Here is a 244,296-nt window from a genome sequence, read left to right on the forward strand (position 1 = left end):
TTCTGGGGTAGGAATTTCATTCCTGTGGCTGGGTATTTGGTCACATTCAACGAGCGTTGGTAGCGGTATTTCAGTCTTCCCATTGATAGGAGAAGCAATGAATCCCTGGGCTCTTCTGCCGCTAGTCTATATGCGACCCGAGTAGGTGTTCAAGGTGTAGGGTTCTGATGGTCCATTAATTCCGAAGGCTTAAAAGAATTTGGTTCCTGCCAGGGACCGGTTGCTTTGGTCGTCTATGATGGCATACACCTTCATTGCCTTTTCTGGATGTCCCTCGGGATAAACCTTGATGAGGCATATTCGGGCACAACATTTCTGTGTTTGGCCCTCTCCACATACCTCTGAGCATGAGCAGGAGACGGCTGTGGTGGTGTCAGTCTGATTCTTGGGCTCCCCGCCATGACTTGGAGTGGGAGTGGTGGTGACTGCAGCCGGTGTGTCTCTAGCTAGCTGGGTTGGGTGCATGGCTGAAACGTGTTTTTCACTATGACACTCCTCACACTTGACGATGGATTTACAGTCCTTGGCCATGTGCTCAAGTGATGCGCAGCATTTGAAACAGATCCCAAGCTCTGTGAGGACTTTCTTGCGCTCCTGTAGGGTTTTGGATCTAAACCCTCTGCACTTATTCAGTGAATGTGGTTTTTTATGGATGGGACATTCTTGATTGAAAGACTTATCTCGTGATGAGATGGTGTTCTGTTTATCTGTGCGTGCTGCAGGTGGTGGTAGCTCAGTCTTCCTAACACTCACAGTGTTCTTAATGTCTCTGCGTTTGTGTATGGCACCTTCATACCTTGATGATGATGTTGCAGCTGCCGAAGTGTTGAACTCTAGGAAGTCGAGCTCGGGTCGTTCCTCATCTGAGCCTGCTCGTCGATGAACTTGCAGAACTGAATAAATGGGGGAAAGGTGACGTCATGCATTCTTTTGTACCTTGAGACTGACGTTGCCCATTTCTCCTGCAGACTGTATGGCAGCTTCACCACGATTGGGTTCACTCCATGGGCTGTATCCAGGTAGCAAAGCCCAGACAGATGAGGATCTCTTTTGGCGAGCTCCAGCTCCATGAGCAGATCACTTAGGTCTTGAAGCTTGTGGACTTCTTTAACCCCTTCAGCCCCGGGGCACTTTCCGTTTTTGCGTTTTTGTTTTTTGCTCCCCTTCTTCCGAGAGCCGTAACTTTTTTATTTTTCCATCAATCTTGCCATATGAGGGCTTGTTTTTTGCGGGACAAGTTGTACTTTTAAATGAAACCATAAGTTTTACCATATGGTGTACTGGAAAGCAGCAAAAAAATTCCAAGTGTGGAAAAATTGCAAAAAAAGTGTGATGGCACAATAGTTTTTGGGATGTTTTATTCACGGTGTTCACTATATGGTAAAACTGATGTGTAGGTATGATGCCTGAGGTCGGTGCGAGTTTGTAGACACGAAACATGTATAGATTTACTTGTATCTAAGGGGTTAAAAAAAATTCACAAGTTTGTCCAATAAAAGTGGCGCACGTTTTGCGCCATTTTCCGAAACACTTAGCGTTCTTATATTTTGGGATCTATGGCTCAGTGACGGCTTATTTTTTATGTCTCGAGCTGATGTTTCTAATGGTAGCATTTTTGTGCAGATGCTACGTTTTGATCGCCTGTTATTGCATTTTGCGTAAAACTTGCGGCGACCAAAAAACGTAATTTTGGCGTTTGGAATTTTTTTGCCACTACGCCGTTTACCAATCAGATTAATTGATTTTATATTTTGATAGATCGGGCATTTCTGAACGCGGTGATACCAAATATGTGTGTGTATATTTATTTTTTAACCCTTTAATTTTCAATGGGGGGAAAGGGGGGTGATTTGAACTTTTAGGTTTTTTGGGTTTTTTTTAATTTTTTAAAACTTTTTTTTTTACTTTTTTTATTTTATTTTACTAGTCCCCCTAGGGGGCTATAGCGATCAGCAATCCGATTGCTGATCGCTATCTGCTGATCACAGCTATACCGCTGTAAACAGCAGAAATAATCACTTTCTTTTTTCCTCTGCTCGGTGCCGAGGAAGAATGAAAGTGAAACTTCGTAGCAGCAGGCGTCATCACATGACCCTGTGCTACGATGGCAACCACCGAACGTCACGTGATCACTCACGTGACGTCCGGAGGGGCGGCGGTAAGTAAAAAACATGGCCGCGCGCATATAGATCTCGCTGCCAGACTTTGGCAGCGAGATCTAAGGGGTTAATGTTCCGGGTGGAATGCGATTCCACTCGGAACATGTAGGCACACATGTCAGTTGTTGAAAACAGCTGATGTGTGCCGATCCACGCCGCCTGCCCGCGGCAGGGGGCGGGGCTTACCGGGACACGATCCATGACGGAAAGATCCGTCCATGGTCGTGAAGGGGTTAAGGTTGATCTTTGGGATGTCCTGCAGTCTCTTGAATAGGGCTTTATTGCTTCTGCGCTGCCAAAGGTGCGTTCCAGTCTCTGCCATGCAGCAGCGAGACCTGTTCTGCTTGTCCCACATAGACGGTTCTGAGGCTCTTGATACGGTTTGTAGAGCCTGGGCCCAACCACTTGATCAGGAGGTCGAGCTCCTGTTCTGCAGTGAAGTTGAGATTGGCGATGGCTGCCTTGAAAGTTGCTTTCCAGGCCCTGTAGCTCTCTGCACGATCATCAAATTTCGTGAGACTAGTGTTGATTAGCTCTCTGCTCACCATGAACCTGGCAAACTCAGACATATCTGATTTCTCACCACTTGTTGCCACGACGACTCGTGATGCCCCTGGGGCGTATGGGCTGCCTGGCGTGAATGGATGAGATGTTCCCGGGTAAAATGACGTTGCTGCAGGGTTGAGCTGTGGTTTAGCCTCTGTAGATTCTGATGACCGCTGCTTGAGCTGTGGAAGTGGGTCAGGAAACACTTGGTTGCCATCTTGCCGTGGTGACTGTGTTTGAGAGGGCACCTTTTGGTGATTGTTATTAATTTGCTCGGGTGCTTTAGGTGGCACTGGAAGAGGTAAGTTGGAGGTTTCGGTGTTGTCGGCTTGGACGGTACTGCAAACCGGGGTTGCTACAGGTAACTGATTCAGTACATAGTCTCTTGTGCGATCAACTGGATTGTCTGCTTCCAGTGGGGGCGAGTGAGCTGGATCAGGACCTTGGATCAATGCTTGCTCAAGTAGTCTCACTTTAGCTAGCGCAACTTCCTCTTCCATCTGTGACCGAAGAATCTTTATCCGAGTCTCCGCTTCTGCCCTTTTGGCTTCAACTTTAGCAGCTTCTGCTTTTGCAAGGGCTTCTGCTTTAGCGGCTTCTGCTCTTGCAAGGGCTTCTGCTTCTGCCCTTTTGGCTTCTGCTTTAGCAGCTTCTGGTTTTGCAAGGGCTTCTGCTTCTGTCCTTTTGGCTTCTGCTTTAGCGGCTTCTGCTTTTGCAAGGGCTTCTGCTTCTGTCCTTTTGGCTTCTGCTTTAGCGGCTTCTGCATTTGCAAGGGCTTCTGCTTCTGTCCTTTTGGCTTCTTCCTCTACTTCTCCTTCTGTGAAGGAACGTCTCACCTTGGATTCCTCTGCTCTTATGCGGGCCTCTAGTAGCCTGTCGCTCAGGGCTGAGCTTCTTGAGGATGATGACCCGGATGACCGAGAGGAACGTCTAGATGAGGTTGATCGGTGTGATCTGGTTTCTTGCTGGTGAGAGATACGGTGTTCTGCCTTGTCTATGGCATCTTGCACCTTGGCATCTCTTTCCTTGTCTACCTCTTCTGCCTTGCTTAGGTCTGAAAGAGCTTCATCAATTTTAGAGTCTTTTAGAAAGGTAATGTACCTTGTTGACAGTCTCTTGTATCTTTCATGAGCTGTGTTCAGCCGTTCCAGAGCGGCTTGTAAGCATGTGGCATCACCTGATGAGGATTCAAGTCTTGACATGTAATAGGTGACTCGTTCCCACTGTTCCTCCAGGTGTTCACATAGCTCATCTTTCATAGTGTGATAGTTTTCAGTGGCCTTTATCGTGGGTTTGGAAGAGCGCTTCGGTCGGACAACTTGGTCTGCTGAAAGCGTGGGCTCTGCCTCCTGGTCTTCATAATGGACAGTATCAGATTGTATTTGCTCTGTTTCAGCAGTGGGGAACTGTCCAAGGTCTTTTTCGGCCATTTTGATTTAAGGTGTACTGTCTCTTTAAGAAACTTTGACTTTTGAATAGGGGTCCAAAAATCGTTGTGCAGCTCTGCAAGGACTCCCTGATGAGATTCCCAAGGGGTCTTTAGCAAAACTTGGGGTTCGCAGTGCAGCGATGTGCAGTAATGAGGTATAATGTACTGCAAGTCCATAGAAGTGGTATGGCTAGAGGGAAACAGCAGGTGCATAAACTGTCCCTTTACAATGCAAGCAGAGGTGACACAGGACGTGGCAGATGGGAGAGCTTCCCCTTAGGCTTGTCCAGGCATGCACTGTGCAGGCAGACTAGTGCACAAGGCTTGTTGCTAGGCAGATTACATGGGAAGTTACAGGGTTCTTAGGGATCTGTAGCTGGGGTATTGAGCTCTTAAGCAGTCTTCTGACTGTTCTGTCCCCACTTAAAGGCGATGGAAGGTGCGTAGTTGTGAGAGGTTGTGAGAATCTTACCTTCGTTTTTCCTATAGGTGGGGCAGACAGGACCAGAGCACTCCAGAGTGAAACATCCACATGCTGAGATGAAACAATGGTGGTTTATTTTCTCCAAAGGTTAGGACATGCAGAGTGCAGTAATCCAAGTACTTGGCATTGTAATTCTCCAGTGATGCTTGCCTCTGAAGCTACTACGTGGTCAGAAGACTTTGCTCCTAGTAGCTCCAATCCAATAAGGGATGTTGTTCTCACAAACTCTGGTTTGGAATGAACATACCAGGATGTGATGCAAGAGGTTCATCAGACACTCCCATGGGCTGGACAAAAGAAACAGAGGAGCCGAAAGGTCTGACCAGTAGATGGCAGCAGAGACAAGCATGAAAAACATTAAATAACAGTGTTAACTAAAACAAATAGAAACAGCACACCACAATCAAATTACATTTTAAATAATAGACATTGGAATAATAATAACTTTCACGAATGGATGTGTAAAAATAAATTAAAAAAATATGTTCCTGTGCCCCTACCATGTACTGTAATGACTGTGTACGATCATGCAGAGCCCATCCAGTTTATGGACTTTACGAACTACATTTCCTTGTAAGATTGCATAAGTCACTTACGATAAAGTGTACAGGCGAAGCAGCAGGGGCTCAAAGCTGCTGCTTTCTAAAATAACACATTTCCCAGCCTGTTTTATCACAGGAGCAAATGTTTCTGCCGCATCACCAGTCCTGTAATCTCATCATAAATCAAGTAGGTGACATAGCAGTTCCTGTGGCTGGTGAACTTCTATGTCACCTACTTGATTTATGATAAGCTTAGAGGGCTGGAGGGGCAGAAACACTCACTCCTGTGTTACCTGAGAAAGCAGAAACTGTTTCATCTGTAAACTTATCATAACTGACTTATACTTCTTCCCTGGCCAAGAGCGGTGGCATGTACTGACCATGAACTTGAACAGCTCTTCAAGGTCAGACACGGCAAATAAGACAATGTGAGAAGAAAACATTTGGATTGGTATTAACACAAATAAAACCTTCAAGGCTTTCATTATACTACTATATATCCATAATGGCAGAAACATTTCAGCTGGCGCGTTTCTGGCATTGCCGTCCTTAGTCATGGAGTATACTATGACATCATGAGATATCCTTTTAAAACCACCAACTACCCATCATGTGAGCTATACAATTATAAAAATAAAATATAGTGAATGAATTTATATGAAAACAATAAACCATTTATACGGCATAATTAGACATACTATTCTAACATATAAGCATAACGTCATTTCTGAAATTCATCCCCTTAGGATATTTAGTGTCTAGGCTAATTATCCAGAAAGATTCCCTACGAAATGACTTTTTCTGCCAGTCTATCTGGGGGATTAACTCAATCAATACCAAAAATTAAAAACCCTTCGATGTTTCCATAATGTGCATCTAAAAAATGTTGGTGATTGTGCCACATTATGTTCTATTTTTATTATACGTTTTGGTATTTTTTTTCTTCAATTTATGGGTAGTACAACCTTTTACATGCTGAGCCAAAAGTAGGTGAACAAAACTTGATTGATTAGAATTTCGAGATACTTATCGCCTGTGACTGTTCCATCAAAAAATGTTGCCCCAAAACACCAGAACTTGAAATACCACCCAAAACACTAACACCAGGTTGATTTAGTTGTTGCTCTAATGTTAAATCCATGTTCTCACTATTCTGGTAAACACAATTATGTCTTTTAATATGAACTGATAGTTTGAAAGAAGCTTCAACGGTTCACACAATGTTATCTAACATTATTGGAGTTTCTCTAATTTCATTAAGCACGATCTTCCTAAATTGCATGTCGGTGTTGGTCATCCTCCAATAAGCCATGAATTAACACAAACCTTATTCCATCTACTGTCCACTTACCTTTGGTTCATCCTATATATTTTAAGTTACAATAAACAGCGTGATGTCTGTTGCAATTGATGAAGGCACTGATATTCCAGTGATTGATTCAAGAAAAGCAAGGCAACAGTCCAGATTTTCACATAAAAAAGTAGGACTTTATTGGGCTTTACAGCAACGTTTCAGTTCAGCAGAACCTTTTTCAAGCCTTGAAGATGCTGATTTGGTGCAGGAATAGGGCGTATAAATTTTGCATCTCTTGGCAAAAAAAAGTGGTTTTCTGCTAGGAGATGCATGCCTCTGAACTCGGGTTACCTGAAGTCAGTGTACCTGGGGTCACACGTGGGGTACCGTGGGAACCTCCAGCTATGACTAGTGATGAGAGAATATATTTGTTACTATTTGCAGAATAGTACGGGATTCGACCTATTCATTATACAGAGAGTAATTGTGTATTCAGCTATATTCGGATGTCCCGCCCAACCTGTTTGGTGCCCGATTTACAGCCACTAAATATGTAGGGCTTCTTAACCAATCTCCGTAATGCCGCAGCCATCTTTGCTGCGGCATTACTGTGATTTGCTGGCTGCCGCCATTTTGTGCACGTTACACTGCCAGTCTCTCTCCCCAAGCACTTCATGCTCACCGACTGCGGTGCGGCTGTCACACTGCCTACCAGTTCATTAGCCTCATCACATATTCACTGCTCCCGCTCATAAATATTCACCCATTCCCCCGCGCACCGGGGGCCTTGATTGGTTGCAGTCAGACCTGTCCACACGCTGAGTGACAGCTGTCTGACTGCAACCAATCACAGCCGCCGGTGGACGGGTCTATATCGCACAGTAAAATAAATTAAAAAAAAAAATACTGCATGCGGTCCCCCCCGATTTTGAAAACTGCATGCGGTCCTCCCGATTTTGATACCCAGCCAAGATAAAGCCTCACAGCTAAGGGCTGCTATTCTCAGGCTGGGGAGACCTACTTTAATGGGAGCCCCCAGCCTAAAAATATCAGCCAGCAGCCGCCTGGAATTAGTAGTTACATAGTTACATAGGTTGAAAAAAGACCTAGGTCCATCTAGTTCAGTGTTTCTCAACTCCAGTCCTCAAGACCCACCAACAGATCATGTTTTCAGGTTTTCCTCAATCAGGTTTTCAGGATTTCCTTAATGTTGCACAGGTGATGGAATTATTCCCTGTGTAACATTGAGGAAAACCTGAAAACATGATCTGTTGGTGGGTCTTGAGGACTGGAGTTGAGAAACACTGATCTAGTTCAACCTTCCTCCACCAAATCTACATTTTGTCCATAAGTCACTTATAACCAACAATGTTATGTGTACTGAGGAAATCATCCAGCCCTTTTTTAAAAGCTGTTCTAGTGTCTGCCATCACTACCTCTTGTGGTAGGGCATTCCACAGGCTGACTTCTTTAACTATAAAGAACCCTTTCCTATTTAGCTGCCGGAATTGCTTTTCTTCCATTCGCAGTGTATGCCCCCCTGGTCCTTAGTACTGTCTTTAGAAGAAATAAGTCATGTGCCAGTCTTTTATATTGACCACACATGTATTTATACATAGTGTGTCCACCCATATCCTGTCCACCACCATTAACTTGCGAACGGCGGCAGCTATAGGCATAGTAGTGGTGTCTAGGTATATAGTAAAGTAGCCATGCGCTACGCAATGAAATCACCTATAGCTCCACCTGGTGGAAAACAATGGAGTTAGCATTTTTATCTCGAAAACAGAACGAGATAGAGAAGAAAAGTGAATTAAAAAATTGTAGGGCATCATCAATTCAATACGAATTGACACCTTGCATACAGAAATGCTATGATGTGAAACCCATGCCCCCCCCCCCCAAAACATTGAAGGCTGGTCACGCATATTGCGCTTATTTAACTTTGATGCTCAAAGTGGCCACCGTCCGCTGCAATGCACATCTGGACAGCATACTGTATCTTGCTGCACGTTGTGTAATATGGTAGGTGACACATTTGCACAAGCATCTGTAATACGTCGTCATAGGACCTGCAATGTTGGTGGAGGGGTTGCATACACCTGCTGTTTGAAATGACCTCACAGAAAGAAGTCCAATGGGGTCAGGTGAGCGTGGAGGCCAATGACTTGTAGGAAGGTCTCCATGAGGTATCGCTTCACGTCTGCAGCCTTGTGAGTTTTACATGTTCTAATCTTAGCATTTCTATATGCAAGGTGTCGATTCGTATTGAAATGATGATGCCCTACAACTTTGTAATTCACTTTTTTTCTTTATCTCATTCCATTTTCGAGATAAAAAAAACTCTGTTGTTTTCCACCAGGTGGCGCAATAGGTGGTTTCATTGCGCATGGCTACTTTACTATACCTAGACACCACTTCTATGCCTATAGCTGCCGCCGTTCTCAAGTTAATGGCGGTGGACAGGATATGAGTGGACACACTGTATAAATGGGATCTCCTCTGAGACGTCTTTTTTTCTAAGCTAAACATATTTAACTTTTTCAACCTGTCATCATATGGGAGGCCTTCCATTCCTTGTACTAGTCTAGTTAGCTGCATTTGAACTGATTCAAACTTTTGTTTGTCATTTTTAAAATGTGGAGCCCAAAACTGGATCCCATATTCCAGATGTGGCCTTACAAGTGATTTATAGAGGGGTAACAATACATTGGGATCCCGGGATCTAATCTCTTTTTATACACCCTAAAATCTTGTTTGCTTTAGCAGCTGCTGCCTGACATTGAGTACTGCTGCTCAGCTTATTTGTAATGAGAACAACCAAGTCTTTCTCCTGTTCTGTAATCCCGAGTTTACTTCCATTTAACGTATACGGAGCTTTAGGATTACTCCGTCCTAGGTGCATTACTTTACATTTATCAACATTAAATGTCATTTGCCAAGTATCTGCCCATTCTGACATCCAGATCTTTTCTTTATTGTTCCTATGGGAGACCCAGACATTGGGGTGTATAGCTTCTGCCTCCGGAGGACACACAAAGTACTACACTAAAAAAGTGTAGCTCCTCCCTCTGAGCATATACACCCCCTGGATAACCAAATCTAGCCAGTTCATTGCTTTGTGTTCAGGAGGCATACATCCACACATGTATTCTCATCTGATTTTTCATTTTGGAAAGAGTTTGAAGAAAAGCGGGTCCAAGCCTGGACTCCCGGCATGTCCCTTCTCACCCCACTATGTCGGCGGTGTTGTTAAGGTTGATTCCAGGGCTGGAGCCTTACATGCCGCGCTCCTTCACCATCCCTTGGGCTCTGGCTTGAAGTGGGAGCCAGCACAGTTCTCCCTGCTTTGCAGGAGACCGGTCTCCATCCGCAGCCCTTCAGGATCCTGCTGGACGGAGCACTCATCCCCAGGGACTTGAAACCCTGCGTCTCACAAGCTAAGTAGTATCTGAGACGTTTATGTTTGGGGGGTCCCTTGTACTTTATTGTTGGGGAGAGTGTGCTGTGTAACTGTCCTGACATTTTCGGCCGGTTCTCTGGTTGTCACCTGAGAACCGCGCCGATGGAGCCTGCGCGCCGGCCACATCGAGTAAATTTAGGCCCCGGCTTCGCCTGAGGCCTAGTTTCGATTTCACTGCCCTTGCATCTCAATCATGCAGAGGGACAGTGCGGCTCCGCCCAGCGGCCGTTCGGCACAGGGGAGGGACACTCCTCTCTGAGCAAATGTCCCCTCCCCTGTAAATCTCCTTGGCCCTCCAGATCCCGCTCTCAGAGTAGGTCCCGCCCCCTCTCCTGGCTCCTGCGCCATTTTCTCAGCGTTCTCTCAGTGATCGGCGCTGGCTGCAGCATCCCTGCTAATCTGTCTGGGGGTCCGGGCTGTGGGTTCTGGAGGGCACACAAACGGTCTGGTAAGCCACAACCTCCGGTTGTGGACCTGCTTATATACTCTCTGGGGGTCATTCTGGCTCAGAGCCCCCACTTCAGCAGCATGTCTCACACAAGGAGCAAGGCTGCAAGGCTGTACTCAATATGCACTGCATGTAAGCTCATACTGCCTGAACCGAGCACATATCCACATTGTGATGCCTGCTCTAACCTGACAATGCCTCAGCCTGGAATCGCACCCACAGTGGTCCCTCCGGCTGCTCCGGCTCCGGTGGCTGAACCCCCGGCTTGGGTAGAATCCTTCTCTAGGTCAATCTCCCAGTCTTTTGCCGACTCCATGGGACAGCTGTCCCGGACTTTGCTGAACATGCATCAGCCCCCTTCTCAGGGCGCCTCTGCTGCTAGGGCTCTCTCAGCGGAGCTCACAGAGGATTCTTCATCTGGTCCCAGACCCCGTCCTCCTAAGAGGAGACGCAGGGCTCCCTCTCCTTCCTCGTCCCGCGGCTCTGATTCAAGAGCTGACTCGCAGGACGAGGAGGATGCCGTTACTGGGGGCTCGGAGGCGGCCTCCATGTGCCCCATTGATCTGTCCGAAAGTGACTCAGATGTTAGTGATTTGATTGCGTCCATTAATTCTGTACTGGACCTCAATCCACCAGTATCAGAGGAGCAACCCTCTCTGGCAGAAAAGCACCAGTTTACCTTGCCTAAGAGGACAAGGAGTGTGTTTTTTAACCACTCCAGTTTTCAGGCCACTGTAACCAAGCCTAGGGCCTGTCCTGACAAACGCTTCCCAAAGCGTAGTTCTGATGACCGTTTTCCCTTTCCACCAGAGGTGGTCAAGGAGTGGGCTCATTCACCAAAGGTAGACCCTCCGGTGTCTAGACTTTCAGCCCGGACAGTTGTATCAGTGGCTGATGGCACCTCTCTTAAAGATTCCACTGACTGCCAGGTTGACCTTCTGGCCAAATCTGTATATGAGGCGGCAGGGGCCTCGTTCTCCCCATCTTTTGCAGCAGTGTGGGCTCTCAAAGCCATCTCTGCTTCTCTGGAGGAGATGCATTCCCTCACCAGGGAATCTATGCCCGAAATGGTTGCCTTAACTTCCCAGGCTTCAGCTTTTTCATCCTTTGCCATGTCTGCCATGCTGGAAGCTTCTCACCGCACTGCGGTGGCTTCGGCTAATTCCCTCGCTATCCGCAGGATCTTGTGGCTTCGAGAGTGGAAGGCAGACGCTTCTTCAAAGAAGTACCTTGCTGGGCTCCCTTTTGCTGGGTCCAGGCTGTTCGGTGAACAACTGGATGAAATTATTAAGGAAGCTACTGGTGGGAAGAGTACTTCCATGCCACCAACTAAAACCAGGAAACCTGTCCAGGGCAGGAACCAGTCGAGGTTTCGTTCCTTTCGTTCCTCCAACTGGTCGTCCTCTAAGCCCTCGGCCTTGTCCACTAACTCAGCCAAGGACCAAAAACCCAACTGGCGCACGAAGCCGCGTCCTCAGAAGACCGCAGGAGCTGCTGCCACTAAGGCAGCCTCCTCTTGACTATCTGGCCGCGCCAGCAACGTCCTTGGTCGGTGGCAGGCTCTCCCACTTTGGCGACGTGTGGTTTCAACACGTCTCCGATCAGTGGGTGCGGGATATCATCTCCCACGGCTACAGGATAGAATTCTCTTCCAGCCCGCCAAACAGATTTTTTCTGTCAACTCCCCCCTGCTCCAAGGCCGCCGCCTTCTCTCAGGCCGTGGCATCCTTGCAGGCCAACGGAGTAATTGTACCGGTTCCCGCCCGGGAACGGTTCAGAGGTTTCTACTCAAATCTCTTCCTAGTCCCCAAAAAGTACGGTTCCTTCCGGCCCATCCTGGATCTCAAGCTTCTCAACAAGCATGTTCAGGTGCGGCATTTTCGCATGGAGTCTCTGCGATCAGTCATTGCCTCAATGACCCAAGGAGATTTCCTGGCATCCATCGACATCAGAGATGCCTATCTGCATGTGCCAATTGCAGTTTCACACCAGCGTTGGCTACGTTTTGCAATCGGAGAGGAACATTTCCAATTCGTGGCTCTCCCCTTCGGGTTAGCCACAGCCCCTCGAGTATTCACCAAGGTCATGGCAGCAGTGGTTGCGGTTCTGCACCTCCAGGGGTTGGCAGTGATTCCTTACCTGGACGACCTTCTAGTCAAGGCTTCATCCAGTGCAGACTGTCAGCGGAGTGTCTCGCTCACTCTCGCCACTCTAGTCCAATTCGGGTGGCTTGTCAATCTGCCCAAATCCACTCTGACTCCGACCCAGAAGCTCACGTACCTAGGGATGCAATTCGAGACTCTGCCGGCACTTGTGAAGCTGCCCTTAGTCAAACAGCAGTCCCTCCTTCTGGCGGTGCGCTCTTTGCTGAGGCCCCGCCGTCATTCCATCAGGCACCTAATGCAGGTGCTGGGTCAGATGGTGGCGTCAATGGAAGCGGTTCCCTTTGCCCAGTTTCATCTGCGTCCTCTGCAGCTGGACATTCTCCGCTGTTGGGACAAGCGGACTTCCTCCTTGCACAGGTTAGTGGCTCTGTCGCCACAGACCAGGGGCTCCCTTCAGTGGTGGCTTCGGCCCCTCTCTCTGTCTCAGGGACGCTCCTTCCTGGCCCCGTCCTGGGTGATCCTCACCACGGATGCCAGTCTATCCGGCTGGAGAGTGGTATATCTCCACCACAGAGCGCAGGGCACTTGGACTCCGTCCGAATCAGCCCTCTCGATCAATGTGCTGGAAACCAGAGCTGTGTTTCTAGCTCTCTTAGCCTTTCACCACCTGTTGGCGGGCAAGCACATCCGAGTCCAGTCAGACAACGCGACAGCGGTTGCCTTCATCAATGCGGGACACGCAGCCGCCTGGCAATGTTGGAGGTTCAACGCATCCTTCAGTGGACGGAGGACTCCAAGTCCACCATATCCGCAGTCCACATCCCAGGCGTGGAAAACTGGGAGGCAGATTATCTCAGCCGTCAAACCGTGGACAGTGGCGAGTGGTCCCTGCATCCGGCAGTGTTTCGGTCAATCTGCCGCAAGTGGGGCACTCCGGAAGTGGATCTAATGGCATCCCGGCACAACAACAAGGTTCCGGTTTACGTGGCTCGCTCCCACGATCCTCAGGCCTTTGCAGCGGACACTCTGGTTCAAGATTGGTCCCAGTTTCGTCTGTCCTACGTGTTTCCCCCTCTAGCTCTCTTGCCCAGAGTCCTGCGCAAGATCAGAATGGAGGGCCGTCGGGTCATACTCATTGCTCCGGACTGGCCCAGGCGAGCTTGGTACCCAGACCTGCTCCATGTGTCCGTAGAGGTGCCGTGGCATCTCCCGGACCGTCCAGACCTTCTCTCACAAGGTCCGTTTTTCCGCCAGAATTCTGCGGCTCTCAGATTGACGGCGTGGCTCTTGAGTCCTGGATCTTGACGACTTCTGGTATTTCTCCTGAAGTCATCTCCACTATGACTCGGGCTCGGAAGTCTTCCTCGGCCAAAATCTATCACAGGACCTGGAGAATTTTCCTGTCCTGGTGTCGCTCTTCCGGCCATGCTCCTTGGCCTTTTTCCTTGCCGACCCTCCTGTCCTTTCTACAGTCCGGTCTGCAGCTAGGACTATCCCTCAATTCTCTCAAGGGACAGGTCTCGGCTCTGTCAGTGTTGTTCCAGCGGCGTATCGCCCGGCTGGCTCAGGTGCGCACCTTCATGCAGGGCACGTCTCACATCATTCCGCCTTACTGGCGGCCCTTGGATCCCTGGGACCTCAATCTGGTCCTCACGGCCTTGCAGAAACCCCCCTTTGAGCCTCTTAGGGAGGTTTCTTTGTCTCGTCTTTCACAGAAAGTGGTCTTTCTAGTGGCCATAACTTCCCTCAGGAGAGTCTCTGATTTGGCTGCGCTCTCTTCGGAGTCACCTTTTTTGGTTTTTCATCAAGACCAGGTGGTTCTCCGTCCGACTCCGGACTTTCTCCCTAAGGTGGTTTCTCCTTTCCACCTTAACCAGGACATTTCCCTGCCTTCCTTTTGTCCGGCTCCTGTTCATCGCTTTGAAAAAGCGTTGCATACTCTGGATCTGGTGCGGGCGCTCTGGATCTATGTGTCTCGCACCGCTGTTCTTAGGCGGTGCACCTCTCTTTTTGTGCTAACCACAGGTCGGCGTAAGGGCCTCTCGGCTTCTAAGCCGACCTTAACTCGTTGGATTAGGTCGGCCATTTCCAATGCCTACCAGTGTACTCAGGTGCCTCCCCCGCCGGGGATCAAGGCACACTCGACCAGAGCTGTCGGTGCCTCTTGGGCTTTCAGGCACCAGGCTACGGCTCAGCAGGTCTGTCAGGCTGCCACTTGGACTAGTCTGCATACCTTTTCAAAGCACTACCAAGTGCATGCTCATGCTTCGGCAGATGCGAGCTTGGGCAGACGCATCCTTCAGGCGGCTGTTGCCCATTTGTGAAGTTAGGTTCCGCCTACTTCCCAGTTTTCTGTTTATTCCCACCCATGGACTGCTTTGAGACGTCCCAATGTCTGGGTCTCCCATAGGAACGATAAAGAAAAAGAGAATTTTGTTTACTTACCGTAAATTATTTTTCTTATAGTTCCGCATTGGGAGACCCAGCACCCTCCCTGTTGCCTGTTGGCAGTTTCTTGTTCCGCGTGTTATCACCGGCTGTTGTTGTAGACAGAGGCTCCGGTTGTTCCGGTTCTTGCTCTATCTCTACTTGTGGGTGGCTATTCTCCTTCAGCTTTTGCACTAAACTGGCTAGATTTGGTTATCCAGGGGGTGTATATGCTCAGAGGGAGGAGCTACACTTTTTTAGTGTAGTACTTTGTGTGTCCTCTGGAGGCAGAAGCTATACACCCCAATGTCTGGGTCTCCCAATACGTAACTATAAGAAAAAGAATTTACGGTAAGTAAACAAAATTCTCTTTTTGTAATATTGTATTATCAAGGTCAGTTTTTAATATCCTACATAGTTTGGTGTCATCTGCAAAGACTTTCACTTTACTATCAATCCAATCCACAAGGTCATTAATAAAGAGATTAAAAAGAATCGGTACTAGTACAGATCCCTGCGGCACCCCACTGCTGACTATAGCTCATTTAGAGAATGTACCATTTATAACTACTCTTTGTTTTCTATCTTTTAGCCAATTCCTTACCAAGTTGCATATAGTTTCCCCTAGTCCTTGCTGCTAGAGCTTTAGTATAAGGCTATTATGTGGTACAGTAGCAAATGTCTTTGCAAAGTCCAAATAAATCACATCAGCTGGATTACCAATATCCAGGTTTGCACTTACCCCCTCATAGAACCCCAACAGGTTGGTTAGACACGACTTATCTTTCATGAATCCATGCTGTCAGTTATTATATTATTTTCTGCAATATATTTTGTCATCTCTTGGCATGTCGTCCCTTAAAATGCCCTCAAAAACTTTGCATACTACGAATGTCAGGCTTACTGGACGGTAGTTGCCTGGATCCACCCTCTTACCTTTCCTTGAATATCAGTATCTCGTCAGCAATCCTCCAATCCCGAGGCACCAAAGGCACCAACCCTGTTATAAGCGAGTCTAAAAAGATGAGATACAGCGGTCTGTTGATTACGGAGCTCAAGTCCCTCAATATTCATGGATGAAGGCCATCTGGCCTGGGGGCTTTATCACTATTTAATTTACTAAGATAATTGCCACATTCATTAGATGCGACAGTCCCGGGACTTTATCCTGCTCATCCCGCTTGCCCTGGTGCGATGGCAATCGGGGTAAAATGGGGGATAATAGCGTACAGCTGCCATCAAGCCCAGAATTAGTGATGCGAAAGGGTCTTCTATGAGACCCCCATCAATAATCCTATAAGTAAAAAGAAATATACATACACCGATAAAAATCCTTTATATTTAATAAAATAAAAAACCACCCTCTTTCACCACTTTATTAACCCCAGTAGCACCGACTTAATCCACACGAGAACCAACGACAGTCCTGGCACTGCTACATCTGAGCCTGGAGAGAACGAAAACATGTCCGATCTCTCCAGGCTTCGGGAAACACTGACAAGAAGGACCCGGCTGGCAGCAGTGACGACACTCAGTTCATTGACAGTCATACCGAAGTTCCCACGGTATGACCTCTGGTGACCTGAAGCACTGTTAAAATGCGGGCCCGTGTCCTGTACCCTGCTAGTACTTTAACAGTGACAGTGCCAGCATGGACATGTGGACTCCCCAGACAGCGTTGTTAGTGTTAAAGTGCTGTGCCGTGTCCCACTCACCGCCAGCACTTCAATACTGACAATACCGTCGGGGTAGAGTGGTGATCACAGCTTGCCATCTGCTGTCAGCTACCTAGGGTGTCTCGGCAGTTCCTCCTTGCAGAGCACACAGCACTATTACGTTACTTGCTCATCTCTAGCTATGACCGCAGATAAACTGAGTGATGTCACTGCTCACAGCTGCAGCCAAGTCAGTCTCTGCCTGAAGCCCACAGCATATGGATATGTTCTGTGCATACGTGCTGTGACTTCAGTATGTATGTAGTAAAGCCAGAATCGTGTGTGAATTACGTCGAAACTGGGTGTTTGTACTTAATAAAGCGGTGAAAGAGGGTGGGGTTTTTCTTTGTATTTTATTTCAAATAAAGGATTTTTTCGGGTGTTTGTGTTCATTCCTTTTCACTTACAGATTAGTAATGGGGGGGGGTCTCATAGATGCTTGCCATTACTAATCTAGAGCTTAGTGGCAGATGTGAGCTGCCATTTACTCCTTATATTACCCTGATTGCCACCGCACCAGGGCAATTGGGATGAGCCGGATACAGTGCCTGGCTTGTCGCATCTACTGTCAACGACAATTCTAGGCAACTGCAGACTGCTGTGTTAAGGCTGGGGAGACCGCACACCATTTTTTAAAACTTCTTAAAAAAAAACCCCACATGGGGTTCCTCCTTATTTTGATACACAGCCAAGATAAGCACATGGCTGGGGGCTGCAGCCTTTATCCATATGCTTTATTTGTGCTGGGTATCCTAATATGGGGGAACCCTACGACAATTAAATTATTTCTTTTTACACCACTATATACAGTCATATGAAAAAGTTTGGGCACCCTTATTAATGTTAACCTTTTTCTTTATAACAATTTGGGTTTTTGCAACAGCTATTTCAGTTTCATATATCTAATAACTGATGGACTCAGTAATATTTCTAGATTGAAATGAGGTTTATTGTACTAACAGAAAATGTGCAATCCGCATTTAAACAAAATTTGACTGGTGCAAAAGTATGGGCACCCCTATCAATTTCTTGATTTGAACACTCCTAACTACTTTCTACTGACTTACTAAAGCACTAAATTGGTTTTGTAACCTCATTGAGCTTTGAACTTCATAGGCAGGTGTATCCAATCATGAGAAAAGGTATTTAAGGTGGCCACTTGCAAGTTGTTCTCCTATTTGAATCTCCTATGAAGAGTGGCATCATGGGCTCCTCAAAACAACTATCAAATGATCTGAAAACAAAGATTATTCAACATAGCTGTTCAGGGGAAGGATACAAAAAGTTGTCTCAGAGATTTAAACTGTCAGTTTCCACTGTAAGGAACATAGTAAGGAAATGGAAGAACACAGGTACAGTTCTTGTTAAGCCCAGAAGTGGCAGGCCAAGAAAAATATCAGAAAGGCAGAGAAGAATGGTGAGAACAGTGAAGGACAATCCACAGACCACCTCCAAAGACCTACAGCATCATCTTGCTGCAGATGGTGTCAATGTGCATTGGTCAACAATACAGCGCACGTTGCACAAGGAGAAGCTGTATGGGAGAGTTATGCGAAAGAAGCCGTTTCTGCAAGCATGCCACAAACAGAGTCACCTGAGGTATGCAAAAGCACATTTGGACAAGCCAGTTACATTTTGGAAGAAGGTCCTGTGGACTGATGAAACAAAGATTGAGTTGTTTGGTCATACAAAAAGGCGTTATGCATGGAGGCAAAACAAACACGGTATTCCAAGAAAAGCACTTGCTACCCACAGTAAAATTTGGTGGAGATTCCATCATGCTTTGGGGCTGTGTGGCCAATGCCGGCACCGGGAATCTTGTTAAAGTTGAGGGTCGCATAGATTCAACTCGGTATCAGCAGATTCTTGACAATAATGTGCAAGAATTAGTGACGAAGTTGAAGTTACGCAGGGGATGGATATTTCAGCAAGACAATGATCCAAAACACCGCTCCAAATCTACTCAGGCATTCATGCAGAGGAACAATTACAATGTTTTGGAATGGCCATCCCAGTCCCCAGACCTGAATATCATTGAAAATCTGTGGGATGATTTGAAGTGTGCTGTCCATGCTCGGCGACCATCAAACTTAACTGAACTGGAATTGTTTTGTAAATAGGAATGGTCAAATATACCTTCATCCAGGATCCAGGAACTCATTAAAAGCTACAGGAAGCGACTAGAGGCTGTGATTTTTGCAAAAGGAGGATCTACAAAATATTAATGTCACTTTTATGTTGAAGTGCCCATACTTTTGCAGCGGTCAAATTTTGTTTAAATGCGGATTGCACATTTTCTGTTAATACAATAAACCTCATTTCAATCCAGAAATATTACTCAGCCCATCAGTTATTAGATATATGAAACTGAAATAGCTGCTGCAAAAACCCAAATTGTTATAAAGAAAAAAGGTTAACATTAATAGGGGTGTCCAAACTTTTTCATATGACTGTATACGCAAATAGCATGTGCGATTTCAAGCAGTCAGACACTCTGTCACACAGGGTGATGGCGCAGTCTGACTGCAACCAATCACAGATGTCGGGACTGCCGGTGGGTGTGGGAAGCAGTGCATATGCATGAGGGATAATGAGTGGCCCTGGAAGTAGTATTATAGCCGCACGGAGACTGGTAAAGTATAACGGTTCTCCTTATCTCCATTCTCATTCCCTTTTTTTTTTTTCCCCCTTTTTTTTAATTATCTGGACGGCTGGATCCGGATAGTCACCCGGAGTTCCCTGAGAACTTCTGGCCCAGGCTTGGCGCACTGATATGAATTTGCCCATCATTCATTATATCCCACTAAAGTTAAAAACAATATAAATTTGGACAATATTGAAATAGTCACCTTTAGTTCTCCTTACAGTCTTCAATTCAAGGATATGAAACGCATCATCTGTAATTACATTTTGATTTTCCACCTCATATTCTTAGGCAAAACTTATGCAAAGGGCATAGATATGTAGCTAGGAGAGGGTCATTCCTTAGGTAATATGCTATCATCACCCAGCATGTATAAAAAAAAAAACCACCTGTGTCTTAGTCAAACAATTTTTTTTAAATGTGCTGCACTAAATCTATCATGTGCCCATAGACTTTAAAAAAAATTGACGAGTACTGGAATTACTTCATCGATTGCAACACACAACATATTGTTTACTGTATTTACCGCAATATCAATAACAAAATGTATAGGTTTTACTAGATGTAAATTAAGGAAAGGATTCGGCCACACACTTGACTGATTTGCAGCAATGCGCGGAGGGAGGTGGGTGGATTGACCTTTGGCGACTCCGGCATCCTAACACCCGAGAATATACATGTCATTCTTCTACTAGACGCACGCTGTCCCGACTGGATTATATTTTTGGGTCGAGCAATATCGCAACCTGGGTGGATGACGGGGTCAGGGGCATATCAGATCACAGCCCAGTGATTCTTACTATGAAGACTAACCAAGGTGTTGGTAAACCCTTTTGTAGGTTAAACCCCTTTTGGCTGAAACTAATAGATCAAAGTGATAGAACTCTGACCCAAATAAAGGATTTCCTGGAAGCCCACCTTAAACCCTGGAATATTAACTTGGTGTGGGACACTCTTACAGCCTACCTTAGAGAGTGTTTGTCTTCAACCATAACATATCTTAAAAGAGTGACTAAAACTGAGGATGATATAGTAGAGGGGAGACTTAGGGACTCAGAGGCAATATATATATCGGCCCCAACCCATGGAAATAGGGCAGCCTGGATGCAATCATATAGGTTATATATGCAGCACTCTGAGACCAAGTCCAAACGCAAATTGTTCTTTACCCGACAATCATATTTTGAGCTTGGAAATCAATCCAGTAAATTATTGGCATATATGGTTAGGCAACACAACACTTCAAATACAATATTGGGTATACGGAGGATGGATGGCTCAATAGCTACATCCCCTGAAGATATTTTAGAGTGGTTTTGTGAATACTATAAATCCCTATACACTTCTAGAAATCCTCATGGAGTTCAAAGTTGCGTGACATATTTGTCGGATTTGGAGTTTCCCACTTTGAGTGGATCACAATGGGAGTCTCTGGAGGCGGACATCACACTGGATGAAGTGATTACTGCCATCTCGGATATGGCTAGGGGGAAATCTCCGGGTCCAAATGGCCTTCCCATAGAATTCTATAGTAAATATTGTGACGTATTGGCCCCGATTCTTTTAGAGGTTTTCTCACATTTTTCAGCCAGTGACTCTCTACCTGCCTCCTTATACGAAGCACATATAGTCGTGCTGAGGAAGGAGGGTAAAGACCCACTAGACTGCGGTTCATACCATCCTATATCTCTAGTTAATGTGGATTACAAGATCTTTACCAAAATACTGGCGTCCAGGCTTAATTCAGTCATATTGAGTATAGTTCACCCAGATCAAACCGGATTTATGCCTGGGAAAAACACCTCTATAAATATAAGACGGGTACAGTCCATAGTGCAATATGGTCCAGGAGAACGAGTGGGCCTTGGCCTCGCTGGACGTGGCCAAGGCATTTGACTTGGTAGAATGGCCATTTTTATTTGCCTGCCTCTAGAGATTCACCTTTGGGCCTAAATTCAGTAATTGGATTCATATGTTGTATAGGTCCCCGACAGCCAGGATACTAATCAATGGCGCTATGTCTACACCCTTCTCATTGATTCGGGGCACAAGACAGGGATGCCCTCTGTCTCCAGCATTGTTTGCACTAGTTATTGAAGCTTTGGCAATTAGAATCCGCTCTCATCCACAGATCACTGGAATCACTATAGCCGACCGCACAGATCAAATAGGATTGTATGCGGATGACATGGTTGTCTTCTTAGATCGAGTGCAAGAGACTCTACCAGTGGTTATAGACACTATAGATAAATTTGGGGAGTTTTCGGGACTACGCATCAACTGGGATAAGTCGGTTTTGATGCCATTAATGCATGGGTCTGGAATTTCAATGGAGGGTAGGTCACCTTTGCAAGTGGTAACTAGCTTTAAATACCTGGGAATACACATACAGAAAGACCATACACTAGACCTGCAGACGAGTATAACACCACTTCTGGAGCACGTTAAACTTAAATATAACTTGTGGAGCAAGCTACCCCTGTCAGTGGTGGGCAGAATAAATTTAATCAAAATTATATTACTTCCAAAGCTTAGCTATACACTACAATATAGTGCAGTATCAGTACCCAAATCCTTCTTCTCAATGTTGAACTCGCTTACTACCTCTTTCATATGGGGTAAATCCAGACCCCAACTTCGGTTATCCATTTTACAGAGATCCAAAAGACTGGGAGGGAAGGCTTTACCGGAGTTCTTCCTCTACTACCTCACGGTACAGCTTAGGGCACTAGAGACTTGGATGCCTGGATGTCAGCTGCCAAACTCTGAGAGTCACTTGGCACACGCAGTTGGGACTGATTGTTTAGTGGGTTTTCTGGAATCAGATGGACTGAGAACACCACGGCAATTACCCCTCCTCAGGTTGGCAAGATTAGTCTGGCGACAAGCCAAGAGGGTGGTACACTTCGAAGGGGTGGTGGTGGAACTCCCATTATGGGGGAATAGCCACTTCCATACTCTGAGAGATTACCCCTCGGCGCAATTCTGGGCCACTCACAGCGTCAGTGCATTAGGTGATCTTTTTGTCCCGGGAACCACAACCTTCAAGTCCTTTGAACAAGTCCAGATTGAATATAATGTTCCAAGATCACAGTTTTTTTAGATACCTGCAGATTCGCACAGCGATTCAATCCCACATACAGAAAATTGGAGTGAGGAAATTGATATCATCACTTCCTATGATAGGTATTCTAAAATCACAAGGACCTCGAGGCCTCATCTCAGCTATATATACTTACCTGTTGTCAGTGGGGGTGGAGTTGGACCCCTTGCCAGCCCAGGATAAATGGAAATCTCTAATTCCCTCTCTACAGGGAGAGGAATGGGAAGAGATATTGGAATCTCCGACTGCGGTATCCCCTTCGGTTAATAATAAGTTGATTCAATGCTACATTGTCCACCAGGCATACCTTACTCCAACTCGATTATTTAGTATGGGCCATTCTCGTACATCGGAGTGCCTGAGGTGTCATCTCTCAGGGGCAAATTTCATACATATGATTTGGAGCTGTCCCAATATATCATCGTACTGGCGGGGAGTGACATCTCTGCTGACATCGATTGTGTCGATTCCTGTTTTCTGTGACCCTTTCATATGCCTGCTTGGGGTGGTGGAGGAAGAGTCCTGGGATCATTACATGACAAAATTCCTCAGAGAGGCATTGTTTCTGGCTAGGAAATTAATAGCTCTGAGGTGGATGGGAGATTCGAATCCAACTGTGCGGTCCTGGGTTAAACTAGTCAATGCAACCATAGTCTATGAGCGGGTGGTATATTGTAATAGGGGGTGCCCGGGAAAATTTTAAAAAATCTGGGGTTTGTGGAATTCTTCTCCAGACACACTTGCAGAGGTTTGAGGGAGATTATGCGGATAATGGTGGTTCCCGCTAGATGTTGGGATATGAAACACTGTCCAATGGTATAGTGAGATATAATAATGCAATGTGGCTGTTGTTGTTCTTTCTTTCTTTCTTCCTTCCTTTTTCTCTTCCTCTTTCTATCTTGTTTTCAAAATATGGTCATGCTGATAGTTAGAGCTGTTCTTATGCTCAATATAAAATTAGATATATGTGCAAATGATAAGAAGTATGGATAATAACATTGTTCTATCTTAAGTGCTAAAGATATTATGGACTTTATATGACTGTTCATTGTTATATTTAAATATTACTATCTATATACTGAGCTATCTTTATATGGCAAATGTCAGTTGTACCATGTTTGAAATTGTTAATAAAACGAAATTAAAAAAAAAAAAATTAAGGAAAGGAATTTTGGAACATTTATAAAATATTCATAACAAAAACTGAACATATTCTGGCACAACCAAACATTTTTTAGACGCACATAATGGAAACATCGATCGGTTCTCAATTTTTGATAGTTAATCCCCCAGATAGAGGAGGTGAATCACATGAAAAAGTTTTTTTCTGAGAGAAACTTTAGGAATAATTAGACATCAAATATCCTAAGAGAATGAATTTTAGAAATGACACTATGCTTATACAGTATATTAGAATAGTATGTCTATTTATGCCCGTTTCAATGGTTTATTGTAAATTAATTCCCTACATAGGTTTTTATAATTGTATATCTCACATGATTGGTAGTTGGTTGTTTTAAAAAGGATATCCCATGATGTCATAGTATATTCCATGACTAAGTGAAACAACACCAGAAACTCGTCAGGGCAAAATGTTTCTGCCATCATGGATACATTTTAATAAAATGAAATAAAGCCTTGAGGATTTAATTTGTGCCTATGCCAATCTGAATTTTTTCTTATTGCACTATGTTTACCGACGGTCAGTGGTAATTGGATTGACTTGCACTATAATAAGGGCTCATGAGCACGTAACTGATGATTTTTCTGCAGCGATTTGACAGCACATGTGCGCTTCAAATCGCTGCAGAAACACTGCATAATGAATGCAGTTTTTTTGTTAAAAAAAAGCCGATTTCATGCGCTCTGGCTGCTGCCGCTCCCATAGACAGAGTGGGAGCTGCATCCATAGCGCAGAAATAATTGACATGCTCATTTTATGAACGCACGGATTTGGGTCAAAATGTTATCACCCAAATCGCTGCGTTCATAAAAGCAACGTGTGCACGTATCATGCATAATCTACATCGATTGTGCAGGGGACGCAGGACGCATGCATTTACGCTGCAGTGCAATATGCAGAATAAATGCATGTCAGTACGCAATGTGCGCATGAGCCCTAAGAGTGGTTTACTCTTCCGTTACACGGTGAGGCAGGTTTGACTTTCTTTGTATGAGCAAATAAGACAGTACATATCAGAGACACATTTATAAAATTATCTTCGTCCAGGAGCATTTTTTTTTTTAACACATCATATTTTGGAACTTGTTATTATTCCAAGATTTAATGATTAAAATGTACTTTGTTCTTGGTACAACCCCTTTACAGAGACACTGGCTACATTACATGGACATGACAGAAAAAGCAAGCCATCACCAGGCTGCCACCAGATTCTTCAGAAAGTAGGTGCTCAAAAGACCTACAGTCAGATTTGGTTTAAGTTGTCAGTGAGGTCTTAGATTGCACAGTAAAGAAATTACTAAATGTTGAAGGCCTCCTTGCCTGAACTCCAAGATCTAAGCCTCTTTAGTAAGGCCAGCTCCAAATCCATATAGATAACCTACTGATGTTTTAGGATTCTGTAATGTGAAGCGATGAGACAATTTGAACTTTTGGACCCCAATTTATGAAAGCAAATTTTGCCAAAATTCTGGTGTAAATTGCTTTGAAAAGTTGCAATGTTTTGACATGACCTATGGCATTTTTACACTAGTTTCTCCCAGCTCTGCAAAAATGGGAGGCCCTGACGTGTGACACCACAGCCCATTTAATTCAGGACAAACTGTGGCATTTTCTATGCTAGAAATCCTTCTCCAGTCAGTGGAGTAAGATTTGTGGTGAGGAGTATTCTATTCGTCAGACACACCCAATTAGAAACATCTGACTAACACACACATCAAAAATGGTGAGCAAACAACTTGTCTTTATGAATTAGGTCCTTAGTATCTATGAATTGGAGGTATGTCTGGAGGAGGAAGACTGAAGCATACGCTAAAAAGAATACCCTGCAGTGCAAGGCTCAGTGAAGCTCTGTGGCTGATTTGTTTCCCCCATGCAATGGAAATCTGCAGTATGTGGAGGGCAAGATGAATTCAATCAAATACAGGATATACAATGGTATCCGGTATCACACTCTTGCACCATCCATCTGGTATCCCAGGGAGACTTCTACATTTGCTGTCTACCCCCTGGTTTTGTCCCCTGATCAACCCCTGGCATCTTAGGGAGGAAACGCGTCAGGACTGTGTTTTTGGACACCATCAGATAAGTAAAAATTTTGGGCACACCGTTGCATTGCGATGGGGGTTACTGTTAATTTGTATATAAGGTGGTTTTTTTTTAGTTAGTGTAGGGTTTAACAGGGTTATTTAGGTTTCCCATCGGAGAATGGGGGCATCACAACACTAGGGCGTCATACCCTCCATTGCTAGGTAGAGAGAGACAAATTAGGGCCAGTTTGTATTTATTTCCATCTTCCATCTAGCTGTTATCTATTGTTAACGGGGTTATTTTTTCCTTGGTTTTCAATCAAATACAGCCATGGACAAATTGTTGGGACTCATCTGTTAAAGTAGGAAAGACCTACAACAGTCAATGGAAAAAAATAATAATGCCAAAAGTAAATTTACAGAATAGTAACTAATGAACACCAGATATTGCTTCTGAAGTTTGGCTTAATACGAAATAAAAAAATTAATAAAATGGCCTGTCGCACAACCTTTTGGAGGAAAATCACTGCAAATGCCGGGGGCGGGGGCCAGTGCCCCGTCGCGGGGGCTTCTCGGGGAAGGTCGCGCTTGGATCCGGTGCCTTCTCCTCAGTGGCTCAAGTGGGCCGGACCCGGGGCTCGAGCAGCGCTTATCGCCCATGAGTGAAAAGGGGAATTGGATTTTTGGGATGTATAGAGTTCGTGATGCCACCCACGGATTGTGGTGATGGTGGGCACCACCGCTGCTGGTGACGGGGTTCCCGTGAGCGACGGCGGGGAGAAGCTAGGTGTTGACCCCTCCGTGGGTAGGGGCTGTTGGTCCCGGGGCCTGGTAGGAGGGAGGGATTTCCGTAGGATGGGGTTTCGCAGGGTGCAGTGTTGCGGTGCAGCGCGGCACGGTGCCGGATGGCACAGGTGTACTCACTCACAGATGGACAGAGTCTCTGGTAAACCAAACGGCTGGATGGACGGGGTCCGCAGCCGGCTGCGGTGTTCTCCCTGGATGGGTTGATGGTGGCTGTCGTTTCCCTGCACCTGTGTTTTGTGTCTTGACTCCAAAGCCTGGGCACCGGTAGTCCGCTCCCCGGCGTATACGTGTTGGAAGAGCCCGTTTGCCCGCAGATGCTGGCCCTTTGGATCTCTGGCCCTTGGTGGTGGCACTTATCTGGAACGGTTGGACTGTTGTCTTCAATCGGGACTTGGGTGGGAATGAACCCCTGAGGTCCAGACCGCAATCAGGAAATTTGACTAAAGGGCGGCTTCAAGCCTAGTCGGGGTCTGAGTACCCTGCCTGGTGCTTGGCTCCAATCGGCTCCCCGGTTCGGTACCGGCGACCCCGGTCCTAAGGTTCCGCTGACCGTCACCAACTCCTGCAGATGGCCACCACCGTTTGCCGACCTTGCTGGAAGTGCCTGGGCTCCAACCCAGACACCAACAGTTTTGCTCCTCACACTCCACTGCCCACAGCTGGACTCTCTAACTGACTGTGTTTTTCCCGCCTCCAGGCCTGTGAACTCCTCAGTGGGCGGGGTCAACCGCCTGCCTCCGCCCCACCTGGTGTGGTCATCAACCCTGGAGGGTGGCAACAAGGGTTTCATGTGTGACTGATGTGACCTGTCCAGGGAAGGGGGGTGTATGGTGTTGTGTCTGTGACTACCTGGCTAGGCCAGGGCGTCACATTCCCCCTTGGTTTAATGCAGACCGTCTGCGGGCTGCCCGTCCACCACCGGTTTTATTTTTCTGTAAAGATATAAAAACAACGGGAATGCTGGAGCAGGGGTCTTTCAACAGGTGGGCAGTAAGGAGGGAGCAAATATTTAAAACAGCCCAGGAGGCGACCCTTCATCGATTTGGGAATAAGGCGGGTAAACTGATGGCCAATCTGGTAAAAATTAGAGGGACTCTACAAGGACCTATGCAAATGAGGGATCGCACAGGTGAGGTACACAATGATCCTGGGAGGATAATCAAAATATTGGGGGCATATTACAAGGACTTATACACGGGGAACATACAAGTCACAATTCCAGATAACAATATTTTGACTAAAGTGACCCTTCCTGGGATCACAGAGGAACAACGTACTTTTTTGAACGCTAAAATTTCAGTTGAAGAAGTAAGTATGCAGAACAAAAGTATGCAGAACAACAAAGCGCCAGGACCAGACGGGTTCACGGCTGAATTTTACAAGACGATGGTAGATGAGACCTCTCCTATATTGTTAGAAATATACAACAAGGTCCTGGAGGGTGAAGCATCTTTTCGCAATAGTAACCTAGCCTATATAAAATTAATTCCAAAACAGGGTAAAGATCCGCTATCCCCAGGCTCTTACTGGCCAATTTCACTCATTAATTTGGACATAAAGTTGCTCTCAAAAATAATGGCTAATCGCTTGGCGGTAATCCTGCCCCATTTAATATCCCCAGCTCAAGCAGGTTTCATTAAAAATAGATCAGCGACGCAAAACATTCGTAAAGTCTTATTGGCCCTTGATAGGGCCAACTTCTTTATATAACCTAAACTTCCCACCTCTTATAAATCAAATAGTTCAGGAGCTCCAGAGATGGCAGGACCTCCCGTTGAACATCATGGGCAGAGCACAATTAATTAAGATGATGTCCATGTCTAAGTTGATGTATCATATCCAAACTCTACCTTTGCTCTTGAGACATAAGGATGTTGAACTTCTTAATAGAAGTTTCTCAAGGTTTGTGTGGAGGGGGAAACGAGCTTGCATTGGTATAAGGAAGCTAACTGCATCAAAGGATGATGGGGGATTAAACCTACCAAATGTTAGGGGTTACAATCTGGCCTGTTTGTCCAGGTATTGGATGGATTGGATTCATGGCTCACAGAAACACGTGTCCCTTGGAGTTGAGAGAGATTATGCATTTCCATGGGATTTAAAGGCCCTTCTTCACACCAGTCAAGCTAATCTACCCCAAAAAATTAAGCATTCTTCTCTTTTTAAAGATACGATAGCAGCCTGGAGGGCAGTGAGGAAGCATTACAAGTTGGCATATAAAATGTCTAAATATCTACCCCTATGGGATAAACCAGGGAATTAGCAATAAGCTATTTGAAGAATGGAGGCAGAAAGGTATACAGAGGGTCTCCCATCTTTTTCATTCTTCTGAGCCAAGATGGTTGGGGAGGGAAGAATTGGTAGGCAATTATGGGTTGAATCCTAACCAAATAATCCAGTATGATCAGGTGAAGCATAAGGTTATGGCTCAATTGCAAGACATATCGTCGGAGGTGTCACTAAATACATTTGACGGCCTGGTCAAGTTGGCACAAACGTCCTCGTCAATTTCATCTTTATATGGGGCAATGCGAGACCAGTTGACTGGCTATCAGCCAGAGAGTTTCTTTAAGCCATGGGAAAAGCAACTAGGGGACCCCGACATTGGAACAAAGATCAGGGAGGGGTGGAGGGCCCTACGAAAGGCAATATTGAATGAACAGTGGCGGGAGACTCAGTATAAGGTGATGCATCGGGCGATCTATGCATTTAATTTGCCCAGAAAGCTTGAGAATCTTGAGAGGATTACTCATTGTCCGAAATGCAATTTAGAAGCAACGGATCTCTACCATGGATTGTGGCTGTGTCCCCACCTTGAGCCACTGTGGGCCCAAGTATCAAAGTGTGTTGCTAAACTCTGGGACATCAAACTCCTTCTCTCCCCTACTCTGGTTCTGTTCCATGCTTGGGAGAGGGTGAGCGTCGAGGGGAGGAGGAGAAGACATCCCCCTTTACTTATACATGTAATCATACTTGCAACAAAGAGGATGATACTGAAATATTGGTTGGTTTCAAAAGTACCCTCGTTCGAAGAAGTAATAATCCATATAAAACGGGTTATGGAGTTAGAGAGCCTTGATGCTGGAAGGAAGTCGGGACGATTGGGCAGTCACTTCAAAAAGTGGAGGGAGTTTATTATAACCTATTTCAATTCGGAGGAAATAGAACGCTTAATGTCACCATTTAAGGAGATGGCGTGATATCACTCTGAGAAGTTAGGTGGTACACTCGGAGGATTGGAGGTGGGAGTTGAAGGTGACCAGGTGGGAGTGGGTTTGAGTAGTGGGGGGTTCAGGGGGGGGGGGGGGGAGGAGTAGGAGAGTTTCACAGGATGGTTGCAAATTCATTCATAGAGTTAGTTATAAGGGTTTCCGTGAGGTATTAAAGATTCTGAGTCTTACTGTGAACATTGATTAGATGTTGTACTGAATTGTAAATGTAAATGGAGCGATATACAATTTTCTTGTCATTTTGCTGATAATTCTGTTGATATTATTAATATTATTTGTTCTATGTAATGACTTGTTTGCTTTTGAAAATAAATAAAAATTATAATTTAAAAAAAAAACAAAACGGGAAACAAAACATGAAAACATTAAGCATTTTTTTAATTTCTTCCCTTACAGGAGGCACATTCTTAAACCGTTACAAACGGAAACATTTTTTATTAACAACAGGGAACGGGTCCATGTCCTTCCGCTTTCCCACCCAAGCAACCTAGACCTTGATGCTGCCCCTAAAAAATGGGCAGCACTCCTTTTCCCCAGACCGGAAACAGGAACCTGGCCCAGGCTACCCTAGCGGGAACGGGTACGGTGTCTCGCACCAGTCAGTCACTCAGGAGGGGACCCCTGACCCGGAGGATGGTCACCTGTCCTGGTGGTGACCAGACCCCAACCTGCTCTACTGCGGGTCCTTCCTCCAACCAGCCTCTCCGGAGACTGGCAGTGGCGGGAAGGGCAATTGGGGCAGAATATTTACAAACCCAATAGTTTTTGGGCGGCAGGCGAGTTCTCGGCCTTATTCTTTGGGAGTGGGGACAACAGGGGCAACATCAGTCCCAACGGGGACGGGCGCTTCAACAGCCTTTAGCTACCACAAATAGCTATAGAAACTCCGCTGCCGGCGCAGCCTCCTCCAGCAACTTTCCCTCAGTCCACCACAGGGCAGCACGGGTCCCGAACGCCACACTCACTCACGGCGGCACTGTCCATAAAGACACTGTCTTCCACTGCCTGCGGTGCGGGTACGGTGAACTGGGCTCCACTTGTAGAACTGTCCTCGCTCCTTTAACTCCCTGCCGTCCTCCACCAGGGGCTCCGACCCCTGATGGCGCCCACCGAGGCTCCGACCCCGGCGGCGTTCAACAAGTCGGGCAGGGTCCGGCTCCTTCCACCCGGCGCACCGGATGGCGCCCCACGGGAACATGGGGGCGTTCAACAAAGGACGACGGTAATGCAGGAACGGGACCTTTAAAACGTCAACTTTAAAACATTGAACTATAGAACTTCAGGGGTAAATCTGTTGCGGAGTGCGGCTACCACCGCAGGGGACCGGACTGGCCGACGGTCTGACAATCGATCGGACTTCCCATCCAGGTGCAGCGGGTTCCGGGGCTGTAGGCCGTTAATGGGAACGGTGGGGGGGGTAGCGTACACGGGACTTCCTCCTCCATAAGCTGCGCCACTTGGGCCTCGCTGGTTGCAGTACTAGCGGGCTCCAGCTCCCAGCTGATAAGGGACGACATGGGGGTCTGCGTGGCCTGATCGCGGCGCTGCACGGCTGCCACGGCCCCTTGCTCACGGGTCCATACCACGGCAACCAGTCTGCGGACCTCTTCCCTCCAATCGAGTAACTGCTGCAGACTGTGCGCCCTCGCTTTCATGCAGAACCGACCCAGCTCCAGCTCCAACCAGGCAGTGGTCCCAGCGGGAAACTCACCCGGGCCGCAGTCCTCGAAGGCTACTCCTCCTCTGCTTATTCTGGGCCCCGCTGCTCCGGCGGCGGGCACCTCGCCGCTCCCGTCCGGGAACGCCGATATCTTTTCTTTTCTTCTCCCGCGAGCATCAGCAGCAGCCGGCTTACCCGCTCCCTCTTGGTCTTTCTACAGCACTTCACCTTTTCGGGGGCGGGGCTTCACTTTTCGTGCCTCCACTGCTCGGGAAGACGACTCGAGCGGGAAATCTTCGCTCCCAAAATGGCGGGTCTTCAGGGCAGATCAAAGTATTGTAGTGCGCCTGCGACATAGACGCGTCATGCACACAGGCTTCAGAAAGAGGACGAAGATGACCGAAAGAGACGGCGCCGGCACCGGAGAACGGAGACGCCTCCATGACCCAACTCCACCGCAGCACCACCTCCTAGGTAAGTATTATAAAGTGTTTTTTTATGTTCTCACAGCGACCTGGGCTCTTATATACAGCATGTTAGAATGCTGTATATAAAAGAGCCCTGTGGTGGTGACCGCATCTTATAGCCAAAAAAAAGTGGTCACAGGTTCCCTTTAATAGTCAAATGCTTTGCTCTCCAGTTTTAGCTGTGTGTCTTGAGTCATTATCATGTTGGAGGACCAAGACTTGATTTGCAACCCAGACCAAGCTTTCTGACACTGGACAGTACATTTTGCTCCAAAATGGCATAATAGTCTTGAGATTTCATTGTACCCTGCACAAATTCTAGACACTCTGTCTCAGATGCAGCACAAGGTACAATGTTTTTTTAATTGTAAGCTTCATTTTTGCATCTGTGAACATAGCTCTGTGCCAAAACGCTCCAGTTTTATCTTACATGTCCAAAAGTGGCAGTCTCACAGAAGCTTTGTGGCGTGTCGTTATGTATTTTTTGCAAATTTCAGTCTTGCTTTTTTATGATTGGCTTTCAGCAGTGGCTTCCTTCTCAATCGTTTTCCATGAAGTCCATTTTGGACAAGACTGACAGATGGTGTGATCTGATACTAATGTACCTCTGAGTGGGAGGTTAAAAGGGAAAAATTATGCTGCTGCTGAAGAACCATTGATCCAAGGATGATGAATTGATTTTGTTAATGCGTTTCGCCATCCTTGGATCAGTGGTTCTTCAGCAGCAGCTCGATTTTTCCCTTTCATCCTCCCACTCAGATTATCTTCTCCTAGGGTGGTGCTGCAGCAGCCGTTTACATACGTTAATCGTAGTTGTGACTCACAACTATTCAAGGTAAGCCTTGCAACCTACTCTAAAGGCCCTGTCACACACAAGAAGATCGCTAACGAGATCGTTGCTGAGTCAAAATTTCTGTGACGTAGCAACGATCTCGCCAGGGATCTTGTTGTGTGTGACACCTACCAGGGAACAGGCCCCTGCTGTGAGATCGCTAGTCATTGCCGAACGGTCCGGACCATTTTCTTCAAAGGTGATGTCCTGCTGGATAGGACGCATCGCTGCGTTTGATGCCTTCAACGACCTAACGACTGCGAACTCAGACATGTAGGCGTGCATTAGCTGCTTTGTGACAGGGTCCCAACGACCGCCGAGATCATTATACAGGTTGCTCATCGTTACTGTGTCGTTGGCAAGGTCTAACTGTATGACATCTCACCAGCAACCTTTCAGCGACTTACCAGCGATCTTTATCAGGTTGTATCGTTGTCAGGATCGCTGGCAAGTCGTCGTGTGTGACTGGGCCTTAACCCTCCTGTTTACTCCTGGTAAGACACTATTTGCGCTCCTTGTCTTTCCAATTGTTTATTCCTTACTGATGTACCTTGACAGTCAAGTTCATCTCTAATTTCTTTGGAAGCTGTTCTTGGCTCTTTGGTTACCATTCGTATTATCAATCTATTCAATTTAACCTCAATTTTCATCTTGCTGCCACATTTAGAGAGGTTGGCTACAGACCCATAGACCTTAAACTTCAGAATATATGCAGCTGAAATAATGCCTCATTCACAAGTCCGTGAAAAAAGGTACCGGTGACATCAGGGTTATTGATTACTGTGTCATCAGTATGTCAGTTTATTCATTTTTACCATCAGTGTATCATCGGTGTTTTTCACAGATGGCTAAATTACATAGCTTTGCAATGTTAAACTCGGACAAGATACAGATGCCATTAGTGTACTGTAAATGTTTTTCATAAGCTTGTATTTTCCTTTTTCATCCGTGATACCAAGAAAAAGAGGACTTCTTCGTAAGTTTTGAATGGACATACAGATAGATGAACAGCCCCATAGACTGGAATGGGTACACAATGTATCCATGAAAAGCACGGATGTGTGAATGAGGCATAATAGGAGCAGCAAGCTGTTTGGAGATGGCCTTTAGCCTTCACCAGGTTTGTCTATAATTTTCTTTCCAATCTCCTGAGACAACTCTCCCCTTAGCTTTCTTTGCTCCATTCTCATTGCGGTACACACCATGATACCAAACAGCATAGGGGCACCTTTTTACCCTTTAGTAAGCAGACTAACTGGATACACGTTTTTAGATAGTTGTAGAGCTAATTACAGGACACACCTTAGTTAAAAGATGTCCCTATGAACAAATTTCTTTTTTAGGGGTACCATCATTTTTGTTCAGGTCATTATTATTAGTTTTTTTCCCAGGTCTCCCTCATGATGACACCACCACAGGAATGGTCCACTGACCTATACAGGGTCAAGAAAAACACACGAGGTTAAAAGCCCCCTCCTACACCAACCCTGGAATGCACAATGCAGCATGGACAGAGGACCTGGTGCTGAACTTCCATTTGCAAGTTAAGAGGACGCACCGGAGAGCGGTGTGCATTCCTCAATGGAACGCAGGAGGGCAGGATGTGGATTAGCTATCCCCAAGGTCAGGTAATATAAACCTGTGGGGTTGGGGGAAGCAGTTGTCAGTTTTCTTGTGCATGCTTAGGTACAATGCTCCCCAACAACGCAGTGGATTAAGCTACCCACTCAGACGACCACCCCCCACTTTGCCCCAGGTCCATGTGAGTACCAATGGCTAGTAAGTAGCACTCCCAGAGTGAGGATATGTCTGAGCCCTTTGAACGCTTTCTTTAGGGTAGAGGTTTCTCGATGGGGTCTGGCACCATCCCCAAGAAAATGTCAGAGAAATCAAGGAGAAGTGTGGTGTGCAGTGGAAAGCTGCCAGAGGCCTGTAAAAAAAAAAAAAAAAAAAAAAAGCTCTGCGACCCCTGTATAGCAAAAATAGTGTCGGAAGAACAGTTCTCCTTCCTAACAGATCTACAGTCAATGATTAGGGAAGAGGTATAGGCCACGATCTCCAGTTGTTATCCCTCCGGAAGAATAAAGGGCCGTTCCCTGCAAGAGACAGAGATGGGAGAAGGAAGAATCCTCTGAAGAGCATGACCAGTCCATGGATTCGGAGTCCGAATGTGAGGACAAAGTCCCAGAAGCATCACCAGAGGAAAGAAAGAGATACCTCTTTTCGTCGGACAACACAGACGAGCTTCTGAGAGAAGTCTTTAAGACCATGAACGTGAATGAGACAGAAAAACCCTGATGAGTTCAAGATGAAATGTTTAGAGGTACCAGGTCCCAAAGAAAGAGTCTTCCTGGTGAACAGACACACATGAGCCATGATTCTGGAAGAGTGGGAAGACGCCGACAAATTGGTGATTCCCCGAGACTTTAGACCAAGTCTCCCCTTTGAATCTGATGACAAAGACCTGGGAGGATGTTTCCAACATTGGTGACCCAGTGGCTAGGAAGACATTAATACCCTTTGAGGACTCGTCTGGCCTACATGAACCTATGGACAAGAAGGCAGATGGACTCCATAAAATAGCATTGGAATCTATGGCAGCCATAATTAAAGCAAATATAGCAGCCACATCAGTAGCTAGATCTATGATTATCTGGTTAGAAGATCTAGAGAGACAGAGTAAGTCTAAAGTTTCAAGAGAAACCATTCTGGATTCTCTTCTCCTTTTGAAGATAGCTACAAGGTTCATGGTGGATACTTCTGCAGAATTCGTATGATTTACAGCAAGAAACAACGCCTAACAAATTTCACCCACTGGGCGGTATGGCTGAATACCTGGTCAGGAGATAGTGTCTTAATTAACCAGCTCTGGTCCAATCCCTTCTCAGGCCTCTGGGTGTTTGGTCCTGTTTTGGATGACATCCTAGAGAAGGCGTCAAACAAGAAAGGAGGTTTTCCAGAGGAAAGATCCCTTAGACTTCTGCCCTCCCATAGATTTTTTCCATATAAAGGACGAGAATATAGCAGCAGTTGACTTAAAGGGAACAGAGAACACAGTGGCAGATTACCTCAGAAAGAAAAAGAGATCCACTGGAGTGGGAGCGGATACAAGATGCATTTCAGGAACTGGTCAGAAGATGGGGCCTTCCACAGGTGAACCTGTTTGCCTCAAGGAAGAACAGGAAAATAGAAAGATTATTTTTCTTGAACCCACAAGACAATCCCATTGCAGTGGATGCCATGTCACAAACATGGAGCAAAACGTTTGTGTATGCGTTTCTGTCACTACCACTAATTCCCAAAGTGGTCAGGAAAATCTAGGAGGATGAGAGCAGAGTGATGACAGCCCCCTTTTGGTCCAAATGAAGCTGGTTCTCTCTGCTGAAAAGGATGTCCATAGAGGGACCCGTTTTTCTTCCCTTGAAGGAGAATCTTCTACACCAGGGACCAGTGGTGCACCAGAACATACAACATCTACACCTGTCGACATGGGTCCTGGGGGGAGACTCCTGGCAAGCAGAAAACCCGTTACACGAGCCATTTATAGGAAGACCTGGAGAAGATTCTGCACCTTTCTAGGCAGGGATCCAGCAGACAGTGCATATCCAAATATCCCAGAGATTCTGGATTTCCTGCAGGCAGGATTCAACAAGCGCCTGAAGTCAAGTACACTGAGGGTCCAGATTGCAGCCCTTAGCACCTTCTTTGATATCTCCCTTGCAATCCACCCATGGATGTCAATATTTAGGAAGGCCACCCAGAGACTAAGATCTACCATAAGGGCCTCAGTGCCCTCATGGAACCTGGGTTTAGACCTAGACAGATTATGTGATCCCCATATGAACCAATGGAATGTATCACAATGTAGAAGCTATCCACAAAAGCAGTGTTCCTGGTGGCAGTGACAACAGCAAAAATGATAGGAGAGATTCAAGCCTTATCTACAAAAGATCCCTATGTACCATGGAACACCAAATAGTCCTTAGGCTAGACCCAGCATTTTGAACCAAAGTTGTCTCGGCTTCAAATGTGGAACAAGAGATCGTCCTGCCCTCCCTTCTGCCAAGACTATAAAAGCCAGAAAGAATGCCACCTACATTCCCTTGATGTCAAGACGTACAGTACTGGCATACCTGGAGGCCACCCAGAGCTGGAGGTTGGATTCTAACCTTTGTCCAATTTGAGGGTAGAAATAAGGGAAAGAAAGCCTCAAAAGCAACCTTTTCCAGATGGATTAGGACCACTATACCTTTGACTTGCATAGTAGCAGATCAACATCCCCCAACAGACAGAGCCCATTCTACCAGGGCACTGTCCACTTCGTGGGCAGAAAGAACAGGGGCCTCAATAGAACAGATCTGTAGAACTGGCACCTGGTCAGGTCAAAATACATTCTGTAGACCCTACAAATTAGATGTCTTGTCCAACCGCCAGATCTCCAATGGCAGAAGGGTCCTTCAGGCCGTTATCCCTCCCTAGTGTAGGTTTATTTGGTATTCTTCTGTGGTGCCATCATGACAGTGACCTGGAAAATAGGAATTACAACCTACCGGTAATGAGGTTTGCAGAAGCCTATCATGATAGCATCCGTATATCTCTCCCTAATGCTTCCTTATGCTGATGTGATGAACATTTGTATGAAGAAGATAAAGAATAAAATTGTGTTATACCCATCCTGGTGTAGTACTTGGAAGTGTCACTGAGGAGGTTGGGGTGAGAGGGGCATTTAACCTTGTGTGCTTTTCCTGTCCCTGGAGAGGTCAGAGGACAAATCTCCTTGTGTTGTCATAATGAGCTCCTGCCTGGAAAGAATTACCAGTAGGTTGTAATTCCTGTTTTTGTACTTTTTAGTTGAACCACAGTTCAATAGTAATATCTAATTTTCATTAGTTGATATTTTTCAGGTATCTGTGTTGGGAAAAAAATAATGCGATTTTTCAAGTGTTTTCTGCCAAAATTCTGATGCACTTTGCGGAATGAAGGCCTTTCCTTTATGTTGAATTTGGAGAAACCCCTTGGTATATTAGTTGTGTTTATTAACTATTCATTTACTGGTTTATTGCAAACAGGAAAAAAGTTTGTAATTTTTGCTAAAAACCTAATACGCAATGTGGGTATAATTATAATTGCAACTGTATGTACGGGTACATTTAGGTTGCTTTTCAAAACCACAATACCTCCTTGGATGGAATTCTGGAATATTATAAAAGAAATTAAAGGCCATCATAATTGTTGCAATATATATACTTTTTACCACCTTAAGAAAAAAAAAAGTAAACCGTTTCATTGTAATATCAAACTTTATTGCTTAAAACTAATAAACAAAAGGCTTTAAAAACACAATACCGAGGATCAAGTGCACAAGATTTACATCAGTATTAAAAGCAGAACCTCATTTAAAACATATGACAAGTTTGACAAATCACTTATTTGACAGCCACTCCACAATTCATACGGCAACCATTAAGTATATTCAGATTACAAGTTATCACTGCGCAGACAATACTTACACTGGTTAATATAGCTAGCCGGAGCAAAACAAAGCTTTTCATTTGCTATTGGCCTCACAATGTCATGGAACATAAAGAACAATCATGTCTACTTAGTACATCTTTTACTTTATTAGCTTAGCCTGGATATTAGGATTTAAATATACACACACATATAGCAACATAAAAAATTGTACATAAATGAAGACTATATGTGTAAGTGGCTCGTACTTAAATCTTGAAGAGCCACTAGCTTTTTAGATATGATTGCAAGCAGTTGAATAACTTTCTATCTAGACCAAGTACCAAATAAGGCTAGATTTTTTTGTTCTTGTACCTTTTAGGAGTGTATTTTATGTACCTTTAGAGTGCCTCGTTTATTATTTTCAACATATGATAATGGAAAAGTAATGCAAATCTTATAGTCAAGGTTTATTTTCAATGTCAAGCAATGAAATGTAAAATTACTTAACATTAAAAAGAAAAAAAAAATTACATGGGTAAGTCATGCACCAAAATAGAATTCCAGTACTACGCAGCAAGCTATGAACACTTAGCTTAATCAACTAAAGATGGAAATCTTTCTTAGAAGGCAAGTTTAGTAGTAATAATGCCTATGGTTTGTCAACTATTGTGTAAAAAAGAAATTCTCTTTCGTCAAAAGGGAGGAGACATTATCCTTTAAAACAGAACAATAGACTGCAGCTGAAGAAGTTTCTTTTTTATAAGTCAATCTGACAATTTTTTTTTGTAAGGCTTGTGAACATCTTGTCACCCTTTAAATTTTTCCTCCAAGGTAATAAATGTACAAAAGAGGACTATATATACTGGAAAGAATCCAATTTTTACCCCATTGATAGTAAGGGCCATCACATCCAAACCTTTTGTGACATGGTATTGAAGGATTTCAAAAACCCCAATTCCACCGTTAATACTGGAAAGAAGGGGCAGACAAGAAAATAGTTCTTAGAAAAACTCATTCAATCTTGAAATAAATATTAGAAAAAATATAGAAACATTGACAATCTAAGTGAAAACTTAAAGCTGTATCTCTAAGTCTTAAATACCATTCAGACATCTGTTTTTCACATATGTGTGTGTTTGACTGGATTTGTGTCTAATATAGTCTATGGGGCTGTTCACGTCTGATTGTTTTTGTGCACAGTTTGGAGACATGTCTGATATTGATCTGAATGTTGGATCAAAATCAGAATTGCAAATCTGTGGATCCATGGGGGAGAAAAAAAAAAAAAAAAAAAAAAAAAAAAAGAGACAGAACTTCATGTCATCTGAATGAGCCCTTAGGATGAGCTCCCAAGTTTCGTGCACCTATTCGCTAAATTAGGTTATTTATAGTTTTAAATTTTTTTTTTTTCTGTGGTTGTCGTCTTCTTTTGGTATGTCATGTTTTAAACACAACGGATTTGTTTTAGAAACTTCCCGTTACTTAGCTTTGATAAAACTATATTAATAAACTCATGTGTATTGCAGTTACAGTGGAAATGCACTGAAAACGCATGAATATTTTACCTTTGGATTTCCCCATCTCATTCAGGTCTATGGCCAAAATCTGAAGATAAAAACATGTTGAGAGCTTGACTTGAAGCAGGGGTTTGAAAGGAGTCTCAATCATCTCAGAAAAAATGGAAGACATTAATTGTATTTGTAAAGTTGGGGATGGGAGGGGTTATATACAGTTGGGGGAGGGGAGGGGAAGAGAGTTTGGGAATCCATGCGACACGGCCTGAAAAAGGAACTGTTGATTTTGGGGATTATGGTTAAGCTCATTACGTGGAATGTTAAGGGACTCAGATCGCCGCACAAACGAAATATGAAACTACGTCATCTCAAGAAGCTTAAGGTTGATATTGCTTTATTACAGAAGACGCACTTGCAAAAGGATGAGTTCTTCCGTATGAATAAGATGTGGGTAGGAAGGGTATATGGGTCGGCCTCAAACGGTAGGAAAGCAGGGGTTCTTATTTTGATCAATAAAAACTTTGCACACGAGGTGGAAACACAAGATTCAGATGAAGAAGGAAGATACATACATATAAAGATTTCAGGTACTCAAGGCACTTTTAGTATCCATAATATATATGCACCCAATACGGAACAAATGTTTTTTTTTTTTTTTAATATAGCTAGTAAGATTTTGCTGGATGGGGATATATGTAAATTGGTGGGGGGAGACTTCAATACAGTGGTTTCTCAGGAAGAAGACAGGAGTCAGGGGAAGCAGGGGAGGAACACGGAGGGGTCGCTGAGAGCATTGTTAAATACAACTACACTACAGGATTGCTGGAGATTATATCACCCGCAAGAGAGAGAATTTACACACTATTCCCACCCACACGACTCTTGGTCAAGGATTGACCTTTGGCTGACAAGTGAGAATTTATTGCAGAGGGTAGAAGAGATAGTTATAGAGACTATGGTATTATCGGATCATAGCCCAGTGGTAGTCAGTATAGCTGACAAAGTTCAGAGAGGACAGGATTATATATGGCGCTTCCCCTCATTCTTGACTTTGGACGAGAACTTCCATAGAATACTGAGAGAATGGTGGGTGGATTATACATTGACGAATCAGGAGCACAGTGGGGAAACACTATTGTATTGGGAGACGGCTAAGGCAGTTTTGAGAGGAAAAGTGATAGGATATACGACAAAGGTGAAACGACAGGCACAAGTAAAGTTTTAGGAGGCTAGCCGGGCAGTCAGGGAAGCATATACTGACTTCTTAAAAAAACCATCAAGGGTGACAAAAGCAAAGGTGGAGGCGAAGGGCAATTTTGAGAACTGGGTAGAAAGGAAAGAAGGTATGTATAGGACACAACAAGAGGCAGAGTTGAATCGTTTCGGGAACAAGGCAGGGAAGTTATTGGCAAATCTGGCAAGGGGACGACGACCGATGTTATGACACTGAGAAACGCTGTGGTGAGTAAAACGACAGATCCCAAAGAGATAAACGACATTCTTGGAGACTTCTATGCAGGTTTATATAAAGAGGAGGGGTTAGATGATAGAAGAGAAGGAAATGAGTGGTTAAAAGGAACAAAAATGCCTACGCTCACGGAGGAAAATTTACAGGCTCTGAATAAAGAGGTGACGGAGGAGGAGGTGCTACAGGTTATAGGAGAGTTAAAAACGACAAAGGCCCTGGGACCAGATGGCTTTAGCGGCAGTTTTTTCAAAATTATGAAGGATCAAATCTCACCTATACTGACAGTTATTCAATAAGATAATGGACGGGGAAAGAATATCGGGTACACTTAATACAGCCTATATAAAGCTCATTCCTAAAGGAGGAAAGAATTTAGAAGACCCATCTAGTTATAGGCCCATCTCGCTGATTAATCAAGACCTAAAAATTTTAGCGAAGTTGATGGCAAATAGGTTAGCGGCAGTATTGCCAGAGATTATAGATCTCCCCCAGGCTGGCTTTGTTAAAGGACGTTCAGTGGTGACAAACATTAGAAAAGTAATGCTAGCAATTGATGTAGTAAAGCAGACGAGAGAAGTGGGGGGAGGGGAATCCAGCTTTGATCACCTTGGACGCAGAGAAAGCCTTTGACAATGTGAGGTGGTCATGGCTGGAACAGGTGTTAGATCACCTGGGCTTACACGGAGCTTTTAGGAATTTTGTGAGGGTCCTTTATGCAAATTCACAGGCAAGAGTGAGTACCCCGGGATTTCTGTCAAAAACATTTCCTTTGATGAAGGGAACCAGGCAAGGATGCCAGATGTCACCACTATTGTTTAACTTGGCTATTGAACCACTGGCTAGACGTTTGAATGAGGGGGGGTGGTTTGAAGGGATCAAGGTAGGGAGGAAGTCATTGCACTCAGCCTTATTTGCTGATGATATAATCCTGTTCATTAGCAAACCTAAAACACAATTGAGTAGAGTCATAGAACAAATTGAGGAGTTTGGGAGGTTAGCAGGGTTTAGACTTAACAAAAACAAATGTGAAATTCTCTTGGACGGAAAGAGAGCGGAGGGGGGAAGAGGGGTGCATTATGTGACATTCCAATAGCTAGAAATACAATTAAATACTTGGGAGTACAGGTTGGGAGGGATACAAAAACCATATATTCATTAAATTATTCCCCTTTGATCGAGAAAATTGAACGTGAACTGCAAGGTTGGGCAAATTTGCCGTTGACTCTTCTGGGAAGAAATCATCTAATAAAAATGATGAGCTTTTCCAAGCTTCTCTATCCAATGCAGACAATCCCATTGCTTCTTAAACACTCGGATGTTAACAGATTGACAAAAGCGTTTTCACGTTTTTTGTGGAAGGGATATAGGCCGAGGATTAGTGCCAAAAAGCTAATGTTATCAACAGAAAATGGAGGGATCAGACTACCTAACATCAGGGGGTACAATTTGGCCTGTATCTTAAGACATGTCGATTGGATTAGACGAATAAGTAGGTATTCTGACTGGGATATAGAGGCAGAATTTTGTAAACCTTGGGACCTGAGTTCAATCCTACATACCTCCATTCCAAATTTGCCGCCCAACATTAAACACTCACTGATTTGTAGAGACACAGTGATGACCTGTAAGGCGGTTAGGAAAAAGTTCGGGTTAGCCTGGAACATCTCCAAATTCCTTAATATATGGGCTTGTCCTGACTTTCCACAGGGAAGGGAAAATTATCTCTTTAAAGAATGGAGGGAAAAAGGGATTGGAACTCTAAAAAACCTGATGCATGATACAGAACGGAGATGGATGACGTGTGAGGAGTTGAGAGCAAAGTATGACTTGCGCCCATTCCAGACTCTCCAGTTTGAACAGGTGAAACAAGGGATAATGAAGAAACTATACAACATAAATAACGAATATGAGGCAAATCAGATGGATGCGATCATATTAAGGGACATCCATGCCACAAATATATCAAGTCTTTATGGAAATATGAGAGAAGTGTTAGTCCCTAACATATCAGGAATAATGTTGGAAGGGTGGGCAAAGCAGTTGGGAGATCAAGAAGTGGAGGAGAAGATTTTGAATGGTTGGATGGTGATGAGAAAGAAGATTGTGAATGAGAACTTAAGAGATACAGAATTCAGGATCATATATAGAGCTATCTATGGATTTAATATACTGAATGCAAGACATCCAGATAAGATGATGAGTTGTCCAAATTGTGGTACGGAAAAAACAGATCTATATCATGGGATATGGCAGTGCGAAAGGATTGAAAGATTTTGGAAACAAGTCCAAGGGGTAGTGAGGAAAATCTGGAATAGAAATGTAGAGTTAGATCCAATGGTCTGGTTATTTCACTATCAGCATCGAGAGGAGGGAGAGAAAGGGGGAGACAAGTTACCGAATCTTTTCCATGATATAGCAATGATAAGTAAAAGGGCTATTCTTCAGAAGTGGCTGGTGAAGGAAATACCAACAAAAGAAGAACTTGTTAATCAATTGAAAAAAACGCTCATGTTGGAGAAGGTGATGGTGGAGAGGTGTAAAGAAAGGATGACAGCAAAATTTTTCAGTAAATGGAGAAAGTTCATAAGCGTTATATGTTCTAGAGAAGAAACAATACAAATAATGTCCACATTTGTGTCTACGGAATGGTACATGAAGGAAGACCTGTCAGGGTCCCTGTGCGAGCTGAAAGTATAGTTGGCCAAATTCTGGGTTGTGTCGCATGGAGAGGGGAGGGGGGGATGGGAGGGATAGTGTTTATAAGTAATGTTTGTAACAAGTTATCAAGGAATGCTGAAGGGGGGTAGCGGAGACTGAATAATGGAAATATACATTGACGAAGAAGGGGAAGGAGCAAATTTGATGACCGTGACAAATATTTGATCGATAAATTGTAGAGACTATGTTATTTGATATTTTGATTTGTTGACCCTTATTTTCTTCATTCTGTACCCTTTTTTACCATTACAAGAAAAGAAATAAAAATTTGGTTTAAAAAAACAAAACATGTTTACTGCAAGTTGTAGATAAATAAAATAAAAAAACAAAAACAAAACAAAACAAAACAAAAGCACCACAGGTCAGTTTACGCTGTGTGAAAAAAGTGCATTGGGCACACTTGATATAAATCCTATTCCCTCAGTTGTAACAGAAATACTCTGCGGTTTGTTTTTTGTGTAGCAAAAATGCGCACCAAATACTCATCGTGGGTACTTCGCCATAGAATGGTTAAGCGCAAAAATGTTTTTTGGAAATAGGCTGCATTTTCTATGGCAAAAGAATGATGTTGGCTGTGAACCTATTGAGACTTATTACATGCACTAAAAAAGTTTTTCTTATCTTTGCAGTATTTTTCTTTTGAAAAAGCAAATCGCAAAGTGTGGTCCACTTTTTTTCCTAGCCATTTTTCCATAGTTTTCACTTTAGGATTTAAAATTGTATGTAAAAAAGCATGGATGGAAAGACAAATACCCAAACATGCAATGGTTAAAAAAAAAATAAAAAAAAAAATTAATTGAAATAAAATGCATAAAACTCAAAGGGTTTTAAAAAAGGCTTAAAAAAAGTGTGCCCAAGAGACTAAAACCAAATTCAGATGTCCAGGAAAGACTGAATATAGATCGCGACGTACAGACAGACCAGGGGTCTCCTGATTACAGATTAGCGAACCTGAAGTTCAAAGTTTGGGTTCGAACACAGACTACAAAAAAACAGACTTCGGGTTCGAAGTTCGAGTGAGTTACGAGTGTAAACCACTGAAGTGAGCAGCGCTGTGCTTGGGTGTGATTGATGCTCAGCTCTGTGTGAGCCGCATGCAGTGTTTGACCGGCTCGCACTAGGGGTAAAATCAGCAAGATGTTGTGTAAACCAACCAAAAAAATATAAAAATTAAAAATTGAAAAACCCCACCCGACTTTCCCCACAAGTGTTCTGTTTATGGCTGGCAGCATGTAGGTGGAGACAAAAACTGCCCAAGTAGTGACTTCCATTGAGCTTCAGATCAAGTCAATCACAAACCAAACCTTATCTAAGGTTCGACTGTACCTGCTGAACTGAACTTCCAAAGGTTCACTCATCTACTCCTGACCTGAACGTTATAGCCTTATAATTATATATGTGGCTGTCAAGGTCAGGTCAAGAGACGAGTGACCAGTCCATGCATAGCGATATGTGCACACACAGCATTTCACGGATGGCTGAATTCAGGCATAGAGGGGGATTGAGTTCTAAAAAAAAGTCTGTTTTAAGTTGAAATCACTTTCTGTTTTTGTGACTTTAGAGCCAAATCAAGGAATTGATCCGCTCCCATGTTTGTATCTAACATGATTCTGCATGTTTCAAAGCTAAAACTGCATGTGTGGTTTCAGCCATATTTTGTGCCCTTTATGTTTAACCAAACTTTTTTTTAAATCAATTCTCTCACACTTTACACTTCCTCCCCCCACCCAATCTACTGAAGTGTAACCTGTAAATATTATAGAGCACGTCACCATTCATGACGTGTCTTAGTAAATACTTGTATTCCCCATAAACCAATATTTCTGGAACATCTTTTCTCGGAACTCTACATTGTGCTGTTCAACATTGGTGCGTGAATAAATTGACAACAGGGCATTACCAGTCTCGTTGTCAAATGGGAGTGCCTATGCAGTCTGACAATGTCAGCACTGGACAGTGTCAATGTGGAGGCAAAGAGCCCCATTTGTTAAGGCCCAGTAGGCAATATACTGTATTAATATCTAGTGGAGAAAAGAGGGACAACAATTCAAAGATTTAAGAAAAGGTGCTCCAGAATTTGCATTTAATGAAAAACAACAATATTCACTAAAACAAATACGGCAGGAAAGCTGACAGATTTACTGTTGGTTCTTGTTACCAGAAATAAAAATTAGAAATGTAAAGCTCATTCTTGCGCTTATGTGAATCTCACTAATAACCTGTCAGTAAGCCGATGTTAATGGGGGGAAAATGGGACCGTCGAGTCCATAAAGTGTGTGTGTGTGTGTGTGTGTGTGTGTGTGTGTGTGTGTGTGTGTGTGTGTGTGTGTGTGTGTGTGTGTGTGTGTGTGTGTGCGTGCGTGCGTGCGTGCGTGCGTGCGTGCGTGTGCGGTTGGGGTGGGGGTGGTGTGTGTGGGAAGGGGAGGGGGAGCGGGGAATCAGTAAAATACGGAGCTGATTTTATAGTCCTAAAAGGGATCGGCACTCAGAAGTCCATGAAATGCAAAAATATTTTATTGATCCATAAAGACAAGGTGAATAGGCTAAGAGTACAGGAGGCAGAAAAACCTCTTGCTCATTCTATGCCTCTGTACCCTTTTTGTTTTTATAGATCAATACATATTTTTGTATTTAACGGAGTGCCAATTACAATGACCTTTCTTTCTATCATGGCACCAACGTAAAAGAAATGACAAGTATGACAAAAACTGAAATATCTTAATAAATGGATTGTAAGAAACCTGATTTTTTTTTGGTCATTGATTAAAAAGTATTTTATAAATGGAGACTTGGGTGTAACCCTACCCTCGCCCCATATTTAAAGTAAGATTATTGCATCATCCGTTGTCTACAATCGCTCATTCTTACCCTAGACTAGAGCTCACACTTTGGTTTGCGTATACTACAAGCCATTCTAAATTATGCAGTTTACATTTGGCTGTTAGAAACATGCTACAGCTCCTCCACATTATATATCTGGTTTTTGGGGACTTGTGCCTGTAGTCCTTAGATTCTTAAAGTCATCAATTTTTATCACTGATGGCTCTATAGCAGCAAAACAAGGTTGCAAAAGGTTATCCATCAACTGTAAAAGGATTATGCCCATCTTACTCTACAGATAAAATTGCGGATTGCTTGTAAAGTCAAGAAACTTTGCACTTTACTTAGTTAAAGTGTCCAGACATCACACTCTATTTAGTTATTTACAGCATATTGGAAAGGAGGCCTTGGAGGGAACATGTACAATGCTTCCACGCTCTTTGGTGCGGAACTTTTCAGCACTGTACTAAGGGCTGGCTGCGATCGCCATGTTAGCTCCTAATCCTGGACAGCCTCAATGATGCTGCAGAGGCAGTGCTGCCACATAGTGGAGTCTGAGTGCACATACATGAGGCTAAAAGTGCAATGAAGATGCTGTCGTGAACAGTCAGCAATCAGGGAGTTGACTGGCTGGGAGCGGTGAACTTCGGAAGAGACAATATGGGACAAACCTTTTAATAAAAACACAACAAATCTTAGCGATTTGACTTTTTCATACTGTATAATAAAAAAAAAGTTGGTTGCAGGAAATCACTAGAAGTGTGCGGCATCACTGTTTATGATTTGACTAGTGAAATTTATTTCATGAGTTAGTGATCTGCGGTTCCCATCTTGACAAAAACCTAGTCAACTGAAATATGACTGTGACGAACATTGGTTAAGTATATGTCTGTACAATATAAAACTAGAGCAACATTACTGTATTGGACACCTTATTTTGGGTTTGTAAATGTATATGCCTTAGTGTGAACGCAGCCTTAGTCCAATTATCTGACATGGCTCCCGAAGTATGGTGCTATGAAGGTCTTCACCGTAACTGCAGTTTCACCGATTTGGCTCTATATACAAGAGGATTTAGTTTTGTGTTAACAGTTATATAAGCTGTACGATTAATTAATGATGAAACCAAAGATAAGATCTAAGAATATACAATCAAGGATATAAAATATAGAAATCTAAACTAGCATACCTTTATTTCATGCTCCGCCTGGAACTTATAACAGTATGGTTCTTACTGGGCCGTGACAACAGACTGGTATGGAAGAAGATCGACCCAACGCTGTATTTATAAAAGTGCCCAGATGGATATTATCACTATATTGCATATATAGTTTTATTTTTTTATTGCCTAACTAAATAAGTTTTACTACAGAAGCTGCACAGGATGAGGATGGCAAAGAATGAAAAAGAAATTGTGGTAGAAAGAAATGAGTGCTGAAGTAGGGATGAATGACAAACAAAACCCACATATTTTGGCCACGCTCGTTTGGCTTTTAATGAAGTTTCTATAAAATAACTAGATTTCTTTGTCAAACAGCAAGAAGATAAATGTATGAAGCAGCCCACATGGTGGTAGCAGACAGAACGTCATTGCCTTTGGTACATATAAGGCTTTACAAGACAGGCAATATTGATGAATAGCGTCTACATACAAAAATCTTACCGACATTCATATTTGTAGCACTGGCAGAATCCTACGTACAATTTTTGACCAATTTTTCTAGTTAAAACATCAAAGCGTAGTAACAGAATAGGCAGTCTGCACCAATTCACCAGGAATACAGTTAACGAAAAAGTACAAAATTCATCAAACTCAAGGAACTCTGTATTACAATGAATACTCCGACCCTTGCTAAATGATAGTTTTCTCCTGGTAACTGACTGATGTCTTCAAGAAATTCTTAAAAAGCTCCTTAAGCCTTTAAAGCCACCCTTTGTGTGCTTAAATGTTCATTGTATTAAATAGCGTGAGCACCCGCTGTAACTTCCTGCTCATGTGACCTGTAGGATACAAGGCAAGTGTGACCCCCCAGGCTCCGTACACTGCATACAATGTGTGTCACACTTACTTAGAAGTAGTATTTGCATTGCAGACTGATGCAGCTATTAAAGGGCATAGGACAACAACATTCATTCAGTTTGCATACAGGCTGTGCTTACAAGACATCTTTTCAGTAAACATCTATTATACAAGAGATGAATTACAGCAGTTGATTGCTCCGAAATTGCCAGGAAATTAAAATGGCTGCCACACGCAGTCAAGCCAGGGTATAGAGGCCGACTGATGTAACCGAGACGGTCTACAGCAGAAGCAGCTGAGATGTGTGCAAAATAATGATTGGATACATGTGCTGGAAATTGTGCTGTGGGTCCTTCATACTTCAATCGGAGTAAATGCCTAGAAGCTAGCGTCCAGATTAATATTTTCACATGGTCTGTGCCTATAGGCCAGTAACCACAATGGATCATATTGCAGTGGCTACCACAGTGTAAAGCTTTCCCACACATCTTCATTTGAAATGGTCAGACCTTATATTACAGGACCTAGGTCATAAATAAATATGGCAAGCCAGACAGCGATCAGTAGGTAAAACATCACGGCAAACATTAGGTAAACCAAGTTGTGTAAGCGTCTCATCCAATCAGCTATTCAGTGCATTCAGTCAACTGAATATTTTAGCTCAGCGTTTTGCACCTACAAACCATATTTACTTGTCTTTTCTACGTACACAGACGGGCATGACCCTAGTAGCGAAAGTGCTTGATGTCCTAAGTGTATCGTTTCGTTTTTTTTTTTTTTTTTTTTAAGATTTGCACACCTTGGCCAATCATTTTGACATCAGCTAAAGAAAATTTCAAACAAACAGCGAGCTTCATAAAGGAGGTAATAGGTCTATTTTTTGTCCAGTTCAGAGAAGAAAAAAAAAATGGACAATGCATAAGGAAGCAGCCCTATTTATGAATCACCTTCTACATCAGATGAAACGTTTGTCAAAGTAAGCGCTCATAGTTTCTTATTGCTCCCTTAAGTGCACAGATCAAACATCCACTGTACATAGGGGTTCATTTCCGGGCTGTGCAGATTCAACAATCGTCATTTTAGGCTTTTTCCGTGTCTCTTCCTATTGGAGAAAGAAAAAAAAATTATATAATTAAAATATACTGCGAGCCAATGTTGGCACAAAACAAACTATAAGTAACAAAAAACATCCCTATTAAAAACATCGTTGTCAATCAAAAGGTGACATGAATTGTTTATTGGTTATAAATAACAAACCCTCTCCATCCTAAACTAAGTGGAAGCTATCATCTAAAAATTAACTATCGTTTAAATTTAGTTTTAATGTTACATCTATTTTCTAAAAATACTTGGCAATTTTTTTTCTCTTTTTTTTTGCTTTTAAGGTTACATATATTTTCTTAAAAAAAAAAAAATGACAATTTTGGTTTTTCATGTCATCTTTATTAAAAAAACAAAATTAGTAAATTTGCAATCTTCACAGTGGCCACTGGGGCAGTGACCAATTGACATGTGTTTCCTGAAACAGAAAGTTAGAGTTTTAACACTAGAAGTCCCAGAGAGGGGTCATTTAACATTTCTACCATTGGAACCCTAAGGATCTCGAAATTCCTGGGACTTCTAGTGTTAAGGGAATCGGTCAGTAGGATCAAGTCATTTATATGGGCATGTATAGGTCATAGAAGGATGAATAAAGTGACACCTTGATATCAGCAATATCTTATTTCAGAGAAATCAATGTTTTTCTAAATATATGTAAATGGGCTGTTAAGATCTATGAGCCGGATATACATTGCCCAGATAATCTGCCTCCAGAGCTTATTTTAAATGAAAATGGGTGTTATTAGTGTGAGACATGTAGAACAGAAGTAAAATAAACTAGAAAGTGGTTCCTCTGTGCTGCCCGTATTGTATTCCGGCTTCGTGTCTCTACACCCATGAATCTGCAGAAGCCTTTATGCCTACATAGTGGTGGTAAGGAAAAATGTAATGCCACGGTCCGAGGGAGCGCTAAGGAGGTCAGGCTAAATAATGAGTTTAAAAGGTATTTTTCTTTATTTAATAACCTGCCACAACGCGTTTCGATATGTAAATCATCGAAACGCGTTATTAAAGAAAGAAAAATACGTTTTAAACTCAATTTAGCCTGGCTTCCTTAGCGCTCCCTCGGACCGTGGCATTACATTTTTCGTTGATCCATTTTCCCTTGTGGGTTCCACGGCAGCAGCTGCTTTGTTTGGAGGCATTAATCGCAAACAGGTTTAGTGGCATGCAGGTTCCCCGGTGATCGGTCACATGACAGCTCCGTGAAGCTCCAGCCCTCACAGACGGACCTATCCGAACCAGCATCCTGGCACCAGCAGTTTACCCACGCTCTTACCGCGGTTGTGCAGGGTTGCACAACCACGTCAGGTGAGCGGCTCCACTCTTTCCATCTACACTGCTTCCCCGAAAATCCTTCACATGCACTCCTCTCTCTAATTCATTTATACATAGTGGTGGTGACTCACACAACCACCCCAGGTGAGGATTCAATTCATCCCCCTCACCCCTGTTTCATCAGGTATTACCCTAGTGCGCTTTTTTATTTTCACTTTTAGACTGTCAGTCATTACATGACTGAAACGCTAACCCCCTTTTATTATTTAAAAAAAAGCCCCATGTGAAAATTGCAAGATTTCAATTCCTATTTCTTCTACAGCTTGTGAGATAAACAAAGAAAAATTTGCAATAGACAGAAAAAACACAAACAAAAAAAAAAAAAACGATTGAAAAATAGGTAATTTTGTTATGATAGCTTCCTTTCCAAATTCTGCATGCCTTCTTTGCCACTAATATTTATTTATATAGTAAGCTACTACAACTTTGAAGGGATGGTGCTTTGTAGCCAGCTTATTAAACCTGTTCTCAGTTTGGGCCTACCTAGACATTGGTAGAGACCGTTTCATTTATCTCTTGTACCCAGACAATTCCCAGATTCTTACTGGGATGCAAATTGTCTAAAAAATATCTCCTCCAAGTCTAGCTGCAGGAGAGCTCCAGATGCTATAAGACCGGGTAAGCAGTGAGACAGCTCCTATGACCGCTCATGCCCCAATATTATAGACAGTTGATATTCGGGGGGGGGGATCACTGTACAGGGAAAAACTTGAAAAGGCTGTAACACTAGGAAAGTTAAGCAGCCAATTCATTTCAGAATGATTTATCCTAACAACATGCCATCACTACCTTCCTTTCACCATCAACTACTTGACCCCAGAGCGCAATTCATGCAATGCAGCAAAAAATAATAATAATAAATAAATTGTATTCATTTATATAGCGCTATTAATTCCACAGCGCTTTACATACATTGAGCCCCAATGGGGACAGTGTTGCCAATCTAGATTCCCTATCTGTATGTCTTTGGAGTGGCAAAAAACGGATTTTTGTGTACTCACCGTAAAATCGTTTTCTCTTAGCTCTACTGCCGTTTGCAGAATTTTCCTACCCAGATTTGCCTCAGCTGAAACCTGGGTATGGACTCTGTAATGCTTTGAAAACGTATGTAGGCTAGACCAGGTCGCAGCCTTACACACCTGTTCCACTGAAGCCTGATGCCGTATGGCCCACGAAACGCCAACTGCTCGCGTGGAATGAGCCCGTAGCCCACTAGGAATGGGCTTGAGTTGCAAGCGGTAGACTTCCTGGATCGCAGAGCGAATCCAGCGAGCCAGAGTCGCCTTTGAAGCTGCCTGTCCCTTCTTAGGCCCCTCAGGAATGACGAACAAAGAGTCCGTTTTCCTAAAGGGGGCTGTCCTGGATATGTAATATCTGAGAGCTCTGACGAGGTCTAACGAATGCAGAGACCTTTCCACCCTATGAACCGGGTGTGGACAAAAGGAAGGCAGAACAATGTCCTCGTTCAAATGAAACGGGGTAAGAACCTTTGGAAGGAAATCCGGAAGGGGGCGCAGAACCACCTTGTCCTGGTGAAAGATCAGAAAAGGCTTGCGGCAAGAGAGTGCTGCTAGCTCCGAAAACCGTCTGATGGACGTAATTGCCACCAGGAATGTTACCTTCCAGGACAGAAGAGCAAGGCAGGATTCCTTGAGAAGTTCAAAGGGAGACCTCTGGAGACCGCCCAGAACGAGGTTGAGGTTCCATGGGTCCAGCGGCCGTTTGTACAGGGGAACTAGATGGGAAATGCCCTGGAAGAAGGTCTTGACTTGCGGTTTTTGAGCCAGGCAGTATTGGTAGAAGATTGAGAGCGCTGAGACCTGCCCTTTAAAGGGAACTGAGAGCCAACCTCGCTTGCAAGCCAGACTGTAGAAAGTCGAGAATTTTGGGGATGGCCAGAGGCATAGGCTGGACGTTAGTTTCCCTGCACCATGAAAGGAAGATTTTCCACGTACGGTGGTAAATGCGGAATGAAGCAGGCTTTCGGGCGCTGATCATGGTGGAAATAACCGCGGGGGAGAATCCCGCTCTTGTTAATACCCAGGTCTCAATTGGCCATGTCATCAGCTTCAGGGCTCTGGATTTCTGATGGGAAATGGGCCCTTGGGTCAGCAAGTCCGGGATGTCTGGAAGGCGCCACGGTGCGTCTGTGAGCGTTTGTACTAATTCGGCGTACCAGGTGCGCCTGGGCCAGGTCGGTGCTATCAGTATCACCGGGACTCCCTCTGCCTTGATCTTCCTGATTACCCGCGGCAGCAGGAGTAGAGGTGGAAATATGTAAGGCAGGCGGAAGTGGTGCCAGGAGCAGACTAGAGCATCCGTGCCGATGGACTGCGGGTCGCGTGACCTGGCTATGAACGCGGGTACCTTTGCATTCAACCTTGAAGCCATTAGGTCCACGTCTGATGTGCCCCAGCAAGTGCAGATGTGTAGAAACACTTCTGGGTGGATAGACCATTCTCTGGCGGCCAGGCCTTAGCGACTTAGAAAGTCTGCTGCCCAGTTCTCTACTCCCGGTATGTGTACCGCTGATATCACTGACCCCGTCGATTCGGCCCAGCTGAGGATCTTGTGGGACTCGAGATAAGCCGCTTTGCTGCGGGTGCCCCCCTGCCGATTGATATAGGCTAACGCTGTCGCATTGTCCGATTGGACTCGAATCTGATGACACGCTAGCAGAGGGCAGAACGCCCTGCGCGCGAGGAAGATCGCGCGGAGTTCCAGGATGATTATGGGTAGGGAAGACTCCTGGGGCGTCCAACGTCCTTGAGCAGTGTGGTGCCGGTACACTGCTCCCCAGCCTAGGAGGCTGGCGTCCGTGGTCAGAACCAGCCAGTTCACTGGGAGAAAATATCTCCCCTTTGATAGGGATGAGGACCGAAGCCACCAGCGGAGTGCATACCTGACTGAAGGCGTCAGGTGAAGATGTCTGTCCAGGGAGAAGGGGCTCTTGTCCCAGGCCACTAGAAGGGCTAGCTGCAGTGGGCGGAGGTGCAGTTGAGCAAAGGGTACTGCTTCCATAGCCGCCACCATCCTGCCGAGCACTTTCATGCTGAATCGAATGGAGCGAGATGGAGGACGTAGAAGGCAGCGTACTGCTCGTTGAAGAGCGATCGCCTTGTCCTGAGGGAGAAAGATCAAGCCCCGACGGGTGTCCAGGGACATGCCCAGGAAGGTGATGGATCGTGATGGGATCGGGGATGATTTGTCTAGATTCACTAGCCACCTTAAGCAGGATAGGGTGTCCACAGTGATATGTACGCTGGTTGACCAGTCGCGGAAGGAGGGGGTCTTTATGAGGAGGTTGTCCAAGTAAGGGAGAATGACTACTCCCCTGGCGTGAAGGACGCTCATGGCGGTCGCCATGACTTTGGTGAAGACCCTTGGTGCGGTGGCAAGGCCGAAGGGTAGAGCTACGAATTGAAAGTGGGAGTCCTGAACTGCGAAGCGGAGGAACTTTTTGGTGATCTGGGGCGATGGGTATGTGCAGGTACGCGTCCTTGATATCTATGGCGGCGAGGAATTCCCCTTCGACCATGGATGCAATAATGGACCTTAGGGACTCCATTCTGAATCTCCGTACATGCACATGTTTGTTCAGGTGTTTGAGGTCCAGGATGGGTCGAACTGACCCATCCTTTTTGGGGACCACAAAGAGGTTGGAATAAAACCCCCCGAACTTCTTGTCGTCCGGGACAGGTATTATGACTCCTGCTGTTTGGAGCGAGTGGATTGCTGAGAAAAAAGCTTTGTGTCGTTTTCGAGTCTTTGGGGGGGTTTGAGAGAAGGAACCGACTCGGGGGTCGGGTCCGAAATTCTATGTGGTAACCGGAAGACACACGGTCTCGTACCCATTTGTCGTCTGAGGCGGCAGCCCAGATGTGTTGAAAGAGCCGCAGTCGACCTCCTACAATAAGTGTGTCTTCCAGGGCGCCGAAGGAGTCATGAGGGGGGAAAACGTCGTGGCCAAGTCTCCCTAGTCCTGGACTGTTTCGGTCTAGGCTGCCATGACGAAGTGGGTTTCGGGGAGAGCTGAGGTGGTCAGTCCCTGCGTAGTCCTCGGCTGGTGGCGGGGACAGCACGGGATGTTGACCAACCAAATGAGTTCCGAAAGGAGCGGAACGAGGACTGTGGACGTCTGGTGAAGGACGTCCTGGGCTTCAGCTGGGGAAGGGAAGTACTTTTTCCTCCCGTGGCGTCAGAAATGAGCTTGTCCAGACGTTCGCCAAACAATCGGTCTGGAAAAAAGGGAAGGCCTGTGAGAGACTTCTTGGAGGCCGAGTCCGCTTGCCATTGTCGGAGCCAGAGAGCTCTACAGATGGCTATGGTATTTGAGGCGGCAAACGCTGCGCAGGTAACAGCGTCCATGGAGGCCTGCATGAGGTACTCCGCCGCAGCGGAAATTTGAGCTCTTACCTCTGTGAAGGTATGAGTGAACTGGGATTCCTCAAGCGAAGTGTTAAGGGATTCTGCCCAGACCGAGATCGCCTTTGCGACCCACACAGAGGCAAAGGAGGGCGAGAGGGAGGAACCCGCAGCCTCAAAAGCAGAGCGGGCGAGGTGCTCCACCTGTCTGTCGGGTCCTTGATGGAGGAACCATCGGGTAAAGACAGGAGCGTCTTTGTGGTAAGGCGGGAGACCGGGGGGGGGGTCGACCGAGGGCGGATCGGCCCAGCCCTTAGGGGGCAGGTGAGGCAAAAGGGTACCGGGACTCCATGAGTTTTCGGTTACCGAAGCGCCTGTCAGGCTTCTCCCTTTGCTTTGTGAGGATATCCTGAAACTCTGGGTGATCAACGAAAACCTTTCGGGGTATCCTTGCCCTCTTAAAGGAGACCGCATGGTCAGTGGTAGTGGATGGGAGATCCTCCACATGCAGAGTTTGGTTGATTGCTGCTATAAGGGAGTCTATTGCAGTTTGATCATCTGGGGAGGATGAAACCAAGGAATCCTCCTGGTACAAACAGCATTCTCCCTCCTCCAGCTCTTCAGAAGCCGTGGAGGGTGTGGGAGGGCGTGCCCTGTGTGCTCCCGAGGGAGAGTCATGGGGGCCATGAGAGAGTGCTGGAGACACCCGGCCGTGTGCTCTTTTCCTGATCCCTGCAACCGGTGAAGCATGTGCCCGGATTACCTCAGAAGGATCCTCCATAGGGTTATCCTCAGGCTGCGTTCTGTCCAGGGGCCCAGAAGGGTGTGGAGGACGACATTGCACAGCCAGAACCAGGTTCTGTGACAGTTTTTCCATGGATTGAGACAGAAAACTGTGCCCATTCCGGTGGGCTGGGAGCCCTAGGCTGTGGGCTGACGGTTGCGGCGGTGGTGGCAGGGGGGTCTTGGGGGGCTATAGGGGCACAGGACTCACAGAGAGAAGAGGTGTGTTTTCGTGGTAGCTCAGCGTGGCAGGCAGTGCAGGCTGCATAATAGACTATGTGGGCCTTAGCACTCTTAGTGCCCTTAGAATTCTGCATGTTCCTAATAGGAGTATGCCAGGAGGGGGAGCAATGGTCAGCAGAGCTACAAGTGAAGCAAGCACCTCACCAGAATCAGCCGATGGCCCTGTGTCCTCAGGAAGGAGAAAGCTCTGTGGAGATCTTCGTACGCTTTCCTGGGGGGGGGCTTATCGCGGCCGCGGGGGGCGGGGCTTAGCGCTAAAAGAGCATGAAGAAGTCAGTGTGCCCCCCCCCCCCTGCTGTGGGTAGTAAAAAACGGCGGGAAGGGAGCTTCTGACAGTTTTCCTCCCTCTCCCTACAGTCAGCACACAGCTTGTCACTGGTGGTTATCTCTGGCGGCTTTTCTGCTAGAGCAAAAAAACAGAGCAAATAAACAGTTCCTGAGCTCTGGGCCCTCCCCCTGCCACCGGTAAATTATCTGTGCAGGACTTTCTGCAAAGAGCGAGGGACTTCCCCCTCCTCCAACCAGCAAGCTAAAAAAAAAGTTAACACTGTGTTCAGGATCCCTGGGGCTCTCCTCCTTGCAATCAGCAAGGGACTTTCTCATAATAAATACTGTAAATTCAGCAGTCCTGGGAGATTTCCCTGCACCGTCTTTTCTCCTTTTGTCTGGGAAACCAGTCAGGGGGGATCTCACCTTAAACACTGCTTCAGTCCAGGCAGTGGAAATAGAGTCAGCTTGCTGTGTCCGGTCACACAGGTGCCATGTTCAACTCAGAGCCTGCAAAGAGGGGCTGAGGAATTGTGCCTCTGCCCTGGGCTCTGGAAAATCGGTGTCTGTGGAACCCGTCGTCCAGCCCAGGATCCAGCGTCGCAGGAGGGGGTACGTGGAAGCGACACTCCACGTTCCCGCCAGTTGATGGTAGTGGGAGATCGGTCCCAAAAGGAAACCGTCGCCCTTAAAAAATAACAAACCTTGAAAGGAAGTGCCTCACACAGACACTAAGCTAAAACTGAGGCTGCCTGGCCTGGCCAGGGGGTGTATACTGCAGAGGAGGAGCTATGCTTTTGCATCTACTTAGTGTCCTCCTATGGATAGGTAGCATAACACCCATGGTCTTGTGTCCCCCAAAGAGGCGTCAGAGAAAAGCACCTTATTACACAAAGAGACCAGATGTGCAACAAGATATATTAGGAGGTGAGAGAGTCGATGGTTTGGATTAAAAGCCATCATCAATGTCCCCAATCCTTGTCGCATTGCAACTGCCTGATTCTAAACACTACATCAGTGAATTAAAAGACAAAATTATTTGTGAGCACTTGGACTTCTGCTGAGAAAAGATCCTTTAAATCAACAGCTTGAATTATCACTCACCCTTTCTTGTGCCAGCTTTTTCATTTCATCTTGCAGCTTATTTAGAATATGAAGATTTGGCTTGTTTTTTTTGGCATACTGATGTAGTTCTATTACACTTTTATCTGAGGTTTCCTGATGAAAGACAGAACAAAAAACTATTAAAAGCAAAATCATCATTCAATTCTTGGGAAATTTTTCATGAAATTTCCTTTAAATAGGCACATAGTTAACATACGCTGGAAGAAGATACATTCATTAACCCCTTCACGACCATGGACGGATCTTTCCGTCATGGATCGTGTCCCGGTAAGCCCCGCCCCCTGCCGCGGGCAGGCGGCGTGGATCGGCACACATATCAGCTGTTTTCAACAGCTGACATGTGTGCCTACATGTTCCGAGTGGAATCGCATTCCACCCGGAACATTAACCCCTTAGATCTCGCTGCCAAAGTCTGGCAGCGAGATCTATATGCGCGCGGCCATGTTTTCTACTTACCGCCGCCCCCTCCGGACGTCACGTGAGTGATCACGTGACGTTCGGTGGTTGCCATCGTAGCACAGGGTCATGTGATGACGCCTGCTGCTATGAAGTTTCACTTTCATTCTTCCTCGGCACGGAGCAGAGGAAAAAAGAAAGTGACTATTTCTGCTGTTTACAGCGGTATAGCTGTGATCAGCAGATAGCGATCAGCAATCGGATTGCTGATCGCTATAGCCCCCTAGGGGGACTAGTAAAATAAATTCAGAAATGCCCGATCAAAATATAAAATCAATTAATCTGATTGGTAAATGGCGTAGTGGCAAAAAAATTCCAAACGCCAAAATTACGTTTTTTGGTCGCCGCAAGTTTTACGCAAAATGCAATAACAGGCGATCAAAACGTAGCATCTGCGCAAAAATGCTACCATTAGAATCAGCAGCTCGAGACGCAAAAAATAAGCCGTCACTTACCATAGATCCTAAATAATAAGAACGCTACGTGTTTTGGAAAATGGCGCAAAACGTGCATTTTTTTAACCCCTTAGATACAAGTAAATCTATACATGTTTGGTGTCTACAAACTCGCACCGACCTCAGGCATCATACCTACACATCAGTTTTACCATATAGTGAACACCGTGAATAAAACATCCCAAAAACTATTGTGCCATCACACTTTTTTTGCAATTTTTCCACACTTGGAATTTTTTTTGCTGCTTTCCAGTACACCATATGGTAAAACTTATGGTTTCATTTAAAAGTACAACTTGTCCCGCAAAAAACAAGCCCTCATATGGCAAGATTGACAGAAAAATCAAAAAGTTACGGCTCTCGGAAGAAGGGGAGCAAAAAACAAAAACGCAAAAACGGAACGTGCCAAGGGGCTGAAGGGGTTAAGGAAACATGAAAGTCAGCACTAGTTTAACTGCACTAATACAAGAAAAGAACTGAGGTTTTAAAGTAAGGCGTAAGACTCAAGTTACATCGACAATGTAAAGACTCACCTGTTTCACCATTTTAGTGCTCTCCCTTCCATACATACGCAGAAGGGAGCCCCAGTTTTTAACATGTGGATGAAGAAGCTGAAGAATTTTTTGTGATGCCAACTGTTTTCCTACCCTTTTATTTTTGCCTACAATAAAGAAAAGATTGTTCATAAGGAAATGCAAAAAAGAATTAAAGATAGACTTTTTTTATACATAAAATCCTCCATATGGTTCCAGAGATATGGTCATTTTTTTATAAGTTGTGGCTCACAGGTTTCCCTTGGGGTGTATCTTTAGAATGCACTGCATTATTTCTTGCATTGGCCCTTGGAAAAGACAAAAAAAGAAAAGAAAAATAGAAAAAAAGTCCAATATCTCTAGAACTGTATGGCAAATTCAAAACAAACAAGAAAAACTATTTGCAGGAGCAGCATAACTAAAAAGACCAAAAAAAAAATGGCCAATTTTGACTTGGTGACAGGTTCTCCAAGTACTAGAAGGGCACTGGTACAGTTACAGTGGGTACAGAAAGTATTCCGACCCCATTACCTGTCTTCACTCTGTTTCATTGCAGCCATTTGTAAATTCAAAAAAGTTCATTTTCTTTCTCATTAATGTACACTCTACACCCCATCTTGCCAGAAAAAAATCTAGACAATATTTTTGCAGCCACGCCCACAAAATGTTAATTATTTTTACGGGAGGATTCTCCCGGGCATCTTTTGTCTCTGGTTTACTCCTTCCTGACTACTACAGAGGCGAATATGGGGGACCTTAAATATATCGAGAAGTGGAATAGAGATTTGGGGACTCCCATTCCTGAGGAGGACTGGAAAAAGTCCTTTATCCTCACCCATAAATTTTCCATTGCCTGCGCCGCACAGGAAAAAAATTATAAGATTCTGACCCATTGGTACAGGTGCTCGGATACTCTACACACAATATTTCCTGGGGTTTCAGATAGTTGCTGGAGGTGTGGAAGGGAGAAGGGGACAATGCTGCATATCTGGTGGGACTTCCAATTGATACAGCCTTTCTGGAAGTCCGTGTTCAAGGGATACTCTGATTTGTAGAGAGCAGTTGGTAGGTTCCCCTCAGATGGCATTGCTTTAAATTCTCCCAGGATCAATTAAATCACAAAAAGTGGGCCTCTTGAGATCCTGTCTTACAGCGGTACACATGGTAATCCCGAGATACTGGAGATCGACTGGGGTGCCATCTGTGAGAAAGTGGTTTGCGGAGATGGCCATCATTCACAGGATGGTGTCCCTCACGGCAGACACCAATGACTCAGTGGATAAATTCCTTGGGTCCTGGACCCCCTGGCTTTTGATTCCCTACCATTTCTGAACCTTATTGGTAACTCATAACCTGTGTTACGTCAGTCCAATGTAGCGGCTCGAGTACTGGGGAAGTAATCCCTACTATGCCTTTCCTCCCTCCATTTCTGCTGCTCTTCTCCCCCCCTCTCCCTTTCTTTTCCTTTTCTTTCCCTCTTGCTACTTTCTTTTTTTTCTGGTTCTAGTTAAATCTAATTTTTTTTCGGCAGTGGCCTCGTTTTGGTTGAGGCGTATTTCTTCTTTGGAAGGAGACTGTTCGTATTATAAAATGTGGTTACATGTCCTATGCGTGCCTTATGGTAGTTAGTAGAGAGGATGTATTAGTTAGGACGTGGCTTATATTTTTCTCTGTAAGTTGACATGAAGTAATCACTTATTTGAATCTTCTTTTTTTTCCTGTAAAAAATTGTCTTGTTTACTTTAATAAAGAAAGTTTAAACCTAAAATCTAGACAATATTGCAAATTTATTAAACAAGAAAAACCTGAAATATCACATGGTCATAAGTATTCAGACCCTTTGCTCAGACACTCATTTAAGTCACATGATGTCCATTTCCTTGTGATCTACCTTGAGATGGTTCTATTCCTTCATTGGAGTCCAGCTGTGTTTAATTAAACTAATAGGACTTAATTTGGAAAGGCACACACCTGTCTCTATAAGACCTCACAGCTGGCAGTGCATGTCAGACCAAATGAGAATCATGAGGTCAAAGGAACTGCCCAAGGAGCTCAGAGACAGAATTGTGGCAAGGCTCAGATCTGGCCAAGGTTACAAAAGAATTTCTGCAGTACTCAAGGTTCCTAAGAGCACAGTGGTCTCTATAATCCTTAAATGGAAGAAGTTTGGGACCACCAGAAATCTTCCTAGACCTGGCCGTCCAGCCAAACTGAGCAATCGTGAGAGAAGAGCATTGGTAAGAGGTAAAGAAGAACTCCAAGATCACGGTGGCTGAGCTCCAGAGATGCAGTAGGGAGATGGGAGAAAGTTCCACAAAGTAAGCCTCTCCTCAGTGCAAGACATGAAATCCCGCATTGAGTTTGCAAAAAAAAAACAAAAAAAAACCAAAACAAAAAAAAACACATGAAGGACTCCCAGACTATGAGAAATAGGATTCTCTGGTCTGATGAGATGAAGATAAAACTTTTTGGTGATAATTCTAAGCGGTATATGTGGAGAAAACCAGACACTGCTCATCACCTGCCCAATGCAATCCCAACAGTGAAATGTGGTGGTGGCAGCATCATGCTATGGGGTGTTTTTCAGCTGCAGGGACAGGACAACTGGTTACAATTGAAGAAAAGATGGATGTTGCCAAGTACAGAGATATCCTGTAAGAAAATCTCTTCTAGAGTGCTCTGGACCTCAGACTTGGCCGAAGGTTCACCTTCCAACAAGACAATGACCCTAAGCACACAGCTAAAATAACAAAGGAGTGGCTTCATAACAACTCTGTGACCATTCTTGACTAGCCCAACCAGAGCCCTGACCTAAACCCAATTGAGCATTTCTGGGAGAGACCTGAGAATGGCTGTACACCAACGTTCACCATTCAACCTGACGGAACTGGAGAGGATCTGCAAGGAAGAATGGCAATGGATCCCCAAATCCACGTGGGAAAAACTTGTTGCATCATTCCCAATTAGACTCATGGGTGTACTAGCTCAAAAGGGTGCTTCTACTCCATACTTATGACCATGTGATTTCAGATTTTCTTGTTTAATAAATTTGCAAAAATGTCTACATTTCAGGATTTTTCTGTTAAGATGGGGTGCAGAGTGTACATTAATGAGAAAAAAAATGAACTTTTTTGAATTTACCAAATGGCTGCAATGAAACAAAGGGAAAAATTTAAAGGGGTCAGAATACTTTCTGTACCCAGTGTATGTATGAAGTATAGAGTGGATCAACTGATCAACACCTCAACCTAAAAGAAGCTTTTTCAATGACCAAGTGTCGTGTTAACACTAGAAGTCCCAGAGAGGGGGTCATTTAACATTTCTACCATTGAAACCCTATGGAGCTCAAAATTCCGGGGACTTCTAGTGTTAAATGACGACTTCTGCCTCCCATTGTAGAAAGGCAGTAATTGAAGACTAATAATTCAAGCAGGTAAACATTAGAATCTCTGAAAACTCACACCAGCCTCTCACAGTGTGTTTTCCACAAGTCATCACATATTCACTCTTCTGGTTCTTTCCAGGAATGACTTCGAACTTAATAGACGTGTCACCCATTCCATGGTTTCTACAATAGTAAGAGACAACATTCACCAGTAAATCCAACATTTTGTTGCAGGTGCTGAATGACAATCCTATAAAGGTGTCTTAACTGTTGCTTCTAAACGTTGACTTATAGACCTAAGGGGAATGTGTTGCAATTTTTATTTTTGTATTATGTAATAAATTATTTTTAATACAAAATTAAATGTCGTGTTTAACATTTACTCATTTTCTGCAACCACTGGGAGCTGTCATTTGCTGATGTGTAAGTGTCAGAGCATGGCCCTTAGGCTACGTCTCCACAATGAGTATTTGGCGAGTTATTCAGTGTCTAAAAGTTCCAGCAATGTGGATGAGATTTATAGAAGTGTCATGGCCACTGTGCTTCTTTTTTTAAGTTGCATACACTGACTGGTGGTTCTTTTTTCAAATCTGCAGCATGTCACTTTCTCTTACGGGTACCCTAAGTTTTATTGCAGATTTTCCCCATAGACTTGAATTCGATGTGGAAAATCTGAAGGTAAAAAAACGCACATGCATTATTAGCGCGTTTCCGTACCTAACAATGTCAATAAAGTTTTGTCAAAACCAAGTACCAGTAAGTTTAAAAAACAAAGCAACTTTATTTAAAGCATGTCACACAAAACAGACAAAAAACAGCAGCATCAAAAACCCAAGTTAACCCCTTCACAACCTTTGACGGCTCTTTCCGTCATGGATCGTGTGCCGTTAAGCCCCGCCCCCTGCCGCGGGCAGGGTGTGGCAATCGACGCACATATCAGCTGTTTTGACAGATGACATGTGTGCCTGCATGTTACGAGTGTAATCGCATTCCACCCGTAACATTAACTCCTTACATCTCGCTGACAAAGTCTGGCAGCGAGATGTATATATGCGCAGTGAAGATTTTCACTTACCACCGCCCCCACCGGAAGTCACGTGAGTTATCACGTGCCTTTCGGTGGTTGCCATGGTAGCACAGGGTCATGTGATGACGCCTGCAGCTATGACGAGTCACTTTCATTTTCACCCGGCCCGGAGGTCAGTGAAGCAGGAAGTGACCGTATCTGCTGTTTACAGCTGTATAGCTGTGATCAGCAGATAGATCAGAGCGATCGGATTGCTGATCGCTATAGCCCCCTAGGGGGACTAGTAAAATAAAAACAAACAAAAAAAAAAGATAAAAAAAAGGTTTAAAAAATAAAAAACAAAAACTAAAAAGTTCAAATTACCCCCCTTTTACCCCATTAAAAATTAAAGGGTTAAAAAATAAATAAATATACACATATTTGGTATCGCCGCTTTCATAAATGCCCGATCAAAATATAAAATCAATTAATCTGATTGGTAAACGGTGTAGTGACAAAAAAGTTCCAAACGCCAAAAAAGGGAATTTTGTTTACTTACCGTAAATTCCTTTTCTTCTAGCTCCTATTGGGAGACCCAGACAATTGGGTGTATAGCTTCTGCCTCTGGAGGCCACACAAAGTATTACACTTTTAAAAAAGTGTAACCCCTCCCCTCTGCCTATACACCCTCCCGTGGATCACGGGCTCCTCAGTTTTGGTGCAAAAGCAGGAAGGAGAAAGACTATATTACTTACCGGTAATGGGATTTTCCCGAGTCCACGACAGCACCCACGAGAGAGGGATCCGCCCCCTTCAGGACAGGAAACCTACAGATAAAAAAGGGGCAGTCCCCCTCCCTCATCAGTTGGTTGCAGAGAACCGGGAGAGGAACCGCCAATGAATGAATAGACAAAATAGACAAATCCCAGGACACCAATGGTGAAAACCAAACAAGAAAGGGCAGGGGTGTAAAGGGTGCTGTCGTGGACTCAGGAAAATCCCATTACCGGTAAGTAATATAGTCTTTTCCTTTCGTCACGACAGCACCCACGAGAGACTTACAGAGAATACACTCAGAGGGTGAGAAAAAACTGCGCTAAGGGCCAAGCCTCCAACGGAAGACAGTGGAAGAACAAAGGCTAGCCGGCAGAGCCCGGAAAGGCGGACGGAGAGGACCAGGGCGCAGCCGTACAATACAATCGAAGGAGACACTGGTCACATCCACCCAAGGGGGAGGCTACCGCCCAGGAGAAGGATCCGACACCGAGGAGGCCAGAGGAACTCACTTCACCACAGACGATAGGGAAACAGCATCCCACAGCCAGCGGGACAAGGGACGGCACGCCACGCGAGGACCACAGCCGGAATCCTGAAAGACAAAGAACAAAGACCAACCCCCCCGCCAATGGGCCGACCTAGCGACATAGGCGAGGACAGAGCCCCCCGAAACGAAGGAATGGAGAAAGCACCCCGCGCGGGAAAAAACCCAAAGACCCCCCGCGCGGCAGAACAACCGGAACACCCTAAGGAAGGAAGGACCAACGGACAGGGCCGGACAGGCGCGAACACGCCCAGCAGAAGCAGGGGCGACCAAGAGACAGAGGAACAGGGACCGCACCGTACTGGACGAGGAGAAGAGACTCAGAGGTGAAGCAGGAAGCCCGAGGCGCCAGGCCAGGTGGAAGGCCAGGGAGGTGCAAGGCGTCAGAGGCGCAAGCAGGAGCGCCGCAAGGAGCAAGCACAAAAGCGCAAGGCCTAGAGACGCAGGACGAGAACACAGGCCCACACGACCAGGAGGCCCAGGGGCACAGAGGCACAGAGCCCAAGAGGCACAGAGCCCAAGAGGCACAGAGCCCAAGAGGCACAGAGCCCAAGAGGTACAAAGCCCAAGAGGCACAGAGGCCCAGAGCCCAAGAGGCCCAGAGGCCAAGAGGCCCAGAGGCCAAGAGGCCCAGAGCCCAAGAGGCCCAGAGCCCAAGAGGCCAAGAGGCCCAGAGGCCCAGAGGCCAAGAGGCCCAGAGGCCAAGAGGCCCAGAGGCCAAGAGGCCAAGAGGCCAAGAGGCACAGAGGACAAGAGGCCAAGAGACACAGAGGCCCGGAGGCCAAGAGGCCCGGAGGCCAAGAGGCCCAGAGGCCAAGAGGCCCAGAGGCCAAGAGGCCCAGAGGCCAAGAGGCCCAGAGGCCAAGAGGCACAGAGGCCAAGAGGCACAGAGGCCAAGAGGCACAGAGGCCAAGAGGCACAGAGGCCAAGAGGCACAGAGGCACGGAGGCCAAGAGGTAAAAGGCATCGAGGCACAAGGGCCAAGAGGCACAGAGGCCAAGAGGCACAGAGGCCCAGAGGCACAAGGGCCAAGACGACAAAGGCCAAGAGGCACAGAGGCATAGAGGCCGGAGCCAGGAGGCATAGGGCCAGGAGGCCCAAGCCAGGAGGCACAGAGGCCAGGAAGGCACAGAGGCCAAGAGGCACAGAGGCCAAGAGGCCCAGAGGCCAAGAGGCCCCGAGGCATAGAGGCGAAGAGGCATAGAGGCGAAGAGGCCAAGAGGCACAGAGGCACGGAGGCACAGAGGCACGGAGGCCAAGAGGTAAAAGGCATCGAGGCACAAGGGCCAAGAGGCACAGAGGCCAAGAGGCCCAGAGGCCAAGAGGCCCAGAGGCCAAGAGGCATAGAGGCGAAGAGGCACAGAGGCACGGAGGCACAGACGCACGGAGGCCAAGAGGTAAAAGGCATCGAGGCACAAGGGCCAAGAGGCACAGAGGCCAAGAGGCACAGAGGCATAGAGGCCGGAGCCAGGAGGCATAGGGCCAGGAGGCCCAAGCCAGGAAGGCCCAGAGGCCAGGAAGGCACAGAGGCCCAGAGGCACAGAGGCCAAGAGGCACAGCAGGCCAAGAGGCACAGAGGCCAAGCGGCACAGAGGCCAAGAGGCACAGAGGCCAAGAGGCCCAGAGGCCAAGAGGTCGGAGCCAGGAGGCACAGAGGCACGGGGCCAGGAGGCCCAGAGGCCAAGAAGGCACAGAGGCCAAGAAGGCACAGAGACCAAGAAGCCAAGAGGCACAGAGGCCAAGAGGCACAGAGGTCGGAGCCAAGAGGCACAGAGGCTAAGATGCACAGAGGCACGGGGCCAAGAGGCCCCGAGGCCCGGAAGCGACACAGAGGCCCGGAAGCGACACAGAGGCCCGGAAGCCACACAGAGGGCCGGAAGCCACACAGAGGGCAGGAAGCCACACAGAGGGCCGGAAGCCACACAGAGGGCCGGAAGCCACACAGAGGGCCGGAAGCCACACAGAGGGCCGGAAGCCACACAGAGGGCCGGAAGCCACACAGAGGGCCGGAAGCCACACAGAGGGCCGGAAGCCACACAGAGGGCCGGAAGCCACACAGAGGGCCGGAAGCCACACAGAGGGCCGGAAGCCACACAGAGGGCCGGAAGCCACACAGAGGGCCGGAAGCCACACAGAGGGCCGGAAGCCACACAGAGGGCCGGAAGCCACACAGAGGGCCGGAAGCCACACAGAGGGCCGGAAGCCACACAGAGGGCCGGAAGCCACACAGAGGGCCGGAAGCCACACAGAGGGCCGGAAGCCACACAGAGGGCCGGAAGCCACACAGAGGGCCGGAAGCCACACAGAGGGCCGGAAGCCACACAGAGGGCCGGAAGCTACACAGAGGCCAGGAAGCCACACAGAAGGCAGGAGGCACCGAGGCCAAGAGGCACAAAGGCCCGAGGCCAAGAAGTACAAAGGCCCGAGGCCAAGAAGGCACAGAGGCCCGAGGCCAGAAAGGCACAGAGGCCCGAGGCTAGAAAGGCACAGAGGCCCGAGGCCAGAAAGGCACAGAGGCCCGAGGCCAGAAAGGCACAGAGGCCCGAGGCCAGAAGGCACAGAGGCCTGAGGCCAGAAGGCACAGAGGCCTGAGGCCAGAAGGCACAGCGGCCCCCGGCTAGGAGACACAGCGGCCCCAGGCCAGGAGGCCCAGCGGCCCAAGGGCAGGCAGCACAGAAGACCAAGGCCATGAGGCACAGAGGACCAAGGGCAGGCAGCACAGAGGAACAGAGGCACAAGCCAGGAAGCACGAGGCCCGGAAGCACGAGGGCCAGAGACACAGAGGCCCGAGGCCAGGAGGTTCGGAGGCCAGGAGGTACAGGGACCAGGAGGTCCCGAGACCCAACCCCAGGAAGCGCAAAGGCCAGGATGCTCAGAGGCCGGGAAGGCCAGAGGCCAGACCAGGAGGGCCCGACCCGAGGACAGGGGGGCTAGAGGACATAGAGGCCACAGACACCAGGAGGGCTCGAGGCCACAGAGGCCAGTAGGCCCAGAGGCCACAGAGGTCAGGAGGCTCAGAGGCCACAGAAGCCTGGAGGACACACACAGGTCACATGGGCCCGAAAAACACACAGGCCACAAGGGCCAGGAGACACCGAGGCACAGGGGCCCGGAGGCCACAGAGGCCACAGGGGCCCGGAGGCCACAGAGGCCACAGGGGCCCGGAGGCCACAGGGACCAGGAGGTCCCAGAGGCCACAAGGGTCAGGAACCCACAGAGGCCACAGGTGCCAGGAGCCCACAGGGGGCCAGGAGCCGACAGGGGCCACGAGGCCACAGAGCCCACAGGAGTCAGGAGCCTACAGGGGCCACAGGGGCCAGGAGTCCACAGAGGCCACAGGGGGCAGGAGTCCACGGAGGCCACAGGGGCCAGGAGTCCACAGAGGCCACAGGGGCCAGGAGTCCACAGAGGCCACAGGGGCCAGGAGTCCACAGAGGCCACAGGGGCCTGGAATCCACACAGGGGGCCTGGAATCCACACAGGGGGCCTGGAATCCACACAGGGGGCCAGGCAAACACAGAGGCTACAGGGGCCCCGGGCCCTGCGGCAGAATCCAGCTCCAAAGTCCGATGAGGAAGCCACACAGCCCGGCCCGAAGCCACGCCCCGACACCGGACAAGCGCAGGCAGGGACTCCGGGACGATCCTTCGTGCACTGCCGGGACAGCGCCGAGGAGACAGAGCGTGGACGCGGCCCCGGACACATCGCACCCGCCGTGCAACCGGAAGGCGCAGCCCGCGCCACAGGGAGAGGCGTCGGCCGCCGAGCACCGACAGCAACTTACCCCGCGTCCGGCTCAGGAAGGAGGGATCCACGGCCTTCACAAGGAACCTGCCCGGTCCACTCCCCCGGAAGCGCTCCAGTGCACTTCCGGGTCACGGCAGCAGAGAGCGCGCTGACACGGCAGGGCCCCCCCCTGCCGTCCACAGAACCAGGCGCGCACGTGCTGGCGTCATTACCCCGGAGGCAAAGCCGAACCAAAGGGAAGAGGACGAGGTGCACCGGAGGACGGAGTCCACGAGGGGAGCTCCACCGACCGTGCTTCTGGACCTAGAGCTCCGCCGTTCCCTCGGAGACCGCACGGACTCAACCGGACCCAGGTACTGTAGGTTCCTCTCCATGCAGGACAGGAAACCAACTGATGAGGGAGGGGGACTGCCCCTTTTTTATCTGTAGGTTTCCTGTCCTGAAGGGGGCGGATCCCTCTCTCGTTGGTGCTGTCGTGACGAAAGGAAAAACTTATAAATTGGTCTAGGGTAAATTCAATCCGAAGGATGTTCGGAGAACTGAAGACCATGAACCAAAAGAACAAATCAACATCAACAACATGTGTACACAAAAGAACAACCAGCCCGAAGGGCACAGGGGTGGGTGCTGGGTCTCCCAATAGGAGCTAGAAGAAAAGGAATTTACGGTAAGTAAACAAAATTCCCTTTTTCTTTGTCGCTCCATTGGGAGACCCAGACAATTGGGACGTCCAAGAGCAGTCCCTGGGTGGGTAAAAACAATACCTCAATAGAAAGAGCCGAAAACGGCCCCCTCTTACAGGTGGGCAACCGCCGCCTGGAGGACTCGCCTACCTAGACTGGCGTCTGCCGAAGCATAGGTATGCACTTGATAGTGCTTCGTGAAAGTGTGCAGACTAGAGCACGTAGCTGCCTGACACACCTGCTGAGCCGTCGCCCGGTGCCGCAATGCCCAGGACGCACCTACGGCTCTGGTAGAATGGGCTTTCAACCCTGAAGGGAGCGGAAGCCCAGAAGTACGGTAGGCCTCGAGAATCGGTTCCTTGATCCACCGAGCTAAGGTTGACTTGGAGGCCTGAGAGCCCTTGCGCTGGCCAGCGACAAGGACAAAGAGCGCATCTGAACGGCGCAGGGGCGCCGTGCGAGACACGTAGAGCCGGAGTGCTCTCACTAGATCCAAAAAGTGCAAATCCTTTTCACACTGGTGAATTGGATTAGGGCAAAAGGAAGGCAAGGAGATATCCTGATTTAGATGAAAAGGGGATACCACCTTAGGGAGAAATTCTGGGACAGGACGCAGAACCACCTTATCCTGGTGAAAAACCAGGAAGGGAGCTTTGCATGACAGCGCTGCAAGCTCAGACACTCTCCGAAGTGATGTGACTGCCACCAGGAAGGCCACCTTCTGAGAAAGACAGGAGAGAGAGACATCCCGCAGCGGCTCAAAAGGCGGCTTTTGAAGAGCCGTCAGGACCCTGTTAAGATCCCAAGGTTCCAACGGACGTTTGTAAGGTGGAACCATGTGGCAAACCCCCTGCAGGAACGTGCGGACCTGCGGAAGCCTGGCTAGACGCTTTTGAAAAAACACGGAGAGCGCCGAAACTTGGCCCTTGAGAGAGCCGAGGGACAAACCCTTGTCCATTCCAGATTGTAGAAATGAAAGGAATGTGGGTAAGGCAAACGGCCATGGAGGAAAACAGTTATCAGAGCACCAGGATAAGAAGATTTGCCAAGACCTGTAATAGATCTTGGCGGACGTTGGCTTCCTGGCTTGTCTCATGGTGGCAATGACATCCTGAGATAACCCTGAAGACGCTAGGAGCCAGGACTCAATGGCCACACAGTCAGGTTGAGGGCCACAGAATTCAGATGGAAAGAAGGGAATTTTGTTTACTTACCGTAAATTCCTTTTCTTCTAGCTCTAATTGGGAGACCCAGACAATTGGGGTGTATAGGCTATGCCTCCGGAGGCCGCACAAAGTACTACACTTAAAAGTGTTAGGCCCCTCCCCTTCTGCCTATACACCCCCCGTGCTCCCACGGGCTGCTCAGTTTTGGTGCAAAAGCAAGAAGGAGGAAACATAATTATAAACTGGTTTAAAGTAACTTCAATCCGAAGGAAACTCGGAGAACTGAAACCATTCAACATGAACAACATGTGTACACAAAAAAACAGGGGCGGGTGCTGGGTCTCCCAATTAGAGCTAGAAGAAAAGGAATTTACGGTAAGTAAACAAAATTCCCTTCTTCTTTTTCGCTCTATTGGGAGACCCAGACAATTGGGACGTCCAAAAGCAGTCCCTGGGTGGGTAAAATAATACCTCGTAAGAGAGCCGTAAAACGGCCCTTTCCTACAGGTGGGCAACCGCCGCCTGAAGGACTCGTCTACCTAGGCTGGCATCCGCCGCAGCATAGGTATGCACCTGATAGTGCTTCGTGAAAGTGTGCAGGCTCGACCAGGTAGCCGCCTGACACACCTGTTGAGCCGCAGCCTGGTGCCTCAAAGCCCAGGACGCTCCCACGGCTCTGGTAGAATGGGCCTTCAGCCCTGAGGGAACCGGAAGCCCAGCCGAACGGTAAGCTTCGATAATTGGCTCCTTGATCCACCGAGCCAGGGTTGATTTGGAAGCCTGTGACCCTTTACGCTGGCCAGCGACAAGGACAAAGAGTGCATCCGAGCGGCGCAGGGGCGCCGTACGAGAAATGTAGAGTCTGAGTGCTCTCACCAGATCTAACAAGTGCAAATCCTTTTCACATTGGTGAACTGGATGAGGATAAAAAGAGGGTAAGGAAATATCCTGATTGAGATGAAAGGGGGATACCACCTTAGGGAGAAATTCCGGAACCGGACGTAGAACCACCTTGTCCTGGTGAAAAACCAGAAAAGGGGCTTTGCACGACAACGCTGCTAGCTCAGACACTCTCCGAAGAGAAGTGACTGCTACTAGAAAAACCACTTTCTGCGAAAGTCGTGAGAGGGAGATATCTCTCATTGGCTCGAATGGTGGTTTCTGAAGAACCATCAGCACCCTGTTTAGATCCCAGGGTTCTAACGGCCGCTTGTAAGGTGGAACGATGTGACAAACTCCCTGCAGGAACGTGCGTACCTGTGGAAGTCTAGCTAGGCGCTTCTGGAAAAACACAGAGAGCGCTGAAACTTGTCCCTTAAGGGAACCGAGCGACAAACCCTTTTCCAGTCCAGATTGAAGGAAGGACAGAAAAGTAGGTAATGCAAATGGCCAGGGAGAAAAACCCTGAGCAGAGCACCACGACAGGAAAATTTTCCACGTCCTGTGATAAATCTTGGCGGACGTTGGTTTCCTAGCCTGTCTCATAGTGGCAATGACTTCTTGAGATAACCCTGAAGACGCTAGGATCCAGGACTCAATGGCCACACAGTCAGGTTGAGGGCCGCAGAATTCGGATGGAAAAACGGCCCTTGAGACAGCAAGTCTGGTCGGTCTGGTAGTGCCCACGGTTGGCCGACCGTGAGATGCCACAGATCCGGGTACCACGACCTCCTCGGCCAGTCTGGAGCGACGAGGATGGCGCGGCGGCAGTCGGCCCTGATCTTGCGTAACACTCTGGGCAACAGTGCCAGCGGAGGAAACACATAAGGGAGCTGAAACTGCGACCAATCCTGAACTAAGGCGTCTACCGCCAGAGCTCTGGGATCTTGAGACCGTGCCATGAACGTTGGTACCTTGTTGTTGTGCCGGGAAACCATGAGGTCGACGTCCGGCACCCCCCAGCGGCAACAGATCTCCTGAAACACGTCCGGGTGAAGGGACCATTCCCCTGCGTCCATGCCCTGGCGACTGAGATAATCTGCTTCCCAGTTTTCCACGCCTGGGATGTGAACTGCGGATATGGTGGAGGCCGTGGCTTCCACCCACATCAAAATCCGCCGGACTTCCTGGAAGGCTTGTCGACTGCGTGTGCCGCCTTGGTGGTTGATGTATGCCACCGCTGTGGAATTGTCCGACTGAATTCGGATCTGCTTGCCTTCCAGCCACTGCTGGAACGCTTTCAGGGCAAGATACACTGCCCGAATTTCCAGAACATTGATCTGAAGCGAGGACTCTTGCCGGGACCACGTACCCTGAGTGCTGTGGTGGAGAAAAACCGCTCCCCACCCTGACAGACTTGCGTCCGTCGTGACTACTTCCCAGGATGGGGGTAGGAAGGATTTCCCCTTCGATAATGAAGTGGGAAGAAGCCACCACCGAAGGGAAGCTTTGGTCGCCTGAGAGAGGGAGACGGTCCTGTCGAGGGACGTCGGCTTCCTGTCCCATTTGCGTAGGATGTCCCATTGAAGAGGACGCAGGTGAAACTGCGCGAAAGGGACTGCTTCCATTGCTGCCACCATCTTCCCCAGGAAGTGCATGAGGCGCCTCAAGGGGCGTGACTGGCCTTGAAGGAGAGATTGTACCCCTGTCTGTAGTGACCGCTGCTTGATCAGCGGAAGCTTCACTATCGCTGAGAGGGTATGAAACTCCATGCCAAGGTATGTGAGCGATTGGGCCGGTGTCAGATTTGACTTTGGAAAATTGATGATCCACCCGAAACTCTGGAGAGTCTCCAGGGTAGCGTCGAGGCTGTGTTGGCATGCCTCTTGAGAGGGTGCCTTGATCAACAGATCGTCCAAGTACGGGATCACCGAGTGACCCTGAGAATGGAGGACCGCTACTACAGTAGCCATAACCTTGGTGAAAACCCGTGGGGCTGTTGCCAGGCCGAATGGCAGTGCCACGAACTGCAGGTGTTCGTTTCCTATGGCGAAGCGCAAGAAGCGCTGGTGCTCTGGGGCAATCGGAACGTGGAGATAAGCATCTTTGATATCGATCGATGCAAGGAAAATCTTAATTACTCACCGGTAATGGGATTTTCAATAGCCCATGACAGCACCACATGAGAGATAGGTTCCGCCCACATCAGGACAGGAAACCCACTGATAAAAAGGCGGTACCTCTCCTCCACACATCAGTAGGTTTTCAGAGCCAGAGAGGACCAACAAAACACAAGAAACAGATTAATCATACCACCACCCAAGGAAAAACACCCATAACTAACACTCCCCGAAGGGTGCCCACAACCAGTGAATAGGGGGGGAACTAAGGGTGCTGTCATGGGCTATTGAAAATCCCATTACCGGTGAGTAATTAAGATTTTTCCCTGCCGCCCATGACAGCACCACATGAGAGATTTAAATAGACCAACCACCTTAGGGAGGGACCACCGCCTGCAAGACCCGTCTCCCAAAGGAAAGGTCAGTTGTGGAGGACAAGTCCAGCCTATAGTGCCGAAAGAAAGTCCCAGGAGACGACCAAGTAGCCGCCCGACAGATCTGGTCAAGAGAGGCATCCGCCCTCTCCGCCCAAGACGTAGACACCGCTCTAGTGGAGTGCGCCCTTATGCCCGGAGGAGGAGTGGCGTCTTTAGCCGAGTACGCCAAACCAATGGCATCCCTGACCCATCTGGCCAAGGTAGCCTTAGAAGCCCCATGCCCCCTGGACTGCCCCTGAAAAGTGACAAACAGGACCTGAGACTTCCTCCATTCCCTAGTCCTATCTAGGTACGTGACTAAGGCCCTCCGGACATCCAACGTGTGTAACCTAGCCTCCTCCTCGTTCCGAGGGGGGTCACAGAGGGAAGGGAGCACGATCTCTTGGGACCTATGAAAAGGTGTAGAAACCTTGGGCAAGTAGAAGGGATCAGTCCGCAACACTACCCTATCATCCAGAATCTGGGTATAAGGGTGAACCACAGACAAGGCTTGGAGATCCCCCACCCGCCTGGCCGAGGTGAGTGCGACGAGGAGAAAAACCTTAAGGGACAGCAGTTTGAGAGGGACTTCCCCTAAGGGCTCAAACGGAGGCCCTGTGAGGGCATCCAACACTAAATTAAGGTCCCATGGGGGAACCCTGGGAGCCTGAACAGGTACAGACCTGGACTTAGATTTAATGAACCGGCAAATCCATTCATTCTGCGCCAGACTACAATGAAACAGTGCCCCTAAGGCCGATACCTGCACCTTGAGCGTACTGGTGGAGAGCCCCAATTCCAACCCCCTCTGGAGGAATTCTAGAATAGCCGAGATAGGAGGGGGGCCCTCCGCCCGAGCCCCCGACTGAAGGAGAAAGCGCTTCCAGACCCTACCGTAAATGGCCGTGGTGACCGCTTTCCTACTGCGAAGAAGAGTATCGATTAGGCAAGAGGAAAACCCCCGTCGAGCTAGCAGCCGCCGCTCAAACGCCAAGCCGTCAAATGGAGAGCCGGGTCGGGGGGGTGACGGACTGGGCCCTGGGACAGGAGATGAGGGGCGTCCGGGAGAACCCAAGGATCCACCAGAGACAGTGTCCGCAGCCAGTAAAACCACGCCCGTTTCTGCCAGAAGGGGGCGATGAGAATAACCTCTGCTCTGTCGGTCCGGATTTTCCGGAGAACCGAAGGCAACAGGATCAGGGGAGGAAACGCGTACAGGAGGCCGTGAGACCAAGACATCTGGAAGGCATCGAGGGCAACAGGATCGTCTCGGGGGTTGAGAGAGCAGAACCTGTCCACTTTCCGATTCGCCTTGGTAGCGAACAGGTCTAGAACAGGGACACCCCATAGAAGCGTGATCTTGCGAAAGACCTCCGGGTCCAAGGACCACTCCCCCTGACGGAGACAGTGCAGGCTGAGGAAGTCTGCCTCCTCGTTGTCCGTCCCCTTGATATGAAGAGCAGTCAAGGAGGAGAGATGTTGTTCGGCCAGCTGGAAGATGTGCATAGTCAGAGTCAGAAGAGAAGGGGATCTGGTGCCGCCCTGATGGTTGACGTACGCCACCGTCACCCTGTTGTCCGAAAGGATCCGAACATGGCGACCTCTCAAGAAGGGGAGGAACCCCTCTAGTGCCTTGAGAACCGCCATGAGCTCCCTGTAGTTGGAGGACTGTCTGACCAACCGAGCGTCCCAGGGACCCTGGAGCACCCGTTGGCGTAGATGGGCACCCCACCCCCAATGGCTGGCATCTGTGACTATTGTGTCCGTGACCGGGGAAAGCCAAGGAACCCCCATCCTGAGGTGAGAGGGGTCCTGCCACCAACCCAGGGAGTGCAAGGTGTCCGCAGACAGGGTCAATTGTTTCTCCAAACAGCCTCCAAACAGTCTCTGAAACTGAAAGACCTCCATCTGGAGGATTCTGGAACGCAGTTGGGCCCACCACACTCCTGGGATGCAAGAGGTAAGAGTCCCGACCAGCGACAGAGCCTGCCGTAAGGACATGCTTGGGCAACTCCTTACGGAAGAGAGAAGGGACAAGATCCTGGCGACCTTGTCCTCTGGCAGGTGGCACAACTGTCTGGTAGAGTCCAAGACGAGACCCAGGAAGACTTGACACTGGAGAGGCTGGAGTCTGGACTTCTGCTGATTCACCACCCACCCCAGGCTTTCCAGGATGGTGATGACCCTGGTCATGTGAGCCGCACATAGAGACTCCGACTGACTCACTATCAGGAGGTCGTCCAGATACGGAATGATCAATATGTCCTGTTCCCCGACATGTGCCATGACCTCCGCGAGGACTTTGGTGAAGATCCGTGGGGCCATGGAAAGCCCGAATGGCAGCGCTGCGAATTGGAAGTGTCTCAGCCTCCCGGAGACGTGTAGTGCGAACCTGAGAAACCGCCGGCGAGACGGAAAAATAGGGATGTGATAATAGGCGTCCTTTAAGTCGAGGACTGCCATAAAACACTCTGGATACAACAGCCTGACAGTTGACTTCATGGTCTCCATTTTGAAGGCTCGCTGCACCAGATGCAAATTCAAGTTCCTCAGGTTGAAGATGGTGCGGAAGGTGGAGTCCGGCTTCCGAACCAGAAAGAGAGTGGAGTAAAAGCCGTCCCCTTCTTGTTCTATGGGGACCTCCTGAACGACTTTCCTCGAGAGGAGAGTTAGCACTTCCACTTCCAAGGCCATCTGCCGCTCTGGGGACCGCAAGGAGGTTATCATGAGAGACCCCCGAGGGGGTGAACGGAAGTCCAATTTTAACCCTTCCTCCACAATCTGAAGGAGCCACCTGGTGGAGGAGATTGCCTGCCATGCATGGAGGAAGAGGGACAGCCGACCCCCTACCTGATGATAGGCGTCATTGAGAGGGATTGGGCTTATTATCGGAGTGCTTGCCAAAGAGAAAGCCCGAGGTAGTCTTTCTACGGTCCTTCCACTGATCTTGCGGTTTTTGAGACTTCTTTGCGAAAAATTGACGTCTCCGAAAGGGCCGGCTGCGAGAGGACGCCACCGGAAAAACTGGAAACCCCTGTTTCTTATCGGATGCCTTAGTGAGGAGGTCGTCCAGGCCAGAGCCAAAAAGATAGGCACCTTCACAAGGCATGCTGCATAGTCGCCCCTTGGATTGGACATCACCCTTCCAAGTTTTCAGCCAGAGGGCCCGACGCGCGGAATTGGAAAGCGCCGCCGACCTGGCAAATAGTCTTAAAGAATCAACCGAGGCATCAGCCATAAAGGTAGCAGCACCCTGTATTAAGGGCAAGGACGAGATAATATCTTTCCTAGGAGTGTCATTGCGCAACTGGTCTTCTAACTGCTGAAGCCACACCATTAAAGACCGGGCAACACAGGCGCTGGTCACGGCCGGGCGCAAGCCACCTGCCGTAGACTCCCATGTCCCTCTCAGAAAACCATCAGCCTTCCTATCCAGCTGATCCTTAAGGGACCCCAAGTCCTCAAACGGCAAGGTAGTGGAACGAGACGCCTTGGCAATAGCGACATCAATTTTTGGGGTTCTATCCCAAGAGGTAGATGCCTCCTCATCCACGGGGTACTTCCTTTTAAGGGAAGAGCTAAGATTCAACCTTTTGTCCACTTTTTTCCACTCGTCAGTAATGAGACTTTGAACCTTCTGGGGAATGGGAAACCCCTTACGCTTCCTGGAATCCAAGCCCCCAAACATGACATCCTGGGTAGATTCGGGCCCCCTGGGGTCCACTATACCCATGGTCGAACGTACTGCCTTCACCAAAGGTCCGACGTCTGCTGTAGGGAAACAAGGGCGACCACCTTCATCGGAAGAGGAAGAGGAGCCAGAATCGGAGGGGGAGGATCCCGAGGATCCCGACGACCGAGAGCCCTGAGCCGAACCCGCCGAGGTATCGGGAGTAGACAGCTTATGATGACGGGACTTCTTGCGCCTCTTGCCCCCCTTAAGGGATTTAAGGGACTCCTGTACTTCCGCTCTGATAATGGAACGTAATTCAGATGAGAACCCCGGCCCCTCTTTGAGTAGGGTCTGTTGGATACAGCCTGCACACAGGGCCTTGGTGTAATCCGAAGACAGGGAGGATTGGCATATGGCACATTCCTTGTGACGCTGCTTGGAGGCACATTTTTTCGGTACCTAACAAGAGAGGGGACACGGAAACGGGGACTTAGAAACATGGAAGACCACGAAGTCCACTCACCCCCACGACTCAAGGCAATACCGGATCAGGAGGCGGATTCTTATCTCCCTTGGACCTCTTGGGACTCACCGACCGAACGCTGCCCGGACTGGATACAGCCTTCCGGGAACGATCCGCAGAGCCGCGTTCCGAGCCCCGCTGTGGCGACTCCTTGCGCTGCTCCTTGCTGCGGGGTGAATCTCCTGCCATAATGGTAACAATGGAGGAGAAAAAACTCACCAGTCCCAAGCGCCGGTCACATTTGTCTCGTTACATGGGCGCCGCCATCTTGGATCCTAGTGCGCATGCGCACACCAGTCACTTCCTGGTCGCATTGCGCACGTCACCCTGGAATCGCGTCACTTCCGGTCGGAGCTCCAGCTTCACTCCAGCGTGCTGCACAGCAGGGACAAGCCTTCCAGCGGCCGCCGTGAGTGCGCACATCCCTGGAGCGACGCCGGGCCGAGCTCCCGCTCCAGGCCCGCGCCTCACCGCCGCAGAGGCCTGAGACCGAGGGGGGGGGGTGCATCCAGGCCCGAGCACCGGCTTCAGGTAAGTACCAGGCTTCCACACCGGGTCGGACCTGGGACAGCAATGGGTTGTCCATACCAGGACAGGAAACCAAACTGATGTGGAGGAGAGGTACCGCCTTTTTATCAGTGGGTTTCCTGTCCTGATGTGGGCGGAACCTATCTCTCATGTGGTGCTGTCATGGGCGGCAGGGAAAATCTCCTTGGGACATTGAGGCGATGACGGAGCGAAGGGATTCCATCCGGAACCGTCTGGTCTTTACGTGTTTGTTGAGAAGTTTCAGGTCTAGGACAGGACGGAAAGACCCGTCCTTCTTTGGGACCACAAACAAGTTGGAGTAAAAACCGTGGCCCTGTTGATGAAGAGGAACAGGGACCACCACTCCTTCTGCCTTCAGAGTGCCCAGCGCCTGCAGAAGAGCCTCGGCTCTCTCGGGAGGCGGAGAAGACCTGAAGAATCGAGTCGGGGGACGAGAGATGAACTCTATCTTGTAACCGTGAGACAGAATGTCTCTCACCCAGCGGTCTTTTATTTGTGGCAGCCAGGCGTCGCAAAAGCGGGAGAGCCTGCCACCGACCGAGGATGCTACTAGAGGAGGTCGAAAGTCATGAGGAAGCCGCCTTGTTAGCGGTGCCTCCAATGTTCTTTTTAGGACGTGACTTAGACCGCCATGCATCAGAGTTCCTTTGTTCTTTCTGAGACCTTTTGGACGAGGAGAATTGGGACCTGCCCGCGCCCCGAAAGGACCGAAACCTCGCCTGCCCTCTCCTCTGTTGGGGAATGTTCTGTTTGGGCTGGGGTAAGGATGTATCCTTTCCCTTGGATTGTTTGATGATTTCATCCAGACGCTCGCCAAACAGCCTGTCGCCAGAAATTGGCAAACTGGTTAAGCGCTTTTTGGAAGCAGAATCTGCCTTCCATTCCCGTAGCCACAAGGCCCTGCGGAGTACCACCGAATTGGCGGTCGCCACCGCCGTACGGCTCACAGAGTCCAGGACAGCATTAATAGCGTAAGACGCAATTGCCGAGGTCTGGGTGGTAATGGATGCCACTTGTGGCGCGGCCGTGCAAGTGGCTACTTCAATTTGCGCTTGACCTGCTGAGATAGCTTGCAGCGCCCATACGGCTGCGAATGCTGGGGCAAAAGAAGCTCCGATAGCTTCATAGATGGATTTCCACCAGAGCTCCATCTGCCTGTCAGTGGCATCTTTGAGCGAGGCCCCATCTTCCACTGCAAGTATGGATCTAGCCGCCAGTCTGGAGATTGGAGGATCCACTTTGGGACATTGAGTCCAACCTTTAACCACGTCCGGGGGGAAAGGATAACGTGTATCCTTAAGGCGCTTAGAAAAAACGCTTATCTGGACAAGCATGGTGATTCTGGATTGCCTCTCTGAAATCAGAGTGGTCTAGAAACATACTCTGTGTCCGCTTGGGAAACCTGAAACGAAATTTCTCCTGCTGAGAAGCTGACTCCTCCGCCGGAGGGGCTGAGGGAGAAATATCCAGCAACTGATGGATGGACGCAATAAGATCGTTTACTATGGCGTCCCCGTCTGGAGTATTAAGATTGAGAGCGCTCTCAGGATCAGAATCCTGATCAGCTGTCTCCGCATCATCAACCAAAGATTCCCCCCGCTGAGACCCTAAACAATATGATGTCGAGGGAAATTCTAAGCGAGCCCGCGTAGTCAATCTGGGGCTGGGGTCTAAGTCAGAACCCTCAGACTGGGATGTAGGAGATACCCCGGGAGGACATTGTTGGTCCAACTGAGGGGGGCCCGGGAACAACGATTCAACAGGGTCCCGTTGCTGAGATACCGGCCTGGACTGCAAGGCTTCTAGTATCTTAGCCATAGTCTCAGAGAGTTTAGCAAACTCAGTCCCCGTCACCTGGACAGTGTCAACAGGTGTCTCCCCCCTGGGCCCCTCTTAGCATAGGCTCCGGCTGAAGAAGTGGCACAGGGGTCGAACACTGCACACAATGAGGGTCAGTGGAACCTGCCGGTAGTGGGGTCTTACAAGCGGCGCAGGCAGCATAATAAGCCTGTGTTTTGGCACCCCTGCCTTTTGTGGGCGCCATGCTATAGTTTTCCTTGAGTTACACAAAAGGGTATATAGCCAGAATGCACTGTGCTCATACAGTGTAAAGTATATATGATACACAAATAATGTACCAATACACTACAGCACCATGGGGCTAGCACCAACAGGTGCTGCTTACCAGCCGCCTAAAGCGGTTGTGAGGCCACCAGAGACCGTGTCTGGGTCTCCCAGGACTTGTCCCTCTTCTGCAGCGTCGGTGGAGCTGACAGGAATGGCTGCGGCGTCCTGACGAGATGAGGGAGCTGTGGGCGTGGCCGAGAAAGAGCGCGAACTGGTGCTCACACCGTGCACAGTGAGGGGGGTGGAGTATGTAAATCATACTCCAGCCCTCAGAGCTGCTCGCTCCGTGCAGCGTCCCGCCCTTCCCCCTGCCCGTCAGGGCTGAGGGCGGGAGAAAAGTAAACTAGGCCGCAAGGAAGCCGGGGACTCTAGTAATAAACGCGGCCGCCGTAAAAGCGCGGCCGGCGTGAAAGTCCCCGGCGAACTACAAGTCCCAGCCGCGCCGCAGTGTCCCATGGCAGCGGCGGTTAGTGCGGTAGCCTTTACATATAAACACACTCAGCGACGCTGAGTGTGTAATGGCACATATAGACCCGGTCAGCGCCGCGGTCCCCGGTGCACTAGCACACCCAGCAAAGCTGAGGTGATGCCGTGCGCGGTCCCCACAGGGATACAGAGTACCTCCAAGATGCAGGGCCATGTCCCTGAACGATACTCGGCTCCTATCCATCAGGCTCCACAGGAGTTGTGGATGAAGCGCGGTCTCAGTGCCTGGAGACCGGTAAGATCCCACTTCACCCAGAGCCCAGAGGGGGATGGGGAAGGAAAGCAGCATGTGGGCTCCAGCCTCCGTACCCGCAATGGATACCTCAACCTTAACAACACCGCCGACAAGAGTGGGGTGAGAAGGGAGCATGCTGGGGGCCCTATATGGGCCCACTTTTCTTCCATCCGACATAGTCAGCAGCTGCTGCTGACCAATCTGTGGAGCTGTGCTGTGCGTGTCTGACCTCCTTCGCACAAAGCAAAAAACTGAGCAGCCCGTGGGAGCACGGGGGGTGTATAGGCAGAAGGGGAGGGGCCTAACACTTTTAAGTGTAGTACTTTGTGCGGCCTCCGGAGGCATAGCCTATACACCCCAATTGTCTGGGTCTCCCAATAGAGCGAAAAAGAAAACGGGCCTTGTGACAGCAAGTCTGGGCGGTCTGGAAGTGCCCACGGTTGACCCACCGCGAGATGCCACAGATCCGGATACCACGACCGCCTCGGCCAGTCTGGAGCGACGAGAATGGCGCGACGGCATTCGGACCGGATCTTGCGTAGTACCCTGGGCAGCATCGCCAGAGGGGGAAACACGTATGGCAGTCGAAACTGCGACCAATCCTGGACCAAGGCGTCCGCTGCCAGAGCTCTGTGATCCTGAGACAGAGCCATGAAGGCCGGGACCTTGTTGTTGTGTCGTGACGCCATGAGGTCGACGTCCGGCGTTCCCCAGCGGCGACAGATCTCTCGAAAAACATCTGGGTGAAGAGACCATTCCCCCGCATCCATGCCCTGACGACTGAGAAAATCTGCTTCCCAGTTTTCTACGCCTGGGATGTGAACTGCGGAGATTGGGGAGCCTGTGACTTCCACCCACTGCAGAATTCGTCGGACTTCCTGGAAGGCTTGACGACTGCGAGTGCCGCCTTGGTGGATGATGTACGCGACGGCAGTGGCGTTGTCCGACTGTATTCGGATCTGCCTGCCCTCCAGCCACTGATGGAAAGCCAATAGGGCTAGATATACTGCCCTTATCTCCAGGATATTACTCTGAAGGGACGATTCTATTGGATTCCAGGTTCCTTGAGCCCTGTGGTGGAGAAAAACCGCTCCCCAACCTGACAGGCTCGCGTCCGTGGTGACCACGGCCCAGGTTGGAGGTAGGAAGGATTTTCCCCGAGACAGAGATGTGGGTAGGAGCCACCACTGAAGTGATGTTTTGGTTGCAAGGGAAAGAGAGATGTTCTTGTCGAGGGAAGCCGAACTCTTGTCCCATTTGCGAAGAATGTCCCATTGGAGTGGCCGTAGATGGAATTGCGCGAACGGCACTGCTTCCATAGCTGCAACCATCTTCCACAGGAAGTGCATGAGGCGCCTTAAGGGGTGTGACTGACTCCGAAGAAGTGATTGCACCCCCGCTTGCAGAGAAAGCTGTTTGTCCCGCGGTAGCATGACTAATGCTGGCTGGGTATGAAACTCCATCCCGAGGTAAGTCAGTGATTGGGTCGGCGTCAACTTGGATTTCGGGAAATTGATGATCCACCCGAACTGCTGGAGAGTCTTCAGAGTGACGGAAAGACTTCGTTGACACGCCACTCGAGAAGGAGCCCTGACTAGGAGATCGTCCAAGTAGGGGATCACCGAGTGGCCCTGAGAGTGCAGAACCGCCACGACGGATGCCATGACTTTGGTGAAAACCCGTGGAGCTGTCGCCAGGCCAAAGGGCAATGCGACGAACTGGAGGTGTTCGTCCCCGATGGCGAAACGCAGGAAACGTTGATGTTCGGGTGCGATCGGCACATGGAGATAAGCATCCTTGATGTCGATCGATGCTAGGAAGTCTCCTTGTGACATCGAGGCGATGACCGAGCGGAGCGATTCCATCCGAAATCGTCTGGTTCTCACATGTCTGTTGAGCAGCTTGAGGTCCAGAACGGGACGGAATGACCCGTCCTTTTTTGGCACCATGAACAAGTTGGAGTAAAAACCGCGACCACGTTCCTGAAGGGGAACGGGAATCACAACTCCATCTATCTTTAGAGCGTCCACTGCCTGAAAAAGTGCGTCGGCCTGTGCGGGGGGTGGGGAGGTTCTGAAGAAACGAGCCGTAGGTCGAGAGCTGAACTCTATCTTGTAACCATGAGACAGAATGTCTCTCACCCATCGGTCTTGAACGTGTGGCCACCAGGCGTCGCCAAAACGGGAGAGCCTGCCACCGACCGAGGATGTGGCTAGATGAGGCCGAGAGTCATGAGGAGGCCGTCTTGGAGGCAGTGCCTCCTGCGGCCTTTTGGGGGCGTGACTTGGACCGCCACGCATAGGAGTTCCTCTGGCCTTTCTCCGGCAGGTTGGACGAAGAGGATTGGGACTTGGCGGAGGGACGAAAGGACCGAAACCTCGATTGGATTTTTCTCTGCTGAGGTCTCTTAGGTTTGGACTGGGGTAAGGAGGAGTCCTTTCCTGAGGATTCCTTAATAATCTCATCCAACCGATCGCCAAACAAACGGTCGCCAGAAAAAGGCAAACCAGTTAAGAACCTATTGGAAGCAGAGTCTGCTTTCCATTCGCGCAGCCACATGGCCCTGCGGACTGCCACGGAGTTAGCGGATGCTACAACCGTACGGCTAGCGGAGTCCAGGACGGCGTTCATGGCGTAGGACGAAAATGCTGATGCCTGAGAGGTCAAGGAAGAAACATGTGGAGCAGAATTCCGCGTGACAGCATTAATCTCAGTCAGACATGCCGAGATTGCTTGGAGAGCCCACACGGCCGCAAAGGCCGGGGCGAAAGACGCGCCCGTGGCCTCATAAATAGACTTCACCAAGAGCTCTATCTGTCTGTCAGTGGCATCCTTCAGGGATGAGCCATCGGCAACAGACACAACGGACCTAGCAGCCAATCTAGAGACTGGAGGATCCACCTTGGGAGAATGTGCCCAGCCCTTAACGACTTCAGGTGGAAAGGGATAACGCGTGTCAGTGAGCCGTTTAGCAAAGCGCTTGTCCGGAACCGGTCTGGGCTTCTGGACAGCGTCCCTGAAGTTAGAGTGATCAAAAAACGTACTGTGCGTACGTTTGGGGAATCGAAATTGGTGTTTCTCCTGCTGAGAAGCCGACTCCTCTGCAGGAGGCGGCGGTGGTGAGAGATCCAACACCTGGTTGATGGACGAGATAAGATCATTTACTAAGGCGTCCCCCTCAGGGGTATCAAGGTTAAAGGCGAAGTCAGGGTCAGAGCCCTGAGCTCCCACGTCCGCCTCGTCGTCCTGAGAGTCCTCAAGCTGGGATCCAGAGCAGCGTGAGGAGGCCGGGGAAGAGTCCCAGCGAGGCCGCTTAGCCGGTCTGGGGCTGCGGTCCGGGCAGGAGTCCTCCGCCTGGGGCCTAGGGGCTATCCTGGGAGCGCGCTGCGGCGCGGACCGAGAAGGGCCTGGAGGAGACAGACTAACAGGGGCCGGGGCCTGTGAAGGGCCCGGTCTGGACTGCAAAGCCTCCAGGAGCTTAGATGACCATTTGTCCATAGACTGTGCAATGGACTGAGAAAGTGACAGAGTTTCTCAGTGAAAGAGGCCAACGACGGTGACTCTGTCCCTGCAGCCTGTTCAGTGGGAGCAGGGGGATTTACATGAGCCGAGGGGCCCACAAGTGCCCTAGGCTCCGGCTGAGCAAGCGTGGCAGGAGTCGAGCATTGATCACAGTGAGGGTAGGTGGATCCCGCAGGCAACATAGCCCCACAAGAGGTACAGGCCGCGAAAAAAATCTGTGCCTTAGTAGCTTTGCTCCTTGTGGACGACATGCTGTTGTCTCTCAGGAGAGTGACCACTGAGTGTATATAGGAAAAGGGTATACAGCCTTTCCGAACACATATAATATATTATATATATAATATATTATATATTATATATATATTATATATATATATATATATATATATAATATATTATTATAATATATTATATATATTATATATATTATATATATATATATATATATATATATATATATATATATATATATATATATATATATATATATATATATATATATATATATATATATATATATATATATATATATATATATATATATATATATATATATATATATCCCGGCACCCTAGGGGGACCAGCACCGGGTGACCGGTGTGGCTTACCAACCGCTAACGAGCGGAGTGTGTCCTCCAGATTCCCTGTCGTGGATCCCCCGGAGCTGGAGAGCTTTGCTGCTGAGTAGCATCCACCGGCAGAATGCTAAAAATGGCTGCCGGAGCTCTCAGGGGGGGTGTGGAGCCGAGGGCGGCGCCAGCAAAGAGCAGGAATCTGGAGTCCCCACAGTGGTCAATGAGGGGGGAGGGAAACATGCAAGATGCTCCAGCCCTCAAAGCAGACGTCATGTCGGCAATCCCGCCCTAACCCCTGACAGGCAGGCTCGGGGGCGGGATTTTTCGCGACTAGGCCACGGCGAAGCCGGGGACTAAATTTAAGGCCGTGCCCGACAAGCAGGCACGGTCGGCGCGGAAGTCCGCCGAAAAGACAACGGACGGAACTACCGCGGCTTCCGGGGATAAGGTGCGACCCTCTCTGTACAGTCCCCACATGGGGACACAGAGTACCTTCCAGTTGCAGGGCCCGGTCCCTGGGGGTGAAGAAGCTCCGATCCGGCAGGTTCCACCAGGGGCTGCGGATGGAGCACGGTCCCAGCTCATGGATGACCGCTTAGGATCCCACTTCTCCCAGAGCCGCATAAGGGATGGTGAAGGAGACGGCATGTGGCTCCAGCCTCCGTACCCGCAATGGGTACCTCAACCTTAACAACACCGCCGACATAGTGGGGTGAGAAGGGAACATGCCGGGGACCCCATCGGGGTCCTCTTTTCTTCCATCCGACATAACTATGTATGAGAATGCATGAGTGGATGTGTGCCTCCTTCCACACAAAGCATAAAACTGAGGAGCCCGTGATCCACGGAAGGGTGTATAGGCAGAGGGGAGGGGTTACACTTTTTTAAAAGTGTAATACTTTGTGTGGCCTCCAGAGGCATAAGCTATACACCCAATTGTCTGGGTCTCCCAATGGAGCGACAAAGAAATTACATTTTTTGGTCGCCGCAAGTTTTACGCAAAATGCAATAACAGGCGATCAAAACGTAGCATCTGTACAAAAATGGTACCATTAGAAACGTCAGCTCGAGACGTAAAAAATAAGCCATCACTGAGCCATAGATCCCGAAAAATGAGAACGCTACGGGTTTCTGAAAATGGCGCAAAACGTACGCCACATTTATTGGACAAGCTTGTGAATTTTTTTAAACCCCTTAGATAGAAGTTAACCTATACATATTTGGTTTCTACAAACTCGCACCGACCTCAGGCATCATACCCACACATCAGTTTTACCATATAGTGAACACCGTGAATAAAACATCCCAAAAACTATTGTGCCATCACACTTTTTTTTGCAGTTTTTCCACACTTGGAATTTTTTTGCTGTTTTCCAGTACACCATATGGTAAAACTTATGGTTTCATTTAAAAGTACAACTTGTCCCGCAAAAAAACAAGCCCTCATATGGCAAGACTGACAGAAAAATAAAAAAAGTTACGGCTCTTGGAAGGAGGGGAGCAAAAAACAAAAACGGAAAGTGTCCGGGGGCTGAAGGGGTTAATAAAATGTACACAAAAACACAAATGAAAAAACCCTGCAAGTAACCTAATTTACATAATAGGTGCAGAAATGGTGCAACATCAAGAACTAACCAAAAGCTCATCGTGGGAATGTAGCCTTAAACATAGCAAATATGGCACTGGCATAGGAGACTTACTATACTGTAAATCTAAACTGTGGCTCTCTCAACTATAAACCTTGATATATGTGCAGTTCGCAGCTGGGGTACGGGGAACGGAGGAGGGGTACGGGGAGGGGGAAGGCTGTGCTCTCAGCTACAATTTCCTCTTGTCGCCGCTCAGTGTTCAGCGGCGACAAGAGATACTGGGTGATGAGCGGAGGAGCACAGGTCAGCAGCCTGACATTGTATTATTAATGCCAGGCTGCTGGACTTCTCTCACATCTGGAAGAAGTCACCATCGCAGCTCTGTTCTGAGCAGTGAGAGTAGTGCTATGGTCATGCCTTCTTCCAGCAGTGAGAATAGCTTAGTAATAGTAGCACCATTAATGCTAGGCTGCCTGGCCTGTGCTCACTGCTGAAGTCACAGCAGTGTTCACAGTATGGCAGAGAATTCATCTGCTGCTGTGGTGCTTTACACTGACTCAGCTCTGCTCAGTCAGTATAAAGCCTCATTCAGACATCCCTGCATTGCAGACATTTGAATGAGACTTTCACTTACTAAGTAGAACCACGTATATCTAAAACCATCATGTGTGATGCAGGTTACTGAGCAGTGTATCCAAGTCCATCATGTGCAATGCGGTCCGCTGAACTGTATATCTAAGCCTGTCATGTGATATTTACTGCGTTGTGTATCTAAATTCATTATGTGTGATGCACTCTGCTGAACCAGGTATCTAAACCCATCACATGTGATATTTCGCTGAGCAATATATTCCAACCCATCATACATGATCTAAGCCTGTCATGTTTGATGCAGCTGAGTATTTACAGTTGTGCTCAAAAGTTTACACAAGTTTGGAGGCTTGTCTCTGTGCTGTTTGGCGTATTGTAGACAAGATACTTTGTGGCATTTGTGCAGTAATGGCTTTCTTCTGGCGACTCGACCATGCAGCCCATTTTTCTTCAAGTGCCTCCTTATTGTGCATCCTGAAACATCCACACCGCTAGTTTTCAGTGAATCCGGTATTTCAGCTGATGTTAATGTATGGGTTTTTCTTTGCATTCTGAACACTTTGCCTGGCAGTTTTAGCCAAAAGTTTTGTTGGTCTACCTGATTGTGGTTTGGTTTTACAGAGCCGCTGATTTTACATTTGTTAATCACAGTTTGAACACTGCTGACTGGCATTATCAATTCCTTGGATATCTTTTTGTATCCCTTTCCTATTTTATAGAGTTCAACTATCTTTTTCCATAGATCCGTTGACAAATCTTTTGCTTTCCCCATGACTCACAATCCAGAAAGGTCAGTGGCTGGATGACAAATGCAAGAGTCTGTCTGGATCCCTAAAACTCACTCCGCTTTTATTCACACACACTGATTACAAGCAAACAGGTCAGGATGTTACCTTTATTAGCCATTCAAACCCATTTGTGTCTATGGCTTCCCCCAAATGCGAACCATGAGTGGGAAAAAAAAGATTGTGTTATTCATATTCTCAATAAAAAAGAAAAAAGGCCAAGAAAGCAAAAAATCTGCCGGTGTATGTAAACTTTTGTGGACAACTATAAGTCAATCATGTGTGCTGCAGTCTGTTGACCCATGTATATAAGCCAGTCATATGTGATGCAACTGCTGCGCTGTATATCTAAGCCCCTTGTGTGTGATGCAGCAGAGTCTCTAAGTCCTTTATATGTGATTCAGTCCGCTGAGCCATGTACCTAAGCCTATCATGTGTGATAAAGTCTTTCGAGCCATGTATCTAATCCTAAAGTGTCACACAGGCTGTTAGTCAAATCCTATCAAGTCTTACACAGTCTCCTGAATGGTCTATCTAATGCTATTATGTAACACTGACTTTGTATCTAAACCTATCATTTGTGATACAGTGAGCAGTGCAACTAACAGATTCGGCACTGCCAGTTATCCTCAGTGACACTGTCCATATTTCAGTATCAGATTGCAGTCACCGACACAATGGCTCTGTACAGAGATCCTAAACTTCATCCTCCCTTATATTTTCGCAAACACCCAGAAGGGGAAAGGAAGACTGATGTCGGACACAGGTGAGACGATATCGCTCACTTTTACTGCAGTCGTAAGGCGAGCTAAGAATGCATTCAATGTTCTTGGCAAATATCTGCATCTGCTCCCCTGTAGTGTTTAAAAGCTGAAAATATCAAAATGTATTAATTGTTCTCATATTTTATACCATAAAAAAACAAAAGTGAAAACATTAATACTTTACATTACTTCAATTGTTGACAAAAACATTTTTGATGACACATTCCCTTTAATACGAACCTTTTAAGGCACTCGTGAAGAATTTGATATGGTGACAGCAGTCCAGCTTTATTGGTGAGCTCATACACTCGAGAATCCTCAATACTGATGTGGTTGAAATACTAGCAAAGAAAACAGGTATCAGGATAAATCAATAACAAAAAAAACAAAAAAAAAAAAACTACATTTGCCAATATTTCTCTGAACTATTACTTTTTTTTATTGGCAACGTGTTACCAAGTAAACAGAAAAATAATCAAAATTGAGTCTCCTCAGTGGTTGACACTTATTAATGACTCACTGCAAATATTTAAAAAAAAACTGACCCGCACATCCTACAAATGTGAATAGGTGCCAGCTGAAAAAACATAGCAAATACAAGATGCATACAGCTGCACACCAAAATGCCAACAATGTATAAGGGAACTCTGGTACTGCATTACTGCTATATGAAAAAATGAGATTTTTAGTTTATCTCATTTTTTCATATAGCAGTAATGCAGTACCAGAGTTCCCTTATACACTGTTGGCATTTTAGTGTGCAGCTGTATGCATCTTGTATTTGCTATGTTTTTTTCAGCTGGCACCTATTCACATTTGTAGGATGTGCAGGTCAGGTTTTTTTAAATATTTGCAGTGAGTCTCTTTCTGACTGAGTACTCCGCCCTATAAACCAGGCTGTGTTCATAATCCTTATACCAGGAGTCCTAGCTGCCCAGACATGGAGGTTATTCCAAATAGTGTGATTTCAAGTTAGATTTTTTAGTCTAGCTGCCCAGACACGGATGTTTTTAACCTATATAGTTAGGTACCCGGATTACTGAGATTTACCTTGCCGTTGGTTTTCGGGCTTACATGCATTGGCCAATTCATAAACTAAAAATCTAATTTTTTCATATAGCAGTAATGCAGTACCAGAGTTCCCTTATACATTGTTGGCATTTTAGTGTGCAGCTGTATGCATCTTGTATTTATTCATGACTAACTGAAAGATGGTAACACATAGCAGCTGTTAAGACTACTCCGGACTCAACAGGCATAGTATAGGACAAAATCTGGAAAGTCACATATTTATACACAACAGGATAGTGCAGTCATAAGTGATGTGAAGCAGATCCATAAATAAGGAAAAAGGAGAAATGGTTGTGGCCGTATTTGGTGCTCCAGATGTTACACTATGCCTCCTGAAGAGACCCGAGTAGTCACAATAGCTGCTATGTGTTACATTTTTAATTACTAACTGAAAAGGTATCACAGATGCTTCTAGATGTTCACTTGAGTTCTCTATACAATAAAACAAAATCAGAAAACATAAAGGCTCTGTGTACACGTTGTGTTTTTTTATGCATTTTTGAGTGATTTGTCAGAAAACCTGAAGGGAATCCCTCTGACAGAAAAGTCAATGAAAACCCTGAAGTCTAATGCACACGTTGCTTATTTTCTCCTTGCAGACTTGGTGCAGATTTGTGTCTGCAGAATGTTAATTTATGAAGAGGTTTTTTCTGCAGATTTCACCCATTTTAATGAATAGGAAAAATTTTCAAAAATGCTCCAAAAATAAGTTTAAGAAAAAAACCAAGGTGTTTTTTTGTTGTGTTTTTTTCTTCCAAGAGATGTAGACATGGTACAAAAAAACAAACAAACAAAAAACGGCCTGCTGGTTAAAAGTCAGAATTTGCAGTTTTGTCTCACCTCCAGCTCATCGCTGTCTTTGGGCTTTTCATCGGAGGTCTGTTTTATAAAGTCCGGAATAAGGATTTCCAGTGTTGATCGGGCTAATACAAATCAAAAGAAACAAAAAACTTAAAAATGTGCAAAAGATACACAAAGAAAAAGTTTCTACAGAAAAAAAAAAAAAAAAAAAAAGTGTACAAAGTTTTTACCAGCTTTATTTTTTGCCAGCTTTTTGCTGCTTGCAGTTCCAGTACCGTAGGTCACCCCATCAATAATGACAGATGCTCCAAAAGGTTCACTTGGGTTCTCTACACAAAGAAAGAGAACAAAAAAGGTAAAATATTAAATCAAATAGGGTAAACAAAACACCAAATTGTTACATTTTCAGAATAAATACATTGAAGTGGATTGAAAACAAAAGCAGAGTGGGTTCTATTTAATTCCTCAGTTCAAGAAACAATATTTTCTTATAAAAGTTTGATATTCCATACAGTCAGTAACAGAATCCATTTATATGAAGCTATTTTAGATCTACAATCTTCTGATTCTAATAGATGAAAGACTTTTCATCAGGATTTTACCCCAAACTAATGGTATTTTTACATTTTTTGTAGAATTTACTTTTGCGGTGTAAGAGAAATCTATAGTGACATTGTATGCTAATGAGTTCCAAGTGCAGCGGGGCGGGGCCTGCACTTACAGCTCTACGGCTTCTCTATCACTCATTTCAGTGACCTTTCAATGACAGAAAGGAGGCAGGTGGGAAAAGGGAGAGGCGCAGAAGAGCTGTAAGTGCAGGGTCCACCCACTGCACTTGTAACTCATTAGCATACTATGGATTTCTAAATAAGAGAAGGCTTTAATCACTATTTAATAACCTTTACATACATGTTATTAGTTTTATTTTTCCAATGAATTCTTAAAAAAACGGATTTTTGTGTACTCACCGTAAAATCGTTTTCTCTTAGCCATCATTGGGGGACACAGGACCATGGGTGTTATGCTGCCTATCCATAGGAGGACACTAAGTAGATGCAAAAGCATAGCTCCTCCTCTGCAGTATACACGCCCTGGCCAGGCCAGGCAGCCTCAGTTTTAGTATACAAGCAGTAGGCGAAAAAAAAACCAAAAACAGTAAAAACTTCTCAACAGAGGAACCAGAGAAAAGAAGAGTCATAACCAAATAAGATACTGAGAGAACCAAGGCCCAACAGGGTGGGTGCTGTGTCCCCCAATGATGGCTAAGAGAAAACGAATTCACGGTGAGTACACAAAAATCAGTTTTTCTCTGACGCCTCATTGGGGGACACAGGACCATGGGACGTCCTAAAGCAGTCAATGGGTGGGAAAAAGTAAAAAACAAGATAACGCAACCCAAGGACTAGGAACCAGTCCCAGACAGCCTGGAGCACCTACTGAGAGAGGTGCTCTACAGCCGTTTGCAGAATTTTCCTACCCAGATTTGCCTCAGCTGAAAACTGGGTATGGACTCTGTAATGCTTTGAAAAAGTATGTAGGCTAGACCAGGTCGCAGCCTTACACACCTGTTCCACTGAAGCCTGATGCCGAACGAACTAGATGGGAAACGCACTGGAGGAAGGTCTTGACTTGCGGTTTTTGAGCCAGGCGGCATTGGTAGAAGATTGAGAGCGCTGAGACCTGCCCTTTAAAAGGGAACTGAGAGCCAACCCCGCTTGCAAGCCAGACTGTAGAAAGTCCAGAATTCTAGGGATGGCCAGAGGAATAGGCTGGACGTTAGTTTCCCTGCACCATGAAAGGAAGATTTTCCACGTACGGTGGTAAATGCGGGATGAAGCAGGCTTTCGGGCGCTGATCATGGTGGAAATAACCGCGGGGGAGAATCACACTCGTTAATACCCAAGTCTCAGTGGCCATGCCGTCAGCTTCAGGGCTCTGGAGTTCTGATGGGAAATGGGCCCTTGGGTCAGCAAGACTGGGGTGTCTTGAAGGCGCCGCGGTACATTTGCGAGCATTTGTACTAATTCGACGTACCAGGCGCGCCTGGGCCAGTCCGGTGCCATCAGTATCACCGGGACTCCCTCTGCCTTGATCTTCCTGATTAGCCGCGGCAGCAGGGGTAGAGGTGGAAATATGTAAGGCAGGCAGGAGTGGTGCCAGGAGCAGACTAGAGCATCCACGCCGATGGACTGCGGGTCGCGTGACCTGGCTATGAACGCGGGGGGTACCTTTGCGTTCAACCTTGAGGCCATTAGATCCACGTCTGGCGTGCCCCAGCGAGCGCAGATGTGCAGAAACACTTCTGGGTGGAGAGACCATTCTCCGGCGGCCAGACCTTGGCGACTTAGAAAGTCTGCTGCCCAGTTCTCTACCCCCGGTATGTGTACCGCTGATATCACCGACCCAGTTGACTCGGCCCAGCTGAGGATCTTGTGGGCCTCGAGATAAGCCGCTTTGCTGCGGGTGCCCCCCTGCCGATTGATATAGGCTACAGCTGTCGCATTGTCCGATTGGACTCGAATCTGACGACCCGCCAGCAGAGGGCAGAATGCCCTGAGCGCGAGGAAGATCGCACGGATTTCCAGGATGTTTATGGGTAGGGAAAACTCCTGGGGCGTCCAACGTCCTTGAGCAGTGTGGTGCCGGTACACTGCTCCCCAGCCTAGGAAGCTGGCGTCCGTGGTCAGGACCAGCCAGTTCACTGGGAGAAAAGATCTCCCCTTCGATAGGGATGAGGACCGAAGCCACCAGCGGAGTGCATACCTGACTGAAGGAGTCAGGTGAAGATGTCTGTCCAGGGAGAAGGGGCTCTTGTCCCAGGCAGCTAGAAGGACTAGCTGCAGTGGGCGGAGATGCAGTTGAGCAAAAAGGTACTGCCTCCATAGCCGCCACCATCCTGCCGAGCACCTTCATGCTGATCGAATGGAGCGAGACAGAGGACGTAGAAGGCAGCGTACCGCTTGTCGAAGAGCGATCGCCTTGTCCTGAGGGAGATAGATCAAGCCTCGACGGGTGTCCAGGGACATGCCCAGGAAGGTGATGGAACGTGCTGGGACCGGTGATGATTTGTCTAGAATCAGTAGCCACCCTAAGCGGGATAGGGTGTCCAAGGTGATCTGTAACGCTGGTTGAGCAGTCGCGTAAGGAGGGGCCTTGATGAGGAGGTCGTCCAAGTAAGGGAGAACGACTACTCCCCTGGCGTGAAGGACGCTCATGGCGGCCGCCATGACTTTGGTGAAGACCCTTGGTGCGGTGGCAAGGCCGAAGGGTAGGGCTACGAATTGAAAATGGGAGTCCTGAACTGCGAAGCGGAGGAACTTTTGGTGATCTGGAGCGATGGGTATGTGCAGGTACGCGTCCTTGATATCTATGGAGGCGAGGAATTCCCCTTCGACCATGGATGCAATAATGGACCTTAGGGACTCCATTCTAAATCTCCGTACGTGCACATGCTTGTTCAGGTGTTTGAGGTCCAGGATGGGTCGAACTGACCCCATCCTTTTTGGGGACCACAAAGAGGTTGGAATAAAAACCCCTGAACTTCTCGTCGTCCGGGACGGGTATCATCACTCCTGCTGCTTGGAGCGAATGGATTGCTGAGAAAAAGGCCTCGTGTCGTTTGAGTTTTTGGGGGGTTTGAGAGAAGGAACCGACTCGGGGATCTGGTCCGAAATTCTATGTGGTAACCGGAAGACACAAGGTCTTGCACCCATTTGTCGTCTGAGGCGGCAGCCCAGATGTGTTGAAAGAGCCGCAGTCGACCCTCCTACAATGAGTGTGTCTTCCGGGGCACCAAAGGAGTCATGAGGGGAGAAAACGTCGTGGACGAGTCTCCCTAGTCCTGGACTGTTTCGGTCTAGGCTGCCATGACGAAGTGGGTTTCGGGGAGAGCTGAGGTGGTCAGTCCCTGCGTAGTCCGTGGCTAGTGGCGGGGGCAGAGCGGGATGTCGACCAACCAAATGAGTTCCGAAAGGAGCGGAACGAGGACTGTGGACGTCTGGTGAAGGTCGTCCTGGGCTTCAAGCTGGGGAAGGGAGGTACTTTTTCCTCCCGTGGCGTCAGAAATGAGCTTATCCAGACGTTCGCCAAACAATCGGACTGGAATAAAAAGGAAGGCCCGTGAGAGACTTCTTGGAAGCAGAGTCCGCTCGCCATTGTCGGAGCCAGAGAGCTCTACGGATGGCTATGGTATTTGAGGTGGCAAAAGCTGCGCAGGTAGCAGCATCAATGGAGGCCTGCATGAGGTTCTCAGCCGCAGAGGCAATTTGAGCTGTTACCTCTGTGACGGAATGAGGGAACTGGGATTCCTCAAGCGAAGTGTTAAGGGATTCTGCCCAGACCGAGATCGCCTTTGCGACCCACACAGAGGCAAAGGAGGGCGAGAGGGAGGAACCCGCAGCCTCAAAGCCAGAGCGGGCGAGGTGCTCCACCTGTGTCTGTCGGGTTCTTGATGGAGGAACCATCAGATAATGACAGGAGCGTTTTTGTGGCAAGGCGGGAGACCGGGGGGGTCGAACGAGGACGGATCGGCCCAGCCCTTAGGGGCATGTGGGGCAAAAGGGTACCGGGACTCCATGAGTTTTCGGTTACCGAAGCGCCTGTCAGGCTTCTCCCTTTGCTTTGTGAGGATATCCTGAAACTCTGGGTGATCAGCGAAAACCTTTTGGGGTTTCCTTGCCCTCTTAAAGGAGACCGCATGGTCAGTGGTAGTGGATGAGGGATCCTCCACATGCAGAGTTTGGTTGATTGCTGCTATAAGGGAGTCTACTGCAGTTTGATCATCTGGGGAGGGTGAAAACAAGGAATCATCCTGGTACAAACAGCATTCTCCCTCCTCCATCTCTTCAGAAGCCGTGGAGCGTGTGGGAGAGCCTGTCCCGAGTTCTCCCGAGGGAGAGCCCGCTGGAGACACCCGGCCATGTGCTCTTTTCCTGATCCCTGCAACCGGTGAAGCATGTGCCCGGATTTCCTCAGAAGGATCCTCCATAGGGGTATCCTCAGGCTGCGTTACGTCCAGGGACCCAGAAGGGTGTGGAGGACGACATTGCATAGCCAGCACCAGGTTCTGTGACAGTTTTTCAATGGATTGAGACAGAAACTGTGCCCATTCCGGTGGGCTGGGAGCCCTAGGCTCTGGGCTGACGGTTGCGGCGGTGGTGGCAGGGGGGTCTTGGGGAGCTATAGGGACACAGGACTCACAGAGAGAAGAGGTGTGTTTACGTGGCAGCTCAGCGTGGCAGGCAGTGCAGGCTGAATAATAGACTATGTGAGCCTTATCACTCTTAGTGCCCTTACAATTCTGCATGTTCCTAATAGGAGTATGCCAGGAGGGGGAGCAATGCTCAGCAGAGCTGCAAGTGAAGCAAACACCGCACCAAAATCAGCCGATGGCCCTGCGTCCTCAGGAAGGATTAAGCTCTATGGAGATCTTCGCATGCATTCCTGAGGGGGGCGTGGCTTATCGCAGCCACGGGGGGCGGGGCTTAGCGCTAAAAGAGCGCGAAGATGAAGTCAGTGTGCCCCCCCCCCCCCCCCCCGCTGTGGGTAGTAAAAAACGTCGGGAAGGGAGCTTCTGACAGTTTTCCTCCCTCTCCCTCCAGTCAGCACACAGCTTGTCACTGGTGGTTATCAGCCGGCTTTTCTGCTAGAGCAAATAAACAGCGAGTCCCTGAGCACTGTGCCCTCCCCCTGCCACTGGGAAATTATCTGTGCAGATTCTCTGCAAACAGGAGTGACTTCCCCCTCCTCCAGCCAGCAAGCTAGAGAAAAGTTAACCCTGTGTGTTCAGGATCCTTCTCTCCTCCTTGCACCCAGCAAGGGACTTTCTCATAATAAATACTGTAGATATCCTGGGGCCTTCCCTGCAGCGTCTTTTCTCCCTTTGTCTGGGAAACCATTCAGGGGGATCTCACCTTAAGCACTGCTTTCCACGCAGTGAAAATAGCAGATTCAGCTTGCTGTGTCCAGTCACGCCGGTGCCATATTCAACTCAGAGCCTGCAAAGAGGGGCTGAAGAATTGTGCTATAGGGGCATAGGCCTCTACCCTGGGCTTTGGAAAATCGGTGTCTGTGGAACCCGTCGTCCAGCCCAGGATCCAGCGTCGCAGGAGGGGGTACGTGGAGGCGACACTCCACGTTCCCGCCCGTTGATGGTATTGGGAGATCGGTCCCAAAAGGAAACAGTCGCCCTCAAAAAATAACAAAACCTTGAAAGATGTGCCTCCTACAGACACTAAGCTAAAACTGAGGCTGCCTGGCCAGGGGGTGTATACTGCAGAGGAGGAGCTATGCTTTTGCATCTACTTAGTGTCCTCCTATGGATAGGCAGCATAACACCCATGGTCCGGTGTCCCCCAATGAGGCGTCAGAGAAAGAACCTGTCATCTGGATTTTATACCCCAAGCATGTAATACTCATCACCTTGCTAAACAGAGTCTTTAGACTTACAACTCTTAAAGCTAAGCTCCAGCAGACATGGTTTGTGACTTCTGCTTGACTCCACTTAGCTGCTTATAGCATAAAAACTAAAAGGAGATTTGCCAAAGCCAAGATGTTGCAAAGGAACAGATCCTTCAAGCAGGACGTCAGAAAAACACTGCAGATCAAGTTGTTAACTTGAGAAGAAAGAAGCAGCCAGTTGTGGCCTGGAGGATCCAGCCCATTACCACATAACGTGACACATCAGATGCGAGTAGTAACTTTAGAATGTTTCTACTAATCCAAGTGATACAGATGTGTTTTTTTCATGACACATTTCTGTTTAGGATAGTGACAAATTTTGGGCAAATTTATATTTTTCTGCTAATGAAAGGAAACTGGCAGTCAGTAGATCCATGATGCCCAAATCCATGGGAGGTTGACTGAATGACTGCAACCAGTTAGGTTTCTCTCTAAAACGCTGCAACGTTGGAGAGAAAACAGTTTAAAGCACCACGACAGTGTTTTGTTTTCAGCGCTGGAGTGGCGCATTAAATTTAAGTCATCTGTCATATACGCAACCTTCCAATGGCTTCACCTTCTATGGACTCCACTTCAGTGGCGCTATCTTGTGATTGTAACCTCTGGCTGGCTGGAAGTCAGAAGTTACACCACAAGCTACCAATGCATTCCTATGACAGCCAAAACAAGGCTCTGATAGAGATGCATTGAGTGGTGACCTCCGGTGTGCTACAGGAAACACTGACTTGACTTCCATTTAAAGCACCACTCCAGCGATGCAATAAAAAAAAAGCCAAACAAATGCACCCTGGAGTGGTGTTTTAAGTCTGGTTGGGGACTATAGGAATAGACTAGAGAAATTCGTCTCAGCCTCCCTGTTGGCTTCTCCCTGCAATATGGTGGTGGACATTGAGGTCATGCGCTTTACACAGATCCATATGACCCCTGCAGCTCGCTCTTCTTTCTCGCTGGGACAAGACGGTTTTCTCCTTGGATTGCCCAAGCTTTCATCCTACACAAGTTAATCAGTCTCTAATCTGGTGGTAGACATTTATTCCAGGTAATTCTTTCTCCCAATGAATCAGCAGATCGTGACGACTGACACCAGCATTCTCAGGTGCTTGGGCTGTTCCTCGAAAAACTTACCACAAGGGATGCTGAAGGATTTGCAAAGCTCTAAATCTCATCAACAGTCTGTAGGTGGACGTCCAGTTCCTGCGCTCGCATGGAAGGCAGCGTGTGAGGAGAGCTCCTCTGCTTCACCACCAGAATCCTCGGAGTCCCAGCACACAACTGATAAGAGGTCAGAGACAGAGGAGGAGAAAGTGTGCATACTCCTCACACACAATGGAGAGGTATGTACACAAGCACGGGACTGTGGGAGGGAGATCCCCCCCCCACCCCGCCCTAACCCAGAGGAGTAGCCGCACTAAAATGGCGCCGGACATGCCAAGGCCTAGGAAAAGCAGAAAATCAGCTATACAGCTTACCCAGCAGGAGGGAGGGGGTGACTAGGAAGAGCTCAGCATTCCATACAAGTCTCTGGCAGGTTAAGATGTTAACCCCAAAAATGCAAGAAATTCCGGAAAAAGCAGTGTCTGGGGCTTTGCAGAAAATGCAGGAAGCCATTGCACAGCAGGGAGAAAGAATGGAGACAATGTGAATCAGCACAGCTTAGGATGAGCTGGGGGAGGTGCAGACTGAGCTGCAAAAGCTAAACCAACAGCTTTCTGATAAAATTGATGATCTGGAGAATCGCTCCAGAAGAAACAATTTAAGTCTATGTGCACATGCTGCGTTTTTTTGATGCTGCGTTTTTGGCCGCTAAAAACGCACAAAAACGCACCCACGTCAAAAAAACATGGCAAAAAACGCATGCATTTTTTACCGCGATTTGGTGCGTTTTGCTGCGTTTTTGATCTCTGCGTTTTGCTGTGTTTTTCCAATGCATTGTATGGGGGGAAAACGCAGAAAAACGCAGGAAAGAATTGACATGTCCATTTTTTTTTTAAGCTCAAAAACGCAGCTTAAAAAAAAAAAAAAAAAAAAGTTGTGTGCGGACAGCAAAAATGAAAACTCAGACTTTGCTGGGGAAGCAAAGTCATGCAGTTTTGAGGCAAAAAACGCACCCGAAAAACACTCAAAAATGCCGCGAAAAATTCACTGTGTGAACTTACCCTAACAATCATTGGGCTCCCAGAAGCCATCACCCCACACCAGTTAATGGGGATATGCATGGAGGACATACTTCATGCTTTTGGGGGGGATCGCTGATAAATTAAAAACTTAAAGGGCGCAAAGAGTGGGACCCCCAGCCCAGCAAACAAGTGCAAACACACCTCCAAGATCCAGGCCAGTGATTGTGGATAAAACTAAGTTCAAATATCTGACAAACATTTTACAAGTATTCCGGAAGAAAACTTCCCTCACTGTGGTAAAGGGACACAAGATTCTGATGTTCAGTGACTATTCGGCAGAGGTAAAAAAGAAAAGAAGAAGAGCCTTCACTGATGTCTGCACAGAGCCTTTCAAAAAGAAGATACATTTTCTCTACAGTTCCAGGCCGTTCTAAAAATCTTTGCCCTAGGAGGAGGTACAGAGACAGACATGGCCCCTGATCGGGCAAGAAGTTTTGTGGACAAGACTTTCCCAAAAAAAAAAAAGTCACCCCTGGAGAAGAATGGGGATGCTACTTCCCAGACGGGGTGAGGACATATAAAAGCCCATAGTGGGATGACTTGCTAAGGGGTAATGTGAATTACTGATGCTATTTTTAAAGAGCATCCCCACCCACTTTTTTTTGTGTCGTCGTCCCCCCCCCCACCCCCCTCTTCCCTCGAACTGAGCCTCTCTCTACTGGTTTGAGGTTTAACCTACTTCAGCTCCTCGGGATATGGGGATATCTATATATATTTCTGAAGGTATATTTGCCTCTCCTTTAAGTGAGGTTTGGTAGTTCAAGAAAGCGAAAGTATCTAGAGGAGCGAAAGTGGGATCAGTAGGAGTCCCTATATACATGCGTAAAAAAGTTAAGTCCACAACTGTATTATCCTACAAAAAACGGATTTTTGTGTACTCACCGTAAAATCGTTTTCTCTTAGCCATCATTGGGGGACACAGGACCATGGGTGTTATGCTGCCTATCCATAAGACGACACTAAGTAGATGCAAAAGCATAGCTCCTCCTCTGCAGTATCCACCCCCTGGCCGGGCCAGGCAACCTCAGTTTTAGTACACAAGCAGTAGGAGAGAGAAAAAAAAAAAAAACAGTAAAAACTTCTCAACAGAGGAACATGACAAAAAAAAGAGTCATAACCAAATAAGGTACTGAGAGAACCAAGGCCCAACAGGGCAACATGATGGCGAAGAGAAAACGATTTTACGGTGAGTACACAAAAATCCGTTTTTCTCTGACGCCTCATTGGGGGACACAGGACCATGGAACGTCCTAAAGCAGTCCATGGGTAGGAAAAATAAAAACAAGACAACGCAACCCAAGGACTAGGAACCAGTCCCAGACAGCCTGGAGCACCTACTGAGAGAGGTGCTCTACTGCAGTTGCAGAATTTTCCTACCCAGATTTGCCTCAGTTGAAACCTGGGTATGGACTCTGTAATGCTTTGAAAACGTATGTAGGCTAGACCAGGTCGCAGCCTTACACACCTGTTCCATTGAAGCCTGATGCCGAATGGCCCACGAATCGCCAACTGCTCGCGTGGAGTGAGGCCGCAGCCCACTAGGAATGGGCTTGAGTTGCAAGTGGTAGACTTCCTGGATCGCAGAGCGAATCCGGCGAGCCAGTCGCCTTTGAAGCTGCCTGTCCCTTTTTAGACCCCTCAGAAATGACGAACAAAGAGTCCGTTTTCCTAAAGGGGGCTGTCCTGGATATGCAATATCTGAGAGCTCTGACGAGGTCTAACGAATGCAGAGACCTTACCACCCTATGAACTGGGCGTGGACAAAAAGGAAGGCAGAACATTGTCCTCGTTCAAATGAAACGGGGTAGGAACCTTTGGAAGAAAATCCGGAAGGGGGCGCAGAACCACCTTGTCCTGGTGAAAGATCAGAAAAGGCTCGCGGCAAGAGAGTGCTGCCAGTTCCGAAACCCATCTGATGGACGTAATTGCCACCAGGAATGTTACCTTCCAGGACAGAAGAGCAAGGGAGGGTTCCTTGAGAGGTTCAAAGGGAGACCTCTGGAGACCGTCCAGAACGAGATTGAGGTCCCATGGGTCCAGCAGCCATTTGTACGGGGGAACTAGATGGGAAACGCACTGGAGGAAGGTCTTGACTTGCGGTTTTTGAGCCAGGCGGCATTGGTAGAAGATTGAGAGCGCTGAGACCTGCCCTTTAAAAGGGAACTGAGAGCCAACCCCGCTTGCAAGCCAGACTGTAGAAAGTCGAGAATTCTGGGGACGGCCAGAGGCATAGGTTGGACGTTAGTTTCCCTGCATCATGAAAGGAAGATTTTTCACTTATGGTGGTAAATGCGGGATGAAGCAGGCTTTCGGGCGCTGATCATGGTGGAAATAACCGCGGGGGAGAATCCCGCTCTTGTTAATACCCAGGTCTCAATGGCCATGCCGTCAGCTTCAGGGCTCTGGAGTTCCGATGGGAAATGGGCCCTTGGGTCAGCAAGTCTGGGATGTCTGGAAGGCGCCACAGTACGTCTGAGCATGTGTACTAATTCGGCGTACCAGGCGCGCCTGGGCCAGTCCGGTGCTATCAGTATCACCGGGACTCCCTCTGCCTTGATCTTCCTGATTACCCACGGCAGCAGGGGTAGAGGTGGAAATATGTAAGGCAGGCAGAAGTGGTGCAAGGAGCAGACTAGAGCATCCGCGCTGATGGACTGCGGGTCGCGTGACCTGGCTATGAACGCGGGTACCTTTGCATTCAACCTTGAGGCCATTAGATCCACGTCTGGTGTGCCCCAGCGAGTGCAGATGTGTAGAAACACTTCTGGGTGGAGAGACCATTCTCCAGCAGCCAGGCCTTGGCGACTTAGAAAGTCTGCTGCCCAGTTCTCTACCCCCGGTATGTGTACCGCTGATATCACTGATCCCGTCGATTCGGCCCAGCTGAGGATCTTGTGGGCCTCGATAAGCCGCTTTGCTGCGGGTGCCCCCCTGCCGATTGATATATGCTACAGCTGTCGCTTTGTCCGATTGGACTCGAATCTGACGACCCGCTAGCAGAGGGCAGAACGCCCTGAGCGCAAGGAAGATCGCGCGGATTTCCAGGATGTTTATGGGTAGGGAAGACTCCTGGGGCGTCCAACGTCCTTGAGCAGTGTGGTGCCGGTACACTGCTCCCCAGCCTAGGAAGCTGGCGTCCGTGGTCAGGACCAGCCAGTTCACTGGGAGAAAAGATCTCCCCTTCGATAGGGATGAGGACCTAAGCCACCAGCGGAGTGCATACCTGACTGAAGGCGTCAGGTGAAGATGTCTGTCCAGGGAGAAGGGGCTCTTGTCCTAGGCCGCTAGAAGTGCTAGCTGCAGTGGGCGGAGGTGCAGTTGAGCAAAGGGTACTGCTTCCATAGCCGCCACCATCCTGCCGAGCTGCTGAATCGAATGGAGCGAGACGGAGGACGTAGAAGGCAGCGTACCGCTCGTTGAAGAGCGATCGCCTTGTCCAGGGGGAGAAAGATCAAGCCCCGACGGGTGTCGAGGGACATGCCCAGGAAGGTGACGGATCGTGATGGGATCGGGGATGATTTGTCTAGATTCACTAGCCACCCTAAGCGGGATAGGGTGTCCACAGTGATCTGTACACTCTGGTTGAGCAGTTGCGGAAGGAGGGGGCCTTGATGAGGAGGTTGTCCAAGTAAGGGAGAACGACTACTTCCCTGGCGTGAAGGACTCTCATGGCGGCCGCCATGACTTTGGTGAAGACCTGAACTGCGAAGCGGAGGAACTTTTGGTGATCTGGGGCGATGGGTATGTGCAGGTACGCGTCCTTGATGTCTATGAAGGCGAGGAATTCCCCTTCGACCATGGATGCAATAATGGACCTTAGGGACTCCATTCTAAATCTCCGTACGTGCACATGTTTGTTCAGGTGTTTGAGGTCCAGGATGGGTCGAACTGACCCATCCTTTTTGGGGACCACAAAAGAGGTTGGAATAAAAACCCCTGAATTTCTCGTCGTCCGGGACAGGTATTATCACTCTTGCTGTTTGGAGTGAGTGGATTGCTGAGAAAAAAGCTTTGCGTCGTTTGAGTATTTGGGGGGTTTGAGAGAAAGAACAGACTCGGGTCCGAAATTCTATGTGGTAACCGGAAGACACAAGGTCTCGCACCCATTTGTCGTCTGAGGCGGCAGCCCAGACGTGTTGAAAGAGCCGCAGTCGACCTCCTACAATGAGTGTGTCTTCCAGGGCGCCGAAGGAGTCATGAGGGGGGAAAACGTCGTGGACGAGTGTCCCTAGTCCTGCACTGTTTCAGTCTAGGCTGCCATGACGAAGTGGGTTTCGGGGAGAGCAGAGAAGGTCGGTCCCTGCGTAGTCTGCGGCTGGTGGCGGGAACAGCACGGGATGTCGACCAACCAAATGAGTTCCGAAAGGAGCAGAACGAGGACTGTGGACATCTGGTGAAGGACATCCTGGACTTCAGCTGGGGGAGGGAGGTACTCTTTCCTCCCGTGGCGTCAGAAATGAGCTTGTCCAGACGTTCGCCAAACCATCGGTCTGGAAAAAAGGGAAGGCCCGTAAGAGACTTCTTGGAGGCAGAGTCCGCTCGCCATTGTCGGAGCCAGAGACCAGAGAGCTCTACGGATGGCTATGGTATTTGAGGCGGCAAACGCTGCGCAGGTAGCAGCGTCCATGGAGGCCTGCATGAGGTACTCCGCCGCAGCGGCAATTTGAGGTGTTACCTCTGTGAAGGTATGAGTGAACTGGGATTCCTCAAGCGAAGTGTTAAGGGATTCTGCCCAGACCGAGATCGCCTTAGAGACCCACACAGAGGCAAAGGAGGGCGAGATGGTGGAACCCGCAGCCTCAAAAGCAGAGCGGGCGAGGTGCTCCACCTGTCTGTCGGGTCCTTGATGGAGAAACCATCGGGTAAAGACAGGAGCGTCTTTGTGGTAAGGCGGGAGACGGGGGGGGGGGATGGTCGACCGGGGGCGGATCGGCCCAGCCCTTAGGGGCAGGTGAGGCAAAAGGGTACCGGGACTCCATGAGTTTTCGGTTACCGAAGCGCCTGTCAGGCTTCTCCCTTTGCTTTGTGAGGATATCCTGAAACTCTGGGTGATCAGCGAAAACCTTTTGGGGTTTTCTTGCCCTCTTAAAGGAGACCGCATGGTCAGTGGTAGTGGATGAGGGATCCTCCACATGCAGAGTTTGGTTGATTGCTGCTATAAGGGAGTCTACTGCAGTTTGATCATCTGGGGAGGATGAAACCAAGGAATACTCCTGGCACAAACAGCATTCTCCCTCCTCCAGCTCTTCAGAAGCCGTGGAGCGTGTTGGAGAGCCTGCCCTGTGTGCTCCCGAGGGAGAGCCCTGGGGGCCATGAAAGAGTGCTGGAGACAGCCGGCCGTGTGCTCTTTTCCTGATCCCTGCAATCGGTGAAGCATGTGCCCGGATTACTTCAGAAGGATCCTCCATAGGGGTATCCTCAGGCTGCTTTCCGTCCAGGAGCCCAGAAGGGTGTGGAGGACGAACCAGGTTCTGTGACAGTTTTTACATTGGGACAGAAACTGTGCCCATTCCGGTGGGCTGGGAGCCCTAGGCTCTGGGCTGACGGTTGCGGCGGTGGTGGCAGGGGGGGGGGGGGTCTTGGGAGGCTATAGGGGCACAGGACTCAGAGATTAGAGGTGTGTTTATGTGGTAGCTCAGCGTGGCAGGCAATGCAGGCTGAATAATAGACTATGTGAGCCTTAGCACTCTTAAGAATTCTGCATGTTCCTAATAGGAGTATGCCAGGAGTAAGCTCTGTGGAGATCTTCGCACGCTTTCCTGGGGGGGCGGGGCTTAGCGCTAAAAGAGCGCCAAGAAGAAGTCAGTGTGCCCCCCTGCTGTCGGTAGCAAAAAACGGCAGGAAGGGAGCTTCTGTGACAGTTTTTCTCCCCCTCCCTCCAGTCAGCACACAGCTTGTCACCGGTGGATTATCTCTGCCGGCTTTCCTGCAATCAGAGCATGCAGCTAGAGCAAATAAACAGAGCAAATAAACAGTGTGAGTTCCTGAGCTCTGGGCCCTCCCCCTCGCCACAGGTAAATTATCTGTGCAGGATTTTCTGCAAACAGTGAGGGACTTTCCCCTCCTCCAGCCAGCACGCAGCTAGAGAAAAAATTAACACTGTGTTCAGGATCCCTGGGGCTCTCCTCCTTGCAATCAGCAAGGGACTTTCTCATAATAAAATACTGTGAATTCAGTAGTCCTGGGAGCCTTCCCTGCACCGTCTTTTCTCACTTTGTCTGGGAAACCAGTCAGGGGGGGATTTCACCTTAACACTGCCTCAGTCCAGGCAGTGAAAATAGCAGAGTCAGCCTGCTGTGTCGGCCACACAGGATCAATGTTCAACTCAGAGCCTGCAAGCAGGGGCTGAGGAATTGTGCCTCTGCCCTGAGCTCTGGAAAAATCGGTGTCTGTGGGACCCGTCGTCCAGTAATAGGCAGCCCAGGATCCAGCGTTGCAGGAGGGGGTACGTGGAGGCAACACTCCGCGTTCCCGCCCGTTGATGGTATTGGGAGATCGGTCCCAAAAGGAAACAGTCGCCCTCAAAAAATAACAAAACCTTGAAAGATGTGCCTCCTACAGACACTAAGCTAAAACTGAGGTTGCCTGGCTCGGCCAGGGGGTGTATACTGCAGAGGAGGAGCTATGCTTTTGCATCTACTTAGTGTCCTCCTATGGATAGGCAGCATAACACCCATGGTCCTGTGTCCCCCAATGAGTTGTCAGAGAAAGGTTATTTTGTTGGTTTGATTGACATTTCTATTGCACCACCTGATAGAGACACGGCGGACAGGTTTTGATAACGTTTATTTAAGAGAGGACAAGATATAAGATTTCAAGAAATATAAAAGGATGTGAATCGTGTCTTGGAAAGTGAAGGGCCTGCAGTCACCACACAAAAGGCACTTAAAGAAGCTTAAAGTAGACATCGCCCTACTTCAGGAGACTCATTTGAAAGTTCAGTATTTAACCAGAATACGCAAAATGTGGGTGAGAGAAGTGATGTGATCCTGAGCCCAAAATAATACTACTCCATAAGCAGGCAAATTGTAAGGTAATAACAGAGGAAAAGGATGGAGATGGGAGAGTACAAAAAAAATGTTCTTCGATACCTCATGTGGATGATTCAAAATCTATAATGTGTATGCACCAAATGAGAGTAATGAAACTTTCTTCCAGGAGTTGGAGAGGCAAGTTCTGGAGGACCCCGAGAGGAACATAATAGGAGGGGATCTTAATAGAGTAATGGACGTAAAAAGATAGGTCGGGCACAGGACACAAAAGCATGGTAGTCAGGACAAATGACAGGGTGCTGGATGCATTCACAGAACATACTAGCGTAATAGATGCTTGGCGAAGCTCACACCCAGCAGACCGAGAGTACACTCATTTCTCCCATGTCCATAGCACATGGTCCAGGATAGATTATTTTCTAACAACATAAGGTCTACTAAACAAAATGAGGAGGATTGACATACAAGATCTGGTGATCTCAGATCACACCCAATTACTTTTAGACCTGGAAGATACCTATCCTAAGGGAGCAGACATACTGTGGAGATTCCTTTCCCACTTAGCGCAAGATGAAAATTTCCAAAAATTGGTGAGAATGTGGTGGCAGGAATATACATAGGACAAGACAGACCATGAGGAGAACTCACATTTATACTGGGATGCAGTTAAGGCAGTGGAAGGGGAAGAATAAATGGATATGTGAAAGGATTGCGAAACAAAACTACCAAAGCATACACTGAAGCCAGCAGAAGGACCAGAGAAGCGTACACAAACTACATTAATAATCCATCTATTTGCAATAGAAACAAGTGGATAAAGGAGAAAGCAGAAATTTGACTTGTGGGTGGACAGAGGGGATGAGGGGCAAAGAATTATCAGATTATTACAGATTTGGGAACAAGATAAGCTCACTTTTGGCAAGAATGGCAAAGGGGATAACACCCTTAACATCTATAACTCATTTGAGAGACCCATGCGGGGTTAGTCAAAATGATCCTTCGAAAGTAAATGACATCTTTGGAAATTCAACAAAAAACTGTATGAACAAGGGCCAGCAAATGACACAGTAGGAGGCAACTTCCTAAATAATCTGTCACTACCCACAATTACTGAGTCAGAAAGGGAAATGTTAAATGTCCCAATAAAAGAAGAGGAAGTCAGAGTAGTTGTGAAAAACCTTAACAATAACAAAGCCCCAGGCCCGGATGGAATGATGGGGGAATGTTATAAACTACTGCAGGAAGAGGTTATTCCCACCTTAGTAAAAGTTTTCAACTACACCCTCCAAAATAAACTCCTAATACAATCTGGTCATATGGCATATATAAAGGTGATATACCCCTCAGACCCCTTCGTCATATCACTGATAAATCAAGACATTAAAATTATCTCCAAAATCCTGGCAGACCATTTAGCATTGATTCTTGCATCGATAGTGGGACCACATCAAGTGGGGTTTGTTAAAAACAGGTCAGCGGTGTTCAACATTCGCACAGTATTGTCAGTGTTAGATGGAACAAAAAGACCAGGCCTTATAAAGGGAAACCCTAAGTTGTTGGCCTTAGACGCAGAAAAAGCCTTTGACAATGTTAATTGGCATTGGCTAGGGCTAGTATTGGATAATTTCAGCATAGTAGGGACTTTTCGGAGCTATATGGAGGCACTTTATGCTACGCATAAGGCTAAAATTTCAACAATGGGCTGTCAGAATCTTTTCAGCTACAGTAGGCAGGGGTGCCACCTCTCCCCCCTTTTGTTTGACTTGGCTCTTGAACCACTAGCCCAATAATTAATATCAGAAGATTTCTCAGGAATAAAGGTGGGAAATAGAGAGCTAAAACTAACTTGCTTTGCGGACGATATGCTCATATTTATGTCAGACCCGGAAAAACGACTAAAGAACATAATAGACAAATTGTCGTACTTGGCTCCTTCTCAGGATACAGGATTAAAATGAGTAAATGTCAGATTTTATATTTGACACCCCTGGAAAACAATGTGAGGAAATAGAAGTAGCCATAGCTCCCCACTACATCACTTATTTAGGAATTAAAATAGGCAGACAGTCAATGTCATCATATAGACTTAACTATCCACACTTAATTGAAAAAATAACTAACTAAAGAGCTAGATAGGTGGAAAAATCTTTCCCTGTCCCTGTTTGGCAGAGCACATCTGATAAAGATGATAAGCTTCTCCCGTTTGCTATATCCTCTACAAACTATTCCCTTACTGATGAAACACACTGATATTAGTAAGTTGTAAAAAGAATTTGTGAAATTTTTATGGCAGGGAAAGAGACCAAGAGTAGCCTACTCAAAGCTGTCTATACAGAAAAAAGATGGTGGGGTGCAAATGCCCATGTTTAGATTGTACAACTTAGCGGCACTTGCCAGACATATAAAAGACTGGATCAACGGGAGAGCCTTCTTTTCTAACATTTCAGCTGGAGAGGGAGCTAACAACCCCTTTTAACTTGGTAGCGGTATTACATATGAAGCTAGAACAAAATGCCAACGTACGTGAAACAGTTGTTTAATAAAGGACACGGTGGGAGCCTGGAGAGCACTGAGAAAACTGTATAGACTCCCATACTGTTTTTCAAAGTTTATCCCACTGTTTGAAGATCCTAATTCTATTCAGGGGTCACAAAACAAATTATTTCAAGGATGTAAGCAGAGGGGGATATGGAGGTTGGGTAATTTACTGAAAGTAGAGGAGTGGAGAGTTCTGAGCTGGGTGGAGGTATCGAGAAAATTTAACTTGGAAAATGACCATTACCTACAATATCTACAAATAACAAGACATTACACATCAGTGGCAAAAGAGGTCGGGAAAGCTGAGAAGGGGAGTTTTGATGTATTGATTGGTCAGTGAGCGGGACATGAATCCCTTTCCATCATATACAATATAATGATTGAGAGATCAAGTACAGGGCCCCTGGAAAGAGCAAATTCTTAAAACCTGGGCGACCGCTCTAGTCGATCCGGATATTATGATAAAATTCTGAGAGGGTTGGAGTCTGTTAAGAAATTAATGATAAACAATGGAGGGAGATGCAATTCAAGTTGGTAAACAACGCAATATATGCCTTTAATATACCACATAGTAGCTCACCAGTACATTTCTTGGACCATTGCCCTAAGTGTGGACTACATAGAGCAAAACTGTTTCATTGCATATGGGAATGCCCATATGTGAGGGAGGTATGGGAGAAAGCGGTGGCGTACATATTGAGAATTTGGAAAGTAGTAATACCTGTCACCCCTCAGGCCTGTTTGTTTCAGTGTATTGAAGACCCTACAGAAAGTGACGGAGCAAATGCTCACATTCCAGATATAACACACGTAGTATTGCTTGCAGTTAAGAAATGCCTACTTCGGAATTGGCTGGTAAGACAGATTCCGAGAAATACAGAAATAATCAATACCCTAAAAGTAATAATGATGTACGACAAACTGGATTTGGAGAAACATAAGAAGTCCACTAAACGATTTTTCAAAAGGTTTAGAACATTTATTGAGCAAAGCTTCACACAGACGGAAATCACCCAATTAATTACAGCATTACAACACACGTCTTGGTATTATTTAGAAGACCTTGCAGGGACACTAGGGACACTGAAGATAGGGAGCATCCAAAGGACCAACTGAAATGAGCGAATATGTTAGTTTGTTAAGTTAAAGGATATTATTGTTAAGATAATTCAATGGAGTTGAAATTGTTGTGACAATGAAAAAAAGAAAATGATGTAGCAGTCGTATTGTAAGATCCGAAGGAATTTATGGAATGTAACAATATGTTCTCTTTTTGCTGCTATGTGCCTGTTGACATCAAATAAAATGTTTAAAAAAACAAAAAAAAACAACCATTTGTTTATCCCTCAATTGATCGGACCTCCCTGTCTGGATCCACTCCAAAAATGCCACCAATGTGGCGTAGATAAACCATCAAGACAAAACTCAGTCATTCAGTCATGACAGAGGAACCTTCAATGGGCAGAACAAAAAGTCCAAGTAGTTGACATTCCCGCAGTGGACAACTGGGCTGCAGGTTTCCTAAGCCATGAAGGACTAAATGCAGGAGACTGGTCTCTATATTCGTCTGTCTTCAACCAGAACTTCCTACGGTGTGGCACTCCACACATCAATTTGATAACATCCAGAGTGAAGCAGAAGGTTCCTTGGTTTGTATCCAGGTCTTGAAAGTCTCTAGCGATCAACTCCAATACTATGGTGGTTCCATGATCCCAATTCACTCACCTTTATTTGTTCCCTTCTTTGCCTCCGTTACGCAGGTTGATTAAGAAGATAAAATTGGAAAGAATTCCAATCACTCATGTCCACAAACTGGCACAGAGGATCCAGGCACACAGAAGTAGGCAACCTTCTTGCAGACGTCCGGCGGAATCTCCCAGATCGTTCTTTCCCAGGTGCTCTTCCACCCGAATTCACGGTCTTTTGATTTAATGGCATGGCTGTTGACATCGCAATTTTTTGCGACTTGTTGTGGTAGTCAGGAGGTCACTAAGAAACCCCATTCACCTGTAAACGCTGCGATGTAGCAGCGGCACACACTGTAGCAATCTTTAGCCATGTGAGCTGTGTTGCAGCCAGTCAATTTGTAGTCCCCAGCCTAAATATAGAGTGGCTACTGTAAGCTGGAGATAGCCGGTCAGTACGTGGTATGGTTTAAGCTTAAGTCACAGCAGTAAAGCTTCTACCACACATGCTCATAGGTACTTGTACTATAAAATATTCTAGGACAGGTTTGTGTCAGTGTTAACAAGACAGTGATCATTTTAATTCTAGAAGATTATCTCTAGACAAAATGAGAAGGATTTCCTAATTAAAGTTTTTTTTGCAGTTTATTTATGGTGACATTTACTTTAGTTATTTTTTTGGCTATTTAAAGCTTATTCCATTAAAAGGGAAGGTGCCGTGATTGTAATTTTGTATTAATAATTATTGATTACGGAATAAATTATTAATACAAAATTAAATTCATTGTTTATTTAGTTTTTATTTAATCCTATTTTTATTCAAACACTGGGGGCTGCCATCTTGCATTTTCAGTGTGTAATGACAGTTACACACCGCAAATACGGCAGCCTCTATGAATAGGAGATAACAGTCAACATCCGACCCCCATCTGCACTGTAGCTGCTCCCTACTGTGACTTGGACATGCCCCCTGGGCTGCTCTATCAAAGCAGAGAGGGGAGATCAGCGCCATCTTTGTGGCGCCCACAGTGTATACTGTGTGCTCCATTTTCCCCCTGAGCACGGCGGCGAGAAGTGATCAGCAGCCTGAGCCTGGTATTCTACAATAGATATCAGGTTACGATCACCGCTCCCCGCTGCATGTACTCACCTTGGACTTCTGCTCCCGGCAGCTCCTCCTGTGACCCTGGTGTCTCGGCAGCTCCTTCTGTCACCACTCTGTGCTCTGACAGGAGGAGCTGCCGAGACATCAGGACATCAGGAGCTGCTGCTGGGAGCGGAGATCCGAGGTGAGTACATGTGGCGGGAAGCGGTGATCTGGAGCCTGAGCCGGGTACTGTACTAATGATGTTAGGCTGCGATCACCGCTCCCCCACACATGTACTCACCTCAGACCTCTTCTCCCAGCAGCTCCTCCTGTCACTTTGGGTGTCTCGGCAGCTCCTCCCGTTACCCTAGTGGGCATCTGTTACCGTGTATTATGCTAATTTTAAGGATATCTTTCTTCTCCACACACCTGATCAATAACATAACATGTTCATGCTGCACACAAGAGTTTCTCTCATTCTTTAAAGAGCAAATTAGGTAAGCAGCTCTGTATATTTGCACACTGCATTACTTCTGAAAACCAGGTACTAGTTCAGCAGTGCCTACACATATTACCATTAACTACTAGGAAGGTATGTGCGTGCATAGATACATTAAGGGGTTCAGTTCTGAAGTCCTAACCTTCATAAACCCCAAGCGCTATAACATGTCGTTAGGCTTCTATAGTCCCATTTGCCAGTTATCTGAAATCTGTCAGTATCTATTTAGATCAGTGTGATCAGCTGCAATCTTTAAAAAAAAAAAAAAAAAAAAAACAAAAAAAAACAAAAAAAAAAAACAAAATGAGATGGTTCCTTACCACATTCAAAAAAGTTGTAAACAGGACGAACTTTCAAGACTCTCTGCATATATTCATGAAGGATGCACACTTCTGACTTTCCATTTGGATTAATGACAAACTCTGCAAGACCGAAACATTGTTAAACAATTTCAAAAAGCATAACAAAATATGGCAGCTATTAGGAAACATTCACACGTAGTGCAGTTGCTACAGATTTAGTCTTAAAAGGGAATATAATCATTAGCATAAACCCTCCTCAGTTACCTATAAGGGCATGTAGGTCTTAGAAAGTTGAATAAAATATCTGCAATCAGATGTTTTATTCTAGAGTAATCCTCATTTTTCTGAATATGTAAATTAGCTGTTAAGATTTATGGGCTAGACATTAATTTCCCTGAGAATCTGCCTCCAAAGCTTATTTTAAATAAAAAGGGAGCATCACCAGTGTGAGACATGTAATGCCTGACAGTCTACTCTCCTGCTCTACATGTCACATATTGATAACTGTAATGCACTTTATGTGGCGCTGAATAACTGCTCCTGGTCTCAAAGGCCAACATTTCAGCCATGGTATTATGAAGTCACAGATGTACTACTCTATAGTAAAAAAGAAATTGCTACTATCGCTCCATGCCCTTGGTAGATGTGTATTTTGGATCATTGTCTTATTGGAAAAGTGCACATCTAAGGCCACTGTTGCATTTCTGAAGAACAGGGTGAAAGTGATTCAGTGGCCATATATGTCTCCTGATATTAATCCAATTGAACACTTATGGAGAAGTCTAAAGAGACAAGATGAACATCACTCTAGATACAGGCTCTAAAAGAGTTTCTTCTTTAAGAATGGAAAAAGATGTTGCAATATGTCTAGTTCATTTCATGCCTAGAAAACTTGATGCTATTCTTGAAAATCATGGATGTCATTCTTACTAGATATAGTAGTTTTTGATGTGGGGTGTATTCATTTTTGCATTAAGTAAATTTGAGTAAAACCACAGATTTTGTAATGAAAGGTGTATTATTAAGTTTACTCATGTTATTGTTTAAAAAAATATTCTGTGAAACGCAGTGTAGTCAAAATTTTGGAAATGGATCGTATTCAGTGAGATATTTATTAAATTCTTTATTTTCAAATGGGGTGTACAAATTTACGCTGAGCATGGTATGACATTTTTGAAGATGTAAATAGAGAATTTTTTTTAATTTGTTTTTAATGATATTACAGCAAAATGTTTTAGATAAGATGTGGCAACCATTAACTCATTTTATGCCATTTCATTCCCCCACCTCCTGCCATAACATTTATTTTTCCATCAAACACTTGAGGACTCGTCTTTTTGTGGGATGAGTTGTTGCAGTTTTCAAGAACACCATTCAATTTACCTTATAATGTACTGTTAAATGGTAAAAAAAAACAATAAGAAAACAAAAAAACAAACAAACAAAAAACACCAACACAATTCCGCCATTGTTTTTTGGCATTCATTGCATGGTAAAAATTACCTGGCGACATCATGATTCTCCAGGTCAGTACAAGTATGCCACTACCAAATTTATAAAAAGATTTGTATTGGTTGCCAAATTGCAGGATACAGGAGACCATGGATGTACGGCGGACACTTGGAATTGCTTTCAGTAAAAAAAAAAAAGCTGGCTTCTTCCCAGCAGGTTACACGCACCTACTGACAACCAAGCGATTCAGTTTAGCTTAATGTCACTAGGAAGGCAGAACACGGGTCTGCATCGCCAGAGCAGTTAATGACAAAAACATTTTTTTTATTTTATTCTTAGTTTTGTTTTTTTTTTTAGTTTTTTTTTTATTTCTCTTCTTTGTTCCCACATAAAGTGTAAGAGCGGGTCGGGCCACTTTGATTTCCTGACCAGAGAGCGCAATGTGCAGTCTATATCCCCTCTTGTCCAGGATGACAGGACCTTTATTTCTACCAACGCAGTTAGCGTTATGTAGTGATGTGGCTGATCCTTTGTGTTATGCGTGTAGTAGTACCGCACATGCCGAAAATATAAAAAGATGATGTTCTTCCTCAATACGAATACACCCGAACCGCCTGGTTCTTGTACAGAATAGAGGTCTCAGCTATGCAGTCCCTAAAGGCTCTTGCATAGACTGAAGCAACCCTAACTGGATAACTAAGAAAACCACTTCGACCTTTGCCTCCTAAACGACCATCGAGGTATCCCGTACCTCCTGAAGAATCTGGGGGAAGGTTAAGAGTGCAGGGGAAAAAGAAGGGAATTTTGTTTACTTACCGTAAATTCCTTTTCTTCTAGCTCCAATTGGGAGACCCAGACAATTGGGTGTATAGCTATTGCCTCCGGAGGCCACACAAAGTATTACACTTAAAAGTGTAAGGCCCCTCCCCTTCTGGCTATACACCCCCAGTGGGATCACTGGCTCACCAGTTTTAGTGCCAAAGCAAGAAGGAGGAAAGCCAATAACTGGTTTAAAGACCAATTCAATCCGAGGAAACATCGGAGAACTGAACCATACCACATGAACAACATGTGTACCCGAAAAAACAGAAAAACCCCGAGAAAACAGGGCGGGTGCTGGGTCTCCCAATTGGAGCTAGAAGAAAAGGAATTTACGGTAAGTAAACAAAATTCCCTTCTTCTTTTTCGCTCCTAATTGGGAGACCCAGACAATTGGGACGTCCAAAAGCAGTCCCTGGGTGGGTAAAAGAATACCTCGTGATAGGGCCGTCAAAGAGCCCTTTCCTACAGGTGGGCAATCGCCGCCTGAAGGACTTATCTACCTAGGCTGGCGTCTGCCGAAGCGTAGGTATGCACCTGAAAATGCTTGGTAAAAGTATGGAGACTCAATCAGGTAGGTGCCTGACACACCTGCTGAGCCGTAGCCTGGTGCCGTAATGCCTAGGATGCACCCACGGCTCTGGTAGAATGGGCCTTCAGCCTTGAGAGAACCAGAAGCCCAGTAGAACTGTAGATTTCAAGAATTGGTTCCTCGATCCCCCGAGCCAGGGTGGATTCAGAAGCTTGCGACTGATTACGCCGACCAGCGACAAGGACAAAGAGTGCATCCGGGTGGCGCAGGAGCGCCATGCGGGAAGTAGAACCTGAGTGCTCTCACCAGAACCAACAGATGCAAATCCTTCTGAAATTGATGGACTGGACGAGGACACAAAGAAGGTGAGGTGATATCCTGATTGATATAAAAGTGGGAAACCACCTTAGGGAGAAATTCCGGAATCGGACGCAGAACTACCCTGTCCTGGTGAAGGACCAGGAAGGGAGATTTGTATGAGAGCGTTGCTAGCTCGGAAACTCTCCTAAGAGACGAGACCGTTACTAGAAGGCCACTTCCCGAGAAAAGCGGGAAGGGAGACCTCTTTCAAAGGCTCGAAAGGCGGCATCTGGAGAGCAATTAGAACCTTGTTCAGATCCCAGGGCTCTAACGGCCGCCTGTACGGAGTGCTGAGAAGACAAACTCCCCGTAGGAACGTGCGTACCTGAGGAAGTCGTTTCTGAAAAAATACAGATAGCGCTGAGACTTGTCCCTAAAGGGAACTGAGCGACAACCCTTTTTCCAACCTAGATTGCAGGAAGGAAGGAAACATAGACGATGCAACCGGCCAGGGAGAAACACCCTGCGCCGAGCACCGAGATAAGAATATCTTCCACGTCCTGTGGTCAATCTTGGCGGACGTTGATATGCTAGCCTGTCTCATGGTGGCAACCACGTCCTGAGGTAATCCTGACGACACTAGGTTCCAGGACTCAAAGCCACACCATCAGGTTGAGGGCCGAAGAATTCAAATGGAAGAATGGCCCTTGAGACAGCCAGTCTGATTGGTCTGGTAGTGCCCCCGGTTAGCCTACCGTGAGGCACCACAGAACCGGGAACCACAACATCCTCGGCCAATCTGTAGCGACGAGGATGGCGCGGCCGCAGTCGGTCCTGATCTAACGCAGCACTCTGGGCAACAATGCCAGAGGTGGCACATAAGGTAGCTGGAACTGCGACCAATGCTGAACTAAGGCGTCTGCCGCCAGAGCTCGATGATTGTGAAACCGTGCCATGAAGCTGGCACATTGTTGTTGTGCCGTGACGCCATTAGATCGACGTCCGGCCTCTGTCAACGGCGCCAGATCTCCTGAAACCCGTCCGGGTGAAGAGACCATACCCTTTCGGCCACACCCCGGCGACTTAGGAAGTCAGCTTCCTAGTTTTCCACGCCTGGGATGTGAACTGTGGATATGGTGGATGCCGTGTCTTCCACCCACATCAGAACCTGCCGGACTTCCTGGAAGGCTTGCCGGTTGCGCGTTCTTCCTTGGTGGTTGATGTATGCCACCGCTGTGGAGTTGTCCGACTGAAGTCGGATTTGCTTGCTTTCCAGCTGCTGTTGGAAGGTTTGTAGGGCAAGATACACTGCTCTGTGTTCAAGAACATTGATCTGAAGGGTGGACTCTTGCTGAGTCCCCGTACCCTGAGCGCTGTGGTGGAGAAAAACTGCTCCCCACCCTGATAGACTCGCGTCTGTCGTAACTATCGCCCAGGATGGGGATAGGAAGGACCTTGTTTTTGACCATGAGGTGGGAAGAAGCCACCACCGTAGAGATTCCTTGGCCGCCTGAGAAAGAAGACGACTCTGTTGAGGGAGGTCGACTCCCCGTCCCATTGGCGGAGAATGTCACATTGTAGTGGACGCAGATGAAACTGCGCGAGAAGAACTGCCTCCATTGCTACCATCTTACTTAGGAAGTGCATGAGGCGTCTTAATGTGTGCGACTGGTTCTTAAAGAAGAGATTGCAGCCCGTAGTGAATGCTGTTTGTCTAGCGGAAGCTTCACTATCGCTGAGAGAGTATGAAACTCCATGCCTAGATATGTTAGCGATAGGGTCGGAGTCGGATCTGACTTTAAAAAGTTGATGATCCACCCAAAACTCTAGAGAGTCTCCAGCGCAACGTTCGGGCAGTGTTGGCATGTTTCCTAAGAGAGTGCCTTGACAAGTAGATCGTCTAAATATGGGATCACAGAGTGACCCTGAGAGTGCAGGACTGTGACTACTGCTGCCCTGACCTTGGCGAAGACCAGTGGGACTGTCGCTAGCCGGAAGGTAGAGCTACGAACAGGTGTTCGTCTCCTATAACGAAGCGTAGAAACGCTAGTGCTCTGGATCAATCGGCACGTGTGGATAAGCATCCTTGATGCCTAATGATGCTAGGAAATCTCCTTGGGACATTGAGGCGATGACATGGCGGAGGGATTCCATCCGGAACCGCCTGGTGTCCACGAGCTTGCTGAGCAGTTTTAGATCCAGAACGGGACGGAACGGCCCGTTTTTATAGGCGCCGCAAATAATTTGGGGTAAAAACCGTGACCTTGTTCCTGAAGAGGAACGGGGGTCATCACTCTTTCTGCCTATAGAGTGCACCCTGTTTGCAGAAGAGCAGCGGCTCGGCCGGGAGGTGGAGAAGTTCTGAAGAATCGAGTTGGAGGACGAGAAGTGAGCTCTATCCTGTACCCGTGAGACAGAATGTCTCACACCCAACGGTCATTGACCTATGGCAGCTAAATATCGCCAAGGCGGGAGAGCCTGCTACCGACCGAGGATGCGGAGAGAGGAGGCCGCAAGTCATGAGGAAGCCGCCTTGGAAGCGGGTTTTCAGACTGTCTCTTTTTTGGGCGTGACTGAGCCCGCCAAGAATCTGAGCTCCTCTGATCCTTTTGAGTCCACATTGGACGAGGAAAAATGGGACCTGCCCGAGCCTCGAAAAGACCGAAACCCCGACTGCCTCCTGCTCTGTTGGGGTTTGTTGTGTCCGGGCTGAGGAAAGGATGAATCCTTACCCCTGGACTGTTTAATGGTTACATCCAAACGCTCACCAAACAGTCGGTCAGCAGAAAAAGGCAACTGGTTAAGCATCCTTTTTTGGAAGCAGAATCTGCCTTCCATTCACTTAACGAGCAGACCAGGCTCTGCTTAAAAACACGGAGTAGCGGAGGCTACTGCCGCACGGTTCGCAGAGTCTAGGGCAACCTGAATCGCGTAAGAAACAAATGCAGACATTTGAGAGGTTAAGGATGCCACCTGCGGCACAGATGTACGTGTAACCGTGTCAATCTGTGTAAGACAAGCTGAAATAGCTTGGAATGCCCCAAGGGTGAGAATGCTGGAGCCAACGGTGCGCCGACAGCCTCATAGATGGATTTAGACCAGAGATCCATCTGTCTGTCAGTGGCATCTTTAAGTGCAGCTCCATCTCCCACTGCAACTATGGATCTAGCTACAAGCCTGGAGATTGGAGGATGCCGCTTGGGACACTGGGTCCAGTCCTTGACCACGTCAGGGGGCAGGGATAACGTGTATCCTAAGCCGTTTGGAGAAGCGCATATCTGGATAAGTGTGGTGTTCCTGGACTGCCTCTCTGAAGGCAGAGTGGTCCAGAAAAATACGTGAAGCTGACTCCTCCACTGGAGGAGCTGGGTGAGAAATAACCAACATTCTATTGATGGACGCTATAAGATTATTCACTATGGCGTCACCATTAGGTGTATCCAGATTGAAAACGGTCTCAGGATCAGAATCCTGAGCCGCTACTTCCGCCTCAGTACACAGAGAGTCCTTCTGCTAGGACCCTGAGAAACCGAGGGCCGCTCATAGTGAGCCCGCTTAGGCTGTCTGGGACTGACGTCTGTGCAGAGCCGTGACTCTGGGATGCATGTGACATTCCCGGAGCTGTTAGTTGTTCACACTGAGGGGGGCCATGGATCAATGATTCAACAGTGCCCATGTTGTGAGAGACATGTCCGGACTGCTAGGCTTCTAGTATCATAGCCATAGTCTCAGAAAATCTGTCAGTAAATACTGCAGACACCGTCCTCATCCTCTGGCCATTAGCAGAGACTCCGGCTGAGTTGGATACAATGGGGGTCTATGTAACCTGCCGGCCGTATAGCCGTACATGCTGTACCGGCTGCATAGAAAAACATGTGGTTCTGCACCTTTGTTTTACACAGAGAATATGCTGATAACTCCTCCGCACAATCCAGGAGGGTATATACAACGTGCGACCAAACAGTGCAATGTATATAGTACAAGCATATCTATAAGTGCACTTCTGCACTAGTGGGGTTAGCACCACAGGTGCTGCTTAACGCCTGTTACAGCGATTGTGTGACTATCAGAATGCCAGGGTCTTCCACACTTGTCTCTGTATCGTACAGAAACTGACACTAATGGCTGCCGGCGTCCTGTATAGAGAAGGAAGCCGTGGGCGTGCCTGAGAAAGTGCGGGAATCCGGTTTCACAGTGCACACAGTGAGAGGGGTGGAGTATGCAAAACATACTCCAGCTCTCAGCGCTGCTGTGCTATGCAGCGTCACGCCCCTACCCTGACTGTCAGGCCTGTGGGCGGTAACGAAGGGAGACTAGGCCCAGAAGCCGGGGACTCGAGTTAATAAGCGCGGCCGGCATATCAGTGCTGGCCGGCGCGGAAGTCCCCGGCGCACCACAAATCCCAGCGGCGCCTTCAATAAAACGGCAGCGGCGGTTAGCGCGGTAGTCACCCAATACACTAACACACCCAGCAACGCTGTGGTGTGCGATGGCACTAGTGCGGACAGCGCCGCTGTCCCTGGCGCACTAACACACCCAGCAGTGCTGCCGTGTGTCTGTGCGGTCCCCACAGGGACACCGAGTACCTCCATGTAGCAGGGCCATGTCCCTGAAGATACTCCGCTCCATGTCCAGCAGATACCAGGGGCTGTGGATGGAGCACGGTCTCTGTGCCTGGAGACCGATAGAATCCCACTTCACCCAGAGCCCTGTAAAAAGGGATGGGGAAGGAAGCAGCATGTGGGCTCCAGCCTCCGTACCCGCAATGGGTACCTCAACCTTAACAAACACCTCCGACATGAAGTGGGGTGAGAAGGGAGCATGCTGGGAGTCTGTATAGACCCTCTTTTCTTCCATCCGACATAGTCAGCAGCTGCTGCTGACTAAACAGTGGAGCTATGCGTGGATGTGTTGCCTCCTTCGCACAAAGCACAAAACTGGTGAGCCAGTGATCCCACTGGGGGTGTATAGCCAGAAGGGGAGGGGCCTTACACTTTTAAGTGTAATACTTTGTGTGGCCTCCGGAGGCAATAGCTATACACCCAATTGTCTGGGTCTCCCAATTAGGAGCGAAAAAGAAAGAGAATTTTGTTTACTTACCGTAAATTCTTTTTCTTATAGTTCCGTATTGGGAGACCCAGACAATGGGTGTATAGCTTCTGCCTCCGGAGGACACACAAAGTACTACACTCAAAAGTGTAGCTCCTCCCTCTGAGCTTATACACCCCCTGGAGAACCAGATCTAGCCAGTTTAGTGCAAAAGCTGAAGGAGAATAGCCACCCACAAGTAAAAACAGAGCAAGAACCGGAACAACCGGAGACTCTGTCCACGACAACAGTCGGTGATAACACGCGGAACAAGAAATTGCCAACAGGCAACAGGGAGGGAGCTGGGTCTCCCAATACGGAACTATAAGAAAAAGAATTTACGGTAAGTAAACAAAATTCTCTTTTTCTTTATCGTTCCTATGGGAGACCCAGACAATGGGAAGTCTCAAAGCAGTACATGGGTGGGAATAAACAGAAAAACTAAGAAGTAGGCGGAGCCTAACTTCACAAATGGGCGACAGCCGCCTGAAGGATGCGTCTGCCCAAGCTCGCATCTGCCGAAGCATGAGCATGCACTTGGTAGTGCTTTGAAAAGGTATGCAGGCTAGTCCAAGTGGCAGCCTGACAGACTTGCTGAGCCGTAGCCTGGTGCCTGAAAGCCCAAGAGGCACCGACAGCTCTGGTCGAGTGTGCCTTGATCCCCGGCGGGGGAGGCACCTGAGAACACTGGTAGGCATCCGAAATGGTCGACCTAATCCAACGGGCTAAGGTCGGCTTAGAAGCAGAGAGGCCCTTACGCCGACCTGTGGTTAGCACAAAAAGAGAGGTGCACCGCCTAAGAGCAGCGGTGCGAGACACATAGATCCGGAGAGCACGCACCAGATCCAGAGTATGCAACGCTTTTTCAAAGCGATGAACAGGAGCCGGACAAAAGGAAGGTAGGGTAATGTCCTGGTTAAGGTGGAAAGGAGAGACCACCTTAGGAAGAAAGTCCGGAGTCGGACGGAGAACCACCTTGTCTTGATGAAAAACCAAAAAAGGTGACTCCGAAGAGAGCGCAGCCAAATCAAAGACTCTCCTGAGGTTATGGCCACTAGAAAGACCACTTTCTGTGAAAGACGAAACAAAGAAACCTCCCTAAGAGGCTCAAAGGGGGGTTTCTGCAAAACCGTGAGAACCAAATTGAGGTCCCAGGGATCCAAGGGCCGCCGGTAAGGCGGAATGATGTGAGACGCGCCCTGCAAAAAGGTGCGGACCTGAGCCAGCCGGGCGATACGCCGCTGGAACAGCACTGATAGAGCTGAGACTTGTCCCTTGAGAGAGTTGAGGGACAGTCCCAGCTGCAGACCGGACTGTAGAAAGGACAGAAGGGTCGGCAAGGAAAAAGGCCAAGGAGGATGGCCGGAAGAGCGACACCAAGACAGGAAAATATTCCAAGTCCTGTGATAGATCTTGGCAGAGTAAGATTTACGGGCCCGAGTCATAGTGGAGATGACCTCAGGGGGGATACCAGAAGCCGTCAAGATCCAGGACTCAAGAGCCACGCCGTCAATCTGAGAGCCGCAGAATTCTGGCGGAAAAACGGACCTTGTGAGAGAAGGTCTGGACGGTCCGGAAGATGCCACGGCACCTCTACGGACAGATGGAGCAGGTCTGGGTACCAAGCTCGCCTGGGCCAGTCCGGAGCAATGAGGATGACTCGACGGCCCTCCATTCTGATCTTGCGCAGAACTCTGGGCAAGAGAGCTAGAGGGGGAAACACGTAGGATAGACGAAACTGGGACCAGTCTTGAACCAGAGCGTCCGCGGCGAATGCCTGAGGATCGTGGGAGCGAGCCACGTAAACCGGAACCTTGTTGTTGTGACGGGATGCCATTAGGTCCACGTCCGGAGTGCCCCACTTGCGGCAGATTGACTGAAACACTGCCGGATGCAGGGACCACTCGCCACTGTCCACGGCTTGACGGCTGAGATAATCTGCCTCCCAGTTTTCCACGCCTGGGATGTGGACTGTGGATATGGTGGACTTTGAGTCCTCCGCCCATTGAAGGATGCGTTGTACCTCCAACATTGCCAGGCGGCTGCGTGTCCCGCCTTGGTGATTGATGTAGGCAACCGCTGTCGCGTTGTCTGACTGGACTCGGATGTGCTTGCCCGCCAATAGGTGGTGAAAAGCTAGGAGAGCCAGAAGCACGGCTCTGGTTTCCAGCACATTGATCGAGAGGGCTGACTCGGACGGAGTCCAAGTGCCCTGCGCTCGGTGGTGGAGACATACCGCTCCCCAGCCGGATAGACTGGCATCCGTGGTGAGGATCACCCAGGACGGGGCCAGGAAGGAGCGCCCCTGAGACAGAGAGAGGGGCCGAAGCCACCACTGAAGAGAGCTTCTCGTCTGTGGCGACAGAGCCACTAACCTGTGCAAGGAGGAAGGCCGCTTGTCCCAACAGCGGAGAATGTCCAGCTGCAGTGGACGCAGATGGAACTGGGCAAAGGGAACAGCCTCCATTGACGCCACCATCTGACCCAGCACCTGCATCAGGTGCCTGATGGAATAACGGCGGGGCCTCAGCAGAGAGCGCACCGCCAGTTGGAGGGACTGCTGTTTGATTAAGGGCAACTTCACAAGTGCCGGCAGAGTCTCGAACTGCATCCCTAGGTACGTGAGCCTCTGGGTCGGAGTCAGAGTGGATTTGGGCAGATTGACAAGCCACCCGAATTGGGCTAGAGTGGCGAGAGTGAGCGAGACACTCCGCTGACAGTCTGCGCTGGATGAAGCATTGACTAGGTGGTCGTCCAGGTAAGGAATCACTGCCAACCCCTGGAGGTGCAGAACCGCAACCACTGCTGCCATGACCTTGGTGAATACTCGAGGGGCCGTGGCTAACCCGAAGGGGAGAGCCACGAATTGGAAATGTTCCTCTCAGATTGCAAAACGTAGCCAACGCTGGAGTGAAACTGCAATTGGCACATGCAGATAGGCATCTCTGATGTCGATGGATGCCAGGAAATCCCCTTGGGTCATTGAGGCAATGACTGACCGCAGAGACTCCATGCGAAAATGCCGCACCTGAACATGCTTGTTGAGAAGCTTGAGATCCAGGATGGGCCGGAAGGAACCGTCCTTTTGGGGACTAGGAAGAGATTTGAGTAGAAACCTCTGAACCGTTCCCGGGCGGGAACCGGTACAATTACTCCGTTGGCCTGCAAGGATGCCACGGCCTGAGAGAAGGCGGCGGCCTTGGAGCAGGGGGGAGTTGACAGAAAAAATCTGTTTGGCGGGCTGGAAGAGAATTCTTTCCTGTAGCCGTGGGAGATGATATCCCGCACCCACTGATCGGAGACGTGTTGAAACCACGCATCGCCAAAGTGGGAGAGCCTGCCACCGACTAAGGACGTTGCTGGCGCGGACAGATAGTCAAGAGGAGGCTGCTTTAGTGGTAGTAGCTCCTGCGGTCTTCTGTGGACGCGCTTTTGTGCGCCAGTTGGATTTTTGGTCCTTGGCTGAGTTACTGGACGAGGCCGAGGGCTTAGAGGACGACCAGTTGGAGGAACGAAAGGAACGAAACCTCGACTGATTCCTACCCTGGACAGGTTTCCTGGTTTTGGTTTGTGGCATGGAAGTACTGTTCCCACCAGTAGCTTCCTTAATAATTTCATCTAGCTGTTCACCGAACAGCCGGGACCCAGCAAAAGGGAGTCTAGCAAGGTACTTCTTTGAAGAAGCATCTGCCTTCCACTCTCGAAGCCACAAGATCCTGCGGATAGCGAGGGAATTAGCCGAAGCCACCGCACTAAGGTGAGAAGCCTCCAGCATGGCAGACATGGCATAGGATGAAAAAGCTGAAGCTTGGGAAGTTAAGGTAACCATTTCGGGCATAGATTCCCTGGCGAGGGAATGCATCCCCTCCAGAGAAGCAGAGATGGCTTTGAGAGCCCACACTGCTGCAAAGATCGGGGAGAACGAGGCCCCTGCCGCCTCATATACAGATTTGGCCAGAAGGTCAACCTGGCGGTCAGTGGAATCCTTAAGAGAGGTGCCATCAGCCACTGATACAACGGTCCGGGCTGAGAGTCTAGACACCGGGGGAGTCTACCTTTGGTGAATGAGCCCACTCCTTGACCACCTCAGGTGGAAAGGGAAAACGGTCATCAGAACCACGCTTTGGGAAGCGTTTGTCAGGACAGGCCCTAGGCTTGGTCACAGCGGCCTGAAAACTGGAGTGGTTAAAGAACACACTCCTTGTTCTCTTAGGCGAGGTAAACTGGTGCTTTTCTGCCAGAGAGGGTTGTTCCTCTGGTACTGGCGGATTGAGATCCAGTACAGAATTAATGGACGCAATCAAATCACTAACATCTGAGTCACTTTCGGACAGATCAATGGGGCACATGGAGTTAGCCTCCGAGCCCCCTGTAAAGGCATCCTCCTCGTCCTGCGAGTCAGCTTCTGAAACAGAGCCGCGGGACGAGGAAGGAGAGGGAGCCCTGCGTCTCCTCTTAGAAGGACGGGGTCTGGGACCAGATGATGAATCCTCTGTGAGCTCCGGTCCTGAGAGAGCCCTAGCAGCAGAGGCACCCTGTGAAGGGGGCTGATGCATGTTCAGCAAAGTCCTGGACAGAAGTCCCATGGAGTCGGCAAAAGACTGGGAGATAGACCTAGATAAGGATTCTACCCAAGCTGGGGGTTCAGCCACAGGAGCCGGAGCAGCCTGAGAGACCACTGGGGGTGCGATTCCAGGCTGAGGCATCGTCAGGTTAGAGCAGCCCTCACAATGTGGATAGGTGCTCGGTTCAGGCAGTAGGAGCTTAGATGCAGTGCATACTGAATACAGCTTTGGAGCCTTGCTCCTCGTGTGAGACATGCTGCTGGAGTGGGGGCTCTGCCAGAATGACCCCCAGAGAGTATATACAGAGGTCCACAACCAGAGGTTGTGGCTTACCAGACCGCTGGAGTGGTGTTGTGTGCCCTCCAGATCCCGAAGCCCGGACCCACAAGCACCTCAGCAGGGATGCTGCAGACAAGTGCTGATCGCAGGGAAAACGCTGAGAAAATGGCCGCCGGAGCAAAGAGAGGGGGCGGGACTTACTCTGGGAGCGGGATCTGGAGGGCCATAGAGACTTACAGGGGAGGAGACATGTACTCAGTGAGGAGTGTCCCTCCCCTGTGCAGAACGGCCGCTGGGCGGAGCCGCGCTGTCCCTCTGCATGAATGACATGCGAGGGCAGTGAAACCGAAACTAGGCCTCCGGCGAAGCCGGGGCCTAAATTTGAGCGGTGCGGCCGGCGCGCAGGCACCATCGGCGCGGTTCTCAGGCGACAGCCAGAGAACCTGCCGGAAATGTCATAAAACACACTCAGCACACTCTCCCACAACAATAAAGTACAGGGACCCCCAATATATAAACGTCTCAGGTACTTAGCTTGCTGAGACGCAGGGTTCCAAGTCCCTGGGGATGAGTGCTCCGGTCCAGCAGGATCCTGAAGGGCTGCGGATGGAGACCGGTCTCCTGCCAAGCATGGAGAACCGTGCTGGCTCCCACTTCAAGCCAGAGCCCATGAGGGATGGTGAAGGAGCACGGCATGTAAGGCTCCAGCCTTGGAATCAACCTTAACAGCACCGCCGACACAGTGGGGTGAGAGGGGACATGCCGGGGGTCCAGACTTGGACCCGCTTTTCTTCAAACTCTTTCCAAAAATCAAAAAATCAGATGAGAATGCATGTGTGGATGTATGCCTCCTGAACACAAAGCGATAAACTGGCTAGATCTGGTTCTCCAGGGGGTATATAAGCTCAGAGGGAGGAGCTACACTTTTGAGTGTAGTACTTTGTGTGTCCTCCCGAGGCAGAAGCTATACACCCATTGTCTGGGTCTCCCATAGGAACGATAAAGAAAAAAAAAAAAAAAAAGGAAAACCAAAAGTAACAATCTGCCAGAAAAAAGCACTTGGCAGAAAGGCTGAAATTCCAAGCAAGGTCCACATCAGAAATATCACCAGCGCGAAATGCAAGCCCTAGGAGGCTTTAGTTACACCCGCCGGGTGATAGGGAAAACTTAATTACAGCATGTTAACACCTGTTGGCAGAAAGGCAATGAACACAAAGTGTTCAAAGCAGCGACCAAACCTGACTGTGGCTTAGTGGAGAGGGAAACTGACCACAGCATAGGGGACTACCAGAACATATCAGAGGCATGACACTGCCTTTTTTCTTTCGCCTGCGTCTCCCTCCCAGAGCAGGCAAGTGCACGGAGTGCAGACCAAGTCACAGATCAAGCTGAAGACTACAATTATCCGAAGATTATCACTGAAGAATCCACCTTTTCATCCTTAAGCTATGTGCCCAAGGTGAAAGAGACCTGCGGATATATCCGCATGACATTCCGCAGAAGCTCCTAGAAAACCGCAGCACAACTTTGTCTGTTTACATGCTGCGGTTGTATTGCGGAATGTCCTGCGGATATGCTGCGGGCATTCTGCATTGAGGCTAGAGTACCATGTCTTCGGCACTGCATCCTCAATGCAGAACAAGTGCTGGAGTGATTGGGGAGTTCATACTTTCCTCCATCACACAGCACTTCACTCTCCGGCCGTGTCTGTCTGCACATTGCCGGAGAAAGTGGGCGGGCCTGAACTTGCTCCGGCTGCCACATGACTGGAGCTCGTGCAGGCCCTGCCCACCTCCTGCTGCCCACTCCTGGCTCCACCGCACTCCTCTGCACCGGAGGAAGTGACTCCGGTGTGTTTAATCAAGGCAGGTAAGTATGGGATCGTGCAGAAAAATCCGCAGGAATAATTGACATGCTGCAGATTTTTCCGCAGGGAAATCCGCATTATTTCTGCTGCGGAAAAAAACGCAGCATGGGCACAGCAGTTTCAAAATGCCATAGAAATGGCTGGGGACTCGCTGAACTGCGAATTTTTGAAAAATCCGCGGAATTTCCGCAAACAAATCGCGGCAAATTCCGCAGCGTGGGCACATAGCCTAAGGCTATGTGCCCACGGGGACAGTGTCCTGCGGATATATCTGCAGGACATTCCGCAGGAGCTACCAGGAAACCACACCACAACTTCTGTCTGTTTCCATGCTGCGGAATGTCCTGCGGATATGGTGCGGGCATTCTGCATTGAGGATACAGTACCATGGCTTCGGCACTGCATCCTCAAGGCAGAACAAGTGCTGCAGTGATCGGGTGTTCATACTTACCTCCATCATGCAGCACCTCGCTTTCCGGCGGCCGTGTCACTCTGTCAGCGTCTGCAGGAGAAGGTGGGCGGGCCTGAACTAGCTCCGGCTGTCACATGACCGGAGCTCGTGCAGGCCCCGCCCACCTCTTCCTTCCTGTACCTGGATTCACCGCGCTCCTGTACACCGGACGGAGAAAGTGACTCCGGTGAGGCAGGTAAGTATATGGGACCCTGCGGAGAAATCCGCAGGAATAACCGACAAGCTGCTGATTTTTCCGCAGGGAAATCCGCATTATTTCCGCTGCGGAAAAATCCGCAGCGTGGGCACAGCAGTTCCCAAATGCCATAGAAATGGCTGGGGAGTAGCTGTGCTGCAGAATTTTAAAAAATCTGCGGAATTTCCGCGAAAAATCCGCGGCAAATTCCACGCATTTTCCGCAGCGTGGGTACGTAGCCTTAGGCTGTCCATAGTTAATGATGCTGGGGTCAGAGAAATCGACTTCTCTAGTTACAAGATTGAAAGAAAAAAAAAAACCCTGTCTCAAGTAGAAAAAAAATTCTCTCTCATCCCTTAAGGAAACCATCATTCGCAGACTTTTTTCCACGTAATATCCTCTCTTTTCCAGTCAGTCTCTTCCAGGGAACTGTTCAAGGTTTTTATGCAAACCTTTTGGTTGTTCCCAAAACTATGGTTCAGTCTGACCCATTCTGGATTAGAAATTGTTGACCAAGCATGCCTGCCAATGCAGACTCAGGATGGAGTCTCTTTGCTCAGTTGTTGCCTCCATGGAACTCAGAATTTCTTTCCTCAGTGGACATTCAGGATGCCTAATCTCCACATTCGCATTTGTCCTGCTCATCAGACGTTTCTCTACTTTCATGTCAATCACTCCCACATTCAATTTGTGTCCTTCCCCTTCAGGTTTTCACAAAAGTCATGGTTGTAGCCATGGCTCTTCCATAGGTCAGGGGATCGTGGTTATCCCCTACCTGGATGATATTCTGGTGAAAGCACCCTCCTACTATGAGAATCAACAGAGGCTGCAGATGACAGTGGACAGATTGACCTTCCATCCAAAATGAAACAAAGTCATCTCTGATTCCATTACAGTGAATCATCTTCCTGGGAATACAGTTCAACGCAGCCCATGGGAAGATTCTCCATCCAGCAGACAAGATGTCAGCCCTACAGACATAGCCCTTGTGCCACCAGTCTCTTCCTCAGATTCTGCATGAGTCTCCTAGGCAAGATGGTGGTGGCTATAGAAGCAATTCGATTTGCTCAGTTCCACACTAGACTGCAACTGGTGCTACTTTCCCGATGGGACAAGCCTGTCTTCTCCCTAGCTCATTCGATTTGTATTTCCTTCCGGTTCAGACAGCCTGTTATGGTAGCGGGACTTGCCCCTCATTTTTCTTTGTCGCTCCTTTCTCACTATTCACTGGCAGATTGTGACGTTGGATGCCAGTCTTCCGGAATTTGAAGGTGCAGGGTCAGTGTAAAAGCTGCAATGTCCGCCTTCCCATCAACACCCTAGAACTTAGAGCAATTAGTCTAGCCCCAACGAGTTGGCTGAATCAGCCGTTAGGTCTCCCAGTTCGGATCTAGTCTGACAAGGCCACCGCCTTCCTAAGTCATAAGGGCCTAACTGTAGGAGAATGGTCTCAGCATCCAAGCATTTTCATCCAAATTGATCTTCGATGGGACACTCCAGACACAATCACAGGATACCCACATTCGTGATCCTCTACCAGTCGCATCCGATGCCCTGGAGATTCCTTGGTCACACTTCTCTCTTCCTTATCTACTCCTACCACTGCCTCTTCTATCTAGGATTCTGAACATACGTTCAAAAGGCATTCCAGTTATTCTCATGGTTCCATACTGGCCCAGAAGGTCATGGTAGGTAGTTCACCTTCTAGCAGATGGTCCGGCTCCCAGACAAGCCACACCTTCTCTCCCAAGGTCCCCTCTTACATCCGAACTCTCAAACGCTCAATTCAACGGCATGGTTGGTGAGGCCGTTGTCCTAAGAGTTTAAGGTTTCTCTAAAAAGGTTGTACGGGTCATGGCCAAGGCTCAGAAGCCATCCTCATAGCGGATCTAACATCATACCTCTAATGCCTTCTTCCACTGGTGTGATTTCAATGGTCTTTTGCCTATGTTTTTTCCCTTTCCTTTTCTTCTTACCATCCTGCAGTTTAGAGTAGAGTCTGGTTTGGCCTGGGAAAGTTATAATGCCAAGAACACCAATGTTATAACGCCACTCGGACAATAGAGGCTTCCAGGGCCCTTCGCCAACAAACTTCGGCACTGTAGCTTTCTAAAGCTGACATATGGTCAACTGCTCACACCTTTTCAATGTTTTATAGGGTTCATACCTTTGCCTTGCATATATGAGAGTCTGGGCACAAAGGTGCTGAAGGAGGCAGTCACTCGGATTTCTTCCAGAGGGAATCCTGACACATTTACACTTATTTTCCTTCGAAGGGACTACTTTAGGATGTTCCATGGTCTCCTGTGTCCCCCAAGAAAGGCTACGAGAGAGATTTTACGGAAAGTACAAAAATTCTCATTTTTTATATTTTAGTGCTCAAAGAAAAAAAAAATAAAAAAATAAAATGTTTTCATTTAGCCATCCATGCAGCCGGGTGAGGATATTTTTGTGTGCTGAATTGCAGTTTTTATGATACTATTTGAGTGTGCATTTCACATTTTGTTCGCTTTTTATTATATATTTTAGGGAAACGTGGCAACTGAAAAAAAAGCAATTCTGGAAATTCCTATTAAATATTTTTTGGAGTTTAACGTATGGTTTAACTTATTTTAGATTTTGCTAGACCGGAAGTTTTAAGACAGAACAACAGCAAATGTTTGTTATTGCAGTAAATAGTGTCATTGTGATTCTCCTGTCAAGTTCAGCCTCTGACTGAGCTTATTGAAGGACCATGATGGCAGCACACAGCTGCTATGCTAACTCATCAGCTCCCTATGATCATATCACAAAGGAGCTGCTGGAAGCCAGTGCGCGAGCAAAACGGCAAAAAACGGATTTTTGTGTACTCACCGTAAAATCGTTTTCTCTTAGCCATCATTGGGGAACACAGGACCATGGGTGTTATGCTGCCTATCCATAGGAGGACACTAAGATGCAAAAGCATAGCTCCTCTGCAGTATACACCCCCTGGCCGGGCCAGGCAGTCTCAGTTTTAGTACACAAGCAGTAGGAGAAAAAAGCAGTAAAAAACTGCTCAACAGAGGAACATGAGAAAGAAGAGTCATAACCAAATAAAGGTACTGAGAGAACCAAGGCCCCGCAGGGCAACAGGGTGGGTGCTGTGTCCCCCAATGATGGCTAAGAGAAAACAATTTTACGGTGAGTACACAAAAATCCGTTTTTCTCTGATGCCTCATTGGGGGACACAGGACCATGGGACGTCCTAAAGCAATTTATGGGTGGGAAACATAAAAGAAGACAACACAACCCAAGGACTAGGAACCAGTCCCAGAGAGCCTGGAGCGCCTACTGAGAGAGGTGCTCTACTGCTGTTTGCAGAATTTTCCTACCCAGATTTGCCTCAGTTGAAACCTGGGTATGGACTCTGTAATGCTTTGAAAAAGTATGTAGGCTAGACCAGGTCGCAGCCTTACACACCTGTTCCACTGAAGCCTGATGCCGAATGGCCCACGAAGCGCCAACTGCTCGCGTGGAATGAGCCCGCAGCCCACTAGGAATGGGCTTGAGTTGCAAGTGGTAGACTTCCTGGATCGCAGAGCGAATCCAGCGAGCCAGAGTCGCCTTTGAAGCTGCCTGTCCCTTCTTAGGCCCCTCAGGAATGACGAACAAAGAGTCCGTTTTCCTAAAGGGGGCTGTCCTGGATATGTAATATCTGAGAGCTCTGACGAGGTCTAACGAATGCAGAGACCTTTCCACCCTATGAACTGGGTGTGGACAAAATGAAGGCAGAACAATGTCCTCGTTCAAATGAAACGGGGTAAGAACCGTTGGAAGGAAATCCGGAAGGGGGCGCAGAACCACCTTGTCCTGGTGAATGATCAGGAAAGGCTCGCAGCAAGAGAGTGCTGCTAGCTCCGAAACCCGTCTGATGGACGTAATTGCCACCAGGAATGTTACCTTCCAGGACAGAAGAGCAAGGGAGGATTCCTTGAGGGGTTCAAAGGGAGACCTCTGGAGACCGTGCAGAACGAGGTTGAAGTCCCATGGGTCCAGTGGCCGTTTGTACGGGGGAAGTAGATGGGAAATGCCCTGGAAGAAGGTCTTGACTTGCGGTTTTTGAGCCAGGCGGCATTGGTAGAAGATTGAGAGCGCTGAGATCTGCCCTTTAAAAGGGAACTGAGAGCCAACCCCGCTTGCAAGCCAGACTGTAGAAAGTCGAGAATTCTGGGGATGGCCAGAGGCATAGGCTGGACGTTAGTTTCTCTGCACCATGAAAGGAAGATTTTCAACGTACGGTGGTAAATGCGGGATGAAGCAGGCTTTTGGGCGCTGATCATGGTGGAAATAACCGCGGGGGAGAATCCCGCTCTTGTTAATACCCAGGTCTCAATGGCCATGCCGTCAGCTTCAGGGCTCTGGAGTTCTGATGGGAAATGGGCCCTTGGGTCAGCAAGTCTGGGATGTCTGGAAGGCGCCATGGTGCGTCTGAGCATTTGTACTAATTCGGCATACCAGGCGCGCCTGGGCCAGTCCGGTGCTATTAGTATCACCGGGACTCCCTCTGCCTTGATCTTCCTGATTACCCACGGCAGCAGGGGTAGAGGTGGAAATATGTGAGGCAGGCGGAAGTGGTGCCAGGAGCAGACTAGAGCATCCGTGCCGATGGACTGCGGGTCGCGTGACCTGGCTATGAACGCGGGTACCTTTGCATTCAACCTTGAGGCCATTAGGTCCACGTCTGGTGTGCCCCAGCGAGTGCACATGTGTAGAAACACTTCTGGGTGGAGAGACCATTCTCCAGCAGCCAGGCCTTGGCGACTTAGAAAGTCTGCTGCCCAGTTCTCTACCCCCGTATGTGTACCGCTGATCTCACTGATCTCGTCGATTCGGCCCAGCTGAGGATCTTGTGGGCCTCGAGATAAGCCGCTTTGCCCCCCTGCCGATTGATATAGGCTACAGCTGTCACATTGTCCGATTGGACTCGAATCTGACAACCCGCTAGCAGAGGGCAGAACGCTCTGAGCGCAAGGAAGATCGTGCAGAGTTCCAGGGTGTTTATGGGTAGGGAAGACTCCTGGGGCGTCCAACGTCCTTGAGCAGTGTGGTGCCGGTACACTGCTCCCCAGCCTAGGAGGCTGGCGTCCGTGGTCAGGACCAGCCAGTTCACTGGGAGAAAAGATCTCCCCTTCGATAGGGATGAGGACCGAAGCCACCAGCGGAGTGCGTACCTGACTGAAGGTGTCAGGTGAAGATGTCTGTCCAGGGAGAAGGGGCTCTTGTCCCAGGCCACTAGAAAAGCTAGCTGCAGTGGGCGGAGGTGCAGTTGAGCAAAGGGTACTGCTTCCATAGCCGCCACCATCCTGCCGAGCACTTTCATGCTGAATCGAATGGAGCGAGACGGAGTACGCAGAAGGCAGCGTACCGCTCGTTGGAGAGCGATCACCTTGTCCTGAGGGAGAAGGATCAAGCCCCGACGGGTGTCCAGGGACATGCCCAGGAAGGTGATGGATCGTGATGGGACCGGGGATGATTTGTCCAGATTCACTAGCCACCCTAAGCGGGATAGTGTGTCCACAGTGATCTGTACGCTGGTTGAGCAGTCGCGGAAGGAGGGGGCCTTGATGAGGAGGTCGTCCAAGTAAGGGAGAACGACCACTCCCCTGGCGTGAAGGACACTCATGGCGGCCGCCATGACTTTGGTGAAGACCCTTGGTGTGGTGGCAAGGCCGAAGGGTAGAGCTACGAATTGAAAGTGGGAGTCCTGAATTGCAAAGCGGAGGAACTTTTGGTGATCTGGGGCGATGGGTATGTGCAGGTACGCGTCCTTGATGTCTATGGATGCGAGGAATTCCCCTTTGACCATGGATGCAATAATGGACCTTAGGGACTCCATTCTGAATCTCCATACGTGCACATGTTTGTTTAGGTGTTTGAGGTCCAGGATGGATCGAACTGACCCATCCTTTTTGGGGACCACAAAGAGGTTGGAATAAAAACCCCCGAACTTCACGTCGTCTGGGACAGGTATTATCACTCCTGCTGTTTGGAGCGAGTGGATTGCTGAGAAAAAAGCTTTGCGTCGTTTGAGTATTTGGGGGGTTTGAGAGAAAGAACCGACTCGGGGGTCGGGTCCGAAATTCTATGTGGTAACCGTAAGACACAAGGTCTCGCACCCATTTGTCGTCTGAGGCGGCAGCCCAGATGTGTTGAAAGAGCCGCAGTCGACCTCCTACAGTGAGTGCGTCTTCCGCGGCGCCGAAGGAGTCATGAGGGGGGAAAACGTCATGGCCGAGTCTCTCTAGTCCCGGTCTAGGCTGCCATGACAAAGTAGGTTTTGGGGAGAGCTGAGGTCGGTCCCTGCGTAGTCCGCGGCAACTATGAATCAACTTTATACACCCTGAAAGGGTGAAGCAGAGATAATACCTCTTATGTTCTGCCAAATGGTTCTACTAAGTATGTTTTGACTACCAGAACACGGCGGGTGTCTGAATAAAATATAAGCAGCTACATACAGTTAACTTCTTGATAACAAGTATGATCAAATACATTTGCAGCAACAAACCTTTTTTTGTTGGTGCATCCTGAACAGACAAGGTTATAAGCTTCTGGTTGGCAGGTAAAATGGGCCTTTCTGATCCAGCTTGCTTCCGTTTCACTTCACGATTGAACTGTCTTCTTTCTGCCCATGTCCTGAACTTTTTGACTGTAACCTGTTCAAAATCAAATCTTTTTTCCAAATAGCTTCGGAAATCCTCCAGATCTATAAAATAAACCAGAAAAAAAAAAAATGTATAGCACAGTCTTAATCTGTCCACAACCAGGAAATTTTCGTTTTTTTCCTTCACTCCTTCCAAAAGCTATAACTTTTTATTTTTCCATATACATAACCGTATTAGGGCTTATTTTTTGTGGGATGAGTTGTATTTTTCAATGGCCTCATTTATTTTATCATGTGATGCAGTAAAAAGTGGGTAAAAACTTACATGTGCGTTGAAATTAAAAAAAAAAAAATTGTGAAATTGGTTTTTGCTATTTACCATGTTCATTAAACAGTAAAACTGACCCGGAAATATAATTTTCTTGGTTACAAATGTGTCGGCATTTTTGAGGACCCGTAATGCTTTACATTTTCTAGATATGGGGCTATGTGACGGCTCGTATTTTGCTCCATGAGCTAATGTTTCTTTACCAATACCATTTAGGGGTTGACAATATTTTCATTGCATTTTACTGCAATGTTGCAGTTGGTCAAAAATAAAAACCAAAACCCTTAATTCTGGAGCTTTGATTTCTCATTATGAGGTTTACCAATCAAACTTATCGTATCTTTTGATAGATTGGACTTTTACGAATGCAGCAATACCAAATATGTATTTTTTTTATTTTGTTTGCACGGTTTTATTTCTAAAACTGGGCAATTTTAACATTTTCTTTTATAAACTTTTGACTATTTAATAGTCTACTTAGGGGACTTGAAGCTACAATTGTCTGATCGCTTGTACTATACATAGCAGTGGATCAGCATAGCTAACATCATGATCTCCGATGAGCGCCAGCTAAATGTTGGCTTTCACATCAACAGGACTCTGGCTGCCATGGCGACCCATCGGTGCCCAGGGATCATGTCCCAGGCAAGCCTATGGAATGACGCAAACTCCCACCAGTGCTTGTCTAAAAATGCGACTGTCAGAGGTTGACAGTCATTTAATAGGTTAATAGCTGTGGGTGGAGCCATAATCTGCTGGTAAAGATGAAGGCAAAGAGTCCAAGCCCGCATCAAAGTCAGGGATACAACCTTTGACTTACATATACAGCAAAGCCCGTGAAGGGGTTAAAGTAGATTAGACACTAGAGTGCTGTCCGATTTGCTGAATATGCACATAGAAAGCCAACAATTATTGGAAATGAAGAGGCAGCAATGTGCTCCCAATTAATCCGCTTCAATCCATTCGGTAATCTATTACACATGACTTTTGTGCTACAAGGTATAATACAATAAAATATTTGTCGGATGCAACAAATGTCAGTATAATGTGCTTCAATATAGCAATATATTTGAATAAAATGTTAAAAAAATCACAGCCTCTACCCTACTGCTTTCAACTAATCAGAAATGTCAGCTATTGCTCCAAATGTATAATTCTACTACCATACATCAGGTTAAAATGCTGTTCATACTATTCATTTCAATGTGCACACAGTTAAAAAAGTGGTTAGGAGGTAAGGATAGTTAGAAAATACATTTTGGGTGTCAGATCACCCTTTTAACATTTACTCAGAGAAGTAAGCCATGCCTCAAATATGTTTATTGGTGCAACTAACTAGCTTTACTTACCAATGGATTCATCTTTGCAAACTTCCACTTTAGCCTTAACTTGACCCAAAGCTCCCTGTGTTACTTCCACCGCTACCTCTTTATTATCCGATGTCAAATTACCAGTAGCAACGGTGGAGTCCGGCTCATCGGAATTGTTCTCCAAGATTTTCTCACTTGGAGATTCTGACGGAAGACCAGAAGTGTCATTCTTCTGTTCCTTTTCTTCATTGTCCTTCATTTTCTTGTAATGCAAGCAAGGAATACTACTGATAGGAGGATCGTGTTTCTAAAATAAAGAGAATTTTGTTTACTTACCGTAAATTCTTTTTCTTATAGTTCCGTCATGGGAGACCCAGACCATGGGTGTATAGCTACTGCCTCCGGAGGACACACAAGGTTACTACACTCAAAACGTGTAGCTCCTCCCTCCCAGTATATACACCCCCTGCTAGCCAGTCCTAGCCAGTTTAGTGCAAAAGCTGAAGGAGGACATCCACCCACAAGAAGAGACAGAGTAAAAACCGGAAGAACCGGAACCTCTGTCTACAACAATAACAGCCGGTGAAGACACCGGAACAAGAAACCTGCCAACAGGCAATAGGGAGGGTGCTGGGTCTCCCATGACGGAACTATAAGAAAAAGAATTTACGGTAAGTAAACAAAATTCTCTTTTTCTTTATCGTTCCTATGGGAGACCCAGACCATGGGACGTTCCAAAGCAGTCCATGGGTGGGAATAAACAGACAACTGAGAAGCAGGCAAAACCTAACTTCACAAATGGGCGACAGACGCCTGAAAGATGCGTCTGCCTAAGCCCGCGTCTGCCAAAGCATAAGCATGCCTTGGATAGAGCTTCGAAAAAAGTATGCAGACTAATTCGAGCTGCAGTCTGACAGACCTACTGAGCCGTAGCCTGGAGCCTGAAAGCCCAAAAGGCACCGACAGGTCTGATCAAATGTGCTCTGATCCCCGGCGGGGAAGGCACTTGAGTACACTTGTTGGGCCTCGGAAATGTCCGACCTAAGCCAACGAACCAGGGTCGGCTTAGATGCCGAGAGACCGCTACGCTGACTAGCGGTCAGCACCAGAGAGAGGTGCACTGCCTAATAACGGCGGTGCAAGACACATAGATCCGGAGTGCCCGCACCAGATCCAGGATATGCAACGCTTTCTCAAGCGATGAACAGGAGCCGGACAAAAGGAAGGCAGGAAAATTGCCCCGGATAAGGTGGAAGCAGTAACCACCTCAGGGAAAAAAGTCCGGAGTCGGACGGAGACCACCTTGTCTTGATGCAAAAGGCCAAGAAGGGGGTGACTCCGAGAGAGTACAGCCAGAACTCTCTGGCGGGAAATTATAGCCACTAGAAGACTACTTTCTGTGAAAGATGAAACAAAGAAACCTCCCTAAGAGGCGCAAAGGGGGGTTTCCGGGAACCGAGAGGACCGGATTAAGGTCCCAGGGCTCCATAGGCCGCAGGAAAGGCGGAATAATGTGAGATGCGCCCTGAAAGGAGCGCACCGGAGCCAGCCGGACGATACGCCGCTGGCACATACTGACAGAGCCGAGACCTGTCCCTTAATGAGGGATAGTCCTAGCTGTAAACCGGACTGTGAAAGAGACAGGAGGGTCGGCAAAGCTAAAAAGGTCAAAGGACACTTTGAAGCTCGAGTCATAGCGGAGATGACTTCAGGAAGGATACCAGAAGTCGCCAAGATCCAGGACTCAAGAGCTACGCCGTCAATCTGAGAATCCAGAATTCTGACGGAAAAAACGGACCCTTTTGAGAAAAGGTCTGAACGGTCCGGAAGATGCCATGGCAACCCAACGGACAGAAGGAGCAGGTCAGGGTACCAAGCCTGCCTGGGTCAGTCTTGAGAATGAGAATGACCCGACAGCCCCCTTAACTGATCTTGCGCAGGACTCTGGGCAAGAGGTAGAGACGAAGCTGGGATCAAACATGAACCAGTGTGCCTACCGCAAAACATGAGGATTGTGGACCACGGTTGGACAGCTGAAATAGTCTGCCTCGCAGCTTTCACATCTAGGATGTGGGCTGCGGATATGGTGGACTAGGAGTCCCTTGTCCACTGAAGAATGATGAGCCGCCAAGATTGCCAGACGGCTGAATGTCCCGCCCTGGAAGTTGATGTAGGAAAACGCTGTCACGTTGTCCGACTGGACTCGAATGTGCCTAGCCGCCAACAGATGGTGAAGGCTTAGAGAGCTAGAAATACAGCTCTGATTTCCAGCACATTGAACCAGAGGGCTGATTCGGACAGAGTCCAAGCGCCCTGCGCTCCACGGTGGAGATATACTGCTCCCAAGGCGGAAAGACCAGCACCCTGGTGAGGATCACCCGGGACGGGGCCAGGAAGGAGCATCCCTGAGACAGAGTGGCCGAAACCACCACTGCAACGAGCCCCTGGTCAGTGGCGAAGCCACCACTCCGAGAAGGAGGGAGGTCGCGTGTACAGCGGAAACCCTCCAGTCTCAGAGGACGCAGGAGAAACTGGGCAAGGAATCGCTTCCATTGACGCCACCGTCTGACCAGCACCTTCTTTGGTGTCTGATAGAACGACGTCGACCGCCAGCGGAGGGACTACTGATCGACTAAGAGCAGCTTCACAAGTGCCGACAGAGTCTCGAATTGCGTCCCTGAAAACCTCTGGTGCGAAGTCAGAGTGGACCTGGACAGAATGACAAGCCACCCGAATAGATTAGAGTGGCGAGAGTAAGCGAAGTACTCTACTAAGAGTCTGCACTGGATGAAACCCCGAGAAGAAAACCGTCCAGGGCAAACGATCACTGCCAATCCCTAGGGGTGCAGGACCCTAATCACAGCAGCCCCAAGGAGAATACTCGAGGGGCCGTGGCTAACCCCAAGGGAAGAGCCACGAATTGGACCACTCCGATGGCAAAACGTAGTCAACGCTGGTGTGAAACTGCGATTGACCCTTGCCGAAAGGCATCCCTGATGCCGATGGCTGCTAGGGAATCTCCTTGGGTTCTTGATTGATCCGGTGAAAAACACACGGAACAAGACCGAGACTCCATGTGAAAACGCCACACCTGACCATGCTTGAAAAGCTAAAGATCCAGGTCGGAAGGCACCGCCCTCTTCGGGGACTAGAAATAGATTTAAGCAAAAATCTTAGAACCGTTCCCAGTCGGGAACCGGAACAATTACTCCGTTGGCCTGCAAGAAATGCCACGGCCTGTGAGAAGGCGGCGGCCTTGGAGCCGGGAGGAGTTGACAGAAAAAATCTGTTTGGCGGGTGGACAGAATTCCATCCTGTAGCCATGGGAGATATAAACTCGCCCCCACTGAACGGAGACGTAGTAGAACCATACGTCGCCAAGTGGAGAGAGCCTGCCACCGACCAAGGAGGTGGTTGGCGTGGCCAGATAGCTCGGAGGAAGCTGTCTCCGTGGTAGCATCTCCTGCGGTCTTCTGAAGACGCAGCTTCAAGCCATTTGGTTCTATGAACTAAGGCCGAGCTAGAGGACGATCAGAAGGAGGAACGGAAACCACCGAAACCTCAACTGATTCCTGCCCTGGTTTAGGTTTGTGGCAAGGAAGAACTCTCGTCGCCGAGAGCTTCCTAAATTTCATCTAGTTGGTTCCGAAGAGACTGGTCCCACCAAAGGGGAGCCCAGCAAGGAACCTCTATAGAGGCATCTGCCTTCCATTGCCGAAGCTACACCTGCGGATAGCGAGGAAAGTAGCCAAAACCACCGCTGTGCGGTGTCCAGCATGGCAGACTTGGCAGAGGATGGAAAGACTGAAGTCTGGAAGTTCAGGCAACCGTCTTGGGCATAGAGTCCCTGTGAGGGAATGCATCTCCTCTGAGGAGCCATCAGCCACTGACATAACGGTCCGGGCTGAGCCACCTGAGGTGAATGAGCCCACCTCTTGACCACCATTGGTGGACGGGGGAAACCCAGTCCTCAGAATCACGCTTCATGGGAAGCGACTGTCAGAGCGGACCCTGGGCTGGTCACAGGGGCCTGAAAACTGGAGTGGTTAAGGAACACACGTTGTGTTCACCTAGATAAGGTAACTCCGGCGGATTGAGGTCCAGTACAAAATTAATGTACCGTGGGATCCTTATAGAGGTGCCGTCAGCCACTGATACAACTATCCGGGCTGAAAGTCTGGACACCGGAGTGGCCACGCTTGGCGAATGAGTACACTCCTTGACCACCTCTGATGGGAGGGGGAGACAGGCAGCAGAACCCCGCTGTGGGATCTGCAGGACAGGCTGCGGGCTTGGACGCAGCGGGCTGAAAACTGGAGTGGTTAAGGAACACACTCCTCGTCTTGTTAAAGGTATACTGATGCCTTTTTGCCAGCGGGGAATACTCCCCTGATACAGGCGGATGGAGGTCCAATACAAGTATAATGGACGCAATCTAATCATTCGCATCCCCGTCATCTACGGACGGATCAAAGTACGTAAAGCAGCGTCCGAGCCCCTGATAGAGACATCCTCCTCGTCCAGTGAGTCAGCTCGTATCGGAGCTGCGGGACGGGGAGGACAGGGGACCCTGCGTCTCCCTATCAGGAGGACGGGGTCTGTGAGCTTTGCTGAGCAAGCAGAAAACGCCCTGAGAAGGGGGTTGCATGCTCAGCGGATGCCGGGACAGCCGACCCCTGGAAAAAGAGATTCCCCCAGGGGTCAGCCACCGAACCCGGAGCAGCTGGAGGGACCATGCATGAGCCTCCAAGCTGAGGGGCCACAGTGGTTATGAGCTCGGTACAGCCGTACGAGACTACCAGCAGTGGATAATAAAAAACAGCCTGCAGCCTCGCTCTGTGAGACCTGCTGCAGAGGTGGGGGGCTCTGTCTAGAATGTCTAGAAAACACAAGACAGGGGTTCAGCCTGGGGAGACTCCAGGCTGAGGCACCACCACCTAAGAACCATTACAGTATGGGTCTGTGCCGGTTCAGGCAATATGAGCCTACATGCAGAACATGTAGTGTACAGCCTTGGAGCTTTGCTCCTAGTGAGACATGCTGCTGAGGAGGAGGTTCTACAATAAAGAATTAACTCCTTCACAATGCCCTGATAGTATATAAAAGTGCACAACCAGAGGTTGTGACTTGTCAGGCCGCTATTGTGAGTGCCCCCCCAGGTTCCAAGCCTGGACCCCCAGCCAGATATTCACTCCCTCTGCACTGCAGAGCAGCCAGCGCCGATCAGCGTACTAAGAACGCTGAGAAAATGGCGCTAGAGTGAGGGGGGAGGGCGGGGGTTAACCCAGGAGCGGGAATCGGAGGGCTAAGAAATGTACAGGGGAGGGAATCATCTCCTCAACAAGGAGTGTCCTCCCCTGTACAGAGCGGCGGTTGGGCGGCGCTGCAGCGTCCCCCTGCATGACTGACATGCAGGGGAACGAGACGAAACTAGGCCGCGGCTGAAGCCGGGGCCTAGAGTTAAACATGCGGCCGAAAATCAGGCATCATCGGCGCGGTACACAGAAAAAAACAGTGGAACCGGCCGGAAACACAGTAAAAGCAGCATTATCAAAGTCAAACACTGTCCCCCTAATAAAGTGCCCCACATTGCAGAAGGACCCTCTGAATAACGTCTCTATACTTAGCTTTGAGACGCAGGGTCCAGTCCCTGGGTGGGGTGGGGGTCCAGTGCTCCGTCCAGCAGGGTCCTGTCAAAGGGCTGCGGATGGAGGCCGGTCTCCTGCAAAGCAGTGAGAACCGTGTTGGCTCCCACTTCAAGCCAGAGCCCCAGCATGGGATGGTGAAGGAGCGCGGCATGAAGGGCTCTTGCCCTGAATCAACCTTAACAGCACCGCTGCCAGGGGGGTGTGAAGGGACATGCCGGGGGTCCAGTGGACCCGCTTTTCTTCCAAATCTGTAGAAAAAATGAAAATCAAAAAAGGATGCATGTGTGTGTGTGATCCTCCTGACACAAAGCATGAAAACTGGCTAGGACTGGCTAGCAGGGGGTGTATATACTGGGAGGGAGGAGCTACACGTTTTGAGTGTAGTAACTTTGTGTGTCCTCCGGAGGCAGTAGCTATACACCCATGGTCTGGGTCTCCCATAGGAACGATAAAGAAATATAAAAAAAGATAATAAATTTCAGAGACAGGTGAAACAATATACAGAAAAATGACGCCGATATTATTTGACAAATAGTTTCAGAAGATTACGATCCTACCAAACAATATCCAAGCAGTGGTACGATAAGCGACATGGATTTACAGTTGGCAACTAAAAAGTAAACTTAAAAGATTTATGGAAAATGGTTAAAAAAAAGTGGAATTTCATACTCGCATGGATCTATACAAACATAATGTATTGGCATATTTTCCTCTACCCTCTCTTATTATCGTTATATGTATTGTTGACATGGCATTATTTAGTTTCCATTATACACAAGTATCAATCTAGTTTGTTAGATATATTTAACATAGACGCCTTACAGGTCCTGAACTGGCAGCTTCATTAAGTAGTACCCGCAAAACGCCAGTGTCAATGTCTACAGGGAAGAGGTGACTCCGGGATGCTGGCCTTCAGGGCAGAGTGGCAAAGAAAAAGCCATATCTTAGACTGGCTAATAAAAGGAAAAGATTAATATGGGCAAAAGAACACAGACATTGGAAGATTGGAAAAAAGTGTTATGGACAGATGAATTGAAGTTTGAGGTGTTAGGACCACTCAGAAGAATATTTGTGAGACGCAGAACAACTGAAAAGATGCTGGAAGAGTGCTTGACACCATCTGTCAAGCATGGTGGAGGTAATGTGATGGTCTGGGGTTGCTTTGGTGCTGGTCAAGTGGGAGATTTCTACAATGTAAAAGGAATCTTGAATGATGAAGGCTATAACTCCATTTTGCAACATGCCATACCCTGTGGACAGCACTTGATTGGAGCCAAATTTTATCCTATAACAAGACCCAAAGCACACCTCCAAATTATGCATGAACTATTTAGGGAAGAAGCAGGCAGCTGGTATTCTATCTGTAATGGAGTGGCTATACCAGTCACCAGATCTCAACCCTATTGAGCTGTTGTGGAGCAGCTTCACTGTGTGGTACGCAAAAAGTGCCCATCAAGCCAATCCAACTTGTGGGAGGGGCTTCTGGAAGCATGGGGTGAAATATCTCCAGATTACCTCAGCAAATTAACAGCTACAATGCCAAAGGTCTGTAAAGCTAGAATTGCTGCAAAGGAGTAATCTGTGACGAAAGCAAAGTTTGAAGGAGAAAGAAGGGAATTTTGTTTACTTACCGTAAATTCCTTTTCTTCTAGCTCCAATTGGGAGACCCAGACAATTGGGTGTATAGCTCATGCCTCCGGAGGCCACACAAAGTATTACACTAAAAGTGTAAAGCCCCTCCCCTTCTGCCTATACACCCCCCGTGCATCACGGGTTCCTCAGTTTTAGTGCAAAAGCAAGAAGGAGGAAAGCAAATAAATTGGTTTAAAGTAACTTCAATCCGAAGAACCTCGGAGAACTGAAACCATTTAACATGAACAACATGTGTACACGAAAAAACAACAGGGCGGGTGCTGGGTCTCCCAATTGGAGCTAGAAGAAAAGGAATTTACGGTAAGTAAACAAAATTCCCCCCTTCTTTGTCGCTCCATTGGGAGACCCAGACAATTGGGACGTCCAAAAGCAGTCCCTGGGTGGGTAAAATAATACCTCATAATAGAGCCGTAAAACGGCCCGTTCCTACAGGTGGGCAACCGCCGCCTGAAGGACTCGTCTACCTAGGCTGGCATCCGCCGAAGCATAGGCATGCACCTGATAGTGTTTGGTGAAAGTGTGCAGGCTCGACCAGGTAGCCGCCTGGCACACCTGCTGAGCCGTCGCCTGGTGCCGTAAAGCCCAGGACGCACCGATGGCTCTGGTAGAATGGGCCTTTAGCCCAGAGGGAACCGGAAGCCCAGAAGAACGGTAGGCTTCAAGAATTGGTTCCTTGATCCACCGAGCCAGGGTGGATTTGGAAGCCTGTAACCCCTTACGCTGACCAGCGACAAGGACAAAGAGTGCATCCGAGCAACGCAGAGGCGCCGTACGGGAAATGTAGATTCTGAGTGCTCTCACCAGATCTAACAAATGCAAATCCCTTTCACATTGATGAACTGGATGAGGACAAAAAGAAGGCAAGGAGATATCCTGATTGAGATGAAAGGTGGATACCACCTTAGGAAGGAATTTCGGAACCGGGCGCAGCACCACCTTGTCCTGGTGAAACACCAGGAAAGGGGCTTTGTATGACAGCGCTGCTAGCTCAGACACTCTCCGAGGTGAGGTGACTGCTACTAGGAAGACCACTTTCTGCGAAAGGCGAGAAAGAGAAATATCTTTCAAAGGTTCAAAGGGTGCCTTCTGAAGGGCCAGCAGAACCCTGTTCAGATCCCAGGCTTCTAACGGCCGCCTGTAAGGAGGAACAATGTGACAAACCCCTTGCAGGAACGTGCGTACCTGAGAAAGCCTGGCAAGACGCTTCTGAAAGAACACAGAGAGCGCTGAGACTTGTCCCTTAAGGGAGCCGAGCGACAAACCTTTTTCCAATCCTGATTGAAGAAAGGAAAGAAACGTGGGCAATGCAAATGGCCAGGGAGAAAATCCCTGATCAGAGCACCAAGAAAGGAATATCTTCCACGTCCTGTGGTAGATCTTGGCAGACGTTGGTTTCCTGGCCTGTCTCATAGTGGCAATGACCTCTTGAGACAACCCTGAAGACGCTAGGATCCAGGACTCAATGGCCACACAGTCAGGTTGAGGGCCGCAGAATTCAGATGGAAAAACGGTCCTTGAGACAGCAAGTCTGGACGGTCTGGCAGTGCCCACGGTTGGCCCACCGTGAGATGCCACAGATCCGGGTACCACGACCTCCTCGGCCAGTCTGGAGCGACGAGAATGGCGTGGCGGCAGTCTGACCTGATCTTGCGTATCACTCTGGGCAACAGTGCCAGAGGTGGGAACACATAAGGGAGTTGAAACTGCGACCAATCTTGAACTAAGGCGTCTGCCGCCAGAGCTCTGTGATCGTGAGATCGTGCCATGAATGCCGTGACCTTGTTGTTGTGCCGGGACGCCATTAGGTCGACGTCCGGCATCCCCCAGCGGCAACAGATCTCCTGAAACACGTCCGGGTGAAGAGACCATTCCCCTGCGTCCATGCCCTGGCGACTGAGGAAGTCTGCTTCCCAGTTTTCTACGCCCGGGATGTGAACTGCGGATATGGTGGAGGCCGTGTCTTCCACCCACCTCAGAATCCGCCGGACTTCCTGGAAGGCTTGTCGACTGCGTGTTCCGCCTTGGTGGTTGATGTATGCCACCGCTGTGGAGTTGTCCGACTGAATTCGGATCTGCTTGCCTTCCAGCCACTGCCGGAAGGCCTGTAGGGCAAGATACACTGCCCTGATTTCCAGAACATTGATCTGAAGGGTGGACTCTTGCTGAGTCCACGTACCTTGAGCCCTGTGGTGGAGAAAAACTGCTCCCCACCCTGACAGACTCGCATCTGTCGTGACTACCGCCCAGGATGGGGGTAGAAAGGATTTCCCTTTCGACAATGAGTTGGGCAGCAGCCACCACCGAAGAGAATCCTTGGCCGCCTGAGAAAGGGAGACGTTCCTGTCGAGGGACGTCGACCTCCCGTCCCATTGGCGGAGAATGTCCCATTGTAGTGGACGCAGATGAAACTGCGCGAAAGGGACTGCCTCCATTGCTGCTACCATCTTCCCTAGGAAGTGCATGAGGCGCCTCAAGGGGTGCAACTGGCCTTGAATGAGAGATTGCACCCCTATCTGTAGTGAACGTTGTTTGTCCAGCGGAAGCTTCACTATCGCTGAGAGAGTATGAAACTCCATGCCAAGATATGTCAGCGATTGGGCCGGGGTCAGATTTGACTTTGAAAAGTTGATGATCCACCCGAAACTCTGGAGAGTCTCCAGCGCAACGTTCAGGCTGTGTTGGCATGCCTCTTTAGAGGGCGCCTTGACCAGCAGATCGTCTAAGTAAGGGATCACAGAGTGTCCCTGAGAGTGCAGGACTGCTACTACTGCTGCCATGACCTTGGTGAAGACCCTTGGGGCTGTCGCCAGACCGAAAGGCAGAGCTACGAACTGAAGGTGTTCGTCTCCTATAACGAAGCGTAGAAAACGCTGATGCTCTGGAGCAATCGGCACGTGGAGATAAGCATCGTTGATGTCTATTGATGCTAGGAAATCTCCTTGAGACATTGCGGCGATGACGGAGCGGAGGGATTCCATCCGGAACAGCCTGGTTTGCACGTGCTTGTTGAGCAGTTTTAGGTCCAGAACGGGACGGAAAGACCCGTCCTTTTTTAGCACCCCAAACAAATTGGAGTAAAAACCGTGACCTTGCTGCTGAAGAGGAACAGGGATCACCACTCCTTCTGCCTTTAGAGTGCACAACGCCTGCAGAAGAGCATCGGCTCGGTCGGGAGGCGGAGAAGTTCTGAAGAAGCGAGTCGGAGGACGAGAACTGAACTCTATCCTGTACCCGTGAGACAGAATGTCTCTCACCCAACGGTCTTGGACCTGTGGCAGCCAAATGTCGCCAAAGCGGGAGAGCCTGCCACCGACCGAGGATGCGGAGAGAGGGGGCCGAAAGTCATGAGGAAGCCGCCTTGGTAGCGGTTCCTCCGGCTGTCTTTTTTGGGCGTGACTGAGCCCGCCAAGAATCTGAGCTCCTCTGATCCTTTTGAGACCTTTTGGACGAGGAGAATTGGGACCTGCCCGAGCCTCGAAAGGACCGAAACCTCGACTGTCCCCTCCTCTGTTGGGGTTTGTTTGGTCTGGGCTGAGGTAAGGATGAATCCTTACCCTTGGATTGTTTAATGATTTCATCCAATCGCTCACCAAACAGTCGGTCACCAGAAAAAGGCAAACTGGTTAAACACTTTTTGGAAGCAGAATCTGCCTTCCATTCCCTTAACCACAAGGCTCTGCGTAAAACCACGGAGTTGGCGGACGCCACTGCCGTACGGCTCGTAGAGTCCAGGACAGCATTAATAGCGTAAGACGCAAATGCCGACATTTGAGAGGTTAAGGATGCCACTTGCGGAACAGATGTACGTGTGACAGTGTCAATCTGCGCCAGACCAGCTGAAATAGCTTGGAGTGCCCACACGGCTGCGAATGCTGGAGCAAACGACGCGCCGATAGCTTCATAGATGGATTTCAACCAGAGCTCCATCTGTCTGTCAGTGGAATCTTTAAGTGAAGCCCCATCTTCCACTGCAACTACGGATCTAGCCGCAAGCCTGGAGATTGGAGGATCCACCTTGGGACACTGGGTCCAGCCCTTGACCACGTCAGGAGGGAAGAGATAACGTGTATCCTTAAGGCGTTTGGAGAAACGCTTATCTGGATAAGCGTGGTGTTTCTGGACTGCCTCCCTGAAGTCAGAGTGGTCCAGAAAAGTACTCAATTTACGCTTGGGATACCTGAAATGGAATTTCTCCTGCTGTGAAGCTGACTCCTCCACTGGAGAAGCTGAGGGAGAAATATCCAACATTCGATTGATGGACGCTATAAGATCATTGGCGTCACCCTCAGGTGTATCCAGATTGAGAGCGGTCTCAGGATCAGAATCCTGATCAGCTACCTCCGCTTCATCATACAGAGAGTCCTCCTGCTGGGACCCTGACCAGTGTGATGATGTCGAGGGCCGTTCCCAGCGAGCTCGCTTAGGCCGTCTGGGACTGTCATCCGTGTCAGAGCCTTCACCCTGGGATGCATGGGACATCCCCGGTGCCCGGAGTTGATCCAACTGAGGGGGACCAGGGGGCAATGATTCAACAGTGCCCATGGTCTGAGGTACCGGTCTGGACTGCAAAGTTTCTAGAATTTTAGTCATAGTCACAGACAATCTATCAGCAAAAAACTGCAAACTCCGTCCCCGTCACCTGGACAGTGTTCACAGGTGGTTCTCCCTGGGTCACCTCTAGTAGAGACCCCGGCTGAGCAAGTGCCACAGGGGCCGAACATTGCACACAATGGGGATCAGTGGAACCTGCCGGTAGAACAGCCTCACAAGCAGTACAAGCAGCATAGAAAGCCTGTGCCTTGGCACCCTTGCTTTTTGCGGACGACATGCTGTCCTCTGAGCAATCTAGGAGGGTATATAGCCAAGAATAGCGACCGTAAAGTGCAATGTATAGAATACAAGCATAAAAGTACAAATGAACACTTCGGCGCTAGTGGGGTCAGCACTTCAGGTGCTGCTTACCGCCCGCTGAAAAGCGGGTGTGTGGTCGCCAGAATCCCGTGTCTGGTTCCCCCAGAGCTTGTCTCCCCTCTCCAGCTCCGACTGCACACAGGAATGGCTGCCGGCGTCCTGTGAAGAGGGGCGTACCGTGGGCGTGCCTCAGACAAAGTGCGGGAAACTGGCGTCCCACTGTGTTCAGTGAGTGGGTTGGAGTATGCAAGCAGACTCCAGCCCTCGGCGCTGACGTCCGGCACAGCGTCCCGCCCCTCCCCTGACTGGCAGGCCTGGGGGCGGGAAAGCCACGAGACTAGGCCGTAAAAGCCGGGGACTCGAGTAACAAGCGCGGCCGTCCAGAGGCACGGCCAGCGCGGAAGTCCCCGGCGCACTACAAATCCCAGCCGCGCCGCAGTGTAAAACTGACAGCAGCGGCCGGCGCGGCAGTCCCCAATACATTAACTAACTCAGCAAAGCTGTAGTGAGTAGTGGCACAAGCGCGCAGCGCTGTTGTCCCCAGCGCACTAACACACCCAGCAATGCTGCGGTGTGTCTGCGCGCGGTCTGTACGGGGACACAGAGTACCTTGACGTAGCAGGGACATGTCCCTGACGATACTCAGCTCCATATCCAGCAGATACCCCAGTGGCAGTGGATGGAGCACGGTCTCCTGTGCCTGGAGACCGGTAGGATCCCACTTCACCCAGAGCCCTAAGGGGGATGGGGAAGAAAAGCAGCATGTGGGCTCCAGCCTCCGTACCCGCAATGGATACCTCAACCTTAACAAACACCGCCAAGAGTGGGGTGAGAAGGGAGCATGCTGGGGGCCCTAGTATGGGCCCTCTTTTCTTCCATCCGACATAGTCAGCAGCTACTGCTGACTAAACAGTGGAGCTATGCGTGGATGTCTGACCTCCTTCGCACAAAGCTTGAAAACTGAGGAACCCGTGATGCACGGGGGGTGTATAGGCAGAAGGGGAGGGGCTTTACACTTTTAGTGTAATACTTTGTGTGGCCTCCGGAGGCATGAGCTATACACCCAATTGTCTGGGTCTCCCAATGGAGCGACAAAGAAATTATTATTTCAAGTAAAACTCATTATTTCTAACCTAGTCAATGTCTAGACTATATTTTCTATTCATTATGCAACTCATTTGATAAATAAAAGTATGATTTTTCATAAAAAAGACAAAATTGGCTGGGTGACCCAAACTGAAAATCTTAATTACTCACCGGTAATGGGATTTTCAATAGCCCATGACAGCACCACATGAGAGAGATAGGTTCCGCCCACATCAGGACAGGAAACCCACTGATAAAAAGGCGGTACCTCTCCTCCACATCAGTAGGTTTTCAGAGCCAGAGAGGACCAACAAAACACAATAAACAGATTAATCATACCACCACCCAAGGAAACCACCAATAACTCTAACACTCCCCGAAGGGTGCCCACAACCAGTGAATAGGGGGGGAACTAAGGGTGCTGTCATGGGCTATTGAAAATCCCATTACCGGTGAGTAATTAAGATTTTTCCCTGCCGCCCATGACAGCACCACATGAGAGATTTATATAGACCAACCACCTTAGGGAGGGACCACCGCTTGTAAGACCCGTCTCCCAAAGGAAAGGTCAGTTGTGGAGGACAAGTCCAGCCTATAGTGCCGAAAGAAAGTCCCAGGAGACGACCAAGTAGCCGCCCGACAGATCTGGTCAAGAGAGGCATCCGCCCTCTCCGCCCAAGACGTAGACACTGCTCTAGTGGAGTGTGCCCTGATGCCCGGAGGAGGAGTGGCGTCTTTAGCCGAGTACGCCAAACCGATGGCATCCCTGACCCATCTGGCCAAGGTAGCTTTAGAAGCCCCACGCCCCTTGGACTGCCCCTGAAAAGTGACAAACAGGACCTGAGACTTCCTCCATTCCCTAGTCCTATCTAGGTACGTGACTAAGGCCCTCCGGACATCCAACGTGTGTAACCGAGCCTCCGCCTCGTCCCGAGGGGGGTCACAGAGGGAAGGGAGCACGATCTCTTGGGACCTATGAAAAGGGGTAGAAACCTTGGGCAAGTAGAAAGGATCAGTCCGCAACACTACCCTATCATCCAGAATCTGGGTATAAGGGTGAACCACAGACAAGGCTTGGAGATCCCCCACCCGCCTGGCCGAGGTGAGCGCGACGAGGAGGAAAACCTTAAGGGACAGCAGTTTGAGAGGGACTTCCCCCAAGGGCTCAAACGGAGGCCCCGTGAGGGCATCCAACACTAAATTAAGGTCCCAAGGGGGAACCCTGGGAGCCCGAACAGGTACAGACTTGGACTTAGATTTAATGAACCGGCAAACCCATTCATTCTGCGCCAGACTACAATGAAACAGAGCCCCTAAGGCTGATACCTGCACCTTGAGCGTACTGGTGGAGAGCCCCAATTCCAACCCCTTCTGGAGGAATTCCAGAATAGCCGGGATAGGAGGGGGGCCCTCCGCCCGAGCCCCCGACTGAAGGAGAAAGCGCTTCCAGACCCTACCGTAAATGGCTGTGGTGACCGCTTTCCTACTGCGAAGAAGAGTATCGATTAAGCAAGAGGAAAACCCACGTCGAGCTAGCAGCCGCCGCTCAAACGCCAAGCCGTCAAATGGAGAGCCGGGTCGGGGGGGGTGACGGACTGGGCCCTGGGACAGGAGATGAGGGGCGTCCGGGAGAACCCAAGGATCCCCCAGAGATAGTGTCCGCAGCCAGTAAAACCACGCCCGTTTTGGCCAGAAGGGGGCGATGAGAATAATCTCTGCCCTGTCGGTCCGGATTTTCCGGAGAACCGAAGGCAACAGGATCAGGGGAGGAAATGCGTACAGGAGGCCCTGAGACCAAGACATCTGGAAGGCATCGAGGGCAACAGGATCGTCTCGGGGGTTGAGAGAGCAGAACCTGTCCACTTTCCGATTTGCCCGGGTAGCGAACAGGTCCAGAACAGGGACACCCCATAGAAGCGTGATCTTGTGAAAGACCTCCGGGTCCAAGGACCACTCCCCCTGACGGAGACAGTGCCGGCTGAGGAAGTCTGCCTCCTCGTTGTCCGTCCCCTTGATATGAAGAGCTGTCAAGGAGGAGAGATGTTGTTCGGCCAGCTGGAAGATGTGCAAAGTCAGAGCCAGAAGAGAAGGGGATCTGGTGCCGCCCTGATGGTTGATGTACGCTACCGTCACCCTGTTGTCCGAAAGGATCCGAACATGGCGACCTTCCAAGAAGGGGAGGAACCCCTCTAGCGCCTTGAGAACCGCCATGAGCTCCCTGAAGTTGGAGGACTGTCTGACCAACTGAGCGTCCCAGGGACCCTGAAGCACCAGGTGGCGTAGATGGGCACCCCACCCCCAATGGCTGGCATCCGTGACTATTGTGTCCGTGACCGGGGAAAGCCAAGGAACCCCCATCCGGAGGTGAGAGGGGTCCTGCCACCAACCCAGGGAGTGCAAAGTGGCCGCAGACAGGGTCAAAAGCTTCTCCAAACAGCCCCCTAACAGTCTCTGAAACCGAAGGACCTCCATCTGGAGGATTCTGGAACGCAGTTGGGCCCACCACACTCCTGGGATGCAAGAGGTAAGAGCCCCGACCAGCGACATAGCTTGTCGCAAGGACATGCGAGGGCAACTTTTCACGGAAGAGAGAAAGGACAAGATCCTGGCGACCTTGTCCTCTGGCAGGTGGCACAACTGGCTGGTGGAGTCCAAGACGAGACCCAGGAAGACTTGACACTGGAGAGGCTGGAGTCTGGACTTCTGTCGATTCACCACCCACCCCAGTCCTTCCAGGATGGTGATGACCTTGGTCACGTGAGTCGCACAGAGAGACTCCGACTGACCCACTATCAGGAGGTCGTCCAGATACGGAACGATCAATATGTCCTGTTCCCTGACATGAGCCATGACCTCCGCGAGGACTTTGGTGAAGATCCGTGGGGCCATGGAAAGCCCGAATGGCAGCGCTGCGAATTGGAAGTGTCTCAGCCTCCCGGAGACGTGCAGTGCGAATCTGAGGAACCGCCGGTGAGCCGGAAAAATAGGGATGTGATAATAGGCGTCCTTCAAGTCGAGGACCGCCATGAAACACCCTGGATACAACAGTCTGACAGTCGACTTCATGGTCTCCATTTTGAAGGCTCGCTGTTCCAGATGCAAATTTAAGCTTCTCAGGTTGAAGATGGTGCGGAAGGTGGAGTCCGGCTTCCGAACCAGAAACAGAGTGGAGTAAAACCCCTCCCCTTCTTGACCTATGGGGACCTCCTGAACGACGTTCCTTGAGAGGAGAGTGAGCACTTCTACTTCCAAGGCCATCTGCCGCTCTGGGGACCGCAAGGACGTTAGTATGAGAGACCCCCGAGGGGGCGAACGGAAGTCCAATTTCAACCCCTCCTCCACAATCTGAAGGAGCCACCTGTTGGAGGAGATTGCCCGCCATGCATGGAGGAAGAGGGACAACCGACCCCCTACCTGATGATAGGCGTCATTGAGAGGACTTGGGCTTATTATCGGAGTGCTTGCCGAAGAGAAAACCCGAGTTGTTCTTTCTACGGTCCTTCCACTGATCATGCGGTTTTTGAGACTTCTTTGCAAAAAACTGACGTCTCCGAAAGGGCCGGCTGCGAGAGGACGCCACCGGAAAAACTGGAAACCCCTGTTTCCTATTGGATGCTTTAGTGAGGAGGTCGTCCAGGCTAGAGCCAAAAAGATAGGCACCCTCACAAGGCATGCTGCAAAGCCGTCCCTTGGATTGGACATCACCCTTCCAAGTCTTCAGCCAGAGGGCCCGACGCGCTGAATTGGACAGCGCCGCCGACCTGGCGAACAGTCTTAAAGAATCAACCGAGGCATCAGCCAGAAAGGCAGCAGCACCCTGTATTAAGGGCAAGGACGAGATATCCTTCCTAGGAGCGTCATTGCGCAACTGGTATTCCAACTGCTGAAGCCACACCATCAAAGACCGGGCAACACAGGCGCCGGTCACGGCCGGGCGCAAGCCACCTGCCGCAGACTCCCATGTACCTCTCAGAAAACCATCAGCCTTCCTATCCAGCTGATCCTTAAGGGACCCCAAGTCCTCAAACGGCAAGGTAGTGGAACGAGACGCCTTGGCAATAGCGACATCAATTTTTGGGGTCCTATCCCAAGAGGTAGACGCCTCCTCATCCACAGGGTACTTCCGTTTTAGGGAAGAGCTAAGATTCAACCTTTTGTCCATCTTTTTCCACTGGTCAGTAATGAGACCTTGAACCTTTTGGGGAATGGGAAACCCCTTACGCTTCCTGGAATCCAAGCCCCCAAACATGACATCCTGGGTAGATTCGGGCCCCCTGGAGTCCACTATGCCCATGGTCGAACGTACAGCCTTCACCAAAGGTCCCACGTCTGCTGTAGGGAAACAAGGACGACCACCCTCATCGGAAGAGGAAGAGGAGCCAGAATCGGAGGGGGAAGATCCCGAGGATCCCGACGACCGAGAGCCCCGGGCCGAACCCGCCGAGGTATCGGGAGTAGACTGCTTATGATGACGGGACTTCTTGCGCCTCCTGCCCCCCTTAAGGGATTTAAGGGACTCCTGTACTTCCGCCCTGATAATGGAGCGCAATTCAGAGGAGAACCCCGGCCCCTCTTTGAGCAGGGTCTGTTGGATACAGTCTGCACATAGGGCCTTGGTGTAATCCGAAGACAGGGAGGATTGGCATATGGCACATTCCTTGTGACGCTGCTTGGAGGCACTCTTTTTCGGTACCTAACAAGAGAGGGGACACGGAAACGGGGACTTAGAAACACGAAGACCACGAAGTCCACTCACCCCCACGACTCCAGGCAATACCGGATCAGGAGGCGGATTCCCCTTGGATCTCCTGGGACCCACCGACCGAACGCTGCCCGGGCTCGACACAGCCTTCCGGGAACGATCCGCAGAGCCGCGGTCCGAGCCACGCTGGGGCGACTCCTTGCGCTGCTCCTTGCTGCGGGGGGAATCTCCTGCCATAATGGAGGAGAAAAAACTCACCAGTTCCAAGCGCCGGCCAGATATATCTCTTTAGATGGGCGCCGCCATCTTGGATCCGAGTGCGCATGCGCACACCAGTCACTTCCTGGTCGCAGGGCGCACGGCATCCTGGAATCGCGTCACTTCCGGTCGGAGCGTCCAGCTTCACCCCGGCGTGCAGCACAGCAGGGACAAGCCTTCCAGCGGCCGCCGTGAGTGCGCACATCCCCGGAGCGACGCCGGGCCGAGCTCCCGCTCCAGGCCCGCGCCTCACCGCCGCAGAGGTCCGAGACCGAGGGGGGGTGCATCCAGGCCCGAGCACCGGCTTCAGGTAAGTACCAGGCTTCCACACCGGGCCGGACCTGGGACATCAATGGGTTGTCCATACCAGGACAGGAAACCAAACTGATGTGGAGGAGAGGTACCGCCTTTTTATCAGTGGGTTTCCTGTCCTGATGTGGGCGGAACCTATCTCTCTCATGTGGTGCTGTCATGGGCGGCAGGGAAAAAAATGATTTTAAACTCAAATGGTGGCGCCTACTGAAAAGTCTGTACGGTAAATGCACTCAATACTTGGTCGGGGCTCCTTTTGCATGAATTACTGCATCAATGCGGTATGGCATGGAGGCGATCAGCCTGTGGCACTTTTGAGGTGTTACGGAAGCCCAGGTTGCTTTGATAGCAGCCTTCAGCTCGTCTGCATTGTTGGGTCTGGTGTCTCTCATCTTCCTCTTGACAATACCCCATAGATTCTAGGTCAGGTGAGTTTGCTGGCCAATCAAGCTCAGTGATACTGTGGTTATTAAACCAGGTATTGGTACTTTTGGCAGTGTGGACAAGTGCCAAGTTCTGCTGGAAAATGAAATTCCCATCTGCAAAAAGCTCGTTGACAGAGGTAAGCATGAAGTGCTCTAAAATTTCCTGGAAGATAGCTGCGCTGACTTTGGTCTTGATAAAACACAGTGGACCTACACCAGCCGATGACATGGCTCCTCAAACCATCACCGATTGTGGAAACTTCACACTAGACCTCAAGCAGCTTGGATTGTGGCCTCTCTACTGTTCCGCCAGACTCTGGGACCGCGATTCCCAAATGAAATGAAAAATTTACTTTCATCTGAAAACAACATCTTGCACCATTGAGCAACTGTTCAGTTCTTTTTCTCCTTGGTCCAGGTAAGATGCTGCTGGCACTGCCTATTGGTCATGAGTGGCTTGCCGCTGTAGCCCATGTCCTGGATACGTCTGAGTGGTGGCTCTTGAAGCACTGACTCCAGCAGCAGTCCACTCCTTGTGAATCTACCCCAAATTTTTGGATGGCCTTGTCAATCCTAACAAGGCTGCGGTTATCCTGCTTGCTTGTGCACCTTTTTCTACCACACTTTTTCCCTCCACTCAATTTTCCATTAATATGCTTGGATTCAGCACTCTAAACAGCCAGCTTCTTTAGCAATGACTTTTTGTGGCTTACACTTTTTGTGTAGTGTGTCAATCACTGCCTTCTGAACATCTGTCAAGTCAGCAATCTTCCCCATGATTGTGTAACCTACTGAACCAAGACTAAGGGACCATTTTAAACGCTTAGGAAGCCTTTGCAGGTGTTTTGTGGTATTTATTCTAATTTTCTGAGATAATAGCTTGTGTTTTCATTGGCTGTAAGCCATAACCATCAACATTAACAGAAAAAGAACATGAAATAGAGTCATTACACACGGTGATCTATTTGTGTTTCACTTTTCATATTGAATTACTGAAATAAAATTAACTTTTTGATGATACTCTACTTTATTGAGATGCACTTGTAATATTACCATGTTGATTACTGATGTTAACGGGCTTGCATGCAAGTAATTGATTGCCTAATTTTCCCAGTCCTTTGCCCCATTTTCTTTATCCATGCCTGCCAACCAACCCACCCCATCACTCTTCCTTCATGATTTTGTTTTATTATTGGAAAGTAAAATAAATAATTAAAAAGTTAAAATTAAATTTAAGCAGCAGGTGAAAAGAGGGCAAACTAAATTAAACAATCACAAAATTGTAAGTAGAAAAGAAAAAAAAAATAAATTTAAGAACGGTAAAATTATTACGCCATATACTGCAAGAAACACGTAACCAATCATTATTTCTGTCTACATACTCTTATGCTTCCAGTTCCCAGAAAGTAAGGCCGGGACCACGTGACTACTCTTGTTTCTCTGTGCAAGTAGACAGGAATGCCGGAGTTATGGAATGTCATGATCCATCCATCAGGTAAGGGCTCAGTAGGAGGGCGGCCTCGACCTTTATAATGAAGATTAAAAGAAACAATCTTTACTGTTCCAGCACTGCACATAATTGCATTATTTTGACAGTTCGCCCACATAAAAAAATAAATAAATAAAAAAAAAAAAAAAATCAAACTACAGAATTTGTTGTACCAATTGGCACCCACCTCATGGTTTTTTCCTTTCTCTGGATGAATGTTAGGTTATAGGTTGAAGACTATGGATTTATGTCTACATTCAACCTCAAACTATAATTTCCTGTAAAACTACGACTATAGATATAATTTCTCACGGCTAAATAAATCATCCGCATCGATCTTACTGTTAAAATCCAACAGAAACTGGTGCCACAAAGGCTGCAATAAGCAAATTTCCTCATTCTACCTCTCTGTACTGAGCTAAAGAGAGAGCAAAGCTTGGATGCCACGAAGAAAAAGCTGCATGTGCAGATATCTATACAGTGCCTTGCAGAAGTATTCATACCCTGTGAACTTTTCCACATCACTAATAGAATCTCATTAGAATACAATTAAGTTAGAATCTGATATACCAACACTAAATTGCAAATATTTGTGAAGTGTAAAGGAAATGATACATGGATTTCTAAATATTTTAAAAGTATAAATCTGAGAATTGTAATGTGCATTTGTATTCAGCCCCAGAATCAATACTTGATTCTAGATTGGATGGAGGCGATTTTCAAGTCTTGTCAGTCTCAATGGTATTTTAGACCTGGATTTTTACTGCGCCATTCACACACTAATATGCTTTTATCTAAACCATCTATTGTATCTTTTTAGCAGTAGGTTTAGGGTTGATGTCCTGCTAGAAGGTGAACATATGCCCCAGTCTCAATCTTTTGTATCCTCCAACAGGTTTTTCCTCCAAGATGTCCTGTATTTAGCTCATTCCATTTTCCCATCACCTCTGACCAGCTTCCATGACCCTGCTGAAGAAAAGCACCATCACAGCATGATGCTGCCTCCACCATGTTTGATGGTGTGGATGGTGTTTTCAAGGTGATGTGCAGTGTTTTGTTTCCACCACACAAAGCGTTTTGCCTTTAGCCCAAAAAGTTCTGCTTTGCTCTCATCTGACCAGAGCACCTGGGAAGGGACACAAATAGCACGTGGAAGAAAGTGCTTCAGTCAGAAGACAACAAACTAGAACTTTTGGAGCTAAATGCAGAACAGTAAGTGTATATTGCATAAAAATCCCAATAAATACATTTAGGTTTGTAGCTGTAGCATAAAAATAGCAACAAAAAGAGGAAAATATCCTCTAAAAATTAAGTATTACTTACAGTAAGATGGGCTGCAGTGTGTACATCGCCCAGGCCAAAAATTAGTACTCTACCAGGATACAGCTATACCCCCACTAAAGTGGAAGCATCACAGGTGCAGGAGGAGCAAATCCCACACACCCACACACACACCTACATGGAATCGAGGGGGTCGGTTGCTAGATGATAAAACTGCACACTAACTGCACACATGGCTTGCATAGAGCGCTGTTCAAACATGCAAATAACACAGTCACAAACTCGCAGCCTATTAGGTGACGCCCATACTATTAGATCAGGCGGGCTGCCAAGCCGTACCCCACCTGTGTATCATGCACAGACAGACACTCTACAATGCAGGGCCCAACAGAAAGGGGCCTGTCTGTATCCTGTAGAAAAAAATATGAGGTTTTTGTTGGTATTTATAGCCATAAAACGTAAGCCTACAAACCTCGTCACGGGACCTCATGCTTGTAGGTCCCTACACTAAATATAAAATAGCAACAAAAAGAGGCTGTAGCATAAAAAAAACCCACTTGAACACTTTTTCAAGGCACTGTATATTATTAGATAGAACCAACTTGAATCCAATGGCCCAAACGAACATCATGGATCCATACTGTACTTCTATTTTGAGTGCTTAAACCTACAATTAGACTGATAGATCTGTTGTGGTTGTTTAAAGTCAGCCTCACTGCGCACAAGAAAGCATGCACTGAATAACATGCCCAAGGAATTCTTCTTTCGCTCCATCTAATGATTGCTACATTTATTGTGGCACCGGTTAGAGATGCATAAAATGACCTATAAGTGGGCAGCACTGTGCACAGTATACATACAACAAGCTTTCCTTACTTTTCAAAACCGTTTTTATTTTGGTTATCATTGGTTGAACACTGGTCTCGCCATCTGAATGGTGGTCACTTTCTTCTTCATACTTTTCTTCTAGCCTTCTCTTCTTTGAGGTATGTAGGCCCTCCTCCAGCAGAGCATCCACATCGTTATCAAAATCATCCTGCAAAACAAACTATCAGGTACGTCCCCTCTTCCAAAGGTGGGAGAGGCAAAAAAATCCCCTTTTACACTGAGCACAGACATGTACCTCCAATCTGCAGCTAGAGAGGATGGCAAAGAATGTCTACAAAACACTGTGACGACACAACACTCATATGTGGTCAGCGATACGTGGTAAACAGATCCGACCGAGGCATGGTTAGAAAGCATGTGACAAAGCAGTGCTTATAATAAAGACAAAGAAAAAATGAAATGCTTAGAATTAGTAGGTTATGGGTGTAGGGTTAGCACCGGCAGACATACCTCATAATTATATATCAGGGATTCGTCATCGATCTTATCTCTCTGAAGCATGGACTCCGTTAGAAACTCTGCATACTCTGCTGCGTCCTCATCTACATCCATTAGATTCTCAGAAAAATCCTCCAAATCATCGAGAACGGCGTATTCCACTTTCTTTTCCTGATCAGGTTCGGCCTCCTCGTTTCTTTTATTTGCAATTTCATGATTATTGACAATTTTATCATTGCTACTACCAGCATAAGGACAAACATGCAACTCTCCATTGACAGTGTTATTGCTATCTATAGCTTTCTGCTCCTCCGCCTCTGCTCCAGTGTACAGAACCTTCCTATCCTTGCTCTTACAACTCTCTGTAAAACTTACACTGATTTTAACATCTTTAAGCAATTTAAGATCAGGAGTAAATTTCCTAACGGCTGGTGCGTGGCGAGCGGTTCTGGGACTTTGGTCACTTTGGAACTGATCTATCACTGCCGGATGACTCTTGTAAGATGACGACCCTTTTGTGAGTAGCTGTGCTCCGTAGTTTAGCTGCATGTCCCCAGCTGGGGTTTGTGACTGTCCATCACCACCAGAGCCAACGTCCATTACCTCTGCGTCACTGGACGTTTGCAGGGGAGGTGGTGGAGGCTCTTCATTTGGCGGCAGTGGTGGGGGACAAGCAGGTATGAATTCCATTTCTTTGCTTCCAGGTTCCTCAGGGAGAGGGGCTACATACTCACATTGATCCATATTCAATGCTAAATCAGTACAACTAAAAACTACACAAATCAGTAAATTGCTATTCTTAGTCCTTAAAGGAGAATGTCCAGTACAGTGGATATAGCATATCTCACTTGGCCACACGGAAGATTCAGTTAAGCTGACTACATTGCTCTTTTCATTAATGTAGACAGCCTTCAGAAATACTGTCTCTATTACTGGAAATCACAATGTATTCAGCTTAAGAAGCGTTATCACTGAGAAGACATGGTGGAACTTGAAGCTTTGTTTTACCTGTAAAAGAGGACAGGGAGAAAAAAAACATTGTCAGAAATGAGAAGTGTCAAATGCAAAAAAATAAACAAATGCAATTGGATGAGCTAAAGTCCGTCCTTTTTAGGTGGGGCGGGGGGGGGGGGGGGGGTCGAGAATGGATACACGTCAGGTCGGTCAACGTCATTTTGCTTTACTAACAAGCTCAGGAATCATCTATGCCACATACTACTGCAGCTCAGCTTCTTAGTGACATACCGTAGGTTGAAAAAAGACCTACAGTGAGTACGGAAAATATTCAGACCCCTTTACATTTTTCACTCTGTTTCATTGCAGCCATTTTGAAAAATCCAAAAAAGTTCATTTTTTTTTTCTCATTAATGTACACTCTGCACCCCATCCTGACAGGAAAAAAAACAAATTAGAAATTTTTGCAAATTTACTAAACAAGAAAAACTGAAATATCACATGGTCAGAAGTATTCAGACCCTTTGCTCAGACACTCATTTAAGGCTAGGTTCACATTTCCGTTGTTTTGTATCAGTCACATGCGTCGCTTGACGCATGTGACTGATGCGCTGTACAACGGATGACAAAGAACAGAATTGTTTGTCGGACTCCGTTGTGTGCGGGGGGCAGAGCACGAAGGGGCGGAGTTCGGGGTGGGCGGAGCCGAGCGGGGCCGTGGCACTGAGGACGTCAGTGCCGCGGGGACTGCAGGACAGGTGAGAGTGTGTGTGAGAGTGTGTGTGAGAGAGTACATGCTGAGTGCGGGAGGGGGTGGAGCCGAGCGGGGAAGTGTCGGGCTCCCTGCACAGCCAGAGTAAATATCGAGTATAAGCAAAGCACTTTTTGCTTGGTTACCCGATATTCATCTTGGATACCAGCGTACACCGCTCAGCGCTGGCTCCCTGCACACGTAACCAGTGTAAATATCGGGTAACTAACCAAAGCACATTGCTTAGTAACCCGATGTGTATCCTGGTTACGTGTGCAGGGAGCCAGAGAGCGCATGCGCAGCGAAATCATACGGACCGCCCTGCTCAAAAAATGTTACATGCTGCGTTCCTCACGCCCGGCGGTCAGTCGTTCCACGACTCATCAGTCGGGCGGAGGGTGCAACACAGCATCATCAGTCACAATCCGCCGCTCATACAAGTCTATGGGAACAACGGAATCCGCCAAACGGATTCCGTTGTTTATTAGAGCAGCGGATTGTGACTGATACAATTTAACGGAAGTGTGAACCTAGCCTAAGGCTAGGTTCACATTTTCGTTGTTTTAAATCCATCAGGTCTGTCAGCAACGGATCAGTCGTTTTTTAGATGTAAACTGACGCAACGGATGTGCTTTCACAGGATTCCGTTCACAGGAATTCTTTGAAAAAACTGATCCGTCGCGTCCGTTACATCCGCTGTGCGTCCGTTTTTTGACGGATCAGTCATGGACCGTTTGTGTTTGGGACAGCCCAGTGGCTGTGCCAAACATGCTGGGCATGCTGAGGAGAGCATGACGGAATCCAGCGCTTGATTCCATCGTAACACGGATTACGACGGAATCCAGCACCATAGACATACATTACAAGCTTGACAGATGGCGACGGATTCCTGCGTGGTGCGTTAATTTTGACGGGCCGAAAAACGTTACATTCTGCGTTGCTCCCGCTCGGTGGTCAGTCCAAAAACGACTGACCGCGACGCAGCGGATGCAACGCAAGGTCATCAGTCGCAATCCGCCACTAATACAAGTCTATGGGACACAACGAAATCCGCTAAACGGATTGCGTTGTTTACCATAGCCGCGGATTGTGACTGACATTTTAACGGAAATGTGAACCTAGCCTAAGCGACATGGCTAGCGACATCGCTGCTGAGTCACGGTTTTTGTGACGCAACAGCGATCTTGCTAGCGATGTCGCTATGTGTGACATCCAGCAACGACCTGGCCCTTGCTGTGAGGTCGCCAGTCATTGCTGAATGTCCTGGACCATTTTTTGGTCGTTGCTTTCCCGCTGTGAAGCACACATCGCTGTGTTTGACAGCGAGAGAGCAACGACCTGAATGTGCAGGGAGCAGGGAGCCGGCTTCTGCGGACGCTGGTAACCAAGGTACACATCGGGTAACCAAGCAAAGGCTTTGCTTGGTTACTCGAGATTTACCTTGGTTACCAGTGTCCGCAACTTCTAGAAGCCGACTCCCTGCACACATAGCCAAGGTACACATCGGGTTACTAAGCAAAGCGCTTTGCTTAGTAACCCAATGTGTACTATGGTTACCAAGCACAGCGTCGTTACACAGATCGCTGGTGGCTGATCTCTGATCGCTGTGGAGATCTGCCTGTTTGACAGCTCACCAGCGACCATGTAGCGTCGCTCCAGCGATCCCTGCCAGGTCAGATCGCTGATTGGATCGCTGGAGCATTGCTAAGTGTGACAGTACCTTAAGACCTCACAGCTCACAGTGCATGTCAGATCAAATGAGAATCATGAGGTCAAAGGAACTGCCCAAGGAGTTCAGACAGAATTGTGGCAAGGCACAGATATGGCCAAGGTTACAGAAGAATTTCTGCAGTACTCAAGGTTCCTAAGAGCATAGTGGCCTCCATAATCCTTAAATGGAAGATGTTTGGGACCACCAGAACTCTTTATAGACCTGGCCGTCCAGCCAAACTGAGCAATCGTGGGAGAAGAGGTAAAGAAGAACCCCAAAATCACTGTGGCTGAGCTCCAGAGATGTAGTAGGGAGATGGGAGAAAGTTCCACAAAGTCAACTCAACTATCACTGCAGCCCTCAACCAACCGGGCATTTATGGCAGAGTGGCCTGATGGAAGCCTCTCTTCAGTGCAAGACATGAAAGCCCACGTAGAATTTGCAAAAAAAACACATGAAGGATTCCCAGATTATGAGAAATAAGATTCTCTGGTCTGATGAGACGGAGATAGAACTTTTGGGTGATAATTCTAAGCGGTATGTGTGATGAAAACCAGGCACTGCTCATGATCTGCCTAATATAATCCCAACCGTGAAACATGGTGGTGGCAGCATCATGCTATGGGGTGTTTTTCAGCTGCAGGGACAGGATGACTGGTTGCAATTGAAGGAAAGATGAATGCGACCAAGTACAGAGATATCCTGGAAGAAAACCTCTTCCAGAGTGCTCGGTACCTCAGACTTGGCCGAAGGTTCACCTTCCAACAAGACAACGACCCCAAGTACACAGCCAAAATAACAAAGGAGTGATTTAGAACAACTCTGTGACCATTCTTGACTGGTCCAGCCTATGCCCTGACCTAAACCAAATTGAGCACCTCTGGAGAGACCTGAAAATGGCTGTCCACCAACGTTCACCATCCAACCTGACGGAACTGGAAAGGATCTGCAGGAAGAATGGCAGAGGATCCCCATATCTAGGTGTGAAAAACTTGTTGCATCATTCCCAAGAAAACTCATTTGTGTACTAGCTCAAAAGGGTGCTTCTACTCCATACGGAAAATACTTATGACCATGGGAGATTTTAGTTTTTTTGTATAATAAATTTGCAAAAATTTCTACATTGTTTTTTTTTTTCTGTCAAGATTGGGTGCAGAGTACATATTAATGAGAAAAAAATTAACTTTTTTTTAATTTACCAAATGGCTGCAATGAAACGAAGAAAAATTTAAAGGGGTCTGAATACTTTCTGTACCCACTGTAGGTCCACCTAGTTCAACAATCCTCCACCAATTATACATTTTGTCACTAAATCATCGATAATGACAATGTTGTGTGTACTGAGGAAATCATCCAGCCCTTTTTTAAAAGCTGTTATAGTATCTGCCATTACTACCTCTTGTGGTAGTGTATTCCACAGTCTGACTACTAATTGTAAAGAACCCTTTCCTATTTAGCTTCCAGACTTGCTTTTCTTCCACTCGCAGTGTATGCCCCCTGGTACTTAGTATTGTCTTTAGAAGGAACAAGTCATGCGCCAGTCATTTATATTGACCACACATGTATTTGTACATACAGTGTGTCCACCCATATCCTGTCCACCGCCATTAACTTGAGAACGGCGGCAGCTATAGGAATAGAAGTGGTGTCTAGGTATAGTAAAGTAGCCATGCGCTACGCAATGAAACCACCTATAGCACCACCTGGTGGAAAACAACGGAGTTATCATTTTTATCTCGAAAACGGAACGCGATAGAGAAAAAAAAAGTGAATTACAAAGTTGTAGGGCATCATCAATTCAATACGATTTGACACCTTGCATACAGAAATGCTATGATATGAAACCCATGACTCCCCCAAAACATTGAATGCTGGTCACGCATATGGCACGCATTTAACTTTGATGCTCAAAGTGGCCACCGTCAGCTGCAATGCACATCTGGACTCTGGACAGCATACTGTATCTTGCTGCACGTTGTGCAATATGGTAGTTGACACGTTTGCACAAGCATCTGTAATACGGCGTCGTAGGTCCTGCAATGTTGATGGAGGGGTCGCATACACCTGCTGTTTGATGTGACCTCACAGAAAGAAGTCCAATGAAGTCAGGTCAGGTGAGCGTGAAGGCCACTCCACGCAGCCACCATACCCAATGACTTGTAGGAAGGTCTCCATGAGGTATCGCTTCACGTCCGCAGCCTTGTGAGTTTTACACATTCTAATCATAGCCTTTCTGTATGCAAGGTGTTGAATTGTATTGAATTGATGATGCCCTACAACTTTGTAATTCACTTTTTTTCTGTATCTCGTTCCGTTTTTGAGATAAAAATACTAACTCCTTTGTTTTCCACCAGGTGGCGCTATAGGTGGTTTCATTGCATAGCGCATGGCTACTTTACTATACCTAGACGCCACTTCTCTGCCTATAGCTGCTGTCATTGTCAAGTTAATGGCGGTGGACAGGATATGGGTGGACACACTGTATTAATAAGATCTCCTCTGAGATGTCTTTTTTTTCTAATCTAAAAGAAGCCCAACTTTTCCAACCTCTCATCATATGCGAGGCTTTTCATACCTTGTAATAATCTAGTTGCCCGCCTTTGAAGTGACTAAAGCTGGGTTCACACTAAGCGACAGCGACAACGACGTCGCTGTTACGTCACCATTTTCGGTGACGTAACAGCGACCTTGTAAGTCGCTGTTATGATCGCTGCTTAGCTGTCAAACACAGCAGAAGCAGCGATCATAACGTCGCTACATGTGCAGAGAGCAGGGAGCCGCGCTTAGCGCTGGCTCCTTGCTCTCCTAGGTACAGTACACATCGGGTTAATTAACCCGATGTGTGCTGCAGCTACATGTCACAGTGCAGAGAGCAGGGAGCTGCGCGCACTGCTTAGCGCTGGCTCCTTGCTCTCCTTGCTACAGTATACATCGGGTTAATTAACCCGATGTGTACTGCAGCCACATGTGCACAGAGCAGGAGCCGGCACTGGCAGCAAGAGCGGAGGCTGGTAACGAAGGTAAATATCGGGTAACCAGGGAAAGGTCTTCCCTTGGTTACCCGATGTTTACGCTGGTTACAGCTTTCCGCAGCTGCCAGACGCCGTCTCCTGCTCCCTGCTCGCTTCATTTTGTCGCTCTCTCGCTGTCACACACAGCGATGTGTGTGTCACAGCGGGAGAGTGACTACCAAAAAATGAAGCTGGACATTCAGCAACGACCGGCGACCTCACAGCAGGGGCCAGGTCGTTGCTGGATGTCACACACAGCGACAGCGACGGGACGTCGCTGCAACGTCACAGAAAATGGTGACGTAGCAGCGACGTCGTTGTCGCTATGTGTGACACCAGCTTTAGGGTACCGTCACACTTTAGCGACGCAGCAGCGATCCCACCAGCGATCTGACCTGGTCAGGATCGCTGCTGCGTCGCTACATGGTCACTGGTGAGCTGTCAAACAGGCAGATCTCACCAGCGACCAGTGACCAGCCCCCAGCCAGCAGCGACGTGCAAGCGACGCTGCGCTTGCACGGAGCCGGCGTCTGGAAGCTGCGGACACTGGTAACTAAGGTAAACATCAGGTATGGTTACCCGATGTTTACCTTAGTTACCAGCGCACACCGCTTAGCTTAGCTGTGCAGGGAGCAGGAGCCGGCACTGGCAGCGTGAGAGCTGCGGAGGCTGGTAACGAAGGTAAATATCGGGTAACCACCTTGGTTACCCGATGTTTACCTTGGTTACAGCTTACCGCAGGCTGTCAGACGCCGGCTCCTGCTCCCTGCACATTGAGGATTGTTGCTCTCTCGCTGTCACACACAGCGATGTGTGCTTATCAGCGGGAGAGCAACAATAAAAAAAACGAACCAGCACTGTGTGTAACGAGCAGCGATCTCACAGCAGGGGCCAGATCGCTGCTCAGTGTCACACACAGCGAGATCGCTAATGAGGTCACAAAAAACGTGACTCAGCAGCGATCTCAGTAGCGATCTCGCTGTGTGTGAAGTACCCCTAACTTCTGTATGTCCTTTTTAAAATGTGGAGCCCAAAACTGGATCCCGTATTCCAGATGTGGCCTTACAAGTGATTTATAAAGGGGTAACAATACATTGGGATCACAAAATCTAATCTATCTTTTTATACACCCTAAACTCGTTTGCTTTTGCAGCTGCTGCCTGACATTGAGTGCTGCTGCTCAGCTTACTTGTAACCAAAATACCAAAGTCCTTCTCCTGTTCTGTAGTCCCGAGCTTACTTCCATTTAATGTATACACAGTTATAGGATTACTCTGTTCTAGGTGCATTACTCTATATTTATCAACAGTATATCTCATTTGCCAAGTGTTTGTCCAATCAGACATCTTATCCAGATCAGTATTCGATTTACATCTACTGGGTCTATCAGGAGGCATCAGTTGCTTCTTTAACCAGGAGCCCCAGTTACAGGGAAAATCTGGTTAATACACGCAGTAAAACACAATAAGCCCCAAAGGCCATCCCCACCAACACCCCACCCCCCCACCACCACCACACACACACCTCTCAAACTGCTGGTAAACAACCCACGGATTTCCTGTAGTGTTGCATAAGCCCAATAGTGGTGAGAGTGTCCTCACCACCGTTAACCACTGAGATGCCAGTTACTGTTCAACAAAGCATCTAAGGAGTTAACCTGCAGCAAGCAAGGTTAGATCCGATGACAGCAGTTAAGAGCTGTTGTCTGGTCTGTAAAGCAGCCGTCACCCAGTTGTGCACCAACGCCATACAAATCGGACTTCTGCCATACATATACTGTATATGTTGTAAGAAGTGGGTATACATCTGGCAGGGTCAGGTCCAGTAGCGGTTTCATGGCCTGCCATTAGTGATACGACACTAACATCTTGTTATTGAAAAAGGCTGAAATCTGACTCAGCCGTCCCATAGACATGCATCTGAGCATTTGTGAATGAAGAGACGGTATAAGTCAGAGAGATTGGGTCAAGGAGTAAGTGATAATAAGACAGGCACAGGCTTACTTTACAAAAAAAGGGTCAAGGCATGGTAAAAGCATATGATCATGGCCAGAGCCTGCTAGTACTCTTATAGCAAAAAGACCCATGTATTAGCTGCAGCCCTTAGCACACACTATGGAACTAGAGACCCCACTACACAGAGCATTGCTCTCATATCTCCGGGGAGGACGGTGTATCAATAGGATCATGGCCAGATCTTGCTAGTAATTTTATAGCAGACAGATTTGTGTACTAGCTGCAGCCCCCACTACACACAGAGCACCCCACTCATATCTCCGGGGCGGACGGTGTATCCATACGATCATGGCCAGATCCTGCTAGCAATCTTATATGGGACAGACCCATGTACTAGCTGCAGCCCCCAGTACACACTATGGAATTAGAGACCCCACTACACACAGAGCACCCCACTCATATCTCCGGGGCGGACGGTGTATCCATACGATCATGGCCAGATCCTGCTAGCAATCTTATAGCAGACAGATCCATGTACTAGCTGCAGCCCCCAGTACACACTATGGAATTAGAGACCCCACTACACACAGCGCACCACACTCATATCTCCGGGGAGGACGGTGTATCCATACGATCATGGTCAGATCCTGCTAGCAATCTTATATGGGACAGACCCATGTACTAGCTGCAGCCCCCACTACACACAGAGCACCCCACTCATATCTCCGGGTAGGACGGTGTATCCATACGATCATGGCCAGATCCTGCTAGCAATCTTATATGGGACAGACCCATGTACTAGCTGCAGCCCCCAGTACACACTATGGAATTAGAGACCCCACTACACACAGAGCACCCCACTCATATCTCCGGGGCGGACGGTGTATCCATACGATCATGGCCAGATCCTGCTAGCAACCTTATATGGGACAGACCCATGTACTAGCTGCAGCCCCCAGTACACACTATGGAATTAGAGACCCCACTACACACAGAGCACCCCACTCATATCTCCGGGGCGGACGGTGTATCCATACGATCATGGCCAGATCCTGCTAGCAATCTTATAGCAGACAGATCCATGTACTAGCTGCAGCCCCCAGTACACACTATGGAATTAGAGACCCCACTACACACAGCGCACCACACTCATATCTCCGGGTAGGACAGTGTATCCATACGATCATGGCCAGATCCTGCTAGCAATCTTATATGGGACAGACCCATGTACTAGCTGCAGCCCCCAGTACACACTATGGAATTAGAGACCCCACTACACACAGCGCACCACACTCATATCTCCGGGTAGGACGGTGTATCCATATGATCATGGCCAGATCCTGCTAGCAATCTTATATGGGACAGACCCATGTACTAGCTGCAGCCCCCAGTACACACTATGGAATTAGAGACCCCACTACACACAGAGCACCCCACTCATATCTCCGGGGCGGACGGTGTATCCATACGATCATGGTCAGATCCTGCTAGCAATCTTATAGCAGACAGATCCATGTACTAGCTGCAGCCCCCACTACACACTATGGAATTAGAGAGCCCACTACACACAGAGCACCCCACTCATAGCTCCGGGGAGGACGGTGTATCCATGGAATAGTCAGCACAATCTACAATCCCATTGATTTCCATGTAACGTGTAGTGCCCACACCTGATCAGGGCAGGGCTTGCGCTGTACCCTCACCCCCTGACTGTATCATCTGGAGAGAGGACACCAGATCACAGTGCAGGGTGAGCAGCAGGCAGTGCGGAGGGGGCACGGTATGCAGCCGGCTGGGATCGGCACTAAGAGGGAGAACGGGTCCCATGTGCCAGCAGCCGTTACCGCTCCAGCACTCACCGCTGACTACAGGGAGCGCAGAAGAGGCACCACCTGCGCTGCTCACAGCGGGGCTCCGGTACAACAGGTGAGGCCCTCAGTGCTGCGGAATGCCGGCCTCCTGTCACCGAACTCCAGCCGCAATGGACCAGCTAAGGAACCACGGCCGCCAATGACCTCGCTCGGCCACAGTACTCACCCCCTGAGCGAGGCTTCCGCTCCGCTATCACCATCCCTCAACCCGAAAGAAACCAGTCGCCATCTTGCATAGTCCAGCCGGCTCCAGACAACTGCATCGATGCATTCACCAATCAGGAAGACAGCATGGCGGCTAGCACAGGTCGCCAGCCAATAGTGGCTGGCTACGTCATTCGCATCGAGGAACATTCGTCCAATCCTGTGGCGTGTAAGGCTGGAAGTCTGGTTACGGACAACCAATTAGGAGAGCGAACTAGTGAGACAGTGATGCGTAAAGGAGAGTGATGCTGTGCTCGCCTCCACCAATGGCTGTGCGCTGTGTTACCAGTGTGAATTCTGGAAGACTCGCCGCCTTTGGTGCATTACGTGCAGTAACAAGGTGTAGAAGGAATGGTCAGGGAGTAACCATAGCAACAGGTGTATGAACCACACCGCATAGAGAAGGTGGGCAAATAGGACTGCTGTTATCAGGGACTACTGTTCATAGTCCCCTACAGCGCCCAACATTCAGTGGACAATTCATGTGGCACTAATAGTGTGACCATGCAGAATTATAGGTCACGTACCTAATCACCCCGTAGCTACACCCAGTTACCATTTCATTCTACTCTGCCCACGTGAAGAAGACAGTGATAGACAACCCCTTTAAGGCCGTGCTTACTTCCATTGTCCTATAGGAAAGGATTCAAAAGATGCACTGCAGCCGAGCCAACTGTGCCCATCGACTGTGAGGTACTGTGAAGAGTGCCATCAGATGTAATACTTAAGTTCTTGTCCTTATAAGTCCACACTAAAGCTGTCTCCTCAGCGCCCCCTCTAACCTCAGGCTGCTTCCTCAGTGCCATACCCCCTTCTAACCTCAGGCTGTCTCCTCAGTGCCCCCTCTAACCTCAGGCTGCTTCCTCAGTGCCATACCCCCTTCTAACCTCAGGCTGTCTCCTCAGTGCCCCCTCTGACCTCAGGGTGTCTCCTGAGCGTCCCCCTTCTCTGACCTCAGGCTGTCTGCTTAGCACCCCCTCTGACCTCAGGTTGTCTCCTCAGTGCCCCATCTGACCTCAGGCTGTCTCCTCAGTGCCCCCTCTGACCTCAGGCTTTCTCCTGAGCGTCCCCCTTCTCTGACCTCAGGCTGTCTCTTCAGCCCCCCCCCCTTCTCTGACCTCAGGCTGTCTGCTTAGCACCCCCTCTGACCTCAGGTTGTCTCCTCAGTGCCCCCTCTGACCTCAGGCTGTCTCCTGAGCGTCCCCCTTCTCTGACCTCAGGCTGTCTCTTCAGCCCCCACCCCTTCTCTGACTTCAGGCTGTCTGCTTAGCACCCCCTCTGACCTCAGGCTGTCTCCTGAGCGCCCCCTCTGACCTCAGGCTGTCTCCTGAGCGCCCCCTCTGACCTCAGGCTGTCTCCCGAGCGCCCCCTCTGACCTCAGGCTGTCTCCCCAGCGCCCCTCTCTAACCTCAAGCTGTCTCCTCAACTCCCGTCTCTAACCTCAGGCTATCTCCTCAGCTCCCCTTTCTAACCTCAGGCTCTCTCTCAGCGCCTCCCCTCTCTTACCTTAGACTGTCTCATCAGCGCCCCCCTCTAATCTTAGGCGGGCTTTGCACGTTGCGACATCGCAAGCCGATGCTGCGATGTCGCACGCGATAGTCCCCGCCCCCGTCGCAGGTACGATATCGTGTGATAGCTGGCGTAGCGAAAATTATCGCTACGCCAGCTTCACACGCACTCACCCGCCCTGCGACCGTCGCTCTGGCCGTCGCCCCGCCTCCTTCCTAAGGGGGCGGGTCATGCGGCGTCATAGCGACGTTAGACGGCAGGCGACCAATAGCGGCGGAGGGGCGGAGATGAGCAGGATGTAAACATCCTGCCCACCTCCTTCCCTCCGCATATCCTACGGAAGCCGCGGTGACGCCGGTAGGAGATGTTCCTCGCTCCTGCGACTTCACACACAGCGATGTGTGCTGCCGCAGGAACGAGGAACCACTTTGGTCCGTCGCGTCAGCGTAATTATGGATTACGTCGACGCTGCAGCGATGATACGATTACGACGATTTTGCGCTCGTAAATCGTATCATCTAGGCTTTACACACTACGATGTCGCATGCGATGCCGGATGTGCGTCACTTTCAATTTGACCCCACCGACATCGCACCTGCGATGTCGTAGTGTGCAAAGCCACCCTTAGGCTGTCTCCTCAGCTCCCCTCTCTAACTTCAGGCTGTCTCCTCAGCACACCTCCCTCTGACCTCAGTCTGTCTCCTCAGCTCCCCTCCCTCTGACCTCAGGCTGTCTCCTCAGCGCCCCTCCCTCTCTGACCTCAGGCTGTCTCCTCAGTGCCCCCCCCTTCTCTGACCTCAGGCTGTCTCCTCAGCGCCCCCCCCCCTTCCCTGACCTCAGGCTGTCTCCTCACCATCCCCCCTCTGACCTGAGGCTGTCTTCTCAGCGTCCCTCTCTAAACTCAAGCTGTCTCCTCAGTGCCCCTCTCTGACCTCAGGCTGTCTCCTCAGCGTCCCCCCCTCTAACCTCAGGCTGTCTCCTCAGTGCCTCCCCCCTCTCTGACCTCAGGCTGTCTCCTCACCATCCCCCCTCTGACCTGAGGCTGTCTCCTCAGCGCCCCTCTCTGACCTCAGGCTGTCTCCTCAGCGTCCCCCCTCTAACCTCAGGCTGTCTCCTCAGCGCCTCCCTCTCTGAACTCAGACTGTTTCCGCAGCACCTCTCTCTAACCTCAGACTGTCTCCACAGCGCCCCCCCTCTCTGACCTCAGGCTGTCTCCTCAGCTCCTCTGTCTAATCTTAGGCTGTCTCGTCAGCGCCCCCCTCTCTAAGCTCAGGCTGTCTCCACAGCGCCCCTCTCTGACCTCAGGCTGTCTCCACAGCGCCCCTCTCTAACCTCAGGCTGTCTCCACAGCCACTTTCTCTAACCTCAGGCTGTCTCCTCAGCACCCCTCTCTAACCTCAGGCTGTCTATACAGTGCTGCTTTCTAACCTCAGGCTATCTCTTCAGCGTTCCTCCTTGCTTGAAGGCTTACTGTTCAGCATTCTTATTGTTTCTCTCTGCTCTCAGGCCATTCCTTCAGCGCTCCTCTCTGCTCCTAGGCAATATCCTCATTATATCTCTCTGCCCTCAGGCTGTCTCTTCAGTGTTGCTCTCTGATTTGAGGCTCTTTTTTCAGCGCTCTCCTTGGCTCTCATGTTGTCTCTTCAGTGTTCCTCTCTACTCTCAGGCCATCTCTTCAGAGCTCCTATCTGCTCTTAGACAATCTCCTTATTGTTCCTATCTGCTGTCAGGCTATCTCCTCATTATTTCTCTTTGCTCTTAGGCGGGCTTTGCACGTTGCGACATCACAAGCCGATGCTGCGATGTCGCACGCGATGGTCCCCGCCCCCGTCGCAGGTACGATATCTTGTGATAGCTGGCGTAGCGAAAATTATCGCTACGCCAGCTTCACATGCACTCACCCACCCTGCGACCGTCGCTCTGGCCGGCGACCCGCCTCCTTCATAAGTGGGCGGGTCGTGTGGCGTCATAGCGACGTCACACGGCAGGCGGCCAGTAGCGGCAGAGGGGCGGAGATGAGCAGGATGTAAACATCCCGCCCACCTCCTTCCTTCCGTAGAGCCGCAGGCGGCAGATAAGGTGATGTTCCTCGCTCCTGCGGCGTAACACACAGCGATGTGTGCTGCCGCAGGAACGAGGAACTACATCGTACCTGTCGCGGCAGCATAATTATGGAAAAGTTGGAACCTGCACCGATGATACGATAATGACGCTTTTGCGCTCGTTAATCGTATCATCTAGGATTTACACACTACGATGTCGAAAGTGACGCCGGATGTGCGTCACTTTCGATTTGACCCCACTGGCATCGCACGTGCGATGTTGCAACGTGCAAAGCCACCCTTAGGCTATCTCTTCATTGTTCCGCTCTGCTTTCATTCCTTCTCCTCAGTGCTCCTCTCTGATTTCGTGTTGTTCAGCTCTCCTTTTGGCTCTCAGTCCATCTCCTCATTGTTCCTCTCTGTTCTTGCCCTCTCCACATTGTTCCTCTCTGCTCTGCTCTACTCTCAGGGGTACTTTGCACGCTGCGACATCGCTAGCATTGGCTAGCGATGCCGAGTGCGATAGTACCCGCCCCCGTCGCACATGCGATATCTTGTGATAGCTGCCGTAGCGAACATTATCGCTACGGCAGCTTCACATGCACTTACCTGCCCTGCGACGTCACTCTGGCCGGCGACCCGCCTCCTTCCTAAGGGGGCGGGTAGTGCGGAGTCACAGCGACGTCACACGGCAGGCGGCCAATAGAAGCCTAGGGGCGGAGATGAGCGTGATGTAAACATCCCGCCCACCTCCTTCCTTCCTCATTGCCGGTGGAGGCAGGTAAGGAGATGTTCCTCGCTCCTGCGGCTTCACACACAGCGATGTGTGCTGCCGCAGGAATGAAGAACAACATCATATCTCCTATTGGTGCGACATTCTGAAAATGTCCAACCCTACATAGATCACCGATTTATGACGCTTTTGCGATCATTTATCGGCGCATCTAGGCTTTGACGTTGTTACCGACGCCGGATGTGCGTCACTTTCAATTTGACCCCGACGATATCGCAGTAGCGATGTCACAACGTGCAAAGTACCCCTCAGACCGTCTTCTCATCATTCTTTTCTGCTCTCAGGCTGTCTCCTTACTTTTCCTCTCTGCTCCTAGGCCATGTGCTTTTTGTTCCTCTCTGCGCCTCTCTACTCTCAGTCCGTCTCCTTACTGTTCTTTTCTGCTCCTCTCTGCTCAAGCTGTCTTTTAAGTGTTCCTCTTGGCTCTCAGACTGTCTCCTTAGTGTTCCTCTCTGCTCTCAGGCCATCTCTTCAGCGCTTCTCTCTTCTCTTAGGCCATCTCCTCATTGTTCCACTCTGCTCCTCTCTACTCTCCTGACTGATTCTTGCTGCTCTTAAGGCCGCTTTACACACAACGACATCGCTAACGAGATGTCGTTGGGGTCACGGAATTCGTGACACACATCCGGCCTCGTTAGCGACGTCGTTGCGTGTGAAACGCACGAACGACCGTTAACGATCAAAATTACTTACCTTAACGTTTATCGTTGACGCGTCGTTCTATTCCCAATTATCGTTGCTGTTGCAGGATGCAGGTTGTTCATCGTTCCTGCGGCAGCACACATTGCTATTTGTGACACCGCAGGAATGAGGAACAACACCGTACCTGCAGCCGCCGGCAATGAGGAAGGAAGAAGGTGGGCGGGATGTTCCGCCTGCTCATCTCCACCCCTGCGCTTTTATTGGGCGGCCGCTTAGTGACGTCGCTGTGATGCCACACGAACCGCCCCCTTAGAAAGGAGGCGGTTCGCCGGCCACAGCAATGTCGCTAGGCAGGTAAGTATGTGTGACGGGTGTAAGCGATGTTGTGCGCCACGGGCAGCGATTTGCCCATGATGCACAACCGACGGGGGCGGGTGCTTTCACCAGCGACATCGCTAGCAATGTCGCTTTGTGTAAAGTGGCCTTTAGGCCCTGTGCGCACACTGCTTTTTTTACCCGCGTTTTTTTGCGTTTTTGCTGCAGAAATTTCTTGAGAAAATGGTTGTAACCTTTCTGCAGACATTCCCCAGCAAAACCTATGGAAAAAAATACCTGTGCGCACACTGCGTTTTTTTTCTCAAGAACATTCTTTCTGAAGAATTTCTTGATAAAAAGAGTGAGCATGTCACTTCTTTTCTGCAGGTACCTGCGTTTTTTGCCATAGATAATGGTAAAAAAATGCAGGGACCAACCTGCGAAAAAAACAGCAGGACATTGCCTTTGAAGAAAATAAACCAGAACAGTGTGTAACGATCAGCGATTTAACAGCAGGGGCAAGGTCGCTGCTTAGTGTCACACATAACGAGATCACTGGTGAGACCCCTATTACGTCACAAAACCTGTATCTCATCAGCGATCTCGCTAGCGATCTCGTTATGTGAGAAGTACCCCTCAGGCTGACTCCTCATTGTTCCTTTTTTGTCTCAGGCTGTCTTCTCATTGTTCCTGTCTGCTTCTCTCTTCTCTCAAGCCGTCTCATTATTGTTCCTCTCAGCTCTTAGGTTGTCTCCTCATTTTACCTCTCTGCTCTCAGGCCATCTCTTCAGTGCTCCTCTCTTGTCTCAGGCTGTGCCCTCATTATTCCTCTCTGCTCCTCTCTTCTCTTCTTTGCTGTAAGGCTGCTTTCACATTTGCGTTGTGTGCAATCCGCCAGGTCCGTCGTTGCGTTGTAACGACGGATCCGTCATTTTGTTTGTAAAAATGGACGCAACAAATGCGTTGTTTCACAGAAATCCCTTAGTGGTTTCCTGTGTAATAACGCATCTGTCACGTCTGTTACGTCCATTTTATGATGGATCCGTCGTGATCCGAATTTTTGGAGAGATCCTAAAGGGAGGGCCAGACGTTTTAGAAGTGTATATAAGTGTGTTCTCACGGGTTATCTGTGACAGGTTTGAGAGAAAGAAGGAAAATGGATGCAGTTAGTGGAAAAATTGTGCAGGCCTATATTGATTTTTCTTATAATGCCAATCTTTTTGCATTTATGGTTGCCGAAAAGGAGCGCTAACGGCACAGGCGTCGCCTTGGGCCTTTTTGGGTACACCTCATTAACTCCGTCCGTTTGTCCCGGGGCGTTTTTACAACACTTTATGTGGAGTTAAGAAGACACCCAGAAAAATTCATCAGTTACATCCGTATGTCTGCAGACATGTTTGACCAGTTAGTGGAGCGGGTGGACCCAGTGATATGTCGTAGCAATACGTTTTGCCGGATGGCAATCACTCCAGCAGAGTGCCTCATGATAACACTCCGGTTAGCCAATTGTATATTAGCATATGTGGTACCCATAATAATATAATGGCTGTACTATTGGGAATGATGATTAATTTTTTGTTTTTATTTTACAGATTTCTAGCAACAGGAGAGTTCTATTCATCATTGCATTGTCAATTCTATCTTGGCATATCTACAATATCGGGAATTGTTGCGACAACCTGTCTTGCATTGTGAGAATCATTGAATGCTGAATATATTCCTCAACCAACAGAAGAAGCTTGGATGGCCACTGCATCAAAGTTTGAGGAGATATGTGACTTCTCAAATTGTTGTGGTGTCGTAGATGGAAAACATGTTCGGATTGTGAAGCCTGCACGCACAGGATCGGAGTATTTTAATTATAAAAATACTTCTCTGTAGTGCTGATGGTGATTGCAAATGCAGAAAATCAGTTTGTTGCGGTTGATATCGGAGCATATGGACGATCTAACGACTCCCAGGTTTTAAAAACATCTGCCATGGGATGGAATTTCTATGGAGATCATTTTAACTTCCCACCACCCAGACCGCTTCCACAGACTGATGGGCCACCCCTGCCTTTTGTTTTTGTTGGTGACTAGGCTATTCAAATGGATAAGCATTTCCTGAAACCATATTCCAGTCATGGCTTAACACACAGCAAGAAGATATTCAACTACTGTTTAAGTCGCGCACCCCGCATGGTAGAGTGTGCCTTTGGACTACTCGCAGCTAGATGGAGGGTTATGGCAAGTGCTATATATCTTAAAGTCGAGACTGTTGACGAAGTATTGAAAGCTTGCGTGGTGTTACATAACTATCTTTTGGTAAATGGTCAAATTCCTGTTGACGAGGAACTTGCCAAAAGTCCTTTGCCACAATACACCAACATAGCATTCCGAACCAGTCGAAACGTTATGGAAATACGTGACCAATATGCCGCTTATTTTGTATCTCCAGTTGGAAGATTGGAGTGGCAGGATAGAATGGTGTAATTTACTTGTCTATCATTGTTTTATTTTTGAAAACTCGGTAACACTTTCACATTTATAATGTATTAATATTATTAGAGAAATTTGACTTCCATATTTTTAAGTATTGCTATTTATGTGTATTTTTGTTCTGTGTTTGAAACTTTTTATGATTTTGAAAACTTGTTTTAGGAAACCCACTTTAAATATGTAAATAAAACCAAATGTTTAACTGTTAGGCTACTTTCACACATCCGGTTTGAGCCCTGCGGCTCAATCCGGCTGTGAAAACTATGCAACGGATGCGGTGAAAACACCGCATCCTTTGCATACGTTTTTACATGCGGCCGGTCCGGTTTTTTCCGGTTGCGGCATGCTACTGAGCATGCGCAGTGGAAAATACCGCATGCGGCGACCGGATGCGTTTATTTTCCGCATCGCGCCGCATCCGGCCTCCATAGGGATGCATTGAAAAATGCGCCGCAGCGGCCGGATGCGGCGCGATGCGGTGTTTTTTGCCGGAGCAAAAAACGTTGCAGGGTACGTTCGATCCGGCCGCCGCATCGGCTACATCTGCCGCATGCGGCAAAAACCGGACCGAACGCAAGCCCCTACGGCACAATGCGGCACTAATGTAAGTCAATGCAAAAAAAAACCGCAATCGGCGTTACAAAAGCCGGTTGCGGTTTTTCTGCAGAACGCCGTATTGTGCCGCAGAGCAAAAATCCGGATGTGTGAAAGTACCCTTACCTCATTTAAAAAAAAAATTACACACAAAATATAACTGAAATAAAATAGAATTTATTTACATCAATATTTGTCATGATTATAAATTCATGTATCTATGTGGGATGAAGATATCGCTGGAGGTGCTCACAGGACTGTCCCCTCCAACAAGTGGGGTATGAAGAGAGGATGGGGAAGGGGAAGGTTGGATAGTAGTTATTGTAGAAGGTGAGGGTGTGGAAAAACAAAGAGAAGTTGTTGGGAGAAGAGGGGTTTGGACAGAAGATGGCGGAGGGACGTAAGATGGAAAGGTGGATATTGCAAAAGATGGGTGGGTTTGGATTAGTAGTGAAGAAGTAGAATGCTGGTACTGGGAAGGGAGTGTAGGTGGAGCAGACAGTGTGGAAGGGGATGGAGTTGGGGCAGGGATGACATGTGGGCTGGAAAGTGGAGACGGGGAATGAAGGGAGGTTTTGACAGAGCGTGTATGCTGGGCAGGGATTGTGTATTGGGTGGGGATTGAAGAGTCGTAATGGTCAGGTGGCTGGTAATGGACAGGTGGATAAATCGGGGCAGGAAGATGTGAAGGGGCGGGGGTGGAGGAGGAGGGGCTATGGGCAGAGTTGGTGCAGTGGTGGGAGGGTTGTGCGTATTTAGTTGAATATTAGCATTCTGGAAAGCCCTCATCACATGTATTTGCTGCTCAGACGGTAGATTTTCCAGTTCTCCGACTATAGAATGAAAATAATGCTGGCTAGGTGTTTGTCTTACAGCTGAAAGCACCTGATCCATCTTGCTGGTCAACACCTGTAAACTATGGTTTATCAGGTTGAAGCCAGCAATTATTTGGTCAGATAATATTTTTTTTTTTTTTTCAGTAAATATTTTTTATTGATTTTAAAGGCATAGTAAACAAGATAGTGCATATAACACATGCAAGAAAGTAATAATAATGATGTTGAAACTTATCTAAATTTTCGGTTCATTCAGAAAATGCTGTATCAAAAGAATACTTTCACAAGAATGTGACATAGTCTGTTAAGAAAATAAAGCAGATAAAACATATCAACTTAAAGTAGACCTTACTATGGAATGTAATCTTATAGAAACATTATGGATATCAATATTAAATGTAAAGATTAAATGTGAGTCAGAAAAAAGAAATAAGGAAGGGAAAGATAGAAAAGAGTAAGAGAGAGGGGTATGAGAAGAGGAAGGGGTAGATACGGGTAGATCCATGGTAGAGAGGGTGCCCAAAGAGCCCCCTCACAGAGATAGACGTACTTATTCGTTTGTTGCGGACATTAGCTACATGTCAGAACCTGTAGGGGGAAAGACCCAGGCAAAACGGTCAGATAATACTTTAATAAAACTATGGATGGATGCATTCAGATGTAAGAACTCGGGGCTGCCCCTATCCTGTCCCCTCTGGGACTGTCACACCGAACCAAACGCTGTTCGTGTGTCGGGAGCGTAACAGCGGTTGGATAAGGGAATACCTACTCGCTGACCAGCCAAATGTAATGAGGTCTGCCAGTATACTTCTGGGCGGGGGTAAGATGGGAACGATAGCATGGAACAGTGTGCGAGATCAGTAGTAGAGGTGGAAGGGAGGGAGGGAGCAGAAGTAGAGGGGTCATAGGGCCTGTTGGAGGGGTCACTGGTGATGGTCTCTTCAGGGATCACTCCAGGAGGGTGCCGGACTGATGCAGACTCCATGGTGTTAGTGAAGCTTCTGTGGGACTAAACAAAAAGAGATTAATTAAAATTTGTTCTTTAACTTTTCACTAGCAAGCTGGTGTAAAAATATGTTAAGCATAACTACATTCCAAATTTTACAAAAGACAATGTAATTACCTTCTTGGCACCATAGTGCTTTTGAGGAACGCAAGGGCTCTGGCATATCTGTATTGGGAGCCCTTGCGTCCTGCGGATCCACTGGGACCCTGCATCTCTTTCTTGTAGTCCCTCTAGAAGCAATCATGTAGGGACCGCCACCGGGTTGTCAGACGTTTAATGAAAAGAGATAAAGACACAAGGTTAAGCGTAGAACAGTGAATCTGAAGACTTTTTCTGAACTAGTCATCCATACGTGCATTTTTTTGGTCCTAGCATTGAGATCCTCCCATCCATCAATAAGTTCAACTGCAACCTCTTCCCAGAGCCAGCGGGTGATTACAGAATCGGCATGGCGGTAGTCTTGCATGTCCCACAAGGCTGCTGAGCATGGACGAGGTTGATGAGGAGGTCCACGTCTATTCCAGATTCTTCCCCATCAGATTCCTCGTCCTGACTCCGTTGTGAAACCTGTGGAATAGACACAAAATGTAAATGAAAAACAATCATTTCATTAGTAATGAAATTTCAAAATTGCCAATACCCCCACAAATTAAAAATATGATAAAAAGCAAAAACTCACACGCTTGTGACCACCACCGCGCTCATGACGACCCTGGGAGCCGCTTGGAGGATCTCTACGGCAGACAGGAAGTTCAACTTGAAAATAGAATCAAAATATTAGCTAGAGCAAGATGTTAGCTAATTGTTATGTCATGTTTGTCATCTACTTTTAGTTATGTGTTGTGCAAGCATGTATGTACTCTGATGCATTTTCAAACATTAACAAGATCGTATGTTAATGGTAGTGCCTTGTCACTGGTTTTGCGATGTGTGTCGTGTCGTGTTATGTTTTGTGTGGTGTAATGTTTGTCATGTGAATGAAGTGAATATACTTACATCCTGTGAGTATTCTCCAGGCATTTCTCCACCTTGTTCGCCATCTTCTGGGAGCGCCTCGGCTGCAGCTTCCTACTCCTATATGCAAATTATACATTTTTAATTTGTAGTTGCTATCAAAAGATTAAAAATAAAAAATTGTCGAAAATTACCTGCATTCACGGACGCCTTGGAGGGAGGCTCTCAGAAGAAGACATTTGGTTTGTTTTGGCTACTGGAAAAAGAGAACACATTATAAATAAAGCTTCTGTGTTGCAGAAAACTATATTACACAAATACCATGTTTTTCCAAAAATAAGACCTCCCCCAAAAATAAGCCCTAGCAGGGATTTTCAGCATTTTCGGAGAAAGGCTTAAATATAAGCCCTCCCCCGAAAATAAGCCCTAGTCGCGGATCAATAATGAAGTGTCCGTGGAGCTAAAAAAGATACAGATACTGCAGGACACTTCATTATACACAGTGGCACCCGGCAATTACACTCACCCGACACTGATCGGCAGGACCTGCAGTGATCACACACCCGCACACATCAGATCTCACACACACACACACAATCAGATCTCACACACAAACATCGAATCGCACACACAGATCGCACACATAATCAGATCGCACACACAAACATCGGATCATACGCAAACATCAAATCACACACACAAACATCGGATCGCACACACATCGGATCGCATACACACTCACCTCATCCAGCGACACCGATCTCTTCTCGCCGGCAGAATCCTGAGAGGCAGTGCAGTGGAGCGCAACGAACAGGACCTGTGGCCGAACACGTGACTTGCCGACAGACCCGAGGACGTCCCCTGGATGCAGCGGAGACGGGCCAATGACTCACGGTATGGACCTCCGATTTGTTGCAGGTGCAGCAAGCCTGGCCACTACTCCCGACGGTGTCCGTTAAACGAGCAACCCCTGGGGCCACGGGCCAATCCTCAGGAGTCGAACCCAGTGGCCCCCCGACTGGCGGGACCGGTACATCGGAGCCCCGCCCATCATCCCCCTGGCAGTGGACGGCATCCCTCTGATGGCTCTCCTGGACACTGAATCGCAGGTAACCACAATACCATACACACTGTATCAGCGGTATTGGGGAAAAGACGAACTAGCCCCCCCAGATTGTAGTATGACACTGATTGCCGCTGATGGACTCCCATTGACCCAAGTGGGGTACAAACAAGTGGCCATGACTGTGGGACGAGCTGAACTGCAACACCAGGGTTTGATTGTGATAATGAATGAACCCAGTGATCATAACCCGAAGGTAGTGTTAGGGACTAATGTGATGGAGCACTGTATGAGTGACGTGCTGACCCTACTGCAGCAGCTGGCCGCCACAGCGGCGGGGAGCCAACAGAGAGCTGTGCAGCGTGAGATCCGGGCCCTGATGTATCGCCAGCATGTGAACTCGACAGCAGGAGAGATTGGAGGAGTGAGAGTGATGGATGCGGCCCCTTTGATTGTGCCTCCCAGGAGTGAGATGATGATTTGGTGTAGGGCAGCGGTAGGGCCCCAAGGGCGAGACTACCCCGCCATGATAGAGCCTATGTCCTCCGAACACTGGCCCACAGTAATGGCCGCCCGAGGGGTGGTAGACGTCAAGAAAGGGAGAGTGCCCGTACGAGTGCTGAACTGTGGGGAGGAAGAGGTTAGGCTTCCCCGGTACGCTACCCTTGCCAAATTGCTCACTCTAGATCCCCACACCATCCATGAAGCCATTCCCCCGATCGCACCGCCTACTGCCGGTCCCCACCCATCCCTGGGGGAGTTAGACGAGTGGTCTGGAGAGCTACATGTCGGCACTGATGATACCCCCACACACCACAAGGAAGGGGTATACCGGGTGGTACAGGAGTATGAGCGAGTATTTAGCAAGCACCCTCTAGATTTTGGGCAGATTAAAGGGGTCCAACACCACATCCCTACCGGTACACCCCCCCTATTAAAGAGAGATACAGGCCTATTCCCCCCCGCGCACTACCAATGCGCCAAAGACATGTTGAAGAACATGAAGGAGGCAGGGGTTATTAGGGACAGCTGTAGTCCCTGGGCCGCCCCGTTGGCGCTGGTTAAGAAGAAGGATGGCACCATGCGGATGTGTGTGGATTACCGGAAGATTAACCAGATAACGCATAAGGATGCTTACCCTCTGCCCCGCATTGAAGAGTCCCTGGCCACGCTGAGAACCGCTAACTACTTCTCCACCCTTGACCTCACCAGCGGGTACTGGCAGGTGGCCGTAGCACCGGAAGACCGAGAGAAGACTGCCTTCGCCACTCCTATGGGACTCTGCGAGTTCAACAGCATGCCGTTCGGGCTGTGCAATGCCCCCGGAACCTTCCAACGGCTGATGGAATGCTGTCTGGGACACCTAAATTTCGAGACCGTCTTACTGTACTTGGATGATGTGATTGTGTACTCACAGACGTATGAAGCCCACCTGGAGCACCTAGCCGAGGTGTTCGCGTCCCTTGCTAAGTATGGGATGAAGTTGAAGCCCTCAAAGTGTCATCTGCTGAAGCCCAAAGTGCAGTACCTAGGACATGTGGTTGGTGCGGAAGGTGTCGCCCCCGACCCCGAGAAGATCACCGCCATCCAAGACTGGCCGAGACCGACTACGGTGAGGGAAGTGAGGCAGTTTCTGGGCCTGGTGGGATATTACCGTCGCTTCATTAAGGGGTACACGAAGATGGCTGCCCCCATGCAAGACCTCCTCGTGGGACAGACCAAGGGTGGTAGACCCCTAGGAACCCCATTGGTGTGGGAAGAAAAGCATGAGGAATCCTTCCACCAGCTGAGAGCGGCCCTGACCGGAGAGGAAATCCTAGCGTACCCTGACTACAGCCGCCCATTCATCCTCTACACCGATGCCAGCAATGTGGGCTTGGGGGCTGTTCTATCCCAGGTCCAAGACGGAAGGGAGAAGGTGATTGCTTATGCTAGCCGAAAACTCCGCCCGACTGAGAGGAACCCTGAGAACTACAGCTCTTTCAAGCTTGAGCTCTTGGCACTGGTGTGGGCTATCACCGAGCGGTTCCGCCATTACCTGGCAGCAGCCAAGTTCACCGCTTACACGGACAATAACCCGCTGACCCATCTAGATATGGCCAAGCTGGGTGCGTTGGAGCAGCGGTGGGTGGCCAGGTTAGTCAACTACGATTTCACCATCAAGTACCGGGCCGGCCGTACCAACGTTAATGCCGATGCACTCTCCCGGATGCCCCACCTGTCGGAAGAGGGACCAGAGGATGACGACCTCGAAGAGATCGAGTTGCCTGCATTTCACTGGCCGCTAACTGAGAAGGTGCATGTCCATCAACAACGGGTGAACCTGGACCCGCTGCCCAGTCAGGAGTGGCAGCAAGCTCAGGACCAGGCACCTGCTGTCCGCCTGGTCAAGACCCTGGTGGAACAGGGTTCTGCTGGAATAGACCCTGCCGCCCCTGCCGAAGTCCAACGTCTGTGGCGAGAACGGACCCGGCTGTACCTACACCAGGGGAAGTTGTATCGTGAGCTGATTAATCCGAAGACTCACGAGAAGATCCGCCAGCTGGTGATTCCTCAGGCTAACGTGCCCACCATCCTGCAAGCATACCATGATGGTGCTGGGCACTTTGGGTGGAAGAAGCTGGAGATGTTGTTGAGAGAGCGGTTCTATTGGAGTGGAATGCGGGAATCTATGGAGGCCTGGTGCCAAGAATGTGGCCCCTGCGCATTAAGAAGGAAGGATGAGGCCAGCCAAAAGGCACCCCTACATCCATCCGATCATTACGCATCAACCGCTGGAGCTGGTTGCCCTTGACCATGTAAAGCTCACCCCCAGCCGAAGTGGGTACACCTACGCTCTGACCATTGTAGACCACTATTCAAGGTTCATGGTGGTTGTCCCAGTTAAGGACTTAACCGGCCGTACCGCCGCTAAATCCGTTAGCGAAGGGAACCTCCGGGGTTTCCCAGCAGTCAAGACCCGATTGAAGGCAACAGCTCACACCGTAAAGGGAAACACAGGCACCGCCAAGGCTACAGTTCCCAGGGCCAGAGCCTGCGGGCAAAAGGGGCTCCCTCAGCATCCATCCAATCTGGGGAGCGGGTTACCGGTGGGAAGCCATTGGAACCGTAAACACAACACAGGTGCAGGGAAAGGCAGTCACTATCAACCTACCGGGAGGAGAAACACCGCAGCCGCCTGTGGGACCCGTCTATCCAGCCGTTTGTTTTACCGGAGACTTTGCATTATTCATTGGCTGAGTGAGTACCACCGTGCCGTGCGGCACAGCGCTGCCCCCGCGACCCTGCACCTTACCAGGCCCCGTAACCCGCCTGTCATCCCTAACCCTCACCGGGGCCCGGGGACAACCAACCCCCCTACCCACAGAGGGGAGAAAACAACATCCAAGCTGCTCCCTGTCATCGCTCCCGGGATCCCCGTCCAGAGCAGCAGTGGTGTCACAACCTAACCACAACCGTGGGTGGCGTCACGGACAATATCCCCAAACCACACCAGACCTTCCCCCTTTCACTCACGGGCGAGGAGCGCCGCTCGAGTCCCCGGGATCCGGCCCACCGCTCGAGCCACCACCGAGCAGCAGCAGCAGCCAGACCCGAGCAGTGGGTGAGCGCAGCGTTTCCTCCTCCGCCCGCGACACTATCAGGCCATCTCTTCAGCACTCCTCTGTGCTCTCAGGTTGCCGCCTCATTGTTCCCTCTGTGCCTCTCTACTCTCAGGCTGTCTCCTTACTGTTCCTCCCTGCTTTTAGGCGGTCTCCTCATTGTTCTCTGCTTTCAGGCCATCTCCTCAGCACTCCTCTCTTTTCTCAGGCTGTCTCCTCATTGTTCCTGTCTGCTCCTCTCTTCTCTCAAGCCGTCTTCTCATTGTTCCTCTGTGCTCTGACACCGTCTCCTCATTTTTCCTCTCTGCTCTCAGGTCATCTATTCAGCTCTCCTCTCTTGTCTCAGGCTGTCTCCTCACTGTTCCTCTCTGCTCCTCTTTGCTGTTAGGCTATCTCCTCATCGTTCCTATTTGCTGCCTTCTGCTCTCAGGCTGTCTCCTCATTGTTCCTCTCTGCTCTAAGGCCATCTCTTCATTGTTCCTCTCTGATCCTGTCTGCTCTCAGGCTGACTCCTCATTGTTCCTCTCTGCTCTCAGGCTGTCTACTTATTGTTCGTCTCTGCTCCTCTCTGCTCTCAGGCTGTCTCTTCATTCTTCCTGTCTGCTCCTGTCTGCTCTCAAGCTGACTCCTCATCGTTCCTCTCTGCTCTCAGACTGTCTCCTCATTGTTCCTCTCTGCTCCTCTTTGCTGTTAGGCTATCTCCTCATAGTTCCTCTTTGCTGCCTTCTGCTCTCAGGCTGTCTCCTCATTGTTCCTCTCTGCTCTTAGGCCCTCTCTTCATTGTTCCTCTCTGCTTCTGTCTGCTCTCAGGCTGTCTCCTCATTGTTCTTCTCTGCTCTCAGGCTGTCTCCTCATTGTTCGTCTCTGCTCCTCTCTGCTCTCAGACTGTCTCTTCATTGTTCCTGTCTGCTCCTGTCTGCTCTCAGGCTGACTCCTCATCGTTCCTCTCAGCTCTCAGACTGTCTCCTCATTGTTCCTCTCTGCTCCTCTTTGCTGTTAGGCTATCTCCTCATTGTTCCTCTTTGCTGGCTTCTGCTCTCTAGTTGTCTCCTTATTGTTCCTTTCTGCTCTTAGGCCGTCTCTTCATTGTTCCTCTCTGCACCTGTCTGCTCTCGGTCTGACTCCTCATTGTTCCTCTCTGCTCCTGTCTGCTCTCAGGCTGACTCCTCATTGTTCCTCTCTGCTCTCAGGCTGTCTCCTCATTGTTCGCCTCTGCTCCTCTCTGCTCTCAGGCTGTCTCTTTATTGTTCCTGTGTGCTCCTGTCTGCTCTCAGGCTGACTCCTCATCGTTCCTCTCTGCTCTCAGACTGTCTTCTCATTGTTCTTCTCTGCTCCTCTCTGCTCTCAGGCTGTCTCTTCATTGTTCTCTCTGCTCTCAGGTTATCTCTTTAGCATTCATCTTTGCTCTCACGCTGTCTGTTCAGCCTTAAGGGTGCTTTACACGCTGTGACATCACTACCAATATATATCGTCGGGGTCACGTCATTAGTGACGCACATCCGGCGCCGGTAGCGATATCGCAGCGTGTGACACCAAGGAGCGACGATCAACGATCGCAAAATCGTCCAAAAACGGTGATCGTTGACACGTCGCTCCTTTCCTTAATATCGTTCCTGCTGCAGGTACAATGTTGTTTGTTGTTCCTGCGGCAGCACACATCGCTATGTGTGACACCGCAGGAACGACAAACATCTCCTTACCTGCGTCCACCGGCAATGTGGGAGGAAGGAGGTGGGCGGGATGTTCTGGCCGCTCATCTCCGCCCCTCCGCTTCTATTGGCTGGCCGCTTGGTGACGTCACTGTGACATCGAACGCACCTCCCCCTTGAAGGAGGGATTGTTCGGCGGTCACAGCGACGTTGCTGCACAGGTATGTGCGTGTAACGCTGCCGTAGCGATAATGTTCGCTACGGCAGCGATCACCAAATGTCGCACATACGACGGGGGCGGGTGCTATCGCGCACGACATCGCTAGCAATCGCTAGCGATGTCGCAGCGTGTAAAGTACCCTTTAGACTGCCTGTCTCTGCTCCTAGGCCGTCTTATCAGTGTCCCTCTCTCCCATCAGGCCGTCTATGTATATGGGAGAATGGTGCTTATAATGGTTTTAAAGAGGACTACACTTCAAGGGAATTTCTTCAGAAGACTTTTGCTAACTCATCTTTCAGCAGCAAAATGGTTGAAAAGAAACCCTGCTTCTGTGAAGCCCCACATGTGTTGTGTCGGTGCATTACCTTCAGGGACTCCACTTGGAGGGAACAGTCTGATCACAGGTAGGGAACCTTCTTTTAGGATTTTCGTGACGCCACTCTCGGTATTGCGGTCAGTGGGGACCGCCACTGCAGATTAAGGGGTGCCTGGGGCTGATGGTGGGTGCAGTCAGTTGTAGTGGCCTCCCGAGAGTGAGGCAAGCCCCAGGGCCCTGTGTAAGTGTGTGGAACCACAAGGCACAGAATGACTCAAGCACAGTCCAGACAGTCTTTCCGGGTTTTTACGCACAGTAGATGGCAGGGTGAGTAACCCGGGCGTAGCTGGGATGAACCAGGCTGGAACCAGGTATCCTTCCGGCTGGCTAATGAGGGTGACTACCAACTCGCCTTCCCTAGCCCTTTGTGTTTTTGTGGTGACCCCGACTTGAAGTCCCTACGGGGGTCACCCAGGGAAGTTGCTGCTGCTTGTTCTCCCCTCGTTTCGGCCCGTTTGCTTGTAGCCTGGACCAGGTCACTCCGGCTGCTTGCCTCCTGTGAACTATGGGCCCTCTCGTTGCTACGTGGCTGCGGACTCTGTGGTGGTATGGTGTGGGTCTGAAGTGCCCCCACCGGCAGGTTTGGCAGAAGAAAGGTGAATCTATCTCTGCACTGGGACCTGTTACCCCTGCGGGCCTGGTACCTCCCTGGCAGTCCTCTTACTCTGCCACCCCTTTGCTCTCTCCAGCCTTGGGTGGATTTCGGGTGGCACTACCAGGTGACCAATCTCCCCCGTCGGTAGTCACTGCGCGTACGCTGTCAGCTTGTAACAGCCTGCAGGGTCTGCTCCTCACGTCTGCTCTCCCTGAGCTGCACTTACTAACTGGCTCACTACTTCCTCCTCTCCTGTTCTTGCCTACGCAACCTAGCAACCAGGCTCTCTACCACACCCCTTGAGTGGACATGGAGGCTACGCCCCCTCCTGGAATCTCTCAGGAGTCCCCCCAAAGGTAGATGTGTGAGACCTGATTACTATGCGCCTGTGTAGTCACACCTCGGTCAGCCTTCTGGATTACCTGTATTGTACTGCCCCTAGCATGGGTGCAGTACTCAGTGATGCCTGACCAGGTCAGGGGCGCCACACTTCCAACAACCTATAACTTACTTTACTGGGTGCAGCAGATGTGACACAATCAGAGTTCTTAGATGTAGCATGTAGCAGAGCTCAGAAAGCTAACGCAGCCTGTGAGGTAAATCCGGAGATATGACGATAAATCATGATATTCAAGTATGTCAGGAAGCCCTCTCCTGGTGTCACCCCCCCTTTCCTTCACACAACTGGTTTAGCAACAAATCCCATGGCCATCTCCTGTGATATGGAGATGAGGTGGTGTGGGAACAATGGACACAGGATGACTCCCTGCCGTCACCCTGTAACAAGAGTTGTATCTCATTAGCAAGGCTATGGAAGTAGCCAGACAGAACGACTCCAGTAAAAAATGGTTCATATCTCGCAAGCCATATTTCCGATAAATATGGCAACCATAAAAATGGTGTCTCCGCATGTGGACGATGCCGGCACCCCCTTTTTATGGGAGCAGGACATTGGGAAATGCCCCAGGCGTGATATCAGCCAATGGGGAACTGGCAGACAGGTCATGAGTCCCCTCGTTCTGTAGCTAAATTCATAACTGTCACAATGAGAGCATTGGCGTCCGCCTACGACGCTCCCAGGCAAAGTTATGGCCAATATCCCCTTTGCTGGATAATTCTGATCCATGCAGGGGGAGTGGCAGTGCTTCCCTGTGAGGTCACTAAGGTAGGAGGGGACCTGGATCTGCCCAGGTTGATAACCCTACTTCGGCCATTTTCCAGTGTTCTTCTGCTCGGGGGCCTGGTTGGGAAGACCTGTGAGGGAGTTCCTGGAAACCTGGTCTACAGCGCCCCCCTGTGGCCAGACGCAACAAGGTAACTGCTGGAACTGTGTATGCCTGTTTGTAACCCATGCTTTGATTGTAACTGTACTCTGACATATGTATATTCTGTAGATTCCCTATTGTATATATTGTAGTTCTAGTGTGCTTTAGGCTGATTAAATTATATAATTAATCTTGGGCTGTTCTGTTATCTCGATCTTGAATCCCACGTCTGTGTGTTCGGCTAATAGTTACCGTAAATCGGTTGGTGGCAGCGAATTGTGCCAAGGATTATTGTGGGGAGGCCAGTGAGATTCGGGGAGATTTTATATATTCCGCCCGCGGAGGTCGGGGGAATATATACCTTACTCTCACCGGGGACCCTTCAATAATCGGCATAAGTAGTATAGCGGCCTCCTGGCTTATGGTCGGGCAATTCCATAATTGGCCTGACTATAAGAGGGGCGCTAGAGAGCGCGTCACGTGCTCTGTCTGTCGGTCGGGAGGTATAAAGGAGGGGTGACCCCCACTTGTTACCCCCCGATTGTGACGTACTGGTAGCCAGCGCGGGGGATTTCTGAGTGACCCCCCCGGTGGTTTGTGACATATTGGTGGCAGCGGTGGGATCGAGATAATAGTGTGTGTGAGTGTGAGACCCATACTCCCAGACACTAAAGACTGCCTGCAGCAGCTGTGGCTGCTGGGGTCTTCAGACTAGCTCAACACTAGAGTGTCAGAGTGCAGATACTGTAAGGTGTGTGGAGGCATCAGGTGTCAGTTCTGTGTCAGTGACCAAAAGTCTGCAAGAATGGCTGATGGCACCAGGAGCAGAGCTATGCAACTGGCCAATGCTAAGGCAGGAGCCGAAGAGAGGGAGGACGGTGCTGTGGACAGCAATGAGGAGGTTGCCCACGAGTCCTCCAGGAGCTCGACGCCAGAAAACCGTTCTGCCGAGGACATTGCGCAACCTGGCACTGCTGGACAAGATGAGGAGGAGCTCACCCAAGGTTCCTCAACGAGCCAGATGCCAGCCCTCCGCTCTGAAAGGGACAGTGAATCGCCTAGCTCTGCAGCGTGCCGCAGATCACCACGTGCCATTCCACCGAGCCTGGGAGGCTCGGATAGCCTTCTTCAAATGGCTATGGCCCTTCTCCAGGCTGGAGACCAGAAGGGCTACAAGGAACTCCTGGCAGAGCGCAGGGCAGAGCGGCAGGCAGCGCGTGACGCTGAGGCTGCGGAGCGGCACGCAGAGCGTGAGGCTGCGGAGCGAGAGCGGCAGGCAGCGCGTGAAGAGCGAGAGCGAGAGCGACAGGCAGACCGTGACTACCAGCTGCAGCTAGCTCAGCTCCGGCCCTCATCAGCCACACGTGACCTTCGAGACACCAAACTTCCAAAGGTCCGTGTTGAGGACTTCCCAGTGCTGGAGAAGGATGGAGACTTGGACTCTTTCTTGACTGCTTTTGAACGGACTTGCTTGCAGCACCATCTGGACAAGGACCAGTGGGCCAAATACCTGACCCCCCGTTTAAGGGGTAAGGCCCTAGATGTCCTTGGGGACTTGCCTGCTGAGGCAGATCAGGGCTACGACACCATCAAGCGGGCCCTGATCCAACAGTACAACCTCACTCCAGAGTCCTACCGCAAGAAGTTCCGGAGCCTACAGAAGGGACCAAAGGACTCCTGGGCTGACCACCGGCGGGCACTTGCCCGAGCTGCCGACCACTGGACCCAAGGCCTGCAGCTTTCCACCGGACCGGAGATCCTGGACTTGTTCATCACGGAGCAACTCTTGTGGAACTGCCCTGAGGATCTCCGCCAGTTCATCCGAGACCAGAAGCCAAAGGGGTCCACGGCTACAGCTGCCCTTGCCGATGACTACACCAACAACCGGGCCCCTGAGGCCAGGAGAGCGGCCACCAGCAGCACCTGGAGAGGGGGTAAGATGAATTCTGCGACTGCCCCACCTGCCCCTAGACTGCAGGGGGTGTCCCCCTCAACTCCCCTCTCCAGGCCCGTGGCGGAACCAAGACGGTGCCACCAGTGCAACCTACCTGGACACTTCAAGGCCATGTGCCCTCAGCGTCCCAAGGCCCCGGCTCCGTCCCCGTCCCAAGGGCCGCCCAAGGTGTATTGTGTGGGTGGGGGTGGTGGTAGGTCCCTGGACAGCTTCCAACCTGTCACCGTCGGCCGGTCTGTGACCATAGGACTGCGAGACAGCGCCTCGGAGGTGACTCTGGTGCGGCCTGAGATGGTGTCCCCCCAAGACTTGATCCCTGGAAAAACCCTCGCTGTCTCCGGGATTGGAGGCACTGACCCGGCGCTGCCTGTTGCTGACATTTATGTGGACTGGGGCGCAGGGCGGGGGGTGAGGGAGGTGGGGGTAACTGATCGGATCCCTGCAAACGTGCTACTTGGGACAGATTTGGGGCAGATAACCTCCCAGTTTGGGCCCCCCCCAAGGGCTGAACCTTCAGCCCGTACTGACATGACTCCTAACAATGTTAATGTGTTATCTATGAATGATGTAAGGGAGGAGGGAGTGAACTCTGATTTTTCTGCTTGCATAGACACCATAGACACACACACAGCTGCAGCTGTGACAGGGGAGGGGGTCAGAGAAAGGTGTGACAATGCCTCTACAAGTAACCAGCCTGTGAGCTGGGATCTGTTGCCCTCTGCAGGGATAAGCAGAGAGCAGGGTGCTGCAGGGGGAGGACCAGTGTGTGGGGTGGGGGCTACCACAGCAAATGTGGGGTCCCCAGAGATTTCACAGCGGGGTTCTGTTGCTGCAGGAGGGGAACAGGCAGGTGAGATTGGGGCCGGTCCAGGAGCGGAAGTGCTCCCAGGTAAGATCTCGGTGCATGGTTCCCCCACAACCGGGGTGTCAGGAAGCCCGGTAGGTCTGCCTGAACCGGCGACTTGGTCAGGAACGGAGGAGGAGCAGGCACGACCCACGGTCGCAGCGGCTGTGGCCGCTGTCACCCGCAGTGGGAGTGCTGGAAGCCAAGGGGCCTCCCGGAGGTCCGATAGCTCTTCCCCTTCTGACCAAGTGGCAGCCGAGTCAGGTGGAGGCCAGGACACAGGTCCCGTGGTACTGACCGAAGATGTGACGGTCTCGTCGATTCTGGCCACATCTAGTCAGGGGTTTCAGGCAGCGTTAGAAGCTGACGACAGCCTGAAAGCTCTTAAGGAGCAGGCGGCCCAGCCTCCCTCGGACTCGGACCCGGAGCGAGTGGTCTGGGACCAAGGACGGCTGTACCGGGCCACGGTCCAGCAGGGTTCACCGGAGGCGTGGCCCAGGGACCGACAGTTGGTGGTACCCTATCCGTTCCGGACGGAGTTGTTGCGGATCGCACATGAGATTCCGATGGCCGGACACCTAGGGATCGCTAAGACCAAGGCCAGGTTAAACCAGCATTTCTACTGGCCAAAAATGGGGGCCGATGTGGCTGCCTACTGCCGTTCGTGTGAAACCTGTCAGAGAGTGGGGAAGGCGGGGCCACACCCCAAAGCCCCACTAGTATCTCTGCCAATCATCGATGAGCCTTTCAGGAGGGTGGCTGTGGATCTGGTCGGCCCGCTGGCCATCCCCAGCAGCTCCGGGAAACGCTTCATACTGACGGTAGTGGACTATGCCACCCGGTACCCAGAAGCAGTGGCCTTGTCGTCCATTCGGGCTGACAAGGTGGCCACCGCATTGCTGGAGATTTTCTCCCGAGTGGGTTTTCCCCAGGAAATGCTCACTGACCGGGGGACCCAATTCATGTCCCAGCTGATGGAGGCCCTCTGTAAGCAGGTCCAGGTGCGACATCTGGTGGCCAGCCCGTACCATCCACAGACTAATGGCCTGTGCGAGCGGTTTAATGGCACCTTAAAGCAGATGCTTAAGATGTTGGTCGACTCCCATGGGCGTGACTGGGAGCGGTATCTCCCACACCTGTTATTTGCTTACCGGGAGGTTCCACAGGCCTCAACAGGATTCTCACCGTTTGAGCTCCTGTACGGGCGACGTGTGCGGGGCCCCCTGGCTCTGGTGAAAGAGGCTTGGGAAGGGGATTTGGCCACCCCTGGAGTGTCGGTTATCGAGTATGTCATGCGCTTCCGGGACAAAATGCAGGCCTTGACGCAACTGGTACACGACAATATGGCTCAAGCCCAGGCCGATCAGAAGCGTTGGTACGACCAGAACGCTTGTGAGAGGACCTACCAAGTGGGTCAAAAGGTGTGGGTACTGGTCCCCGTACCACAGGACAAGCTTCAGGCAGCCTGGGAAGGCCCATACCTCGTGTACCAGCAGCTCAACCCTGTAACGTACCTGGTCACCCTGGACCCTGCCCGTGGAAGGCGGAAGCCCTTCCATGTGAACATGATGAAGGCACATCATGAGCGGGAGGCATGTGCGCTCCCCGTGTGCAACCTGCCCGAGGAGGGAGAAGCGGAAACCCTCTTGGATATGCTAGCCCAGGTTAGGGCAGGCAGATCCATTGAGGATGTGGAGGTTGGCCACCAGCTCTTGGGAGACCAACGGTCCCAGCTGTGGGCCACCCTCCTCCCCTTCCGGGGGTTGTTTACCAACCAGCCCGGAAGGACTGACTTGGCTGTCCATCACGTGGACACTGGGGATCATCCCCCGATCCGGCGTTCAGCATATCGGGTCTCCCTGGAGGTGCAGCAACACATGCGCCAGGAGATTGACGAGATGCTGAAGCTGGGGGTGATCCAGGCATCCAACAGCGCTTGGGCCTCGCCTGTAGTCCTCGTCCCTAAGAAGGACCGAACCACTCGGTTCTGCGTGAACTACAGGGGGCTCAATGCGGTCACGGTCGCCGATGCGTACCCAATGCCACGCATCGATGACCTGCTCGATCAGTTGGCCGGGGCTCAGTACCTGACCATCATGGATCTGAGCCGGGGATATTGGCAGATCCCCCTGACTCGCAAGGCCAGGGAACGCTCTGCCTTTATTACCCCATTTGGACTGTACGAGTCCACGGTGATGCCATTCGGGATGAGGAATGCCCCTGCCACTTTCCAGCGGATGGTCAACACCCTGCTCAAGGGACTTGAAGGGTACGCGGCCGCGTACCTGGATGACATTGCCGTCTTCAGTCCCACCTGGGAGGACCACCTAGAGCATCTAGCACAGGTGCTCAGGCGGATCCACCGGGCAGGTTTGACCATCAAGCCGGGAAAGTGTCAGCTGGCCATGAGCGAGGTCCAGTACCTCGGTCACCGGGTAGGTGGGAGAACACTGAAGCCCGAGCCTGAGAAAGTGGAAGCCATCGCATCCTGGCCCACCCCCAGGACCAAGAAGCAGGTGATGTCCTTCTTGGGGACCGCTGGGTACTATAGGAGGTTTGTTCCATGCTATAGTAGCCTGGCAAAGCCCTTGACGGACCTCACCAAGAAGAAGCTGCCCTCTGCAGTCGATTGGACAATGGACTGCGAGACAGCCTTCCGGGCCCTAAAGGACGCCCTGTCCAGCCCGCCCGTGCTACAGGCAGCCGACTTCACGCGGCCGTTTGTAGTACAGACCGACGCCAGTGACTTCGGCCTCGGTGCGGTGCTCAGCCAGGTGGACTCTGCGAGCCAAGAGCACCCAGTCTTGTACCTGAGCAGGAAGCTGTTACCAAGGGAAGTTGCCTATTCCACGATGGAGAAGGAGTGCCTGGCCATAGTGTGGGCCCTGCAGCGTCTGCAACCCTATCTATACGGGCGCCACTTCATCGTGGAGACGGACCACAATCCCCTCAGCTGGTTGCACACCGTCTCTGGGACGAATGGGCGATTGTTGCGATGGAGCCTTGCGCTCCAGCAATACAACTTCACCATTCGCCACAAAAGGGGCCGTGACCACGGTAACGCAGACGGGCTGTCCCGACAAGGAGAGGTCGCGGACGGGCGCACGGGGGAACACCGGAGTGTGCTGCCCCCTAGCGCCCTCAAAAGGGGGGAGGTGTGAGGTAAATCCGGAGATATGACGATAAATCATGATATTCAAGTATGTCAGGAAGCCCTCTCCTGGTGTCACCCCCCCTTTCCTTCACACAACTGGTTTAGCAACAAATCCCATGGCCATCTCCTGTGATATGGAGATGAGGTGGTGTGGGAACAATGGACACAGGATGACTCCCTGCCGTCACCCTGTAACAAGAGTTGTATCTCATTAGCAAGGCTATGGAAGTAGCCAGACAGAACGACTCCAGTAAAAAATGGTTCATATCTCGCAAGCCATATTTCCGATAAATATGGCAACCATAAAAATGGTGTCTCCGCATGTGGACGATGCCGGCACCCCCTTTTTATGGGAGCAGGACATTGGGAAATGCCCCAGGCGTGATATCAGCCAATGGGGAACTGGCAGACAGGTCATGAGTCCCCTCGTTCTGTAGCTAAATTCATAACTGTCACAATGAGAGCATTGGCGTCCGCCTACGACGCTCCCAGGCAAAGTTATGGCCAATATCCCCTTTGCTGGATAATTCTGATCCATGCAGGGGGAGTGGCAGTGCTTCCCTGTGAGGTCACTAAGGTAGGAGGGGACCTGGATCTGCCCAGGTTGATAACCCTACTTCGGCCATTTTCCAGTGTTCTTCTGCTCGGGGGCCTGGTTGGGAAGACCTGTGAGGGAGTTCCTGGAAACCTGGTCTACAGCGCCCCCCTGTGGCCAGACGCAACAAGGTAACTGCTGGAACTGTGTATGCCTGTTTGTAACCCATGCTTTGATTGTAACTGTACTCTGACATATGTATATTCTGTAGATTCCCTATTGTATATATTGTAGTTCTAGTGTGCTTTAGGCTGATTAAATTATATAATTAATCTTGGGCTGTTCTGTTATCTCGATCTTGAATCCCACGTCTGTGTGTTCGGCTAATAGTTACCGTAAATCGGTTGGTGGCAGCGAATTGTGCCAAGGATTATTGTGGGGAGGCCAGTGAGATTCGGGGAGATTTTATATATTCCGCCCGCGGAGGTCGGGGGAATATATACCTTACTCTCACCGGGGACCCTTCAATAATCGGCATAAGTAGTATAGCGGCCTCCTGGCTTATGGTCGGGCAATTCCATAATTGGCCTGACTATAAGAGGGGCGCTAGAGAGCGCGTCACGTGCTCTGTCTGTCGGTCGGGAGGTATAAAGGAGGGGTGACCCCCACTTGTTACCCCCCGATTGTGACGTACTGGTAGCCAGCGCGGGGGATTTCTGAGTGACCCCCCCCGGTGGTTTGTGACACAGCCCACAACACAGTGAGCTGCTGTAAGGGGTGGGCAGACCCCTTACAAGGAGGTGCAGTTTCCCCCTGAAGATACCTCACTCTGGGGTAGTTACTGTTGATGTTATTAATAAACATGTTTTTACTGTGCAGTGGGTTTTCCCCTAGAGCCCGGGTGGGACGGCTGTCCCCATAGAAACAGGGCAGGAGAGAGGAGGAGCCGGCAGCTTAGAGAGAGAAGTGTGTGTGTGTTGAAGGCAGTTGTGTCCGGGACGGGAGAGAAGAAACAGCCAGGGGCAGAGTGTGGAGCTGAGTGGGCAGAAAGAAAGAAAGAAAGAAGGGAGCTGGAAGAACAGGGAAGCCGGAGAGAAAAGGAACGGGCGGAACCTCATAGTGCGAAGCAGTCCCGGTGTGGGTCCGGGCTATGGGTAGCCATAAGTGGGAGCCAGGTGAAGTAGAGTAGCCGGGCACATCCCCACTGGAGGAGACGTCAGGGCAGGCTTTCCCCAGCTAAGAAAAGAACGTGAAGTCATCTGTAACTGCCGGTTTTTGGAAAGAGTTGTGAAATAAAGAATGTCTTTTATTTGCATCGAACCATGCCTGGAGAGTGTTTATACGTCGGACGACATCTGCACCACCACACTCTGCCCCACCAAGACATCTCCCGTCCCGATAGTGACGGCGGAGCCAGGGGTAAGCCTGACAGAAGGGGCCACGACTACAAGCCCAGAGGCGCCCCTGGCACCCCGTTACATGTGGTGTAGTCGGCAGGATCCGGATCATATGCAAGGGGACCCGCTCCAAGAAGATGGAGACCAAGTGGTGCCAAGGGCCCTGGATCCGGATTATTGGAAAAGAGTTCCGATCCCATGGTGGGAAGAAGAAACAGTGCCTAAGGCGTTGGACCGGGCACAAGATGGCGGCAAGATGGCCGTCGTCTTTGAGAACACAGAAAGCGCGCGAAGAATTGGCGCCAAAAGAAGAGCCTGGGGCTGGCCGGTGCCGAAAAAGAAGTTCAGAGTACTCCGCCCAAAGAGGGGAGGTGCTGGCCCCAGGGCATCGAAGAAGACATGTGAAGTGGGCGGTGTTTTGAAGAAAAAGAAGAACCGCCGCGGAGGGGTCGATCTGATGTGTGAGACTGGGGGTGGAGTATACCCAAGAGCGGGAAAAGGAGGCCCGCCTCCACTTTCTCCAGCATCTCCACTGACCCCGACGCCTTTACCAAAAACGCTAACTCCGAGCAAGATGGAGACCCCGAGAAAACAGCATGCTGCAGTGGGCGCGCTGGTAGAAATCAGCCGGGGGAGAGGACGGCCGAAGCAGACTGCGGCCGCAGAAGGACTTACCCTTATTTTACCGGCTGTGCCAGAAGGACCGGAGCGGCCCACCAAAGTAACCTGGGTCACTACCTGGGATGCCGCGACCGGCGAGACCTCGACTGAAGTCCGCGCCACCTATAGGGCACAGCTGCAGCCGGGAAGCAAAGTCCTGGGAACTACATATCAGTGTCCCAAGGTGTCCCCGCCAGTCGAGGTGGGACCTCCAACTCACACAGCAGTTCCGGCCCCGGAAGAGCAACCTACCCGGGAGCTAGAAGAAGACGAGTGGGGATTCTTCTGGGACCCAGTGAAACCGTCACCCCTGACTCAGCGGAAGTCCCCATCACCCCGTCGGGGGTTGAAGATACAAAACCGGAGGTTATGTACATGTTTGTGTTGAACACCGGCGTTGTTTTGAGCCGGAAGAAGGTGTGTTGTTTGTAACCGTTCAAGTTGCTGAGCCCGGAAGAGAGCCTGATGCTGGACTGAGCCAGGGGCTCCCCCCGCGTCGTTAAGAAGATTTTTGCCGAGTTGTGTTCCTGCCAGCTAACGTCTAAGACCGGGAGTGCTGCAAAAGCCTCCGGGCAGAAACTCCACTAAGACCGGGAGTGCCTGCCGACGGCCTCCGGGCACGACTAAGACCGGGAGCTTCCAGGAGGAACTCCGGGCGCTGGACTGGTGTGCCCTTGCGGGTGCCCTCAGGTGAACATGTTCGCAGTTTCATTAAAATGACTTTGTTTAGTTTTAAAATGTGATTTTAGATTTGTGCCTTGCCGGGAGGCTTAGGCTTAAAGAGGGGAGGTATGTAAGGGGTGGGCAGACCCCTAACAAGGAGGTGCAGTTTCCCCCTGAAGATACCTCACTCTGGGGTAGTTACTGTTGATGTTATTAATAAACATGTTTTTACTGTGCAGTGGGTTTTCCCCTAGAGCCCGGGTGGGACGGCTGTCCCCATAGAAACAGGGCAGGAGAGAGGAGGAGCCGGCAGCTTAGAGAGAGAAGTGTGTGTGTGTTGAAGGCAGTTGTGTCTGGGACGGGAGAGAAGAAACAGCCAGGGGCAGAGTGTGGAGCTGAGTGGGCAGAAAGAAAGAAAGAAAGAAGGGAGCTGGAAGAACAGGGAAGCCGGAGAGAAAAGGAGCGGGCGGAACCTCATAGTGCGAAGCAGTCCCGGTGTGGGTCCGGGCTGTGGGTAGCCATAAGTGGGAGCCAGGTGAAGTAGAGTAGCCGGGCACATCCCCACTGGAGGAGACGTCAGGGCAGGCTTTCCCCAGCTAAGAAAAGAACGTGAAGTCATCTGTAACTGCCGGTTTTTGGAAAGAGTTGTGAAATAAAGAATGTCTTTTATTTGCTTCAAACCATGCCTGGAGAGTGTTTATACGTCGGACGACATCTGCACCACCACACTCTGCCCCACCAAGACATCTCCCGTCCCGATAGTGACGGCGGAGCCAGGGGTAAGCCTGACAGAAGGGGCCACGACTACAAGCCCAGAGGCGCCCCTGGCACCCTGTTACATGCTTATCAGAGGATGGAGCGTTGTCGGACAACTGCTAATGAGCCTAGTCGTCCTGGCAGTGATGATCATCGGGTGATAAAACCTTCATTGTATTGAAACAACAGCATAGAGGTAATACGTGACACCACTGAATTCAGTGTTTTAACCCCTACATCATGCGGTTCTCAGATTGTTTAGCAAAAACCTACTGACAGATTCCCTTTCAATAATCAATGCTTTCCTGTAAGTCCTACAACAGCACAAAATGGTGTTAATGGTGAATTGCTATTCTGGATAGAAGACTTGTTAATAAACAGCAATTTACCCACATAATTAACATACCAATTAAGGTCATAAGCACCATTTAAGGCCTCAAACACACATCCGTGAAACATGTGCGTGTTTGGTCTATTTCCGTATATACCCGGAGACACGGACAAACGTGCACCAATGTTATGCTATGTTTGAGGTCACACGTGCGTTATTCCATACGGTCCGTGTGTCCGTGTCCGTGATACGTATGTGTATCTGTTTTGCACGGAAGCATGTGCGTTTTCTGCACGGAACACGCACACATGGACCCAATGACAGTCTATGGGTCCGTGAGCACACGTACATGACACGGATGCATCTCCGTATGCTCCGTGTACGTTTTGTGCTTTTTTCTAGCGATGTCGGTCATTCTTTCTTTTTTTGTGTATGCCGGTCAATCTCCCTTAGTCCGTCGGTCGGTCTCTCTGTCTTGTCTGTCCCTCTCACAGTCTGTCGGTCAGTCTCCCCCCTCTCTCATACTCACCGATCACCGGCACGGCGCTGCACGGCTGTTAAAAAAACTCTGGCGACTTTTACTATTTTGAAAAAGCCGGCCGCTCATTAATCAATCTCGTATTCCCTGCTTTTACCCACCAACCGGCGCCTATGATTGGTTGCAGTGAGACACGCCCCCACGCTGAGTGACAGCTGTCTCACTGCAACCAATCACAGCCGCCGGTGGGCGTGGTAATATTGAGCAGTAAAATAAATAAATAATTAATTTTAAAAAAACGATGTGCGGTCCCCCTCATTTTGATACCAGCCAGGGTAAAGTCAAACGGCTGAAGGCTGGTATTCTCAGGATGGGGAGCCCCACATTATGGGGAGCCCCCCAGCCTAACAAATTCAGCCAGCAGCCGCCCAGAATAGCCGCATCCATTGGATGCATCAGTTCTGGGACTCTACCCGGCTCTTCCCAATTTGCCCTGGTGCGTTGGCAATCGAGGTAATAAGGAGTTAATGGCAGCAGCCCATAGCTGCCACTAAGTCCAAGATTAATCATGTCAGGCGTCTCCCCGAGATATCTTCCATGATTAATCTGTAAGTTACAGTAAATAAACACATACACCCGAAGAAATCCTTTATTTGGAATAATAAACACTAACAAATACCCTCGTTCACCACTTTATTAAGCCTGAAAAAGCCATCCATGTCCGGCGTAATCCACGGAGGTCCCGCGTCGCTTCCAGCTCTGCAACATGAAGGTGACAAGAGCTACAGAAGAACACCGCCGCTCCTGTCAGCTCCACACAGCAACTGAGGTGGGTAGCGCGATCAGCGATGACGCCAGTCAGGTTACTCGCAGCCACCACTGGATCCTCCAACTGTGACTGCAAGTCGTCCGAGTGACAGCGATGAAGTCACAGGTGAGTTGCAGTCATGGGTGGAGGATCCAGGTAGCCGCGGGTAACCTGAGTGATGGCAGCGCTAATCGCGCTGCTCATTTCAGTTACTCAGGGGATTAGCGGTCACCGGTGAGTCCTTCACGGGTGACTGCTAATCAGTACGCGACACAGACAGAGCCACGGTATGACAATGAAGTCGGGTGAAGTTCACCCGAGTTCATTCTCAGCGCTCGTCGCTGTCTGCTGTCAGCCGACATGTATCAACGTCATTGTGCATCACACACGGAACATTTCACATGGGCAACACACGGACATGTCATTTATGTATCTCACGCACATACGGACATTCAACACGCACACACGGCTAGCATACGCAATTCACACGGATGCCACACGTACCATAAAAACGGACTTAAAAACGCAAAACGGACCCGAAAAACGGAACGAAACACACGTGCGTGTTTCTCACGGATGTGTGTTTGAGGCCTAACACAGTATAAAAGGGTTGAGCAAGAAAGAGACCAACCACAGGCGCAATTCATCAAAGTTCTCACTCCATTTTTGCCCAATTCTGACAAAGTGGGTAGTGCTGGAGTGTACATATACATATTTGAAGACAAATTCACAAAAATACGATGTCATCACCCCTCCCCCTCCCCCTTCCCCATCCTTTCCAAATAACTTGTTGTGATAAGAAGTATTATCACTGTTCAAACAATTATGTTGTAATACGGTTTTATGTTCTAATAAAAATGTAGTGTTTAAAAAAAAAAACAAAACTCAAAATACATATAAATAGACATAATCATTACTTGGGGCATAGACATTACTGGAGGGCATACACATTCCTGAGTGGCATAGACGTTATTGGGGGGACGTATCCATTACTGGGGGAAATAGACTTTACTAGGGGACATGCACATTACTGGTGGGCACTTTACTGTGGGGACATACACATTACTGAGTTGGCATATACATTACTGAGCGGCATACACGTTACCAGGGCCGGATTATAGGCGGGGCAGACGGGGCTTCAGCCCAGGGGCCCCCACCACAAGAGCCTCTGAGGGGGCCCCCACCACCATCTGTGTGTCCGCCATTTTATTAATGTCGCAGTGGTTCAAGACCGCACTGTACCTTTAAGGTATTTCAATCCCGGCCATCACTGTACTGCAGACACGCCCACTGTACGTTGTGTGGGCTGCGCCTGCCAGGATGACGTCACCGCGCTGCTGTTTCTTCCTGCCGTAGAGGAGCTTGTGGGAGGACCGGAGGTCTCAGTGGATCCCGGTAAGTATGAGGTCATTAATCATGGTGCCGGCCGGGCAGGGGGCTGCAGTGAGGAGGGAGCAGGACGCCGCTGATAACTCCGACGGGATTCCATAGTGTCAGCGGCCACTCTGCTATCAGTGTGAGTTATTGCCGGAGTGTGAACTGCTGCAGACCAGGTCGGGCTGTCAGTGCCGGGTCATCGGCCTCATCCCTCCCCTGCAATAACTCACACTGATCTCCAGCACAGACATCACTACACAGAATCCTGCACTGATCACATCTGAGCCTGCAGCACACATTACACTATATGGCCCATATTACATATAGAATATGTGAGGTCCTGTCCTGTAGGCCCAGGTGTGATCAGTGCAGGGGATTGTATATCTGTGCACATGGAATACCACATCCAGCGTACAGAGAGAGTAGTGTGATACACTGTGTACACACATCAGATGGTATATAATAATGTGTATATTCTATAGCATCTGGTGTCTGTATCACAGTATATTGTGTAACAGTCATGTATTCTCCTGTACACTGTACAGGAGCGTACCTTTGGGGGGCATGCGTCATATTTGCCCCTGCACAGTAATCAGGGGGGCACCATTAAAAAGTGAGGCAGCAGTATGGTGGGAGAATATTGTAAGTGGAGAGTATTGGTGGAGAAAAGTGTGAGGGGCATAGTATAGAGAGTGGGTAGTGGGGGGGGTGGGGATAAGAAGTATAGAGAAGGGGCAGTATGGTGGCCAGTGTGAGGGCACAGTATGGAGGGCACAGTATGCTGAGGAGGGGGAATGTGAGACTGAGGTACAGTATAGTGACTGGATAATGAAGCAGGTAGGCAGTATAGAGAAGGGGCGGCATGGTGGCCAGTGTGAGGGCACAGTATGGAGGGCACAGTATGCTGAGGAGGGGGAATGTGAGACTGAGGTGCGGTATAGTGACTGTATAGTGAAGGAGGTAGGCAGTATAGAGAAGGGGCGGCATGGTGGCCAGTGTGAGGGCACAGTATGGAGGGCACATTATGCTGAGGAGGGGGAATGTGAGACTGAGGTACAGTATAGTGACTGGATAATGAAGCAGGTAGGCAGTATAGAGAAGGGGCGGCATGGTGGCCAGTGTGAGGGCACAGTATGGAGGGCACAGTATGCTGAGGAGGGGGAATGTGAGACTGAGGTGCGGTATAGTGACTGTATAGTGAAGGAGGTAGGCAGTATAGAGAAGGGGCGGCATGGTGGCCAGTGTGAGGGCACAGTATGGAGGGCACAGTATGCTGAGGAGGGGGAATGTGAGACTGAGGTGCGGTATAGTGACTGTATAGTGAAGGAGGTAGGCAGTATAGAGAAGGGGCGGCATGGTGGCCAGTGTGAGGGCACAGTATGGAGGGCACAGTATGCTGAGGAGGGGGAATGTGAGACTGAGGTGCGGTATATTGACTGTATAGTGAAGGAGGTAGACAGTATAGAGAAGGGTCAGCATGGTGGCCAGTGTGAGGGCACATTATGCTGAGGAGGGGGAATGTGAGATGGTGGTACAGTATGGTGACTGTATAGTGAAGGAGGTAGACAGTATAGAGAAGGGGCGGCATGGTGGGCAGTGTGAGGGCACAGTATGGAGGGCACAGTATGCTGAGGAGGGGAAATGTGAGACTGAGGTACAGTATAGTGACTGGATAATGAAGCAGGTAGGCAGTATAGAGAAGGGGCGGCATGGTGGCCAGTGTGAGGGCACAGTATGGAGGGCACAGTATGCTGAGGAGGGGGAATGTGAGACTGAGGTGCGGTATAGTGACTGTATAGTGAAGGAGGTAGGCAGTATAGAGAAGGGGCAGCATGGTGGCCAGTGTGAGGGCACAGTATGGAGGGCACAGTATGCTGAGGAGGGGGAATGTGAGACTGAGGTACAGTATAGTGACTGGATAATGAAGCAGGTAGGCAGTATAGAGAAGGGGCGGCATGGTGGCCAGTGTGAGGGCACAGTATGGAGGGCACAGTATGCTGAGGAGGGGGAATGTGAGACTGAGGTGCGGTATAGTGACTGTATAGTGAAGGAGGTAGGCAGTATAGAGAAGGGGCGGCATGGTGGCCAGTGTGAGGGCACAGTATGGAGGGCACAGTATCCTGAGGAGGGGGAATGTGAGACTGAGGTGCGGTATATTGACTGTATAGTGAAGGAGGTAGACAGTATAGAGAAGGGTCAGCATGGTGGCCAGTGTGAGGGCACATTATGCTGAGGAGGGGGAATGTGAGATGGTGGTACAGTATGGTGACTGTATAGTGAAGGAGGTAGACAGTATAGAGAAGGGGCGGCATGGTGGGCAGTGTGAGGGCACAGTATGGAGGGCACAGTATGCTGAGGAGGGGAAATGTGAGACTGAGGTGCGGTATATTGACTGTATAGTGAAGGAGGTAGACATTATAGAGAAGGGGTAGTATGGTGGCCAGTGTGAGGGCACAGTATGGAGGCACAGTATGCTGAGGAGGGGGAATGTGAGACTGAGGTGCAGTATAGTGATTTTGGTACTGAGGGTGAGGGCACAGTATGGAGGGCACAGTATGCTGAGGAGGGGGAATGTGAGATGGTGGTACAGTATGGTGACTGTATAGTGAAGGAGGTAGGCAGTATAGAGAAGGGTCAGCATGGTGGGCAGTGTGAGGGCACAGTATGGAGGCACAGTATGCTGAGGAGGGGGAATGTGAGACCGAGGTGCGGTATAGTGACTGTATAGTGAAGGAGGTAGACAGTATAGAGAAGGGGCAGCATGGTGGGCAGTGTGAGGGCACAGTATGGAGGGCACATTATGCTGAGGAGGGGGAATGTGAGACTGAGGTGCAGTATAGTGATTTTGGTACTGAGGGTGAGGGCAGTATAGAGAGGGGCTTGCATGGGGAACAGTGTGAGGGCACAGCTCAGGAGGAGGAGTGTGAGGAGGGGGCACAGTATAGACATTTGGAAGTATAGTGGGTACACAATGTAGAGGCCTGTGTGAAGAGGGGGCCCAGAACTGAACGAAGAGGCCATGTACCGTAAGAATGACATTGTGTGGGTCATTTTGTGCAGGGAGCACAGTGAAGGGCAATTATTTATTCAGACACACAGTGTAGGTCATATATTTATATTTAGGAGCATTATAATCATTCTGCTATTTATTTTAAGGGCATAATGTCGAGATGTGCTGCAGAAGACCCAGGAGGTCTGCAGAGGGGAGCTGTAGATGTGAAAAGTCATCATGACGTCTGGACAAGATGGAGAAGAAAGAATAAGATGACTCTGATCAGAGAAGATGTCACCTACAAGGTACCCGGATGTAACTGTATGTGTGTGAGGCCCGTTTCACACGTCAGTGAAAAACACAGACGTTTTTTACTGGCGTGTAAAACACACACATGTCCCTCTGTGTGTCGTGAATCTCGGCACACGTGGGTTGTCTAAGTGCAATCCGGGCTCCGTTCTCCGTGGCCCGTGATTGCACTTAGAAATCAACTCACCTGTGCGCGCTCCCGCTCTCCGTGGTGCTGAATCCTCCCGCGGTGCAGCATCCGGCCGGCGGTGACCCCCGCAGCAGCTGCTTCCGGGTCGGCTGTGTCGCGCATAATGAATATGCGTGACAGTAATCAGCCGGCTCAGAAGCAGCAGGCAGAACGGGCTGCAGAGGACATCGCTGGACGCCGGGTGAGTAAAAATGTTTTTTATTTTAAAAGCACGTTTTTTTCTGGCACGTGTTTCACGGACCACACCACTGCGTAATCCGTGGGACATCAGTGATGCCAGAAAAAAATGGACATGTCTCCGTGCAGCAATCACGCACACGCGGGTACGCCGCACGGAGACACGTGCAGTGACAAATCACTGATGTGTGAGCAGACCCATTCATTATAATGGGTCTGCGTATGTCAGTGATTCTGGTACGTTTAAAAAAAGCACAAACGTCCCAGAATCACTGACGTGTGAAAGAGGCCTGATACTCAATGCTTCTCATCAGGACTGTGGTTCCTCTATGGTCCAAATTCTGATAAATACTGATAACAACTCCCAGCATTTTCTTACAATTGTTAAGGACATACTGGGAGTTGTTAATTCATGTGATACCAATGTATATGGGGATGTGACATTACAATATATTGTTGTAGTAAATTTGGTACTGTAGTCATGTATTGGTGGTTCTGGTGATATATTCGTTTAGTGATGAGGGTGCTAGTGATGTATTTTGGTATTGCTTTTGGTTCTGGTGCTGTACACTGTGTGCAGAATTATTAGGCAAGTTGTATTTTAGAGAATTTTTTTTTTATTATTGATCAACAGCAATGTTCTCAATTAGCCCAAAAGACTCATAAATATCAAATCTTAATATTTTTGGCAGTTGGAGGGTTTTTTAGATTTGGCTATCTTAGGAGGATCTGTTTGTGCAGGTGACTATTACTGTGCAGAATTATTAGGCAACTTAATAAAAAGCAAATCTATTCCCATCTCACTTGTTTATTTTCACCAGGTAAACCAATATAACTGCACAAAATTTAGAAATAAACATTTCTGACATGCAAAAACAAAACCCAAAAAAATTAGTGACCAATATAGCCCCCTTTCTTTCTGATGACACTCAGCAGCCGACCATCCATAGATTCTGTCATTGCTTGATCTGTTTACGATCAACATTGCGTGCAGCAGCCACCACAGCCTCCAGACACTGCTCCGAGAGGTGGACTGTTTTCCCTCCCTGTAGACCTCACATTTTATGAGGGACCACAGGTTCTCTATGGGGTTCAGATCAGGTGAACAAGGGGGCCATGTCATTATTTTTTCATCTTTTAGACCTTTACTGGCCAGCCACGCTGTGGAGTAGTTGGATGCATGTGATGGAGCATTGTCCTGCATGAAAATCATGTTTTTCTTGAACGATACCGACTTCTTCCTGTATCACTGCTTGAAGAAGTTGTCTTCCAGAAACTGGCAGTAGGTCTGGGAGTTGAGCTTCACTCCATCCTCAACGCGAAAAGGTCCCACAAGTTGATCTTTGCTGATCCCAGCCCATACCAGTGCCCACCTCCACCTTGCTGGCGTCTGAGTCGGAGTGGAGCTCTCTGCCCTTTACTGATCCAGCCTCTGGCCCATCCATCTGCCCATCAACAGTCACTCTCATTTCATCAGTCCATAAAACCTTTGAAAAATCAGTCTTAAGATATTTCTTGGTCCAGTCTTGACGGTTTATCTTATGTTTCTTGGTCAGAGGTGGTGGTTTTCAGCCTTCCTTACCTTGGCCCTGTCCCTGAGTATGGCACACCTTGTGCTTTTTGATACTCCAGTAACGTTGCAGCTCTGAAATATGGCCAAACTGGTGGCAAATGGCATCTTGGCAGCTTCACGCTTGATTTTCCTCAATTCATGGGCAGTTATTATGCGCCTTTTTTGCCCAAAACGCTTCTTGCGACCCTGTTGGCTATTTGCCATGAAATGCTTGATTGTTCGGTGATCACGCTTCAAAAGTTTGACAATTTCAAGACTGCTGCATCCCTCTGCAAGACAGCTCACAATATGAACTTTTCAGATCCCGTCACATCTCTCTTCTGACCCATTCTGCCAAAGGAAAGGAAGTTGCCTAATAATTAAGCACACCTTACATAGGGTGTTGATGTCATTACACCGCACCCCTCCTCATTACAGAGATGCACATCACCGGATTTACTTAATTGGTAGTTGGCTCTCAAGCCAGCTTGGAGTAGGACGACATGTATAAATAGTATCATGTGATCAAAATACTCATTTGTCTAATAATTCTACACACAGTGTATTTATGTACATTTTACTGATTCTGATCCTGTACACATGTAGCAAGCCATAATTTGTAAAATTACATGACCGCAAGGGTTTCTACATTATGTTAGTAGCATTAAAGGGGTTGTCCAGGTTTGTGATGAAAGTTTCTATGTGACTGCAGACTTCTGAATCCTCAGTGTGCACACTGCACACTATCAGGACTCTCCGATGCCAGCAGTGAGAGCTTGAGGGCATGTAACTATTGAGTGAGGCTGCAGACGTCTAATTTGAATGTGGCCGGAAGTAAGCAAATCGCATACTTGCAGTCCCATGACTACTTGCTCATGGCACGGGAAAATCATGACAGTGTGCAGTCCGCAAGCTGTGAGAATTCAGAAGTCTGCAGTCATATAGGATAACAACAAATTTTCCTTGTCGACCTGGACAACCCCTTTAATAATAAAAGTAAGCCCCGTAGCATGCCCAATCCAACAACCTGTAATATACTCAATGTAAGGATTTAGCTCTGCTTGCTAATTCCAGAAGTGGTCACATGACCACTTGCAGGTCATTTTAATACTTTGAGTCACAATTAGCTTCTCTTCCTGCTTCTCTTTATGGGCTGTAGTATTTGACTGAACATTGAGAGAATTAGGAAGAGCATCTCATCGGCACGTTGCAAGTGTGAAAATAGTGTATGAGCGGTCACCTGACAACTACTCAAACCGCATAAGCCGTCTATAGAAGGGGGCGCCAAACTGACCTCCTACTCCATGGACAGGAAAACCTAGATCCACCTCTGATACTGTGTATGGCATACCGTGTACAGACATCAGCTGCTATGTACTACTCTAGAGATAATACAATAGAGAGCACATTAGTATTTTTAGCAACCATTGCTGCCAGTGAGAACTTTCCCTTTCTGTATTTTTACTATTACTTGGCTGTCTTAACATTGGGATCAATAAAAAAATGTGAGTAACTTTCTATTTATAAGTGTAAATGTGAATGTGGCAGAACAGGATAAAATCCATGCTCAGTGGATTTATTTCTAAATGCTACGGTTCGCGCTCTACTGTTATGGCTAAAAATGTTAACGTTATGGGGCCCCCACCAGATTTTCTGCCCAGGGGCCCCCACCAACGTTAATCCGGCCCTGCACGTTACTGCAGTAGCATAGGCTTTACTGGGGGCATACGCTTTACTGGGGGGCATATGCATTACTGGGGGCATAAACATTACTGGGGGACATACACATTACTAGTGGGTAAGCACGTTACTGGGGGCATACACATTACTGGGGGTTTACACGCTACTGGGGGGCATATAGGTTACTGGGGGGCATACACGTTATGGAGGTGTGCTGGGGTCAAGGCTACGCCACCCACTGCAGAAGTAGCCGGGACACAGAAAGATTCATCAGATGTAATAAACTGTAATGTGCATTTTGTAAATGACCACCAGGTGGCAATGTGGTTTAGTGGTGGTGTCCTGGCACCTTGGTAGGTAGGAAAAGGTTTAAGTGAAAAGAGGAGTATAGGGTATGAATAGGACAGGATGCAGAAGGAGGGCAGGGAAGTCCCCAGTAGGAGATAGAGAGAACAAGCCCAAGTATACTTTAATAAAAGATCCTAAGGGTCAACGCATTGATCCCAGACACGCAGGGTCCTGCTCTTAAGAGGACTGTTGGAACTGCGTCCCCAGAAAAGGGGTTGAATCTGAGTGTTCGGGGTGGCGTCTGTTCTTTCATGGATAGAAGACCCAACGAAATCCCCTGTGAGACTAAAGGTCAGTGGGCTTTTACAGGAGAAGAGCAGGTTTTGGCCAGAAGCACGGGCGAAGGATTGGTGTCACAATAACCCCTATAATAGCGCAGGCTAATCCCTGTGGGTGGGATGGAGAGGCTAAAGGACTTTTTGAATCAGCTCATGCATTGCGACGTCAGACAGGAGAATGAGGAGCCTAGCAGTATTCGAGGGAGCTCAGGTGCCAGCAAAGCAGTCGGCTGTTAAATTATATTATGGAACGAAGTCTGGAGGGAACCCCATTGGGGTCAGAAGTGGTGCCCGTGTCATGCGGGATGAAAGTTTCCTTGTAAAAAATTCAAGTAAAGTTCAGTTCTTTGAAGATACTATATCTGTGTCTGATTTATTGACTCAGTGCCAGCGTGGACTGTGGTGAAAGCATCCTTGCAGTGGAGTGGCGACCAGAACTCAAGGGGTTACTGAGTGGCTGCACTGCGGCCTAGCAGCCCCTACACACACGACTACAACTGCGAGGGCATACACATTGCTGTTAAGACATAGACATTGCTGGTGGGTCTACATGTTTCTGGTAAGATATCGGAGTTGCGGTCAGATAGGAGTACTATGTAGCAGGAGGACTGTCCTCCTGCTCCCTAGCGCTCCTATCTGACCGCCACTCCAATATCTTCACATACATCATCCCCTTGAGGTATTAACGGCAGGAGCAGTTCTGGGATTGGCGAGCCTCCACAACATTTACCAGGACCCACGGTTGCTGTGACACCGGGTTGCTCTGACTGCACAGGACCTGCAGTGACGTACTTCCGGGTGCTCGCGGTCACATTCGCTCCACTCTGTTCCCCAGGATTTAAGACAGCTCCAGGCTTCAGCGGGACCCCATGGATCCTTTATTGTGCACCGGTGCAAAACCTTTTGAGGTGAGCAGCCTCCGGGCATTACTATAATCCCCTTCACTACCGGGTGCTACTCAGCGCATCTCCCTCTCTCTTTTGTAACTTACATGTTTCTGGGGGCGCTGGGGCTGCTGCTTCTCTTCATCTGTGCGACAGGGAGGGCAGCGTGCGTTAACTCCACCCACATATGAACTCTGTCCCACAATGCATGTGCATGCAGCGTTCACCATTTAACTCTGCATGCCCATGCTTGCAGTGCAGGTGGGTTTTAAAGAGCTGGCAGCCGGCAAATGCACTTTTGTCCCCAAGAATCTGCCATGGGGCTGCAGAAAAGGTCGCTGCCCCCTGCGAATGGAACCCCCGTTTGTCCAAGGCCCCCGGCACATGCCTGGGTGCGCTGGCTGGTGATGTTGGCCTGGAATGGGGGCAAAGTAGAATGACACTAGGTTTACGTAGCACAGTTTGAGCCAAGTGTCATTAGCATATCGCATCCAATGCTCTTGTCTGGCCCCAGCCTTAATCTTAGGGGTACTTTGCACACCACGACATTGCAAGCCAATGGTAGCGATGCCGAGCACGATAGTCCCCGCCCCCGTCGCAGCTGCGATATCTTGTGATAGCTGCCGTAGCGAAAATTATCGCTACGGCAGCTTCACATACACTTCACCTGCCCTGCGACATCGCTCTGGCCGGCAAACTGCCTCCTTCCTAAGGGGGCGGGTCGTGCGGCGTCACAGCGATGTCACACGGCAGGCGGCCAATAGAAGCAGGGGGCGGAGATGAGGGGGACGTAAACATCCCGCCCACCCTTTCCTTCCTCATTGCAGCCGAGACGCAGGTAAGGCGATGTTCCTCGCTCCTGCGGCTTCACACACAGCGATGTGTGCTGCCGCAGGAACGAGAAACAACATCGTAACATCGGTCCTTCCGAAATTATGGAAATGACCGACGCTACACCGATCATACGATTTCGACGCTTTTGCGCTCGTTAATCATAGTAAAAAGGATTCACATACTCCGATGTCGACAGCGACGCCGGATGTGCGTCACTTTCGATTTGACCCCACCGACATCGCACCTGCGATATCGTAGTGTGCAAAGTACCCCTTACTCCTGCGTTAGAGTGTGAGGCACATTCCTCAATTACCTAGTGAAAGGGACAATTGTGTGAAACATTTCACAAAATTAAAATTAGCACTAAGAATGTGCCTACAAAAAAAATGCTGTAAGGAATCTTTTCCCTAACTGGTTATTCATCTTTCTCTGAGCTGTTATGATGATACTTCTTCCAATTATTCTGATGGGGTTTTTTTTCTGAAGATTTATTTCTTCTTTCAAGAGACTCTTGTCTACAGTAAAACATACGGTGGAATTGTCGCGGGCTGGGAGGAGGGTGTCGGCACACTACGCTCACCCCTTCTGCTCGGGTCCGGCAGCTGCTCAGTGGTGGCTCGAGCTGTGGGCCGGATCCCGGGGTTTCTCGAGCGACACTCCTCACCCGTGAGTGAAAAGGGGTTTGTGGTTGGGTGTGGGGATTGTTATAGTTCGTGACGCCACCCACGGTTGTGGTGATTTCACCACCGCTGCTCTGTACGGGGCTCCCGGGGATGGTGATGCGGAGCAGCCAGGTGTTGTGTTGCCCCTCCGTGGGTAGGGGTTGGTTGGTGATCCCGAGGCCCGGTGATGGAGAAGTAGGTGCGGGGCCTGATGGGCGCAGGGACGCGGGGGCAGCGCTGTGCCTTGCGGCACTGTGGTACTCACTCAGCCTGAGACATGGACACAGTTTGTACGGTAAACCAAACGGCTGGTAGGACGGTCCCACAGACGGCTGCACCTGCACTCCCGGTAGGTGACGGTGATGTCCCTCTTCCTTGCACCTATGTTTCACTTGTGGTAGCGGTGGATCCCCTCCGGTTACCTGCTCCCCGACTGCAATCTGGGCCGGAGGAGCTCTACACTTTGCCCGCAGGCGCTGGCCCTGAGAAACTGGTGCCGTGGCGGTGGCGGTGTCTCTCTGCTTCAGGTTGGGCTGTTGCCTTCAATCGGGACTTGGTTGTTGGGGGATCTGCGTCCCTGTCACTGACGGATTCGGCAAATTTGGCGACTCCTAGCCTTGCCGGGGTCCGAGAGGCCCCTGCCCTGGTGCTGACTGTCCTTCGGAACACTGCTCCAGACCACCGGGCACACAGCCAACGTGGTCCTTCCAGGAACTTCCAAACGGTCCCCCTCCAGACAGTCACCGCCGTCGCTGACCTTGCTGATCTGGCCCTACACAAAGCTGGACCCTTCAGGCTTTCTTTCTCTTCTGTCACTTCACTTGCTTTCCTCCTTTTCCACTTTTCTACTTTCACTCTCACTTTGCTGTTGACTTTTGCCCTGTCTAGACTACTCCTCCTCTCCTTCCACTTCCTCCTCCCTGACTAGACTGCACTCAAGCCCTGCCTGGGCTAATCTGCCTGGTTTCTCCCGCCTCCAGAGCTGTGACCTCCTCGATGGGCGGAGCCAACCGCCTGGCCCACCCCCTGGTGTGAATCATCAGCCTCTGGAGGAAGGCAACAAGGATTTGTAGTTTAGCTGTGATGTGCCTACCTGGAGTGTGGGGTGTGGTGGTGTTGTGACCTGTGACCCCTGGCTTGCCCAGGGCGTCACATTCCCCCTTAGCAAAATGCAGACCGTCCGCGGGCTGCCGTCCTACACCGGTTTTATTTTTCTGAAAAAGATAACATTTGGAATTAACATATTTACATTTTTAATCATAACTCTTCCCAAGACGGGAGGCACATTTCTTTTAACGTTACAAACGGTTTACGGCTACGGTTTCCGCTCTCTCCCACCCAAGCAACCTGGCCCTGATGCTGCCCCTAAAACCCAGGCAGCACCCCTTGACCCACAGTCCAGCACAAGTTACCCGAGCGGGATCTGTCCTTCCCCTCCAGAGGGTAGCCACCGGTTCCTTTGGTGGCTGGGCCCTAGCCTGCTCTGCTGAGGGCCCTCCCTCCAACCTGCCTCTCCGGAGGCGGCATTGCGGAAACGGTAACGGTAACCAACATATTTACAAGCCACTTAACGTTTGTGGTGCCCTGCAAGTTCACGGGCTTGTCCATGGATAGTTCCCATGCCAAATAAACTTTAAACAGTCCCCACGGGGACAACGGTGCCGGCTCCAGCCGGTTCAATCACAAGCAAATCAGGTAAAACTTCGGTAATTTTCATTTTCCTTATCATTCTTTCCAAAACTTTTAAACAAACTGCAACTAACAACCACTCCTTCACTTTTGCGGGTCCCTTTTACTCATAGAACGGTCTCCCTGTACCTAAGCGGGGGTCTACCTAGGTTGGAGCGGGTGGCCCTTCGGGGCCCAGTGTCAGTGTTGCTAGACAGTGGGGTAGAGGGAACAATCGGTTCCTCCTCCCTGCTATAGTGTGGAGCAGGCGGAGGTGTAGGGGGACTGGGTACAGGTTCGTCCCTGGGCACTGGCACTGGTTATGGCTCACGGTTAACCGCTTCCACTACTTCTTCATCCACGGGTTGTGGGAACAGTATCACTGGAAGTATCACCGCGCCGTTCTGTGTAGGCCAGTTTGCTGGGAAGTCACCCATCACAGTGTGGATTACTTCTGCTGCCTTTTCCACTGGTGGAGGAACCGGTACTTCAGCCTCTGCCTTCAACGCTGGGGGGCATTTTTTTAGATGGTCCCGAGAAACTGTGGCCAGGGTGCCCCCTTGGTCACGACTGATCTGGTAGGTCTTCCCATCGTCCCATTCCGTGGGTTGTATGACGTAAGGGACTTGCTCCCACTGGTCGTCCAGTTTGTGGGCTTTTCTCTTCCATTTCAGCACCACATCTCCTGGCTGGAAAGGACCTGCGGGCGCCTTCTGATTGAACCGGTGCTCTTGCTGTTCTCGGCTTCGACTGAGGTTTTTCTCCACATACTCCTGGATCTGCCGGTACTGGGCCCTCCTCCGACTTTCCCACTCTGCCGTTGAAGGGAGTGCTTCCGGGGCCTCCAACCCCATCTCCAGATCCACCGGCAGGCGGCCAGGACGAGCCCTCATCAGATACGCTGGGGTGCACTTCGTCGAGCTGGACGGGATATTATTGTACATGTCGACCAAGTCGGGTAACTTTTCCGGCCACATGTTCCGTTCTTCCAGCGGTAGCATCTTGAGGAGCCCCAGGACCAAGTGGTTCATTTTCTCGCACATGCCGTTGGTTTGGGCGTGGTACGGAGTGGTCCGGATCTTCTTGCAGCCGTACAACTGGCAGAATTCGTGAAACACTTCTGCTTCAAAAGCCGGGCCTTGGTCAGTCAGCACCTTCTCGGGGTACCCATGGGGTCGGCAAAAATAGGCCTGGAACGCTCGAGCAGCGGTTCGACCAGTCAGGTCCTTAACGGGGACTACCACCATAAATCTTGAGTAGTGGTCTACCATGGTCAATGCGTAGGTGTACCCACTTCGGCTAGGGGTGAGCTTGACATGGTCTAGGGCAGGGGTGGGCAATTAATTTTCCCATGGGGCCGCATGAGAAATTGGGATTGGTTTAGAGGGCCGGACTAATATAATTACCTCAGTTCTACCCAATATATTACATCACTACACCTCCTCCATATACTACACCTGTAATAAACTACACCACTACACCCCTATATACTACACCTGTATTATACTACACCCCCCATATACACCTGTATTATACTACACCCCCCATATACACCTGTATTATACTACACCCCCCATATACACCTGTATTATACTACACTCCCTCCATATAAATGTAATATACTACACCCCCATATACACCTGTATTATACTACACCACTATATAATACACCTCCGATATACTACATCATTACACCCCTATATACTACACCTGTAATATACTACGCCTCCATATAGTACACCTGTAATATACTACACCTCCATATAGCACACCTGTAATATACTACACCTCCATATAGCACACCTGTAATATACTACATCACTACACCCCTATATAGCACACCTGTAATATACTACACCTCCATATAGCACACCTGTAATATACTACATCACTACACCCCTATATAGCACACCTGTAATATACTACACCTCCATATAGCACACCTGTAATATACTACACCCCCATATGTCACACACCCTGCTCCCCATACAGCCTGCACCCCCATATCACACACACTACACCCCCATATGTCACACACCCTGCCCACATATTTCACCCTGCCTGTACCCCAACTTACCCCTCTCAAACACTCTGCACCCCTTCACATCCTTCTGTCAGTCTGCAGCTCTCATATGCCACTCACCCTGCAACTCCATCTTCCCACATATGCCACTCACCCTGCAACTCCATCTTCCCTCATATGCCACTCACCCTGCAACTCCATCTTCCCACATATGCCACTCACCCTGCAACTCCATCTTCCCACATATGCACTCACCCTGCAGCTCCATGTTCCCACATATGCCAATCACCCTGCAGCTCCATGTTCCCACATATGCCAATCACCCTGCAGCTCCATCTTCCCACATATGCCAATCACCCTGCAGCTCCATCTTCCCACATATGCACTCACCCTGCAGCTCCATCTTCCCACATATGCCACTCACCCTGCAGCTCCATCTTCCCACATATGCCACTCACCCTGCAGCTCCATCTTCCAACATATGCCACTCACCCTGCAGCTCCATCTTCCCTCATATGCCACTCACCCTGCAACTCCATCTTCCCTCATATGCCACTCACCCTGCAGCTCCATGTTCCCACATATGCCACTCACCCTGCAGCTCCATGTTCCCACATATGCCAATCACCCTGCAGCTCCATGTTCCCACATATGCCAATCACCCTGCAGCTCCATGTTCCCACATATGCCAATCACCCTGCAGCTCCATGTTCCCACATATGCCAATCACCCTGCAGCTCCATGTTCCCACATATGCCAATAACCCTGCAGCTCCATCTTCCCACATATGCACTCACCCTGCAGCTCCATCTTCCCACATATGCCAATCACCCTGCAGCTCCATGTTCCCACATATGCCAATAACCCTGCAGCTCCATGTTCCCACATATGCCACTCACCCTGCAGCTCCATGTTCCCACATATGCACTCACCCTGCAGCTCCATGTTCCCACATATGCCACTCACCCTGCAGCTCCATGTTCCCACATATGCCACTCACCCTGCAGCTCCATGTTCCCACATATGCCACTCACCCTGCAGCTCCATGTTCCCACATATGCCACTCACCCTGCAGCTCCATGTTCCCACATATGCCACTCACCCTGCAGCTCCATGTTCCCACATATGCACTCACCCTGCAGCTCCATGTTCCCACATATGCACTCACCCTGCAGCTCCATCTTCCCACATATGCACTCACCCTGCAACTCCATCTTCCCACATATGCACTCACCCTGCAGCTCCATGTTTCCACATATGCCACTCACCCTGCAACTCCATGTTCCCACATATGGCAATCACCCTGCAGCTCCATGTTCCCTCATATGCACTCACCCTGCAGCTCCATGTTCCCTCATATGCACTCACCCTGCAGCTCCATCTTCCCACATATGCACTCACCCTGCAGCTCCATGTTCCCTCATATGCACTCACCCTGCAGCTCCATCTTCCCACATATGCACTCACCCTGCAGCTCCATCTTCCCACATATGCACTCACCCTGCAGCTCCATGTTTCCACATATGCACTCACCCTGCAGCTCCATGTTCACACATATGCACTCACCCTGCAGCTCCATGTTCCCACATATGGCAATCACCCTGCAGCTCCATGTTCCCTCATATGCACTCACCCTGCAGCTCCATGTTCCCTCATATGCACTCACCCTGCAGCTCCATGTTCCCTCATATGCACTCACCCTGCAGCTCCATGTTTCCACATATGCACTCACCCTGCAGCTCCATGTTCCCACATATGGCAATCACCCTGCAGCTCCATGTTTCCACATATGCACTCACCCTGCAGCTCCATGTTCCCTCATATGCACTCACCCTGCAGCCCCCTCCCCCTCATGTCCCCTCTTTTCTTATTACCAGTCATCATGTGTCCACATCTCCTTCAGCATTCAGCATGTCTTGCTTTCTGCCCGGCATCCTGTGTCTCCTCCCACACAGTCACATGGGCGTGACATCATCGCAGGTCCTGCAAGATGAATTATTCCGTCTGCTCTGCTGTGCTGCTTCTTCTCCTGCCCGGCGGGAACTTTTGAAATGACACACGCAGTGCAGCACTGACAACGTCAGAGCGCGCGCGTGTGTCACTGACAATTAGTGCCGGCAGGGAACAGAGGAAAGACTCCTGCGTTCCGCTGCCTGCACTGACTGTGCGGAGTGCGGACCTGCACAGGATCTCTCCCTGCTCGGCACGCTGCAGCCCGGCTCCACTGCACCGGCTGAAGACGGGCGGGCCGGTCACAGAGAGCAGGCGGGCCGGATGTGGCCCGCGGGCCGCCCCTTGCCCAGGTCTGGTCTAGGGCGACCAGCTCCAGCGGCTGATGGGTGACTATGGGATGTAACGGTGCCCTCTGGCTAGTCTCGTCCTTTCTTCTCAGCGTACAAGGACCGCACTCCCGGCACCAGGCTTCCACCGATTCCCGCATCCCACTCCAATAGAACCGCTCCCTCAACAGCATCTCCAGCTTCTTCCACCCGAAGTGGCCAGCACCATCATGGTATGCCTGTAGGACAGTAGCGACATCAGCTTGAGGAACGATTAACTGGCATATTTTCTCATGGGTCTTCGGGTTGATCAGCTCACGGTACAGCCTCCCTTGGTGTAGGTAAAGCCGTTTCCGTTCTTTCCACAAGCGTTGGGCTTCAGTTGGAGCGGCAGGGTCTATTCCCATAGCACCTTGTTCCACCAGGGTCTTGACAAGGCGGACAGCCGGCGCTTGGTCCTGGGCGTCCTGCCACTCTTGACTGGGCCGCGGGTCCAGATCCACCCTTTGCTGACATACTTGTACCCTCTCAGTAGGCGGCTGGTGAAACGCAGGCAACTCGATCTCCTCGAGGTCGTCATCCTCGCACCCCTCTTCTGACAAATGGGGCATCCGGGAGAGTGCATCTGCATTGATGTTGACACGACCAGCTCGGTACTTTATGGTGAAGTCATAGTTGGCTAACCGGGCTACCCACCGCTGCTCCAGCGCGCCCAACTTGGCCGTGTTCAGGTGAGTCAGCGGATTGTTGTCCGTGAATGCGGTGAATTTTGCTGCCGCCAAGTAGTGACGGAACCGCTCCGTGATAGCCCACACCAACGCCAATAGCTCGAGCTTGAAGGAGCTATAGTTCTCAGGGTTCCTTTCGGTCGGCCGGAGTTTTCGGCTGGCGTAGGCAATCACCTTCTCCTTTCCATCCTGGACCTGGGATAAGACCGCTTCTAGCCCCACGTTACTGGCGTCCGTGTGGAGGATGAATGGGTGCCCATAGTCAGGGTACGCCAGGACCTCTTCCCCGGTCAGGGCCGCCTTCAACTGGCCAAAGGACTCTTCATGCTTGTCCTCCCACGACAGTGGGGCTCCAATGGGTCTACCACCTTTGGTCTGTCCCACAAGGAGATCTTGCATGGGGGCGGCCATCTTCGTGTACCCCTTTATAAAGCGCCGATAGTACCCCACCAGACCCAGAAACTGCCTTACCTCCCTCACTGTAGTTGGTCTCGGCCAGCTCTGGATGGCAGTGATCTTCTCAGGGTCGGGGGCGACACCATCCGCACTCACCACATGCCCTAGATACTGCACCCTGGGTTTCAGCAGGTGGCATTTTGAGGGCTTCAACTTCATCCCGTACTTGGCAAGGGACGCGAACACCTCGGCCAGGTGCTCCAGATGGGCTTCATACGTCTGGGAATAAACAATCACATCATCCAAATACAGCAGGACGGTCTCGAAGTTTAAATGTCCCAGACAGCACTCCATCAACCGTTGGAAGGTCCCAGGGGCATTGCACAGCCCAAACGGCATGCTATTGAATTCGCAGAGCCCCATCGGGGTGGTGAAGGCGGTCTTCTCCCGGTCCTCTGGAGCCACGGCCACTTGCCAGTACCCGCTGGTGAGGTCAAGGGTCGAGAAGTAGTTTGCCGTCCTCAGTGCGGCCAAAGACTCTTCGATACGAGGTAATGGATAGGCGTCTTTATGGGTTATCTGGTTGATCTTCCGGTAGTCCACACACATCCGCATGGTACCATCCTTCTTCTTAACCAGTACCAACGGAGCGGCCCAGGGACTACAGCTGTCCCGAATAACCCCCGCCTCCTTCATATTCCTCAACATATCCTTGGCACACTGGTAATGTGCAGGGGGAATAGGTCTGTACCTCTCTTTGACAGGGGGATGTTCACCTGTGGGAATGTGGTGTTGGACCCCCTTGATCTGCCCGAAGTCTAGGGGGTGCTTAATGAAAACCTGTTCGTACTCCTGCACCACCCTGTGTACCCCTGCCCTGTGATGTGTAGGGGTATCATCAGTGCCTACATGTAGCTGTTGGTGCCACTCTTTTATGTCCCCCTGGGGTGGGGGAGTGTTGGTGGCAGGTTGGAGTGTGGATGGACTGGCTTCATGGATAGTGTGAGGGTCCAGGGTAAGCAGCTTGGCAATGGTGGCATACCGGGGAAGCCTGACTTCTTCCTCCCCACAGTTCAACACTCTCACAGGCACTCTCCCTTTCTTCACATCCACCACCCCTCGGGCGGCCATTACAGTGGGCCAGTGCTCGGAAGGCAGGGGCTCCATCATTGCGGGGTAGTCACGCCCCTGAGGCCCTACTGCTGCCCTACACCAGATCATCATCTCACTCCTAGGGGGCACAGTCAATGGAGCAACATCCATCACTCTCACTCCACCAATCTCCCCTCCTGTTGAGCTTACATGCTGGCGGTACATCAGGGCGTGGATTTCACGCTGCACAGCCCTCTGCCGGCTCCTCGCCGCTGTGGCGGCCAGCTGTTGCAATAGGGTCAACACATCAGCCATGCAGTGTTCCATCACATTGGTTCCCAGCACTATCTTCGGGTTATGATCACTGGGTTCATTCATGATCACAATCATACCCTGGTGTTGTAGTTCAGCTTGCCCCACTGTCATAGCCACTTGTTTATACCCCACCTGGGTCAAGGGAAGTCCATTAGCGGCTATCAACGTTATACTATTGTCTGGAGGCGCCAGCTCGTCTACGGCCCAATACCGCTGGTACAACTTGTACGGTATAGTAGTTACCTGTGATCCAGTGTCCAAGAGAGCCATCACTGGTATGCCGTCCACAGCCACGGGGATTATGGGGCGGGCCCCGATATATCGGTCTCGCCAGTCCGGGGGGCCACGATGTTCTACTCCTGAGGATTGGCCCGGGGCCCCAGGGGTTGCTCGTTTAACGGGCACTGTCGGTAGTAATGGCCCGGCTTACGGCACTTGTAGCAGATTGGAGGTCTGCTCCGCGGGTTGTTAGCACTTCTCTGCTGCATCCAGGGAACATCCTCGGGACTGTCAGCAAGCTGTATCTGCGCTGGAGGCTGAGATCTGGTCAAAGGTTGCAGTGCAGCAAGGATTTTGGCAAGGTCTCCGTCCATGCGACGGACCTGGGCTGCCAACTCTTCTACTGTGCTGCTCGGGACCGCAGGTATTACAGAGGTTGGTTTGGCTGAGGCCGCCACAACAGGAGCTGTCTCGACGGGCCACGGGACGGGTTCCAGAACTTCAGCAGCTGGGGGCTGGAGTGCTTTGATAGCCCGCTCTTTCAACACAGCAAAGTCCACAGCAGGGTGTTCCAGGGCCCACAGCCGGAGTTGTTTACGATCCTCAGGGGACCTCATCCCCTGCGCAATTTGCTCCACCAACATCTTGTTGCTATCCGCCTCATTAATAGAGTTCACCCGCTTCAGCGTGCGGAGGGCGGTCTGCAGACGTAGAGCATAGTCTTGAATGCTATCCCCGGCTCGTTGCCGGCACTGGTAAAACTGCATCCTCAGCTCAGCTTCAGTCCGGGTCTCGAAGGCAGTCTGTAGCTTCTCAAAGATGGTGGCTACAGAGAGCCGATCCCCCTCGGCCCAGGTCTCCGCTTCCTGCTCCGCCGCACCGGTTAGCTGGCCTAGCACTATCGCCGCTCGTTGCTTATCAGTCAGGGGGTACAGCTCTAGCAACGGGTTAATCTTTTTCCGGAAGGCCTGTAGGGCATCCGGTTTCCCATCATACTGCGGTAGCCAGGCAGCTCCGGGCGCATAGGGCAAGGAGAACGGCATGACCTGAGCGAGCGCGGGGGCCGCGGCACCTCCCGCCGCTACCGCCGGGACTTGGGCAAGTCCATTCCCATTCGCGGGTGCCACTGCGGCTGCGACCACCGCTCCTCCAGCGGCTCCGTCGGGCGCAGACATCTTGTTTCCGTCCCCCTTAGCTCTTTCCGGCCCCTCCTCTCTCAGGGCGGGTTTTTGGCCTTCGCGCCTCTACTGCTCGAGAAGACGCTCGAGCGGGAACTTTTCGCGCCAAAGATGGCGGCTTCTGAAATTTTTCTGCCGGATACCTCCGGCGGTAACAAGGCGCACCTCTACCAGACGGCAGAGCGGTAAGATCCTGTTCGTGACGCCAAGTTGTCGCGGGCGGGGAGGAGGGTGTCGGCACACTACGCTCACCCCTTCTGCTCGGGTCCGGCAGCTGCTCAGTGGTGGCTCGAGCTGTGGGCCGGATCCCGGGGTTTCTCAAGCGACACTCCTCGCCCGTGAGTGAAAAGGGGTTTGTGGTTGGGTGTGGGGATTGTTATAGTTCGTGACGCCACCCACGGTTGTGGTAATTTCACCACCGCTGCTCTGTACGGGGCTCCCGGGGATGGTGATGCGGAGCAGCCAGGTGTTGTGTTGCCCCTCCGTGGGTAGGGGTTGGTTGGTGATCCCGGGGCCCGGTGATGGAGAAGTAGGTGCGGGGCCTGATGGGCGCAGGGACGCGGGGGCAGCGCTGTGCCTTGCGGCACTGTGGTACTCACTCAGCCTGAGACATGGACACAGTTTGTACGGTAAACCAAACGGCTGGTAGGACGGTCCCACAGACGGCTGCACCTGCACTCCCGGTAGGTGACGGTGATGTCCCTCTTCCTTGCACCTATGTTTCACTTGTGGTAGCGGTGGATTCCCTCCGGTTACCCGCTCCCCGACTGCAATCTGGGCCGGAGGAGCTCTACACTTTGCCCGCAGGCGCTGGCCCTGAGAAACTGGTGCCGTGGCGGTGGCCGTGTCTCTCTGCTTCAGGTTGGGCTGTTGCCTTCAATCGGGACTTGGTTGTTGGGGGATCTGCGTCCCCGTCACTGACGGATTCGGCAAATTTGGCGACTCCTAGCCTTGCCGGGGTCCAAGAGGCCCCTGCCCTGGTGCTGACTGTCCTTCGGAACACTGCTCCAGACCACCGGGCACACAGCCAACGGGGTCCTTCCAGGAACTTCCAAACGGTCCCCCTCCAGACAGTCACCGCCGTTGCTGACCTTGCTGATCTGGCCCTACACAAAGCTGGACCCTTCAGGCTTTCTTTCTCTTCTGTCACTTCACTTGCTTTCCTCCTTTTCCACTTTTCTACTTTCACTCTCACTTTGCTGTTGACTTTTGCCCTGTCTAGACTACTCCTCCACTCCTTCCACTTCCTCCTCCCTGACTAGACTGCACTCAAGCCCTGCCTGGGCTAATCTGCCTGGTTTCTCCCGCCTCCAGAGCTGTGACCTCCTCGATGGGGGGAGCCAACCGCCTGGCCCACCCCCTGGTGTGAATCATCAGCCTCTGGAGGAAGGCAACAAGGATTTGTAGTTTAGCTGTGATGTGCCTACCTGGAGTGTGGGGTGTGGTGGTGTTGTGACCTGTGACCCCTGGCTTGCCCAGGGCGTCACAGAATCAGATATGAATACGGAGAATAAATTTATGCAAGAATGTCTCTTATTCTTCCATCCAATTAAAAAGAAAAGTATTTCCATTACACACCTTAGTTAAAGACTGTTTGCAAAAAAAAAAAAAAATCCTCTAAACCAGGCAAGAAAGTTGATCTGCGTTCCAGGTTTAAGGATATGACCGCACTTTGCGTCGTCCTAGTTGCATTTCTAAACGCACGTTTTGGAATTAATTGATTTAGCCAAAGTTGCCTTTTTCAGAAATTTAGCGCTAAAATGCATGTGTATTTACCGCGTTTTAGATGCGTTATCAGCGCTTTTTACATGCTTTTCCCCTTGCGTTTTTACAGATGCGTTTTGAACATCAAGACACTGCTAAATAAAGATTAAATAGTCAGAATGAAAAAAAGAGATAAAAAAGCAAAACATATAATTTTTTAATTTTTTAAGAAAATAGTTATATTTCATGAAATTATAGCGGTTTTATAATATTTATTGCTAAAATAGCAATAAAATCCTAATTTTAAAAAATTTAATTGTCGGACTATGTGTGTGTGTAAAGGGACATATTATTCCATTATTTTAATGTCTGAAAAGCATGTGATTTTGAAGTAAAAAACGTAGTGTTTCTGCACCTAAAAAGCATGTAAAACGCAAGAATTTTGATGTTTGTTGCTTTTTGATACTTCTCATTGACTTCAATGTTAGTGAAACGCTGCAGAAATGGCAAAAACAATTGACATGCTGCTTCTTTGAACGCATGGTTTTTGCCACAAATTATGCAAATTAAACGCAGCGTTTTAAAACGCAAAGTGCGGACTAGAAATGTACATTTTCTATAGACTATTATGGAAAAGAAAAACGCATGCCTTTTGGCATGAAAACGCTGCAGTTCAAAACGGACCTAAAAAGCAGCTGAAACGCAGGTGGAAACGCAAAGTGCGATCATACCCTAAAGCTTCACTCTGAGCTTCCACTAGAAATTGATGTTGTGGTAGCCACATTGTCCAAGAAAGCTATATCTCTTTATGAAGAAAGATCATTGTTAAAAGATTCAATGGACAGTAAAGTGGATGTATTTCTCAAAAAGGATTATGCTGCAGCTGTTGCGGCCTCCAAGATCACTCTCTCCTCTGTCCCTATGGCAAAGACCTTAAGAATTTGGTTTTGTCAACTTACACAACTTACATCTAATCTCCAGCAAGGAATTTCCAGGCAAGAATTACAATGAAAGCTGCTGTGGATTTTCTTTGTGATGATCTAGAGCAGTCATGGCGAACCTTTTACAGGCCAAGTGCCCAAACTGTAGCCCTAAACCCATTTTTTTTCCGAAGTGCCAACCAATCCTATTATATAAATAATTGATTGTAACCTTACCTTTGCCGTCTTCTCCTCAGCAGGGGGCATCACACTCATGCTTACCACACACTGAAGCTGAGCCCCTGCCCTTTCCAGACACAGCAGTTGGATTGATCTTTCTGGAAAAAATTGCAGCATATTAGACAGAGATTTTAGCCTGGAATTCAATCAGAGGTCACCCTGTAATCCACATCTACATTTCAAAGTCTGAACACCCTGAAATCCCATAAAGACGTACGAGTTGCCCCCTCCCCTTCATTGTGTAGTTCTGTCCCCCTTCCTGGCCACTTCCTGGTAAACATCACCCCCATCCCCATCCTGATATATATATTTCCTACATTCTGGTATATTTGTCCCCATCATGGCCCCATCCTGGTAAATGTCCTCCACTCTGGTAAATGTACCCCATCATTGTAAATGTATCCCATCCTGGCATGTTGCCCCATGCTGTTAAATGACCCCATCCTGGTAAATGTACCTCATCCAGGCATGTGGCCTTATCCTGGTAAATTTCCCCTTTCCTGGTAAATGTCTCCTTTCCTGGTAATTGTACCCCTTCCTGCTAAATGTTCCCCATCCTGGCATTTGTCCTCATCCTGGCATGTTCATGTACCCCCATCCTGGCATATTTCCCCCCATCCTGGTAAATGTATCCCCCATCCTGGTAAATGTACCCCTTACTGGCATGTTCCCCTTCCTGCTAAATGTACCCCATCCTGGCATGTTTCCCCCCATCCTTGCAGTCATGTTTCCCCCCATCCTTGCAGCCATGTTTCCCCCCATCCTTGCAGCCATGTTTCCCCCCATCCTTGCAGCCATGTTTCCCCCCATCCTTGCAGTCATGTTTCCCCCCATCCTTGCAGTCATGTTTCCCACCATCCTTGCAGTCATGTTTCCTCCATCTTTGCAGCCATGTATGCCCCGTGCTCTGTTTGCCCCGGGCTCTGTTTGCTTGCCCCCGTGCTCTGTCGGTTTGCCCCCGTGCTCCGTCGGTTTGCCTCCGTGCTCCTATGTTTGCTCCCCATGTGTCCCCCGTGCGCTCCATGTTTGCCCCGTGCTTGCTCTGTCCCCTGTGCTCCCATGTTTCCCCCGTGCACTCCATGTTCCCCCGGTGCTGGCTCTGTCCCCTGTGCTTCCATGTTCCCCCGATGCTGGCTCTGTCCCCTGTGCTCCCATGTTCCCCCGTGCGCTCCATGTTCCCACAATGCTGGCTCTGTCCCCTGTGCTCCCATGTTCCCCCGTGCGCTCCATGTTCCCCCGGTGCTGGCTCTGTCCCCTGTGCTCCCATGTTCCCCCGTGCGCTCCATGTTCCCCCGGTGCTGGCTCTGTCCCCTGTGCACCCATGTTCCCCCGTGCGCTCCATGTTCCCCCGGTGCTGGCTCTGTCCCCTGTGCTCCCATGTTCCCCCGTGCGCTCCATGTTCCCCCGGTGCTGGCTCTGTCCCCTGTGCTCCCATGTTCCCCCGTGCGCTCCATGTTCCCCCGGTGCTGGCTCTGTCCCCTGTGCTCCCATGTTCCCCCGTGCGCTCCATGTTCCCCTGGTGCTGGCTCTGTCCCCTGTGCTCCCATGTTCCCCCGTGCGCTCCATGTTCCCCCGTTGCTGGCTCTGTCCCCTGTGCTCCCATGTTCCCCCGTGCGCTCCATGTTCCCCCGGTGCTGGCTCTGTCCCCTGTGCTCCCATGTTCCCCCGTGCACTCCATGTTCCCCCGGTGCTGGCTCTGTCCCCCATGCGCTCCATGTTCCCCCGTGCGCTCCATGTTCCCCCGTGCGCTCCATGTTCCCCCGTGCACTCCATGTTCCCTGTGCTCCCATGTTCCCCCGGTGCTGGCTCTGTCCCCTGTGCTCCCATGTTCCCCCGTGCGCTCCATGTTCCCCCGGTGCTGGCTCTGTCCCCTGTGCTCCCATGTTCCCCCGTGCGCTCCATGTTCCCCCGGTGCTGGCTCTGTCCCCCGTGCGCTCCATGTTCCCCCGTGCGCTCCATGTTTCCCCGGTGATGGCTCTTTCCCCTGTGCTCCCATGTTCCCCCGTGCGCTCCATGTTCCCCCGGTGCTGGCTGTCCCCCGTGCGCTCCATGTTCCCCCGTGCGCTCCATGTTCCCCCGTGCGCTCCATGTTCCCCCGTGCGCTCCATGTTCCCCCGGTGCTGGCTCTGTCCCCTGTGCTCCCATGTTCCCCCGGTGCTGGCTCTGTCCCCTGTGCTCCCATGTTCCCTCGGTGCTGGCTCTGTCCCCCGTGTGCTCCATGTTCCCCCGTGCGCTCCATGTTCCCCCGGTGCTGGCTCTGTCCCCTGTGCTCCCATGTTCCCCCGGTGATGGCTCTGTCCCCTGTGCTCCCATGTTCCCCCGTGCGCTCCATGTTCCCCCGATGCTGGCTCTGTCCCCCGTGCGCTCCATGTTCCCCCGTGCGCTCCATGTTCCCCCGTGCGCTCCATGTTCCCCCGGTGCTGGCTCTGTCCCCTGTGCTCCCATGTTCCCCCGGTGCTGGCTCTGTCCCCTGTGCTCCCATGTTCCCTCGGTGCTGGCTCTGTCCCCCGTGTGCTCCATGTTCCCCCGTGCGCTCCATGTTCCCCCCTGCGCTCCATGTTCCCCCGTGCGCTCCATGTTCCCCCATGCGCTCCATGTTCTCCCGTGCGCTCCATGTTCCCCCGTGCACTCCATGTTCCCCCGGTGCTGGCTCTGTCCCCCGTGCGCTCCATGTTCCCCCGTGCGCTCCATGTTCCCCCGGTGCTGGCTCTGTCCCCCACACCTTGGCACAGCCGCACACCGCTTAAAAATAAAAAAAAAAAACTCACCTTGCAACACCCGCGCCATCGCTGCGTCCTCAGTTCAGTTCCCGCGCGGCCACAAGACACCGGCACCGCCTACTGACGCTCCTCCGTCTCCTAGGCAACAGGCCTGCGGCCCAGGAGAGGAGGCGTGTCACAAGGAGCAGAGATGTCCTCTGCTAAACACCAATTTGCACTGTCGGCGCGACCACACCGATAGTGTAAATTGGTGCAGTGTGGCGACAGCGCGCGTGCCAACAAAAAGGGCTCTGCGTGCCCAGTCTGGCACGCATGCCATAGGTTCGCCATCACTGATCTAGAGCAACAACAATCAGATGAATAGCAGTAATTTACCAGGTTTAGCTCTCCCATGTCCCTTCCGCTTCTCAATGAGTATGCAGGGAATACTCTTGGCTTTGGACAAGAATCCAATTGGCCTGAATATTTCTACAAATATCCTGATGTTTACCAAAGATCTCAGGTAGGAATTGTCTCAGTTGTCTGTGGTGCGGCAGGTCTTTTTTTTATCACATCGGATACATTGCTTTTTTATCACATCAAATGCATTGCTCTCAGGTTGGGTTACTAAAGTGGAGTGCACAGGGCCGACACTAGGAATTTCAGGGCCCCATACTGGCAAGATTTTTGGTCCCCCATGAGACTTTGCCCAGGCTCCACCCCAGCTCCACCTCCACCCCGGAAACCTTCCACTGCCATTCTTGGCAAAACATTTGTGTGTATATATATATATATATATATACACCTTCTCATTCAAAGAGTTTCTTTATTTTCATGACTCTGAAAATTGTAGATTCACATTGAATGCATCAAAACTACGAATTAACACATATGGAATGAAATACTTAACAAAAAAGTGTGAAACAACTGAAAATATGTCTTATATTCTAGGTTCTTCAAAGTAGCCACCTTTTGCTTTGATTACTGCTTTGCACACTCTTGGCATTCTCTTGATGAGCTTCATCAGGTAGCCACCGGAAATGGTCTTCCAACAGTCTTGAAGGAGTTCTCAGAGATGGTTAGCACTTCTTGGCCCTTTTGCCTTCACTCTGCGGTCCAGCTCACCCAAACCATCTCGATTGGGTTCAGGTCTGGTGACTGTGGAGGCCAGGTCATCTGGCGTAGCACCATATCACTCTCCTTCTTAGTCAAATAGCTCTTACACAGCCTGGAGGTGTGTTTGGAGTTATTGTCCTGTTGAAAAATAAATGATGGTCCAACTAAACACAGACCAGATGGAATACCATGCCACTGCAAGATGCTGTGGTAGCCATGCTGGTTCTGTATGCCTTCAATTTTGAATAAATCCTCTATAGGGGGGTCCCTAACGCTATATTATAAATTATTATTGTACCATAAGGTCTCATATAATGAGCAGGACCATATGAAAACCATGGAACCATTGTTCCGCCCTCATCCATGTTTGCTGGTCTGGCACTGTGAGGGCCAGTCCTGACATTGTGCTGGTGTGTGTGGTTCTGCCACATATACTGGCACCTGGGCTGCCTTTATTTGTGGTTGTCAGTCCTGGCAGCATGGGAGCAGTTCAGACATGTCTCGGGTAAGTGGTGTTTTCATATGGTCCTGCTCATTATATGTGACCTTATGGTACATAATAATTTATAATATAGCGTTAGGGACCCCCCTATAGAGATTTGCCGTGACGGGGCAGGGGGGCTCAAATCATTGATCAATCATTTGCAAAAAATCTCATTGAATTGTTACAGCAGGAATGAATTTGTGAATATTACACTTTTTATTTATTCATTGTTGCATGCCATTCATAAGCAGTGCTGGGTCCCCTCCTTTTTTCGTTTACTGGTCAGGTGGTTGACCGCCACCATGCCGTGCACGCCCAGTGTGGTTTGCAAATTCCTTCTGTTGCCATCAAAATTGAGTTTGGTGCTTGTTCACACACAGCCACCGCCTCCTGCTCCAAGGCATCATTATTTAAACACCACCTGCCTGAGCCTTGTTCCGCCCTCATCCATGTTTGCTGGTCTAGCACTGTGAGGGCCAGTCCTGACATTGTGCTGGTGTGTGTGGTTCTGCCACACACACTGGCACCTGGGCTGCCTTTATTTGCGGTTGTCAGTCCTGGCAGCATGGGAGCGGTTCAGACATGTCTCGGGTAAGTGGTGTTTTCATATGGTCCTGCTCATTATATGAGACCTTATGGTACATAATAATTTATAATATAGCGTTAGGGACCCCCCCTATAGAGATTTGCCGTGACGGGGCAGGGGGGCTCAAATCATTATATGAGACCTTATGGTACATAATAATTTCTAATATAGCGTTAGGGACCCCCCCTATAGAGATTTGCTGTGACGGGGCAGGGGGGCTCATTGAATTGTTACAGCAGGAATGAATTTGTGAATATTACACTTATTATTTCTTCATTGTTGCATGCCATTCATAAGCAGTGCTGGCTCCCCTCCCTTTTTCCCTCCAGGACTGTATGCAGGAGTTTCCCCCCCCCAAACAAATTACGTGGGCTTCGCCATGTTTTTGTATGCTAACCAGGTACAGCAGGCAGATACGGGCTGCCCCCAACCTCGAGCTGCCTATTTGTACCCGGCTGGGAACCAAAAATATAGGGAAGTCCTTTTTTTTTTTTAAATTATTTTATGAATTTCATGAAATAATTAAAAAAAAATGATGTGGGTTTCGCCCAATTTTTGTGTCCAGCCAGGTACAACTAGGCAGCTAGGAATTGGAATCCGCAGCGCAGGGTGCCCAAACTTTCTGGGCACCCCTGCTGTGAATTGCAGTCCGCAGCCGCCCCAGAAAATGGCGCTTTCATAGAAGCGCCATCTTCTGGTGCTGTATCCAACTCTTCCACCTGCCCTGGTGACGGGTGGCTCGCTGGGTAATAATGGGGTTAGGGCTAGCTGTATATTATCAAATGACCATAAGGGACTGTCGCATCTAATGGATGCGGCAATTTTGGGCGGCTGCTGGCTGATATTGTTAGGGTGGTGTGCTCCCCATAATGTGGCGCTCCCCATCCTGGCAATAACAGCCTCCAGCCGTGTGGCTTTATCTTGGCTGGTATCAAAATTGGGGGGGACCGCAGGTTGATTTTTTTTTTAAATTATTTATTTATTTTACTGCACGATATAGACCCGCCCGCCGGCAGCTGTGATTGGTTGCAGTGAGACAGCTGTTATTCAGCGTGGGGGCGTGTATGATTGCAACCAATCATGGGCACCGGTGGGGGGAAAGCAGGGAATACCAGATTGAATAATGAGTGGCAGCCATTTTCAAAAGAGGAAAAGCTGCCGGAGCTTTGTGACAGCCGTGCAGTGCCGCGCCCGTGATCGGTGAGTAGGAAAGAGAGAGGGATTGTACTGGGGACGCAGGACGCATGCAAATACACAACGTGCGCACAGTCTTACTGTGAAAAGTCATGCTTTTGGTGATCGAACCGTTATCGAACGGTAACTCGAACGGCCGAACTTGAAGCAAATCGTTCGAGTTCGTCCAAAATCACTCGAATTTGAAGTTGGCGAATGGTTCGAATCGAACATTGCTCATCTCTACTCTTAAGCCCTGTGCGCACTAGAAAATGGAATTTTCTTAAGAAAATCCGCACCCTCTGAAAGCCTACCGCACCTGTGGCAAAAAAACGCAGCAAACTGCACCCGAAAACCGCATGCGGTTTTACCGCGGTTTGCCGCGGTTTTGCAGCGGTATTGCCACGGTTTTGCCATGGTTTTTCTGCGGGTTGGTACCTGTGTTTTTATGCCTTCAATGCAATAAAGCAAGTTGAAAAAAATATATGAGTTGTCATGTCCTTCTTCATAGATAGATAGATAATGGATGGATATATAGATAATATAATATTTATTCATTTATATAGCACTATTAATTCCACAGCGCTTTACAAACATTGGCAACACTGTCCCCATTGGAGCTCACAATCAAAATTCCCTATCAGTTGGTTTTTGGAGTGTGTAAGAAAACTGGAGTACCCAGAGGAAACTCACTCAAACACAGGGAGAACATACAAACTCTTTGCAGATGTTGTCCTTAGTGGGACTAGAAACCAGGACCCCAGCACTGCAAGTCTGCAGTGCTAACCACTGAGCCATCATGCTGCAGATAGATAGATAGATAGATAGATAGATAGATAGATAGATAGATAGATAGATAGATAGATAGATAGATAGATAGATAGATAGATAGATAGATAGATAGATAGATAGATAGATGGATAGATGGATCAGTGTGCAAGCGTCGTGGGACCTCGTGTGGATTACGCCAGACCTGGAGGGGTGCTTAGTGGGTTAATAAAGTGGTGAAAGAGGGGGATTTTTTGTGTTTAATTTCCAATAAAGGATTTTTTGGTGTGTGTGTTTATTTACTTTACTTACAGATTAGTGACGACATGTCATAGACGTTGCCATTACTAATCTCGGACTTAGTGGCAGCTATGGGCTGCCATTAACTCCTTATTACCTCGATTGCCACCGCATCAGGGCAATCGGGAAGAGCTGGTAACACACCAGGACTGTCGCATAATGGATGCGACATTTCTCGGGGCAGCTGCGGGCTTACCTTGGCTGGATGGTAAAAATATGGCGAAGCCCACGTTTTTTTTTCGTTTTTTATTTTTAATATGTACGTTTCTGATTTCTATGTGCATTATATATGTATGTGTCTGAGTGTGAGCGTGGTATGTGTGTGTTTACTCTCTGCTCAATTTCCTCTTCCTGTCCTAATGACATCACTTCCTTGCAAATCACATGGTAGTAATGAACATTATGTCACGAAAAACGCAAAATATCTGCGGTATTTCATGATTACATTACAGTCAATGGGGTAAAATACCGCAGGTACCTGCAAAAGAGAAGTGACATGCACATTCTTTTTGCTGCAGAAATTCCGCAGCAAAACCTGTTGGTGAAAAAATCGCAGTGTGCGCTGATCATTTTTTTTTTACCATAGGTTTTGCTGGGGAAGGACTACAGCAAGGTTATGAACATTTTCTGCAGCAAAACCGCGGTAAAAAGTGCAGCGTGCGCACATGGCCTTAGGCTTCTGCCACACTCACGTGAAATTCACGCACGTGCCGAGAGACACGTATTTTCCCTGCGTGTTGCGTGCAGGTAAGTACGTGTCTCTGGTACGTGCGTGACACGTGTGTTCTACGTGTGCTATCCGCGATAGCACACGTAGAACCGGTAATTATTATACTCACCTGGTCCTTCCTGCTGTCCGCGCTGCTGTCCGTGGTGCTGATCCTCGGTCTCCAGCCCTCCCGTCTCCCCGCTGCTGCTGCTGCCAGGCAGTGAAGTGAATATTCAATGAGAATAATGAGCGGCGGTCGGCAGCAAGAGGCAGCAGCGGCAGAGACAGGAGGGCTGGAGAAGGTGAGTTAATGTTTTTTTTTCACTGACATGTGTGTTTTCTCCGGCGCGTGTCACACGGGACCGCATCCACACTACACCCATGTGGTACGGGTGCGGGCTGTGTGACACCCGTGCTGCCGGTGAAAAAACGGACATGTCAGCGCTTTGAAAATCGCACACACGTACAAACGCACACGGACACACGTTCCGTGTGGTTTTACGTGTGTGTGCCTGCTACCATAGGGTAGCATTGCTGTACGTGTCTCCGTGCCGCCGGTACGTGTAAAAAATGACAAACACGTGCCGGAGGCACGGATGTGTGGCGCTAGCCTTAGACTGATTCTATTATCTCCATTCTTAGCTTTTTGTAAAATGAAACCACAAAAAGAAGAATTATATTTTCCCCCCAAAAAATTCAAGAATTATTCACAGCAACAAAAGGGCAACAGTATTTACCTGCCCAGGGTACAAAATCTAATGCACTAACAGGATGCAGCAAAACCCCTTAAGGCTATGTTCGCACGTTGCGTCGGTGTACCTGCAGTTTATTCTGCACGTTTTCCTTCCCTTGGTTTTTGACCAAATGGCTTTTGACCATTTTTTAGTGCTAAAAACGCGTGCGTTTTTACCGCGTTTTTAGTGCGTTTTTAGCGCTTTTTACCTGCGTTTTCACCTGCGTTTCTGCAGATGCGTTTTTGAGATCAAGACACTGAGAAATAAAGTTGAATTAGTCAAAAAGAATGAAAAAAGAGAAAAAAAGTTTAAAATTAACTTTTAATAGAATTATATGGGAAATTATCAATTTTAATGTAATAATAGTGGTTATGCACATTTTAACAGAAAAATAGCTAAAGTTTATTATTTTTTTACATTTAAATTTTCGGTTATTGTGTGTGTGTAAAGGAACATTAGAACCCATTAATTTTTCCCCAGAAAAGCATGCGTTTTTTGAGCTAAAAACGCAGTGGAAAAGCAGGTAAAAAGCATGAAAAACGCAGGAATTGTCATTTTGGTTGCTTTTTGCCATTTCTCATTGACTCCAATGTTAAGGAAACGCTGCAGAAATGGCAAAAACAACTGACATGCTGCTTCTTTTTCAGCATGGTTTTTGACCACAAATATGCAAATTAAACGCTGCAGAAAAAAAAGCAAAGTGCAGACAGGATTTCTGCTTTTCCCATAGACTTTGCTGGAAATCAAAAACGCATGCATTTTTGCCCAAAAACGCTGCTGCCAAAAACGCTGCAGAAACGCGGTAAAAAACGCAACGTGCGAACATAGCCTAATAAAGATGGAGGCAACAAAGGTGCAAAACACTGATGGAGCAACCACTCACAAACTACGAATCCATGGAAAAGTAATTGCTTAGTATTAAAATTGCACACAAAAAAGGCTTATATAGGGCGCCTTTCACACACGTAGGGCAGAGTGTTTGGCTTACAGCCTATTAGTGACACCCATACTCAGGGACGGATTAAGGGTAACCAGGGCCCCGGGCTGTCAAGGACCTGTGAGCCCCCCCATCCCTAAACACGGGTCATGTGACGGGTCATGTCAAACACCTAAAACAGATAATTTCTGAAAAATAGTTGCTGAAACTATAACGTAAAAAACATCCACTAATCTAATAAATATACCCTTCAGTTTAAAAACACAAAAACACTAAGGCCTAGTATTGAACAGTCCAACTTTAATCTGTAAACAAGACTATTGCCCAAAAAAAATAATGAAAAAACTGAGCAAAAACTCCCTGTGTGAACATAGTACTGAAGTAAAATACTCAAATTCTCAGCATGTGCACGAGGCCTTACAAATACTGAGGTAAAAACTCACCAATACTGAACGTGTGCATATGACCTTAGCCTATGTTCACGCAGAGGGGGGTTTTCTGCAGCAAAATCTGAGCAAAAGCTGCAGCTTATTATTAGCATGTATTTACATTAAACCAATGAAAAAAAACAATGGAAAAAAAAACTGCAAAACCGTCCTATGTGAACATAGCTGAACAAATACTAAGGTAACAAAAACTCTAATACTGAACGTGTGCACGAGGTCTTGGGCCATGTACACGCATTGAGTATTTGGTGAGTTTTTTACCTCATTATTTGTAAGTCCATGTATGCATGTTCAGCATTTGATGACTTTTTTACCTCCGTATTTGTAAAAAATTCACCAAATACTCAATGGGTGCACACGGCCTTATTGTAGTAGTGAAAATATATATGAGGTATGTGATTAGTGTGGACTGAAACTACATGGGGCAGATGTCCCCGGCCTGCACACTGTGTGTGCCCTTCCATTATATCCACTACATACATCATGATACACATGCAGAATATCCTGATGGAGGGGCACACACAGTATGTGGAGGCAGACATTGGAAATATCCAAGATGGAGGGAGGGCCAGTGGGGCACGGTGTGTTGGGGCGTTACACCCATGGAGTTTCAATGCTCCATTCCCAATCTGTACATACACAGTGTATGGATTGGAAATGGAGGATTGAAACTACATTGATCAGATGCTCAAGAATACTTTGATAGAAGACACCCTCGTCCCCACTGTATAGAAAATTACAATTCCCCTCCCCCTTCCACATAGTGTGCCTCCATTTTCTGCTGCTAGTTAACAGGTCGGCAGGCACGTCCACAGAACAGGTCACCGGTCCGTCTCCATTCTTCAGACTACTGGACTCCAGTGTAACCTGCAACATCGTCGTCTGCAGTCACCATTACAGAGGACGCTCCTCTTCAGCAGACAGGTGGGTGGGACTTCCTTAGCCACGCCGCACCCTGAATGATGCTAGTATGTCCTGCCCAGGGCTGCCAACAGGAATTTCAGGGCCCCATACTGCCAAAAGTTTCGGGCCCCATTCAGACTTCGCCTCCACCACAGCTCTGTCTCTACCCCTCAAACTTTCGGCAATAGAAAAAAGTTGTTTCCAGCATCACTCCAAGAAATAAGGTTAAAAACAATTTTAGTTCATAAGCTTAAAACGAACACTAGGTTGGATGGACGGCTAAAACAATGGCTTACATGTTCCAAACGTAAAATAGGTTCTTAGGGCGGCTTTGCACGTTGCGACATCGCAAGCCGATGCTGCGATGTCGCACGCGATAGTCCCCGCCCCCGTCGAGGTACGATATCGTGTGATAGCTGGCGTAGCGAACATTATCGCCACGCCAGCTTCACATGCACTCACCTGCCCTGCGACCGTCGCTCTGGCTGGCGACCCGCCTCCTTCCTAAGGGGGCGGGTCGTGCGGCGTCATAGCGACATCACACGGCAGGCGGCCAATAGCGGCGGAGGGGCGGAGATGAGCAGGATGTAAACATCCCGCCCACCTCCTTCCTTCCGCATATCCTACGGAAGCCGCCGTGACGCCGGTAGGAGATGTTCCTCGCTCCTGCGACTTCACACACAGCGATGCGTGCTGCCGCAGGAGCGAGGAACAACATCGGACCGTCGCATCAGCATAATTATGGATTACGCCGACGCTGCACCGATGATACGATTACGACGATTTTGCGCTCGTTAATCGTATCATCTAGGCTTTACACACTACGATGTCGCATGCGATGCCGGATGTGCGTCACTTTCAATTTGACCCCACCGACATCGCACCTGCGATGTCGTAGTGTGCAAAGCCCGCCTTAGTCTTAGACATATCCTGCTAGATTTGCACAAGTTATGGAATAAAATTGGTTTTTAACCTTATTTCTTATCTTCTTTGTTGAGCACCACCCTTATGTGACATTACGGTGAGTGGTCGGAATATTTTCTATATGGTCAGTCTATTTCCATATATTGTGTAGTTTTATATGTGATTTGGTGGTGCCGGACGTCTCTTTTACTGTGCTTAACCTTATTTCTTGGACGTGATGCTGGCAACAACTTTTTTCTATTGCCGGACTTCGCCTCTTTGAACACGGAGCTGACCTCCCTGCACCGCCCCCCAGAGAGAGGTCCCAGGTGATGCATTTACCGGATGAGCTGAGATCCTCCCTCGAACCTTCCACAGTCCACCATCTCTCTTGGAAAATCTCCAATTCTGCAAACAGTCGTCACCAAACATTAACCGCTAGTCGTCATTCTGACATCCAGAAAAAAGCTGCATGCACAGTTTTTTGGGTCATCAAAATGATGAGCCCCAGAATCGTCAGCCATATACGTATATCTAATATATAAAGCTGAGTGTGTGCATGTGTGTGTGTATATGTCTATATGTCCGCTAAAGGAATCCGCACCGTCACATTTATAATCATGATATTTTGCACAGACACCTCAGGTGATTCAGGGAATGTCATAGACTATGTTTTGAGGGGAAAATTTTCACCAAAAATCCTCCTTACATTAAAGTCAATGGAGCTTGGAGCCACAGGTTATTTCTAAGATCTGTGATTGGTTGCTATAGGCAACGAAGGACATTGTTAGTATAAGAAGCTTATGTGAGGTAATATGATATCGGTGGAGAAACGGAAAGACAGGGAAAGAGACAGACAGACAGAGACAGCCAGCCAGGGAAAAAGAAAGACAGACAGAGACAGCCAGAGAAAGAGACAGACAGAGAAAGCCAGCCAGGAAAAGAGACAGACAGACAGAGACAACCAGCCAGGGAAAGAGACAGACAGACAGAGAAAGCCAGCCAAGGAAAAAGACAAACAGAGACAGCCAGCCAGAGAAAGAGACAGACAGACAGAGAAAGCAAGCCAGGGAAAGAGGCAGACAGACAGAGACAGCCAGCCAGGGAAAGAGACAGCCAGCCAGAGAAAAAGACAGACAGACAGAGACAGCCAGCCAGGGAAAGACAGACAGACAGAGCCAGCCAGCCAGAGAAAAAGACAGACAGACAGAGACAGCCAGCCAGCGAAAGACAGACAGACAGAGCCAGCCAGCCAGGGAAAGACAGACAGCGACAGCCAGCCAGGGAAAGACAGACAGACAAAGACAGCCAGCCAGGGAAAGAGACAGACAGACAGAGACATCCAGCCAGGAGAGACAGAGACAGAGAGAGACAGTCAGGGAAAGAGGCAGACAGACAGAGACAGACAGACAGGGAAAGAAACAGACAGACAGAAACAGCCAGCCAGAGAAAGAGAAAGACAGAGACAGACAGCCAGGGAAAAAAACAGACAGACAGAGACAGCCAGATAGGGAAAAAGACAGACAGACAGAGACATCCAGCCAGGGAAAGAGACAGACAGACAGAGCCAGCCAGCCAGGGAAACAGACAGACAGAAATAGCCAGCCAGGGAAAGAGACAGACAGAGAAAGCCAGCCAGGGAAAGAGACAGACAGACAGAGAAAGCCAGCAAGAGACAGAAACAGCCAGCCAGGGAAAGAGACAGACCGAGCCAGCCAGCCAGGGAAAGACAGACAGACAGAGACAGCCAGCCAGGGAAAGACAGACAGAGACTGCCAGCCAGGGATAGAAAGACAGACAGAGACAGCCAGCCAGGGAAAAAGATAGACAGATAGAGAAAGCCAGCCAGGGAAAAAGACAGAAACAGCCAGCCAGGGAAAGACAGACAAAGACTGCCAGCCAGGGAAAGACAGACAGAGACAGCCAGCCAGGAAAAGAGACAGACAGAGAGAACCAGCCAGCCAGGGACAAAGACAGACAGACAGAAACAGCCAGCCAGGGAAAGACAGACAGACAGAGACAGCCAGCCAGGGAAAGGCAGACAGACAGACAAACAAAGACAGGGAAAGAGACAGACAGAGAGATACAGCCAGCCAGGGAAAAAGACAGACAGACTACATCCACATATACACACACAGCTCTTCAACAGGCACATCTCCTTACACACACACTATACATTACCTCATCTTGCAGTTCCTGATCAGTGTAGCGCAGGAGAGCAGACACTAGGAGCTGCACGGAGGCTGCAGCAGCTAAACAACAGGACCTGTGAGTTCTCCGGTCATGTGAACAGGCAAGGTCCTTCACCTTTTCAGCCTCCATTCTGATCCAGTACATTTCCTGTCTACTTTGCACCGATCACATAGATCAGTGTAGTGCAGGAAGAGAGAGGGCAGCTCTCTTTGAGTGACCCGGGCCCCCTCACTGCAATGATCGCGGCCCCGCACCCTGGGGCCCGGTGAGGGGAGGAATGAAAGAGGAGAGGCCCGGGCTGTCAGCGGCCCCGCCCCCTCCTGGCTTCTGCTCACGGGGTCCTTTACAGGAGTTACATTTGTAATTCCCTGATGGAGGCCGTGGTTCTGCCGATGTGCTGCAGGGCGGGCGGATGACCCAGCAGCTTAAAAATGTTTCATGCAGATTATAATGGGGGCAATGTACTGTTCGGAGCATGGGCCCCCTGGAGCCTCAGGCCTTGGGTGGTAGCCCAGATTTCCCTCATTATAATCCGCCTCTGCCCATACTATTAGATTAGGAGGTCTGCCCAGCACTATATAAGTGTACCACACACGAATGGAGACCTCAGTTTACAAGGTCTACATTAATGGGCTGTATCATGTAAAAATATATATGGGCAGAAAAAAATATATAAAATATATGTGAGGTATTAGTTACAATTTTGGCCAAAATATGCAAGCTCGCAACCCAAACGTCAAGGGTCCTTATGTCTTAGGAGTCCCTATACTGATATAAAAGTTAACCCACAAAAAGAGGAATTAAATTTCCTCAAAAAAAATCAAGAATTATTCACAGCAACAAAAGAGCAACTGTATTTACCTATTTGATCCCCTTCTTGTAAGTAATATATTTTTACAATTTGCACCATATAGTAACTTTGGCCAACATCTTGTAGTAGAGTTCCCATCCTGGTCTTCTTCTTTTGGTAATGTCCCCCCATCCTGTTCCCCTTCTTATAGTAATGTCCCCCTTTCTTGTTCCTATCCTGTAGTAGTGACCCCATCCTGTTCTCCATTCTGTAGTAGTGTTCCCATCCTTGTCCCCATGCTGTCGTAATGTGCCCATCATTGTCCCCATCCTGTAGTAATGTGCCCATCCTTGTCCCCATCCTGTAGTAATGTCCTCATCCTGTATTAATGTTTGCATTCTGGTTCCCATCCTGAAGTAATGTGCCCATCCTTGTTCCCATCTTGTAGTAATGTGCCACATCCTTGTCCCCATCCTGTAGTAATGTGCCCCATCCTTGTACTCGTCCTGTAGTAATGGGCCCATGATGGTCCCCATCCTGTAGTAATGTGCCCATCCTTGTCACCATCTTGTAGTAATGTGCCACATCCTTGTGCTAATCCTGTAGTAATGTGCCCCATTCTTGTGCTCATCCTGTAGTAATGTGCACATCATTGTCTCTATTCTGTAGTAATGTGCCCATCATTGTCCCCCTCCTCTAGTAATGTGTTCATCCTTGTCTTCTTTTACTAATGTGTCCATCCTTATCCCAATCCTGTAGTAATGTACCCATCCTTGTCCCCTTGTAGTAATGTGCCCATCCTTGTCTCCATCCTGTAGGAATGTGCCCATCATTGTCCCACATCCTGTAATAATGTACCCATCATTGTCACCTTTTACTAATGTGCCCATGCTGGTCCTCTTCTTGTAGCAATGCCCCATCCTGTGAAATTGTCACCTATTGTGCCATTCTTCACATACACACAAAAAAAACTAAAACAAATTCTTCACACCTGTCCTCCATTCCCTTAGGTATCCTGTTTCCTGGTTCTTGCGGCCCGCAGAACCCTTAAAGTATGGTGCCTTTGCAGGGGTCCACCACATCCATTTCAGATGACAGGTTTCCGGGCGCTGCGCAGAGATAAGCTCTGCGTATCAATGGCCAGCGGCTGCTATTGGAGTAGCTGTATAGAGAGCTTATCTCTGCACAGCGCCCGGAAATCTGTCATCTGAAATAAAGCCCTGCCTGCAGTGGACTCTTGCACTGGCAGTGACCATCAAAGGGGCCACGGGCCATACATATAATGTAATCCAAAAAATAGAGAACGGTGGTGTGCGACAAATGGGATCACCAAAACGTTATGCAGAAATTACAAATTATCTTTATTTACATGAAACACCAAAATTCTATTAAAAACATTTAAAACACTCCAAAAAGGGAAAAAACACAAACACTGGGGCTTGCATATAATAAAGCATGATAGCCCCCCCCCAAAAAAACCTTTTTTCAGATAAATAGCACCATGGAACATGTATTATAGACCCTCACAGGGAAATGGCATAATGAGTGTGCGTGTAGAAACACTTGCCTGCAATACAACAGTAAGGAAAAGCATGAAAGCAAAGCTGCAGTGTGACCACAGCCACGCTAAGATTGAGCACATGCACAGAGAAATAAGCTTAAAGAATCATAAACTGATGCAAGCAAAGGACCATAAATGCCATACTCGTTAGAAATCAAACATAGAGGTATCCACAAAAAGCAAGTTCCAGGTACAAGGAATACCCCTCTCTTTGTACATATAATGTAGCTGCGCAGAGGGTGCGGGGGAGAGAGAGGCCAAGGAATGTGTGGAAGGGTGCAGGGAAAGGGGGGCGGGGACTCTGATGCACCGTACCTGTTCACTAAGTCAGCGTGCTTGGGCTGAATTAAGCAGTAGGGAGGCAACATGACATCGGCTGTGATGAACGTCAACAGGGTGGGACATAAGCTTCTGCCTTGTTGCGTGACATCAGAGGAAGTCGCAAAATCCCAGCAGGAGTGGTCACTTGACCACTCTGAGCCAGGGCAGCAGGGCAGGTAGGTAGTTGGTTTCTACCTACAGGCCCCTATGTAGCCCAATAGTTAAATTAAAAAAATACAAAATAAGCCGAATAACCCCTTTAACATTGTTCCAAAAAAAGCAGCTGCCTAGCACTCTGAAAATGAGAGTGGTGGAGGCAAACAAAGCAGGAGCAGGCTATAAGAAGATAGCAAAGACTTTTCAAGTTGCACTTTTTACAGTTCAAAATGTACCATATTTTTTATTTTATAAGACGCATCGAATTATAAAATGCACCCCAAATTTAGAGATAAAAAAGATAAAAAGAAAAAAATTGGGTCCGTCTTATACTCTGGTGTTGTCTTACCAGAGGAGTGCGGCAGGATACAGGGGCTGTGCTGCTGGGGACTGTGCTGGCAGCGGTGGGGTCTGTGCTGGCAACGGTGGGGTCTGTGCTGGCAGCGGAAGCTGTGCTGGCTGTGTGGAGGAAGGCCAGTGCGGCGGGTGTCCCAGATGTTCTGTCAGCAGTGTGGGCTTTAAAGAAATGGCGCCCGGAGCAGCGAGTGCGCAGATTGAGCTCTCAGCTCAATAACAAGATCTTGAGTCGAGAGCTCCATCTGCACATATACCAAGTTCAGGCGCCATCATTTAAAGCCAGAGCATCTGGGACACCCACCGCACCGCCCTGCTCCACACAGCCACCGCAGCCCACACAGAGAGGCAACCAGCCAGCTGCCCGCACAGAGAGCTGACCGCACACAGAGCCGCCCGTACAATCAGCCGCCCACACAGACAGCTGCCTGCACAGCCCCTGCGCCAATTCTCCACCTCCCGGTAAGCTATATTCGGATTTTAAGACACACTATTCATTTTCCTCCCAAAGCTTTGAGAGGAAAAGTGCGTTTTACAATTTGAAAAATATGATAATTAAGAAATGGCAGTTAACAGGAACAATGGAGGTCTATATAAGGTCTGGAAGACCATGCAAAATTTCTGTAAGAGCTACTCATAGGATTGCTGGAGAGGCAAATCAGAACCCCGATGTGACAGCAAAAGACCTTCAGGAAGATTTAGCATACTTTGGAGTAGTGGTACATTGTTCTACTGTTCAGAGACACCTGCACAAATATGGCATTCATTGCAAAGTAATCAGAAGAATACCTCTGCTGCATCCTCACCATAAAATTAGAGTTAGAGGTATGCAAAAGAACATCTAAGCAAGCGTGATGCATTTTGGAAACAAGTCCTGTGGACCGATAAGGTTAATATAAAACTCTTTGGGAACGAGGATCAATGATATGTGTGGAGGACTATTTTGAGAGTTTGGCAAAGTTCTAGAACAAGAGTTCTTGCTTTTCAAATCTCATTAAGGGTATGTGCGCACGTTGCTTTTTACCTGCTTTTTACCTGCTTTTTTGCTGCTTTTTCTTCTGCGCTGTTTAATGCCAAAATGGATGTGTTCTTCTATTCAAGCAAAGTCTATGGGAATTTGGGTTTCTTGTTCACACTATGTTGTTCAAAATGCTGCCTTTTTGTGGCAGAACTTTGGTCAAAAACTCAGCTTTTCAAAGAAGCAACATGTCAATTGTTTTTGCCATTTGGGTTTTGCACTGCAAAGCTGAGTTTTTGACCAA

General features: G+C 49.1%; 1 protein-coding gene across 1 annotated transcript; it reads right to left on the reverse strand.

Moving 5' to 3' along the window:
• Positions 1-37,877: 37,877 nt before the first annotated feature.
• DGCR8 (DGCR8 microprocessor complex subunit) lies at positions 37,878-170,382 on the reverse strand. The gene is made up of 14 exons (XM_075320964.1): positions 170,298-170,382; positions 159,891-160,886; positions 159,429-159,588; positions 157,165-157,307; positions 136,827-137,094; positions 135,054-135,251; positions 112,997-113,098; positions 91,470-91,568; positions 91,279-91,361; positions 89,608-89,708; positions 62,687-62,793; positions 59,226-59,353; positions 57,761-57,874; positions 37,878-49,661 (listed from the first exon to the last, which is right to left on the reverse strand). The coding sequence occupies exons 2-14, from the start codon at positions 160,620-160,622 to the stop codon at positions 49,578-49,580; spliced, it is 2,319 nt and encodes a 772-aa protein (XP_075177079.1). The 5' UTR covers positions 160,623-160,886; positions 170,298-170,382; the 3' UTR covers positions 37,878-49,577.
• Positions 170,383-244,296: the final 73,914 nt, after the last annotated feature.

This window comes from Anomaloglossus baeobatrachus, chromosome 1 (assembly GCF_048569485.1).
Source record: "Anomaloglossus baeobatrachus isolate aAnoBae1 chromosome 1, aAnoBae1.hap1, whole genome shotgun sequence".
Classification (NCBI taxonomy): domain Eukaryota; kingdom Metazoa; phylum Chordata; class Amphibia; order Anura; family Aromobatidae; genus Anomaloglossus; species Anomaloglossus baeobatrachus.

Coding starts and splice junctions, on each gene's coding strand:
- DGCR8 (XM_075320964.1), bottom strand. CDS start 160,622: ATGGATCAATGTGAGTATGTAGCCCCTCTCCCTGAGGAACCTGGAAGC. Junction 62,794..89,607: donor CTTCACGAGTGCCTTAAAAG/GTTCGTATTAAA, acceptor TTACTATTGTAG/AAACCATGGAATGGGTGACA. Junction 57,875..59,225: donor GCACTAAAATGGTGAAACAG/GTGAGTCTTTAC, acceptor GTCTTTCATCAG/GAAACCTCAGATAAAAGTGT.